The 211,773-nt window shown below is 34.2% G+C and overlaps 5 protein-coding genes and 1 long non-coding RNA gene across 10 annotated transcripts; 4 read left to right on the top strand and 2 right to left on the bottom strand.

The window, feature by feature from the left end:
* The first annotated feature begins 6,316 nt into the window (after positions 1-6,316).
* Positions 6,317-29,253, top strand: LOC149491464 (alpha-tubulin N-acetyltransferase 1-like). The gene is made up of 7 exons (XM_089694688.1): positions 6,317-6,538; positions 8,659-8,808; positions 23,725-23,896; positions 24,746-24,900; positions 25,579-25,663; positions 26,363-26,388; positions 27,597-29,253. The coding sequence occupies exons 1-7, from the start codon at positions 6,435-6,437 to the stop codon at positions 27,901-27,903; spliced, it is 999 nt and encodes a 332-aa protein (XP_089550814.1). The 5' UTR covers positions 6,317-6,434; the 3' UTR covers positions 27,904-29,253.
* A 1,345-nt stretch (positions 29,254-30,598) lies between these two features.
* Positions 30,599-94,923, bottom strand: Abl (tyrosine-protein kinase Abl). 3 transcript variants are annotated; one of them, XM_089697079.1, is made up of 15 exons: positions 94,513-94,923; positions 72,720-72,819; positions 71,157-71,269; positions 65,146-65,345; positions 56,048-56,146; positions 50,405-50,653; positions 49,808-50,091; positions 48,612-48,888; positions 42,738-42,888; positions 42,056-42,212; positions 41,438-41,526; positions 38,069-38,268; positions 36,518-37,882; positions 35,728-35,990; positions 30,599-34,566 (listed from the first exon to the last, which is right to left on the bottom strand). In XM_089697079.1, exons 1-15 carry the CDS (start codon positions 94,637-94,639, stop codon positions 34,563-34,565), a joined length of 3,678 nt encoding a protein of 1,225 aa, XP_089553205.1. In that variant the 5' UTR covers positions 94,640-94,923; the 3' UTR covers positions 30,599-34,562. The 3 variants fall into 3 exon arrangements, with proteins under 3 accessions (XP_089553205.1, XP_089553208.1, XP_089553213.1); XM_089697082.1 differs by having other exon boundaries at positions 38,069-38,256; XM_089697087.1 differs by lacking the exons at positions 71,157-71,269; positions 72,720-72,819.
* Positions 44,861-45,995, top strand: LOC149491463 (uncharacterized). The gene is made up of 4 exons (XM_089699715.1): positions 44,861-44,959; positions 45,079-45,209; positions 45,394-45,469; positions 45,657-45,995. The coding sequence occupies exons 1-4, from the start codon at positions 44,902-44,904 to the stop codon at positions 45,860-45,862; spliced, it is 471 nt and encodes a 156-aa protein (XP_089555841.1). The 5' UTR covers positions 44,861-44,901; the 3' UTR covers positions 45,863-45,995.
* Positions 94,924-99,967: 5,044 nt separating the features above from the next.
* Positions 99,968-110,095, top strand: LOC149491461 (cyclin-dependent kinase 1-like). 3 transcript variants are annotated; one of them, XR_016315973.1, is made up of 7 exons: positions 99,973-100,198; positions 100,726-100,860; positions 102,470-102,579; positions 106,767-106,880; positions 107,204-107,306; positions 108,336-109,022; positions 109,068-110,095. XR_016315973.1 is itself a non-coding variant. In XM_089698342.1 (6 exons), exons 1-6 carry the CDS (start codon positions 100,115-100,117, stop codon positions 108,471-108,473), a joined length of 684 nt encoding a protein of 227 aa, XP_089554468.1. In that variant the 5' UTR covers positions 99,968-100,114; the 3' UTR covers positions 108,474-110,095. The 3 variants fall into 3 exon arrangements, 2 of the variants coding, with proteins under 2 accessions (XP_089554468.1, XP_089554460.1); XM_089698342.1 differs by having other exon boundaries at positions 99,968-100,198; positions 100,726-100,864; positions 102,474-102,579; positions 108,336-110,095; XM_089698334.1 differs by having other exon boundaries at positions 108,336-110,095.
* Positions 110,096-114,300: 4,205 nt separating this feature from the next.
* Ae2 (anion exchange protein Ae2) lies at positions 114,301-201,857 on the bottom strand. Its single transcript, XM_089697151.1, has 18 exons — positions 201,771-201,857; positions 154,095-154,227; positions 140,727-140,791; positions 135,556-135,698; positions 127,485-127,689; positions 126,974-127,075; positions 126,543-126,775; positions 126,131-126,284; positions 122,581-123,298; positions 122,312-122,493; positions 121,460-121,689; positions 120,747-120,910; positions 120,006-120,163; positions 119,422-119,669; positions 118,787-119,001; positions 117,919-118,127; positions 115,372-115,542; positions 114,301-114,523 (listed from the first exon to the last, which is right to left on the bottom strand). The coding sequence occupies exons 1-18, from the start codon at positions 201,816-201,818 to the stop codon at positions 114,449-114,451; spliced, it is 3,453 nt and encodes a 1,150-aa protein (XP_089553277.1). The 5' UTR covers positions 201,819-201,857; the 3' UTR covers positions 114,301-114,448.
* A 7,440-nt stretch (positions 201,858-209,297) lies between these two features.
* Positions 209,298-211,047, top strand: LOC149491459 (uncharacterized). Its single transcript, XR_016316156.1, has 3 exons — positions 209,298-209,873; positions 210,000-210,061; positions 210,136-211,047. It is a non-coding gene; the product is annotated as an uncharacterized LOC149491459 (long non-coding RNA).
* Positions 211,048-211,773: the final 726 nt, after the last annotated feature.

Raw genomic sequence — 211,773 nt, 5'->3', positions numbered from 1 at the left:
TCGTTGTTCGTGGTTCGTTGTTCGTTGTTCGTTGTTCGTTGTTCGTTGTTCGTTGTTCGTTGTTCGTTGTTCGTTGTTCGTTGTTCGTTGTTCGTTGTTCGTTGTTCGTTGTTCGTTGTTCGTTGTTCGTTGTTCGTTGTTCGTTGTTCGTTTTCGTTGTTCGTTGTTCGTTGTTCGTTGTTCGTTGTTCATTGTTCGTTGTTCGTTGTTCGTTGTTCGTTGTTCGTTGTTCGATGTTCGTTGTTCGTGTTTGTGTTTTTGTTTGTGTTCGAATTAAAATTCGGGTTTGTGTTCGTGTTCGTGTTCGTGTTCGTGTTCGTGTTCGTGTTCGTGTTCGTTGTTCGTTGTTCGTTGTTCGTTGTTCGTTGTTCGTTGTTCGTTGTTCGTTGTTCGTTGTTGGTTGTTCGTTGTTCGTTGTTCGTTGTTCGTTGTTCGTTGTTCGTTGTTCGTTGTTCGTTTCGTTGTTCGATGTTCGCTGTTCGCTGTTCGTTGTTCGTTTTCATGTTCGTTTTTGTGTTTGTGTTTGTGTATGTTCACATTCACATTCACATTCACATTCACATTCACATTCACATTCACATTCACATTCACATTCACATTCACATTCACATTCACATTCACATTCACATTCACATTCACATTCACATTCACATTCACATTGTTCGTTGTTCGTTGTTCGTTGTTCGTTGTTCGTTGTTCGTTGTTCGTTGTTCGTTGTTCGTTGTTCGTTGTTCGTTGTTCGTTGTTCGTTGTTCGTTGTTCGTTGTTCGTTGTTCGTTGTTCGTTGTTCGTTGTTCGTTGTTCGTTGTTCGTTGTTCGTTGTTCGTTGTTCGTTGTTCGTTGTTCGTTGTTCGTTGTTCGTTGTTCGTTGTTCGTTGTTCGTTGTTCGTTGTTCGTTGTTCGTTGTTCGTTGTTCGTTGTTCGTTGTTCGTTGTTCGTTGTTCGTTGTTCGTTGTTCGTTGTTCGTTGTTCGTTGTTCGTTGTTCGTTGTTCGTTGTTCGTTGTTCGTTGTTCGTTGTTCGTTGTTCGTTGTTCGATGTTCGTTGTTCGATGTTTGTTGTTCGTGTTTGTGTTTGTGTTCGAATTAAAATTCTAGTTTGTGTTTGTGTTCGTTTTCGTGTTCGTGTTCGTGTTCGTGTTCGTGTTCGTGTTCGTGTTCGTGTTCGTGTTCGTGTTCGTGTTCGTGTTCGTGTTCGTGTTCGTGTTCGTGTTCGTGTTCGTGTTCGTGTTCGTGTTCGTGTTCGTGTTCGTGTTCGTGTTCGTGTTCGTGTTCGTGTTCGTGTTCGTGTTCGTGTTCGTGTTCGTGTTCGTGTTCGTGTTCGTGTTCGTGTTCGTGTTCGTGTTCGTGTTCGTGTTCGTGTTCGTGTTCGTGTTCGTGTTCGTGTTCGTGTTCGTGTTCGTGTTCGTGTTCGTGTTCGTGTTCGTGTTCGTGTTCGTGTTCGTGTTCGTGTTCGTGTTCGTGTTCGTGTTCGTGTTTGTTTGAGTTTGAGTTTGAGTTTGAGTTCGTGTTCGTGTTCGTGTTCGTTGTTCGTTGTTCGTTGTTCGTTGTTCGTTGTTCGTTGTTCGTTGTTCGTTGTTCGTTGTTCGTTGTTCGTTGTTCGTTGTTCGTTGTTCGTTGTTCGTTGTTCGTTGTTCGTTGTTCGTTGTTCGTTGTTCGTTGTTCGTTGTTCGTTGTTCGTTGTTCGTTGTTCGTTGTTCGTTGTTCGTTGTTCGTTGTTCGTTGTTCGTTGTTCGTTGTTCGTTGTTCGTTGTTCGTTGTTCGTTGTTCGTTGTTCGTTGTTCGTTGTTCGTTGTTCGTTGTTCGTTGTTCGTTGTTAGTTGTTCGATGTTCGTTGTTCGGTGTTTGTTTGTGTTTGTGTTTGTGTTTGTGTTTGGGTTTGTGTTCGTGTTCGTGTTCGTGTTCGTGTTCGTGTTCGTGTTCGTGTTCGTGTTCGTGTTCGTGTTCGTGTTCGTGTTCGTGTTCGTGTTCGTGTTCGTGTTCGCGTTCGTGTTCGTGTTCCTGTTCGTGTTCGTGTTCGTGTTCGTGTTCGTGTTTGTCGTGTTTGTCGTGTTACATACTTAATAAGTTTTGAAACTGAAATTAAATTTTGCCTTGATCTACAAAACCAAAGAACATTAATTATTATTTCTAAAGCGAAAGTAAATGAATTATATTTTAGATGCAATCCCTCGTGATTTTCACCCCTTCTCAAAAAGGCCTCATTTATATTTTCGAACACAGTTTTCGAAGTATAAACTTATATACCTAGGTTAAAACTCAAAAGATAAGATAGGTTTATTAATTATTGTAATATTGATCAATAGTTTTATTTTCAGATAGGTATTAATATATACAACAAAATGTACTCTCTTATTTTATGTTCACCTGTGCAGTGTGCAGCTGTAGTTGCCACAGAGCACTTGCGACTGAAAAGAGAGCCGAGCGAGAGAGGTAGCACAGGGGCCATGTATCCCTTTCTGATAGGGTGACTAAGATATTTCCTTTATATTTCCTACTAGCTTTCCGCCTGCGGCTTCGCCCGCGTTTTCAAAGAAAACCCGCATTGTTCCCGTTCCCGTAGGATTTCCGGGATTAAACCTATACTCTGTCCATTATATTATTTGCTTTTTGACAGCTCCACGCCTATGAAGGATTGTATTGTCTATGTTAAAATGTCATACAAATAATTATTGTACTTCATGGACCGGCCCCGCCCACTTAGTGATGTCTACACAGAATTATTCAATGATGGGTCGATAGATTATAATAATCGATAGAAATACTCTGTAAAATATATCCGATACAGAAAAACTCTTCTTATAAGTTATATCATTTAAACATAAAGACAACCAAATTGTAAGATAGAAACCAATAAATAATAAAATATTAGTTTAGTTTAGTTTTAACATAAAATGCATAGATATGTGGTCTTATTATCACATATCTTATTAGTACGTTTACGTTGTAATTATTATTTACGTACCTAATTCGATTTTTGATAATATTTTGAATTTAAAATTGAAATGGTATCACAATCGATAATCTTTTAGACATCACTTCTGGTATCACCCGTCGAGCTGTCAAAAAGCAATTCTTATAGTGGACAGACTATAGCCTATGTTACTCGTGGATAATGTAGCTTTCGAATGGTGAAAGAATTTTTAAAATCGGTCCAGTAGTTTATGAGCCTATTCATTACAATCAAACAAACAAACAAACAAAGTTTTCCTCTTTATAATATTAGTGTAGATGTATCATAATATTGATATTCCTACCACATAGATATTGCAGCCTTATATTATTAGCAATAATAATACACGATTTAATAAGGGATTGAATATGGATTACAAAATAGATTGATTTATTGAACTAGGTGTTTTTTTTTTATATTTTCCACATATTTGCTGACCCTCCCTCTCCCCCTGGTCAAGCCATAATCAATCTTAAAAAAATCATTTTCGTGGTTGAATGTTGACAACTTATTTGACAATAATATTATAAGTACTGTATCGACATGTTAATGGAAATCGGTACAGAAGTTTCTGAAATTAGTGCATTCAAACAAACAAATTCTTCAGCTGCGGAATGGTAAAAAAGCAATATTTATATAAATAAGAAATGATCTGTATTTCTATAACAAAGACATACTATATAGTTTCATTCACTCATTCATTTTTGTAGCCTGTTGTCGATGGTTATTAACAATTTGTACTCTATGGTTATAAATGACTCTTAAAGTTATAAACAGACGTTCGAATTTGGTACGGACCGCACCGTAACCTTGGTGCGCTCCGGACCATATTCGATCATGTGTACAGTGGTCCGCCGGACATAATTATTATTATTGACGGTACGGTTGGTTCGATGGTTTTTTCATCCGAACTTGGTGCGGACCGTACCAAATTCGCGCGTGTGGACGGGCGATCGCACCGGACAGCGCATTAGTCATAGACTATATACTTATTACAGCTTTAGTCATAGTTCTACCGCCAAACAAAACGGACGTCGGTCGATCGTTATCAATGGCGATGGCGTCGGATGACGTGGCTAATACTGAAAAAAGATTAATAATATAAATTTTAGAACTCTACAAAGATTTATGATATGACTGCATATGTCTGAATGAATCCCTGTCTTTTAAATATAATTTTGCCCATTCTTTTTTCTTCGTTTTCTTCTTTTCAATGGTTGTAACTTGTACTTGTAATTGTACCAAAAGAAGCCTTGAACTGAGGTCTACATGTGAAAAAAATACAACATTCTAACCACGAATTTATTACGAGAAATAGATTTTCAAGGAATTCGGTTTGACTTTTAATGAGATTACTATGATCAATGCTCGAAATATTCACAAAAAAAGGAGATTAATTTGTATTAATTTGATATTATTGAATTGTCTTATAAATCTAAGATATTTTTTTTGTTCAGTTAATTTATTACATATAAAGATTATGTACCTACATATAATAATATATTGAAATATCGACTATAACTAACGACTAAAACATAAACAAAAAACTTGGTAATAGATAGATGATATATATAATTTTGTTTACTAGGGACAACCCTGACATTCTTTGAAAATCTATATCTCGTAATAACTTCGTGGCTAGAATGTGGTATTTTTGTCACATGTAGAACTCAGTTCAAGGTTTCTTTTGGTACTAAACAGAGCTTCTACTAACGCCTGCATATAATATAAAAAAATAAAAACGAAAATCAGTAAAAATTACAATACTTTCGCCTCTATCGACAATATCGAAAATTTCAAAAAGGGATAATTTGCGCCTTTAATCACTTCATATATTAGCAACGTAATAAATTATCTAGTCACTAGTGTATCTATTTTTTTATACGAATTTATTTAGCTCAGTCGGCCGCGAAAATTCCAATATTTTAAATGTTTTTTTAAAAATCGTAAATTTAATCATAATTTTTAAACAAAGAATATTTTCTTTGTGCGGCAATGCCTGGACGGATAGCCGAAACCGATTGAATATTGAAACTATAAAGGCGAAGCTGCAAATTAATTAAATGTAATTTTAAATTATCGTGCAAAGATTTTTATACATTCGCTTTAGAAAATGAAGAGCTATTAAAAGCTGTTTCTTCCAACAGCAAATATAAATGCCAAAAATAAATTTTCTCTATTTAACATTGCTGTTTTAATTATCTCCCGTAAAAAATAACTAAAACTCGTATTTTTGATGCTGTTAACCCTTAAATCAAATACTGGCAACCCTAGGTGCGGTGCGGTCGTGTGGCGAGTCGATCGCACCGTAGGGATGTGACCTCGATTCAGAAAAATCGATTACTCAATAATCGATTTTTTTTGTTTAGAAATAAATCGATTTGTGAAAAATCGATTTTTCCTTTAAATAATCGATTTTTGTTTTCACCTCTACTTTTTATGCGAAAAAACCTATTCGATGTAAGGTAAAAGCCCCAATACCGGACCATGTACCAGTACCGGAACACTCCATGCATTTGTATATATATATTTGGGAATATAGATATACAAATACATGGAGTACAGTTGGCGCTGATTTTTTGATCGACTTGTTCAGTAAACTTACTTACCAATTTTTTCATTTAATACTGAAGTTAGCTGTCAGGTGTAAATTTTAAATTTTTTTATCACAAATTAATAACAGTAAAAAAATGCTTCTAAAAATTTTCATTTGTAATTTGTATTAATTTTCACGTGAAATTATTGAATTAATTTTTTGAAGTGAAACTTCTTTATCGGGGTTGGAAAAAAATTTAGTGTAACATTTTTTCGTTACGCGTGATATTTTTCTGTTACGCGCCATCTTTTACCTTATCCACCACGCGTGATTCGAAAGTTGTATTGTCGTGTATTTCTGGAAAGTTGCAAATAGTAAATTATTTTTTGAAAAATAAGGTCATAAAGAAGTTTCACTTCTTACGTGTGTACACTAGTACACGCACACATTTTTTTTATGTCTATCAACTTAAGTGTCATATTTTGTCATCCATCGCACAGATAGCACTATTTACAAAAATCGTTTTAAATTGTGTTATTCTTATAATCGATTTATTAAAAATCGATGTTTACCATTAATAAAATCGATTATAAAAAATCGACAATGGAAAAAAAATAATCGATTAAAATAATAATCGATTATTTATTCACTTCCCTATCGCACCGCACGAGTACGGTGGTCCGGTCGCACCAGTTCGAACGTCTGTTTATAATTTTATTAATTCCGTACTTCAATCTTCATTCACATTCAGTCATCACTAGACCTGTCATAGTAACGATTCAAGAATTTGCTTTCAACTTTCAAGTTCCATTAGTCATTGGCGTCGCTGTATGGAGGTACAAGAAAATTAAAATAAAATTTATCAAATTAAAAATACTTTTGGCGCGTTCGGTATAACATAAATACATCGTTTTCCTCAAATATTGGTAGAAAATAATTGCTAAAAAATGGAGTGGACAATGCCTGTGAATGATATGTTACAAGATGAAATCACGAAATTAAATTATTCGCTTATTCCACCTGGATTTAAAGGAGACGTGCGTACAGTCAGGTATTTATCTATTGCTTAATTTTATTTTATATTAAATATTTTATCTCCTTCTAGTATTGATCGACATACGCCCAATCCTTGTCAAGCCACCTTGAATTCTGTCTATCCCACACATTCCGAAAAGTAATATATATTAAAGTATGTTCTCAATAACACTATATTTTAGGTCTTTTTGATAAGATATCCTAAATATTTAAGCGACTCACTGTATGACGTTATTCAAGGATTTGTCCTTTTACAACTGGTCACGATCCCCAATGTCGTATACAAATTTAGTCTCTGAATCATATTGTATATGGTAGTAAAGGTATAAAACGCTAGATCCACTATTACGAGTAATTGCTTAAAAAGCTAGAGTTACTTTACCTTCAACTAATCCAAACCATCCAAATCTGTTCATATAAAATGCTGAGTAGAGTTTGATTCATCATATTTACGTTTTTTTCTATGATTCTACAGAGAAATTTCATCTAATTAGCCTACACTATCTTCTCTGTATTATCTTTTATATTTGCATTTCTTCTTAAATTTAATACATTGCATAAAGTGGTATTTGAAAGAATGTTTGGATTAGGAAATGAAAATTATTGGAAATTATTATTATTTAAATACTGTACATAGAATCTATGTATTACCTTTCTCAAATAAATTGTATGAATAGTACACAAACAATTAGGTACTTAACCCATTGACCACCGAGCGCCCCGATCGGGACGCGACACAATAGATTATCTATTGTGTCTGTGATTCCGGGGACTGATGGATTAAACAAATTGTACATGTACATTATATAAAAACTTGCTTCCCCTTGAAAGCAAATGCATTTTATTGATAGATAGTCTTAATTTTCAAGTCAGATCACAGCATCTTTCTGTGCTCTTGCCAAATCAAAATCATTTTTAGAAGTACATTATATTTATTATTCAAGAGTCAACGTTTTACCCACCATGTGAATTACACATTTTTATTAACACAATTGAAATTTGAAATGCAAACTCAATAAGGAACTTTTACTGTAACAAAATTTACTTAAATCTATACTAATATTATAAAGCTGAAGGGTTTGATTGTTTGTTTGAACGCGCTAATCTCAGGAACTACTGGTCTGATTTGAAAAATTCTTTCAGTGTTAGATAGCCCCTTTTATAAGGCTATATATCATCATGCTAAGACCAACAGGAGCAGCGTCACGTGGGTGAAACCACGAAGTGCAGCTAGCTATAAATATGCAAGGACATTGAATAATCGCATACACTTCTTGATAAAATATAAATTATCATTCAGCTGTTTTTGCATGATTGAGCAATAAATATCCAAATGAATAGACTTTCACATATCTATTTGTGCTATTAGTATTTGTATACTAATACTTCTGTTAAGTTTTTATTAGAATTTAAATTAAAGTCTTTGTATATAAAACAATCTCAATCAATATTTTTTCCATTACTAACAATATGAACTTGAAATATAATTTGTCTATTGAGAAGGTAGAACTCTTAAATAATAGAAATCACTACATTTTGATAATGTGGCCTTTATTTTGTATTTGAAACTGGCCATATTAAATATTATATAGTACAACACATTTATAGGCATAGATAAAGCGGAGAGAATAAAATAAATTCAATCCCAGTGCAGTTTTGTAAATCCCTATTAATATTATAAATGCGAAAGTAACTCTGTCTGTCTGTCTGTTACGCTGTCCCACTTAAACCTCTCAACCGATTTTGATGAAATTTGGCACAGACAATCTTTAGACCCTGAGAAAGAACATAGGCTACCTTTTATTGCGAAATATGTACCACGGTCGAAGCCGGGGCGGACCGCTAGTTATATACAATAGATACAAGTCATTGCTACTGTAAAACTAATAACAGTCCAGAATCCTGCTTCAATCTAATTGTTTCTTTTCTTTTACAATTCCAAGAACCAAATAACTATTACACACAGTATTTATTTATTTCACTTTATAACATGTACTAAATTGCAAAGAAAAGAAACAATATGCCAATATTGGCAGCCTAATATCACTATATATATAATATGATTCTGCCACGCAAATGTAATGTTATGTATAAGTTGTTCCAAATAATTTCTATAGACACATATGCATTGTGCAGGTTAATGCAAGAATGTTTGAAGAAGATCATCGACAACCTCGGTGAGAGGTCTGCAAAAGCGCAGGGGCTCAGTAAAGTGATCACCAGCACTGATAGGCTGAGGAACTCGGACCATAACCTCTACCTCATGAAGGAGGCCCTCGCTAAAGGGTAAATATTAAACTTATGTGTATATAATATTGCTTGTTGCGAATCTAATTGTATATAAAAGGTTTCAGGCTTTATTTGCAATTATAAATGAGCGGAATATTTGTAGTTTTGTTGGGTAGGGATTTCTGGAATCGTTTTATGAGTTGGGTAACTCTTATAGGATACTTCTCATGGTTAAAAACATTAACTTATTTTATTCATTTTTAAAAGAATTTCAAGGATTTAATATACATATTTTCTTACAATTTGTAGGTATGCACTGGCATGTTTCTTTCATAATTTCCTCAAACAAATATTAAACAAACCAACGAAATTGTCAAGATCAACTGTTTCAATCAATTTTTATTATTTTGAAATTGACTTCCAAATTCACTGATACATATAAATAAATAAATTTTCTATCAAACAATACATTTTCCATACACATTCTAATTATATTCTTAAGAATTTCACCACACATTTATTCATGCTCTTGAAAGGACATTTTGCTTGCTAAATTTAGCGACACCGCCCATGTGGTACTTTTAGATGCACCCTACGTACTTCATTCTCCTAGTTTATAAATAACTTAATATGTAAAATCAACTATTTTTATAGGCATTGTGTTTATTGTTGGCCTATGTAAATTTTCTTACAAATCCGTTCAATAGATTTCCAAGAAGGAAAACAAAAGAGAGACATACATACACTCACAAACTTTCGTATAATTATAATATTAGTAAGGTAGGATTTTATAAAGTTAGCTACTTGACTAACTGGTGCCTGCGGTTTTGTCTGTTCCAAATTATATAAAATGGGGTTGATTTTTATTCTTTTTTCGAACTAAATTTAGTCGACATTAACTATAGAAAGGAGCTGGGTAATTACTCGGTGACATCAGCTATCTGCAGTCCCGACAAAATTCACGGTCGAGCCGTTTTGTGGTTTAGCCGGAACAAATAGACATAATTTTTTGAATAGTTGTTGCTTATTCGTATACGTTTTCTTGTTATTTTACTATTATAATATAATACTTACACTTTTATTATAAATGTCAGAGAAATTTTTAATCTTGTATATCGTGATAGAGGAGAGGTATAAAAACAATTCTTTTGATACAAAAATATTGCCTCAAATATTTATTTGACTTTATTCAAATCAGAACTACATATATAAAGTTTTATTAAGCGCGTGTGTAGTGCTCATTGAAATATAAAAAAATGTTCTGTTGTATGTTTCAATTAATTTGTATTTACCGGGTTTCAACTCATAATTAAATAACTTTTATGTTCACTGGGCGTATAAATAATTAACCTATTTAAATAAAATCATTGGATTAAACATTCGCATTTTTTAATCTCCAAGCCAATGCAAAGTATTATAGATTTATAATGAAGTTGGGTAACTTGTATGTCATTAGCGGACATGCTATTTACCGCAGGTTTGCTCGCATATACAGATGTTTAACAAAGTATAGTTTATTTTATTGTAGTAATTTCTAATTCTACTTTACTATAAGAATAGATATGTATTTGGCTTTAACTTTACGTCACTACGTTGTTACTTTCTTTACCACAAAGTTTCAACTTCAATCAGCAATTACAGTTGCAAATATACTTGAATACAAAATCTCAAAAAAATGTAACAATTATAAGTTTTTTCTGAAATAACTAAAATTTTATTCAAATTAGAATCGCCCGCTTGATATTTGACCTTCAGTACTCTCACCCGTCACGGCTCGTATCGTGAAACACATTCGATAAATCTGCATCGTAATGCGAAAAAATTATCGAAATGCTTAGTGAAGTATAAAATACTAATGCGAAACTGATCCTTATCTAATTATATTGTAAAAAGAAAGTCATTTTCATTGAATTGGCTTACCGGACCTACCCTATTTGATTAATTCTTTCACCTAATATTATAAATGAAAAGATTGTTCGTTTGCTTTGAATAAGCTCCGATACTAATGGACCAATTTGAATAATTCTTTCACCAGAAGAAAGCATAATCATAATATAAAATTATCTTATCACGTTGTTTGTTTTGCCATCTTTTCAAACAGCTGTTTGACCACCACCAATCCAATGACCAATCTTTGTGAAATTTTATGCATACCTATTCGGTAGGAATGACTCGTAGTGATCTATTTTTAAGTGAGTTCCTATCAGAACGTTTGCGGGGTCTGCTAGTAAATAAATAGATTTCATGACGAAATAAAAATTCTTCATACTTCTATATTCCTTGAAGTTATTTTCAAGACCGCATTGCAGTGTTGGTACGCGTCTTTGTATTTCGGCAGCCAGTCTTTGCTAGATGCTGTTAGAGATTAGAAAATGATTTATACGGTCATTAGCTTTGCAATTTGCTAATGGTACCATCATCAGTGATTTGAAGGTTCTACTATCTTGAATATCATCTTACGACGTAGGAAGTTTTTGAGGCACTTTATTGGAAACGCTTCAAGGTTTTCTTGGAAAATTAGACGATATTGATTAATTTTATAAGCGTTCTGTCTCGTTCACGTTTGAGTCGTTTGGTTTGGGAGCGAAAGGAAAGAAAAAAAGAAAGGAGAAAGAGTGAGTAGTTTTTACTTTAGTTGCAAAATAGAGTATTTTTCCAGTTTATATTTTTATTGTAAATTATCTAACTTTAAGCATATGCAAAAAAAATAATGCACTGATTTTGGTAAATCTTGAGAGATTGTAAAATATAACGTGTAAGTACCTGTTGATTTGTTCGCTGTAACTATGTCAAATGTAATAAGTAGATATGTATATCAAAAAATGTAATGCAGGAATTTGATTGTATGCAGATAAAAACACAAAACTCAAAACTACAGCAGACGAAGTTACGGAAAATTAGGTATAAATTATAAATACATAATACATTAATCTTTATCAATAATTTGGTAAATATCAGATATTTTATAAACGCTAATGCAATTGTATGATCCGAGGTATTCAGATAAAACGTATCTTTTTGTTTAATAAGTTATTTATATTATGGCACTTGGCAATAATCCGAATAGCTTTGCTACGCGAAATTACTTAAAGTTTTGTTCTAAATCTAGCTTTATTATGCGAATTGTATAATATAATAGTAATGAATTAACGATGAACACATGTTTTTAAATATGTTAGTTTTTAAAGTATCAGATGTATAAATGAAGCTGGTAGATGTTTCGTCTGGTGAATGTTTGTGGAAATGTAAGCCACTTAAGCTTATGTCAGTATTTATTTAAGATAAATGTGTATCAAATTGCAAATTTTATCTTAATCACTTTTTCCGCTCATATTTTTGTATGAGTTTTGAACTGTTCATTGTCAATGAAAATTAATTACATACTAGGTATGTATGATATTATAGAATATTTTGTTTGTTTGTTTATATAGTTAAACTACGAATGAAATGCTGCTACTTATATAAAACTAGATTTCCGCCCGCGGCTTCTCCCGCGTTTTCAAAGGAAAACCCGCCTAGTTCCCGTTCCCGTGGATTTTCCGGGATATCCTATGTGTTAATCCAAGTTACCCTCTATATGTGTGCTAAATTTCATTGTAATCGGTTCAGTAGTATTTGCGTGAACGAGTAACAAACACACACACACACACATCCAAACAAATTTTCTCGTTTATAATATTAATTAGGATTTTAAAATGCCTTCTTCTGTAGAATGCTATATTACTACGGAATTACGTTTTTTTATCGCGATTTAACCCTCTCACTGATAATAATTTAATAATATTTTACTATAGAATTATGTTTGTATGAGTCATTAGTTTTGGGTTGTTCCTAAACGTGCGATATGAATGGGGTACTGCTAATGACAAGTGGAGTGACGTCATAATGGTAAATTAGTATGAAAGTGCGTACTGTACATATTAATTGTGTCGTGTCGCTTAATTACGCGATTACAGTTATAATGACAAAATCATTCGTATTTTCATACAACTTAAGTATAATTTTTCTCGTATATTTTGTACTGTACAATCTAATATATTGTATGTCTAAATTTTAATACGAGTTTTTGTAATAAAATATGTTTATAGACCTATTCGAAGTTAATAAATAAATAAGAAAGGTTCGCCGCGCCGTCGAGTATAAATTTTATTAAGACGTAGGTCTGGATAAAGTATACATTTTTAATTCAAATCTTTCTAGACTTTTCCCGTTCAATACTGAGCCCCTCTCAGCTCACCCCTGCCTGTAGGGGTGCCAACTGTAGCATAATAGTATTTTTTCATACCGTATGTAGTTGAGGGTTTTAACTTTTAAAGTACATTCACGTTTTTGCTTCGTGGATTTAAGTAATCATGTCTAGAGAACCTTGTCTGGGTATTTTTTTTCTACAAAATTTATGAAAAAGATTTTCTATAAAAGTGTTTCGAGGTATTAGCTAGATTTAATTTAAATATTTTCCATTTAGGGATTGAAGTACATACTTAAATTCACGGGAAAAGTTAAGCAACTTGCGATGCTCACTGTACCTTGTAAATCGAAATCACGCAATCATGCGCTCTCTGTATAAACTTTCCTATAAATAAGTTATATTTAATGTTATTTATACTAAAACTGTAGGTATCATGATTTCTTAAAAAAAACGGTTGCCTGTCACACCTGGTGCTCGACAACCAGTTTAGACCCTAACACTAAATAAGTATTATGTATAAAGAACTAACTGCACCCTAACAAAAACTTTATAGGTAGTATTTCGTGATAAAATTTGAGCTCAATCGAAAGCATTTTTTTATTTGAGTTATAAAATTGCTTTTTTTGGAATAGAAGCTACATACATATAAACATTTAGATTGATAATTCAGTCAGCCATATAAGAATTATATGGGTATTTTAACCCAGTATGTACATGTAGGTATTTCGTTGAATATAAGCAAGAATACTAGCAGTAACTCCAATCTAACATGCAAATGCTATGGAATTATCTCACCCTGCAATCACGTATTTGTTCGGAATAATGTTTACTTCGATTCCTTATTCAGTAAAGACTCGAATGCTCTAAATGTAGCCGCCTGGCCGGCCATAATTCCCTCAAGTGTGACGTTTGAACGTTTTTATCCTATAACCAACGAGCGTTACGTCGCTGAGACATTGTTGGAATCACCGTTCGGAACAAATTGTGAGGAATTAGTTTTTTCCGTGCTAAGGCCCGGTGGTGGAACTAAAAGTTGAGATTCTGAGGTAGAAAATTTGGTTTGAATCATATTTTAATCTATTTCTAATATTTAATATTCTCAATTTACTTTTTCGACTGTGATAGGCAGCATGATTCTAATTTCTAATGTAGATCAATATTTTTTTGTCGAAAGACATTTGTGGCCACAACAGGCGTGGCTGAAAAACAGCGGTGAAAGCATTGGCCTTTTGATCATTGTTTTCTTCATATGAGTCCATACGCCTTTTCGTGATGAACTTTTATTTTTCATTTCTTTTTACCACGAATAAATGAATTCTATTCTATTCAATAACTTCTCTAGTCTCTTTGGACTTGGTTGGTGTTTTAGTCGGCAGTAGTAAACGTTAAAAGTTGGGTTGCACTATATTTTTCTTCTGAATTTGGCTTTCATCAGAGTCGAAATTTTACAGCAGAGACATTTAACTCGTATAGGAAGATGTTATTTCTGGAATTTGCATAAATCAATACAATTTTATCCTCCCATTGGTCGAGAGTAAAAATAGAATTTTGTAAAACTCATTCTAATAATGTAGGAAATGATAGGCAAAAGATTTCTCGGGTAATTTGCGTACGATTGGTGTCACTGACACCGTTCCACGTCGGAAAGCGTTTTGCCTTCGATTGTCGGCTTTTGTACACAATCTACCGGTGATTCTTGTATTACATAATATACAGCTACTACTAATCTATACATACATACTAATATTATTAAGTTGAAGAATTTGTTTGTTTGTTTAAACGCGCTAATCTCAGGAAGTACTGGTGCGATTTGAAAAATTCTTTCTGTGTTAGATAGCCCATTTATTGAGGAGGGCTATAATAGGCTATATCATTACGCTAAGACCAACAGGAGCGGAGCCACGCGGGTGAAACCGCGAAGCGCAACTAGTAGTAATAAATAATTATATAGAGCTGAAGATTGCGTTTGAACTCGCTATTCTTAGGAATCTTAGGTACTACGGGTTCGATTTGAAAAATTATTTCTGTGTTATAGTCCATTTTTCGAGGAAGGCTATATACGCCAAGACTAATATGGGTTAAACCGCTGAGTACGGCTAGTTATAATACATATATAGCTGAAGAGTTTGAACGAGCTAATCTCAGGGACTAGTGGCCGATTTCAAGAATTCTGTCTCGTTGATTATGAACGTGATCCCTTAGTGATATAGGCTATATATTATGTACCAGGGATGAAGCCGTTCGACGACTAGTTTTATATAAAGTTTATTATTGATTGTTAACTTTGATTAAGCCTTGTATTATGTACTGTATATATTTCAAACATGAGAGATTATTCTGCCTATCTTTGAAGTTATTAAGGGGTTTCCCGATGCTCATTAAATTACTGACCGTGACGCAAGATTTAAATATGTCAGATTACTCTATTAAGATAAAATGATTATAATTATATGTGAAAAATGTATATAATAAAATGTAATTATATTCATAAACTTTACATTCTATTTTATTTATTAAACTACTACTTGAATTAACCAAGAGCGTTCAGGCATTGAAATTTGAAAGTGATTCTTGCATTGAAAAAGGAAATCATGTACAGAATTACATATTTCTTTACATTTTATAAATATGTTTGTGTGTGAAGTAGGAATGTTATACGATACCACTAGGAAATGGTTTCATACATATCAATTAGCATTACAAAAATAGACTATATTTCGTAACTATATCCGATATCAACCTGTCTGAGGCACATACCCATGTGACATTGCTGTGCAATATTCATTTGCATTAATTGCGAAATTATATTTGTTACTAGCTGTGCTCTGCGGTTTCACCCGCGTGGCTCCGCTCCTGTTGGTCTTAGCGTATAGTCTTCCTCGATGAATGGGCTATCTAACACCGAAAGAATTTTTCAAATCGGACAACAAACAAACTCTTCAGCTTTATAATATTAGTATAGATTCATATTATGTTTGTAAACATTGATTATCTTCACTGAAATCTTGATGATATTTCAATATTTGTTGTTGTTTCAGTTCGCGTAACTAATGCTTAATTTAACTTTGAAGTTTCGAAATGACTTAATATCATGGTTACCGTGATGTTTTATAGGAGTATTATTTCCAGTATGGGAAAGTGATAGCTCTAGATGAGGAATAAGTTCTTCTCTAAGACGTACCGGTAATCCCCAAGACATACAAATACTCAAACACCCTGGAAATAATAATGCTTTAAGACATCATGTCTCGGGGGTAGAAATGTTATTAGCATAGTTATGCTTTATCATATGCATATTTTACGGTGATATAACCTAGCCTCATTACCATTAGCAATGATTATATTGAAGTGTATGAACAAATTTTTAACAATGAATACTTCCTGAGAAATAACATAGTGACACTAATTTCTCAGCCACCTTTGTTCGTATATTGATCAAACAATGAATAGATTACCAGAAGATAAGGCTTAAGCAACATGCTATCTCCTCATACCGTATCTAACATTACAAATGCGAAAGGATGTGAGGATGGATGTATGTTTGTTACTCTTTCTCGACAATCTATAGTTTGGATGAAACTATATAATTATATGTATAAGTAGGTTATAACCAGAATAACATAATATGAGCTATAGAAAACTTGATTCAGGTTGAAACCGCGCGGCACAGCTAGTAGTACCTACCTACAATACAGAGTCTTTTAAAAAAGGTGCATTAATTAATAACAGAACACAATGGCTAACCCTTTTAAACGGAACCTTCGCTGCAATATAACGGTCTTCTAAACAGTACCAAAGAGAAAGCATTGTGGCATCGCATTAAGGTTTGTCGAGGCGTAATTCTATATTGCTTTCACCTATAATGTTTATGAAAACATCATCGGATAAAAGTCTAATGTCGCGTACACAAGAGGCGCTAATGGATGTCTAGATTAAAATAACTTACGCTGAAATGTGTCTAAGATAATAAAGGGAAAAGTGACAGGATTAGAAAAGCTTCCATTATGGGCTATAATGGGCTATGTATTTTTGTTGAGGCAGGACAAAAGATCTATGTTGTTTTGACAAAGGGTAAAAAAGTTGAGCTATAACATTTTAGCGCTTAGTAGGTATACAAAGATTTGCAAATACCTTTTATTGGCAATAAGTTTAGCCTATAAAAATATCTGCGGTACGTAAAGAGATTATTAGATTTTCTAAGGTTTCACATCATAAGTTATTTATAAAATAACAAATTAATCTGACTTTTTGAACTCAAGTTCATCAAATCATAGCTTTTATTATTATTTACCTTACTATTTTCTTGAATTTACGAAATTCGGAATTTCATCTACTGAAAATATGCCGTTTATCAGTTTATAATAACGGGAGTTATAATTTGTTATTCTAAGTAATGGAAATGAACGAAACCAAATATAAGGTCACAAACGCTTTTCCATAGGATTATTTAGCTTTATTACGAAGTCCTAACGCAGATGGCGTTAATGCTTTTCCATTCCTGAACCTTAAAAATTTGTTTACGTGAGACCAAAAAGGATGGCATTTGTACGGTTTACGTATTACATCGTTATACTTCTTTTTTATTCGGTACTAATCTGGATTTTGCTGCTATTATTATAGTTGAGATTGCGCTATTTTTTGCGACTCTGGCATATATGACGCATGCATAGGCTTTTATTGAGGCATCGCAGAACCCATGTAATTCAATTATGCTATTCTCATCACATTTATACCATCTGGGAATTTTAATACATTTTAACGTATTTAGCTCCTTTTTTATTTTTATCCATTCGCTTTTTATATCTTGGGAGACTGGATCACGCCATTCAAGATCTGCTTGTAACCATACTTTTTGAAATAAAATCTTAATTTTTGTTGTAAGCGGCGACAACCATCCTAATGGATCAAATAGCTTAGACATTTCCGATAATAATTTTCTTTTCGTTAGCTTTGCTGAGTTTTCATATAATACGCTATCATAGTCGAATACAAATACGTCACTAATAGGGTCCCATCGTAGGCCTAAGGTTTTCGGCGTGTTTTCCGTTTTAAACATAAATGTTGATTGCTCGTCTCGTTCTTTGCTAGTAATGTTTTCAATGAGGCTCTTATCATTTGCAATCCATTTTCTCAATAAGAAACCTGCTCCGCTAAGTACATGATTCACCTCCGCTATTTTTTGCTGACCTTCGCTAATTGTGTGTGCTCCCGAGATGTAGTCATCCATATAAAACTCTTCCTTAATACTTTTTGCTGCTTTTGGGAAATTATTTTGCTCATCTTGTGCTAGCTGATTCAACGTCATAATTGCTAAGAAAGGTGCTGCTTTGGTTCCGTAAGTGATAGTTGTTAATTGATACGCTTTTATAGGCTGGTCTGGGCTTGATCTCCACCATATTTGTTGAAGTTTTTGGTCTTCTTCTTTTACTAATATTTGTCGATACATTTTTTCAATATCAGATGTATAGGCGTAACGGTATAGTCTCCAATTGATAATGATACTTTGTAAATCCTTTTGCATATTGGGTCCCTTGTGCATAACGTCGTTTAAGCTGTAGCCTGTCGTGGTTTTTGCTGATCCGTTAAATACGACTCGTAGTTTAGTGGTGCTGGATGCTGCTCGCTGTACCCCATGATGTGGTAAAAAACATTGTACGCCTGAATTTAATGCTGCTAGTTTCATGTGTCCCAGTTGTATATATTCGCTCATAAATTGCTTGTATTGCTCCGATAATTCATGCTGCTTATTAAGTTTATTTTCTAAATTCTTAAATTGTGCTAACGCTAGTTTTTCAGACGATCCCAATTTTTCTAACGCTTGATCCTCCATAGGTATGCTTACTTCATAACGTCCGTTTTTTAATCGCTTTGTAGTTGCTAAGTAATAATCTAAACACTGCTTATCTTTCGCTGACATATCATTTTGCTCCTGTATATCCTCTATTTTCCAAAAATCTTGAATTGCTTGTAAATGATTCAAAATAACGTTGCAGTGGAAGGTATTTATGCTGCCTCCACATAATAACCATCCCAATTGCGTCTGCTGTGCTAGTGGTTGTGAGATTTCGCGGCCTCGAATGATCCCATCTAACATAATATATGAATAAATATCTGCTCCAAATAAAATATCTACTGCTCGGCTTTTGTTAAATTCTGGATCTGCTAAGTTTAAGTGCGCTATACATTTCGACCAGCCGGGTTTTTCAAACGATCTATTAGGTAGATTTTTTATAAGATTAGTCATAATGAATGTATCGACGTTGAAGGTAAAATTGTTATATATAGATTGGCAATTAATCTTGAGTTTTCCACGACAGTTGTTTTCTTGGCCCCCTACACCAAGGACGATCCCTTTGCTTTGTTGACGTTTTAAGCCCAGTTGCTGTGCTGCTCGTTCGGTTATGATGCTAATTTGAGACCCTTGGTCGATCAGTGCTCGCATTATGTGCTGTTTGCCATCTTCAGCTGTTACCTTTACCAATGCGGTAGCTAAAAGTACTTCAGAATCATCTTGCTGAGACATATTTGATTGATTTTTGGGACTGTAATAGACCTGTCTTTGGGAGTTGCTACTCATCAATTTTTTATTTCTAAAATTTTCGCTAGCTTGCTGCTTAAAACATTCGTGTAATAACGTGTGGTGTGCGCCAGCACACACATGACACCGCTTATTCGAAGTACATTGACTTCCATTGTGATCGAAAATGCAATTAATGCAAAACCGTAGTTGCTTAACCGTTTGTAGTTTATTCATAAATGATAATTTAATAAATTGTGGACAATTAGTGAGCGCGTGTTCGAAATTGCATAAGGGGCATTTTTTCGCTGAGGTGTGCATTGACGTCAGTGACCTCTTTACTTGGCTATTAATATTAATTCTATTTGAATTAATATGTATAGGTTGTCTGTTCGTTGCTAATAATTGATTTGATGTTCTATGATATCTTTGTTCTGCTGCTGAATTTTGGTTTCTTCGTGATGATTCAAGCGATGTAAATTTGTTTTCAAGAAAATCCAAAAATTCTTGTAGTATAGGGAGCTCTCGAGTGTTTTTTAATGATTCTACGTATTCAGAATAAGTTTCGCTGTCTAATTTTTGCGATAATAAATGTACCAATAGCGGATCCCAAGTAGTTATATCTACGCCTAGGTTTTTTATAGCGTGCAAGCTTTCTAATGTGACGTCATGTAATTTCTTGATTGCTAGGTATGATTGCTGCTGTATATTAGGTAAATTGAGAAATATGTTAACGTGCGATGTAAAAATTAGCTTCTTGTTATCAAATCGATGATTAAGGATGTTCCAACAAACTAAATAATTATCGGAGCTGATAGGCAAATGCTGTATAAGGCGCTCGGCTTCCCCGCTTACTTTAGCTTTTAAAAATTGCATTTTTTGCGCGTTCGATATTGATGTATTTTTATGTATAGCTTCATTAAAAAGGTCTTTGAATGATACCCACTGATGATAATTGCCAGAAAATGTCGGTATATCCATCTGCGGAGTTGATTTATCTCTATGACTTGTTGCACACATTTTTGAGTTTATAGCTCTCTTTGTATTAATATATATTTTTTCATGCTTAGTAAAATTAATTTCGTACGCTTCATCTTCCTCTCCAAGTTCACCCACTATCTCCCAATGTAGATTTTCCACCGCTGTCCATCGATTGTGGAGAATACGAAGGGAGTCTTCATATTCCCACTTCTCCTCCAAATTATTCACATCAATATTGCTTACTGCTCTGATAAATGCTTTAAAATTGACTTCTTGCTTTCGAGATAAATCGTCTAATTTGCTGTTGGTCCCCCGTGATTGAAATGTTGTAGACCTAGGCGTCGCTTGCGATTCTAAACCGGATCCTCCCGCTTTCGGCTCTAGATGGGCTTGCTTTTGTAATAAAAAATTATCATATGCTTCACTGATCGCTTCCTTTGCTCGAATATAAATGTCGTGAATGTTAATAAATTCTTCCCGCATAAAATATTGATGCTGTGTCGATTCATATTTTAAAAGCTTTTCATGATTTTTCTGGCATTCATCCCATAAAGATTCTAATATATCTAAACGCTGTCTGCAATATTCGATACTCTTACGCTCTGCACTATCTTTTTTAAAATTCGCTAATAACCTCTTTATTTTCTCTTTGATCTCTAGTTGGACCGTATATAAAGCTTCCATTGTAATATAAAATAATCAAACGGTAGAAATAAAAAATAAAATGGAAAATTCTTACTTGGCTGTCTCGGATACGGTCGACGTGGCTACGTCCCCGGATACCTTAGGTTGCTTGCTGTTGCTGGCTGACGTGGCGGTTGACGCGTGGTGGCACGTGCTGGTGACGTAGGCGGCTGGCTTACGTCTCGCTGGTTGCTGGTTGTTGATTCCTTGATGCTAATTGCTGATGGCTATTTGCTGCTTGCTGATATGCTAATTTTTGGTCACTGATCGTCTGATGCTAATTGATAGTTGCTGATTGCTAGATGCTGACTGCTGAATGCTCGATGCCAATTGCTGGTCGCTTAATGCTGATTGCTAGATGCTGATTGCTGGATGCTAGATGCCTGATGCTAAATGCTAGTTGCTGGTCGCTTATTGTTGATTGCTAGACGCTAGATGCTGGATGCTAAATGCTAGTTGCTGGTCGCTTATAGTTGATTGTTATATGCTAGATGCTGGATGCTAGATGCCAAGTGCTAGATGCTAATTGCTGGTTGCTAAATGCTAGTTGCTAGATGCTGGAGGCTAGATGCCAAGTGCTAGATGCTAATTGCTGGTTGCTAGATGCTAGTTGCTAGATGCTGGATGCTAGATGCTAATTGCTGGTTGCTAGATGCTAGTTGCTAGATGCTGGATGCTAGATGCTAATTGCTGGTTGCTAGATGCTAGTTGCTAGATGCCTTTTGCAGTTCACGGATTGCTGATTGCTACTTGCTATATATGCTGGTCGCTGATAAATAATTTCTGGTTGCTACTTGCTATATGCTGGTTGCTGATAGATAATTGCTGATTCTGCTGTTCTGTTAATTTCTATTCCGCTCGAATGCTGCTGCTAGATATTCTGATAGGGGGTTTTGCTGCTGGCTGGCTGTACTTTGCTCGGGGCGATGCGCGTGGCGACACGTGGAGCTGACGCAAGCTCTTTTGTGGCTTGAAAATGCTGGATTTTGTATCTCGTTAAAATGCTAATTTTGGCTGCTGTTGAATGATATGCTGCTTGCTTGTAGTTATAAGATAATACGCTGAATAAATATCACGGGGAAAGAAGGGACACGTGGATTTCCGGTTCCACGTCACACTTTACACTCGCGACGCGGCACACTTTTTTACGGTAATCCGGCTCGAATTTGTACGGTTTACGTATTACATCGAATGTGGACTGTATTTAGGTCGCGTTATAAGCTGCTAATAATGCTATGATATTATGGAACAACTGGGAACACTTTAATTATCGCTAATAATTATATATAATTTACGCGGATTCGAGCGGATAGATTAGCACTCGGGCGCTGCTATGGAAGAACTGCGCTTTCCGGCCGGCTCGGCCGTCGCACGATAATAATGCTGAGGCAGCTTGACCTCATTTACGTTATTGCTCAATAATTGTCATTAATGTAATGTAACTATGGATAATAAGTAATTTAAAATAAAATGTTTGTTCGCTGCTCGAACAGCATTAAACCTTCGCCTGAATAGTTACCCCGAGGGTGGTTGCGTAGGGCCGAGTTCATTCGTTTAGTTACATCAGGCAATCTAGATGGCGCCGAAGGTATCCTAGATCGCGCTATAAGTTTTTTTCGGCGACACATACATTAGCGACCGACTGGGGCTTTAATAGTGTGCCACTATATTTTGATTGCGATATTGAAATTTTTAGAGAACTCGTACATATTTTGTACGGTTCCATTATATTGATGTCATGAGGGACTTACTTCTAACACACTGACTTTTGATAATGTTAAGACGTTGCATTTTTGAAATATACAAATAACTCCTACATAGTTTAATTCTCACAAATCACAACACTATAGGTATATGTGGAAAATTTAAATGGGTCCGGGGGATAAAGCACTAAATACTGGAAATACCAAATTACGATAACAGGAAAGATTCCTTTGTTTTAAAAATAAGTATAACTGTACATAATATTTTAAGATTCGCAAGTTCACTTGCCACATTAGGGAATCGAACTGGCTCAGCCTAACCTTTCTTTCAGTTAGAGATAACGACGTAATCAATTGTTACTAACCTTACATAAGTATGCAGAACTTTACAAAATCGGAAGGCTTGTTAGGTGGATTAAAATTGACGTCTAAAATAATATAACTTTGCTAATTAGTTAGTTTTTCCTCGATTTCCATGAGATTCTATCATCAGAACCTGACTTGATGATAATGGGATCACCTACGGAGATATATCCTTTCGAACTAAACAAAAGATTTTAAAATAGTTCACAGTTGCCGAAAATATCGTTGAACATACCTAGAACAATACATAAAGACAAACGTTAACATTAATTAAAATAAATATTATAGGTAAAAATGCATATGCGAACGAACTATCAACACAGTATTTGCTCACTGATTTCGACTTCCACCCAGCCTTTTTTATGCAATGCATTTGCACTTGCGAATTATTTTAAAACGTAACCTTAAATCCCTTTTACTAACTTTACCTTACGTTACGTTTGGCATACTTAACTGAAAGTCAGGATTTGTCCAATATTTCCTTAATGTAAGTATAATATTATGGTGTCCTAATGTTTCTATGACTGTTCTTCCAGAGGGGATGGCGAAGTGATTGGCCTGCTGAAGGTCGGCTACAAACACCTATACCTCTTCGACGACAACTGCAAGTCATGGGAGGTGGAGCCGCTTTGCATCCTTGACTTCTACGTGCTGGAGGATCGGCAGCGTCACGGGTGCGGCAAGAGGCTGTTCGACCATATGCTGATGGTACTTGTTTTAATATAGATGTTATATTGAGTCGACTTTCCTTTTAGAGTATGTAAATTAGATTGTCATAGTCCTGGGGGGCGTGCGGGAAAACAATCGTCCGTAAAATTATTCGTAATCGATGGGAATTTGAAAAGATCACCTGTTGTGCGTAAAGGAAATCAATTCACTATATAATAAAGACGTCATGATATAGATGCGAATACTTTTATGATAGTTATCTTATGAATAGGATGCATAAAAGTACAAAGGGGTGAGGTGGGTCATTAAAGAATGGTAGTAAATCGGACACTGATATTATTTTAATGTCACAATAGTTGTCTTCTTTTATTTCTTGAGTTGTTTTTTCAGTATATGTATTCATTTAACATATACAATATAGATATTACATAGGTATGTTTGTTTGTTTTGCAATTGTAGTCAGGTGTTTTGTTTACAAATGCATTGATATTTGTTTTCTTTTGTGGTCCGTATGGAATCTCTTTATAATCTTAAAACTATTTTTTTAAATATGTAAATGTTTTGTAATACTTAATACAAAAAATTACAACAAATATCGAAGGATTATTCCACCAGTGACCAATATTCATTTGAGTACCTACTTACCAGTGTTCCATTTTTCATAATACTTTCACACTTTTTAGCATAAACTGCTGCATCATTTTATAGCGTTGAAAATTTATTTATTGACTGCTTCAAGGGACAGTAGACCTGAGTATTTGATATGAATTTCCTTAAAATTATTTTGACAGATAGACAGACAGTCAACAAAGTGATCCTATAAGCGCCGTTTTTTTCTTTATCTGGGTCGGATCCCTAAGAATCTTATAATTTTTATGTATCCTCCAGGATCAAGGCAAGCGTCCCGATGAGTTCGCGATAGACGGCCCTTCGTCCCGCCTCGAGAGCTTCCTGAAGAAACACTTTGGTACTGAGCGGCTCATTCGGCAGACCAACAACTTTGCGGTCACCGCCAAGTTCTTTGAGGGCGTTAAGGAGAATAAGTGAGTTTGCGTGGAAATTTGTAAGAATTTTTAGAGACTTTTGTCGAAAATATTTGGGAGAATAGTTGGGCTTTTTGTGACTTTTTGTTTTTTTTACTTTTACTTGAAATAAGAAGTCACAAAGACTTTTTTTGTGGGGTAAAATTGTGGAAACTTTTTTGGTAAAATTATAACGACAATTTAATAATTCCTAACAACAATAGTTGGAAAATAAATATAAAACTGAACCAAAAACAAAACAGCATTAATGGGATCTTTTTTTATTTTATTAATCACTTAATCAAAAGGATATAATTAAGTCTTCTTGCTCTTTAATATACTTAATGTTTAATTCAACAATTCTTAAAATAATAATTATCTGTTTTTAATCTCCGCACAATGAAAACAAAAGAGAATAAATTTCACACGACCATTATATATAAATTCTATAATGTAAGTAGCTGCTCCCCGCGGTGTCACCACCGTGGCTCCTCTCCTGTTGGTCGTAGCGTGATGATATATAGCCTATAACCTTCCTCGATAAATGAGCTTTCTTACACCGAAAGAATTTTTTAAATTGGACCAGTAGTTCCCGAGATTAGCGCGTTCAAACAAACAAACGAACAAACAAACAATCAAACAAACTCTTCAGCTTTATAATATTAGTATAGATTTTACAATGATTTTTAATATTCTCAGGTCTGGCCGTAGTACGCCAAGTGTGGCCGGTTCTCAGAACATCGGCCGCTATGCCGCTCCAAAACCTAACTCAGCTATTGCCTCGGTAAGCATAAAAAGTGGAGTTTCTTGCCGATTCTTCTCCGTAGATACTGCTTTCCGAATCGGTGGTAAATGTTAAAAATATGTACCTAATGACGTTTCAAAAGTGCTTCTAGAAGAAGTCTAATTGAATAAATAAATGTGTTTGAGTGAAGTCCCGTGTCCCCTAAAGGGGTAAGGGGCAGATGCTTTATGCAAACATCTGTTTCACTGATCGATTTTCTTGAGGGACAAGTAGGTGATCAGCCTTTTTTTATATTCGTCTCCACGGGGAATCGAACCCAGGACCCCTGGATTCTACGCTCACGCGTCAACCACTGTACCAAGGAGGCGGTCATTATTTTACGGTCATTTTTATTTTACCCTTTTATCATATTTCTCACTCCATTTCTGTATTCCCGTTGTCCAACCTTTCTTTTTAATAAGATCTTAAGTTGGCAAAACTTTCACATTCGTGAGGTTTGGTTGTAACTTAATCTCGAAAAGATACATATCTTCATCAATTAAAGGATATTCAGTATCTATTGAGTCAGATTTTTTATACATCTTCACATTTTTCTGTTATTTTTAGCATTGTAGTGAAATTGAAGCCAGCATCGAGTCTCTAGAGTCTGGACACTTTTTAATAAATTCATTATTGCTACTTACGACGAATGCAACATTATTATTTTTAAATTTATTCAAAAGTTTGATTCTTTTTTAGGTCATCCACGGCGGCCAAAAGATTGGGTATGTACACAACATGTATAGGAAAAAATCATTGTCTCAAATGTACTTTGTCAGTTAAAACTTTCATTTTGCTCGCTTGTTTTCATTTCATTTCTTATACACGCTTTTTAATGTTTCTTTTAAAGAATTTAATGTATAATTATGTTTTGCTAATTTTATGTTATTTCTTATGTTTCTAAGTTGCTAATTTATTTGTTTTACATCAATAGGGATTGGTGGTAAATGAGAAATCTTACCTTCGTTACGTTTCCAGTAGACAAATTTCAGGTATTATGTTTTTTTCTGTTTGCGATTATTATTATTATTATATTATAGTTTTTATTAATATTCCAAAATAAAAAAAATATATGATAAAAAAATTATCATGGTGGCGGTGTGCAATTTAAAAGGAAATCTAGTTATTTTTATACATCACGTTTTTTTGGTAACGATATATATTTTTATCAATTTATTTTTAGCTTTTTTTGCTATTAGGCAATTTTTACAATTTTTAAAGCGGCTAATTTTAAGTATATACGTTTCAATAACTTATTGAAAGTATGTTGTGTTTTTTAAATTAAAAATTTTGTGACAATTTATAATATGGTTCTATAAATTTAAGTATATTTACTTCCTTTCGTCAAACGTTGCATGATCCTACGTTTTGAATGATGTATTATGCACAAAATTCAGTAATATTCAGTTTTAAATCAGTTCTTAAATATGTAAAAACAATGCTAATATCATTATTCATTTTCAATAAATGTAATGAAAACTATTTTAATTTTTTCCTCTTCAGAATGTTACATTTCTAACTCCACTTTTGGAAACAAAATTAATGATAGTATTCAATGTAATATTTTTTAAAGAAAATATGAAAAAGATGTCATTATCACGGTGTAAGGTTGTAACAATTATGTTTTGTGCTAAAATTCCCTTTTCCAAATTTGTTAGTGCTAAGCGTCCATTTTATGCTAAAATATTATTATTTTGTCGTGCATTGTTCATTTACCAAATGATCTTGATTTTTTTTAACCAAACATTAAGTCTTGTGGAACATTTAAAAAAAATTAATAAGTACTTTTTCTTTCTTATGTAATAAATAATTAAATCAAATACCTATTAACAACCAAGTGTACACTATAAACCAAAAAATTATCAATACTTTGTATTATTTTTCCAATATTGCAAAAAACAACTCAATCTTACTTCAACACAAAACATTACAGGGATTCACCTGAAGGCGCTACATCTGACAAAACGCCGTCCTCCGAACGCGAGCACTTCCCTCAGATACCCGAACCGGTACCGGAACCGGAACCGATACCGGTACCGGGACCGGCACCGCTACCGAACGATATTGACGAGAACAACCATAAGAACCACGAAAGGCCATCCACTTTGGAAGTGAGGAGGGTCTCCCAGTCTGAAGCTGATGAAGTGTCTCCAGCCGGTTCTACGGCCTCTAGGCGTCTGTCTTCATTGACGGATCGCGGCTATTTCGACGTCAAATTCTATCATAATAAGTTGTGGTAAATGTACCAGGTGTGGTAAATGTACCACGAGTGGTAAATGTACCATGTGTGGTAAATGTACCACGGGTGGTAAATGTACCATTTGTGGTAAATTGTACCATAATTAATTATGGTAAATATCTTTCACGTGCGGGTGCGGTCAGTGTGCTTGTATTGTATTTGTATTACAATTATTTGTGTTACATTTTTACTTTATGGCATTTCGTAATATAGACGAATGTTATTGACTATATTACTGACAAACTGACTGTAATTTTAATTTAAAATTATTATATTATATTTTGTGTAAACCGACATGGTATTAGATGTGTATGTGTATGTACATGCGCACACACTGACCTTACGCGCACACTTTAGGCGTATTTGTGCTTAATCTCGTATTTCATGCTTTGAATCTCTTCATATTAAACCTGAACGATAGATGTAGTCGCTTACCCTAAGGCCCTAACCAAAGCTTTTGTCGTCTTTACTTGTATTCACGAGGCAGTTCATAGTTATTACTTAAAATTTAGCGGATGAAAGTGCACAAAGTGTATTATTAAATGTTATTTATTTATGTTATTTAATGTGGAAATTGTTTTAGTGGTTAATAATTTATGACGTTTTTTTTTCACATTGTGTTTTAGCTTTAAGAATAATCGGCGCTAAGTTCACGCAACGAGTGATCATGTTTCAAACATTCCGATTGATGGCATTTTTAATGTATTTTGTATTTGTGATTGACTTTGTACGTAGAAATTGACTAGCGACCACGCGTGGGTTTGCTTCCAAATCTGGTAGAAATATGTAGCGTTTGACATTGTATCTTCAATAATATTATTATAAATATGAGTGTTTGTTTTCCGTCTTCCATACGAATGAATGAATTGTTTTTGGAATGTATATGGCGAGATTTGTTTACAGAATTGTGATTTACATAACAAATTTTAATTGATCTTGATCATAGTGATTCTGATATTGACAATATTATAGATTATTTGACATTATTATTTGTAGTGTATGTGACATTGAAAAATTAATATTTTTGAATGTACAATCGGTTGCGACGTTACTTAAAATTGTACCACAGTATTGAATAAATGCCAATTTTTTTTAACTTGGATAATATGATTGTTTATTAAATCGTAATTTTGGCATGAATGGATTGACTCGATTTCTTTTCAATTTATAATACGTTTATACAAAATTCACATTTTTGTATAAACTAATAACGTTAAGATATCTCGCTATAATGATCGCTACATGGATTTTACCAAAAAGCCAATTTTATAATTATAATAGATATGAAGAAACTCGTTATTGTATCGTTGTTTTGTCTATTTTGTAATATTATGTTATTGTGTACGAGTGTAGAGATAAACTACGATAACATGGCGCGCCCCTCCAAATTACTGTTTCAATGTGTGTAGTGACATCCTTACGAAGGAGTTTGTATGTAGTTGTACGTATTCGTCTTTAGTACTTTACGTCCAGATTTGTTGGTCAACTAATCATAAGTTGCCGAGCGCCCAAGACAACGCACGTGTCGTTTTCATAGAATACGTCAGTGCAGCGCCATTACTAATAATAATGAGCGATTAGAGCGTGACTAGTCGAGCAACAAATCCGTGGATTTGTTTTTGTTTGACGGCCGTCTCATTACGCACACATGCGTTGGGAATCTTGGTGGTGCATTGTAAATACTTTCACAAATACTTTCAAACGTTTTGAATTTTGGAGGGGCGCGCCATGTTATCGTAGTTTATCTCTACAGATTTATATTCTTGGTATTTTGAAGATTTTTCTGCAGTGAAAAAATTATTAGCATAACAATTTTTTTATTTGCATAAAACAAATAAAATTCAATGTAAATCGGTGTTTTATTTATCTCTCTATTATTTATATACCTCTTATTTAATGACCTAGCTCTGTAGGAACAATAATTATTGGCAAATTAATAAAAATAAAATTATTGCCAAGTAAATTAATCAGCTTTTTAAGAGAGTCAAGGCTTTTTTTGCTTATTATAGTGACGCTGTTTATTTTACTGCCTGGATACTTCACAGCCATTCAATCCAATAGATGGGCAAATTATATGATTATACAATTTTTGACAACTTGAATTGGCCTGATTCAAATTCAGATCATTAACTTGCAATTGAAATCTATACTTTGAGCTAATTAACATTATGCTTATATATACAGTACCTATTTGGTATTTCTCCGTTTGCTTTTTTACTTTTTAGTATTTTAAACCTGTAAACACACATACTTATACGTAACCTATACGTAAACCTCTGTTTCAAATTCACAAGCATACAGAGATCCCACGAAAGAAGACGGACCCGAGGGCTATCGCACTACACTTTAAGTAACAGTGTATAAATTGTTTTAACGTCTGTACTATATTATCTACTATATAAGCTGCTTTAAATATGAAAATGTATGTATGTGCGTTTGCGAATACTTGACGCGCTGCAGTTACAAGGTAATCAAAAGACTCAGATCTGCGCCGGCCCCATAAACACTATTTAAAAAATCATAGAAAAAGAAAACTAGTCGCGTATATCTTTCTAATAATGTAAATAGCAGTGCCTGCGTCGAACAATTAAAATTTAAAGATTATTGCTTTGAAAATGATATAATGTTCAATATATTCGAACTTTGTTTATAGGATAGACAGGAATTAAAGGTAGGTATTGAAATAAAACAAAACATCATAAAGAAATCCTTTTATTTGCCATTACAATTTCAAATCATTGACATTTGCATGTAATCAATTACAATCTTTGGATTCTATAACTATAACCATAGAGGGAGAGAGATCAAAATGGAATCTTGTTGTGTTTGGTGGGAAACAACCATCGAAATACATTTTCCTATTAAATATTCACGTAAAAATAATTTAAATAATACGCTTACATATTCTGTGATGGTTCTTCATTTTGACTGTACTCCGAGTAATGTGAGTTACATCAACGGATAAGTCGCCAGAGTTAAAATGGTGTATCTCAGATTCTTGTCGTTTGAGACTTCGTTTGATCGATCGTTTTAAAATTTTAAAATATATAGTATTAAAATTATTATAGTATTAGAATTAAACGTAAAGACGAAGGCAATTGAATAAACACAACATATAGGTAACTAAGAACAATTTAGTTAGTATAGCGAAACATAAAACACAGCATTATAAAGTACAATTTCCCAACAAAGTGAAATGAACAATCGTTGGACATTTCCACAATCGACAAGAATCTAAAATCACCTAAAACATTGACGATTTACAAAGCTTAATAAAAACTGTATAATTTATCTGAACTTATTTGTAATACATGATATAATAGACGAAGAATACACATTTATAGCTGTATAATATTATCTCTGAACTCAGTCTAATCAACAATATTCTGTGATTCCATCTTTCCCGTGCGTGACTAGAGTAAAGCGTCTCGTGATTAAAAAAAACAATCCATATAGATAGTACGGTCTACTGTATTTTTTACGATTAATTGAACATTTCTGTATTTGAACTTCATGTTAGTGATATCCTTTAAATTTAACTATCAAAAAGTAACTTTCATACTAAAAAGGAAACTTTGTAACTAAATAATTTGTTTTTTTTAATGATCGTTTCTAGGCATGTCATCAGAATTATACATGGAGTCAATTAATTGAATTAGGTCATTGAAGAAATTATATTCTAAACACTGGTTATGTCTGTCAAATCGGTATCATTGGTATCATATATATATCATTACAGTCAAATATGATTTTGATCTTCGTCAGATTTTGTCACTGGTCATTACGCACTTAAACTTGATGAATCGACATTTTTTTTTAATCTTCCAATAAAACTAACTTTTCTTAAATATAAAATGCTATTGCAGTGTATTATGCATTAGTTGAATCGTCGATTCATCAATACAGTTTCATATGTCGAGACGCTTCACGGATTCCCGCACACCTCCCGTTAAATTCGTATCATCTTGAGCTTAGCCGGTCCGGCCGTCCTATTAAACTGATTCAGAGTGCTATCATACACGCAAACGATTAAATATTCGCTAATACCGCACCAACGGCATATACATGGTAAGCAATATCTACAAGTCTTGTTACATATCTGTGTAGTACACTCGGGGGCTAATACAAAACACTTACACGGTAATAGCTAAAGTAGGGTATGCAAATCTATTCCAGAATCCTTACGTATTTAACATTACCTATCCTTACATTGAAATACATTTATAATAATATAATAAAGACTAGCATATAGTGTTACTCTTAAATAACTTTCAATATAAATGGTTTGACACCTAATAGTAATATAATAGCATTTCAATAAAGTACCTTATATAATTTTGATTAATGTATAAGAATAATAATAATAAGAAAAAAAAATGAAAAAATTGTTGAGCATAATTATACCGATTATAAGCCGTATCACAGCACGCTAACTTAAACAATAATGTCACATCATTTCATTATCGAATAAAAGATACAATAAACCTCTCCCGAAAAGAAATATATAAATTGTGACACGTAAGTATAATAATAATAATTTATATAAAATTTCGACGCACATAGGCCGAGATGAAGATCGCCGACGTCAGTCTTAAAGCGCCAACTGACCGACTGACCGACTGACCAACGAATGCATCACTATTGGTCCAAAATACAAGACTTACAACGACGTGTCTACGGATAAATGCTAATTGGTGATTAAGATGCAATAGTTTAGGAAAAGCGATAGGAATGTTCGCGGGAGTCAAGCCGCTACGGAATACTTCGAGGGAAGACTATGCGAGTCGAGGAAGTGACGAGATATTAACTCGGGTATACGTTTACAATTCTACTATTTAAGGCTCTAAATGCACTAACATCATATGGCTTATGACGTAAACACTAACTAGAAAATGGATTGATTAATTATCTATATTATGTTACTTCGAATGAGTGACGTGGGGCGACCCTTCGACTCCCAGACCCATTTTTGGCACAGAAAAATAACATCCACTTAACTGTATGCACTATTTTATAACTAATCGCGGACACAAATGGACCTTACACAGAGTTGATTGGAATAACCTAGACCATTAAAGAGTATCTTGTATCCTACATCTTTGTCTTTTATTTGCTGAATGAAAGAGATGGTGTGTTAAACTATTTCATTATTTAATGTAATTAGACGAATACTTATCTCTAGTGTTGACGTATTGCCGTGAAAGCGCAAGCACGGCGACATACATATAGGCGAATCGCGTTGTGCGAGCAGGAAAGCGAATACGTCAAATAAAGGAATCGGTATTAACACCGTAGCGGGTATATGTTCACAGTATAGAAAAAACTTACTTTAGGCCTAAACTGGTTACTCCATAGCAATATCTTTTCAAAATTTTGCGATATAAGAGATGATACATTTAGAACTGATTTTTTAAAAATTGTTTAAAGTTTAAACGACAAATCCTGCCTTTTCAGACAATGTACAAAAAACTGATTTAAAAAATCAGTCCTAAAGTTACCAAAAAAGTATTGGACAGTATTAAATGCATTCAAAAGCGCCAAAAAACCCCGCTCTGAATAATACCAAAAAAAAGTCCGAACAGTAGCAAAAAGTACTACAAAAAGGAAAATCGAACGAGCGTCAAGAATTTGTTCAGTCTTTATACAAAAGGAATATCATCGGAAGCCTAAATAACATTTACTTATATTGTACATAACACATGTTGTACTGTCTGTGTCAATCCTTTTTGTACTAACCACGTAATAATATAAAAAAATACATCGACTTACGCTAAAAATTAACAAACTAAAAGAGTATTCGCTGGTAATCATAGGATAGAAAAACATTATCGAAATGGAACGGCCACTTTCTTTGGTTTTCATAAATATATTCTGTTAGTTAATAAATTATTTTTTTTTGGACAAGCATCGAACTTATTGCTGGTTAAGCAATGTACTGACTGCAACAAAAGTTGAAATTCATTTGAAAATACTGTTGAATTCATATTATTTTATAAGTGGAATAAAATAATTCATTTTTTGTGTGTATATAATGAAAATTCGACGCTTGCGTGAACTGTTAACGTCTATACAAACATTGAAGATACCATAATAATAAACATGACACCAAAAATTACATTAAATACATTTAGACACATATAATGTAAACATTGAAATTCATACACATTTATAATTTTAGAACCCCAGGGGATAATTTTGTAATTATTAATAGATAAATTTTAAAATCTTATTACAATATAATAAGACCAAGAAGCTTATATCTAATACACTGGAGATTTCAGTATGAACATTAACTTGTAACAAGAAAATATGACCTTGAATGACGCCTGTATGTTTTTTTATCCCTTTCACACCTAACTTGGCATGTGGGTGTGAAAGGGATAAAAAAACATACAGGCGTCATTCAAGGTCATATTTTCTTGTTACAAGTTAATGTTCATACTGAAATCTCCAGTGTATTAGAAATAAGCTTCTTGAATAAGACACATTATGTTCTTCGTAGATCGTGTCATAGTCATTTCAAATATACCAATTTAAGTGGTTATAGTACCTCCTTTTATAATAGATGTTCAATATTTATTCTTTTACAATATCTTTGTCGGGACGCGTGTTTCGTCGCGATGTGATGTATCCTTGTGTTGCCGTTTTCGGTGAAAATGTTTACCTGAAAATTATTGAAAATTGATTAACATATAAAAATTATACGATTAATATGCCACTTTTAACAATATAGGAGTGGCTGGAATACCCTCTCAATGTGTGATAAGGCCTTTTATTAGTCTATTTAATTTTATGTATTTTACAGCTTATAGTCAAAAACTATGGAAAATAAATTAATAACTGTTCATTCGTTCTAAAATTTACAAATAAAGAGTTCATGTACTTCAAAAAGATTAAAATAAAAACATATTTTCGCACGCCATAACAATGAATTTCAATTAATTAACATTATTTATATACTTTTTATCGTGGGAGACATGTGGTGTAGAAAACACGATCATAAAATAAAATATAATTAACCTTACCGTGAGAGTTATTCTTAATTATATCAAAGGAAAAATTTTAAAACATTTTACCATAATATAAGTGTATTATTGAACTGTTGATGTGAAATTTCCTAAGTTTGTTGTATTCGAAATGGATCAGGATATTATATTTATCAAAATAAAATAGCTTTTTTTTAGTTTGTTTGGGTTCACGACAACTCTGGTTAATTTTATTCGCTACTATTCTTAAATCACGCAATGCACTGCTGGACTCGGTGTGCCATACCTTGAGTCTTGGTTGCACTAATGCGCATATGATTTTAATAAATGCGTGGATGCATTTTCAATACAAACGAAGATCCTTGCAAGCAACTTTAAAACGCGCATACACGCGCTACACTGCGTGATGCGTGGCATAGTGTAGTAATCACTTATCTTTTGCCTTTAGGTTCTGTGTTTATTTCTATTTTCAAACTGTACTGTATATTGTAAGTTAGATTTTGCAGAGTAGTAGCGGTGCTAGTGCTAATTATACTAGCAAAATCTCGCACCTGTGCACCATACTGGTCAATTTCCGTTGCATGTTTTCTCTCTTTCTACTTTAGGTTCCGGGCGATCCTAGCGTCATTACCTCCCCTCACACCCATGTAACTACTACGATTCGACGTTTACGACATGTAACACCTGTACACTACACTACTCCCCACCTGTGCACAATACTGGCCAGGTCTCTCAGCGCCTGCTCGACCCCATCAGCTAGATGATGGTGGTGGGGGGCGGGCGATAACCTCACCTCGCCCTCCAGTCTGGTGGCCACTATACACTACACTACTCCCCACCTGTGCACAATGCTGGCCAGGTCTCTCAGCGCCTGCTCCACGCCATCAGCCAGGTGATGGTGGTGGGGGGCGGGCGACGCCAGCGCCCTTGCCTCGCCCTCCAGTCTGGTGGCGGCTGCACGCAGCTGCACACGCATCTGCGGCGCGCACCGGCCGGCTCCAGCTGCTGCGGTGCAAGCGGCGCTGAGGCGAGCGAGCCGCTCGGAGGTTTGTAGCCGCCAGAGTGAACCGCGACCGCCGCTGCCGCCACAACCGCGACGCACCTACACAGATGGTTAGTTATACGGAATTATACACACATACATAACACATCTTAATACATATATATAAATCTCGTGTCACAATGTTTGTCCTCAATGGACTCCTAAACCACTTAACCGATTATAATAAAATTCGCACACCATGTGCAGTTCGATCCAACTTGTGAGATAGGATAGTTTAAACATGTAGGTACCACGGGCGAAGCCGGGGTGGACCGCTAGTTGTGTTATAGTCACGACGTATCTGTACGCGTACATTATCTTAAGCGCAAATGAACGCGCGTTTCCCAGATACATATTATGATATAGATCGCAACGCATTATAAAAGTCTATGTTGCACATCTCTTATAACATAAAAAAAAATCTTATAATTAGTTAAACAATATATAAAATATAAATACACCATCATTCAAAATTAAATTCAAAGTATTTTTACTTGAAGGATTATTAAAACACATTTACGTTATGAAAATATGATTTTGACTATAACATTGGTACAATAAAGTAAAAAAAAATATCAATATCTCACCTCATTCGAGCAGCATTCCAAAGAAACTCGCAATGCAGCGAGCGCGTCATTTTCCTCGGTCTCAGCATTAGCGGAGGCCAGTGGAGTGGCATAGATACCACTTTTCCTCAAAGGGCGGCCGCGCATCGACGGCTTGCTAGCAACCAGCGGCTTCTCATCACGCGCCTGGATACTACCAGTGCGACCCAATACCGATCTGTCGTCGGGCGATCCATCCTCACTTTCATCGCCCTTTGGCTTCAACTTGGGACTCAAGCGCTCATCGCTCTCCTTGCTCTCCCAGAGCTTCTTCAAACTGCTGATGCTGCCGGTGCTGCGGCGTTTGTCATCTTCATCTCCGCCGCTCGTATCCAGCGAACCGCTCTCGGATCGCTTTTTGTCAGAATCGTCGCTCTTGCACGACACGTCCTTTCGGGAGTCTTCTGGGGAGCTGTGCTCGACCTTCTTCACTTGTCCGTTCGTGGCCGGTGTGCCACTGTCAACTTTTCGCAATCGGGATTTAAAGTCGATTATCGATCGACCGGTCTCGTCAGAATCTTTATTGTTCATTTTGTTAGTCTCAACTTTCTTCAGCTGCGACTTGAAGTCAGTGTTCGTTTTCATGTCGTGTCCAACTTTCTTATCAATGTTGTTGTTGAACGAAGTCTTCCTGAGACTCGCTTTGAGATCAATGGGCGAAACCGTCTCCTTGGTTTCGTTGGGTTTTGCCTCTGTGCGTTTATCAGCTTTTCGCAGGGCTTCCATGTTCAAGCTTTCCGACAGCTCGGAAACGAGACGCGTCACCGGATCGCCGAATGACGTGTGCATCTCGAGAATTTCATGTGGGGGCGACTCTTTCAGTTTCTTGTTCTTTTTGTCAGCTCTTTCCTTGATTTCGGCAACGAGTTTCAACTCGAGCATTTCCTTCATGATCTGTTTGGCCGGTTTCTCTATTTCCGGGGGATTGGCCATATCGGTGCCGGCGTCGCGGCAGCAGTCAGGGGGCGGGGGAGGTGGTGGGGGTTGGAGTTCTTCCGGGGGAGGTGGTAGATCGGGAGGGGGCGGGGGGAACTCGAGTTCGGCGAGGCGAGGCCGCGGTTTGGCGGGGCTGTTGAAGGAGCGGAGAGGTGGAGGCGCGCGGGTGGCGCGGGGGGAGGCCGGGGCGGTGACCCCGCCGGAGGAGTTGGAGCGTATCATGTGGGACTGCGTGCGGGGGGAGAGGGACCGGGCCTCCTCGTCGCGGGGCGCGGGGGGCGCGGGGCCGGCGCCGCTCTGCCGCAGGGACTCCAGGTAGGCGCCGATGCGGGCGCCCTTGGGCAGTGTGCCGTAGCGGTTGATCGCGCGCTTCACGTTCTGCACTTCTAGCGCCGCACACCCTTGCACACCCTGTTGAAAACATATATCATTAACTAATAATTCATTAAATAAACTTATGTTACAGATACAAAAATCACAAGCATAAAAGCACGACTTATATTACAACTATACTCATAACTTAAAAACACTAAAATTCTGTTTTGTATTACTCAACATTCGATATATTTTACATTTATAATAATACAACAAACACACCTTGGGCACATCATGCGGCTGTTGGTGCTGGTGCTGCGCGTGTTGGTGGTGCCGGCGCTTGGGGCGGTGCCGGTGCTCAGAGGCACCCAGACTCATGGCCACCGCGCCTGCTGACTCATCTGTATCTGGGGTTGCTTCAGCCAGTGACCCCTCAGACGACGCCTCGCGACCCCCCACTCGACCCCCACCTGCACGCATGACTATACCTTAATGTCTATGTTATAAAATGCGAAACCTTTGTAATCCCACGACTACTGTGTCTCCATAAAATAGGGATACTTTAATCTGTGTCTAATAATACGCAGACTAACTTCTACAACACAATGTTCTATAATTTTGGGTAAATGTTCTACAAATGTTGGATTTAATAGTTTGAAAATTCCATGTATAGGTACGTTTTTTGAGAAGTAATTTTGACGGAAATGTTGAGTTGATGGAATATTTTTGATGGCAATGCTGAATGATTGCGTCGAATGATTATAACAACGTCAAATACTCATAATTTTGTGACACTTAATTTACGGACTACTTAATTGGATACATTTGTAAGAAATACTTCAAATTCTACTTATTATAATCTCTTAAATACCTACATCTGAAGATAATTCAAGAAACAACGCTAATAATGTAAAAAAATTGCTTAAATCGTCTAAAACGTAAAAGAAAATAGTTGAAAACTATGTGAGATAACAGAACACATAAAAAGCGGCACCTACTATCTAATAGACTTCTTACGCACTATTTAGAATATAAATAAGCTCTTTAGAGACCACCCAAACAGATAAAAGAATTACGGAAAAGAATTACCACACAGCTCTAGAAGAAAAGAATAGATAATTATAGACATCACAAGCGACCTCTATGAGCGAAATTAAACCGAATCAAATCTGATGAATTACAGAGTGTCAGAATAAAACAACGGATGTTCACTTCATTTTCTAAAATTCCTTAATAGAGAATTAGCTAAAGATTATTTTTTTTTTTTTGTTATCAGTTATAAGAAAAATATTATCTGAAAACCATTTCAAGGTTTTGTATTTATTCTGACACTCTTTATAAAAATCTCGAAAAAAACATCCACGTAAAAATATGACTATGTCCGAAATTACATGATAAATTCAATGGAATCCAAGACAGAGCCATACCTTTATATTTGTAAGAGTAACTAAATTAAACATTTATAATTATTATTTTATCAAAATATAAAGGTTGGCGCAAATTTATACGTCCAATGAGAAAACGCCATATAAAAACTGGTAACACATTTGTTATTTAAACTTGATTTGTGATTTTACTTGAATAAAATAATATTTGTATTTCATATTGCCACTTCAATTGACTTATATTTTCCCTTTGTACGCGATCATGTGCCAACCTGTATACAACAAACGAAAGGGGTCTCATAAAATAAAATACATAATTAGATATAATCACAAGGCAGGATCTTTTCTACCCGTAACATTGCGTATACTTACAAAATCTCTGACCCTATCGCTATACACCTTTGCGAGCGGACAAAGACAAAAAATGCTAGTTTAAAAGATGCATATATTAAATATAACTTACATTTATCGTTGCTATAACACACGCAAATATTAGGCATACATAAAATAATAATTATAAATATTAATAAACATTTATCGCTTTTCTTGCGTTTCCACGAGTACGCATGGCAAGACCATCCACTAATAAGAACATAAAATATACAACAGCCAATAGCGAAGCGAAGAAAAGAACCAAAAAGATTTGAAAACAGAACATTTTCGTTCCAAATGTAGCCGTTATAGTACATTATATGTACATGAACCTATGTAAAAATAACGTTTCAGGCACAATGAATGTATGCAAGAACGGCATGTATTTACAAATGTGTGAGTGATCGTTTGTGTCAAGATAACTTTATTAACAGGCTTTACACAGCTTTATTTATAGATAAATAAAAAAAAACAATTACTCAAAGAAATATGTTTAAACTTAAAATGAATGAAATATTCTGTAATATAGTGTAAATATTTGGACATATGTAGTCACAAGACATATGCTATAATTTTATATCGTCTCATATAAATAATATTCGTCATGTTTTATAGATAAGCGTCTCTAACACATAAGCGTATTACGAACATCAAAAGCAACTGTCAATTTGCATTCAAACGATCGTATAAATGGTAAAAACGTAAACCATTTAGTAAGTTGTAAGAAGAGAAGTATTTATGTAAATATTTTAAAAATTAAATATATTAAGATTTTACATAAGCATTTTAAAACATACCCAAAGACATACAAAGTTAGAAGGTACAGATGTTTCTGTGTTTTGAAATAAAGAAATAGATTAATAGGTAGAAATAATGATTTAGAACCACTTATTTAGTCCCCTATGAGTAATCCCATCCACCTAATATCACAGAATCACATCACACGCCATTTTGTGATATAAGGGATAGTTTGAATTTTTGTAGCATTTATTGTATTTACCCAGTATTTTAATATTTTTAATTTTGTATTTGTAATATTTTTAATTTTGTAATAATTCTATTTTTATTATGTGGCTATAAATTGTGTGTTTGTAAATAAATAAAAAATTAAAATAATGTCTCTGGACAATATTCCAGAGGCGGCGCGAACACCCTGTGATGTCAGGTGCCTTTAAAAAAAATCCCATCTACCTATGGCTTTAAAAAATGGGAAGGAAATAACCAAGTTTTTGTACCTATAATAGTAAATTGTTCAAACTTATCAAATCTTATTACCGATGTCCTTTATTCATAAATTACCTACGATGTGTATGCAACCACTGACTATTTTTAAGGTTTTCATTCAAAAATATATGTGATACGCTACTGCATTTAGTGCTGTGTGTGATGCTATGTGTCACCGATCTACAAAACTAAGTTATTTATCTATGTGAACTGATTTTCTTATATGCCTTTCAATGCGTAAGGTGATATAATAGTGATAATCATACTTTAGAAATCCTCATATATTTTCTAATGTATAGCTTCTGATTGTACAAATTCATTTCTTATAATATTTGACTTACGCACTATATTTATATTTCAATGAAATTGCTGACAACAAGAGATGATTTTAAAAGTCTTATTTCATTAAGTAACTTTGACCAATCACAGTTTGTATTTTTTATTTTGTATTTCATAGTCTTTTAGACATATGAGAAGAGTACTTGGTATTACCATCTACATATTTTTAACACTAAAGAATCCAATCCAGTCCAATCTTTAAGAACACTATAGTGTCGTAAAAGTTCCTAAAACATCGCCGAAACTCAATTCCCATGTATCAAACAGGTATTCATACGTAAGAAAAAAAACATAAAAAGGGATCTAAAAGGGAAAAGGAAGGGAGATTTACCATTGAGCGAAGCGAGCCCGTCGTCGTGACCGGCCTGCTCCTCCGTGGCGTACTGCGACTCGCGGAATGAACTGCACGATGATAGTAAACTGGAATAGTAACACAATTTAGTACAATTTGTATCAAATATACTAAAAAAATTGATTTGTATTTATTTATTTATCAATTCTTTATTGCACTTAAGGAGAATAAAAAAGATTGTATGTTTGTAATGAATAAACTCAAGAGCTACTTAAAGGTTTTTGAAATGGAAATCTATATTACCAATTCACTTCTTTTTTTGTACTTATCCCGGGCTAGTACTTATTTAACCAGGGTTGTTCGGTTTCCAAGGTGTGGCGGGGCAATAGGCACATCACATCTATTAACTGATAATATTTTTTTACATCTGGCCGCTTTCTTGAGCGTGAATATGCCTATTGCAGCTGCTTCTCGACTTCTTGAAGTGTTTGTTTGTTTGTGTGTGTGTGTGTGTGTGTGTCCACTACACACCACTAGAAACGTCTGGAATGTTCTAGAACAGTACCTGGTGCGCTTGGGCGCCTGCTTGTCCCCTGAGCGCCACGTGTGTGTCCACTAGACACCACTAGAAACGTCTAGAATGTTCTAGAACAGTACCTTGTGCGCTTGGGCGGCGTGGGCGCCTGCTTGCCGCGCCGGTTGGTCGGGCGGCGCATCTGCACACCGCGCTCGGTGGCACCGCCAATGCTGGCCGCTTTCTTGAGCGACATCTGTGGTGTGCCCGTGCAGCCCTCTTGTAGCTGCTTCTCGACTTCTGGAAGGGCGCGCGAGTGGTGTAGATGCGTGTATTGAATATTGACATTGAAAATTATGAATAAAGACTTATAGGCATATTAATGCGTTAATTCATTAAAATACAAACACCAGTTGCCAAAAAGATCCAAAAATACGAGCCTAAAAAAGGCATCTAAAAGTAAACTATAGCTTAAGAAAAAATGATTCAAACGAATTAACCTCATCACTCACTACATTATGTAGAATCTAAAAACACTTGGTTATTCAGTTTCACCCAACTATATAATAAGGTCTCTTTAATGGCAATTATTTTAAAACGATACTTCTGCAAACCTCAATTCCAATTTTTTTTTTTTATGTATTAGCGGGCAAACGAGCAGGCGCGTCACCGGATTAATGTGATGATTGGCGCCGCCCATAATCACCCACAAGACCTGTACGGTTGCAGGTGTGTTGCCAGCCTTTTAAGGAAGAGTACGCTCTCTTTTTGAAGTACCCTAAGTCGTATCTGTCAATTCCATCAAGGTTCCCAATAAAAACTCACCTTCAGTGATAGAATTGTCCTGGAACATGTGCTCCAAAGCATGGTGTATCTCGCGGAATGTGGGGCGGTCTGACGCGTTCCATTGCCAGCAGCCGCGCATCAGCTCGTAGACGGCCGCCGGGCAGCCAGGCGGGCACTCCATGCGGTAACCCTAGATCAATTAATGTATTGTTAAAAGCGTCCCAGATAAAGTTAAGCATGAAGAAAATATTATGGGCTAACTGGAGTTTACTAAAAATTGTTCATTCTGAATGAAGACACGAAACGCTTTCAGATAATGTTCTGTAGTAATGAAATACGTTCAGGTTTTTTCAGGTAAACACAAACGCCACATAACTAGGTATTAATTCCTCTGAATGACAACAAAATCAGAAACCTATGTTCGATATATTCCTTGATAAAATAAATATAATAATCCATCCTCTTCATAATTTTCCCTATAGTAATTTATAAATGGGTCGAAGTTGTTCAAAGTCTAGATTCTGTTCGCAATTTTCTTATGATAATATTATTAGATATTAATATAAGAGCCCACGACGGCCAGACTTTCCTTTCTTTCGGAAAGTTGAAAGTTTCTCTGTATATGTCTCCTATACAGATAAGAACGACTAGCGATTATCAAGTCTGGGTTGTAGTTACTTTGGCAGGAAACAGGTAGTAAGGGTGTATAAAATTGTACCTAACTTTCATTATAGTTTAAAAGCTAAATTTTATATATGTTACTTGGGGACCTATAAAAAGATATTACCTTAAGAGCCAGACAGTTTTCATGGTTCTTACATCTAGCCAGACACATTTAAAAAATAACTAACATATCATCAAATTCACATAACTACCTAAAAGCGTAACAAATATGAAATAACCCACTAAAAACATTAGTTAACTATAATTATTAAAAAAATAAAAGTATAATATATAAGAAATAAAGTTATTACTTATCTTTTACTTAGACTTATGTTGATGGAATTACACGTATCCCGATGACTTTTTTATTGTGTCATCGAGATACGTGTAATTCCATCAACATAAGCCCCCGTAAAAGATAAGTAATAACTTTATTTCTTATATATTATACTTTTATTTTTTTAATAATTATAGTTAACTAATGTTTTTAGTGGGTTATTTCATATTTGTTACGCTTTTAGGTAGTTATGTGAATTTGATTTGTTATTTTTTAAATGTGTCTGGCTAGATGTAAGAACCATGAAAACTGTCTGGCTCTTAAGGTAATATTTTTTTATAGGTCCCCAAGTAACATATATAAAATTTAGCTTTTAAACTATAATGAAAGTTAGGTACTATTTTATACAACTTTACTACCTGTTTCCTGCCAAAGTAACCACAACCCAAACTTGATAGTCGCTGGTCGTTCTTATCTGTATAGGAGACATATACAGAGAAACTTTCAACTTTCCGAAAGAAAGGAAAGTCTGGCCGTCGTGGGCTCTTGATCTATATTGTTTCAATCAAGATATATTTCTAATTGACAAGCATCACTATAGACAGATTAGAGTAAACAAATTAATCATTGTTAATGTTGAGGCAAATCAGTAGTATACAAATCGATGCAAGCGCATACTTTCAATGCAAAAACAATAATATTTTGTATACAAATTACAAGATGACAAATATACAACTTGTGTGTATTTAAATACAACAATATACATGCAGTTCATTTTTAAAATCAAATAATGTTTCTACTTTAGAAATTTATGATTTCTAAGATTACAATTCAAATAATAGGATTATTATGTTTAGGGCATTTACTCTTCCATAGACTAAAAGTAGAAAGAACTCAATATCGAGACTGTTAAGTATAGTCCTAGAAAAATTCTATTAACTGTCTCATATTTTGCTAAAGTTATTAAAAATCACTCCATTGCATTGATAATGGATGAGCTCATAAAACACGAACTAGAAAATAGACATTCCAATCAATCTATCCGCATTGTTAGGGACAGTTATTATAAACTACTGCATTATGTAATCCGACTCTCACTTCTCACTTGCATTTAATGAAAAATGCATTAAAATACACCATGTACAAGAGCCTGTGAACTGGCGTCATCGTATGACAGAATATAAGCCGGCCGGTACGTGTTTCGTAAATCATTAGTCGAGCCGAGCTGAACGGATACACACCGGGCCAAATTAGAGCACTGAAATGTCGGTTTTGAGGAACTCGATCATTTATTTTCTATTATTCACAATAGCTGTGAATGGTGAGTATTTTTTTGTTATTTGTGTGGTTAATGCAGAATTTCTTCGTATCCTGAATTTTAGGATCAAATTGTCCTTGTCTCAATTTCATTTTACAGATATTGACACGATATTTTTGCAGGTAAACACAAAAAGGCGAAGCCGAAAAAGTTTGTGTCTCCGACTGCTAAAGGCATCCAGTGTTACAATTGCCTTTCCTTCGACCACCCCGGTTGTTGGGATCCCGACCATCCCGACTACGCAAATATTACTGTGAGTAAACGTTGCACTATTTCCGTAACTACAAAGCTATTATTAACTCTGCATTAATTTTAGGCATTCTACGTTAACACTTCTCAAAATATGCCAAAGTAATCAATCGGATCATTTAACAAGACGTACGACGTATTTACTTGTAAATTTACTCGTATAATGATTTTGGACTCTTTTCTTTCAGGTGCCAAACATAGATTGCTACATCCCAGGAATGGCTTTCCTGTGTATTGTCATCACGTCGGAATCAGCTAAATTAGGTAAGAAATACATTTTTATTAACTAGTAGAACAAAAACTTTTATAAGATTATAATGCCCAGAACTTCTACCCCAAATTATGACTAAGAAAATTATTGGTCAATGTTTACAAATATAAGATATTATAATATCCATAAACCACTGACAAAGTTGTTCGCAAAAGCATTCATAACGTGAATATTTTCCAGTCGAGACTGGTCAAGAAATCGGGCCGGTTCGAGCGCGTACTTGCGTCCCCGCCAAGGACTTCTCAAAGAAATCCGTCTCCTACTCCATGTGCAGTAAGCTAAGCAAGGAACTGTCCGCCTCAGAGATATTCTCACGCATTGCAGTCAGCAGACCTCAATGCTCCTTGTGCAAAAAACACCTCTGCACCGACTCATCGCACTGTTAATTCTACCTCATTTAATTCACGAAATTAACGCCCCACAGTAGATATGTAGCAAATTATCTTTTAACGCCGCAACCAATTGTATGCATCTATTGATTCATTAAAAATACTATCCAAAACATTGGCTATATTAATTTCCAACTGTTTGAATATACAAAACACAAATTTTAACAATAGTAAGGTGTTGATGTTTGTCATTACGAGATGGTAAAATGCATCTCAGAAGCATGGCAAAATGTTGTAAGTATAGGTATATAGTGGGCACAGGACGTGTTTGTATTTCAGCCCGCTTGTAAATTTTGTTATCGCGATAGTTTTGTAACACGTTATAGTTTGCGCTTGCATCATTGCCTTGTTTAATAAACTACGAAGTAAATTTTCACACGAAGTGCAAAAAGTCGAACTTGTTGTTTTGAAACCGGAGTCTTGTTGAGTGCGCTTTCTCGCGTGAACCGTTTTTGGTTTGTTTTTATATTTCGGTTTATTATTTCGTTAATAAACGTTGATGTCTAAGAGGTGTTTTATTCCATACTTTCTCACAGATATTAAATTATTTATATGAAACTTTGGATCAAATTAATTTCTCCGCGCCTTCGCGGAAATTTGTTTTGAGTTTTCACTATTACTTTAAAAATAATACATTTACGGCTAATGTTTTTTCGTGAAGGTACCAACAGGTTGATATTCTTGTCTTGTCATCGTCAACAGTCCTGAACAACGTTAGTTCTTTGGTGAATTAATAAAAAAATATGTATGTCTTTGAAAAGTATTTTAATTGTGTAATGTGCCTATAAATTATTTTTACTTCTTGGAAATTAAGTGACAGTGGATAAATTATAAAAGTGTAAAATTTTGTTAAAGGGATACGCTCGTGTTTAGATATTTTATTAATTACTTTAGAGGTAGAAATATAATGATAATTACAACATATTTATTGGATCCTAACTCCACATTTTAACGTAAAATTATTTAAAATAAAGGATTGCGATACGTTATTTCATATTTAGTTTTCACAATATTGCTTTTGTAAATCATAGTTAATAAATCTAGTTTTACGTTTGTAAATTTAATAATTAGATGATAGATGATAGATGATTAAATGAAATAAAATAAAAAACAATAAAAATAAAATTAAGAATTACTTTATTGTATTTTTTATAACTGTAAACCTAAGGCCTTTGCCACACTAGACGGAAACTCCGTCGCCGAACTTCCGCGGCGGAACGCCAATACATGTTATTGCATATAAAATACAAATAACGGGCACACTACGCGGAAGATCGGTCGTTCCGTCGCGGATGATCCCGCGTTCCGAGCGGACCGTCACTCGCTCGCGTCTGATCGGTCGTCCGCGCACCGATCTTCCGTCAGCGTAAGATCGGCAACGTCGCATTACAGGTATTTGTATGCATCGCGCCACATTCAGCGGATAACTCGCAGTGACGACGTATTTTGCTTGGTAATATAGTCCTTAGTTAAATTCAGCAATACATCAAATGATTGTATGGACATACGATAATATTCGAATGCTTTATCTGGATTAAGTCTTAGTTGCATATACAGGGTATGAAATTGCCCAATTTCTAGTCGAAGAGTATTTAAGGGATGAACCCAATATTTACGATTTATTCTTCTTTCTTCTTCTAATGCCTCATAAATAGCTATCACTTCTATCGGATCCATCACGAATTCACGAGCACACCGTATAAGCGCAGGCAGCCGACTGATGATCTGCCACTGAATATTCAGTGTGGCTGGTACCCTATAGAACGGATTGACCGCCGCGGAAGTTCGGCGACGGAGTTTCCGTCTAGTGTGTCAAAGGCCTAACACACAATATGAACCATGATTTTAATTAGCCAAAACGCAAAGCGCTAAACTATTATTATAGTTTCCAATTATGAAAATTAGGTTTGGCTTCACAGCTTACTGTATGAAAATTTACTTACTGCATGTCAAATAATGTATGAAAATGTAAGTCACAAAGTATCAAAGAGGCTCTTGTTTAATTTCTCAATATTCTAATAAATCTATATATGTATCCCATAAACTGTATAATTCAAGACATTGATAGAGTTGTTACATATTTAATGCTTTTTCACATATTTAAAAATCAAATTACAATGATAATAATACCCGAAGCTAAATTTTAGGGAGAAACACTCAAACCCACCTTCTCAAGCATGTGATAGACATCTGCCAGATGAACTCCTGGTTACGGCGACATGCCATACGTTGCAATTTCCCAGAGCAGTATGCCAAAGGCCCAAACGTCACTTTTGGTGCTGAAGGTATTGTTAGCAAGAGCCTCAGGGGCAGTCCACTTGGTCCCTTACAATCATTGACGCTACTCTTATTTTCTACCCATATTTTCAGCAAAACCCTCGAACTCAGAGCAGCTGGATTCTATGAGGAAACACAAATTTCCTAGCAAAACTTGGAGCCGAAGCTAAATTTTAGGGAAAAACACTCCAAACCTTCTCAAGCATGTGATAGACGTCCGCTAGATCAACGCCTGGGTACGGCGACATGCCATATGTTGCAATTTCCCAGAGCAGTATGCCAAAGGCCCAGACATCGCTCTTGGTGCTGAAGGTATTGTACGCAAGGCCCTCAGGGGCAGTCCACTTGGTGTTCCACAATTAGTGACAGCAGAATACCAAACGCGATGCGCTGCTCTTAATTTTCCCTTACCCTACCAAAAACTTTAGGGCAAAATAGCTGAATTCTTGGCAGAAACACTACAACCCACCTTCTCAAGCATGTGATAGACATCTGCCAGATCAACTCCTGGATACGGCGACATGCCATATGTAGCAATCTCCCAGAGCAGTATGCCAAAGGCCCAGACATCGCTCTTGGTACTGAAGGTATTGTAAGCGAGGCCCTCAGGGGCCGTCCACTTGATCGGGAACTTGGCGCCAGCGTGCGCGGTGTAAGTGTCATCTCGCATCAGACGCGCGAGGCCAAAGTCGGCTACTTTGACCAGGTGGTTCTCGCCAACGAGGCAGTTGCGAGCCGCTAGGTCCCTGGAATTTCGCAGTTTTATCAATTATAGCAGTTTTCTTTAAGATTATATGAACAGAGTTCCGATTGTTTTAAAGTGTTGATATAAATAGGTTTTATGATGAGTTCGCTGAGCTATGAAAACAGTCGCAATTGTCAATTAAGCAGTTTTCAATTTTATAGAAAAGAAGGTTTAAAAGGGTCGCTGGTTTAGAGAATATGGCGAATTGAAACCAAGAATTTTTTTTACACTCCAATACAATCTGAATGTACTATCTGAACACATATTCACAGGGAAAACATCTATTTTAAGAACATAGAAATAACATTTCAGTAATAACAATCGCCATTATATGATGAGCTTATTTAAATTCACATTAAAATTGTCAACATTACACGTTACATAATAACCATAATTTTTTATATGACATTCAGTACAATTGATTTAACTGCCTTGCATCAAATCGTGTATTACGACTTGTAATTATATCAATTAAACGCCATAAATCCGAGATACGGTTTATCAAAATGAAGCGTGAAATGTAAATTCACTTTCGCACAGTTCGCACGCGGCGTAATAAAATAAGTACACACAAATATTTATACAGCATGAAAATCGGACGAGATTTTATTTGGCCACATAGTTGATTTCATATTTTAATAACCGGAATATTTACGAACATTTTATAGCAGTGCAATTTTTTCACTACATTCCTGTTAAATCTAACATGTGTGTGAAGTCCCATGTCCCCTAGTGGAATAAGGGGCAGATGCATTATACACTGTTTCACTGTTCTTTTTTTAGGGACAAATAGGTGATCAGCCTTCTGTGTCTTTTGAATACCGAGACCGAGAATTTTTTTCTTCCTCTCCAGGACCCCTCGGTTCTACGCTTGCGTTTTCACTGTACCAAGAAGGGGGTCCTAACCAAATCTAACATACCTGTGTATAAAGGAGCGGCTTTCCAAGTAGCTCATGCCAGACGCGATCTGTGTGGCCATGTACATGAGAACCACGGCGTCAATATGGTCTCTGTTTCCAGTGCGGAGATAGTCTAGAAGGTTCCCGCGGCTCATGAACTCGGTGATGATGTAAAATGGCGGCTCCCTGGTGCAGACGCCGAGTAATTGCACGAGGTTCGGGTGCCGCATCTCCTTCATAATGGCCGCCTCCTCGAGGAAGTCTTTTAGGGCCATGGTGTCGTCCTTGAGCGTTTTTACGGCAACCTGAAATTAAATACGCAGTGAGAATGTTGCATTCGATTATTTTTTTACATTGAGTTATGGCCATCAACATTATGAATTAGTCACGCAGTTTTTTTGGCTAAAATCTTCAGACAGTTAAGAGATTTTTATAAAAAGTTAATCAATATGTAAGAAAAGACCAGCAAGATGAGGATTTGTATAAGACACTTTGTGTCCTTACAAGCAAAGAATTAATTCGTACGTTAGACACACTTTTTAGTTGCCTAAGTATCAAGTATCAAGGCTATATATACTTCTTGTTGTATCAAAGTAAAACAATTCTCCTAAAACTCACAGTCATATTGCACCTCATCCAGGCGGCCTCGTACACGTCGCCGTATTGTCCTCCTCCAAGCTTGTGTTTCATCACAATGTCAGTCCGGTCAATCTCCCACTCGTCGGGAGGAGCTAGTGGGAACACCGTGGGTTTGTTCCGCTTTGGTGCCGGGTAGAGGAGCTGCGTTATAAGCCCGTCTCCTAGTACTGAATGGTGGTGGACCAGTTCGGCTAGCGTGCCGAATTTGGATTCTGATGTTACGTACACCTGATGGACATAAAAGAATGGTAATTATTTGGTAGTTTTCGATGTATTTCAAACATTTATTTATTCAATTAGACTTCTTTTAGAAGCACTCTCGATTTCATTGCATATTTTTAACAATTACCACCGATTCGGAAAGCAAGCTATGGAGAAGAACTGGCAAGAAACTCCATAGTTGCTCTTTTAAAATTCTATCGATACACGTGTTAAAATATCTCATTTGTTTTATCTCTGTGGTCTGTGCCCAGGTAATCCTTTAGTTATTTGTATTAACGTTTTGTTGAATATATTTTAATTAACCACAAATCGAATCAACTGTAATAATTTCATCGGTAAAACGAAGCAAATAATATAATATTTATGCATTACGAAACCGCTATCGACGTACAATAATTAATAAACAGCTTTAATTTATAATAAAGTAATTTAATATGAAATAATGAACAACACGCGCCAACTTTCGGTACATAATATTAAGCAGGAATCGAACATTTACCGCACAATCAATCCGTCTGTCCTCCACAATTACATTAAATTCAGTCGCCATTATAGGAACATGCTTCCTAGTTAATTTCCAATCAAATGAGAGTCCCAGCAGAACGAAGCGTGCAACGGTTCATGTAAAATATTAACAATTTATTGCATATATTTTTGATAAATCGGCACGTTCCGAATTGAATTCGTTAAGTGATCCCGATTTTAATTAGTACGTAATCCGTAGCGGGTTTGCAAACAGATTACCAGGTAGCGTAAAGCTAGGTCAGGCCGTGTGGTTCAATTAGCTGATATGCGGTTACAATTCCATGTTGAAACTGATGATTTTGACGTGAACACTACACTAATTGTGATATTAGATTATAATTCAGTTAATAGGATATTGCAATTACGTTTGGGAATGGTTAATCGAATTCAATCAAAGCCCAAGAAACGTGAGCCGTGTCCGACGGTTTCGGGTTACAGTACAAGCCTTCGCTTCGATGTGGATTTAACGTAATTGAATGCAGAAATATAATAATTACATGATCTCTTTATAGATAATTGTAGCGAAGTATTGTTAGCTATAAATGGGAGCCAAGGAGCTTATAGAGAAAAAGGAAAATAAACATCCTCAAGACATTTGCAAGCTAAGTGCTTTCCAATTAGGAACATACAACGAATCCTCAGAGCAAACAGCGTTCAGCAGAATAACAGAGTAATTAGCGATACATTACACTCCGTCGCTGAGAGGGACAAATACAATTGTTACAAAGTTCCAACTAATTGCAATCATCGTATTACCTTGTTAGCAGACGAGACGACCCGTAGGCGAACCGAAAGCCGAGATTCAACTATATAAAGTAAACTGTAAATTAACTGAACGTCGCCAGTTATCCCGCTCTATTATTAATTAATCCCTTTTAAAAAGTTTATTCCTTACGTCGGAATTTCGCTTCCCGTTCATAGCGAGATTTAGAAAGTTCACCGTGTTACCGAGCAGTGGGCGATTATCCTCCATCTCATACACGGTTAAGTTTGTTTTGTAGCATATGAATGGAATACCGGGAATATTTAAACACGTTTGCTCTGTGTAAAAGTTTCGAATAGTAGAGAGGAATAAATCCAGCAAATGCAAACCAAATGAATGCATTCGCAAGGAAATGTAGCAGAAGTTATTTGCGTTTTAAATTGTAACATATCCCAGTCTCATTAATACATTAAATGTAAGGACCAAATCAGAATAGCGTTTAACAAAACAAAATAATTATTCTAACATTGAAAATTATTTCCATTTTCTATACATAATAACACAAGGTTCACAAAGGCGATACCTCATAAATTCAATCCATACGAGCCCCTACATATTCCCATGTACCTATTGCACTTTTAATCCCCCATCACTAGATACGTAACGTATCAGTTAAGCCTCCAGTCCGATGGTACGGTATGAACGGCTAACGAATGCTACACGAGGCCTAGCGTTCGAACAATAAAAACAAGGGTATTATTGTTGAAAAACTATAGGGCTCTATGAAATAGACGAAGTTAATCCAATAAAAGCCGAAAACATTGCAAAAATCTTTTTAGTATTTTTTATTGAATGCTTTATATTCTTTACTAGTGAAGATTCCCGGATACACGTAATCCTATAAAAGCCAAAAACATTGGATAAATCTTTTTTATGTTTTATTGAATTTTATTCTTCACTATATTGGTTTCCAGGATACAGACTAAAAATATAAAAACGAACGGATACTTCATATTACGATCGGTTATTATTTCTTCTTCTGTGATGATTACCAATAGAAAGAGAACATGACCAAATACAAGTTAAATCATATCACGTAATTAAAGTACCTAGTTTAAACGCGCTTCATAATATCTCATAAAGAGTTACAAATTGAAAATAAAGAATGTAATTAAATTAACACCGCCAATAACGCAATTAATATCGCCCCCGGCAACAGACGTGCGTCGGATTTATGTAATTCCCTGTACAAATATTCAGCCTATATTAAAACAAAGGTTTGATAGACAGGAATGCTAGGTATTCTGTTATTAAATCGATGTTTTATAAATTCAAAAATAAACAATAAAATTTTTCGGTCTGTGAACGAGGAGACAGACCCTGGTATTTAAAACTCAAAAATTTCGATTGGATTCGAACATTCATATGAACTCGTAAATATTTTCAACATAAATATTTCGAGTAAATTGTTTAATACTTACATACTTTTTGCCCCGCTTAGTGCAACTAAAAGCTATTTATGTCCTTAAAGGAAGCAATTAAAACATAATAAAAAAAACTTTAAAGTTTCTTTTAACGCATTTTATTATTCGGATGTTTCGTTCTGAAATGAGTTCAGTGACGTCGAATTAAAAAGTACAAAAATCACCGCGGGAAATATTCATTTACTTTTCAAGTGGTTTTACGGTTTTTCAAAATTGTCAGCATAATAACTCCAAAAGCTTATTTTTAGTCAAGTTGGTTTTATGCTCTCGTAAACTACATTTAATTCAATTTTATTACTTTCGTTCCATGGTGGTTCGTTGTTCCGTTTGTTTGATGACTTTTTCGTAAAAAATAAAATGTCAATATATAAAATGATAATATCTCCCGGTACAGTTGGCAACGAAGCTTGCACAATATCGAATTTAATTTTAACAGGAGAATATCCAGCGTACACCATTCAATTAGTAATCAAAAATCAATAGTGATAAAGTTTATGATGTAGCCTGTAGTCTGTCCCTATTGAACATGAACAATGCCGTCACTAACTGATGGGCGACGCTGAACGAGCTTAAATTTGAAATTTGCCACAAATATTCCTTGTGAAACTGAACACTAGTTAATACTGAATAGTACGGATTAATTATATTTTGCGAGATATTGGGTCCTTTTCAACGTCAAACAAACGCAGAGGTACTAATATTATGCAAAGCTCCCTGGAAATAGTATTATATTACAGTATACTAGTATTCTATTACACCTGCAGTAAAAATGGAGCTTTTCATTGTGGCGCCCGGAGAAAATATTTATCCGAGCGTATGAATGCGAAATAGAATTTTATTTCTGTGAATAGTATTGCGATTTGCTATTTTTCATAAGAATGTCAAAGTGACCAACAAAAACCCTTTACAGATATTTTCTGCATCTATTCCTTCGCAGTTTAATAGTTTCACTTTTCCATTGCATACTTACATTCATATTTGTATACACGTTATCCTTTCACTACAAAATTTTTCCTCGCATGGTTTTAATAATATGGTTTGGTTTTAATAATAAAACCCCATACATTTCTAACTAAAATTTCACCAAATGCAATTGCAACAAAACACTACGATACACAGCGCGTTTGCATATTTAGATTACACGTTACTTTGTACAGTCCCTTTACGATACGTGTAATAAAGCGAAATAACGATCCCAGGATTACATTTCAACACCACACGAGGTAGTAAAACCTAGTATCATACACCTAGGATTACATTCCCTGGCTGGAGATAAACTACGGAAACCCAGTCTCGCTGACGCATTGTCTCAGTCACGTTGCACCCCCGTACCGTCACTCAGCTGTCCAATACACTGCAGACGTGTTAAAGCCATTTAAGTACAAGTAGGTTGCATAATATCTCTATGGGAGGTAAAGCCCGATATAACCGGGGGCTGACGTATTTCACGTCGGCAACACGCCTTCATCGGTTACTCGATGCAATTAATAAATACGTCAAATAAAGCTGTTTGACATGACATCGTCTATACCATATTAATAGCCCTAAGTAATAAGGATAACAAAACGAAAGTACCCTCATTTATTAACAAAGAAAATTTCAATTGCCACCTACAAGTTAAAAACAATCTGTTTCTAATAACAGAGTAACCAACATAAAACGTTAAATACCTTACACGTACCTATGTTATTTCATAATGAAATTAAACTGCACAAAGCCATTGAGCAACGGAATAAAAGCATTGCAAGAATTCATTCAATTCCTGTACGATTCCGATGGTAAGGATGACATAAAGACCTAACTCACTTCATTAGGTGCGCCAATTGTTCTCGAAAGAACTCATAGTTTTCCACTATTTATATAAAAATTATTTCATCGTGTTAATTGTTCTGTTCTCTTTCATTAAACTTTTCCAAGTTTATTCAACGCTTAATTATCTGTGCGACTTTTACTCGGCGTCGACTCTATTTTGTACAACCCAAAAAATAGCTTGTACTAAAATTGATGGTTGAAACTCCACATTTTCAGTGTCAGTTCACAAAGGCCGTAAAAGAGTGACAGAGAAATGATGTTCATATCAAATTTCAAAGTACAGCAGAACTTTAATTTCTATAATATCTATATTCAAAAACAGGATTTTAGAATATCCAATATCCATTTGACAATTGCGTTTGACGCAACTCAAATATTTCCTCTAAGTTATTTAATGTTGCTACTTCCCGCTTTACATTTTAGCAAATGCATAATTATTTACCTCAACACAAACGAACACAAACGTTAATTGTTTAGACAGCTAGACATCCTTTGGAGCGCTTTTGATTCGTTCTAATACGCTAAATTATTTGAACACTGCTTCTGAAAGCAGAATAGCCGGCGCGGAACTTTGCGGTAACTCACTGAACTAATCGTTTAACTTCCAATTAGAACGCGCACTAGAAGTCAAAATAGAGGTGTATTTAGAAAATCCTAACTATCCCTTAGTAATATTATATATGAAAAATGATGGTATGTTTGTTTATTTGTCTATCACGTCACAACGGAGTGTTTTTTGTGCTCGACGATAGTTTGGAAGCTAGAGAGTGATCTACTTATTACCGCATTAAAACATGTCATTCCCATGGGAATTTCCTTAGACTACACGAGTGAAGCCGCGGGCAATAGCTAGTTATACATAAAGTCTATAATTACCTTTCCATCCGTGTCTTCATTGATCCTGTAGTGGTACACACGACCTTCGTATCTGAGGGAAATGCTCCGCTGGCCGGGACTGGACTCCGACTCTCTCACCTGAAGAAATACATGTTTTTAATAAATCTATACTAATATTATAAAGCTGAAGAGTTTGTTTGTTTGTTTGATTGTTTGTTTGTTTGTTTGAACGCGCTAATCTCGGGAACTACTGGTCCGATTTAAAAAATTCTTTCGGTGTTAGAAAGCGCATTTATCGAGGAAGGTTATAGGCTATAATATATCCTCATGCTACGACCAACAGGAGTGGAGCCACGGGGGTGAAACCGCGCGGAGCAGCTAGTCAATAATATCCTGTGACGTTACTAGACACAATATAATGAAGAAAATAATGGCATGTACAATGTATTATGTATCACATTCTTTCATTATTAAATACCAATACGTTTTACATGAAAATGTATAAGCATTCTTCTAGGAAAACATTCCAATAATCTCAGAGAATGTTCGGAGAATGAGGCATCATTATATTTTATTCTTATACTTTAATAACAAAGAAACATTTTACATGTTATTTTCTAATAAGGCGGATTTAAGCTCGCATCTTTCTCTAAAGCATATAACAATAGCGACTTTAAGCCGCTAGATCAACAAGCACACAACAATAATCGAATTAATTATAATCTGTTTATGAGGTTTTAAGATTATCCTCATGAACATATTCAATTATTAGTAAACTCATTAAAAACACTGTTAAGATATCCTTAAAAATAATAAAAACCACCATCTTCTAATAACATAAGCTCCCCCCAGTACACATTTCAATATTACCAGAATGTAAACATAATTAGTGCTGCACGTATATACTAAACTAAATCCTGAAGCCGCCGGTTTAGAGCTTGCATCAGGCTCACGTACAGCAATTATCCTTATTCAATTACTTCCAATCCTTTAATCCCTTAAGCATCTTTCACGGTACTTGTTATCTTACCTCTCCCTTTAAAAATATCGCCTAACTCAATTATACTGGTATTCGGATAGAGGATACGTTATTAACGATTGACCGGAGCGGTAAGTACGCAGAAATCATCGAATTGTAATACATTATTAACGCACATTAAACAAGTGGTTTTTCAGTGAAATCCAACGTCTCTCAGTTTACGCTTTGTTAGAGCCGGTCTTGACGGAGAATATTCATATTGATATTGTGCCTTTCTGTGAAAAATTTGTTCAGATTCATTTGTTTCATACTACAATAACAAGAACTTATTATCTACAGTTCAATTATTTATTTAATGATCGTTCAATATCAATGCAGTTGATATCATACATAGCAACGTTTCACTCACGCATCATTTCTATACACTTTTAAAACCTGCGGCTCCGTCATTATAATCTCTCGGATGTTATCAGCGACCAAATAGAAATGGTAATTACAACTGAGACTGAATCGTCGCCGTAACCGCCGAAACGTTCAACGAAGTACACAAATAAATCACCAGGATACGATTTCCAGCCGTCTTCAAAAACGTCCATTTTTTCAATGAACCTACATAAAGTGGAAAGGGATTTTGAACTTAATTTGTTGGAGGATAGGGTTTAGTTCGGAACAAAGGCTTGTGAAACCTTTCAGTAGAGCTCACGTAAGTAATTAAAACAGGATGATCCTGGATTCGCCCACTTGAACTTTGCATAGCCTCTCCACTGTGTCCTGGCTAGGGCGGAGGCACATCGACCCAAGTTTGATGATATTATAAAGAACGTCTGATTATAGCTGTACCAAATTTGTTACAGCACTCCATTGACGAAAGGAAAAATTTACATCTTCTCCATTAAAAAGATATAACTATTACCCTCGAAGTAAATAACAAGAGTAATATAACAAAACTTACAGACCTGAAGAAGGAAAGTTCGAATTGTAAACCGAGTAACAATAGCTAGTGATGCTCCGAACAATGTACGATGTTTCCACTTTTAAAGTAAGTTTGTAAAGTCGAGCATAGAGACAAACACTGGAGCCCTGCGTTGGAAATCATAACAATGCATCGGGCGAAGTTAGACACCGAGTTTTTAAAACATATAAGTTGGGCTCGGATCGATAGTGTGCACTCCGCTCCTACCCGCATTTCCTACTGTGAATCATTCGTTTTATTACTTACGATAATTAAAATACGTACGCGACCGCTATGTAAATGCTGCGCCTTTTGTGGATAAAAACTTTCATGAAATTAATATATTATTAAATGTAAAATAAAGAATATCGGGGCAAAAGGTTGTTTAATATTTTGGGCATCCAGCTGAAATAATTTAATACGTATCATTTTGTACGAGCACTCCACACTGTAAACAGACACAAGTAATTCTTTTGATTGTGATATAAAAGAACATATTATTTATTCTTATTCCTGTAAAGATTTGGAGTTATAAAGCATGAACATTACAAAAGTACGTAGTTTAGCTTTATTATTCGTAGGTTTTAGTGTACACAGCGCCAACCCTCTTTACATTGCGGAAACATTTCTTGTTAAATAATGCAACTTTTATTCTGCAGAATTTGTTTCACGTGTTGACTCACTTTAATTGCGCTTGTTGTATAAAAGAGCTTTAATATGAACGCTTTTTTTGCTTCTCATAAGTACTTCGACAATAAATATACTTGCTGTATAATAGTTTAATAAAACGTCGTTAACTATAACGCTATACTGAAATATTGAGTGCCGAACTAAAAAGTTAGGAGTAGGTTACTTTAAAATCTCGAAGGAAAAGTTAAAAAGCAAAAAGTTAGACATGTACGAATACTTCAACGTCTTAACAATGATTTAAAGCTTTCGTTTCTGCAATACCAAATATATTTCTATCAGTGTCACATTTTTTTGTTTTACAAAAAATAAATAGAGACATATTTAAAAACACACCAAATCTGCTTTTAATTGAGATAAAATCCGACAAATGAAAAATGTGAAATAACTTAGATTTCATAAAGATTCACCGTTTAATTCAAACAACACACTTTTCCTCACCGCTCGATCATCAAGCCATACACGTGCCAAGCCTATTCAGTATAAAAATAACACAAGAAAATGAAACAAACGTAACACAATATATTTCTCGTTAAAATGAAATCCATTGGTATTACAATATTACAGCAGTTGCGTAGCATTCGACGTTAATACGATGCAGTGCCACTCAACGGTGATCGATATAGTTGGAGATGCTCTTCAAAGTGTTCGCGAGTATCGTGTAATATTATTGGAAAATGTTATAGAACTGTGCCAAAGGGAATTTATAATTATGTACAAAAGTAATAGCATTCCTTTGATCTTGAATTTGTATCAGAGAGTCGGATTATTGCAAGCTTTCTTTCAAGAATCGCTAGCTCAGTACAACAATAATATTTTCTCATAGTTGTTCAAAAGAAAACTTTTATACGTAGGAAAATTCTAGTTTTTCTATTGCCTTTTCAAAAAGAATAACGTAGCAATATAAAATTACGTGCAATATAACCGAACAAAATGGTTCCATTGAGGTGTTACATGATTTCATTAACACGCGCGTAATTCGGTTAAAAATTTCGCCGCACGTTCGAATTTCACCCTTTCAAAGTGGCAGAGCCGCGCTAAAACCTGTCCAATACAGAGGTGTGAGCGAATTTCAAAAGTGTCCACCTTTGCGTTGCGTTCAAACAACGTGCACAAAGTATTACGTGAAAATGTTATTGACAGCTCCGACACCGGCCAGACTTTGAAACAATGCCTTTGAAACAATCCTTTTGGGAAGGACATGCGAAATGATTGTCGCTTTTAATTGCGCATTTGGGTTCAGTGGTCAATTTAATTTCAGTCACCGTATATCTGTCTTCTTGGTAAGGGATTAAATAATAATGATTCACAATTATATAGGCTTTTCAGCCCCTTTAGCCAAACGTCAAAACGCAAAGGAATAGAATCCGCTAGCGATACTAATTGTCATAAGCGTACGATATTTCGCTAAGGATTTATTCACCAACGGTAATTACACTTATTCAAGAACGGTTTCTACCAACGACGAAGACGACCACAAACAAAATTTTCATCCAGTCGCAATTTAACAAAATTGTGAAAAACACACTTAAAAATAAAATATTAAATTTCCTGTCGTCCTGGTGATTGGAATTTTATTTTTTTTGCGAATAATGAATGAAAACATAGATTTTTCTCAGGAACGGTGGCTCCTAGAAAAAAATGTATTGGAAGTTTTTTTATAGATAATTTTATTATCTACAATTTTGGTCCCAGGTAATTATATGATTAGCTTACCGTCTCGGCGAAAATGGCAAAAAACATATTTTTTTATTAATTGACCTCGAAATTTTTTTCTTTTCGAGTACCAGTATGTCGGGATATTTTAATATTTTATTTTGAACGAATTTTGTCTGGATGGGAATTTTGGTCGTTGTCGTCGTCGTCGTTGGTAGTATGACCGAACCATTTCTAAAATGTCATGAGCATATGTCAATAATTAGCGATAGCAGTTTATTCTATTCTCTGCCATTAGTCTCGGCCTGCTGGATGGACACATTACCGCAGGCTGTATGACTCATATTATGGGAATTGATCATAAGCGTCTTGCTGGAGAAATACTTGTTTTCACTATAATAAAAGACACTTCTCGAATCAAGAATCGAATCCAGGACGACCAATTTGCTAACCATCAAAAAAATATTATAATCGAATTTTATCAGTATTATTAAACAGATTAATTATGCCTACACTACAGAACGAATTCTCAATACTTCCATCAATCTATGATAGGTACCTTAATGAAAGGTTCCACTGCTACATCTAGCAAGACAAACGGAGCCCATACGTTTCCGTCACAGATATCGGTCGAGCGTATTCATCGCTATAGGAAATAAGATACGGAAGGCGTTTAAGGGTGGGACGGAGAAAGGATTAAACATGTATCCTGCTCTTCACACTAGGTATGGGAAAAGTGATTGTGGTAAGTATAGTGTGAATGGAAGAATTAACCCTTGGCCGAATTTCATTATCTAATATTAACATGAATAATACAAAGGATGTCAATGAAGGAATCAATGAAATGAAATGAACATGAATTAAGAATTCCAGTCAATCAATTGATTCAGGAATCCCTTGTTACGATCACTTTTAAGAAGAAAACCACTAGCATTGCGACATCATACTGTTTAAAGGGTTGCAAGAATTGCATGACATTTGGTTTACAAATAGATGATTGGCTTCAAATTGCATATAAGCCGACGTTACAAAGGATAGCTTCCCACCACCTTGCGAGCAAAGCCGGCGTCTAAAACTAGAGACATCAGCGAAAAGCGTGCAAGATTTGTCATCACGTGATCTCCCCAATACGACTGACCCAATTCAAAAATTGCCATTTAGTTACCTAGTATTTTTTAAATAAATTCTGCACGAAAAATTTACTATTATCCCGTTTCTATAAAAGCTCTCATGCAATTGAAGAACCATTGAACTAGCACTAGACGATAATGAATTGAACGTTAATAAAAGACTAGATTATATTTTTGTTTGATTCATTTCCAATGCATAGAAAAGCTAGAAATAGTGGCTTTGTTCAATTATTTTGATGATATTTCTATGCGTTTTCAAAGAGAAATTCGTAAGTATGGAATAAATGAATTTTATTGAAATACACTTTTCATTTAAACTCTGCAGGTCATAATACTAAGTCGTTAGCTTGCATTAACTAATTCGAATTACTCGATTCCATCCTAAGCCATCTTAGAAACCGTGTTGCTAGGGAATATTCCTGCACACCCTAGCATACTATATAATACGATTATTAACAGCACTTCGATTATACAATAACGCACGTAGCGCACATCGTGGTATATTCAGCGCTCCACAGCTAAGCCGTTGTATGGAAGCCGAGTGCTGCGAACGTCAATACAAGATGCATTGAATACCATGTTACAAGCCACTCCATTACTTAGCTGCATCAATTAATACAAGTACATTAGGAGTTTGAACTAAATTCCAAGTTTACAACTAAGTTTACGTTATAGCGTGACAAATGTACATATTTCGTCGTACTTACTTCAATAACATCGAGTTATATTTATTGACAAAATGATTATAACATTTCTTAGACCGCCTCCTCGCTATAGTTCTATAGTTGTAGACGCGTGAGCGTAGAATTGACAACATTTCATTTTTTATAAGGCCATGAAAGAAAAAAACCGTTTCTTTATTTTGCTCTTGCGATTACAGAAAAAAAAATATTTCATTTTTTAATCGCATATTTTCAGAGAAATTAAATAAAAACGATAAATGTGATGATGACGTCATACATACGGAGGAATAAAAATGCGCCTTAGCCTAATTTAAAAAAAGTTAAAAAAAAACTATCACTGAGATTTACAGGGTATGGCATGTGTCAAATTTCATATAAATGTCATTTTTGTGAATTATTCATGTAAACAAACTTTTAAATCCTGTTATTGTGTTTTGGTTTTCTAATTTAATCTCATTAGCGTGATGTTTGTTTGATTGGAGTTGGACCAATTCATTTATATTATACAAATAGTGCCTATAGTGTTCATAATTTTCTTGAAATAAAATACTATGTTTACTTACTAAAAGTTGTATTTATTTAACACTTTCCAACGTTTTTGGGATAGCATATTTGTTTCCCAGAAATTTTCAGCACCCCTTAACAAATCCTGCATAAAGTCATCATCATCAGTACTTGTGAATAAGTTTATTTTGTTTAAAATTTGGATCAGCAAATAACAAATAGGTAATAATATTTACAAAGCTTGACGAATCAAAATGACAAATGTGCCAAAATGCCAACTGTCAAGATTTTTTTTTTATTTAAACTAGGTATGTGGCAAAGGAAAAAATTTATTCCTCCGTATGTATGACGTCATTTGGCGCTTACGACATTTTAGAATGAGATGATTTTAAAACTCAAAAAGATGAATGAATACTTCCATATTTAGAAAAAGCAAAAAATACATGTATTATAATTTTTGATCTAGTTTTCATTAAATTAAAAAAATAAGTAGCTTAAAATTTTGAAATGTTGTCAATTGAGGGTCTGTAACCCTAGTTATATCGATATCTGGTGGAGTTGAAGAAAAAAAATCCTCGGTCCAGGAGAACACAGAAGGCTAATCACCTACTTGTCCTTTAAGAACATAGATCAGTAAAACAGATGAATAATGTATCTGTCCCTCACCCCACAAGAGGACACGGGACTTCAATTTATATCTAAAATTTCTTAGTCTAAAGACTCTGTTTTTGTGAAACATTTTATAAAAAATATATACGTCACTTTAGGCCTGAAATCCTAACAATGAGAGCAACTTTCCCATTACCAAATTTAGAGATTCGCCGAAACACCAACAGCGTTAGAGTTAAATCCTCTAACCTTACGAGCTCACGAGTGACGCGGTAAAGAGATTTGCTAATGCAACGCTGATTACAATATCGGCGATTTCTGGAAACTTGGCCATTGTATGCAAATTGGTTTTAATGTCCCGGCTGGGCGAAATAAAAATACATGAATGGTTCTGTTTTGATGTTATTGCTTTGAACCTGTTGCGGGGACGGTAAAATAATGCACTTTGGTATAGACGGAAGGCAAGTAAGTTACCTGCGGATATGTCGTTCGTGCTGGAGGAAATTGTTTATCTGTGCGGAATTGCAGGATGAGCTGGGGTTTGAGTTATATATTATTCACGCGTCGAACAAACGTTGTTATATCGGCCGTTATTAAATTGTACCGACGTTATTCACACGTCGAATAAAACATTTTTATATTGGCTGTAATACAAGTATATCGACAAAATAAATATTACCAAATATATTAAAATGAACCGCTTTTAAATTATTTAAAGACGTAGTAATTCGCAGGCACATGATAAAAATATATCCTTTAACCTAACCAACTTATTCATCAACAAATCGAAAAATAGGTAAAACCAATACTCCTACTACGTGTATAAAGTTCAATTGCTATTCCACAAAGCTAATCTCCTTTAGAAAGCTTAGTACTTCGCAGACTCGAGCCGGCCAATTTAATCTCACCGCAGAATACGCTATACCAGCTCGTATGAAATAATTCGAAATCCTTCAACTGTACTCCGCAAAGTATTTTCTTGAAGAATAACTATTTAAAGCTCTAGCGCGCTCGCAAACGTAACCGCAATAGCATAATCTATCGCTCCAGAAACTATTCACGGTGCAAGTTTAAACTTTTCTGATTCTTTTATATTAGAGCATTATGCATACCCCATGAACACCTGCAAAGATAAAGCTTCTGCAAATACGTTTTCCGCTTTTAGAAAGAATGAAACAAGAATAAGATTAACGGCGGAAATATAGGGATGGACTAGGAAGAAGACACGGAATTTATTTAATTCTCCAGAGACCGAGATGTCTTTTCTTACAAGAAACCATATTTTTCTATTCCTTAAAAACCACAAGCAACATGCATACCAAAAAATTTTGAAATATATTTGATTATTTTTCCGACCCAAATATCGACCAATAGAATTGCACCATTCGACGTCACGTGGTACAACCTACATGGTATTATACTGATAATTTTTCGAAAATTTTCTCTGGTCGTTGACGTCAAACTGACAGGTTCAATTCAATTGTGAAATTATTGGCCGACATTTGGGACGGAAAAATAATCTCCCGAATACCACACGAGCTTCAAAATTATCTGGCATTTCCCTCAAGGTTCGCTGCAATCAAATAAAGTCGTCAAGTTTTTCAGGAAAAATCACTCGCGCTTCGCGCTCGTGATTTTTTAGCCTTGACTCCTTCATTTGTTTGCAACGAACCTATCGGAAAATACCCGATAATTTTGAAGCTCTTGTGGTATTATAAGTGACAATCACCTCGTCAGCTCTAACTCTATGTAAATTCTAAAGAAGATGTCGGTTATATTATGGTGTCGGGTATGGACAAATATTAGTGGCCATTTCTTGACATTCTTTTACGATAAGTATATATTGTAACTCGAACATTTTTAAAGTGTTGTTACTCTCGTTGAAGGTCATGTCGGCTCCTAGACACTACACTGGGGAGCTACACTAGGGCACTCACCAGAAAGCTGCCGTTGATGCCGCTTGACAGCAGGTACTCGGCCGCGTTGCGCGATATGGGCCCGTGGTACCACGAATGCTTCTCCAGCGAGTTGACCGGTGTCACATAGTTGCTGGGCACCCAGCCCACGCCGCCGGCGAGCGTGTGGGCTTCACACCACTCGCCGCTCTTGTTGTAGCTCATTATGCGCACTTGCTCCCCTATACACGATAATAATAGATTATTTACTATTAAGATAACCTACAAAGTATACATATACTAGATAATAAGAGCCAATGATAATGTTCGCAATAGCGTTTAATTAAACTAATTTGATGTTATATAGCATTAAAATAGTGATTAATATGTATTTGAAAATTTTAAAGAATAGAAAGTCGAAAAATCCTGCGGCAGGATTCGATCCACGTCATTTCATCGTTACGGTACAGCGAAGTCCAAATCAGGCTCCAAATATTTCTATTTATTAAAATTTTCAAATATGAAGCTACACAAATTACCGTATCAAAGAGTTAATCCAAAATCTATTGTTAGCGATTAACGCTAATTAAAAATTAATCATCCATTCGCATTTGTCGATCATATCTGCATTACATTTAATTTGGAGAATGTAATTTCAACGCCATTATTCTCACTAAATAATTTTAAATGGTGAAACATTGTGAGCAATTTCAGCGAATTATGTGAACAATGTGTTGACGTTATTAATATTCAATATCAATTATCTATTTTGCGAGCGCAAGCGGAATATAATGAAATATTTGTATAATCCCTATGAGCTTATGCTAGCGACATTTTACATGAGTGAAATTTTAATTAACGCATGTGTTTATACTACGTAACTTATGCAAAGTAAATACTTTTAGATTTCATGACGCTTTTTATGTCTATTTACCACTACACGAATAAGAGCCGTTTAAATTTAGTAAAAATGTAACTAAACATTTTGATGAATTTTCCTGAAACATTCCCATTCTGCAATTACATCAATTGCTTGCAGCATCAGCATAGTATTTAAGTCGACAAGTCTAAATCGTGACAATTTTAAAAATGGCTATTGTATATACCTCATAAAAGAAATTTCCTACTAGATTCAGAAAACGGCCGCAATTAAAAATCTTGAAGTACACGCAACATTTAAACAGAACAGAAAGTACTACAATGCGCCCCGTAACCTGAAAACGTACTTTACAATTATCATTAACGATAAATGCACTCCAGACCTAATTCCGAGTGAAATACCTAAACGATGGAGACAAGTACCACCTGTATCTACGAGATTTCCCACGAGGCGGCGCACAGCAATTCCAGAAAATGCCAAGCCCGTTTTAAATGGACTTAAATACTCTGGTACTTATTAGCCTAGTTTTAAACATTTTTCCCTTAAATTGACCCATAAATTGAGCATAATTGTGATAAACGTTAAAAACCGCGGAGAAGCTAAAATTTTTATTCCAATATACATTTTAGAAGGTTTACGCAACTTAGTACATTCAAATAAAAAAGCGCTCAAATAATAATCCGAGTGGCGGAGCTTTCTGTCGCTGCAACATTGGCTGCGGATTTACTGAACGTATTAAATATTTCTGCAATAATAACCGACTGTATATTTATCGGGTTTTGTGAAAAAGAAACGGGAAATTCAGTTACCCTTTAGCGATTAAATGCATCGTCTTTTTGTACGCCCGCAAAGAGTTTTTCTCGTAACTAAACAATGTTTAATATTTAATGGAGATTAAAAATGTAGGGATTATATTCAAGCATTTACGTTTTAATATTTTACGTGCATGACGTCTTAATTAACATGTTAGCAAAATAAGCGAATGAACGTAATATCTACGTTGCGGGATATTTAGCTGTTGCCGATCAAAATTCGCTTTTCGCAAAACTTCACATCCGCGAAACAGGATTACTGCGCACAAAATATTAACCATTTACTGGAAAAATAGTGACGCACCACACACGTACAAAATTTGCAAGTTTAATATGAAAGCTGCCAAACTAACCTTCACATATGGATGAACATCGTATAATAGCGAAGATCGCACAAACAAGCCCGACTTAATGTAAGGACACATCACGTATGAAATGTAAATCGGGTTAGGTGCTCCCTGACACATTGAATAGACAAAGCCTTCACCGCACATAATAGACCTTGGTAAAATCCATTATCAATGTCCCCATTCATTAAGGCCGATGCAACCCGTCTGAGCGCTAATTGCATTGTTACCTCGCTTATATACGGGGTTAATTTAAAAATACGCCTCCTTCAATGTGCTACATCTGACCATCACGCTGAAAGACCTTTGTTCTACACCTCTTTGTAAAACGTGATGCATTTTCTAAAGCATTATTATCAATGTTTTCATGTCAACCCTGTTAGGTGATGTAAAAGCTGTGCTTAATGGCTTTTCCTACAATAGTGTTTTTAATTTTCATTGTAAGACGTTTAAGAGTTTAAAAGCTTTCTAGAACCTATTTGTACATGTGCCTTTAATATGTCACATGTATTGATAACAATAGAGGGCTCAATTAACTTTGAAACACGTCTTCCCTTGATGAAGTAACCTACAGTGTTGTTTAATTAACATCCCTTGGCATCCATCTCAATATACCAAGAAATATAAACGCTTTTAAGTATTTTCAAATTCGTTTAGTTTTTTCAGTAACCATTTTCTCCCCTGAAAACTAGCTACCAACTGAATTAGTGATATAAGCCTTTCTAAGAGCATTACATCGATTAAACCCCACGTAAATAAGTATCAGAAACTCAATATGCAGTATACTATCCAGTATTTATGATTTATTTTTGAAGTGAAAACTTCTTTAGCGGTGTTGGGTATAAAATGTTAAACTCGCGTCAGGACACGTGACCTGATCGAAAAAGCGTAAGACGGATGGATATCAAAGTGTGCGTCCACACTGAATGCGCGGTGGCGGCGGCCTAGGCGGGCGCGACGAGCGGGCGCTCGCGGTGGCCACACCGACGCGCGAGCTCAAGTAGCGGTTCGACGTTTTTCGGGTGTTGCAAACTTTGGACGATTTGCTATTTTTACTGGACAGTCCGATTTTGAGATGAGATCATTATAGAAGTTGTACACGAAATAAATAAAACAGAGGAATAACGGGTTAATCTTATATGAAGAATTGAGATTATACCCTACAAAATTACTGTGGTGTATATAAGTGTTTTAGATTGAATCGCACTTATAAATAAAGAAGTTTCACTTCAACAATTAAGTATTTACGCTATTTTACGAAAAACAATAAAGGATATAATATAAGAAGTCGAGCGACAAGACCGAACTGGTTTGATACCCCCGCCGTCCGCGCATTGGGTCGCTTGCTGACTAGGCCCGTAGTGTGGCCAGAACGCGCGGATAGGAGAGTTTGAAAACTACGCGCGCTGGCTCGCTCATTACCGTCGCACTAGGCTTCCGCCAAAGTCATTTCAATGTGGACGCAAAGGCGCGTTTCATACGTTTGATATTTCGCGCCCGCCGTCGCAACCGCGCTAGGCTCGCAGTGTGGACTTGCACAAACATGCTCAACGTTAATAATAAAGTTTTCACTTCTGCCGGCACTCCCGGAGTGCAACCCGTCTTTTTTTTATAGATAATTTTATGATCTAAAATTTTGGTCCCAGGTTATAGAGAATTATATGATAAACTTACCGTCTCGACGAAAATCGTACAAAACCTACATTTTTAATTATTCATTGATCTCGATTTTTTTTCCTTTCACGTACCAGAATGACGGGAAATTACAATGTTTTATTTTGAACAAATTTCGGCTGGATGGGAATTTTGGTCATGGTCGTCGTCGTCGTTGGTAGTGTGACTAAACTATTACCACCAAAACGACATGAGCAAATGTCACAAATTAGCAATAGCAGTCTCTATTCCAGCGTTATCCTATTAGTCTAAGATCCCACTGCAAGATTACTTCATTCATAGTTTTTTTTTTCGCAGATGAAACCAAAATTTTATGTATATTTATAATAAGGATATATATCGACTAGATTTCCAGTCAAAATTTGGCCGCAAGCATGTTTAATTAAATTTTTTACTTCGATTTTTTGGAAAAAAAATCCGTTAACTTGTTATTTATAGTCTACATAAAGTACTTTATTAGTCTGCCATTTGTCTCGGCCTACTGCAATTTAATTAGTCTCCCAACTATATTTCCTTTTAATTCGACAAAGTTACAGTCTTACAAGGTTGTTAGGTAGGTGGTGTGCAAGAGCGCTGCGGCGTGTTATGAGGATGTGGAAGCACGCATCCGGAGTCGCAGCTAATTACTAAGACTCGAGAGCACCATCAAAGAGGTTTAACATTTCATGTCCACAAGTTAATTAAAACTATGCACGACGCCATGTAATTAAGTCAAGTCGGCAATAATATAATAGAATTAACGATGAGGTCGCCACGCGGTGTGTGCGCGAGAAAATTGTATCATGTTATTGAATACAATTAAGATAAGGCTATGAAAATGGTATCGAGATTTACAGTTGATCTTATTTCGTAGCGGACTATAAGTTGCAGGATGATTAATGAAAGTTGATGTTAATGTAAATTATTAATTAAATCATATGTTTAAAATTGAAAAATTTAGTCTTATCAGGTCTACATAGCTTACGATACAATCTATTGTATCGTAAGCTTCAGGCAGATATGTATTATTATCGATGCACAATATCAATAACGAAGGTATCTGTTCGAAACTATGAGCATTTTGAAGCAAAACAGTGCTAGTGGTTTGTACGGTTCATTGAATATTAAATTTCATCATACGATATTCCTTCCGTACGCTAGAATTGCGAGGTACGAAACAGAACCTACAGTAAAACCTGAATACAATGAGGAATACAATGTAAATAATTAACGATCTAATCATCTTAAAAGCTTACTTTTACACGTGAAGCAATCGTGCTTCAAAATACTCGAGACCTTTGTCCGGAAATTCACGGAAGCGCTGCAGCCGCTGGAAATGTCTAAGTATTTTCGAGTCTTCATTACTGCAAGGATCCCTTCCCAACTTTGCACTAAATAATGCAACTATGTGCTACTTTAGAACGAAATAGCGGATTCATTTGGCTTTAAAACTCTCCTACATATTCAAACTTCTAGGGAGTGCAGTCAAAAACTTTTAGTTGGAAAGTTTATGTCGTATCTACCATTCGATATTGCAGATTGCGCATATCTATCTCACTAATGAAACTGCTATTTCACCTGAGCCGTATAAAAGTTTGCAGGAGACATAATGTCATGCGACATGAGCGCAAGCGAATCTTACCCCTTGCAGCATAGTTACCCATTTGCCCGATTTTCCAGCTACATGTCACCCGTTGTTTGTGCGACCTAATGCCGGCGCAAACACGCTACCCGCAAAGTCGCTAAAGTGTGTACAGGCCATTAGCAATTCAATTACCTTTGAACGGTTGCATCGACAATTTTACCAATATACATTTTTATGGGAAGAACGTTCAATTCGAAATTAGACTTTCTGTAGACGTTTTTAAGAATGGAGTGTTACCTCTCAGTGTTCGTGTGAAGTTAACAATTCGCTGAGTTTTCCTCACGTGTTTGAAATGCAGAAACATTGTTAACACGCTCGTCAGAAGCATGTCTAGCGGGACATTGTAATAGAGCCGGTAGCCGCCACCTACAGCTACGATATATGACGTCAATTCATGTGTACTTGTAATTTTTTAAATGCACTTTACACCGACCGCGCGACGGCAGTTTTACAATGTCGTGTATTTTAATGGTTATAGGTATGGCCGTTTAATGGTATTGAAGTTATGTTAACACTACATAAATACCGTCGTTTGTACAAAACATTATATTAGGTCGTAATTACGGTTGTTATAACGTATGAGTTTAAGTATTTTCATTAATCGCTTAATATTAATAAGACACAAATAATGATTCAACACACCTACGCATAAAAGTCGCATTTGATAAACAGTAATAAAAATATGTGATCTATATGTTTACAAAGCTCTACAATACCTTTTTTAAGGCTCAGTTGATTTTCCCCGCCCGCCTGAAAATCGTACAAAGCAACAAACAACTGAGGGTCGTCTTCTTCATGGTGCGCCAAAAGGTTCTCCTTGGAAGTCCATCTGTCGTGCAAAAAAAAGGTTGTGAGTTGCGTAATGAGAAAAGGCACTAAATGTCGGTTTTATACATTCAATCTATCTTTTTTAGCTCGACGAGATTCCCTGCAGAATATTTTTAATCAAAAAGTCGCTACCACTTTTTGTTGGCTGCGGAGCAAAAATTTGTAAAACCTTTAGATAGATCGAACATAGAAAACGAGGGACACAAAACAATCCATTATCTCTGTAAAATCTGCAGGTTCCTAGTTTTTGAGTTAACAGACTAAAACAAGGCTTTTATGAAACAAATCGTGTAAATAATTGTCCGATAATTTAAAATCGAAACACCTCAATTAACTGCAATTTTAAAAAGCCTTTACGCCCATTTACAATTCTGATTAACATTGATATTTGGACGCGCCTGCCCCTTGATATAGACACTAGCGCGTTGGAATATTACAGCTCTTTATGGAATCCCCCTTCGTTAAAAAGAATAGTGCTACAGCTAATTCGAACTGCTATAATTTCTCTACGTAGCTTTTAAGAGAAGCATGTAAGTACGCGCGACTATGTGTCGGTGACTCAAGAGGATTATTACGCCACTCGTGTTTCGGCACTTTCCACTTCAAAACTTCGTTCACCCGCATGTAAGTACCAACAAGAGAAGATCAGCGTCATCGCATGCACTAAACTTTAATACCACGTCTAATGGGTAAAAGGTTGCATTCATCTTTACATCTCTCTGAAATATTTGACGGTAAAACCAGACGGATGACAAACTGCAAAATCAATGTTGTTGAAAAGTGTCTGACAAAAAACGACACACTGAAAATTGCATCGCGATACCGTAATATGAGGCACTTCCAGCCATTATCCGTGACGCCGGCCACAAATCGATTTTCCCTCCCCTCAGTTAGCCATAGACATGGAAAGGAATAAAGTAGCCCGTGTCCGCTACCAAAAGCTATTTGGTATGTAGGTATATTTCGTAAAGATGTCAGTACCTACGTTGCGTGATTGAGTTGCAAATTGCAATCAGCCATGCGTCAATGTATATCATCACAAACTATAATCGCGTTTGCCGGGAACAATCCACCACCATGTGTCGGCCCAACCGAGTGAACACGGCTATTCAGTCGAGCTATGCATTCACGATACGGGCTTAACGCAATTTACGTCATCTTTGAATGCAGAATGATTTGCGAGGTCGAAAATTCGAATATCAAAATACTAAAGGTTGTTTACGATTTCTTCGGTGCTCATTAATTAAAACAAATCCTATGTTGTTTTTCTCAATTAGGGGAAGGTGCATTATATATTTGCATGAGAAAGGCCTCACGTCGTAATAAAGGACCTTGATTTTTCTCAACCCAATTCGATTAGGTAATCATTTGTTCTGTGACTCGAGTAAAATAATTAAGGATAATTTCTACATGATTAAAAAAGATTGTATGTTTTGGATGATGCAACCAACCTGTTGGCGGAATCGAGGGGTAGCGGCACAGCCGGCGCGGTAGCCTCTCCATCTGGTAGGTCCGGGATGTGCGGCAGGGGACGACTCTGCAGGAGTGCTTCTGCAAAAAACCCCATACAACATTGCATAATTTACCCGACACTTTTCTGATTAACTACCTACTTATTATAAATTTTATCGTTCGACATACTACGCATGTGACCGTCACAAATAATCCCATAAAACAATTTGACCCTTATGAAGTTGCAAAAATGCAGATTTCCAGAGCGACCTACGAGGATAGAATTTCAACGTGAAATTCAAAATGGACATCGATGTGATTATTGATGGGTATTGCGTTGACGCTTTTCTCGCACATGCAATAAATATAGTTTTACAAAATTTTGATTTTTTTTTCTCAATTTTTTTATTTATTTTATCAGATAGCAATGCCGTTTCATTTGTACACATGAATAATAAAAGCTGCCTGGATAATTCTTATTATAGCTTGCGCTTCCGAGATTTGCTTTGAAAACTTATATACATTGAGAATTGCCGTATCTTGAGACGTAGGTACCGATTGATATGAACTCGAAAAGGAATTTTATTTTCCAACATTGACATTCGCATTGCATAATCGGCTCGACGCGAGGTGCCTTCAATAGTCGCTGCATTTTAATTCGTTTCGTGGAATCGAGATGTGTTATGACGCGAGGGAAGAAATGTAATAAAACGTACTATGTACGGCAAAACGTAAAAGCTTCATATTGCGTTATACACATCGTCCCTGGGGGTTGAGATATTATATGTGTACTCTCATGTTCCATGTACCTACTAGTCGCTTTGACTATATTGTTTGAGATTCAATTCGCAAAATGTAAGCGTTCTCCAACAAAATTGAAAAGAGATTTAGTGAAATTACAGGAAAATTGCGAGTCAGGTTTCAAAAAGTTTAGAACAAAATGTAACTGTCCGACTAATGCAAGTGAGACCGTATTCTACGTTAGATATTATCTGTGCATAGACATGACGTTAATTGCATCTAGTAATTACCAGATTGCAGATGAATAGACAATTAGACGTTAAGGCAATTCAATAATCTGTTTCAGCTAGATGTTGGATGCATACCAATATCCTAGAAATTCAATTTGCAGTGCTGTCAAATATTTGATCATTGGTATATGTGCATTAATTGTAATCCGATACCATATATATGTTACGGCTAAAGGTAGGTGAGAACATAAACTTAAGATTAGCCGGCTAAACTTAGGTTTATTTTCGACGAGGTGTTAATGTTAGTTTGTTCTATCTTTAGCCGGCTAAACTTAAGTGTAACCGCAGGCCCGTGGCTAAAAATGTCGGGGTGGGTAGATTTGGTTACTATAATACATGTAAGGAACAGGGCGAGTGTTTTCTGGCACTTCGCCGGCTGCTGCCGCAGCACGCTCGCTGCGCTCGCTCGGCTCGTGCGGGTCTTAAGAGTTCTAACCTAACCTAACCTAGCCACCAGCTTTCTGCCCTGAGTCGGGGTGGGTAGATTTGGTTACTATAATACATGTAAGGAACAGGGCGAGTGTTTTCTGGCACTGTGCGGGCCCCTCAAGCCCTCCACCGGCCCGGCGCTAACCAAATCTACCCACCCCGACATTTTTAGCCACGGGCCTGCGGTTACACTTAAGTTTAGCCGGCTAAAGATAGAACAAACTAACATTAACACCTCGTCGAAAATAAACCTAAGTTTAGCCGGCTAATCTTAAGTTTATGTTCTCACCTACCTTTAGCCGTGACATATATAACATATTAAATTCTCACATATCCATATCCATAATCTCTCCTAATCTGTCTGTATGTGTTGCAAGCATTAAAAATTTATAGCCACTCATTATGCAGAAATTATTAAATATGTGAAAGCTTTCAAAGTTCCATTCGAAACATTTATTTTATTTTATAATGTGTCTTATTATAGCTCATTACAATTGTAACTGTTTCTATTCATTTGCAATACATATTTTGAAATATTACCCTTCCTCTTTTTCACATTCTTTCTTTCAACTACCTCAAAAGCATTATCTACCCTTTCAATTATCTTGTAACATAGTTTATCACCGTTTAAAACTTAACGCCGCTACTTTAAACTACCTACAAGAATTTGCAGGCGACCGCTCGAATCGCGTGTCTCTGAATGGCCGACGTCGACGATCATTAAAAGTAAATTAAAAGCCGTAGTTTAAAGGTCTCAGCAAGGAAACCCTCGAAGCATGAAGAAGTTTGCATTAAGTGATTACTTGAGAACGGTTTGCGCTCCGTTTACAGTCTAGATCTAGACAGGATGAAATCCTATTACACTAGGCTGTCACCAATAGCGTTGAGTCTCCGGGAATTATCTTATAATCGCTTGAAACGAGATCAATACACCTGTGATGTTATTGTGACCTTTGGTGATGTGACCTTTCCAAGTGCTTGAATAATTAATGATAATTTATTTTCAGGGATCAAATCAATACCGACAGTGAACAAACAAATTAAGAACACATCAATAGTTTGAGATTGTTTAAAAAGCGATGATTCAATTTCGTAAATTTCTATAGAATTATTTTAATATTATACGACCTAACAATCAAAAAACATCGTGAAAATACATTTTTAATTGGCGGAATAATCGTATTTGTTATACGATTATTACGCTATACAAAAACATACAGTCCAATTAATAACCTACTTCTCTTTCGAGTTTGGATAAAATTTAATTACATTTGCGCCAATTCAGAATTTAAAATTATTTTCCCAAACTTTCCAATAACTAAAGTTATCGATTTTTCCAAACTTTTATATCCTAGCACGTTCCTTTGTTGGTAACTATTCAAAATATACGGAATCCTATCAAGTGTTTAAATCTTCTAAGTTCAAATAAAATCAAAAACTTGTTGCATTTACAAGCCATCGGAATTCTTAGAAAAGGAAAATATCGGAGCTTGATATTATAAATCCCTACCGTATTGGAGTAATAAAGTCCCCTTGAAGATTCAAGTTCATGTGCAGTCACGATATTATATCGACATAACAGGAAATTTCTTCACGGAGATACTTCAATAGTGAATTCCTACGATGTTGACTTCATAACTAAAAATCTCATATTTCCAAGTCGTCAATAGCCTTTCGAAGTGACTGAATCGAGGCAAAGGGAAATTTTACAGCTTCCAGCTACTCGCGCACGTTCCTGTACACATAGTGAAAAGTGTCCGTGTTACATTACAAAATATGTAAAGGTATATTTGTTATTTTCATGTATATATTCCACTTCTATACTATCATATTCGACTTCTTTCCAAAAACAACCAGGAGTATGAAGAAAAGTAGAATAGGTACAATAATTTATCAAATTTCCTTCCTTCCTTTTATTCTTAATTGTTTACTTTTATTTAATTATTGTTTGTATGAATTTTTAATCTAATTAAATTTTTAATCTGTATTATGTTTATGTATTAAATTCCAATCTGAATTTTAAATATTTACCATAAAATAATCGCCGTTCTGTTCATAAAATTCAAATGTTAAATATTTCACGGTCCCGCAGGACAGGCATTGCCTAGTGCGGGAACCAATGATTTTATTTCCTGTATTTTAACGTTTTTTTCTTTAAGCAACTGTATTAAGCACTATGTAATGTATGTATGTATGATTGATGTACGTGACTTAAAGAAAATAAATTTTTGTTTTAAATTTTAAGTTACATACAGGATTTTATCTACCAAGTAAACGAAGCGCTTTATAATTAATTTCTGCAGAACAGCTTTAATACTGTTGATCGCTTTTCTTCAACATGCTTCTAACTTATCTCAATGCAGCAGTAAAGAAACCTATTGTTATTTATGTAAAGCTCGAGCAAGAACGATTTCTTACAAAACTTAATGCATTTTTTATATTAATGGTGACCTGAAATATACTTAGATACTCTAATTTATTCAAAAAATTACATTTTAAACATATTAAACCCAAAAATAATCAAGAGAATGATATACTTTACCTATAACCGTGTTTTGGCCACTAATTAGTGATAACTAAATTAACCACATTGCATTTAGAAGTTAAAACCACTAGTTTATAATCCACTGTCATAATTAATTAAATGAACCGCTTTCAATACCATAAACGTGAGTTAATTTGCCAAAGCGAAACTATCACGTAATTTATATTGATACATTAAAAACACGTTTATTAGTTGGAGCGGAGAAATTATATCATCCATATATTTAAGATTGCTGTCACACTGTTTTTAACAAAACATCTTCTGACTTATTTTTAAGAACTTTTAGGTCATATTCGAACACCTTTTTTAAATATTTTGTCTGTAATTGGTAGGTCAGATAGTACGCTTTACTCTTTTTACAGCTATAAATAATAAGGCCTGTCTGGGCAAAAAACTTAAACCCTATTGCTTAAACCTTGTTGCATGTTTTCATTCCTTTCGTGGAGTCGAAGAAACAATCATCATGAAATGATAAGATGAATCCTGCTAGAACATTTACCTGGTCAGCGGTATCTTTAAATTACTCGTTCCTATTAATATTTGTTGCCTCTACAAATACAGTTGTAAGAACTTTGCGGCCTTTGAGGTGCAATTGTACATACGGTACTCGGCGTAATCCAGTTGTGGCAATTTATAATAATAGTGTAACGGGCCTGCATACGTGTCGCTCAATGTGAGCTATCTGGGAGGACAAAAAGTCAAGATGTTGTTGCAAATTTTCATTCTAGCTGCATAGGTACATGCTCGTGAATATTCCGGTTTTAAATTTTATTGGAATTTCATATATCCACGATATTTTTTGTTTCATTGTGGCTTTATTAATATTTTTCGTATCGATCATTTAAAAATAATTGCAGTGTTCAATCTTATTACATTTGTCGATTTTCCAGAAAACCTATCCTAGTCTGAAAAACCTTAGACACAATTAAAAAAGCATATAGTTCTAACTATCTAACTTATTTTTTGGCAAGATCTTTCTAGAACAATTCAAAATCTTCTCAAAAACAAACTTTAAAACCACCTCATCCCTCGTGCTTCAGCGGACAGATCAGACCTCTAATGAAAATTCTAGTTCTATAGGTACCTATAAGGAAAAAAATTGCTGCTTCGCGGAATGCACAATCAAAACCAGTTAAAGATCAAACTTAAACTTTCGTCAAAACAAACGTCATAAATCGATCTCAGGCAGAGTCAATCCAATGATATCTAGTAGCAAAAAGGAGCACCCTTCACCCATCAAGTTATCCCATACAAAATTGGCAACAATCGAGCGCCAAACGCTGCATATATCAGGTTCCCGTCTCACATTTAGGATAAGTAAAGAGTGGTTTAATTAAAATCAAGTCACACACGTTGCCTCGCCGCATATGGCCAGTGGGCCGGTGAGTCACGTGACGCCGTACTTAACCGAATTGAGCCGACAATTATTAACGTCTAATAATATCCGAAACTGACTATAAAAACGCAGAGGACTCGGCCAGTTATTATTGGTATTCATTTATGTCAGCTGGCTGACTTGACGCGTAAAAACGCTATGCTAGTGTAAATGCATGGACGGTGTCGTATTTTTTAATTGGTTTTCTGGAATCTTTACTGCGCGGCGTTGATAATTATTTGAACCTACATTATATTATTATAAGAAATTTTCGGACAAACGTATTTTAATTTAATTATTATTTAGACCAACTAACACCAATAAGGATATGTAATAAATTTTGTCTCCCGTATATAATAAAGCTAAGTCTTTGAAAGTGGAATTTAAGCTTACGGTTTGTTTAGTTAGAATTTATAACGTGATTTATTACAGACTGTGTAGTCTGTAATAATAATATATTCAAGGTATACGAAATTTTGAGTCTGAAACTAAACGTTATCCCGAGGCATTTATATAGTCAGCTTTCACGCGTACATATCGCAGCTTTATTATATTTCGCTTTAAAAATACCTGTTTCGTTTAAACTAAAATTTATCGAAGAATTCAATACGTTCGCATTCGACTTCTATATTTTTACAGGTAAACGAAACAATAAAGTTTTCCCGATACAATACCATACAAAACACAGCCGTTGCCCGCTGCTACTCAACAGAATTGAATTTTCGAAAAAACAAAACCGCCGCGAGCGGGGTTTGAACGTCGGTCGTGAAGTGAAAATTTAATTTGATCCTCGTGCATTGTATCATGTATGATCAAAATCGGGGAATTACATAAATGGCTTGTACAAACTGCCAGGACGCGTAATTGCCTTAACGTTTACCAATAACGTCCGTACTCCGTAGGTACGTACGTACGCGGAATCGATATAATTTCGAGTTTATACGTGTAATAGTTATTGTGAAATGTACGATGTATTGCAGTTTAATATTACATTTTAATATTTGGAAATGGATGTTTATCTTTGTAGGTGTGATATTGATGAAATTAATTGGTATAAAAAATACATCAGTAAAATTTAAATAAATTTTGATAAACAAGTTTACAAATACATAATATAACAAAAAATTTTGTTTTATTTATTATTACATGTGTACATTTGGGCGTAACAAATACTGAATTGATTATAACATAACTTAAAAGGCTGTATTAAATTCTTCACATACCTACGTAAAGTTAAGTACTAAATTTCAAATCACAACTCACAACCTTCTTATCCAATTTCACTATCAAATCCCGTCCACTCCAAAATCCTACGTCACAGGGTCACAATTAACGACATTGTCTCCAGAAATAATAGGGTTAGTAAACACAATTGGAAATACGCAGTAGGCTTTAATAGTCACGTATACGGGCTGGCTGATCAAGAGCTTCCAGGAAGCGAGCACAAGCTTCCAACCCCACCGGTGGGTCATTAAAATCTCACAATCTGTGAATGATTATTTTATAACTAGCTGTGCTCCGCGGTTTCACCCGCATTGCTCCGCTCCTGTTGGGTTTAGCGTGATGATAGCCTTCCTCGATAGTTCCTGAGATTAGTGTGTTCAAACAAACAAACTCTTCAGCTTTATAATAACCCGGAAGCGAGCACAAGCTACCAACCCCACCGGTGAGTCATTAAAACCTCACTGTCTGTGATGAATTTTTTTCAATACATTCGCGCTTTGAATTGAGATGTGCTGACGATATTTTGCGGAGCTATGATTTTTATAGTTATATATTTCATAGTATATGTACGAGGGCTTTTATAAATAAGATCCTAGAAACAATAATAATTGTTTTTGAAACAACAAAAAAAATGAAACCTATAAATAAACGCTTATAATGAAAATTAAATATTTAAAATAAGAGCATGATCAACCCTACTACACTTTCCGGCATAAATAATATTAGAGCCAATCAAAAATTAACGTCTTCTAAAAGCGGCTACGAATTTTTAATCTCGACCATACTATGACACCATTAATAAATTATAAACGCGAACGTCGAGCCAAGTCCACCTAAAATGTAAACAAAGGAGCCATTAAATGTACCCAAAACCAGCAAGAGGTTCAGACCACATTAATTATTGCAAACCATTCATCATCTCTCCCAGGACGTACCAAAAATTACATCGAGCATATACAGCACACAGCACACGTACCAAACACATTTAGAAGATTTCACGGTGTGACCTATATTACCAAAACTAAATATGGACATCGTATCATCCCAGCGTACAAATGTTATTTCCGTCATTGAATTTTAGTGAGCATTTAATTATCTACGATGTTAATCTGACGGAGGAGAGAGCTAATTTAGTGTACAAATCGCATGATGCATGCCTTGCTACCGTCTGTGGATTCTCCTGAAATATATAGCACCTACTTAGGAATTAGTTACATCCATTAGGATAGTAAGCAGTGAATAGATAAGTTGAAGATTTGTGTGATTTTGAAGTAAACTTCTAAAATTGTTTTCGTATTAGAGATAACCACGTACCTACTATAAGACATATTATATTAGGACAACATTATATTGACCATATAGACAAAAACATTTACATTTCGCTCGTCTTTTGTTTAATTTAATATTCTATTCACATAAATGAATGCGTATATATTATTGTGTTATTTTGCGTATATATTTTGCAGTTATTTGTGTCTGCTACTTAAGCTCACCCGATAATGGATTGACTGGATAAAGCAAACAGATACTATTTTAAGATATAAAATGTACCTCGGGTGAAGTGAGTAGGAGTAGTAGAATGAAGAAATAATGAGAAATTTAATACTTTTAAAAGCAGAAAAAACATCGCGGTAAGTCCAGTCAACAAAGTTTAATTTCTTTACTAAGAAATTAATATTTCTTACAAAACAACGGAGTAGTCTCGAGTTCTAACTTCTATCCAATAAACTAATTTATTTTAAAGCGAATTACGTAGAAATATTAATAAACGATAACAAAGAATAAAGGACTACATTATTGATTTTTTAAGGTTCGCCTCGGTTTCCACTGCAGAATGAATGCCAGAGAATCACAAGATCGGCCTCACTTGGAATTTTAAATCGTATTTCTTTGTCATCGAATCACGGAGGACTAAACTCGCAGAACCGATATCAATGGGGAGTATTCGAGCGCGGCGTAATTAAAATATTCCTGTAAAGTTTAGTGATTTTTAGATGTTCTAAAATAATAAAATATTATATACTAGCTTTCCGCCCGCGGTTTCGCCCGCGTTTTCAGAGAAAACCCCGCATAGTACCCTTTCCCGTGGGATTTCCGGGATAAAACCTATCCTATCTCTTAAGTTGGATCGAACTGCACATGGTGTGCGAATATTAGATACTATAATCGGTTAAGTGGTTTAGGAGTCCATTGAGGACAAACATTGTGACACGAGATTTATATATATTTAGATTTATAAATTCGACTATTATAGATTAATATTTAATAGAAAACATGTTTTCAATGCAATACAATATCATCCGTTTTCATGAACGCTCGTTGCCATTAGCAACGCGATAAATCGATATATTAAAAGACCTCCATTAAAGCGTTATCATCGTCATTAAGTAGACCAAAATACATGGATCCACAACGGTGGAGCTTCATGAGAGCAGAGTGTAAACATCAGGACATTTAATTTTGACATACTGCAGCAAGCAACCCAACGCGGGTTTTTTAATAAAACGTTACTCGTGTTCGGTGACGGTATATCGATAAATCTCGTCACGAACGAATGAACTTCAATCATTACCTACAGTCATATCACAGCTTGGACTATTTAATTCATTGAATTTTAATTAAGGCTGCAGTCTAGCAAAATTGCGTTTTCAACAAGTTATTTGACAATTTTTTCCCGGCTAATGAAATGATAAACTAAATTTTTTTTTTCTTGTTTATCAATTAGTGTTATATACGCAATGCGCGTGAATTTTTTCACATTTATAAAGTTACTTTATGTTACCTTAATCAGGCCTTCAAGATAAGTCTCTTTCCCCCAAAGACATTTCGAGCTAAGTTTGTGCACTCACTACGTTGCAACCGATTACAATTTACACAATCTGATCAGCGCATTATTATCCTTATATAGTCGTTATTAAAAACTGCTGAATACAATTGCCGAAAAACTTATGATTTTCTTAATTAGAACGTTATAAATTCATTAAATTTCCCATTTTTTGCCTTACAAAATCTATTGATAAATACTGCTAAAAGTTATTTTTTCCATTAATTTATTCGAGTTGGTTGAAGACCAATGAGTATTAATCCTTTAAAATTTTTTTTTTTCTAATTTTGATAATTCTTTAAATATTAAAAAAATATTTAAAATAATTAGGAAAAATCCTAGCGAATTTCTTTAGTCGCGCTCCTTGGGCCGGAGCGTTCTGACGTGTGCTCTACGCTCGATTTTCCTTCATACCGAAGTGAAAGTTGCTCTACTTCATTAAATTTAATATTTTTGTTAATTGATTATTTTTATCTTAGTTTTGTGCAAATATTCGTATTTTTAAACATTTGATTTCGATATGGAAAATAAACGAAAAAAATACGCGTGTAACTACTAGAAAAAAAATTATCTTCGAACATAAAGTTAATGAAACCAAATAGATTGCAAAGGTGATTGGCAACGATTTCTTTATTTTACGGGGTGTCAGTAAAGGGATGTATATTTCTTTAAAACTAAAGTAAGCTCATAAATTTTCTTATAATATAATTTTTTTGAAGTTCCAAAAATGTTTATTTTTGGACGAAATATAATATAAACTTGTATTGAGAACTTGAACTTCCCAAGTTCATCCGGGGAAATCCCCATACGGGGAAAATGATTTGTTTACTCCAAAATTGATCCGAGGTGTTTTAATTTTTTCTTCTAGTCATTTTCAACGTAGTGGCATGTTGTTTGATTATTAATTTTGTAACTTCAATACAGGATGTTGGTTTTATATTCTGATCTTACAGACGCGCTGACAAATTTAGTCCGCCATTTCTAGTTTAGTCTACCAACTCTAAGTACCAATATTAAAACGAATGGATTATCATCACATCATCAAAACTCAGATGTAATGGAAGATCACAATAACATAGAAAATTCAGTGGGTGTTGAGAACTAAACAAACAGAAGTAACAGAGACGCGAAGAATAAAAAAAGAGGACGAAAACGATAATTCGTTGATGCTTTCCCTTTTCGACGTATTGTTAGGGTACATCACCAATCTGCAAAAAACAAAACTGATGATTCCCAATTGCTGATTAAAAATGAAAAACAAATAATCGACAACAGTGGTGAAAATTTGCTGATCACAATGAAACATCCTTCAGTGGTAGCAGATTTACTCATTTCAAATGTATCGGTGAACAGCGTAAAGGAGAGGAGGACAGGAAAACATTCTGAATGTGGATTGTGGATTGTATACAGGGTGTAATCGATAAGTATGTGCAGGCGATTATGACGTTATTATTGCAGGTATCAAAAAACTTAAAACTGATATCGAAATTACTTTTTACCTACTGAGCAAAATGACAATAATAACTTTTTAAAAGTATAACGAGAAATATCTAAAAAATTTACTTTATACACTCCCATATCAAAAAGGGAAAATGGGACTAGTAGAAGTTAAATGTCTAATTCCGGCAAAAGACATGAATGCGGAAGATGCGGTTAAAAAAAAAATTTAATATTTGAAATACAATGCAAAAAATAACACTTTTGTCATAGATAAGAAATTAAGAATCATGACTATTTTTTCTAAATTCAGGGACAACTAAACGTTGCAGAAGCAGAAGTCTGCTTATTTGCTGTTTGGACTGGAGTGAATAATTCGTTAAAAATAGAATATATAAAAAAGTATGTAACGTTTAGGCAAGATAAAATGATGGACCATTATAAAGATTTTACATAAATTGCCTACTGTCAGAATTGATTGATTCGAGACTTCAGCATTCGATGCCCATCAAGGACCCATCCTATATCATTCAAGCGATTGAAAAAAAGAGATAAATCCAGTGCAACCGATAAAGCATCAGAATGCTAGCAAAAGATTTATTAGGTTTATCAATATAAATCTATATATTACACATAATATAATAAATCTGTAGAAGACGCGAAGACTGACATCCGCGCGGACGGAGTCGCGGGCGGATGCTAGTCAGAAATAAATATCTTTTGTTTTCATTTAACACAAACATTACATTTTTTTTATTATATACAAAATTTGTTTATCCGTTTTATTAGTTAAACTGAACAACTTTCACTAAGAAACTTAGGTCGAAAAAAATGTATAGAGTTCTGCATTTTGTATGGAAAGCTTATTTTTTTTTATATTTCGTCCAAATTTCTTTGTAAAAGTTGATCAGTTATATAAACATGAAGTTGAAGATATCAATAGAAAGTATTCGCAAATTTTGTGTACTGATAAAAAAAAAATCACCCGGTGTAATTTTCACGAAAATTGTTTCAAATTGTCATTTTTGGTACTTATTACGAATATTAAATTATGCATACGAATGATTTAATTTTTAAAAATTAAGTGGAGCAACTTTCCCTTAGTACATTTGTATTATTTACATATAGGATGACAGGATGCATTTGTTTGCACTACTAGACCAAGCCCTTAAGGGCTTGCACTACTAGACCAAGCCCTTAAGGGCAAAGCCCTTAAGGGCTTGGTCTAGTAGTGCAAACAAATGCATCCTGTCATCCTATATGTAAATAATACAAATGTACTAAGGGAAAGTTGCTCCACTTAATTTTTAAAAATTAAATCATTCGTATAATTTAATATTCGTAATAAGTACCAAAAATGACAATTTGAAACAATTTTCGTGAAAATTACACCGGGTGATTTTTTTTTATCAGTACACAAAATTTGCGAATACTTTCTATTGATATCTTCAACTTCATGTTTATATAACTGATCAACTTTTACAAAGAAATTTGGACGAAATATAAAAAAAATAAGCTTTCCATACAAAATGCATAACTCTATACATTTTTTTCGACCTAAGTTTCTTAGTGAAAGTTGTTCAGTTTAACTAATAAAACGGATAAACAAATTTTGTATTTAATAAAAAAATGTAATGTTTGTGTTAAAAAATTATAAAATAGAAAAATACGCAAATGAAAACAAAAGATATTTATTTCTTACTAGCTTCCGCCCGCGACTCCGTCCGCGCGGATGTCAGTCTTCGCGTCTTCTACAGATTTATTATATTATGTATAATATATAGATTTATATTGATAAACCTAATAAATCTTTTGCTAGCATTCTGATGCTTTATCGGTTGCACTGGATTTATCTCTTTTTTTTCAATCGCTTGAATGATATATAGGATCTATTTTATATATTCTATTTTTAACGAATGATTCACTCCAGTCCAAACAGCAAATAAGCAGACTTCTGCTTCTGCAACGTTTAGTTGTCCCTGAATTTGGAAAAAATAGTCATGATTCTTATCTATGACAAAAGTGTTATTTTTTGCATTGTATATTTTCAAATATTAAATTTTTTTTAACCGCATCTTCCGCATTCATGTCTTTTGCCGGAATTAGACATTTAACTTCTACTAGTCCCATTTTCCCTTTTTGATATGGGAGTGTATAAAGTAAATTTTTTAGATATTTCTCGTTATACTTTTAAAAAGTTATTATTGTCATTTTGCTCATTAGGTAAAGTAATTTCGATATCAGTTTTAAGTTTTTTGATACCTGCAATAATAACGTCATAATCGCCTGCACATACTTATCGATTACACCCTGTATACAATCCACCATCCACATTCATAATGTTTTCCTGTCCTCCTCTCCTTTACGCTGTTCACCGATACATTTTAAATGAGTAAATCTGCTACCACTGAAGGATGTTTCATTGTGATCAGCAAATTTTCACCACTGTTGTCGATTATTTGTTTTTCATTTTTAATCAGCAATTGGGAATCATCAGTTTTGTTTTTTGCAGATTAGTGATGTACCCTAACAATACGTCGAAAAGGGAAAGCATCAACGAATTATCGTTTTCGTCCTCTTTTTTTATTCTTCGCGTCTCTGTTACTTCTGTTTGTTTAGTTCTCAACCCCACTGAATTTTGATGATGTGATGATAATCCATTCGTTTTAATATTGGTACTTAGAGTTTTTTAGTAGTTTTGTAGTTAGACTAAACTATAAATGGTGGACTAAATTTGTCAGCGCGTCTGTAAGATCAGAATATAAAACCAACATCCTGTATTTAAGTTACAAAATTAATAATCAAACAACATGCCGCTACGTTGAAAATAACTAGAAGAAAAAATTAAAACACCTCGGATCAATTTTGGAGTAAACAAATCATTTTCCCCGTATGGGGATTTCCCCGGATGAACTTGGGAAGTTCAAGTTCTCAATACAAGTTATATTTATATTTCGTATTTCTCAAACGAAAAATAAACATTTTTGGAACTTCAAAAAAATTATATTATAAGAAAATTTATGAGCTTACTTTAGTTTTAAAGAAATATATATACATCCCTTTACTGACATCCCGTAAAATAAAGAAATTGTTGCCAATCACCTTTGCAATCTATTTGGTTTCATTAACTTTATGTTCGAAGATAATTTTTTTTCTAGTAGTTACACGCGTATTTTTTTCGTTTATTTTCCATATCGAAATCAAATGTTTAAAAATACGAATATTTGCACAAAACTAATATAAAAATAATCAATTAACAAAAATATTAAATTTAATGAAGTAGAGCAACTTTCACTTCGGTATGAAGGAAAATCGAGCGTAGAGCACACGTCAGAACGCTCCGGCCCAAGGAGCGCGACTAAAGAAATTCGCTAGGATTTTTCCTTATTATTTTAAATATTTTTTTAATATTTAAAGAATTATCAAAATTCAAAAAAAATTTTTTTTAAAGGATTAATACTCATTGGTCTTCAACCAACTCGAATAAATTAATGGAAAAAATAACTTTTAGCAGTATTTATCAATCGATTTTGTAAGGCAAAAAATGGGAAATTTAATGAATTTATAACGCTCTAATTAAGAAAATCATAAGTTTTTCGGCAATTGTATTCAGCAGTTTTTATTAACGACTATATAAGGATAATAATGCGCTGATCAGATTATGTAAATTGTAATCGGTTGCAACGTAGTGAGTGCACAAACTTAGCTCGAAATGATTTTGGGGGAAAGAGACTTATCTTGAAGGCCTGATTAAGGTAACATAAAGTAACTTTATAAATGTGAAAAAATTCACGCGCATTGCGTATATAACACTAATTGATAAACAAGAAAAAAAAATTCAGTTTATCATTTCATTAGCCGGGAAAAAATTGTCAAATAACTTGTTGAAAACGAAATTTTGCTAGACTGCAGCCTTAAAGCGGCTGAAATATGCGCCAGTGATATTTATTGAGAGGAAATGTAACAGACATATGTGTTATGTAAAAATCTCACATATATTATACATCAGATATTATGTAAGTTGTGTTTTAGATAAAAATACAACTTCCCGGACGAAATGTATAATAGAGATCATTCGAATAGTAGTACAGACGACTATAGATTCCTAAGAAGGGATTTCTTTAAATATTATTTGTTACGTACATTTATTAAAATCAAGAATTATCTACCAATAATATATTTCTGTTTTACATTAATAGGTTTCTGTGTTCCATATCTGCCGCGCGAAAATGATTGCTCGTTGGCTTCAAGAGACATTATAGAGAAAATAAAACATAAATTGACAATATAACTCTTATTTCACATCTTTATTTTTATACTTGCACGAGAGTTGCATTCTTTATAAAATAAAATAACATTTATAAGTTACACAAATTAAATTACATCGTTAAAATTCCAACATAACAAGCACTAATAATTTAAACAACACACAAATAAAGCCAGCGCCTCTTTACTTAATACAATGACATTTTCCGACAATTACCTACCTACTGCATTCATTTATTTTCCGACGGACACTCCCCGCACGTTGTTAGTAAATACGTTATGCTGTTATCCGCACAAAGTGTAATTAAAAACAGAGCTACGTCGACTCATATCATAAAATAAATAAAAAAGGCCTTACGATACCTACGCAGGTATTAATCCTTGTTAATACTTTCCAACAATATCGCATGTTTCACAGAAAATTAAAATCGAGTTCACGAGATACGGCATTACAAAAAGTACACTACCTTGATCCAGATAAAATGACAAAAGTGATCGGACCGTTGCGTGTACGCGTTTCATCGATTCATAGTTACATTTTGGTATGAACATCGTCATTGTTTGTAAGTTTATATCTCGTGACAACTCGAAGCCGTGATGAGTACTTAATTATTAGTCTGCAGGAAAGAAAGTGGTCGTAACGTCCGCGTGGGAACACACAACCGGTTTAGTCGACCGCTCGTGCCTTCCTTCCACCAGCGCATTCAGAATTCCATGGTACCGTTCAAACTCATTCATTTCAACTTAGAGAACTGTTTCGGGGCTGAATACCGATATATGTATATAGGGAAAAAGAAAAGCGGGGACGTCGATCGTAAGATGTGTAGAATCGGGTCAGCCTGCTTTTATATAGATATCGCAAACCTGTTTATGCCCGTGGACTAATTTTAACGATGTCTATAATCCTTTCATTATATCGAGCTACTTCCTCCGCTCATATTCCAGTGCATAAAGGAAGATTTCTCTTTGAGTAAATAAGTCAATTACAGATGCGCAAGCAACAGAGGAGAGCAGTCTAACATTTAAAACGATTACAGCAATGTTGCGTTTATAAATAAAGAGGCAATTCCAATTTGTATTAATAAAAGTGAAAGTGCCGTATATAAATATGCATTTTATACATTTTAAACACTTATTTATTCACACCGACGTTATTGAATATTAAGCCAGGTAATTATAACGCAGTGAAACTTTAGACTAATAACAGGACGAAGCCCGTGTTAGCTATTAGCTTATTCAATTATCTCTTAATGCCTTAGAAATCTTCACTTAACGCCACCGCTTTGCAGATAAACCACGGCGTTCTGGGAGAGAATAAAAATGAAGAATTTAATCTCCTAGCGATTTCAATAGCGACTAAGCTAGGTTTCCGTACAAAAGTAAAGTGCGCCTTGATTAAATTATCGGACTCGGCTTCAGGGTTCTAGTAAATTAAAAATGAAAAAGAATTCCTTTCAATTCTATTTACTGTTCCCTGCTAATTAAAAGGTAGTCAATGCAAAAGGAAATGCTGAATGGAGGCGAGGTTTGTTTTAATGGCATAGAAATGTAAACGAGCGCGGATGTGTCACGTGTTGTTAGATTATTTATAAATATGACTGCTTATTAATTTAATATATACCTACAATTAAAACTGAAATTAATAAATTTAGTACTACATTCATTCATAGATAAACACTAATCATAAAACTGCAGCGAACTCCTACATATAAATAGTCATTATTAGCTATAATAAGCACCGTTATCATTGTGTGTCAAATCATAAAACAATAAGTTAATTCAGACACTGTTTAATATTCACTTATATTGAAAGAAAACAAATAGAAATTATGGCACACGATGACGCGAACAGACGGCAGTCGACTTCCATTGTTATGTTATAATAGGGTTACCGTATTTTCTAAATAAATATTAATCCATATCGGAATTAGCTCTGTGGTTTGTGCCGCGTTGTACGTTAAATTCATAAACTAAAAGCTACGCCAATATCTATATTTTTAAACATAATATTATAATGAAAAAGCAAACGTGTAAGCTAATTTAACTAACAGTTTCGTACTAAACAAGCCTTTTAATAGGAGATAATTCTATAAATTTTGAGAGGCACAAGAATTATCTTCTTGCTTTCGCTTCACCGCGGTATCGGCCAAACATGTCGTTACACATTATCGGAATAGTTAAGATAGGAAGGCCTATTGTTGCCGTATGCCAGTTCACATTACGAACGTAACAAAGTTCAAAGACCGACCACTACGGAACTACGTATTCATGAGGATTTAAGAGCGTTCACCAATTATTAAATCAAAACTAACGCTTCGCAAGTGAATTCCACAACTAAACTAGGTACTACGATAACTTTTACTCTCTATACAGAACAAAGTTTTGCGCTCGGAATAATTTAGTATGCGAGTTCTAGTGTGTATTTATAGTTTGTACTGTATGTAGAACGTACAGCCTACAACAATTGAATAGATATAACGAGTGGCAACCCTAGTTCCTGTGCCTATATGCGCGTTCAAGGCCGTAATGAGTTCTTGCTGATATGCATTAAGGTCGACGTGTATAAATCGCGACTAGCCAATACAATGCATTACTTGCGATATAAAGATACTTATAACATATATTTACTTCTTTAAAAGCGACGCGTCAATGTTTTTTTCTTAATTTTAGGGTCATGTACGTAACACGAATTTACATGCAATATATTTACCTTGAGAATATTAAACCGAATTTGTTGGGAATCTTTTAAGATACTGGCATTGTTATAATAGTTTGTAGGCAGATCAAAGAATGCAATTGTGTGCTAATGCAGTCGAGAGAACTTCCGCCCCTATCTGTTCTACGAGAAGTTAAAAGTATCTAGGTGTTCTAACAAAGAAAAACCATGATCTTGAATGTGTTTTGCATATTCACGCTAATACTAATGAATTAGAAAGTAAAGCCTGTCTATCTGTTTATGTGTTTTCATGATAATAGTCGAAAAGTACTTGAGTAGTCTAATGACAATGGGGGAGAATATATTTATCAAATCAAATTGTTAAAAAATCTCCAAATGAGGTTCAATAAAGGATAAACGTTTTATCCCAATTATCTTGTAAACCTTTATGTTCGCGTGACCAAAATCGCATGTAGCAATTACAAATAATTATGTAATTATTGAATTACGCCTAGGTCTAGCACAGTTATACCGCATAAATCTGAAAGTGGCGTGTGGGTGTTTATTGTATGTATTTTAAACAATGGATGAACACATCTGAGGCAAATGGCGATATAAGAAAGTAACTGTTACAGACGGACATATCAAAAGATAATACCTATAAACTATCATGAAATTTTGTAAGAATGTATTATGTTTGTTACTCTTTCACGTAAAAACAGCTGATCGGATATGTATAAAATTTATATAGTACTAGCTTTCCGCCCGCGGCTTCGCCCGCGTTTTCAAAGAAAAACCCGTTCCCGTAGGATTTCCGGGATAAAACCTATCCTATGTCCTTTCTCGGGTATCAAAATATCTCTATACCAAATTTCATGCAAATTGGTTCAGTAGTTAAGGCGTGATTGAGTAACAGACAGACAGACAGAGTTACTTTCGCATTTATAATATTAGTATGGATTCATTTATTACTTTTTGACACCGCTGGTTCCAGGAAGTATTTCTACATAGTTATTCTACATAGGATAACGTGGCAAGTAAATTCATTCAAAACTAAATAATTCATTCAACTGCAACTCGAGAATTATGTCGCCCTCATTCACATTGTCTTATCGGCGTTATCAGGGAAATGTTCCGATGTATCTGATACTGGTCTTAATATATTGACGGCTAATCGATTTTTGTGTATCCAGGAAAAAAAACCAATTGCGGGACTTGTAAAATTGCTATTATTTCGGAATTATAACAATTAAATGCGATAGTTACTTATGGCGTAGCTATTTGTCGTTAGTTTAATGTTTATTATTATCTCCTACCATGTTTATCAAACTTGGTTTTAGATTTTACATGCTCAACTTATACTTTTTCTAGGAATTATTAGCAGATAAACAATAATGTTTTAACGCGAATGCTTATGGGCGGCGGGCATCACTTTCCATCAGGTGACCCGCCTGCTCGTTTGCCCGCTTAACTATAAAAAAAAAAAAAAAAAATAATGTATTGGAAATTATCAAAATTGTAAGCAAATAGGTTGATTTTTCATAGTTCTCTAAGTAATTTTATGGACAAAATGGACTGTGAAAACGAATGAAAAACATCATAAAGCTGATTAACTGAGATTTAAAGACATTAAATGGTATCAGCATACAAAATAGGACAAAGTAGATAATGAATAAACAGATCATACATATTATTGCATAAAAAAATCTATTGAATTTTCGTCTTATGCATATATTATAAAATTTTTTCATAGAAGAATTTAATTTGATAAAATATGAAGTTATTTCTCGATTATTATGAGACATATTCACGCACGCAAATATACAGTCGCTTTGCAGTTATAACAGTAGCAGGGCAATTGAAACATACTTCATACAGTCTACTGATTAGAACTATCTCAAAAATCGCAAGCAAAGATAATGCATAAATTGTATAGAGCAGTTGAATTGATACTCGAAATTTTAGTCACACATCACTCCTTTGTAACTTTGTATACTTTAAGAACAATTTTGATTTAATAATTCTGTGATAGCATGTGACATGTATTTTCAATATGTATTTCAGTGAATGTGATAATACTGTGTATTTTAACTCTGCTGACATTTTTCTTAACTATCATTTTAACTGATGCAAACATTTAAAGAATGACTTCATTTAAGCTATTTACATTGTAACCAATGACCATAGAAACTTTGGAAATCAGAAATTAATACTTAATTGTAAAATCATTAATCAAATAAATAAATATGTGTAAATAGTGACCTTCAACGGTTCTTTCTCAAGTAGAAAATGTTGGAAATATTTTTTGAAATAATATTGTTAACCATAAATAATTTCTCATTACATTTGGAATAGTGTACTATAAGTGAACTTTAACATTTTTCAACAATAATATCCATTCAAATCTATACTCTTTTAAGATTATGGCTTCTTATACAAATCTTTGTGTTCCTTAAGAAAGAAATTATTTCTATTCAGTTTATTAGTGGGATTTTAAGCAAGGTTAAGAGAAAATACAAGGTTGTAAACAAGTAAATTACAATTTAGCTTATTACTTTAGCTCTGTGTAGGTAGTTACTGTCCAAATTTCAATTCAGTACCTACAAATTCTTTGTTTTATATTTCGTTTTTATTGTTATTAAATTTTATTGTTATGTTATTATTTCTTAAATAGCATAAACACAATAGATGAGTTAAATACGTGTTTTCCATGATAATTTATGAAATAACGAAAATGAAGAATACCCAAGGGTTATTGTTTCAAAAATCTCTCAAGTGGGAATAAACGGACAAATTCAACAAACAACAATGTGACTGAATTGTGATGTGAACAAACATACAGGTGACGGAGGATGTTTATGGTGTACACAATAACAAAGACATTTGGACACATCGCAAACTCTTCAATAGATAATGAGATTACTTCTCTATTTGCGTATTTGTGTAGGTGTATTTTTGTTCCCCTTTACCTGTTTTGTTTATATAAATACTGAAAATTTTCCTCACTTTGTTGAAAAACAATTTTCAACAAAGTGAGGAAAATTTTGGGAGAATTTTAATGAATAGAGCTTTTTCTTTACCCTTCTTGTAAAATAATTAATTAATGTTATTCTAAACAAACAATGTTTATTGTGTAGGATGTTGCTACGCAGTAATTAATTGAGGAAAATGAAGAATTATATATTAAAAGGAATATACATAGTACAATTTCACTCCCATACCTGAAATAATATTTCACATTATACAATTTCTTAGTCAGATACCTATTTGGATAGTCAGAATATTGTATATGGATTGATGGCTATAAAGCACATATATTTGTGCTTCATAGACATCAATCTCAATTAATTTTGTTGGAAATAATACCAAAAAATTGTCTCTGTAGTTTAGACTTGACTTTGTTTTTAAAATACCCAATTAGCTTGTGTGGTTATTTATTTTCTTGCTTTTTAGTTACTAATAAAGAAAATGAAAATTATTAATCATATATACTGAATATTAAGTTTCAGTATTAATCAATAATACTGAAACTTAAAATAAGTAGGTACAAAACTGTAACTTTTGCCCTATTGCAAAAAAAAAATATTATTCATTTTTATTTCTACACTGTGAATAGGGCTAATTTTAAACAAACTTTTGCTATGTCTTCTTATTAGACTAGGTTATTTGAGGAATAGATGACATTATAAAGTAATAGCAGTCATATACTATTCAGTTTATGTTATAAGTAACTAGTTTTAAAAGTTTGAAAACTTTATTCAAAAACGAGTTAAAAGTAGAAACTCTTCATTGGATATAAAATAACTGAAATAGCATTAAGTTTTAGCACTTTTATGCGTTGTATATAACTTTAGTCCCAAGTAAAAAAGTAATGTTTTCGTATATCCTAAGATATCATTATTTCGCCATTTAAAATTATTTAGCTAAGGGCAGTAAACTTATTTTAAATAAATCCTCTTTTCTGGAAAATGGACCGGTTCAGAATAAATCTATGGAGTGACTCACCACTGTGTTCTGTGAATATATTCGAACCAAGCATGCGGGGGTCTTTCGGCACCCGCGGCTTGTTTCGGGTCGAACGAATAGAAGCCCCGCTTGCTGTTCCACGCTCCTTCGCCTGCTGGGCCCCCATCCTGAAGTCGGAGAGCCGCCACCCTCACGGCCCCGATGCCGGTACGCGACCTATCGTCTTGTCACTCTAATTCAATAAGTCCATTAATAGCGCGATGTATTTTTTCCCCATTTTAAATAATAAGTCCTTTTAAAATTAAAAACTTAACACAATAGTTCAAATAAATTAATCATTAAACAAAATTAAATTATGACCACGCGTCCGACTCCGAACATATTCGAAAAAACATTACCGGAATTCGCTCAGACAAAAAACACAACCTCCGCCATTATGTGCAACTGACATGTTTGGTTTGACGCATAGAGATTAGAGGAACAATGTATAGGTTTGACGTCGATTTTTGTCTCAGCATAATATCACTAGAGGCAGCACTGTGCCTATTTTGTGGCCTATTTCTACTTTGTCTGTTAAGTTTAGCACAGATAAAAAGTTGACGACTGACGAGAAGTTCATTGACCCTAACTTATGTTTTTTACCCCTTTCACACCTAACTTGGTATTGCCACTGTTAATACGAAGTGTTCCTAAGGCTACTATGTATTATGTAATATTCTGTGCAAAAGATTAGATTTTGTACATGAGTTCGTTGATAAATTGCCAACAACATCATTCAGTAGCATTGTTGGATGAGACAATTATTATTTATGCTAAATCAATTAAGCATCTGAGCCTATCATTAAAAAGTCACACTCCCTGATAATGGGTAGTCACCATAATAAAATTATAGCAACTCTCGGTTTGTCAATATGGCATATGTGTCAAAAAAATTGCGTCGCTTCCACAGTCACTTCGAATATTTAAGTTAATGTTGTAGCCAAGGTTGTAGCCAAGACAAAATAGTCACGCGTCCCCAGATCGCTTCAGTGTTGCGCACAGAACAGTAAGAACCACTGGTAAGAACAAATAGAAGTGTTATAATGTCATAATTATTATAAAAAGCACTGTCGCCAAACCCACACATTTAAACCGATAGTTATACAGTACACTACAAGTAAACTATGCCTTTGATTGGACAGCTTAATTTGAGTAAAAACTGACTAAGGTTATAAATTCAGCATTTCAATATGTACCCTAATGCACGATGTTACGGTTTATTTTAGTATAAAATCCGTAGGTAGGTATATTAGCTGTTTTGTTTCCCTTGCTAATAGAAATTCCAAATTAATATGTATAGGTCTACCAGAATCTGATGGCATATTTATATTTAAAAAATAAAAGATTTTCATGTGGCAACTTTATTTGACAACTATCAAATTGGTTGTCAAATTATTTGTGTTGATGATAAATTTTTAGGATTTTGTCTTCAAAATCTTCGAAATGTTGATAAAACCGCTGCGATCACAAGCAAGAGGTGTTGTTTACAATGTGTATAGGAAAATATTCGATGAAGAAGGGTCAAACACATCACAATTTTCAATTTTAAGGCGCATGAAAGATTTTATTGATAAGTTGGACTTACCCGTTTTGATACTTTAAATTAAAAATGTTATAAAAATAGGTAACTATAATATTGTTTCTTGATTAAAATATAATTTTATAAAAACTTATTACAGGAGTTTCCAATTCGGCTATTTGTCAAGTCCAAGGTGTACAAGTCAATTTTATAATGTGTTAATACTTACGAAAATAAACATGATTTTATTTTATTATTGTTTTATTTTATAAAAAATTATAAACAATCGTTTAATATATGTAGTAAATAAGTTTTGATCTGCATAATCATTACATCCATATTTTCACATGCCATAATTATATATATTCAAATATAGGTATGTGTAAATACATAATACATATTATGTATTACCTTTAGAAAAGTAATATGTATATTATACATGTAATAAGTACCTACATAATAATACGTGGATATCTCATTATTAAATACAGTATTATCCACTTGTGTAATGTGACTAAAGATATTGAGGACAAAATAAAAAATACACAGTATCAAGATCGTTCAGTCCATTTTCCCTAGGGTTGCACACTCAAAATTTTGATTTCCCAAATTGCCATGAGATTCTGGTTTACCTATACTACGTGATACTAATTTATTATTGGTAATGTAGTTTTTTTGTAGCTATTTATTACGTATATATTTTCATTTTATTTAAACAGTCTAAGATGGATCTCAGAACTTTTGGCTATGCATTTTTCTAAAAAAAATATTACTCCAATATAAATCTAACTATATATCACATTGATCATGAATAAACATTAATTAATTATTGATAATATTTGAATGCTATCCATATTGATGAAAAAAAAGACGGGTTGCACTCCGGGAGTGCCGGCAGAAGTGATAACTTGATTATTAACGTTGAGCATGTTTGATATTTTGGAATGGTATCCGTCTTACGCTTTTTCGATCAGGTCACGTGTCCTGACGCGAGTTTAAGATTTTATACACATTACAGAAAAAGTACTCAACGCCGAAGAAGTTTTCACTTCAAAAAGACGGGTTGCACTCCGGGAGTGCACGCCGGGAGAAGTGAAAACTTGATTATTAACGTTGAGCATGTTTGATATTTTGGAATGGTATCCGACTTACGCTTTTTCTTTCAGGTCACGTTTCCTGACGCGAGTTTAAGATTTTATACCCATTACAAAAAAAGTGCTCAACGCCGCTAAAGAAGTTTTCACTTCAAAAAAAACTTGAGAGGTGTCAAGGGACACCCGGATGGAAAGAAGTTCCTTTCGATTAATTAGTGAAGGAATTGTAATAAAATTTTATTTTTATTAAGTTATAATAATATATATTTTTATATATATGTATATTGAAGCGGGATTGGCTCGTGCAGCGATCGGGGTAGGAACGTACAGGGCCGAGGGTGGCTCACGCTAGATTGCCTGGTCGCGCGCTAATTTCTTGTTTATTTCAAAACCATCGCATATTTCAAAATTCTAACTCGGTACACGTTATAGGTTGTATATTATAATATTATATAAATCTCGTGTCACATTGTTTGTCCTCAATGGACTCCTAAACTACTTAACCGATTATAATAAAATTCGCACACCATGTGCAGTTTGATCCAACTTGAGAGAAACATTGTGACACGAGATTTATATATGTATACTAGCGGTCCACCCCGGCTTCGCCGGTCGCCCGTGGTACATATGAAAAATAGATGTTGGCCGATTCTCAGACTTACCCGATATGCACAGAAAATTTCATGAGAATCAGTCCACCCGTTTCGGAGGAGTATGCAGACTAACATTGTGACACGAGAATTTTATTTATAAGAGATTAAGATTGGACTTACCCGTTTTGATACTTAAGATGGCGACCGAAGGGCTTGTATCCATGGTTATGAATAAATTATTAAAAAAAAAACTACAGTTGTCAACAAATATCAAATATGTCAGAATTTTGAAAAGTTTAAATTCGTTAGAAACAAACCGTAAACGCAACGCGTAACTTTTATTTCTAAAAATTTTACAAAACACTGGTAGGTAATTGATGTGTTTTCTCTAGTTTTTCTTAAATAACCTTGTAATTAATGTAAGTAAACGTAATAATAAGCCGAATCAATTGAATTCACAATCAAATAATTCATAATGAATTGACTAACACGCTGTCGTCTTTTGCAGAAATTGCCTTCACATTGTTATTTGAGATTGTAACAAAATTCAAACATTAAAATGGATGATTTCATGAAAATAGAAAAGATCGGTGAAGGTACTTACGGTATTGTGTACAAAGGTAAAAACAAAATAACAGGACAGTATGTGGCTTTGAAGAAAATACGATTTGAATCGGAAGACGAAGGTGTACCTTCTTCGGCTATAAGGTAAATTTTATAGGTTCTGTAGAATAGCAAAATTGTATAGAAATAATTATCTTTTGTAAGTTAAATAAATATAATAAATTAAATACTTAAATATAATAATCTTATATATAAAAATGAATCGCAAAATGTGTTGGTAAGCGCATAACTCGAGAACGGCTGAACCGATTTCGATAATTCTTTTTTTATTATATTCCTTGAAGAACGAGGAGGTAAAAATTTTGAATGTGGACCGTCAATGGGGGGGGCGGGGAGGGGGGGGGGGTCGGGGGGAACTCCTAGGTACCACCCCCCACCGGCGCAGACCAGTAGTTCCTGAGATATTCAAGGTCAAAGTTTGAGGTTATAATTGGGCCTAAAGTTACAAATAATGGATGTTAGGATAAACCTTTCCCTTCCCTCCACTCCCAAACTCCCTCCAGTTTCACTATATTGCTTCTGCTTCTGCTCCAGCGCTGCGGGAAGTGCAGCCCTATCACCCTTGCGTAGCTAAGTACAGGCACCTAACTCGCCTACGCACTACGCTTCGGCTCGTACGGTGCCTGCACTTAGCTACAGCGGGCGAGGGCTGCTCTCCCTCCGTGCTTCCGATTTTGTAAATACACTCTAGGGTAACAGCGGAAGGACCACGTGGAGTCGGGGTTGACAGATTTGGTTATGTGACTGTTCATCTTTTGTGTAATGGATTTATGTGTGTTACATTACCCATAATTGTATTATTATTATAAGAATTACTAACTTAAATTGAATTATAATTAAATGTAATTGAACTGAATTATTAATTGTTAGCCGAGCAGCTACATTGCTGATGTGGCTATATGTAAACTAGTGTTTTGTGTAATGTCTTTACCTTTACTAAAATACTTAATTTATCTTTGTGCGTTGTTACTATTATCCAATATGTTTATATTTTAGAGGAAATATAATAAAACACAATTATTTTAATGAATTTTAAATGTTAACAACCAATTTAACATATTTTAACTTCTTTTATATACAATAACTAGCGGTCCGCCCCGGCTTCGCCCGTGGTGCATAATATTTACGTTTACTCTACATAAGTACCATCCTCGTACTTCAAGGAATATAATAAATAAAGAATTATCGAAATCGGTTCAGCCGTTCTCGAGTTATGCGCTTACCAACACATTTTGCGATTCATTTTTATATATAAGACTAGCGGACCGCCCCGGCTTCGCCCGTGGTACATATTTACGTTTTCTCTACATAAAAACCATCCTCGTACTTCAAGGAATATAATAAAAAAAGAATTATCGAAATCGGTTCAGCCGTTCTCGAGTTATGCGCTTACCAACACATTTTGCGATTCATTTTTATATATATATATACAATAATACTAAAATAACTATCAATTTATGTATTTTATAAAGTATTATTGTGAGAAAAATATCACTAAAGCTGTATGAGTGAATCCTTTTCTAGTGACAAGCATCAGCTGTCAATGTCAAAATTACGAAAAGAAGTACAAAATTAAACAAATTTGTTTATTTTATTATAAAAAAAATACGCTGCTTCACAAGTTGAAACTTCGTAAAATTACTTCTCAGAGTCTTATCTTATCGCTATAAAATCGCCGATATCCAACTCGACGGTCCATATTCTAAATTTTATCCATTGCTTTGCTCAAAAAATTGAACCATCCAAATATTGTGAAATTGGAAAATGTTCTGATGGAGGGGAATATACTGTATCTAATTTTAGAGTATCTTTCCATGGATCTCGAAAAATACATGGATTCATTGGGATCAGGCAAGGTATGCTCCTTAGTGTTTTATTAATAACTAGCGACCCGCCCCGGCTTCGCACGGGTGCAATGGCGGCCGGCCGGTACCGCCGCAAACGCTACGTCCCGCAATTTCTAAAGCTGTAATATCTTCGAAAATATTCACTTAAATCATACAGTGTAAAGGGCCATATAGATATATATTATATTAAATTTGATAACAACTAGTTACAAAATAATTTAAAAAGTGGAATCTTCTATTACTTTGTGTAGTATGGGAAAGGTACATTACAAGTCTGTTTCATTAGTTGATTACGTACTAGGCCAGTGAAGAGCCTTTTTTTGTTTCATCTATCTAACTTTTGTAGTGATATTTAGAAGTAATCAAATAAATCATAGGTTTATCCGCATGTTTTAAAGCTACAAAATACTCTAAAATACTTAAAATAAAATAACCAATAGCTTTAGTCAAAATTTTAACAAAATGTTTCATAGCAACTAGCAAGTAAATGAAATGATTGCTGGATAATAACAGTGATATTTATAATTTTATTCCAGTTTATAGACCCAGTGACCGTGAAGAGCTACTTATATCAGATTAACAGTGCTATTCTGTACTGCCATCAACGGCGCATACTGCATCGCGATCTCAAGCCACAAAACTTGCTCATTGACAAGACTGGTATTATTAAGGTGAGTTTTAATTATTTTATATATATTTAATAATATTTTATATGTACACAATAACGCTTACTTACACACAAAAGTAGGAGATAGACATTGTTATGACACAAGAAACAGAAAATAATTTGGAAAATCCAAAAGTGCACGCCTCATAATTTTTTTTTAATAAATATTTATTAATTATTATTTTTGTTTATTTAATAACAATTAAACCACATCGAATCAGACCCTGAAAAATGAAAGGGTTCTATTCCTGAGCATACTCAAGCGTAAGAGAAAAAAAAAGACTTGATTAGTAAAGTATTTCGGTCGCTATCGTGTTAACAAGAAAAAGGATCCGCACATACAGACACACGGACGTCCAAGACAGAACTTTTTTAAACTGTTTTTTAACTAGTTTAAATAACAAAAATGACATCAAAAATATCATGATCGTTAAAAATAGTGTTTTTTCTTAATATGTGTGTGTATGTATTATCTTACAAGTGCAATGTATGATACATAAAGACATTTTAAGTTTGAAAAATCAGATGTTTTGCGCGAAGTGACAGTAGTACCCACCTCAACGCTTCGCTTATGAGGCGTGCAATATAAAATTGAAATGCCAATTTTCCGGCTAGCTAAAGCTGCTTTTATGGGCCAAGGTATACGCTTTTACAACAGAATTCCTCATAATATTAAAGAGTTTAGTAGTTCTAAATTTAAAACTTATATAAAAAATGTACTAGTCCAGAGAGCCTATTACAGTATTAAGGAATATATGGACGATAAAAACCCATGGAGGGTTGTCGCGTAAAAACCACAGGACAGTTCTTTGGCATATTAGGATAATATATTATGATATTACATATGTAATTTGTAAAATTGTAAATCTGACATGATTAAAAAGAGCAACTATGGAGTTTCTTGCCGATTCTTCTCCGTAGATACTGCTTTCCGAATCGGTGGTAAATGTTAAAAATATATACCTAATGATGTTTCAAATGTGCTTCTAGAAGAAGTCTAATTGAATAAATAAATGTTTGAGATTGAATTTGCATTGTTAAATGAAACCTAGAATTAATAAACAGGATGTTTAATACATGTACATATTTTTATATACAATACAATTTTTTATACATACAAAATTTTCTGTTGCTGTTGCATAAAAGTACTCCTACTACTACTACAGTTTCCAATTATGTTAGATATCATTGAACAGTTCTGCATACCTCTTCACTTTCTCCTTACATTATGTTTGCAGATTTAGAACACTTCACTATCTTTGAATATGAGTCTAAACGACACTGATGATTAATTACAGATATTTCAGATTATTTCATCCATACTAATATTATAAATGCGAAAGTAACTCTGTCTGTCTGTCTGTCAATCACGCCTTAACTAATGAACCAATTTGCATGAAATTTAGTATAGAGATATTTTGATACCCGAGAAAGGACATAGGATAGGTTTTATCACGAAAATCCCACGGGAACGGGAATTATGCGGGTTTTTCTTTGACTGCGCGGGCGATGCCGCGGGTGGAAAGCTAGTCTAGAATAAAAGGCATTCATGTATTTGTTATGAATGATTTATGAATTGATTATAATGTTATTTACATTTTTTACTATTTCAGATAGCGGACTTTGGTCTGGGGCGTACATTCAGCGTGCCGGTGCGAGTGTACACGCTCGAAGTGGTCACACTGTGGTACAGAGCTCCAGAGTTGATGCTTGGTGGACAAAGGTATGAATGAATGAATACTCTTTATTGTACATACACAGAAATACAGTTTGTTACATGGTTGAGATAACTTATAACTAAATTAACTTATTAATTATTATATTATATAAACAAACTTAAAATACATATATACAGGGTGTCCCAAAAAGTAGTGATGAACGCAAGTTGGGAGGTAGAGGACCTAGAGGGCTATCCGAATCACCCCCATGTATGTTATGCGATTTTTCGTATTTTCGGAGTTATGACGTTTTTTTCAATTTTTCACCTATCGTCGAGTACGATGATATTTTCACTCATGGTGACGTCAATTATTGCGCTAGATGCTTGATTTTTTTTGTGTGCTAAGCTGAAAGATAGGTCAATTCAGTATGGTAACTTTATTATCGTTAAATCTTCAAATGGAATAAAAAAAAAGAGTTAAATGTCAAGAAAGATAAAATTATCCAGTATGTTCAAAACTTCAAGGGCCCATAAAAAAATAAAATCACATGAAAAAAGTTTTCCATTTGGCTTTTAAAAACTTGCTCTATCTATTGGGTAGCTACCCTAAAAATTTCATTTTATTATTCAGAAGGTTTCAATCGAAAAATTGAAATCTAATGTGGTAAGTGCAAATATTTTATTAACATGATGATCATTAAAACTATTAAATAGGTGTTTAATTACCAGAAATTTTTAAAATAACCCAGCTGTAGCTCAATGCAAGTGCGACATCACCTTAAAAAGTTGTCTTTTAAATGTCTGAATGCCCTTTTATCATTTTTAATGGTTTCTTCTGCTACTATGATTTTCGGGGTTATTTCGTCCAAATTGTGGCATTCTTTCAAGTAGCCGAGGTCTTTTTAGTATCCCCATTGAAACAATTCGATGGGGTTTAGGTCGAGGGACCGTGGAGGCCAGGATTTAAGGCAGGCGTCACCGGCGCATGCGCAGGCTGCAACGACCAATCTATCTTTCAGGGTATCTTTGCCCTTTAGCCTGGCCTCCACGGTCCCCGGACATAAACCCTATTAATTTTTTTACGTGGGGATACTACAAAGACGAGATACTGCCATAATTTGGACGAAATAACCCCGAAATTCATAGTAGCAGAAGAAACCATTAAAAATGATAAAAGGGCATTCAGACATTTAAAAGACAACTTTTTACGGTGATGTCGCACTTGCACTGAGCAACAGCAGGGTTATTTTAAAAAATTCTGGTAATTAAACACCTTGTTATTGGTTTTAATTTGTTTTTATTAATCATCATGTAAATTCAATTTTTTCACTTGCCTCATTTAGATTTAAATTTTTCTATTGAAGCCTTCTGAATAATAAAATGAAATTTTCAGGGTAGCTACCTGATAGATAGAGCAAGTTTTTAAAAGCCAAATGGAAAACTTTTTTTATGTGATTTTATTTTTTTACGGGCCCTTGAAGTGGTGAACATACTCGGTAATTTTATCTTTCTTGGCATTTAATTCTTTTTTTATTCCATTCAAAATTCTAACTATAGTAAATGTTACCATACTGAATTGGCCTATCTTTCAGCTTAGCACAAAAAAAAAATCAAGCATATTCCGCAATAATTGACGTCACCATGAGTGAAAATATCATCGTACTCGGCGATAGCAGAAAAATTGAAAAAAACGTCATAACTCAGAAAATACGAAAAATCGCATAACATACATGGGGGTGATTCGGATAGCCCTCTAGGTCCTCTACCTCCCAACTTGCGTTCATCACTACTTTTTGGGACACCCTGTATATGTACAAAGGTAATTATTGATGTTATTAAATACTGTATTTTGTGTAGACCTTGTAAAATTATATTAGTTAACTGTGAATGATTTATCTATATAGGTTCCTATTATAAACTGAAAAGCGTGTTTGTGTGAAGAAGCTTAGTTATAAAAGTACATAAAGTGAAGTCCCGTGTCCCCTAGTGGGGTAAGGGGCAGATGCATTATGCAAACATCTGTTTAACTGATCCATTTCCTTTAGTCTTTTAGGGTGATCGGCCTTCAGTGTCCTGCCAGACCGAGACATTTTTTTTTCTTCGTCTCCACCGGGAATCGAACCCAGGACCCGTCGGTTCTACGCTCACGCGTCAACCACTGTACCAAGGAGGCGGTCATAAAAGTACATACTGGGTTAAATAGAAAAAATATTTTTTACATTGGATAGTTCATTTTTTGCATAAGACTATATTCTATGTATCCATACTAATATTATAAATGCGAAAGTAACTCTGTCTGTCTGTCTGTCTGTTACTCAATCACGCCTTAACTACTGAACCAATTTGCATGAAATTTGGTATAGAGATATTTTGATATCCGAGAAAGGACATAGGCTACTTTTTATCCCGGGAAATAGGATAGGTTTTATCCCGGAAATTCCACGGGAACGGAAACTATGCGGGTTTTTCTTTGACTGCGCGGGCGAAGCTGCGGGTGGAAAGCTAGTATTGTATAAGATTAAATTGGATAGTCTATTTGTTGAGTTACACTGTATTTTATGAATATGTTACAGTTAAAAGTTAAAACCCGTTTCTCATTAGAAAGTGTTTTCCCTAGTTATAACTAGTTGTAACAGAATGCCTCTGAGTTATTACAGTAATATATCTAATGAAAAGAAAAGAAGTGAAAAAAAACACCCCTGTTTTTAATATTAATTACTAGCTGTCCCGGCGAACTTTGTACCGCCCTGTCAATGAATGTTGTGTTACCTTTTAGCTGAACTAATAGGCTTTGATGAACGTAATACAATGATACAAAATAAATATTTATATGGATTGATATGTAATAGTATTTTATTTTATTACTTCAATAACACGTCTCAGAGAAAAATGATTGAATTTTAATAAGTTGTGCAGCATTGATTAACTCTTTTCATTCTTTAACTGTTATCGACCACGCCATCGTTTCGTTTCACCTTAGTGATAATAATTCTACTATTATCATTCGGCGATCGACGCTGATACAGTGGGTAACCATCGTTGCCTGTGATGGTCTCTGCCATCAATTTTCGTGGATACCTTTTTGGTACACTCGCTGTCAACCATGCATGGTGTTTGGTGGTTGATGGTGTCACACGGTCCATGAATCATATTCGTGATAACAACGTTATGTCGGTCTAGATCGGTTTCAGGATTAGCAATCCCCGCACACTCATATATTTTATCTGCCCGAATCCTTTCGACTAACCAAATTAAAATGTGTGCATGCTGCAAGCCAGATTGTTGTCATTCAATTGAATACATCCATCATTGAATAATCCCAAAGATGTGTTCCATTAATGTAACTCATCAGTGATCGGATTTTTTGCTTGAAAACACGTGTGGTGATGTCGTGCCGATCACTTGATATGTGTCCGGGAAGCAGCAGTTGAATAATTTCCATCCATTTCGGATTACATATAAATGAAATGAGTAAATCTGGCCTACCATAATGACGAACATAATATTATTATGTCATTGCATCTTGCGCATATTCACTTGGGCTACCTGTGTATGTCGCCGGTAAAATAATCAATAGACCAACATTTTCTGCATCTTCTTCTGTGCTAATTGCATCGCATAAATGGATGTAATCTTCAAAACGCAATTTAGCTTGTTTATGCTTGTTTATAGAAATATTGTTGACGCAGTCGACGAAATCGCAACAAATAATTGTCAGAATTTTTATATTTTTATAGAATTTTTTTAATAATGAATCGAACTAACCTTCTTGGTTAGTTTCCCCACCAAAAATACCTTATTAATTTCTGAAAACACGCGTAAACACAAACATTTGAGGAATTTTTATGTATCTGTTTTTATTGCACTTTTTAATAATTGATTTTAAAATAAATACAAATAATATTTATTCACCCTTTTTAATTTTTTATTATTTTACACATAATACATTTTTGAACGCATGAATGTCAAACATTATTTTCCGTATTTGACAGGATTGACAACTAATGATTGACATGTACGAAAATCAAAATTTTGGGAAAATATTTATTCGTCTAGTTTTTGTTGTTTTTATGGTTTATTCTTCTATTCTGGACGGAGACAAATCCAACGAATCTAAAACCATGAAAATTGGTTCAGTAGAACTCGAGTTATAAGTGTTGGAACATACAGACTTTCTTTTATATATATAGATTTAAATATTCATGTTTTACTACCAAATCACAATCTTATCAATATTTATTGAATTTCAGATATTCCTGTCCCATTGATATGTGGTCCATTGGGTGTATCTTCTCTGAGATGGCCTCCAAGAAACCACTGTTCCAGGGTGACTCGGAGATTGATCAACTCTTACGTATTTTCAGGTAAAATCTTGTTTTAATGCTTAAAAAAAGGATAAAAATGTTGTGTGGTTTTATGAAACCACGGTAAAAGTGAAACTTAGGCACAAAATTATCGTATTGGTACGATAATTATCGTACGGTCGGTCACGCGACATGCGCTACACAGACCAAAAAGTTTGAGACGATTTAATAAAAGTTTCACTTTAAAAATAGATTGTTATATAACTTCTATGACTATAAATTGACCAATGGAAGTCTATAATTCCATAGATAGTCCGAATTTTAGATTAACACGAAAAAATTTCAATGACTGGTTCTAAAGTGTTTATTATTTCTTATTACAGAATGCTAGGGACTCCGACAGAAGAAATTTGGCCAGGAGTTTCATCTTTACCTGATTACAAGTCAACTTTGTCCAACTGGACAACATTCAATCTTCATAATCATGTATGTTTCATTTATTTTATAAATATTGTAAAGATATCTTCACAATGTGGGTGCCCTACGGTTGCCTTCTTTGCCCCAAGTGCCTTCACTGACAAGGTGTGCCCCACGGTTTCTGGCACATTAATAAAAAAAAGTCCTAGTATATGTATGTAGCACATGTTACATATTGCCAAGAAGCTTATATCTAATCTTACACTGGAGATTGCACTATGACCATTAACTTGTAACAAGAAAATATGACGTTGAATGACGCCTGTATGTTTTATGTGTTACAAGTTAATGGTCATAGTGCAATCTCCAGTGTATTAGATATAAGCTTCTTGCATATTGCATGTGCATGGAGTCTCTGAAAATGGAATGTATTTTCCTGCAAACAACATAGATATGATTTGATGGTGAACAAAAAAGTAATTGAATTTGAAGGATTTCTTTAAATAACTTTTCAACTGAGAAATGAAATCTTTAACTTATTATCATAATAGCAAGAGGTAGTATGTATTTCTATAATTCAATTGTAAAATTTTGTTGAAATCCAGTTCATTAGCTTTTTGTGACAGAGTAATAAATATCCAACCCCTGCTGTGCCCCGCGGTTTCACCCGCAGTGCTCCGCTCCTGTTGGTCTTAGCGTGATGATAAAGCCTAAAGCCTTCCATGATAAATGGGCTATATAACACAGAAATAATTCTCAAATCGGACCAGTAGTTCCTGAGATTAGCGCGTTCAAACAAACAAACCTTCCAGTTTTATAATATTAGTATAGATTACTAATTCTTATTCTGACCGCCTCCTTGGTACAGTGGTTGACGCGTGAGCGTGGAACCGAGGGGTCCTGGGTTCGATTCCCGGTGGAGACGAAGAAAAAAAAATGTCTCGGTCTGGCAGGACACAGAAGGCTGATCACCTATTTGTCCCTAAAGAAAATCGATCAGTGAAACAGATGTATGAATAATGCATCTGCCCCTTACCCCACTACGGGGACACGGGACTGCACTTTTCTTTCACTAATTCTTATTCTGTTCAAATTCAGGTACAAAACCTCGACGAAGTGGGCATAGATCTACTCCAAAGGATGCTCGAATACGACCCTTGCAAGCGCATCACAGCACGAGATGTGAGTCGACACCGCTACTTCAGAGATGTGACTCTGCCCCCCGGCCTCAAGTGACGGCTTATGTAAAGCAAGCGGGCACTGAAGTAGTGGCCATCACAGCACGAGATGTGAGTCGACACCGCTACTTCAGAGATGTGACTCTGCCCCCCGGCCTCAAGTGACGGCTTATGTAAAGCAAGCGGGCACTGAAGTAGTGGCCATCACAGCACGAGATGTGAGTCGACACCGCTACTTCAGAGATGTGACTCTGCCCCCCGGCCTCAAGTGACGGCTTATGTAAAGCAAGCGGGCACTGAAGTAGTGGCCATCACAGCACGAGATGTGAGTCGACACCGCTACTTCAGAGATGTGACTCTGCCCCCCGGCCTCAAGTGACGGCTTATGTAAAGCAAGCGGGCACTGAAGTAGTGGCCATCACAGCACGAGATGTGAGTCGACACCGCTACTTCAGAGATGTGACTCTGCCCCCGGCCTCAAGTGACGGCTTATGTAAAGTGGCCGCTGAAGTGTAGTGCCTGTGCGAAGTGACCGCAGTATACTAAAGTACAGTTGAGGACTGTGAAGAATTTTGTATGTTAACCTGGTAAAATGTCTGTCGCTACTGTGTAAAAATCTTGTAAGCGGGTTAAAACTATCTTTGTCGCTTAGGCGAATGTAAATATGGTATATAATGTGTCATTTATATGCAGAATACACGGCAATGTTGTTGCTCCAGAAATTGCATTATTTTACACAGGAGCGACGGTAAAGGCTAGGTTAAGTTCAAATGATAAATTTTCTCCGCAAGGATAGGCTATTCTGGGTTAATGTAGAAAACTCTTTTTAGTTCTTGACCATACTTTAGTGGAACAGTGAAACAGTGAATGTGATAATGTATTGTGAGTGATTTTGAATGTATATGGTTAATTGAAATTGAAGACGGTATCTTAGATAGTTGAAGTAACCTACAACCTGTCTACACAATGGGCAGCGTTGGGCCAGTAGAGATAATCATGATAGTAGAGGCCCATGTCTATGATCGGACGTTATTGTAGACCAGGAGATATTGACACAAAATTTCGAGTCATTTGTAAAAGGATGGCGGTTCTACAGGGTTCTTAGTACGCAATGACAAAAAGAAAAATGATGGCGTGAACGCTGGTACTGGCGGCTTAGTCGCGTGGGCGTTAGTCGAACTCGTCGGAAAAATCGCTACTAAGCCGCCGGTACCAGCGTTCACACCATCATTTTTCTTTTTGTCATTGCGTACTAAGAACCCTGTAGAACCGCCATCCTGTTACAAATGACTCGAAATTTTGTGTAAATTTCCCCCGTCTAAGATGTTTATTCGTGATCGCTGTTAGCGTGGAAACATCGCCGATCAATTGTTGGGCCAACGCTGCCCATTGTGTAGAGAGCCCATTAATTTGATAGAACTATTGTTAATAACGTTGGCAAATTTAAATTATTTGTTTGGATATTGTCGTAATTATGTCTGTTTAAACTAGTGTCATAATTTGTGGAGCTTTATAGTTTTTTTTGATGGGATTTATAATCTCATAACAGATTTTTAATATAATTTTATACTAAATATACAACTAAAAAGCTCCATTTATTATGACACTATGAAACAATTTTGTCAGTGAATCATATATGATCAAGATATCACTGGATTGTTATTTATATTTTTTATGACACGAATAAATTATGGACAAGGATTTTTTACAGTTTGCTTCAAAATATAACTCATTTATAATAACCAATAAAATGTAATTATCTGATGATTTCCTTGTAATAATATTAATACAATGTTTTTTTATGTATCGATACTTAATAATATTATGTAGTTTAACAAAACATAATGGTGTCTTTGCATTTAATAAATTTCCATTTGATTATCTCACAAATTATGAAGATATTTTAAAATAAGATTTTAGATTTATAATGTGAATTGGATTATGTTGTTGGTTTTTAAAATGGGCTCTTAAAATACTGTTAGATTTGGTTTGTCTCATAGATATATTTTTCTGGTTTCTCTGTGACAACATAATATGTTATATAATATATTATAGCTCTCAACAAAATATATTGTTATTAAATACATTTGAATTGCTTGTCCTGTATTTTATAATAAAAAAGGTGTAAGATACAAAATAAAACTAATTAATTTATACATATAAACCTTGTATTACTTTCCAATTCATTCAACAGATTATTTTACTGAGACCTTATATAAAACATATTTTATGGTATAAATGCTGGACCACTATTTTTATTTGATTTGGTATGAAAATAATTGATAATTTTAATTTTACAATGATATTAGTGCCAATGTAGGTGTTGTTAAGATTAATGTAAGGGCACAAAAACAACAATTGTGTTTTAATTATTGACACTTAGTAATAGTAAATAAATTAAATTTTTAACACAACAAGAAAAATGATGGTCAGAACGATATTGCATTGTTATTAATAATTATTAAATTAAATCCATACTAATATTATAAATGCGAAAGTAACTCTGTCTGTCTGTCTGTTACTCAATCACGCCTTAACTACGGAACCAATTTGCATGCAATTTGGTAAAGAGATATTTTGATACGAGATAGGACATAGGCTACTTTTTACCCCGCGAAATGGGATAGGTTTTATCCCGGAAATCCCACGGGAACGGTAACTATGCGGTCTTTTTTTGACTGCGCGGGCGAAGCCGCGGGTGCAAAGCTAGTAGTATATATTTGTGGAAATTGTTAACAAGCGTTTATTTGCGTTGGATAGAAACTCAAACATACTGTGTGTCCTTACATATTATTATGTTATATGTGCGATGGAAGAGAAGGTAAATAAATAAAACGCGTTATTTGACACCAATTTATTAGCAGATTTGTGAGCATAGTAATTTAAAGATAGACATCTAATAATATTAATATTTTTGTATTAAATTAACTGAAAAGTGAGAATGTAAATGGCAAGTGGCAACTCTTATGACCTGTGCAAAATACTGTCAAGTGTCAAAGTCAAATGTGTTTTACTTTTTATACGTGATTTCGCGGTAAAGATTAAAGTTTTAAAAACTTTAGGCTCAGTCTTCACTCACGTCTTCAGTTTTAAACTTGATGCAGCTTTGTAAATTGAACAATCTATAATATTAAATGGGTTAATATCCTAAAAATGAGCACGTCCAAACTTCAAACCGCAATTATAGTATGTTTGCGGTTAAAAAGTATTATCTGAGCAGGTAAAAAGTAAATTGTTGTCTAAAAAGATTCGTGTGCAATTTAAAGTAGCCATTTACATTTACATCATAAATCGGAAAGAGTCACACTCACATTCACGAAATACACAGATTACCTACAATGTTAAAGAAAACAGATTCTACAACATATTACAACATAGTACATTTGTGTTTCTTATCTATTGCAATTAAATTTGTGTCATCATAGAAACAGATAAAAAGAATGTAATCACTAAAATTCCGTAAAATTAACAAATAGTGGTTTCTCTTTTTCGTAAAAAACAAACAACTTAAATTAATTGCAAGACAAAACAATGTGGGTATAATAAATATTCAACGAATTAGCTTTGTACTAAAGTTAAAATAATTTAAAATTCAACAAATAATACCTACAACAAATAAAATTATCAACTGTCCTTAAATGACATAAACAATCCCTTCTATTCATCACTTCTCTAACATAATATTATATGTGTTCTGTAGTGAGCATTTTATGCTTTGCTTATATTCAGTGAATACTGATGAATTTAAAAAAATATATAACTAAGTAACTGTTAACGATATATTATAGGCTTCAAAAGTTTATTTTTAATAACTCATCAAAGTAAATAATCAAGTAGGTACACTTAGTTACTTTTAAAAATGTATGAACTGTGTTTTAGATTGCTTACCTATATAAAATATCTGAATTTACAATTTTCAATTTAAGAACTACTTAAATAGTTAAAACTTGCTAATAATGTGATATAATATTGTCTACACTTTGCCAAATGGTTTCACAATTAACAAATTCTTTTACTTTTGTCACAAAAATAAATTGAGTCATTTAATTGACTCAGATATGTTAAAACATAAATATTAAACTTATCTCACGCATATATCACTATTAATCACAACTCACATTTGATATTATCATCGCTTCTTGGCCCCGCATCTTACAAAAATATAATTTAATAAGTAAACGAAACATTAAAAAACTAGAAGAAATATACTTATTTATTTGTAAGTAGCACTACATTATAGTATTTGTAATACCAATTAGTATATCAGTAATATTCTTCTACAAAGGATATTCAATACATTTTTATTCTTCCTACAATTTATATGATATTTATGATAATAATTTACTTATGTCTATTATATTACAATAGTTAGAGCCAATTTCACATACTTGCTGATAAAGATAGTTCTACAGATTTTCATACAGCGACAGTATATGACAAGAAATTGTGAAACTGGCTATTAGTATAGCATAAACAAGTAAGAAATGTGACCTACACTATTTATGAATAAGATGAAGAAACAAGTAACAAATTGGGAATGTATTCCATATCATAACAACATTTACACTCAAGGTATGAAGTCCTTAATTAATGACAATGTGAATTACTAATTTAATTAAGTACTCTCTACTTTATAACATTAAAAAGTTGCATTACTATTTTAAAAATGACATGTTTCTCAAACAGCATAAAGGAGGTTTTAAGTCTAGGGCCCTCCATCAAAAAGTATATTTATCATTTGGACATGGTAATTAAGCAGTGAAGTATTTGTTTGAATAAAATCTTTACGAAATCCTTGGCGTATACACCATCTTATCTTAAATATATATAAAGATTAAAATTATCAGTGAATTATTTTACATTAAAACAGTATTTAATTTGAATCTAATAAAATACTAGACACAATAAAAGATATGTGAACTTACACAAATAATACTATCACTTTAATACTGCTTTTTCATTTATAATGTCCATTTACCTGTTTTCCAAATTAATGTTGCAATTAATACCATTGAATAATTTATAATCTATAAAATAAAAAATATCTTTGGCACCTACACTTTGGCTCTTATTTTTAGAGCTAAAAATATATAAGTACATATTTAAATTAAATAATTTTGCAACATTACATAAATTGTGTTAAAGAAAAAACATTTTACTATTACACCGTCTAGTAATTAGTTATAAATATTAATAACTTAAAATTTTCCACTACATTTCCAAACATATATTTGAATATTTAGAGTTAATCCTACAATCATGAATATAGAATTAAGATTACAACATTCCGACACCAAAATCTCTTACATTAAACACTTAAATATTAAAAAGCTAAGTACATCAACAAGTACAAATAAACATTACCCTCCTTTGATCAGTCGGGTAAAAATATGATATATCGAGTTTGAGCAAAACTAGGCTTTCCAGAATAAGATATCATTTGGGTACTAATTATTATCAACTACATTAATAAATAGGTAATTAATAGAATATATCTTAATTAGCTTGAAGCTTTCACAAAAATGACAAATCCAGAAAATTGCGAATCGGCATTCATAGCACTACTTTACCTACATGAATATATTCTACTCCATTAAGATGGCACAAAAACTTCACAGTAAATGTTTATTGGGTTCCAGCAGTGAAACGTATTCCAGTGCTCTAGAAATTCCAGTGCTCTAGAAATTCCATTGCTCTAGAAATTCCATTGCCTAGAAATTCCATTGTTCCAGAAGTTCCAGCGCTCCAGAAATTCCAGTGCTCAAGAAATTCCAGTTCTCCAGAATTTCCGAATGCTCTAGAAATTCCAGCGTTCCAGAAGTTCCAGCGCTCCAGAAATTCCAGTGCTCAAGAAATTCCAGTTCTCCAGAATTTCCGAATGCCTTAGAAATTCCAGCGTTCCAGAAGTTCCAGCGCTCCAGAAATTACAGTACTCCAAAAATTCCAAGTGTTCCAGGCTTTTCCACCTGCTTAGATCGTCTCGGACTTGGTGATTGGGCTGGATGCACCGGAATCACTGCAGAGAGCCGCCCATTACCCTGGCAAAGGAGCCTCTTCGTAAAAATCGGGCTCGTCATCCTGCTCAATGTCCTTCTGTGCTCCGTCCAACTGGAATATGTCAGAAATTGCATACTTAAGTATTAAATTTTTTCATTTCACTAATTTAAATCTCGCAAAAATCAGTTTTGAATAGTCCAAGTACGAAGTTGCAGGATACGTAAATGACTTACTAGCGCTGTGGGGTAAAATTAGTTGGTTCTAATTCTTTTAAATTAAAACTGTAATTATGTGATCGTCATAATTTTTTGGGGTAAAGTACACATATTGTCTTCGAAATCACTCTAGAAGCTATGCTATTATTATAATAATACAAAGGACATATTATGTCCTTTGTGTTTTGTTACCAATTAATAACAACACTATCTTGTTTATCAAATCAAGCCATTACTAGATCCGTGCTCTATCACAAAAAGATAGAACACAAACATAGTATAAATTATCGTGTTCAAGATTGAAAAATATTCGGTCTTGATAAAATATAGGTACATAATTTTATTATATCACTGTGTTAGTAAAGCTTTACCATACTGTTCGGAAATGGAAAATTATGAACATTTTTGTCTATAATCGATAGGTCTGTGTATAAGTCATAATATGTCGCAAACAATTGTTTATACCGCTATTTTTGTATATCAATCTTCATAGAACAACGTTTGCCCATAATAATATTATAAGGGTGAAGAGTTTATTTGAATGCGCTAATCTCAGGAACTACTCGTCCAATTTGAAAAAATCTTTCAGTGTTAGATAGCCCATATATCGAGGAAGGCTATTAGCTATATATCATCACGCTAAGACCAACAGGAGCAGAGCACTGCGGGTGAAACCGCACAGCACAGCTAGTAAAAAATATAATCTTAACAATTAACTAACTCAAACAACAAAATAATATTTACCGCACGCAGTTGCAGCGGTGTAAACACATAAACCATGGACATCCTCAAGGGCACCATCATCACCAAGAAGAAGGGCAAGGCCAGCGAGAAACGAGACGACTTCACAGCGTACAGAATGCAAATGCCGGCGATTTGGATCACTGTGTACAGGTGCATCTTAAGGGTTGGTACCTGGAATGAGAAAATAATAAAAATATATGTAAAAGAAGGAAAAGATGCCTAGAAAAAATGGTGTAATTAGAAAAAGAATAGTAAAAGGTGAAAGTAAGTACATATGTCTAATAAGATATAGGTATATTAAGAAGAGCTGGAACGTCAACACATTTACACATTACACATGTTAGGCCGGGAGATACTGACACAAAATTTCGGGCCATTTGTAACAGGATGGCGGTCTAGAGGGGTCTTAGTACGCAATGACAAAAAGAAAAATGATGGTCAGAACGCTGGTACCGGTTGACGAGTCGCGTGGGCGTTAGTCACACTCCTCGGATAAATAGCGAAAGTCCAACGATTTGTAACACAAAAATTTTAGAATTTACCGATAGCCCTTAAAAAAATATGTAGGCGGTAGTGTCATGCCATACAGTTACGATGTGACTTACAGTCCGCCATACCGACGTGAATGCGTTGATTTAAAAAAAACAATTCAACCATTTGTACCGGGCTCACTTTTGCACAGGTAACCATCGTCGTGCAGCCATTTACTAAAATCGCCATGCCATACTTTTCGGACGATTCCAAATGGTCGCCATACCGCGGAAAAGTCAAACGATTTGTAAATCGTTTGACTTTCGCTATTTATCCGAAGAGTTCGACTAACGCCCACGCGACTAGTCCGCCGGTACCAGCGTTCTGAGTTCTGACCATCATTTTTCTTTTAGTCATTGCGTAATAAGACCTCTGTAGAACCGCCATTCTGTTACAAATGACCCGAAATTTTGTGTCAGTATCTCCCGGCCTATGTATGTGTCATATTTTGCAATTGTTTATAAATACAGGGTGATGTAATTGGTGTAGTACGAATATCTAAAAATCTATGAAGAATTTTGTGATACAGTAAATGGAAGAATATTATAGACTATTTTACAGTATTTAATAAAATCATTTAATTTTTTGTTCATTTTCATTAGAAATGTCAATTTTTCTCACCAAGCTGGAAATTTGGATGATAAGGATCTTGTTAGAAAAATATACATTTTGACTAAAATCGGAATTTTTTTTTTCAAAAATCAAATAACTAATTAATAATCAGAGTTATCACATTATTAAAAAAAATAAGCCAAACTATACACAATTTTTACCTACTTGATGCAATCCTCAAAGATCATGGACATAGTGTATTGCGCCTTCCACCATACCATCCAGAACTCAACCCAATAGAGTTACTATGGGGCATAATTAAAGGGAAAGTAGCATCACAAAATGTGAACTTTAACTTGAAAACTGTGGAAGCATTATTTAGAAAGGAAGCAAATGCTATTAGTCTGGATATGTTTAGTGACGTTTGGAGAAAGACGCGAGAACATGAGGAAAAATATATTCAATTAGAACCAAAAGTAGATAATTACACTGACTCATTTATAATAACATTAAGAAATTCCGACAACGAAACATCGAGTTCTTCGAGCGATGAAAGTTACAGTGAAATAGAAGATTACGATTATGATTAAATAGATTCTTCTTCTTCTCTATAGATACTGCTTTCTGAATTGGTGGTAAATGTTAAAACTGTTAAACTGTTATGACGATTCAAAAGTGCTTCTAGAAGAAGTCTAATTGTATAAATGTTTGAGTTTGAGTTTAAAACCAATAGTGTGAAAATTATACAATAAACATGTAACACATATTTGTTAGCGCGTATTGGTAGGTATTACGTACTTACTACAAATATAATATTTCTTAGATATCTTTACTCGACCAAAGTCAGGAATTTAATTATTATTTGATAATTGAATTTTTATTAATACTTTTATCCAATTGATTATTATTAGAATAAATAATTAACTTCATCAATTGATTTACTTTTAAATTATAATTTTACAGGTAAATTATGAGAGCTTTCATAAGTAATTATATTTGCATATACATATCTACAACGCACCCATTTTACAATTCAAGTCTAAAATGAAACTAGAGTCGCATTTATTTTTGAACATACTGTAAGTGAAATTGCATAAGTGTGAGTACTGTGAACATGCCAGCTTTCCCTAATTGACCGATATATCGCAATGGAATAGCTAAAGTTCTATATTCTAGGAGTATTATATTATTAATTTCGGAAATTTTTTCTTTAGAACCGACGACACCAACAAAATAATTCAAAGTTCTTTAACAATCTTAATTATCGTAGTTTCAAAATCATGTTATTTTTACAGTTCTAAAATTATGTTTACTGTCCTAAAATTTATAAAAGTCAAGATTAAGGACACTGTAATATCTACGACAGTGAATACAGAAGAATAAATTAATACATATCAAAGAAGACACACAGAGTACAGACATAATTTACGACATATTTCTAAAAATCTATTTAAAAATACTCACCCGTCGAACATACGGTATTTGCGGATGGTGTTTATTGGGCTTCAGCAGCAAGATGCATCTGTCCCAGAACTGTATTCCACCCAGAGCCGATATACCCATATACAGGAACACGCCAAAGAGAACCGCCATTGGGACCATACGGAGCCAGCTAGAGGCCAACACGGATACACCCACGAGGATGGCCACGAGGAGACCGGTTAGACGTTGTTCTGGAAGTAAAGAGAAATAATTTAAGTAGGTATGTATATAATATGAGGATGATGGGTAGGAATAGGATGGGTGGAAAGATCGAAGAATTTGAGTTGTTTTAAAATATTTTTTAAAATGATCGAGTCGATTTTCAACTAAATTGTAAGAGTAACATGTTTTCCCTATAATAATAATTGAAATTGAGATAAATTTAGATAGAGATAAATTGGATACTCGAATCCCAATCATCCAGAAATATCATTCAAACACGCACACGCGGTCGGTTTGCCTTCTCACTTATAATATCCCTGATAGCTTAATTGACACTTTCTGAATTTCCATACATCATTAATTATCCTACTAATACTATAAATGCATAAGTTTGTGAGGATGGAGGTATGTGTATGTTTGTTACACTTTCACGCAAATATTGAACATTAAATATTTCACGCAAATATATTAATTGAACCGATTACAATTAAATTTAGCACAAATATAGAGGATATCTTGGATTAACACATAGGATAGGTTATTACCGGAAATCCCAAGGGAACGGGAACTATGCGGGTTTTTCTTTGAAAACGCGGGCGAAGCCACTGGCAGAAAGCTAGTCAAATATACGCTACCCAGAAGAAAGCCAAAAATTATCCACCCAAAAAAAAAATGCAAAAATACTCACCCTTAACCTCCACAATATGGGGTTTATCTCCCGGCGCGTGGGTAGTGGACATCACTGTGAGCGCAGACACGTGGCTCACAGACCGCACAGTGGCCACACACTGCCAGGGAGCTCCGAACATTCCGCACACAGCGTTCACAAGAGACATCACCACTATGTCCATGTGGAAACCGCTGCCCTTCTTCAGACGACGTTCTGGCTTGTCGATGATCAGCCTGAAGAAAAATTCGTGTAAAAGACACTGGAATTGACTCTCTTTGCGTTTAAATCGAGTTGGATTTTCACGTTTAAATCGAGCTGTTGAAATTACACGCTAAAATCGAGTTTATGCTAGATTTTCAAGACCAAATTTTACGTTTGATTCCGTGTTGATACGATTAAGTTATAAAAGGTTAGGTTACAGCTGTGTAGTATAAAAATGCTACACAAATGTAACTCGCTTATATTTTATTTAAGAAAAGGTAAAACATTAAATTGTAGGACTATTAATTGTATGAATGTTTAAAAAAGTATCGGGGACAAAAACACAATTTTATGCAACATTGCTGGGCCATAAAAATTCGCTGTGCAAGATCGTTCGCTGAGCAGTCGAACCTAACAATGAGTACTCATGTCAATCGGTAAATGGTTCTTACTCAGCAATATGTGTCTCCATGAAGACAATGATGTAGACCATGAGCGCTGGTAGAGCCATGGCGAATGTTGCCCACACGGGGATGGTCTCCAACCCAGGATTGAGGGGAACCAGCCAAGAGCGATCTGCTGTAGGGCTCAGACCATCAGGGACCTTGAGCTTCTCAGTCCAAACTGGTACAAAGGCAGATACTCCCACCATGAATACGATGGCGATGGGCACACCGAAGTCGCCGAGGGCACGGCGAGCCTTGAGCGAGATTAGTGATGGTTAAACATTTAAGTTTATAGGATATTCTGACTTTTAAATGATAGATTTGTAAGTATGACAATGAGACATTAACATGATCAGTGCTTCAATAGCAGAAATAGGTAGTTTTATTTTGAATTTGACTATTTTATCTCTTTTCAATAATAAGCTCGTTCGTTTATTTTCTTTGGCAAAAACGATACAAATTACCAATATGCACATATTAAATTAATACATCAAGACTCAAGTATATTTAAAACTTTATTACTATCCATTAGATTCAATCACATATTGCTATTATAAATAACTTAGGTAAAAAGTTTAAAGACAACTCACGCTGCGTCCCAAGAACTTCCCGTTACGGAAGATACGGAGGTAGTACGCGATGATGAAGGTGCTTAACGTCAGCATGGTGCAGAATAACGCTGTATTTGGTTGTGGTGGCATAACGCCTGGTATTGGTGGTAGGACGGTAACGTTGCTCGTCATGTTACCTGTAATTTGAAAAGCATTATATAGTAGGATTTATTTCTTCTAAACTTTTTAGCAGGCATAACAATATCTGGTATTGAGACTGTTTTGGCTTTGTAAAGTTTAGACCAGAAGTGAAAAATTCTGGAAAGGAAAGGTTTTGGTACTTTAAAGTCGTTATGGAGCTTTACTTTCCTTTAGTTGATACGAAAAACTATTCTGAAAAGGTAACAGTTTTGAAAGTATGGTTTCTTTAGGGTCAGGTGTGCGATTATATTTGTACTAGCTTTCCGCCTGCGGTTTCAACCGCGTTTTCAAAGAAAAACCCGCATTGTTCCCGTTCCCGTGGAATATCCGGGATAAAACCTATGCAATGTGTTAATCCAAGTTACCCTCTATGTGTGCTAAATTTCATTGTAATCGGTTCAGTAGTATTTGCGTGAAAGAGTAACAAACATAAATACATCTATCCTCACAAACTTTCGCATTTATAATTTTAGAAGTAGGATAGGATTTGTAACATGGAAGTTACCTGTTCAGGAAACATCTACAAGCACAAAGTATAACAATAACATGATTTTAAAACAAAATAAAATATTATCTCACCTGTACCAGTTCCATTCAAAATCGGCAGTCCAGTGGTAATATTTTCGTGCTTATGGCAATAGTCATATCCGAGCGGATGCATCCGGTACAAGTTGATCAGATTCGTGATCGGCTCCGAGATGAAAATCAGCGAAATGAGGAACGCGAATATGTCCTCCGTGAACCTGTTGGTGAGTAATAGTACAAATTACTTAAAAAGATTCGTTATAGTTAAAAACTAGCTGCGCTTCGCGTTTTCGCCTCCGCGTGGCTCCACTCTTGTTATATAGCCTATGCCCTATAGCCTTCCTCGATAAATGGGCTACCTAACACCGAAATAATTTTTCAAATAGGACCAGTAGTTCCTGAGATTAGCGCGTTCAAACAAACAAACTCTTCAGCTTTATAATATTAAGTATAGATTGGAACTTAGAAGTACAAGTCATGTTGTCGTTCATTTTTACTAGATGGCGTTCTTACAAATGAGCCTGTTCTAAAAGTGGTCTAGTAGCGCTAGTTATCATCATTGGCTGACCAGCTACAAGGGCGAAGAATATCCCACCGATGCTCCTGGGTTCCTAATAAACTTTATAAAAAATCAACTCACCGTGCTAGCTAGTGTTTCGTATAGAATGTGTGGAGGTCCAGAAGCACGAGTCATCATCATTGGCTGACCAACCGCTAGAGCGAAGATACTGGTACACCAAAATAACTTTTATTAAAATGCAACTCACCGGCTAATCTTCTTAACCGCCACGCTGCCTTCCAACGACGCAACAAGCAGAGCGATCACGATCATCCACAGTCCACAATACATCCTTGCAGCCAGGAAGTCGAACCCGTAGGAATGACAGAAGCTTGCGAGAGATTCGTCCAGAAGCAGTAAGGGTCCAGTAGCGCCAGTTATCATCATAGGTTGACCAGCTACAAGGGCGAAGAATACGCCACCGACACTCGTGAATACCTAAGGTAGTGAGCATTTATATGAGAAATTGTTCAATGTAGTCAGAAATTATTGCATTTTTTTCAGAAATAACATATTTGGCAGAAATTACATTTGCATTCTCCAACGGTGTAATTTCTATCATTTTGTGTCAATTAATGAGAATTTGAATATTTAAGTTGAATGAGACGACATTTTTTTCAGAAAATGCTATGTGTCAATTTAACACCTAATGTAGATATTATTCAAATTGTTAGTTTCATTTTTTGAAAAAAATTGAAGTCTTTAAATCTGTGTAGATAACGGGTACTGAAGAGTACGATCTATGTCCTTTTATTTAAAAAGAAGTAGGTTATCGATCTTTCATTTAGATTGAATCTAAAGACGTTATCCATTTATCACAATTAAAAAACAGAATAACAGATTTTACTTACTATACATATGTAGCTATAATAATTACGAAAAGAAGGAAATTTGTTTGATAGCTGATCATAAAGTATTATTATCAATTGATATCTTCCAATTCGTATCAAGCTAAAACAGTATAACTCAGCATTTTCCATACACTATCTTATCTAGGGTAGGTATCGATAAAGTTAACATTATGTAATTGATATTATATTATTTTATACGTTTAACGTACCAATGTTTCGGAAATTCCAATTGTCCTGTAAGTCTTTTCAGCGAGTAATCCTCCAAAAGTGATGGCCGATGACAAAGCAGCGAAATACATGAAGATCGTAGCCGCAGCACATTGTCCGTTCAGAGCGTCCCGGAAATCCGATAGATAGTGAGGATATCGTCTCTTCATGTCTCTGATTACGCCTAAAGGATAATAATACATTTTAATAAACATTGAAAAAGGAAGACGTACCAGGCGGTGTTTTTCTAACAAATCATTTAAAAACTTACCTCCAAATAGACGGCCAGTTTTTGAAAGCGGATCGTCTGGTTCTTTATCCGGTGGGCCACCGCTTTCAGCGACCAACAGCGCTTTCTTCTCATCCATAACGGGTGTCGCATCTTTAGTCGCTGCACGTTTTCGCTCCAGGGCATCGCGTTTGCGGCGACGAATCATCTCGCTTTTGGCGCGCAATTCCTCAAAGGGCAGTAATGCTTGCCTTTCCCAATCTCCCGGAGGTAGCACTATTGAGTCGTCCAAGAATTCATTAATAGCTGATAGCAGTTCGCGACGATCGTCAGCCTTGTATGCGATCGAGTGGAACGACGGGTTCGACATGAGCGTGGAAATGGAACGACCCACTTCATGGTAATCGAGATCTGCTGTTGTGGGCCCGAGGAGGATGAACATGAAGCGCACTGGGATAGGGACCTCTGTGATCGAGGGCATTTGTATGCCTTGTGCGAGTCGGACGAAGGCTATGGTGGGCTGGTCCAGGAAACCCACAGCACCGACGAGGACAGTTGTGGCTTCAGCGCCATCTGGGATCCTTTTCATGATGGAGTCATTGTGTGTGCGTCGCACATCTTCCTGTGAGCCAACAGTGCCAGTGGCGAGGTACTCCACTTCGCGGGCATCGAGCCCGGCGGCTGAGGACTTCTTCCGCGCATCTGTTCTGTCGGATGGTATCTGAGCAGAGCTCTGACGCCGTTTCTGATCGGCAAGATTCTGGAAACGGTTTATTATATTAAGTTACTTATGAGTTTAGTGTGATGACATACAAAGCTACTGTAGAACAACGTTCAATGGTTGTACTTATTGTCGTTTTTCAAACTAACTCTAAAAACAAATCGTATAATAATACCAACTCTAAAACAATGAAACTATTTATAATGACGTCAAAAGCAAACACATCCAATACATTGGCGTTTGTACCGATCATTCCACATGATCTTCATATACTTTTCATCGTGAATCTTATTAGACACTAAAAATCGTATGCATTCAAAATAACATCTATGGAAATAATCTCGAAGCGATTACATGATTGATGTTAGGTCATTCATTTCACACGGGATCGTATTTTCGACTCGTCATAAAGACAAGTTTATTTTTGAAAGTAATGAACGGTGACAAACAAAATAAAAAACATCGATGAGCTGCGCTAATGGGTGACAAAAAACAACTAATGTTGGCACTCTACCGTTGGCGGGCGTTAACTAAAAAACGAAAAAAACACCACCACAATCGACGTGTTTACAAACATGGTGCAAATACCACTTGAAATTGAATATCATTAAAATTTTGAATGCCGAGTTATGTCGATTAATTAGTGATTTAATGAACGCACGCCAGCGTGGAACAACAAGAGCATGAGCACTACTAGGGTAGGGTACAAAGGGCGCACAGGGATGTTCCGTACGAGGAGGTGGGCGCTGTGCCGCCTGCAGGAGCCCGTGGTGGAGCAGAGCGAGCACCGAATGCGATGCCCGCCCGCCGGCGCCACCTCGTCTAGCCACAGCGACTGCACACCATTGATACGTGAGCATTTCTTTTCATTGGTACTTGTTACTTATCAGCTATGGTATCACAAAGCAAATATCCATGGTAAATGTGATATGGGCCCTCTACTCAATGGGAGTTAGAGCCTATACGCACTATGCGGGTAGCCGCATTGCGGGTAGCCGTCCGGCTGACCGCAAGCACAATTATGTACGGAATATTCATTTCTATGCGCACTGTGCGGTCTGCGGTAGCCGTATAGTGCGTATAGGCTCTTAAGGCGGCCGTACACGGGCGGCCTGAGGGCGCGTAAGGGCGGAAAACATCGATCGTTTATTGGGCCAACTCTGCCCAATGTGTAAGGGGCCCAATAGATGTTTGGTATTCTTCGACATGAGCTTTTCATGTTGTACCGACTGTGGTCTAATGTCAATGTTATATTATATGTGATTGAAGTTTCGTGTTTTGAAACATTTTGACATGGCCTGCTTTTCATTCGGTACCGTGGTTTATAATCAATGTTAGATAGGATGGATGTTTTGAATGGGTGTCGTACATGAATGTCATTTTAACATGAGCTTTTCGCATTATGTTGTAATGTGATCTATAATTGTCAATGTTATAGTTTGATTGAGAGATAGATTGATTGATGTTTCGCGATTGAACCATATTGACATGATCTTTTCGTGTTGTATCGTGTGCATAGAAATCTATATAACAAGACACATAGAAGTGCTATAATGTCATAATTCGTATGAAAACCGCTGTCGCCAAAATCAACACATTTAAACCGATAGCTAAACAGTACACACAAGTAAACTATGCCTTTTATTGGACAGCTTGATTTTAGTGAAAACTAACTTAAATATTAAATTAAGCTTTTGAATATGTATCCTAACGCACGAATTTACGGTTTATTTTAGAATAACATCCCTAAGTTTATCAGACGTTTTGTTTCTTTTTGCTCCAATACGAGAAAATTCGGCTATTTTACAACAGAGGTTGTCAATTTTCAATAGATATAACTATGAACATAAACTCATAGAAATAAGGTTGAAATTTGTGTTAAACGTGATAAAAAGGATGGTCGACTGTGTCATTCATTGTTATTTCGATTACTATGGTGACACTCGTAATACTTGTAAATATTCTATAATTTTAAGGAAAAACGGCATTATTTCTAAAAAAAAGTATTTACCGATTAAATATTATTCTTTTATTAGTATAATTACAACTTGTGGAAGAATTTCCGCAATGGGAAATGCTGAAACACACCATGTTTACACACATACGTTTCCAGAGCAACTGAACAGTGACGAACACACTGGTGGTGTGAAAATCACCTGAGTGGCGACAAGGTCACGCGCGCTTACGACTTCTAGTGTCTTGTTATTTAGATTTCTATGATCGTGTGTGTATCGTAGTGGTGACCATAAGTTGTGGATACATTCTATAAAGGAACTAATTTATGGCTGATATAATATGATAATTCATAAGCAATAGGAATAGTGAAGTCTATCCATAAATAAAAATAATCGTAAAACATAAAGAGAATAAATTAAGTTATTAGGGTTTCTAAAAGGAAACAATTGATACACAAGATTTTGATGATTAATCTGCTACATAACAAGGGCTTCCTATGATAACCTTGAAACATTGTTTCTACAAAAAATAGTCTACACGAAGCGTAGTTAATACCCTAATCTTTGATATCGTAAACTTGTCAAAAAGTCGATAACGTCGATAATTTATCATTATTTTTCACACACCTTGTATTTGACGTTTTAGACATAAAATTACAATGTTTTATTGCGTTTAATGTGCAAAAGTATTGTGATAACAATACTCCATGGTGATAAGACGTCACCACAGGGAGATACCACTAACTTTCCTAAACCAGAACTTAATAATATTACTATCTAGTAAAAAGGCGAAATCTATATCGATAACTATTTTTCAATGAAATATTTTATATCTGATTTAAAAATCATGTTTTCAGTGACCTATAGATATTATAATACTATCGTAGTAAAGAGGATATATAAATCTATATATTACCTGTAAGCTGGTGTAAGAGGAATGTTTGCGGCCACTAATTGAGAACCTGAACCTTTCGTCGTGTACGTGCTTGTGACGCAGCAGCAGAGAGCGCATAACCACTGGCTTATCATCTTCTTCTATCAACCCCTCTGTAACCATGCTCTCAACCACCCTGGGGAAATATTCAAATGAATGAATTATGTACTTATTTTTCAAAAGTTTCTGCTCTTTATTTTAACTTACAATAATGTAATTTTCAGATTTCTATGCGCTATAATATCAGTTGGAATTTTCTTGTAAAAAATATTTTAGGAAAATTACATTCATCAGTCACATTTTGAGACTTCACAAGTATACCTTTGTCTTTACCTATATCTCAAATCTATTCAAATTTTGATTTTTGGATGCATATACTCGTCACCCTCCTTACCTATAAGCGACTCCGGGCAGATCCTTCTCCTCCAGGTCCAGGAGTACCACTCCCGTCTCCAGGCATCGTCTCAAGTTGAGCAGCGAGTGGAAGGACAGCGAGGCCACGTGCGGCTTGCCCCAGCGCGCTGAGCCCTCCTCCACGTCCTCCTCGTACTTGATCCACCGAGCGGTCTCCTTCCACTCGGCGTCCCCATCCTCAGTCGCCAACAACTCGTCGAGTTGCACGAACACCTGCGTAACAGACATAACGAACGGTACTGCCAAATTACTTCCTCAAAAACCTTTTATAAAACGGCACATATCTCGTGATTTTAAATAGTTATCACCACCTATCGCTACCTGTTGATATGGCAAGAATGTTCAGCCTATCGAATTCACAATGTTAGATAATACGACGCAACTGCTGTGAATTATTTCCTAATTCCTTACCGCGTGCGGGCTGTGGTCGTACATTTTCTTGTACGCAGAGTCTGCCAGGAACGCGTGGACCTTGTCGCCGCCATCCCTCCTGCTGAGATGCACTGTTGTAGGCTGTTAGACAAATTATTTCGTTCAATGCCTCGTTGGAATAAATTCTACCTGAAGTAGAGTACCAAATATTTGCAGAGCATTATTATTACGCGTGTACGTGACAAGATTCATCCAGGGAGGCTTAAGCCCGCCGCTTCCCTGACCTCGTGTGAATAAATAGCTACAACGCAAAGAAAGAAAAGGTTTTTTTCCATAAATCTCTTCTGACCTTAACCTGTTTTACTTTCTTATAATATCAATTATGGTTTGACATTTCTTTTCAGGTGCTTAGTACCTTTGAAGTAGAGCAATATGAAATCAATTTCAATTAATTTATGGTTCAGAAATATATTCTAATGAATACCCTAATAACATTCGATCGTAAGCATCCCTACAAAGAGCTTAAATAATTGCCAATAGGCTTACTCACCCTTGGCATCACCTTATGACGTCGCATACCCCTCGGGTCGTCACTGCGATGGCTCCGCAATTCATCCTGGTCCGCTTCAGGTAATGTCTCCTCAGTGGGCACAGTTGAAACACGCCGCTCGCCCGTTGGGAAGCCCAGCAAGGGCACCCCTCTCCCCCCTTCTTGTAGCGAGAACTTACGCGATTTGTGCGGGTGTAAGTGACGGCTGTGTGAAAATAATGTGGGATGTAATAAAATCAGATTTTGTTAAACGGGTTTCAAGTAATGATATACCAAAAAAGGAGTATTAAAACGGTATATAAGTAAATGATGCTAGGATTAAACGTAACATTCATAAGTTATCGAAGCTATACTACTCCCTTCATGCAATACCAAGCAATTGTATAGATAATAAATGGTATTATAATATTTAAACAATTTAGAAATTAGCAACAAAAAGTCTATTTTTAAACAAAGTGTATAAATAAAGGTGATTCCAGTCCAAGGCGATAATATCCTCCAGCTGAGAGTAAATGGGGATCGCCCACGGGAGTTGATACGGAAATCGCAATTGTTTACTTCATTAACTAAATGAAATGTATAAACAGTATTCTAGAACATTCGAAAAAATTCAACGTGCAATATTTGCTTTGTGTTCGCTTTTGGAAAAGAGTTTGTGAATAATTTATTCACATTGAACGCAGTTACCACTATGTCGGCGTTATAATGAGACTGATGTACAAAATGAAATAAAATCGTAAAGAAATGACGGAAATGTAAATTGCTTCTTATAAATCGATAACATCATACTTGGAAATAGTTGTTAAAAAGATACATATCTACCATATCAATCAATACAAAAAATATATACAAAAAATTTGGAATGTGAAAAAAACACTAAGCTTTTAACAACTTACTTGGTGTTAGAAAAAAACGTACCCACGACTAGACAGGTTATTTTTTATAGGTAAGTACCAAACATACACTTGCATGAGCCATATTTTTTTAAACGGTTATTCAATAATAATTTCTTCTTAATGATAGTTTGTGCTATTTCAATCGTTGAGTATTATTGGTAATCCCTTTCTATATTTTAATACAATTTTGCGAAATCAACCACACAGCGGTTTATTTTAGATAAATATAATAACATTAAAATTGATATTCCATTAGTCACGCATCATTATAATTAAGTATTGACCAGTCGAACTAATGTTACGTTAATTATGCTAAATCCTAGTGTTTTAATATAAAATCAGTGTATTTCACAATAACATCAACGTTTTCATATAATCTTATATATAAAAATGAATTGCAAAATGTGTTGGTAAGCGCATAACTCGAGAACGGCTGAACCGATTTCGATAATTCTTTTTTTATTATATTCCTTGAAGTACGAGGAGGAGAGAAAACGTAAACATGTACCACGGGCGAAGCCGGGGCGGACCACTAGTAAATAATAATATTGGAAACAAAACAATGGTAGCCGACTCAACCGCATGACGAATGTGTGAACTAAACATTTTTGGCTCTTCTTTTTGGCGCTCAATCAAAATATGTTACGCTTTTTAGACAATACAAAAAATGTGATGGAGAAATATTAATAATTTATTTAGCGTTGTTTATATAATATATTTCACATAAGAGGATTAACAAAAAAGCTTTCGGCACTGTTATGGTATGGCATTGAAGATTTTTTCTTAGATGTGACCTTTAACTCTATTTTCTAATACATTACTCAGAAAGCTCTGACAGCACGCAAAAAATCTGGCCCTTGAAACGTTATGATGTACGTTGAGTTTTTTTATTACTGATATTAATACTTTTTTTTCATGTACCTAATTGCTTATTTTGTTCATTAACATCAAAGATTCAAATGAGACATTTAATTCCAATTAATTGAATATTTTTAAAATAAATATTTTCCTCCAATTCAAGGAATCTAAAGAATCGGAAAATCGTTATACTTGTCGTACGCCGTGAACTTGAACCTGACCGACATTTGAAGTGAAGTTCAGGGAATTTGGGGCGTTTCGTTCAGCCACAAGTGGCCGCGCTACAAGTGAACCACAACTTTATATCGCGTTTATTATATTACTAGCGGTCCGCCCCGGGTTCGCCCGTGGTACCTACATGTTTACGTTTTTTTTCATAAGAACCATCCTCGTACTTCGAGGAATAGATTCCGCAGCGCACGCGATGACAGAATTTTTATTAAGGAATTTTTTACACCTTGGGTTACATTATTGCATTTTTGGTAAGGATCTATAATTTTTCTGAAAATGCAATATAGCCTATGTTGCTCAGTGAAGATGCAGCTTGCTAATGGTGAAAGAATTTTTGAAATCGCTCCAGTAGTTTATGCGTGAAAACCATACATACCTACATACATACATAATTACAAACCTTTCCTCTTTATAATATTATCATCACTACATAGTATAAAACAAAGTCGCTTTCCCTGTCCCTATGTCCCTTTGTACGCTTAAATCTTTGAAACTACGCAACGGATTTCGATGCGGTTTTTTTAATAGATAGAGTGATTCAAGAGGAAGGTTTATATGTATAATAACATCCAGTAAATAGTGGAGAAGTACTGTTATTTTTGAGGTTTCTAATGTGATGTCGTAAAAAATTACATTTTTTCCGCTTACATTGCAAACGTAGGCTGAACCCTACGAGTTTTATCAAAATAATGTACTAAGTATTATACACATTGAAAAGGTCTTCAGAAAAATCCGTGATGGTATATGTCTATCTCTTATGGATAACCCACAATAACTTTTTTTTGTCATTTACTTTTTACGAAAAATAATGGCTAATTTTCGATGCGATTTTAACCAATACAGCATTAATCCTTAACCAATTAAATACCTTGAATACATTGTTAATTTAATATAGATCTATATGGCCCTATACACCGTATGATTTAAGTGAATATTTTCGAAGATATTACAGATTTAAAAATTGCGGGACGTAGCGTTTGCGGCGGTACCGGCCGGCCGCCTGGCTATCTATTTTATACCCGTGCGAAGCTGGCGCGGGCCGCTATGTTTTTAGGGTTCCGTAGCCAAAATGGCAAAAACGGAACCCTTATAGTTTCGTCATGTCCGTCTGTCCGTCTGTCCGTCTGTCCGTCTGTCACAGCCGATTTACTCGGAAACTATAAGTACTACAGTGATGAAATTTGATGGGAATATGTGTTGTATGAACCGCTACAAAAATATGACACTAAATAGTAAAAAAAAGAATTGGGGGTGGGGCCCCCCATACATGTAACTGAGGGATGAAATTTTTTTTTTCGATGTACATACCCGTGTGGGGTATCAATGGAAAGGTATTTTAAAATGATATAAAGTTTTCTAAAAAACATTTTTCTTAAAGTGAACGGTTTTTGAGATATCAGCTCTCAAAGTCGTAAAAAGTATGTCCCCCCCCCTCTATTTTTATAACTACGGGGTATAAAATTCTAAAAAAAATAGAGGTGATGCATGCTAATTAACTCTTTCAACGATTTTTGGTTTGATCAAAGTATCTCTTATAGTTTTTGAGATAGGTTGATTTAACTGTAATTTATTATATTTGCTGCTACGGAACCCTTTGTGCGCGAGCCCGACTCGCACTTGGCCGGTTTTGTTATATACAACGTTCACAGTTTTTCTGTAGTGTATTTAGTATCAGCATTGCACCCGTGCGAAGCCGGGGCGGGTCGCTAGTAAAGTATAAAGTATAAATATAGATACAACTAATTTAAAGCAATTTAGTTATGTACATAATATACTGTCGTGTAGTTTGTAGTGTCGGGGTCGTAATATTTTTTGGTTTTCTTAATTTTGTAGTTAATTTTATAATAAAAATTATGACTATTATCGATATATTATCCTAACCCCAGTGGAGACGAGTCCAACTAGCCAACAATTAAAAGCTGTTCAATGGATCTTGAATTATAAGTAGTGTAACTAACATCTTAATATTATATACGTACTATCGGTCCGCCCCGGCTTCGCCCGTGGTACATATGAAAAATAGATGTTGGCCGATTCTCAGACTTACTCGATATGCACAGAAAATTTCATGAGAATCGGTCCACCCGTTTCGGAGGAGTATGCAGACTAACATTGTGACACGAGAATTTTATATATAAGAAGATATAAATCTCGTGTCACAATGTTTGTCCTCAATGGACTCCTAAACCACTTAACCGATTATAATAAAATTCGCACACCATGTGCAGTTCGATCCAACTTGAGAGATAGGATAGTTTAAACATGTAGGTACCACGGGCGAAGCCGGGGCGGACCGCTAGTAACTTTATAAATATAAGTAATTAAGTAGGTAATATTATTAAACCTAATGTTGAAAGTGGTCACGGTCACACTAAAAACGGCATAAATTAGTTTGCCCTCTTATTTAATTTCCATAGTTACGTATATTTAGTGGAGTAAAAATAAACGGCGAGTTCTTAACACTCTTCGTGTTCCTTAATTAATTTATACTCAATGTTTATTTACATTAGACCTATAAACTTACCTAGGTGTAGAACAGGTTTTTACAACATGTATTTCTTTGAATGTAAATCTAATTATAAAGAGTTATCTTGTAAGTTTATCTAAATATTGAAGGTTATCCGATCTATATTTTACAATAATAGTTAATTTTTTCAATGTTTTGAAGTTAGTTTTTTAGTAATTGAATAAATATTTTTTTTCTGTATTCATATACAACCATGTACATAACTAGGTAGGTACTTACTACTTTTCGTTACGCAAATAAATGATTTTATTTGGTTTGCTTTCATCCCAGTTCCGACCATTAAAAATACAATGACATGTAAGAATATTAGAGGTATAAGAAAATGTTCATTTATTCTTTTCGCTCTTTATGATCTCTTCATAATATATAAATTTTTATACTCATGCAGTTTTCTTTAAATAGGATTTTCTTCAATTTTATATCTACGTACAAAGATAGGTTGATGTAAAAACATATTTATCGTCCTTTTTTGATTGGCTATCTATTGTTATATATCATACAATCTCACGTAGGGGAGAGCGGGGATGAAAGTCACATTTTTATCTTTTTTTATGTAACTTCCAAAATACGTTGTTTAGGAATGATATTTGTATACCAAAAGATAGTGTAATTATTCTGTTACAAAATAAATAAACGTATTTTTGTGTAATATTATCAGTTGTAGAAATATTTTGTATTTTCACTCTAAAGAAAAATGTGACTTATAACCCCGGGTCAGGCATGGTTGTCACAATGCCTAGGGTAGGTAGTCACGTACTAAATAACAGGCAATTTATAAATAGAAAGTCACACTTTGGTCTTATAATTTTACGGAATAATTTTTAATTAAGAACTCTTAACCAAATGAAACCGTGTCTACGGTCTTTATTTCAGTCTGAATATTAATCAATCACAATTTTAGCAAACAATAATAATCGTGAGTCAATATAGAGTCATCAAGGACAGATGGACTTCCAGCAGGTTTGTTAGGGTGATTTTCCGGTGTTGATTGAAAATTTACGGCTAAAACAAACAACCTCAAAACGCAATTAAAGTCATCTCGCATACAGGGGGCTGGTTGATAGGTGACAACCAGCCCCCGAAAATTTGTGACAACGAGCCCCATAACACGTTTCATGAAAATAAATTCCGATCAATGAATATCTAAAAAACTATACTACGATATTATAAAACACATTTCATCATCATCAAATGAACTGAAAGATTATTACTGTAAAACAAGAACGTATAATTACGAGGTTCGACACAGCAGCACAAAAATTTACTTTTGCTGTGCGAAAACAATAAACACGTGTGAGGCCCTCACGGCAGATCGGAGCGGTCTGACGCGAAGTTAGGACAGCGTTTTCACTGTATCGCTCTTGCCACGCTGTTCAACAGACTTATTCGATAGTTCAGTTTTGTGTTAAGACCGCTGTGACAAACAACCCGTGAGACAACCAAACCCGGTCTCCCCTATATCTTGTTTAAACGTCACTTAAAATGAATATTATTCTCCAAGTATATTGCAACCGTTTAGGTACAAACACGTGGTTGAAAATCTTCATCAATTTGGCGCACGCAAATGCCCTGATAATAATTTTATCGATATAACTCACAAAAAAGTTGATTCACGTTTAAAATTTATCAACTCACTGATAATCATAATATAAGAAATGATACGTATATTTATCAGAATAAAGGGCTTAATAATGCAAAATATACGTAAATATAACAGCATGTTGCTTTTAATGAAAAGATAAAGTATGTACTTAGTTTTAAAGATTTACTTTTCATTAGTCGCTCATATTGTAAATGAGCCTATAATCTACGAGTATACGAGTATAGACCCTATCCTTTAGTGAGTAATTCAATAAATTGCAAAGAACTGCTGAGTAACGAAGCATTGATAAGAATTAAGAACACAAGTTAACAGTTAATATCTAACATCTCGAAGGTTCGTATAAAATTATAAACGTCTTGACCCAGTATAACTGCAAGGGCAGATGCAGTAACCACGAAGTGTTATTATGGTAGGTGGCCGGAACGCTGCAGACATTCAGTCAAGCATAACACTCTATTTACTACGGTATAATTGATTCATATATTTCTAACTGTATCAAATCTACTGTTTTCTTGATTGGTATCTATAGGTAAGTAATTTATAACAAGAGGTTTGATTATTAGGGTGACTAAAATCTATGTTTTAAATGATTTTATAATATAAAATAGAACAAAACATTCGTCTAGTAAAAACTTCCTGATAATATCAGTCGGTGCGCATGGGCGGTGTGTGTCCCATGCGATACCATCTAGCCTCATACAGTCATACTATGAAATGAACTAACTCATGCATGACTATTTATAATATATAAACTGGTGTCTCTAATGTTCATTCATTCCAAGAGAGCGTGGCTACGTCGTGCGGCGCACTCACCGCTTGTGCGTTACCTCCGAAGCGCGGCTGTATGTCACTGGCATATCTCAAAAACCACTGAAATACCTCGTTCCGTGAATATTCAAGGGCACAGAACATCTCCCAAATGTACGACAAGCGAAAAAAACGTTTGACACTATTCGAACAGACTCGGGACAATGCCAATATCACGAGTTTCTGTTTCACTCTATTTTCGTCCCACCACTGATGTTCTCAGGTGACTTCCGTATCGACCATTTTAACGATAACTTTGCCAACTTTTACACGTAATTATTTTGTCATAAATTTGTATAGAATGTATAATACGCACAATGTATAATATGATGTTACGTAAAGTCCAATAGAGTAACATTTGACGTAGTCTAAGTTTGTAATATATATTTTTGGAAGTATAATCTTATCAGTCTAGAATTTTAACATGTTAGAAATAATTATATCTTTAAATTAACACTAACACTAAACATCAATTTTCATTTAACTTTTAATCCAGAAGGTATCCCTTGTAGCTAGGCGTACTATAAATTTATTTTTCTTTTGTTATCGGTAGGTGCACACATATCTAAGAAAGAAGAAAATGAAATAATTTAAGACAAAATAAAAATACATTTATAAAAGCACCTTGAAGAAATTTCCTTAATTAACGCACGCACAATCTTGAAGGAAACAAACACATATTGTTATTTAATGCAAGATAAAATTAAAATATCGGTTTCGCATTGACACATTGACACAATTTTTGGTGTGCTATCTGTATTATCAAACTGCCATTGCCTTTTTGTGTTGTCTCTCCGTGTTAGCCATAGAAGGGCTAAGGGCTTTACCACCAATAATGTGTAAGGATGTGTAACGAGGAATGCGTGCGAGGTATGTTTCATTAGTTCTATAATTTTGAGTAATAGAAGACATTTATTTCTACGCATTCTTGCGCCTTACATTTTCACAGCACAGCTAGACATCCTCGCACGACAAACGACGGTGGTAAATGTTACGAATAATATGTAATGACGATTTAAAACTATTTCTAGAAGAAGTCTAATTGAATAAATAAATGTTTGAGTTTGACACATGTCCTCGCACATTGTTGGAAAAGCAGCCTAGGACGCGGTGCGATTGCGTGTGTTTTTACTTATTATAGGTACTTACTGGTGTCTCTGTGCGCGTCGCTCCTCGCTCGCGTCGTCCAGAGGCTCCATGTCCTCGTCTTCCCCGTCGAACTGCACGTGGCGGTCGTCCTCCCTGTGACGCTCGTCGATCACCGAACCCGACCCTGACAGTCCTCCCGACATCTGCGTACAATACTTTAGCTTAGTACCTACCTCTACAGTCATATGTAATAACTCAATACATTAGAAATATTGTTTAAAACGAATTTTGTATTCATATTGAAATTAAGTGAGCGTGAATAATTATGCATGAAAAGTATTTTCATTATTTATTCAAATGTACTGTATTGTGATACTGAAAAACGCACAGAATATTTCGACCACATCCAATTATTCTCTCATGGATCACTAGTTTATTTTATGAATGGTTGATATAATTGTTCAAAAGTTTCTTTTTAAATTTATTTGGACCAATTAACAATTACAGTTCAATTATTAAACAAAGGACATTTAAAACGAATATAAAAGGAACTCGTTGGAACACCTAACCGTTCTTAACGGTTAATTCGGTATGGTTGGTACTGATCAGTAATTTCGCATGCCGCGCATTTTTTATACATCTGACAGACGCAACGTAACTTATATTTCCGTGGCTGGCGAGTCGTTCAATTCGGAGACAGGCACAGAACAACTAAAGCACGGCTGATATAAAAGCATATTGTCCTTGAGGTAGTGGTCGATCGATAGGAGTAGCATGCTTGTTAGTTTACACAATAACAGAGAAGTCCTTTAATTTCATGTTCATAACAATTTTGGTGAATTGCTATCGACCGGCCGTGAGTACCTGTTGCCAATTGTAAGAGTCTGTTTACCGGGGTACTCATGTTTTGGTTCAAATTTGGCGGTTAGATTTCATTTAGACTATTTTGCGGTTAGACTATTTTGCCTAATACATATATCTTTTGGGCTGATAATGTAAATTGGAAAATTTGGATGCATGTTAGTTACTGAATCATGCTGGAACGATTGCACGAATGTGGATGATATTGTAGAGATAGATTAATTTTCAGTTTGGAATAGCGCACAAGCCTTGCTAAGCAAAATAAATGTGCATAGCTAAGCAACATTTGGAGCTACTTCTATTTTAATTACATTCTCCTTGTAGTAAAAGATATAGAGCATAGTATCCGAAATATTGCCAATTATTTTATGTACTGTGTTTTTTTTTTCAATCAAGATATGGCAGATCAGAATCAGTAGACTTCACTAATTGATTATGCGTATTCAATTACCTACTTATTTACTTCAACTATGATATTATATTAAATTACATGTTGACAATAACACGCTATTAGGTTTCCTATAGTCTTATAACCACAGACTTAACCTTTAAGACGTTTTAAAATTTAAACTCTTAGAAGATCAGAGTTCAGAAAAATATATGCGTCGTAGTTTCTGCGTTATTGAATTACCTAGTTGCAGGAACTCAACTGTGCATAATTAGGAGTTCAACAATATGCACTTTAAAATTATTGTTTACCAAAAACAAAACCGCCTTCAAATGGTCAAAAATAGACAAAATTTAAAAAAAAAACTTACGATAGACGAAAGCTTCTAATTAAAAAAAAATCCTCAAAATCGATTCACCCAGATAAAATTATTGTGGTACCAAAGCCAAAACAATATAGTCCAATTGAGAACCTCCCCCTTTATAAAGTCGGTTGAAAATCTATCAAGGCAATGTTTTTAAAAAATATCGTACCTGCTCTAATGTATCGTTACACGTGTTTGTAAACAAACTGTTTCGTCCTGGCCGATCGATGGATTATTAAATTTTTCCGTCATCTCTTTTTATGCCCCTAAGTTATAAGGGCGTCCAGGCGCAACGATTGCAGGGTCAAATTATAGGTAGATTTAAAACATATCTAACGTATATCTCTGTGGTCGGTAATCCAGTTTAGGTGTGCGCATTTAAAAAAGTGTTTCGTTATTATTAAAGAAAAAAATAGGTGTAGAGCGTTGTGGGTAGTCTATAGAGAGGTGCGCGTAGATTTTAATGAACGCATTTTTCCCGGAAAATATAATATTGTACCTACAATATTATATTTTCCGGGAAAAATACCTATGTCACCTTATTGGATGCGATTCTTTATCAGTATAAGCATATTTATCCCATACAGAAGTACAGAACTTTGAACCAAGCTCTATGTACAGTTTACAATCTTCGTGTTGGTGATTTATCAATGTCGCTAAAGAAAAACATAATGCTAGAAGTGAAACGGTTAAGGTGAAAATCTTGCTACTGTTTACCTACTGTTACATTTTATATATCTAAAACTTCTGAAATAGTTGAACGTGTAACTATGGACATTAATTTTATTCGTTTTACAATAAAAACAATCGAATGTACCGTTTATACTCTTATCGTTATACTGACTAAAACTTTTACCGATAAATGCTATTCAGTCAGTCAGCGCATTATGTTAGATTGCGTTTTCGTTATAGCACACCCCGGACACTCCATACAAAATTATCGTTTTGACAGTCACACTGTAGAGACTGCAAATGTGTGTGTTAGAGCTATTACGCACTGTCGACCAGTCGCCGGCGACTCAGTCTCTCGGCGACCAAAACAGAGAAACTAGGGGCAGGAAACCAAGCCGAGCGACAGTATTCAAAGTACATTCGTGCAGAATCCGGTCCCTACAAAAGTCGCTACGACAGTTGCTTGCAGTGTGAACGCTCCCATTTGAAGCCGTGCTTCTATTGGTCGCCGGCGACCGCCAGTCGCCTGTGCGTCGCCACAACGCGGCGAGTCGCCGAGTCGCCGGGACGACTGACGACTAAGTGCGCAAGCCCCTATTTAAACTATAGTAAGTCACAGTCGCCGGCGACTGAGTCGCCAGCGACTGGTCGACAGTGCGTAATAGCTCTTAACGCTTTATGGTTGGCACATTTGTGACTAGCGAAAAAAAAAATCGGGTTTTTCTGATGCAATACATCCGTAAACAGCACAATATCTAACCATTTTCTACGAAAAACGATAATCACAAATCCAAAATAATAAAATGACTTTAAGTGAATTTGATTAATGTTGTCAATCTTCGTTGCGTATCGTCCTTGCAGAAAAATATGGCCCATTTTAATCACGATCGCGCGGGGTGAAGTAAGTTTAATTTTGGCGGGAGGCGGAGAGTGTCCGTTCTGTAGCGTTTAGCTACTATGTATTATGTATTCTGTGGTTATAGCCTAGAGTTCAACAGTAAACAAAATAAAATTAAACATCTACTAGCAACCACATAACATATCAAAAATTATAATAAACTTCTTTCTTCTCCCGCGCCGCGCATGTCGCGACATTTTTGCGTTTACCTTTCTGCGGGCGGGAAACAAAATATTACGTTCTATGGATTTAGGTACACCGCCGTCGCCGTGCAAAAACGCAATGAGTCTCGGTTAATTCCATTTAGCAGGGTCAGCCAGATCGCGTAGGGCGCCGATTTGATTGGCGATGTAGCTACGGTGCTGTTGCGTTTCATAACTTAATTTCTATTTCATGTTCATTTTAGGAGACTATATCTAACTGGAAGCTGTTATTTGGTAGTATATTTCGCTCTGTCATGTAATATAGGATATACAGGGTGTAATCGTTAAGTGTGCACAGGCGATTTTTCCGTAAGTATTACAGATAACAAAAAACTTTAAACTGATATCGAAAGTACTTAACCTAATGAGTAAAATGGCCGTAATAAATTTTTAAAAATAAATCGAGAAATATCAAAAAAATTATCTTTAAACCCTCCCATACAGTATGAAATATGAATATCCCGTATACATTTAATATGAAAGATTTTTAGCTTTCTTTTTCTTTTTTTGTTATCTGCTTTAATTACTTCGCAAATTTGAAGTGGCATTTTCCACGCTTTTTCCGGACATTTTCACGCATTTTCCGGATATTTTCCGGGGATTTTCCGAGCATTTCCCGGGCATTTTCCAGGCATTTTCCACGCTTTTTCCGGACATTTCCACGCATTTTCCGGATATTTTCCAGACATTTCCCTGTCATTTTCCGGATATTTTCCGGGGATTTTCCGAGCATTTTCCGGGCATTTTCCAGGCATTTTCCACGCTTTTTCCGGACATTTCCACGCATTTTCCGGATATTTTCCAGACATTTTCCGGTTATTTTCCGGGATTTTCCAGACATTTTCCGGGAATTTCCCAGGCATTTTCCGGGAAAATGCGTGGAAATTTCCGGAAAAACCGTGGAAAAACCCTGAAAATTCCAGAAAAATATCCGGAAAATGCGTGAAAATGTCCGGAAAATATCCGGTAAATGCGTGAAAATGTCCGGAAAATGCCTGAGAAATGTCCGGAAAATGCCTGGGAAATGCGTGGAAAATCCCCGGAAAATGCCAGGGAAATGTCTGGAAAATATCCGGAAAATGCCAGGAAAATGTCTGGCAAATATCCGGAAAATGCGTGGAAATGTCCGGAAAAAGCCTGGAAAATGTCGAGAAAATGCTCGGAAAATCCCCGGAAAATATCCGGAAAATGCGTGAAAATGTCCGGAAAAAGCGTGGAAAATGCCACTTCAAATTTGCGAAGTAATTAAAGCAGAAAACCAAAAAAGAAAAAGAAAGTTAAAATCTTTCATATTAAATGTATACGGGATATTCATATTTCATACTTAATGTATGGGAGGGTTTAAAGATAATTTTTTTGATATTTCTCGATTTATTTTTAAAAATTTATTACGGCCATTTTACTCATTAGGTTAAGTACTTTCGATATCAGTTTAAAGTTTTTTGTTATCTGTAATACTTACGGAAAAATCGCCTGTGCACACTTAACGATTACACCCTGTAGAGACTTTGGAACTCTAGTCTCTACCTCTGATTTGTTTAATGTTTGTATTAGTTGATCCGTTTTAACAAGCTGTTAACTAAGTATCAAATCACAGAGAAAATGGAGCTTTATAAAAATGAAGCATCTTTATATGTATTGTTGTATATTATATATATAATATTACAAGCTAGATTCCTTCACTTCAATAAGGTATACCCGTCCATTTGAATGAACCGGTCCACTTTTCTTTCAGTAGCTAATAGGTGTAAGTAATTTTATAGAGCAATATTTTCTTTTAAGAAGACCTTTTCCCAACACGCTCTAGGTAGAGTCTTTCCTATAGTGTAAATTTTGAATACTCACATGAGCGTCTGATCCGCTAAGATGGTTGGCACTCAATGGAGACAACTCTGAACTGCTGGTCACGTCTGGAACAAAAGAGATGCTTAGGTTTTGTACAAAAAGAAAATAATAAAATATATGACAAAATATTCCTCAATTTTAAACTCTCCTGGTTCAATCAATTAATATTATGTTATTTAAGGGCTTGGTCTAGTAGTGCAAACAAATGCATCCTGTCATCCTATATGTAAATAATACAAATGTACTAAGGGAAAGTTGCTCCACTTAATTTTTAAAAATTAAATCATTCGTATAATTTAATATTCGTAATAAGTACCAAAAATGACAATTTGAAACAATTTTCGTGAAAATTACACCGGGTGATTTTTTTATCAGTACACAAAATTTGCGAATACTTTCTACTGATATCTTCAACTTCATGTTTATATAACTGATCAACTTTTACAAAGAAATTTGGACGAAATATAAAAAAAAAATAAGCTTTCCATACAAAATGCATAACTCTATACATTTTTTTCGACCTAAGTTTCTTAGTGAAAGTTGTTCAGTTTAACTAATAAAACGGATAAACAAATTTTGTATATAATAAAAAAAATGTAATGTTTGTGTTAAAAAATTATAAAATAGGAAAATACGCAAATGAAAACAAAAGATATTTATTTCTGACTAGCTTCCGTCCGCGACTCCGTCCGCGCGGATGTCGGTCTTCGCGTCTTCTACAGATTTATTATATTATGTATAATATATATTGATTTATATTGATAAACCTAATAAATCTTTTGCTAGCATTCTGATGCTTTATCGGTTGCACTGGATTTATCTCTTTTTTTTTTCAATCGCTTGAATGATATAGGATGGGTCCTTGATGGGCATCGAATGCTGAAGTCTCGAATCAATCAATTCTGACAGTAGGCAATTTATATAAAATCTTGATAATGGTCCATCATTTTATTTTGCCTAAACGTTACATACTTTTTTATATATTCTATTTTTAACGAATGATTCACTCCAGTCCAAACAGCAAATAAGCAGACTTCTGCTTCTGCAACGTTTAGTTGTCCCTGAATTTGGAAAAAATAGTCATGATTCTTATCTATGACAAAAGTGTTATTTTTTGCATTGTATTTCAAATATTAAATTTTTTTAACCGCATCTTCCGCATTAACCCTTGGCATGCCTGGTAGGGTCTGTCAGACCCACAACAACGCGCGAACCGTTGTAGTTCGTTTAAATTTGAATTTCGCGCCTCACCGTTTTTAGTAGCTGGCCGTTACTAACCGCGGAATGCTCTCCGCCCACTTCCTCAGCCCGAGGCGAGCTACGAGCTTAAAAGGACGTGCTTAAAGTGCGTGCGGGTCCCACAGACCCCACCAGGCATACGGCGTGACTTTATTTTGTAAGTATTTATTTTTATTTTTTCTAATAAATATTGGAATTTGGCGTTAAATAATATTAGTTTGTACATTACATTATCCTATTTTATTGTTTTTTTCAGTTTAATCATGAATAAACAACTAACAGACGAGGATATAGCTAGTTTATTATTCTAAGAGTTGGATGAGGAAGACTTAGTTGCATTTGATTGAGGAGGAAGAAAATGATGCAGGCTCCACCACTTCGGATACTGAAATGGAGGTGCCTCTGTCCATCTATTAGTACATTTGTGAGACATGTAGTTGTCACATTTGTCTTGACCACTCGATTTTTCAATGCGCAAAGTGTTACCAAACCAAAGCTTTACAAAGTGTAAATACAAGTGATGAAGACTAATTATTTTGTAATTTAGATTAAGTATATGATAGTGCCTTACACTGGATTAAAGTCTGATTATGATCTCATTACTTTTGATACTAAATATATGTTAACAAAGTTATAGTCACGAAATGTTGCTTAAAAATGTTAGTTAAAGTTTAATTTCAAATATTTTAATGAAATTGATTAATTTCTAATGTGATTTTTTTACTATCTCTTTTTTGCCCTTTAAGCATGCGTCTTAAATCATTAAATCATCTTACATAATAAAATTTAAAGAAAAAAATACCATTTTGAAATCGGGGTCTGAGAGACCCACCAGGCATAGAGTGTAACTTATGCCCACCAGGCATGCCAAGGGTTAATGTCTTTTGCCGGAATTAGACATTTAACTTCTACTAGTCCCATTTTCCCTTTTTGATATGGGAGTGTATAAAGTAAATTTTTTAGATATTTCTCGTTATACTTTTAAAAAGTTATTATTGTCATTTTGCTCATTAGGTAAAGTAATTTCGATATCAGTTTTAAGTTTTTTGATACCTGCAATAATAACGTCATAATCGCCTGCACATACTTATCGATTACACCCTGTATACAATCCACCATCCACATTCATAAAGTTTTCCTGTCCTCCTCTCCTTTACGCTGTTCACCGATACATTTTAAATGAGTAAATCTGCTACCACTGAAGGATGTTTCATTGTGATCAGCATATTTTCACCACTGTTGTTGATTATTTGTTTTTCATTTTTAATCAGCAATTGGGAATCATCAGTTTTGTTTTTTGCAGATTGGTGATGTACCCTAACAATACGTCGAAAAGGGAAAGCATCAACGAATTATCGTTTTCGTCCTCTTTTTTTATTCTTCGCGTCTCTGTTACTTCTGTTTGTTTAGTTCTCAACACCCACTGAATTTTCTATGTTATTGTGATCTTCCATTACATCTGAGTTTTGATGATGTGATGATAATCCATTCGTTTTAATATTGGTACTTAGAGTTGGTAGACTAAACTAGAAATGGCGGACTAAATTTGTCAGCGCGTCTGTAAGATCAGAATATAAAACCAACATCCTGTATTTAAGTTACAAAATTAATAATCAAACAACATGCCGCTACGTTGAAAATGACTAGAAGAAAAAATTAAAACACCTCGGATCAATTTTGGAGTAAATAAATCATTTTCCCCGTATGGGGATTTCCCCGGATGAACTTGGGAAGTTCAAGTTCTCAATACAAGTTTATATTATATTTCGTATTTCTCAAACGAAAAATAAACATTTTTGGAACTTCAAAAAAATTATATTATAAGAAAATTGATGAGCTTACTTTAGTTTTAAAGAAATATACATCCCTTTACTGACACCCCGTAAAATAAAGAAATTGTTGCCAATCACCTTTGCAATCTATTTGGTTTCATTAACTTTATGTTCGAAGATAAATTTTTTTCTAGTAGTTACACGCGTATTTTTTTCGTTTATTTTCCATATCGAAATCAAATGTTTAAAAATACGAATATTTGCACAAAACTAAGATAAAAATAATCAATTAACAAAAATATTAAATTTAATGAAGTAGAGCAACTTTCACTTCGGTATGAAGGAAAATCGAGCGTAGAGCACACGTCAGAACGCTCCGGCCCAAGGAGCGCGACTAAAGAAATTCGCTAGGATTTTTCCTAATTATTTTAAATATTTTTTTAATATTTAAAGAATTATCAAAATTTAAAAAAAAAATTTTTAAAGGATTAATACTCATTGGTCTTCAACCAACTCGAATAAATTAATGGAAAAAATAACTTTTAGCAGTATTTATCAATAGATTTTGTAAGGCAAAAAATGGGAAATTTAATGAATTTATAACGTTCTAATTAAGAAAATCATAAGTTTTTCGGCAATTGTATTCAGCAGTTTTTAATAACGACTATATAAGGATAATAATGCGCTGATCAGATTGTGTAAATTGTAATCGGTTGCAACGTAGTGAGTGCACAAACTTAGCTCGAAATGTCTTTGGGGGAAAGAGACTTATCTTGAAGGCCTGATTAAGGTAACATTAAAGTAACTTTACAAATGTGAAAAAATTCACGCGCATTGCGTATATAACACTAATTGATAAACAAGAAAAAAAAATTCAGTTTATCATTTCATTAGCCGGGAAAAAATTGTCAAATAACTTGTTGAAAACGCAATTTTGCTAGACTGCAGCCTTAAGAACAAATATACATAGTTTATTTTTCGTTGGTCACGTTCAGCCCATTGCAATCACACACTTAAATAATAATAATTAATTGTACTTTAAATTATTTAAACTAAATAGAGGTAATGAATGCTATTTTATTTTGTTTCATTTTTTATAACTCATCTTCTTTTTATTTTTGTTCATATATTTATTTATGCTCTGCCCTACTCCTATCCTTTACCTAATTTCTCTCTGTACAACCGGTTGTCTGGAAGAAATCGCTATTTAGCGATAAGGCCGCCGTTTGTTACAATGTATCCTAGATTAAGTCTCAATTTGTAATTTTTAAGAGCAATAAAGTAATAAATAAAATAAATATGTAAATAAATAAATATTCAAAAAGAAAATATCATACTAATATTATAGGTATCTAAATATGCAAAAGTTTGTGAGCATGTTACTGTTTAGTGTTTGTTACTCTTTAACGCATATACCAATAGGTACAATGAAATTTAGCACATATATGGAGAACTTGGATTGACACATAGTATAGGTTTTATCCCGAAAATTCCACTGAAACGGGAACTATGCGAGCTTTTCTTTGAAAACGCGGTCGGAAAGCTAGTACCAAAATAAAATCATTTATCGAAATCCAAAGCTGCTGAAATACCAGTAATCTTTATGTATAAATATTTAGTTACACAACATTATAGTTACATAGTTATAATATATTGTAGAGGAAATATGAACATATAACCATGTTATTTTACAACGAGCCTTGCATCAATGCATGTCGATTTTATAAAATAGAATGTCATTCTACACTACAATTAGTGTATATCACTATCGAATAGTAATAAGACATTAGATAGGTCGTTCAATCAATATTGTACAAAGGTATAATCTGCATTGTTATGTAAGACATGGGAAATAGTAGGAAAATGCACACAGTATAACACATGCAAATGGGGAATAGGTACTAAAAAAATTATATTGCCGTAATGTTAAAATACGTTTTTTTTTTTAAATAAAACAAAACAACATCAACAACAACAACAAACAGCGACATCATGGCATCCCCCCAAAAACTATTTACTTTCTAACTTCGTTTATCCAATCTGTGGTTCGTTCATATAAAGAACATTAAAGATCGAAGGTTCCACGTTAATCCTTTGTCTATTTCTAGAGCATCATTTAACGGGGTTTTGTAGTGACACTTCTATTACTTAAGATGGCCGTTACTGTAATCTATGCAGCTACAAGATCAAGGGCTTATCGTAATTATTCACTGTCCTTTGATAATAAGAAATTCCCAATAGAAAGTCATCTAGAACTTGACAGCAGATGTCACGCAGTGAGCTCGATTCTATTGTCGCATCCGCATCGCAGTTTCAAACACCGCTGAAGCAAGGTTGAAGCGCTCAAGCAAATAAATCATAGAAATCCATACTAATATTATAAATGCGAAAGTAACTCTGTCTGCCTGTCTGTTACTCAATCACGCCTAAACTACTGAACCAATTTGCATGAAATTTGGTATGGAGATATTTTGATACCCGAGAAAGGACATAGGCTACCTTTTATTGCGAAATATGTATGTACCACGGGCGAAGCAGGGCGGACCTCTAGTTAGATATAAATACGTCTACTGAAATAGTCTTCTTATTTATCAATTTGCTTTCGATAAGTCTTCAAGAAGCCAATAATTTCTTTAATAGGTTTAAAAAGTATTTCTAATGCCTTTCATAAAATGGCAAAATAAATGGATCGCTCCTACTTAAAAGAAATATAAAGTTCACGTTTAAATCAGTAGCATTTTATACTTTTATAGAGCTACTAGCTTTCCGTCCGCGGCTTCTCCTGCGTTTTCAAAGAAAAAACCCGCATAGTTCCCGTTCTCGTGGGATTTCCGATATAAAACATACCCTATGTGTTAATCAAGTTACCCTGTATAAGTGCGCTAAATTCATTGTAAACGGTTCAGTAGTATTTGCGTGAAAGAGTAACAAACATACATACACATACATCCATCATTACAAACTTTCGCATTTATAATATTAGTAGAATGTAAAGCATGTTATCGCTCAAACTTCGAATACCTAGTTAGGCTCAAACTTCGAATACCTATTCGAAGTTTGACATTCGAAGTTTTGCCGTGTGGACTAGCAGTTGCTAGTGTCCACACGGCAGTATGTAAACCGTGTGTAAGTCCAGATGTAGGTAATCTAAATAATTATTCCCTATGCACACTAAAATACCATGGGTCACGGAGTGATTGCAAATCAATACTGCAACTGTAAATCTATTTCGCTTTGTCTAACAAATATGATGACGGAATTAACAACTTTTTTATTTTATTTTATATTTCACGCACATTTCATTCCGAAGAACATCTTTATCATGTTTTATTAACAACTCTCTCAGTGAATCAAAATGTTTCGTAAATAAATGAAATTTATAATCATGTCAGTATGAATATATTGATAGAAACACGAATTAAATAACATGTTATCTCCTCTAGGATTGCTTTTAAATATAACGAGAAACGTGTTTATTTAAAGCAAACATGAATTTCAATTACTGTTAACTTTAGTAAAATTATTAATTATTTTTTAACAACTTTTTGCCTATCGACTTTTTCTATGGTGATATATAATTATGTATTTTAAAGAAGATGAACGATGTAGGTACTGGAAAATTACGAATCAAATTTTCTAAATGACTTTTTTATTGTGTCATCGAGATACGTGAAATTCCATCATCATAAGTCCTCGTAAAAGATAAGTAATAACATTATTACTTATATATTATACTATTATTTTTTTAATAATTATAGTTAACTAATGCTTTAGTGGGTTATTTCATATTTGTTACGCTTTTAGGTAGTTATGTGAATTTGATGATATGTTAGTTATTTTTTAAATGTGTCTGGCTAGATGTAAGAACCATGAAAACTGTCTGGCTCTTAAGGTAACATCTTTTTATAGGTCCCCAAGTAACATATATAAAATTTAGCTTTTAAACTATAATGAAAGTTAGGTACAATTTTATACACCCTTACTACCTGTTTCCTGCCAAAGTAACCAGAACCCAGACTTGATAATCGCTGGTCGTTCTTATCTTTATCGGAGACATATACAGAGAAACTTTCAACTTTATTAAAGAAAGGAATGTCTGGCCGTCGTGGGCTCTTGATCTATTAAGTTTCATCAAAATGGTTAAATATATCATCATCATACAAAGCACAACATTATATAACCCCCACTACACGTGTACGAATACAAGCGACTATTTTGTATTTAAAAACAGTAGCGATATAAACAGATTCCCTTGAACATCAAAAATAAAACAACCCCGGGCAATATTTTATATTAAACTGCTAGTTACCTTTATTAAATCAATGTGCTCTTTGTACTTGCATTATTGCTTTTTGATCTCGCTTTATAGTTCTACTAGCTTTCCGCCCACGCTAAAGGAAAACCCGCATAGTTCCCGTTCCCGTGGGATTTCCGGGATAAAACCTATCCTATGTGTTAATCCAAGTTACCCTCTATATGTGTGCTAAATTTAATTGTAATTGGTTCAGTAGTATTTGCGTGAAAGAGTAACAAACACACACACATCCTCACAAACTTCTTAATACTATTATAAAGGCGAAAGTTTGTAAGTATGGATGTATGGATGTATGGATTAACACATAGGATAGGTTTTATCCCGGAAATCCCACGGGAACGGGAACTATGCGGGTTTTCCTTTGAATACGCGGGCGAAGCCGCGGGCGGAAATCTAGTACCTATATATTATTATAGTAGGATTAATTCCAGTCAAATGAACGGTATCAATACATCGTTCGTTAATATTTTTTGGAACTGATAAATACACTGAACAGTAAACCAAGTTTTTAATTTAGCTTCAGTCGTATTTGCTTGTTAATATCACTTTGATATATTTAAGCGGTTATTTCGAGAATTTTATTGCTTTTTCAAAGTTGTGAAGGCAGGATTATGTTTGAGTGAAACTGCCACTTTTTCGTGCTTTTTCTCCATGAAAAAATAGAAAAAAAGCCGAATTAGTCAAGCCGTTTTCGAGTTAAACATAGCCACACATTTTTATTATATAGAAGATAATTATTATCATGTTTAAATTTATTAGTACATAAACAATACTATTTGAAAATGGGCAATGAGCGAAATGTAACTATTGCTCGTAGAAGACAATTCATAGCATCTACGAGTTTTCGTAGCGCACCTACCAAAGTTTAATTGTAATATATTTTTTGTCATAAATTTAATTAACTGTAATGTTGTGCAACAAGTAATTTGTAGTAAAATGTACCTAAGTCAATATTATAACAGATCGAAGGAAGCCGAGATACTATGTTATATTGAATTGCTCCTTAAGAGTTTCTCCTATTGAGCGGCTTTCAAAGCATCTGTCTAAACTCTAAACTCACTATACAAAGTAATTTGATGACTCCGGTCCAGACGCCTCGGGTTGAGGCGTTCTAAGTAATATTCGCAATCATAGGGACCATTGTATATCAATTATATGCATATTATATAACTAATGAACTAGTGGTAGCTCAGTGGCCCAAATTCGACCATAAACACAAAATATAAGAGTTTCATTGATTTAAGGTACTTTTTATGCATTTTTTTTTACTTTACTATAATATCAAGTATAAGTTATATGCCAAATTTCATATTCCCCATAGGCGACTTTTTCGTAAAAACAGAACAAAGTTTTGGTTCAAAGATTCGGGAAACGATTGCTGTTTTCCTGCACATTCATTTTTGAATGCGCGTGATTGCTGTCTTTCGTTCTTGAATGAGAGGGCAGTTTTTATAAATGATAAATTTGAAATATATAAATTCGTTGGATTGAACACAATAAGCTGTGAATAACAAAATAACTATTTTAGGATACGAATTGGTAACACCTATTCTGAGTGTAGATGTGTTAACTGTTAAGTATTTCTAAACAGTTCAGTTTAGTGCAAAATGTACTGTTTAGCGCAAGCTAATATTCAAACTTATATACCTACCTTGTTTTAGTATATTTGGATCTTATATTATTTTAAAGATCTCTTGTGTGAATACACTGTCTTATGTGTTTTACTTTATTATAAACTCTAAGTGATTTACATTTGCAGTAGCACAAATCGGCTCAAATTGCATATTGTTGTGAATTTCAAGAACATAACAATACTTTATTAACAAGTTCACGGAAAATTATGGACACAACATAACAATACTAAAAATATTATTAAACATATTATTCTATACTAAACATATTACCTAACAAGTTCACGGAAATTCATAGGTAGTAGTAACTAGTACGAATAAACTAGTTGTTTTGAAACTTAAATCAATCATTATGAAAATACTATAAGCTCATTTCAACAATGTTCGTATCTAAGTACCTAATCATAAATGTGCGATAGTCATGCTAAAACTTTAGCCGTCGTTTTACAAAACACGGACTAACTACAAACCGGCTCTAAAACGTATTAATACCATGGTCTAAGACTCTAAGTAAAAGTCTTATTACAAAACATGTTTAAGCGTTAAACCTTAGTTAAAAGACAAGTTAAACCTCTCAATTTAAGTTAAACCATGACTTTATAGTTTGGGCTTAAACCATCTCTATTTAAGTTTTTGTAATAAGACGTATATGTATCATTTTAAAACATATTTTTATTAATAAAAGTTTACAGTGAAACCAATCAAAATGTATTTACACACAACATACAACACAGTTTCAATTTAACTCAATAAGTTTGCTTTTAAAAGTTTTTAAAAACTGTTTAATTTATAAAAGCTATCATTTTTAATAGTTTCCACGTGTAATTAATTACATACATAGAAAATATGAACTGAAAGAAAGAAAATAAAGAAAGAAGAAATAAAAAACATTTATTTCAAGGACATTAAAAATAAAAACATTCACTTAAAAAACAACAACAAAAAACTTAAAACATAAAAAGCAAACATACATTACAATTTAACTACAACTTAGAAAAGAGGAAAAAAAAATAATAAAAAATAAGGAACAGAAAAAATAATAAAAAACTGCACGTGTCGCTTTCATTTTTTATCGTTTTATTTTTGTCCTTCGATTTAATTTTACTTGGAAATTGAAAAATAGCTTCTGATAATATTATTTTGTCAGTGAACGGAGAATGAGTTTAGATTCAAATTCAAAAGTATAATGCCGTTGAGATCATACTCAACTCGTTGTATTGTACGAGAAAAATCACATTCGCCACTTATTTCAAGTAATAGAACTTATAAATAAAATTAATTACATTCGCATTAGAACAGGGAACACAAGTTTAAGTTTAATTGATTAAGGACATAGTTCCTCATGAATATACTTTCGCCAATTCTTTAGAATACTAAGGCACTTAATGAGACTTAATACAATTTACTAATAATCCGGTCAAGTTAAGCATTTGAAATAAGGATAATTCCGGGAAAGCCAAATTTTGGTGAGGAGCTGGAGTGTACCATAACAAATAAAAATTGAAAAGTCCCCACTTATCCCATGTGTGCTTCAAAAGTTATTCGGGGTCAAAGGTCAAAATTTGAGGTTTTTTGGATTTTTCTCGAAAACCGTAAATTGTATAAAAAAAGACTTCAGACCAAAGTTTTAGATCTTATAATTCTCCACAAAAAAGGTCTCTATGATTTCTTTCCCAAGAGTTACTATTTCTGAGATATCGCGATTTGAAGAGATACATTATACAGGGTGTAATCGTTAAGTGTGCACAGGCGATTATTCCGTAACTATTACAGATATCAAAAAACTTTAAACTGATATCGAAAGTACTTAACCTAATGAGTAAAATGGCCATAATAAATTTTTAAAAATAATACGAGAAATATCTAAAAAATTAACTTTAAACCCTCCCATACATTTAGTATGAGATATGAATATCCCATGTACATGGGTTGATCCAAAAGTAATGATAATCAATATTAAACAAGGTCATTACAGTTAAAATAATTATGTATTTCTCTAGATAGTCTTCTAACTAGATAATATACTTCGATATTTTTTTTCCTTAACTTAGAAAAAAAAAACTTTGACTTCATCTACAAAAATCCCTCAAAATCGGCCATCACTTCGCTGTCGTCTTAAAATTTCTTGTATCGACGGTGTTTCTTGTGCCGAGGTAAGAGATAGAATTAACTAGGAGCTAGATCTTACAAACAGGGTGGGTGTTCAAGCATTTTCAATGCCGATTTTTGATTGGCAGCCATCGCAACTGACGCTTTGTGATCTGGTGCGTTGTCTTGGTGAACCAACATTCAAGACCGAAGTTTGCCATGTCTCTTTTTCTTACTAACCTACCCGCAATCTTTTAATTTGGTCTGTGTAGTAAGAGCCCTGTGTAGTAGTGGCTACCTTCTTAAAATATTTCTTCAGCGTCCCAAAAAACTACGGCTTTAATCTATCCCACTAATTTTCACTTTGAAAATCTTCACCGTCACTTTGGAAGCTCGCATCCAGGCCATTGATTGTTTCTTGGTTTCAGCATAAACATGGTGAACCCAGGTAACGCCCATGGTCACAAATCGTGACAAAAAATTATCCTGAGCTCATTAAAAATTTAGAAATTCACCCTCTAAATGTCGAATCATTGTTTCTTCTTTTCGTCGGGAAACATTCTGGCTCGCACTGTTCACATTAAAATTAATGTTAATACTTGGAAACGTGGCCTGTAGATATAATTTTTTTGTGATAACTTAGTGATTACATGAGCAAGCATAAAACATTTATTTTATATTTTTATGTGCACAGGAAATACCCAATTATCATTATTTTTGGATCAACCTATACATTTAATATGAAAGATTTTAGCTTTTTTTTTGTTTTTTTGGTTTTCTGCTTTAATTACTTCGCAAATTTGGAGGGAAGTTCATTTAGAAACTGTAAATAGACCTCCTCATTGTATTGCACAATAAGGACGTCACTTCGAAAATCTACTATGAATACAAAATGTATGGGAAATAAATTGTATGGGAGCGTTTAATGTAACATTTTTGGTTATTTCTCGTTTTATTTTTAAAAATTTATTATGGCCATTTTACTCATTAGGTTAAGTACTTTCGATATCAGTTTAAAGTTTTTTGATATCTGCAATAGTTACGGAATAATCGCTTGTGCACACTTAACGATTACACCCTGTATATGTCGCAGGTTTTTCATAAAATTAGGTTTTTGATCAAAAACCTAGGTTTTTCATCAAAAACTGGAAGATGACACATTTTAAACTCAATTTCATCAAAAACCTGTAACAATCCAGATTTTTGATCAAAAACCTGAACTAGTTTGGGTTTATGATCAATCTGATTGGATTGAAGGAGGAGAATATTGATTGGATCATGTATGTAAAATTTTGATAAATAAATGATTGTTTTCTTTCTACTAAGTATACATTTTGGTGACAGCCAATTTCAGGGAACGTTCCCATACTATGTGACCTAGTTTTTAAGATTTTTCGACCCCTACCTCCCCTCGGTAACCACTTGTTGTATATGCAAAGACCCCCCTCCCCCCTTCAAGTTTTTTATGTAGTATGATTTTCAATCATTTCACAGGCATTTTCATTCATTTCTTTGTCTAAAACCTAATAAATTATATACTAAAACCTTCCTCTTGAATCACTCTATCTATTAAAGAAACCGCATCAAAATCCGTTGCGTAGTTTTAAAGATTTAAGCATACAAAGTTACATAGGGACAGAGAAAGCGACTGTTTTATACTATGTAGTGATGTGTCTCTTCAAATCGCATTATCTCAGGAATGGTAACTCTTGGGAAAAAAATCATAGAGACCATTTTTGTAGAGAATTATAAGATCTAGAAATTTGATTTGAGGCTTTTTTTTTAATTTACAGTTTTCGAGAAAAACTGAAAAAATCTGAAATTTTGACCTTTGACCCCAAATAACTTTAGAAGCACACATGGGATAAGTGGGGACTTTTCAATTTTTATTTGTTATGGTACACTCCAGCTCCTCACCAAAATTTGGATTTCAATACTATTTTCAAGCTTAATTTGACCGGATTATAAATATAACAAACGCAAGCAATAATCATCGTAGCTTGTAAAAGTTATAATAAATACTAATAAATCTATTTTAGGCGCTTTTTATGACCACTTATATTAAGAAATTGACATTAATGGCAACAAACTTAAAAATAAAACCGACGGCTGATGAAAATCCAACTAGATATGTATTTCTTTATTTAAATCACAATAAGTAGTAAGTAGTAGTGGTAGCAAAAACTATGTTCATCGGAAATACGTCTATTTAACCAGAAGTACGCACTATAAAATACACAAACATACAATTTAACAAATATGACACATATATACTGCTCAAGAAGTTTTCCTTCAAGAAAACGATCTAAGAAATCTCACTAACCTTGCGTGTACGGCGGAGGAGCGGCCACGTCGCGCACCGCCTCTCCCGTCGCCTGGAACCGCGGCGGCTGACCCTCGCTCCACACTACGCGGTCCATCTCATCGTCCAGCCGCAGCTCGTCCTCCGAAGGGCTCTGCACAAGACGACAAAGCGTCCATGACATTAACATATTGGCAAGTGTTTCGTCACTTTCACGGGAAAGAAAACGGCAAACTGCACAGTTTTAAGTTTATGTCGCTTCCATGCTACGGAAGCGTCAATCACACGATCGAAATTGTCCGTTCGATTAGACTTCGACTTCACAGCAAAGGAGTCAGAACGCGACTTGACCACCCAAGAGACCCGGATGCGGTCAGTTCGTCGGTTAAACAGGCTGCGCTTCAAGTTCAACTGCGAAGTTTCAGTACGCGCTGACGCATGCGCGGTACCTCACTTGTGAGCTGTGGGACGCGGGAAATTCTAGGTACACGCGCTGTCCTGTGATATACCCACGCAATTAAATTTGGCTTCTTTGTAACATGGTTTAATTACAACCTGTTTATGCAATGACCATATTTATTTTAATTGACTACACGTGTAGTTGTTTCACGGTCATGTCATGTCACCGATAAACTTTTTTTGATTTATCATTATTGAAATTCTTATTAAATTAGTAAATTAAATTAGTTTTGACTAGCGGGTGCCCGACAGAATTTATTTATATAAGTGTTTATAATAAAAAGCGTTCGTTCATGATGTTGTTATCCGGTAGAAGTAAAGGCACTGAATCAATCAATAAACTGGTTCCTTGTATAGGATTTTCATTTTTTTACCGTATCCCACGCTTAACTATAAGATGATGGATGCAAATTGGAAGCGCACGACGCACGTGCACTGAGCAAAAAAAGCTTGATCTAGGTTAGTCTAGTTAGTTATTTTTAGGATGTTTGGATGCAATTATACATCCTTACATAATTTGACTTTAGTTTTTTGATACCATGAATAATTTACTTTATAATCAGATTAAAGGCATAATATCTCCGAACTGATATATATTCTATAAAACTATTTATACTAAATAATGAAGCCCATATAAAGTTTACTTTAACGTGCTTTTACTAAACCTAAACTCATAGCTTTAAAAAAATGAATCACGTCTCAAAATTATGCAACAACAAAACATTAATTATATTTTTATCCGATGTTTTCTATTCAATAAACCGTTTCCATCAACAAAAAGGAATAGTTAAATGCACTTTGTATTTGCTTTTCGAATTACATTGTCACGAACGCAGGCTTACGGGGGATTAAAATCGTAATCTTCAGCTTATCTCGTTTATTTTCCTGAAAACTGAAAGGGGTTTTTAGATATTAAACGTTTCTTGGAACACACGAGGCGATGCCACGTGTATATTAAATGACGAAAATAAACATCTGCTACAAATTATTAAGATTTACCATAACCGCGTTTTTAGATTATAAAACTTTGACCTTACGAATGTTAAATAACATTTGACATGTTTCTATCCCCAGAGAGCATGAACCAATTATTATATCATTCTGCAATTAAAACCATCATTGCTTAAACATCCATCCCTTACCCCTTTAATAAAACCAATAGTACAAACACAATATTATATGATTCATTATTCAAATAGTACCTACTCAATGCTCATGTACCCATATTTCTCTAAATACCGTACAGTGGATCCAAATTATTAATTAAATGGATTTATCTGATGCAGTCCGAACATGAAATGTAAGGGAAAATGTACGTCCTAATAGCAAATAATTTTGAGGCATACGCATTCTCTGTAATAATTAGTCAGTTTTAGATTCCTAGAATTCAAAATTGTATGTTGCTGCTATAAACGCAAACGAAAGCAAAATTTTAGAATAAATTTATTTTAAAGTTTACTTAACTTGGTAGGTGATTTAGGAAATAACCACCTTTTTGCTGAAGTTTTAGAGTACGGTAATGAGCGACAAAATTTACAGCACTAAGATAAAATTGTCAAATCTCAAAGGCCTTCTTGTAAAATATAATAAGAACACACAGGGTTTTAGTTGGTCAAAATACTTTCTATAGTAATGAATGAATACAATGAGAAAACTTCTATTGCTTACTCTATACTATGTATTTGTTATATTGCAATAGTTTTTCATTCCATCAAACGCGAATATTTTCGGATAAAAAAATACCCTGCCCGCTCACTGAAAAGTGACTTTACAAAGTGTTCTACCTAACAAATCCCTAACAAACTAAATTCTGATAAGCAAATTGAGATTGTACATTTTCTGCAATTAAATTTGTGAAATATTTCTATCAATTCCGCCTCTCGTACCTACGTTAACGAACCGTTACAGCTTATTACGTGGAGATGGCCTGAATGCTGTTTCTACGAAGAGTTCTCAATAGCAAACGAGAGATTACATTTGGTAGCGGTATTTAGTATTCAATGGGATTTGGGTACCGATCTCGTTGCAAGGTATACCTACTGGCAGGTAGACTTTGGATTATAATTTTCAATCAACTGAACAGTATTTAAGTTCTAAGAATTATCCATTTGCCATCATAGTGCACATCTCTATTTGATTAAATTTAATATCTACTTCTTAGTATCCAACAGTTATCGAACATCCAATATGTTGAAGCTGACCTTGTACATTTATTAACTTTATTACTATATGTGCGTGTATTTGATTGTATTTCCAGGTAAGCCAGATTATGGTTTTGCAATAAGTCTAAGGCATAATAAAAAGATGTATTTACCTGCCTAATAAGTATCATAATAATCTAGGTATATGCAAATATTAATATCTATGTCCGAAAACTAGGTTACCTCTATTAAAAGCGAAAACAGTTGCGTCTCTCATTAGGAAATACATTTAGGAGGTAAAACAGGAGACTCAGAATCACGCGTATAGAGTCGAACCATTAACTGATATAGATGCTTCATAATTGGAGTTACCAAATGATTCCCACATTTACGGCCGATACTACAATAGCAAGGGTTTCTTTACAATTCCAGCAATTTGTTCCAGGGACGTACCTAATCTCTGCAGGTCCGTTTGTAAAATACCTTACTATTTATTACCTACTAAAATGGTCATACTTATAGAAATATACAACAACAAATAATGCACGTAAATTACATTGGATATCTTTGAGAAGAGTCAAGTCCCATCCAAAAGGCAATACACGCTGTATTGCAATAACACGGATACAATTTTTAGTTTCTGGAGTATTCCACGAAACAAAACAATTTCACAATGCACAATTCGAAAACCCAACTTGTACTTGTACTGGCAAATACAGTTCCCTAACATCAAATACAATAACATATAAAAATAACTACGTTAAAAACAACCGACTTCAAAAACGGAAAACTTCAAAAACGGTGCCAAGCACTAAGCACTTAGTATTAAGCCCGTGCACCGACATCAAACTTATTTAGTAAATAGAACATCTAAATAATATGTAGTAATTAATAATATCAAATCTTTTTTATTTTTTATTTTTCCGTTTTTGAAGTCGGTTGTTTTTAACGTAGTTATTTTTATTTAATACTTTTTAGTGTATTTTTCAACACGAATCAAACGAGCCCAAACTCGATAAAGTTGAGTCAATATATTACTGAGTTCCTATGGCCACCTTCCGATTCCATCATCAAATCAGCTTTATATCATGATAATGTTTCATCGCTATCCAATTTACATAAGTAGGTATACAAAATTTCAGCTCAATCGGTTACCGGGAAGTGAATCAAAGTTACTTGCTACATTTCAATTAAGGCATCGAGATCAGACAAAAATACTCATAAAATAAAAACTACTGGGCCTATCCGAATAAAATTTTTATGGATCCAATTCCGACACCATTCCGCATCAAACAAAAAAAGAATCACGTAAATCGGTTCAGAAACCTCGGAGTAATCGGTGTACATACATAAAAAAAAAACATACCGGCCGAATTGATAACCTCCTCCTCTTTCGGTTAAAAATCAATCAGTACAGATTCGGAAATTAATTGAGTAAAGGGAAATGGTTTCAAATGGATTTGTCAAACGGCGCCATGTTTATTTTTTTGTGGGAGGGGTCTATCCCAACACGCCTAAAGGGCGTATTACGTCTTTGTCTCGTAAAGTTCCGAATTCCTTGGAGGGTTATGGAGCAAAGTTTTAAACCCGTCCGTTTTAGTGAAACATTAACAGTAAGGCGTGGTGATCTTACACATTGACATTATTTTCATAGTTATAATTTCAGTACCTAAAGTGAAAAAACAAAGTTAAATTAATTCGCAATAAAAAAAGTTAGATATAAATTATAAATGGTACCTACTAAAAAGTGAACCGCACCTATATACCTATAGGTGTAGTGTAGTACATACTTAATTATACAACAATTAGTAAAGATTTTAAAAAACAAGCCCTAAGAATATCTGAATAACTTTTACAACCATCTAAAAATAGCTTTCTAAAGCACATAAAATTATTTTTAACTCCTTATAAAAAGAAACCACTACCGAATATAAATAGTACTCCATGTACCTATTTACAGGTAACAACTAATAAGAATGATTGTAAAGAAATCTTATCGGTTTGCGATCCCCAAAGACCAACTCAGGTAAAGTAAACAAATTGTACAGGGGAATTACAAGACTTGTCGACGATCGCGTCGTTTCCTTTGAGTGGAATCTATACGGTTTGTGGAGACGTCAAAGCTTTACGTTGTAAAAAAAAAAAAAACTTTTATTGCGTGTTGCGGAATGTTGTTTATTTAGTGGTGATGATTTTATAATGATATAATAAATTATTAACTTAAAGTTTATACATAACCATTACCGCGTTTTCTTAATAACTATAAAAAATAGCTATTGAGACATGTCGTTAAAAGTATTATTACCTACTAGTCCGGGATACATCGCCCATTTTTGCAAGTGATTACTATCAAGCTAATTTTTCGTGAATAGCTTTATTTTGATGAGATGCCCAATAATTTCATGTACGAAACTCTCGATTGTGGTAGCTTACAGAGGTAACAAGGATGAAAATTTTTGATTTGACTGTTCTCAAATATTTACTACGCAATTTGTAGGACAATATGTCTGTTGAATTATATAAGTATTAAATAAGTGAAAATAAAAAAATCAGCTGGTTAGTAATCATTTATGATGACTTCGTTATCGATACACATTGGAAAGGGGGACTCTTTGATCAAACCATAGATTTTGTAGGACAAATATTTTTTCTAATAATTTAGATAATTATCTTGAGATTGAACAAAAAAAAAACATTCAGTTAGTAATTAATATTTGAGAACCATCAAATCAAAATATTTTATCCTTGTTTCCTCTGGTAGCTACCACAATCGAGAGTTTTGAACATGAAATTATTGGGCATCTCATCAAAATAAAGCTACTCACGAAAAATTAGCTTGATAGTAATCACTTGCAAAAATGGGCGATGTATCCCGGACTATACATAAAGTTTCGTTTGGTAGGTATCAGTATAAAGCGACCGCTACGAAAACAGGGTCTACGAAAAAAGTTTGAGTGTGTGAAGACATCTATGAAATCGCACTCAAATTGAATCTTTAAAAAGTGCAATCATCCAGTCTTTACCTTATTTAACAAAATTAAAAGGATCTTATAAGTGTAAAAGAATACGGTGGAGACAGGAGAGCTTACCCACCGCAAAATTCCGTCCATTTATCCACCTCAAAACTAAGTAATATAAAGCTAAAACCTCGTATCAACATCAGCTTGAGTTAAGCATTTCCCTAATACAAAACAGACAATACAATAGCACAAACTTATACACTTATCTATCACTATATAGTGGAAAGTTTATTCAAAGTAACGCGCATAGTCCCCGACCGTGACCTTTCGTCTAGCAGCCGACGATAGCGGTTGCATTTCAGCGGATTGCAAGGCTATTGTCCTTGAATGCTGTTTGAGATTAGATACGTATGTCTGTATGTGACAAATCGAGAAACTTTCAAATTATGTAGTGTGTTGGGTAGGTGGGGAAACAAACATGCAATAATTGGTAATCAGAGATAGGTATGTATCTATTAAAATGATTTGAAAATGTGTAGCTGAAGGGTTTGTTTCATTGCGCTAACATCAGGAACTTACCTACACTGGGATTGATAATAAAAAACGTGGGCTGATCGAAAAAGCGTAAGACGGATGTTTTTTTAGCCTTTATATTCCATGCGTAAGACGGATACCATTCCAAAATATCAAACATGCTGAACGTTAATAATCAAGTTTTCATTTCTGCCGGCACTCCCGGAGTGTAACCCTTCTTTTTTTCAATAAATTTTGTTTTCCCTAAAGCATAGATGTACTTAATAGAATATATTTAAACGATGTAAAATATGCGAATAGCATTAAAGATATTTACACACACTGGAACACACTTCAAACAAATCCATAGTACCTATATACCTATCAATGTTTTTTATTTTCTACATGCTACCTTATTATACTTAAGCTAAGAGAGATAAAATATAAATCACTTCATAGCGTTAATCACTAAATGAATATGGTGTGAAAATATTATAAAAACGGCACTTGTAGTCTCTGACAGCGATCATTAAATAGTGCAAAGGGTAAGCCTAGAAAATTTACAAGCTTAGAAATTCGGCGAATTTCCAGCTATTCCATACATCTCGACAATTTCAATACGAGTCATATTGGGAGAGTGCAAAACCATTTTTCGTTTCAGGCGCAATATTAATCTTGTAAAATGCGTCGTCGACATATTATGAAAAAGTTAAGCCGGTACCAGGTATGTAAATGGAAATAAAAAAAAATACTAAAAACTTTCGAATAAACATGCAATAACTAAAATTAATATACTTGGACTATGGTGGACAGCTATGCAGTAAACTTTACGCTACGTGTAGACTAACATACACTTTGCTAGTTTTTATTAAATATCAAAAAGCAAGCGTTAACAAGCTAGTATTACACAAGTATGCCACGAAACGTTTCTACTTTTATGAGAAATGAATAGGTAATAGTGTTGAGTTCCTTTTTACTCGATCTCGATAACCAAACACGTAATTATAAATAGAATTATTCAAGTCAGTAAATCCTTAGATAATGGGTACATTTAGGTGTTTATCGTTAGCACGATTGCGTACGAGTAGACATCGTAAGATAATGTAGAGATCATGTAGAGATGAACCGATAGATATACAGTAAACAATATACACAGATATATTAGAATATTGCTTAGAACTTAGCTATGAAAACGGATATTATCTGTGAAGTGGACTGCTTCTGTGGTTATAATTCGATGGAAATTGATTACAATGTATACTTGGTGGTTGTGGTTTGATCCGAAGCGAGATGACGGTATATTTATTAATTTAAAATCCTTTAAAAGTATCAATAATTACCTACTGGGATTAGAAAGTTATTCTTTCTATCGAGTTTTTTTAACTGGTTCATAGAAAAAAATGCGTACATTTTGGTCCTCTTGAATCATTCTATCTATTAAAAAAAAACCGCATCAAAATCCGTTGCGTTGTTTTACAGATTAAAGCATACAAAGGGACATAGGGAAATAGGGACAGAGAAAGCGACTTTGTTTTATACTATGTAGTGATGATGATGATGATGTACCTACAAAGCCCGTAAATTATATTTTGTAAATGAAGAAATACATAAAATGAGTAGGTAGGATGCAAATTAAACATTAACGATTTTGTACGTTAAAGCTTTTAACGGAATAACGGACGCATTTTTGTTTTATTTTAATGCTGTGAAAGTAAACATTTATTAATATGATTTATGCTAAAATCAAGATAAGGTCTGTTTATTTTCGCAGTTATACCTACAGTCGATCTCTGACCTAGTTTTCATGAGACGACCAGTTATTTGAATATTTTTATACCATTAAAGATTTATTCCTGATTCTGCATTAAAATAACTTGGAACTTCCTGCTTCTTTTCTTTATATTTATGAGAGAAACTTGAAATCCTACGATGCTAGTGGACTTATATGTTATAGGTAACTTTACTAGATGTGCCGTGTGGTTGCACCCGCATACGAACCTGCAGGGGAAGCAACTATTTCTTTAGCTCATGTGTTATTATGATACATAAGCTTCAACACTGACAAGTATCATCAAAATCCATTCCAAAAGATCATTCTTATTCGCCTTGAAGAGTATCAAGCCTACATGCATCTTCACAATCTTTCCCGTTTATAATTACTCAACAATAGATTACACTCAATACATACATTGGTGGTAACATCAAATTTGTGACGTTCCGCCGACATCGACACATCAATACACATATGTAACACGTAGTTTCTCAGGGCTATGTCCATTCAATGGACCATATATTGAACTATACTGGACAATAGAACCGAACGTGCCGTAGGATGGGTGAAAATCACTCATATACGTCTAAGGGCGGTCGTACACGGACCGCTTCAAGCAGTTGAGACCGACGGCTTGAAGGTGCGACCGCGCGCTGAACTATAGACCGCCGTACACATGACTGCTCGAGCCGTCGCGACCGCTTCAAGGCGTCAACTGCATGACGAAATTCCACCGTGCCGTCGACGGCTCGCGAGCGGTCGTGAGGCATACACCGACTGCTCGAGCAGTTGACTGCGCTAGAGCCGTCGACGGCTCCCTCCCCCCCTGAAAAACAATGACTCGACTAGTCAAAAAAATCAACCGCTCGAGCGGTTGGTAGCGACGGATCGAGCAGTGAACAACCGACGGCTCGAGCAGTTGACGCCGACCGCTCGAGCCGTCCGTGTACGTCGCTCAGCCGTTAACTGCTCGAGCTGCCCGTGTACGGCCGCCATTAGAAGTCGTAAGCGCGCGTGACATTGTCACCGCTCAGGTGGTTACCATACCACCAGTGCGTTCGTCGCTCTTCAGTTGTTCCTGAAACGTGCGTGAGTAAACATGGTGTGTTACAGCATTTCCCAGTGCGGAAATTCTTCCATAAATTGTAAATATACTAATAAAGGAATAAAATTTCACCGGTAATTATTTTTGTTTATAAATATTGCCGTTTTTCCTATATATCCCATAGAATATTTACAAGTATTACGAGTGTCACCATAGTAATCGAAATAACAATGAATGACACAGTCGACCATTAGATTATTATCACATTTAACACAAATTTCAACCTTATTTCTATGAGTTGATGTTCAAAGTTATATCTATTGAAAATTGACAACCTCTGTTGTAGAAAAGACGAATTTTTTTCGTATTGGAGCAAAAATAAACAAATCGTCTCATATACTTAGGGATGTTATTCTAAAATAAACCGTAAATTCGTGCGTTAGGATACATATTAAAAAGCTTAATTTGATATTTAAGTTAGTTTTCACTAAAATCAAGCTGTCCAATAAAAGGCATAGTTTACTTGTGTGTACTGTTTAGCTATCGGTTTAAATGTGTTGATTTTGGCGACAGCGGTTTCCATACGAATTATGACATTATAGCACTTCTATGTGTCTTGTTATTTAGATTTCTATGACGGCCGCCCTATAGTTCACCGTGCGGTAGCGGCTTCAAGCGGTCGGTCTCAACTGCTTGAAGCGGTCCGTGTACGGCCGCCCTAAAGGTGAACGTCTGGGCGGCAACTCAAACTCAAACATATACATATAATATAGGCATACTAGCTTTCCGCCCGCGGCTTCGCCCGCTTGTTCTAGAAACCTTCCTTGAGAACTACTCTATCTATTAAAAAAAACGCATCAAGATCCGTTCCGTGGTTTTGAAGATTTAAGCATACCTAGGGATACAGGGACAGAGAAAGCGACTTTGTTTTATACTATGTAGTGATTTTACTATAAAAGCTGTCTGTAGTTGCTTTTAAGTAGTTAATGAGCTTTGAAAAGTCCCCAAAATAGAAAAACTTTACATTCATGTACCTATGTTTTATGTACCATGCATAAAATATCTGGATACATAATTTTTTGAATCGTTAAAGCTCTAGAAATAACATAGTAAAGGTTAATTTTCATTAATTGCATTGTATTTAGTTTTATTAAATACAATTAGCTTTTGTCACGTACATTTTACAACGTAAACTATATCAGATTTACAACGAATCTAGTGGACGTGTAAAACTAACATTAATTACTATCAATTAAAAATTTATTACCTATCGTGTCATATTCTATTGCTTTAACAAGAATGGTGCTTATTCAGCAAGCACTAAAGCAGGTAAAATAAAATTATGATGAAATCTTCCCGGAACAATTATTTTACAATGCAAGATAAATGTCAATTTATTCGCATTTCAATTCAACAATAATCTCCTACAAAATGAACCACGATAAAACCCGCAAAGTATTGAGAAAACATTCGATATTCCAGTTAGTAGTATGTTGTCCAATATGTTATAGGTATAAATATTGGACAAAATAATATTAATATTAATAGAATTTGTGTTGATTAAATATTGTGTTCAGAGGCTTTCCACATGATATGTAAACATCCATTATCATAATCATTGATTGAACGTGATTGTGGCAAAATAAATTGCAGATTTAAAAATATATTTGAATAGTCCGCCTTTATGATGTAGAAGAGTTTAAATCTGGCTTCAACAGGTGTCTAGTTTAATTCCAGCCCGTTTTTATACGTAACATTTTTGGTTTATAAAATATTTGTTTCATTAAATAATTTAATGAAATAGATCAAAGAATAACATACATTTTTAGTTTGGATAGTTTTGTTAGATATATTTTGGTGAATTGTTTTTTCTTCAGCGATTGCATTTTCCGATATTTACAAGGTTTATTATTTGCTACAAACAATCTATTGTATTTCAATTAAACGCAGGTTAAACCGGTACGGGTCCTGTATCTATATAGTCGCTAATTGGCGTGTGTAATACTACTACGATTGAACGGAAATAATTACAAACAATTCATTAGGACGCTCTTGTTTATTCTACACATTTATATAAAAATATAATATTTTTATCCTTGAAAGAAAAACAAACGCGATTACGGCTTCTTTTTTAATTAAACCTTTTCGATTAATTAATTTAGTGATTCAATTGTTTACCCCGGAAAAGCCTCGAAAATTTGCACAAAGCCGACGGACTAAATAAATCTTGCCTTAGAGTGAGAGACGCTTAAAACTAACAATTAAATGTTTCTTATGCAAATGCATTAATACAATACAATATACATAGAATATTGAAGAAACAGTCGCTGAAAAAACCTCTGCAATATTTTTAAAATTTTCGGGATTGAACCTAGTCAAGGTTCTATGATTCGACCTGACGCAACAAGTCGAATCATAGAAGGTAAATACCGAACCAGGGTAGGTAGGCTCCTTTGTTTTTATTTTTATCAATTTAATTGTAATCTCTAGTAACGGCAGTAACCCAGTAACCCAAATAGCCCAACAACCCAGAGTTATTTATTTTATTTAATAGCAAATATTGAGCTCGACACGAAATGCTGTTCAGTTCACTTTAATATACGTCCAATGTACATACATATATGTGACGTCATTATATGTATATCAATCGCACAATTTGTACAAAGTAGGCAGGCAAATATTAAACGATACACAACTATATCCATATGGCATATGCTAAGCTGGGCATATGCATTGATGTTTGCAGAGAGTTGTAACTAAATTTTACACATTACCCTGCAGTCACTCCGATACGAAGTTAACTCCGGAATTGCATTGCAATATGAATTGAATGTGATGCCATACGTGTAAACGGTGAAAATTTATATGTATTCCCTGAAATTGCAATCATGTTTACGTGGAGATGTTGTTTTTATGTTTACATAAACGTATCGAGCAACGAAAAACGTTATTGCGTTTTTCACCGCTTTAAACCGATAGATTCCCAAAATAAGACGGTAAATTAGATGCTATATATCTATATACTTTATATAAGAAAGCAGCATCTGAGAGCGTCTATCGGACCTAGCATCCTAATGGACTTTATACCTATGTATGGAGATAAGTCGCAATTATGATTACGTTACATCTACTATATTTGAGATCTGCGATTGACTGGTGTCGAAATTCGCCCAACCATTATAAGCCCGTCTGCACTCGGCATGTTATGTATGTTTGTTTGTGTGGTAGGGTGTGAAGGTGTTTTGTTTCGTGAGTGAACTATATCGTACATTTGTTGGGATTGCCTTGTTGCATACGTAAATGGATTGATGGATTTTAACGTGAAATGCCTTTATGCGAGTATTACTTAGAAACCAAACAAAGGTGCTATGAACATTGAATATTAAAAATGTAATAGAGGCTTTTTGGCGCTATAACATATTTTCACTATAAATTCCTCTATCAAAATGAAATTTTACGATTTCGAAAGTTGGTTACATGTAAAAGGGGTTTCTGTATTTTAATAATTACTCGTTAATACACTGTTCCATATATTGCCACCCCGTCACAGTAATAATAACAGTTTAAAAGAGTGTAACAGTAACATTTTCGATTCCGAGGTTTCGCGATTCATTGAACTCAGATTTTTTCATTTATTTCTTTGATACGTTAAGACGGAAGTCGTGTGGGTAGATAATATTTGATTCTTTTCGTTTGATTATATTATTAAATTATAATTAATTGCTTAGAGCAGATTAAATTAAAAAATAGTCTAATAATAAGTGAGCTTGATTTGATATTTTGTTTCTATTTTAACCGATGTTTTATAGTATTTTTTTTAATATTGATTATTATAAAGATTCTATTACTGGTGGTTAGTATCTGATTTTATCAATTTTGAGGTTATTTGACTTATGATAGAAACACACTAGAGTTAAGAGTTAATTATCCAGCGATTAAGTAATTTACTTATATGTTGGAGTGATATTTAATATCTCAAATAGATCGTAGTTTCCAATTGGAAAATCAATTAATCTAATTTGTTATTAATCATATTAATTTTTTTATTTGTGTATTTATATTGGTATTATACGATGTTCTAGCGCTATTATTATCGTTCTTTTTATAGTCTCGGGTAAAAGTACGATACGATTTGTTTCGCGCAACATGTTCTATTGTTTGTCGTGTCGTGATGTGTCGTGTCGTATCGTAGAGTGTCGTGTCGTGTCGTGTCGTGTCGTGTAACATTTAAATGTTTTTACTATAATAAACTAAGTATTATATTATGAAATATGATTAATTTTAGCATATAAGTTTTGACTGCTATTTTTAACTGATAATATTATTTACTTTGAAAAATTGTAAGGGCCAAATTAACTATCTTTTATATTGAAACCGTTTGAATTATTCTTGTATTTGAAAACTGGTATATGATATATTCATTTGAAATCTATCAATAGACACTATCTGCATCAAGTTTATAAAAAAAAGTTGACTACGAGCTTTATAAAATGGAAGTTCTATTCTATTGTTTCAGAGTATGTGCGAACAACTTTGTACTGAGCACACAAAATCAGCCAAGTGTGAGTCTGATGTTTGCTAAGACGGTTCCGTATCTTACGTAAGTATATTTAAACTGTTCTTGACTATAATTAAATTAATTTTTATTAGTTTCTCTAACTATATTTGTGTTGTATGGATATTATAGTTACATTTTAAAGCATAAATTGATATAGAAGACAAAGGAAGTATTTTCAAACATAGAAAATAGCCTCATTGAAATCTAGAGCAATATAGGAAACAACAAAGCAATACCTGCTATTAGATGAGAAATAAATTTCAATTTTCTTTTAAAGAGTGACTTCGTGTTCTTTTTTTTTCTATCATAAAATACCTCGAATATTTGTGTATTATTTCCGGATGTTAATAAATTAATAGTGTTAAAAAGTTTAACAATTAATTTAAATATTATTTAATTATATTATGTTAAACTTTATTCAAATTGTTTAATATTAAACCAAATATTTTTGTCGAATATTAAAATTTAATATTTGTATGCTTAGTTTGTAGGTATTAAATTATATTAAATATAAATTTATTTAAAAATATAATATAAAATTAAATAATTTCTTACGATTTTTTTTAATCCTTTGCTTTGTCTCGCAGAAATAATCAATAAATTCAAAATTTCACCATAATTTTTTTTTAATAAAAAGAAATCTCTCGTCACTTCACACCCCACACTTAGAGCATATATATAGAGGTACATTGAAAGTGTAGGTTTTGAGAGCCTACCTGTTGTATTGTATCGTGGTCCCCGAGGCACCGCACCGCGCTGTCACAGACACACTGCCGTATCGTTGCCCTGAGCTATCCCATGCGGGGACTTTAACTACGGTGTACCAATTTTGTGACCTCGGAGCACCATGGTGTAGGATGTAGGGTGTAGGCATCATAAATGTGTGGAAATTTTTGTATTAATGGTTTGTATTGTGCGTTTTATTTTAGTATTAAATAAGTTTAGTTTTGCATTTGTTTTAATATGGAGCTCTTTTATTTAAATTGTTAAAGTTTATCGATTAAATTTATTCCTAAAAATATTAAACTTGGATTAGAATCTACTAGTGTAATGTAAAGGTACTTTACCTTATTTTATCTATTATCTATTATCATTCTGCGTTAATTTACTTGATATGATTTTATGCGTGTTATGTTTTTATTATAGGTACTTTATAAATGACCACCAAAACGAATTTGATAAAATTAAACAATGTGTCCAATCTATCGCCAAATCTACCATCAAACGCACGCACGAGCGCATTAATTCTTACCCAACTCCGAAAACTTCGAGTCAAAATTAAATAGTTACAAAATCAGTTGTATGAAACATATCTCAAGAGGGATATTAATAAACCTCGCGGCGTTCGTTGCAAGTCCCCGCTCCTCCGGCGGCTCCGGTCGACACAACGTTCAACGAATGCACTTTAGTCCCATCGCCTCGACAGCAGGAATTTAACTTTCTTACCCAAAAGCCTTAACAAAACAATCTCATTATGAACTACATGGAAATATTTAATATTTGTTTTACAGTTGTTTCGTTTAATTAAAGTATTAATTTAAACAAAGTTATTATTACTTATATCTTTGTTATTTCTTTATTGCATTGTTTGTTTTCTCTACCTTGACGATGCTACGGATCAACGAGTATTATTATGCTCAGGTATTACATAAATATTAAGTTCAAAAGAGAATCAAGAAATATAGGTTACTTTTTATGCGTAGGTATTATTACGCGATTGCCACGGGCTACAACTTCTTACTTATAAAATATAAAACTAAGATAGAATAACGGGATGTTTAAATCCAGACATTTTAATGAGAATAAGAATCTATAATCTTGTTGAAGCCAATAGGTGTCTTTGTTTATTTTCATTTAATTTTATTTATAATACTCTAGATGGTCAGGTTTAATTTCGAGTACGACTGTATTAACCGAGAGGAAACTTTGATGCCGTACAAAACTTTCCGATAACATGTGAACAAGGCAACCTGCGGACCATTGAACTAGTGAACTACATCGAGGAGGTCAGCGACAGTTCCTCTTGTAGCTGGCTCTTAATTTTGTTATGCAGCTTCCTCTACACAAACATATGTAGGCTACCTACAACGATCTAATAAGTCGTTGCGAATATGTGGTCAACATCAAACGGGATGGATATAAATGAAGGTATACGCTATTATACCATCATTCATACTCAGGTTTTTAAATTGAGAAAATTTCATTTCATACCCTGCTCATGCTAGCTCATGTCTAGCTGTGACTTATTTTTTATTTGCGTAAAACCTTAATAATCCATACTTACCAGCAATTATGATCAAATCCTTTTTGTTTTGGATTTTCCTAAAACCTTTTTTAGGCTGAACCTTTTGTGAGGGGCTGTGGCTGTGATGACTTCTCGAGTCCCCTTCCTCTCTTAAATCGTCTTTGGTGCCTAGCATAATTGCGATGTATTTAAACCATGTACCACTCTCGGTAGTATAGAAGTTATAGAACCAAGTTTGTTATATTTCAATTTATATAGAAAAATTGCACTAAATCTAATAATTTTCAAATCTTAATCTAATCATGATCTTTTTTATACCTACACAAAATGTATAAACCTATACAATATACTCTGCATAAAGTATCAACTAACCCTAAATATGTATCTCATCTAAGTGTCCGTTTAAACTACGTTTCAACTTCCAACCGCTGCAAAATAATTGCTTTACAGAATCCAATATCCATGCAACGCACTCGATATTCTTCCAAACCTACCTAACTATTGTATTTTCAAAGCCATGCTAGGAACATTCAACAAGGCGGCTTAACAAAAAACCTTACGCTATCCGCTGGTCGCATAATCCTATTATGAATACGATGGTGTCATCACAAAAAGCATTTCATGCTCCCAATGTTTCATATTGCACTCTATTTAAATCATTTCGCTTAAATAGACTTCCCTTTGAAGATTATGCTTAAATATGTATTGATTGCGACTGCAAAAGCGACTGTATTCTACAAACTTAACAAGGTACGCGCAATATGCAATAAAATTCATGCGAAACTTTTTCGACCAAAAATTTTACAGAATTTTTGTTGCTGAGATAGGCTTTGTCGTTATTACCGGTATGATTCTGTATTATAAAGGGTGAAAGAATTTTATTCGAAATATCTCTTTTTATTAACGAGACTCAATAAAAGGTTATTTTGTTTGATGGTTTATTTTGATATATTTCGATACAACTTATATTAAACTAGCTTCCGCCCACGACTTTGTACGTGCGTCCCCGTTCTTCCCCGTTCCCGCAAGAATTTCGGGAAATCCTTTCTTAGCGGATGCCTACGTCCTAACATCTACCTGCATGCCAAATTTCAGTCCGATACGTCCAGTGGTTTGGGCTGTGCGTTGATAGAACACTATATCAGTCACCTTTGAGTTTTATATAATATATAGATTATCATCAAAACTTATCCAGGTGTTGATTGCAAAAAAGTCCACGTACAAATATTTCACTTTTAATCCAGTACCCATTAAATATAAACATAAACATGTGTGAAATAACACAGGTTCTGTCGCTCAATCGAATAGCAAATAACAAAATAGTAGAGTACATCTCATCTAGTCGTTTCCGATTACGTGAACTACATTTTTAACTTTATAACATATTTAAGATGAATATTAAATACGTTTTATGTAGTTTAAGGAAGATTTGTCCAAAGAGAAAAATTATAGGATGAAAATGCATTACGACTAAGCTGCATTTCTAAAATTAGTTCAAACAAGAAGTTAGAACAATTTGGTTTAAACAACGACTTACAAGGATTTATTATTGCCGTATAAAATGCATATGTACATATTAGATATATACATATTAAACGACTCAAACTAATTACCATAGTCCTTTCGTAACTCGCTGATAAAAGATGCAACCGACAAATGCAACCACACGCTCACCCATTGTTTCGTTTGAAATATAACCTGTTTACTTATATAAATAGCTCCTCTGTTAAACACATAATTAGATCATTTAATAGAGAACTCAAGACAGACAGCGTGGCGTCACGTGAATCATTTAATGCGTTTAAGTGCGCGTGTGTGGGTTCACACACACGAATGCAAAATTGACGAAGCGAGGCCGTGTTTTAAACGGTTTTTATAATAGCATTTTCTCCATACTTTAATTTGATTTGGATATTTTGCGATAGTGTTTACGTTCGTGATATAAAATGGAAGCAGACGGATCGGTTTAAATTTGTCCAGCCAACAGAGTGCTGTGAAAACAATGAATGCTGCGATAAACAGATTTTCTCTCATGCATTTTGTTACAACGAGGTATGAATTTTTATACATAAGGATGGAACAGTGCGTTGAAAAGCGCATCAATTCTCAACACAGGTACTAATCGAACGAAATAAACCGAAAGCTTTTAAGAAAGCATTTCTTACAGTTGCGTAGGGCACACCATAGATGCTCTTTTATATATTTGTGACATTTGGCAAGCCTCAAAATTAATAGTTTACTCTGCTAAGTAGATAGTATTTATAGACCTTTTACACAATAAAAACAACTAACAAGCTCGTCAGATATATATTACGCTTATATAAAAAGGTGCATACATTATTATTATCCTAGAAATATAATACCGTATTTATCACCTTTAAAACGTAAATATAGTCTGGCACGTGCAAGGATTTACACAGAAATATAGGTTGTACAAGATATGCAAATGAAATGCTTCCTTTGCCACGTGTTTGCGTGTAAATAGATTCGTTTCCCAGGACCCTTTTGTGAGTGAACTTGAACCTTTTTATTAGGTTCTAAAATTAAATTTGCTTTATTATGATACAGACACCAGACATACACAGACATTCACGTTTGATCTAGAACGCAAATATGAACATATTGTATTTTGCTTTTCATAAAGGAAAAGTTTGTTTCATGTTTTCCACAGTTTTATTAGTTTTCGTACTCTACTATTTTCTACGAGATGAAATTTTGTTTTTTTCAAAATTCTACTTCAACTAATGTATGAAGTATGAAGTGTGTGAACTTTTATTTATTTATTATTTATTTTTATTTAATATAAACTATATTTTACACATATTTGTGAAAAATAATGTACAGTAAGTACTAATTATTTATATCAACTATATTTTCAAACACACAACTGAAATAATCCTACCTGCTATGCTCAGCGTCATTACATCATAAAAAGCTCGTATATAAATCCTAGACATGAGCCTTCAGGCGCACATGCAGCACGTCGCACGAGCGAAGAAAATGTACCCTTGGTAAACGCAGGTGCGATTCTATAACAATTTACTTAACAACCTTTAAGTGGAACAAGTATAGTTCATATTATTACATACGTTTGAAGGTGTGACATGCTACACACACATACACACTGGACCACCTTAATCTACTTTCTGACTGACATTTACTCTGTTCGAAGTACGTTCGCGCGACCACTAGCTTTTTTTTGTATTTTCCTTATTAACTTTAATGACAATTATTTAATTCGACCAATTAAACTGCTTGCGAGATATTACACTAATTGGTTATCAGAGCTATTAAATTGGGTGTTAAGAAAGCTCTTTGTATGGTGTATTATTCAATTATGCTCACGCTCATATTTGGGCACTGCCAATTTCTTAAAAATACCATATTCAAGTAGTGTTTACATACTTAAAGCAGGCTTCATATATATTCACAAACGAGGTGACTCGGCCGCATGACATATTTTTTCTTCTTTTTTTTGTGTGTTTAATGTTTTAATTATTATAAAAGCAGACATATCGGCGAACATAAAATACGGTCCAACCTTTCTTAAGCTATAAATGGTGTAATTAACCCGATTTTGTTTCATATGTATATTAACAAGTTTCACACGGTGTTGATAAAGTAATGTGCGTGTATAAATTTGTATAATATACATATAACAATAAGGTCAAAGAGTAATCAATTAGAAACCTTGAAAGAGTTAACTATAGTAAACTGTTAAACTCCTACATGGCAAATGTTTTATAGTCGATTTGTCAGAAAAATACCGATGGCATGGCAATCAAAAAGCAATCGGGAGGGGTGGTTAAATTAGGTGGAAGTCGGCGGAAGGTTTCACGGCCACGGTCTGGCGGTCGATGAACCGTGTAAGTGAGCGCATTTTCCAGCGTAATCTATGTGCAACTAGCAGCTTATCCCAGCTTCACGCGGGTATTTTTTTTTGTTTTTAATTTTTTTTAAGATTCTATTAACTAGTAAGGTTCATTACTTTTACAAAAAAAATATAGTTTAATGTTTTAACGTGTTCGTTTTTCGCGGAGATATTTAAGAAATAAAGACGACATTTAGAATTAATTAAAGATATATATCCAATTAAAAACGTGTTTTACATTCACTTAATTAGTTTTCTATATATTTTGTCCCTACGTCAAGATCAAAATTTTCCCTGAACACGGTCACTATAGTGTTATACAAAGACCTATTAAATCCGTTACATAGACATTTATTAATTATTAAATGAGGTGTTAGCTTTTATTCCTAATCCTAATAATATTATAATTTATACATAAGTTCGAGTGTAACATGAATATATTTGTTTTTAATCAAAATAAGCGCGGGCAAAGTCGTAAAAAGTTCAAATAAAAGTTGAATTCGTATACAAATTATCGACAGCAACGTTAATAATAGCTGTTTTGAGATCAATTTGTTTAGTGTTTTGAATCGAAAAAATTTGATTTCTTCTTATCATCAATCGAAAACATATGGGAAATAAATCGCTTTCTAACATTATAGATATTAAAAAAAAACACATATATTATTTCGGCCGATTATACTTAATTTGAACATCACTATGTTCTCTTAAATAATGTTCGCAATCTATCGATAAATAATATTCATTCCCATCACTGTATTTCGATTTTGAAACGATTAATTAATAAACCTGTATTCCTCTCAACTATATCCGTTTCCTATTCCAATTACATCAATTAAGCGGGGTATACCGGGTACCACAGAGCGCGCAGCCTCGCGATCCAACTGCCGCGCAGATAACTGCAGTGAGGTTAGGTTATTTGAATTTGAATTTGAGGATGACTCCACCTCGGCCGTGCCACGTACACACTGACCGACATACTTCGCGTACATTTTGATTCACGAGGCTGCTCGCTCTGTGCAGACCTGCCTAATGACCAAGCTGCTTCGCGAGGTTTCTCGCTCTGTGTAGACCCACCTAATGACTAAGCTGCTTTGCACAGCAAACGAGCAGCAATTGCATCGCGAGGCTGCTCGCTCTATGGACAGCCGCTTAATACACTTTAGCGTAACAATCAAACGGACGAACGGTGTTGGTTATATTGGCAATCGGTATAATCTTGGAGGATTGAGTAAATTCGCCTTGCTGTTCGATAATAATTAATTTGACTCTCAAAACTGATTTTAACTGTAAATACATTCTTGAACGCAATAAACGCAATAATAATAACTTCATGTAAATTATGAAGTACTTGATAAAAAACTGTAAGTCAATTAAAGCAAATTATTTGATTTGTTATTTAATGTAAAGTGAAATATATGAAGCTTTAACCTAATTAGTAGATATTATGAAGCACTTAGATCAATAAGTACAAAATACAAATAGATTAGAGCAGGATTTTAAATCCTTTTTTAAATTTATCAACTTGTAAAATTCAATTAATATTTTTTATGTTTCTGGGCAGTTACCCTATTTGCGTTGCAAGGAGAATACGTAATACTTTCCTTGCGACAACTATGTTATCAGATTTTATTTCTTAATCCTTACAATGCTTAAGTATTAATCACTGTAATTACCACGGAAGCAGTCAGAACACACCATAAAAATAAAAAAAATAATGTCTCTGTAGAATAAAATAATAATAAAAAAGAGTTTATTTCTCACATTGGTTACATTAAATAAGTACACATTTCCATTACATATAAATAAGTGTGAGACTGGTGCCTAAACTAGGTAATAAAAATTACCTGTGTTTTAGGTCACCAGGCCCCCACTCCTCACTTCGTTGGATCACATTTTATTTATACTTGTTGAGAGAAAAGAAAACACTAGAAATAAGAAAAACTACAAAGAATATATAAACCACTATTATACCAAAGCTCAGTTGTAACCACCAGTCCAGAAAGCAACGGTTTTGTATATTTTAAAATGATATAGTTAATTATCATTGTATTTATTTAGGCAAAATAATTATTTTCCCATTACACTTGCACTTAGCCCTACGACCAACGACGGGTCTTGGGATCGAATGACTGGATATATAAAGCCAGTCATTCACTAAGTCTATAAAAATAAATAAAAAAAAAAATACTTAATTTTAATGTATTTTACTTTCATTACTTAAGTATTACGTCCTAACAGTTAGCAATACCTCTGTATCCTCGTAATTCAGAGTAAGAAGCCATTCTTTCAAAACTAATTTTAGTTTATTTTTTGTGAGTGGATAAATGGATATTATTTGGGAAATTTTGTTGTACAGCCTTGGACCCATTACATAAGAGTGCCTACCCGCGATACAGGTTCTGCACGATTCTTGTTTAACTATTTTATTATTCCTACGTATAGTTGATAAGAGATGTTTATCATATTTTAAGTGTGCATGTGTACGAAGTATCATATTTAAGATATAAAGTTTCCGCACCGACAGGACTTTACAGTCAGCGTATAGTTTTGTAGTTGGGTATCTAAAATGTTTTTTAGTCATAATCTTCAGAATCATTCTCTGGGCTCTTTCAAGCTGTAAAATAGTTGTTTTAGGAGCTCCACCCCACACTGCAATACCGTAAGATAAGATCGATTGAGCTAAAGCATTATAAACAATAGTTAGGATTCGATTATCAGCAGAATTTTTTAATAACTTAAAGACATAAATTAACTTACGGACACGGGCAGTCATATATTGAATGTGGACATGCCAAGAGAGGTTTTCATCAATATGAATTCCTAAATATTTTATAGTTCTCGCCCTTTCGAGATGAGGACAATTACAAGTACTACTATCACAGTGTAATCCGTTACAAGTATGAATTTTAATCGTGAATGAGGGATCAATGTGTCGAAAGCCAGCTGAAGAGGGCGAGAAGAGCATGAAATGAGTCTTGCTAATATTTAGTGTAAGAAGATTATTAGAAAGCCAGGCCATAACAACAGACAGAGCTTTTTCTGCATTCTCTCTCGTTTCATCCCAAGTATGTCCTTCAATTATTAAAGCAGTGTCATCTGCGTAAGTAAAAATTTTGCAATGAGGTATGTTAAGCATACACAATTGATTTATGTAAACCAAGAACAAGGTGGGTCCAAGCACACTGCCCTGAGGAACTCCGTAAGACAAATTGATTTCGTCACTTATATAATCGCCAACCTTCACTCGCTGACTTCTTTCAATTAAGTAATTGCTGAATAAATCAAGCCCTACTCCTCTAATGCCCATTTCTTCGAGCTTGTTCACAAGCTTGGGTACAGAGACAGTATCAAAAGCTTTTTTAGATCTAAAAATATACCAATACACTTATCTTTTCTATCCAGTATTCTTGAAACTTCTTCAGTTAATCTCATAACAGCATCTTCTGATGATATGCCTTTACGAAAGCCATATTGGTTGTCCGATATTAATTTATAGTTCTCTAAGTAAGTCATTAGACGCTTGTTCAGCGTTTTTTCAAGAACCTTAGACAGACTAGTAAGTACAGAAATAGGTCTATAGTTATTGATACTGCCTCTGTCACCACCTTTGTGTACTGGAGTTATAATAGCTTGTTTGAAAACTCTAGGAAAAATACCAGTGGAGTAGCAAAGATTGTAAAGTTTAGATATTATCGGTGCAAGTGTTGGTAATGCCAATTTCAGTATTCTACAAGAGATTCCATCGACACCTACGGCACAATCATTTCGCAGATCATTTATAGTATTAATAATTTCAGTATCATCAACATCTACAAGACCAAATGAATTTAACATCGATGTTTTCGGTAGCACACTTAAGGGGAAACATATATTTGCGTTAGTAGAAAGAATGTTATTCGCCAGGGAATTTCCAATATTTGAAAAGAAATCGTTTATATGATTAACGGAAACTGAAGGTATTTCACAAAGATGTAGCAAATCCGTACTTGATGAAGGTTTAGTAGGGGCATGTGTGATGTTTTTTATTACTTCCCATGTCGCTTTAGGATTACCATTAACTTTTTCGAATTGATTGCGTTCGTATTGATGTTTTAATTTTTTCAGTAATTTTGTACAAAAATTTCGGTAGCGTTTATATGTCAGTAAAAGTATTTCGTTATTTGGATCCTTTTTACATTTTTTATGCAGCTTATCTCGATTTCGTATGCACTTTAAGAGGCCAGGGGTTAGCCACGGTTTAAGGTTACGCTTTTTTTTTGGAATAATTTTAGTCGAGGTGTGATTATTTATTATATTTGAAATACGAGACACAATATTTTCAGCAACAAAATTCGGGTCATTAGAAACAAAAATATCAGAAAAATTTGTTTCAGTTATGTCTTTAACTATACTATCAAAATCCACGCGACGAATCAACGATGTATTATTCGATTTTTGCAAAGAAGCATTTAAAATTAACAATGTAGAATAATGATCAGTTAAAGTACTCTGAATGATTAGTGTTTTAAATAAATATCGTGTCTTCAGAATGACATGATCGTAGCATGTACGACCATGCGTGGGTAAATAATGTGTAGATAGCAGCCCATGGCCTGCAAGCATATTCAGATAATCATTGCTGAAGCTAGTGTCACTTTGCGGTATAATATTAATATTTATATCTCCTACTAAAGCAACCGTACTAAATTGCGACAGTTCTGACAGAACATTATTTAATCCTAATATAAAATTATCCACATTTTTAAAAGAAGGTGGTCGATACACACCTATTATGGCAAAATTATTCCCGAGTTTGCAGATTAACCCACTACTTTCAATAAAAACCGGATAGCATATGGTATGTGTAATATTACTTTGAATGTAAATAACAACGCCATCGTTTTGGTTATGATTATCTTTTGAACAATAACTTAAAAAGCCATCAATTTTAGGAATATTAGATGTTTTACTCAACCAGCATTCAGTCAATACTATGATATCAATGTTTACTCTAATAAGAGATAGCAATGCCAATAATCCGTCAAAATTTTTATTCACACTTCTTATATTGATGTGAAATATTTTTATTGATTTACCATTTCGAGGTACATGTGACAAACATTCGTTTGGAAGACAAGTATAGGATCTATCTTCACCTAAGTTGTCCAACTCTGTTTCGATATTCCTTAAACTGTCCATTTTATTTTAATATTCAACAATTTAAAGCAAAAACAATTTGAACTAACGAATATATCACACATAAAAAACGCCGCGGCCGCACAAATGTACTTAACTTTTATACATAAAATGTAACAAGTTATTTTAACACAACAATATAGTTTGTAATAATTTTTATAATTAATAAATGTTTGTGAGGGTATTGGGAAAATATTATTCAACTTATTGATAGTTAGGCTTGTGGTACAATGAGTTACTGAGTAATTTATGCTATAAAAATTAAATGACTTACATAATACAATTAGTATAATAAATGAAAAAGATGTATAATTACTATCTAGTCAATCTTTTTGGAGTGTAAGAAGATCAGTCTCACGTTTTATCTCCATACGTTGAGAGCCCTCAGATTTTCTGACATAGATTTTCCCATTTAATGTCCATACAAATTTATACCCACCAGCTTTAGCTTTTTCGCGTGCTAGGGCAAATAATTTTCTATTCTTACTGGTCAAGCTCTCAGATATATAAATTGGTGCTGTTGGGCCCGGTAAACCAAGTGTTGCCGTTGATAATTTATTGGCTGAGTTAGTTTTGTTATAATTCTTCATGTTGTTTATGATCCTATTTTTTGTGATTGTCGACGATAACTCCAAGAAAATAGTAGAACTCCCTGTCTTTGATTTATAGCGATAAATATCTTTGATCTCAGTGGGTTGTAAATTTACATTAAGAATATTGCAAGTTTTTTGAACGAATTCACAAAGATCCTGTTGTGTCACCTCCTTTACTTGCTGCGATGTACTTTGTAATGGAATGTTACGAAACTCGATAACTGTGGACTTAAGCTTTTTTTCCAAGTCTTCAATTTTGTTTTCCAATGAAATAATGTAATTATTATTGTCTTTGCACCGACTTTCAAGACCCGTTATTTTATTTAAAATGTCCTCATATTGAGTAGAAATAAATTGCATTGACTTTTCAAGCTCAGAAGTGGTTTCTTGTATTTTTGTATTTTGTAGTTTTAGTATTGCCATATCTGAGCTCAATGTTTTGAGGGTCTGATCTTGTTCCTTCTTCCAACTATGTAGCAACGTAAGAAGTTCTTCCTTCAGTATCCCGCAGTCAGAAGTAAACTTTTCTCCACTACGAGGTCGTTTAGTTCTTCGGCCCACGTAACTAACAGGATTATCAGGATCCAAGTTGACAATGTCGTTTTCTGAGGATACTTGTTGGACACCCGGAGGAGTTCTTAATAAATTTGACATTTTTTTTTTTTTTTTTGTAATGTTCACAGTTTTCGTGGTAGTAAAAATACGATGTTACCGAGAAATGCGGTAAGACACGCTAGGATGTGACAGAAATATATCTGTTCCAATCACTCCGTCTTTATCGCGCTCACTACTGCACTGCCTATGATTTATGCGCGCCTGGTACTGCGTAGTCTTTATCGCAGCGAGTTATTGAATTTTAAATACGAATTAAAATTAACACGAGACACGTCCGATCACTGCGAAGGTCCGGAGCGAATAACAACAACAATATCTACGCTTATATTATAAAGAGGAAAGATTTGATTGTTTATTTGATTGTTTATTTGTTTGCATTGAATAGGCTCCGAGAGTACGGAACTCAGTGTGAAAGGCTGCACATTATTTTGCTATCGACTTCACTTTAGGCGGAGTTGGGACGAGAGGCTAGTATGTGGAAAAAGTGATATAATTGCTGATAAAGCTTTAAAACTACCTACGACATATAATAGTGATGTTACGAGTTATAATCGATACGAGCCTGTTACACTTTAATTGTATTGAGGTAGGTTCTGTTGTATATTATTGTTTCATTGTGTAGCTGGCCTGAACGATGTTTTGCTTTATCAGTTCGAAGCATAATGATAGCTTACGACCGATTCTACGACCTACCGATTTTTGTTTACTTAGCTATATTCCAACAACAAAAAAATCATAAACTCGGTCATGCCGTATTAAAAATGGGGTTAAATTGCTGTGACAAGAGAAATGAATATACAGTGTGAATTCATAAATCATACGTGGATTGCCAATACGAAGTAAAGGGATATCGACAAATATCCGTAAACCATAAGTAGGTAGGTATCAGAACTGATCAGGAAGAACCAAATCATTGAATTATACCAAACGATATCTTTCACTAGATTATTTATTTGCGTTCAATAAAAGTAGGAAATCGCGAAGATAATATTTTGTACAACGGCCTTCCAAGATTGCATTTGGTGTAAATATGTAGATTAGATTGAACAATCATGTTTGTTGTGGAAAATTTATAGTAAATTTTATTATCGATGAAAAATACACAGATTACAGGGGCTATTTCAATTTTTCGCTAGTTGCGCAAATTTGGAGTAAGATTATAATATCAAAACAAAGTCTACACATACAATACTTATTACCTAAGTTGTAACAAAAGCTCTGTATTCATGAAAAATAGGATTTTTAATTTGTATGTAGTAATAAAGTAGTATATAATTAAGAATCAGAGTATCTAGCAGGGATTAAAAAAACTCCTAAAAACAATCAAGACACGCGTTCAGAGAGTGAATTAAATATCACGCGCAGTCAACAGTTACACTATTTTAATCAATGACACTATCGCTTAACATTTTATTCCGCCGAATACCGATTCGCCATTATTATAAAACCGAACCGCGTACATTACCAGCCTCGTTTACATTTCACATACATTAGCGCGATCAATTTGGCGTCTAATCAACGGACGAAGGAATTCACCGGATTTTTATAAGTACAATGAACTATACATTTAGTTTCGGTAGCCGTTCTCCTTCGGCTCAAAAGTCGGCGCGTAAAAAACCTGCCGGACCGCTTGTAGCTTCCGATTGACCTAATTCATTTGTTACTTGTTACATACCACTGCAATACGCGCGTTATGTATCGCTGCATGAATGCTAAACCATGTGACTTGAATAGGCTCCCCTAAGAGAGCAAACATGGTTAAACTATTCAACTTAATCTAGAGTAAATCTTCTCTAATACCTCCAAAACATTGTAATAATTGAGGTACTTTTAAGTACATACTACATATTGTTATAAGTAGGTACTCTTCAATATAGATGGTAGAATACTTAACACCACAATTTTCGTCTAAAAACCAATCATAAAATCAACAAACATTATCATGCCAGAAATGCAGTTTGCGGCACAATGCTTGTAATTTGTGAATCCCCACCAGAACTTTTTCAAAGTGTGACTGAATCAAATCTGAATGTTAGCAGTCGTCACATGGTTTTTGTTATTTACAATGTGGTGTAGATTTGCTAAAAGGTGGAACTATCGCGTAGTGACTCGTCCGTGACGAATTAGCGCAAATTCATTGTATTTCGGACACATAGTGCATGCTTGGAAGATAAATGCATTGATATGCAAAGATTTTAACTAAGAGAACAATAACACAGACGAAACTAACAAAAGCACAAAGCCATTATTGGACATAATAATATTTTATGGTAACAATGTTATTTGGATACAATGTGAAAGATGAGTCGGTCAAATGTACTACAGAACTTATGTAGTAACAAAAAGATTGCTTATAGATACATCTTACTAGGTACCTACTTCAGATACGTAATAATACCTACTAGACTCTTACTAGAGCTATAGAGAATGGATATTAATACATACCTAATTAAATTGCAATTTTACATGGTTGTATTATTTTACAAAATTTATATTGTGTAGTAAACAAACACTTGAACCAATACTATTACACACGTTCGTTATTACACTGCTTTCGTTAATAAATAGTGCAATAAAAGTACATCAAAATTCTTGGTAATGAATGAATGGGTTGTAACTTGTAAAGGAACAATGGGTTTGTAAATGTCAACAAGTCAAGACAGTAAACTTCCATTGAGAGCTCAAAATACATACGTTTTGTACATGGAGTCGAGAACTTGGACAAAAATTCGGTTATATACTCACTATCTTACACGAATAGATTATAATATAGGTACATACATAATAGATAGTAGTCAGTGTCAATAATAATTAATCTATGATATAAAAATGAATCGCAAAATGTGTTGGTAAGCGCCTATCTCGAGAACGGCTTAATTATTTTTTTATAATATTTCTTGCAATACGAGGATGGTACTTATGGAGAGAAAATGTAAACATGTACCATGGGCGAAGCCGGAGCGGACCGCTAGTATATAATACAAAGATTTAGACAACCACGGCCAAAAGTTTGTCATGAACAAGGCAGTATTTGTTCAATTATAAGAAATAGTCATTTATATAAATAAAGTTAATTAAGTCTCAATCTCAATACTTTCCAATTATGTAGGTACATACATACAAACCTATCATTACATTATCATTACATATCCTAGTAAATGACTTTTAAAATATAATTTAGTTATTTATAGTTAAAATTTACCTCAAATCACGGGGACGCGGACGGTATTACACAGTTTCCTGAATTCTTTGAGAAATGGAAAATAACAAGTTCATCGTCTAATACTGCAATATTATGCTTCCTCACGTTTCGTTAATCCTATAAAGTTTTGTATTAAATATATATCTTGCTTAGAAACTTATTTTATTATAGTGTAAAAAAAATCTTAGTTACAATTTGACCTACGATCACTTCACATAGTTTTTCAAATTTCCTCGTGTATCATGTATACACGAGGAAATGATTATATGCAAATTTTACACAAAAATTATTATTAATCCAACATTTATTATTATAAAAATACTTTAACATTCATCTTCACATGAAGCAAATATTATTCAAATCGAACAACGCGCCTTTTTTCTCTAGCTGAAAGACATTCCATATTTAAAATTACACGCGGACGGCGTGTAACTTTTTTTTTAATGTTGCCAGTCTCAACAATTTTCACGGTTACATCGTGACGTTACTCGAAGGCAGATAAACAATACAATATCGCTGTTTGCAATAAACTACAGATTCGCTACGGGCATACAATTATAAATGTTCTCATTGTTTCACACGGCTACCTTTACAGCGAGACAATTCATCACACCAACTAATTATAACGTCGTCATTAAGTCTAACGATTGCCATAGATGCGAATCATTTTGTAATAAGTATTATTTATTATGTTGTATTGAATTTGCTGTTGCAAAAAAGAAAAAAAAAATGTTTCATAATATTCCTCACTGGTTTGACTGGGAATCAAGAGCTTGAAGCAATATGTGTATTTTAAATACATAGACTTAAAAAAGAACGCAAAGCGCAAAACACATCAACTCTTTTGCCCAGGGGACGTGGAGATTAATCAAAAACCGAGTATATTTGAATCAAAAACTAGACTTTAATAACTTGAAACTCAATGTTCTTTTTAAGGGAAACATATCTTTTTATAGATGACACACATCACCGACTCAATTAAACCAATGTGTGTTGGGGCAGACATTTTAAAATTACATAGAGCATATACTCATGTAGCAATTTTACTTATCGCTATTTGCTCGCTCGGGACGCAACTTTCAATTAATAATTATAGTTAAGTATAGAGTTAACCGCAAGTAGGAAAATTTTAATAAATAATCAATACAGTTTAATTCGTATACGATATAATGTCACCTATGAACGAATCCTGAACGCATTTTCACTACCTACATTGTATTAAAATAAAGTCGCTTCTCACGTCTGTCGGTATGTATGTATGCTTAGATCTTTTAAACTACGCAACGGGTTTTGATGCATTTTTTAAACACATAGATTGATTCTCGAGGAAGATTTTAGAATATAATTTATTAGGTTTTAGACGAAGCGGGTGAAACCGCGGACGGAAAGCTAATTACTACTGTATACAGAGGTTGATGGCGTGCGTAGTATTCTTTACTCTTCATTCGTAGGGCTGCCGCAGAGGACTCATAGCACTACTCGATTACTGACTGCGCAGATTTCGATTTCCGTCGATAAGTAATAACATTCTGCCTTGCCGTGAACAATTTTTCGAATACTTTTGATGCAGCACCCTTTCGACGATGTTTTTTTTTTTCAAATGGAATCGCCAACAGCGGACCCTATACTCATCGTGATTAAATGATTCGGCAGTTTTATTGGTTTAATTGCAACTTCTATGTTGTTTTGAGGGACTTGTGTCTAAGTTTGGTTTCAGGGACTATCACGTTTAATTTTTTTTAACTGGAAATTTTCCATGAATAGATATAAAGTCGATAAAAATAAAAGCACAACGAAGAATATATTAGCCATAGATACTAAGTAATTGTTATCTGATTATTATAATCAGATATATATTAAGGGCCCATAGTAGGTGAAAACGGCAAAATGGACTGTTATCTATGAGCTGTAATTGAAAATATTGAAGTTTTTTCGCACTGAAATTTCTAATATGTATTACAGAACGTAAGTGTGATGGGATGACTGTTTCCAAAACACGATTGGAAAAATTTTGCTCGATAAAAAAAAATCCTGAAGTTACCTAGATAAAATATCATATAAATGCTCATTACAACCGTATTTTACGATAATAATTCGTATAAAATCACAAATACATACACAACCTTCTCGATTTCGTAACTGTTTTAGGTTTAGAAAATACTAAATATTTTCATTCACTTTTTGATAAAAATGTGAATGGCGCTTACGATTTTTAGTTTCGAGCACGTTGATTCCATACTAAACGCGGACCCCCTCACCCCTCACCTAAGGCGCGAATAGCTGCATTTTCGCTGATAGACGGTCACCCCTCTTAAAGGTCATCATTTTTGACAAATTATTTCAAATTATCTATCTTTACTGAAAATAAAAAACAAACTATAATTAGCCACCAAGGATGATGCAATGTACCTTCGAAAGCTGAAAGCAAGATCCCAATAATTTTCTTTGAAATTTCGATGTTCCATCGATCAAATTTTGATCAAAGCATATCCTACTAATATTATAAATGCAAAAGTTTGTGAGGATGTGTGTGTGTTTGTTACTCTTTCACGCAAATACTACTGAACCGATTACAATGAAATTTAGCACACATATAGAGGGTAACTTGGATTAACACATAGGATAGGTTTTATCCCGGAAATCCCACGGGAACGGGAACTGTGCGGGTTTCTCTTTGAAAACGCGGGCGAAGCCGCGAGCGGAAAGCTAGTCTCATATAATTATCAACAATACAATTTTAATAAACTCCATAATACGTGATGTAATTTACAATAAACGTGCCACAGTACAATAATATTACAAACAAACAGCAAGACAGACCTTGTGTGTATTACAAGCATGAAATTGAAAGTTGTTTTGTCGGACCCTGATTTAGTTATAAATCTTTAATTGTATAGACGAAAACTGTAATTAACAGTAACTCCCGTTACAATTTGGTGAACATGAAAATGTAATGAACTACATAATTTGTTTAAACAAATTGAATAGTTGTTTTAATTCAATTTTATGTAATAAACCATGAACCGCCTGCCTAGACCTATCCGGATGCTAGGAATAACATTTCAAGTCGAATAAGGGCTGATTTTTCAATCCATGGTTAATACTTATCAAATAACGTATTAAACTACCATTTCAAAAATGTATTCTTTTCCTGTATTTGACAGTTTACGGGTGACATATTATGTTATCGTGTAATAGTTTATTGGGCGAATAAGTTTTAACCACGGATTGAAAAATCGGCCAAAAATAATCGTAATACAATATTAAGAAACACTTATATAAAAAAATCCTTCAGTATAAATCATGCAAGAACCAGCTCTCGAGCCTTCTGTGGATCTTTTTTGTCCTTGTATTTATAGGTTAATTTTAAATTCGAACTTCTGAACTAAAAATAATGGCTTATAAATATTTTGGCTACTGCGAAATTAAAACTTAAGGCCATTGAGATAATATTAATATGGAGACGACACCGCCTACATCACTTATGTTCCACTCAACATACGTCATGTGACGTATGTTGAGCGGTATTTTTTAATGGTTTTAAAGTGAAACGCATCAAACATGCCTTCGTGTGTGTTACGATATTGCACAAATAATACAAATAATACGGAAAAGTGCAAAGGAATAACTTTCATCGTTAAGTACCTAACTAGATAATAATTTTTAAAACTTAGTTAGAGCAAAAAAATGGCGCACAGATTTTGTTCGTGGTGTCTCCTCCATACGTAGTAATATTATCTCAATGCTTAAGGCGCGGGTCAAACACAAGCGGCGCGGGCGCGGGCGTGCCATAAGCGCACCTCTTGAATCTGTTTTGCACCACGTCCTTCTTATACATTTTGTATGAAAGAATTTTGGACAGGCGTCGAGACGGCACGCCACGGTTGTGCCAAGGTTGCGCCGCCTTTCCAAAATTATTTCATACAAAATGCCAATAGCGCACCCGATGCACGCCGGCAGAGCGCCCGCGGCGCGCTCCCGGCGCGCCCGCAGCGCGCCGCGCCGCTTGTATATGTCCCGCGCTTACATAGCAAAATAGTAGGGTAATTATTACTAACAGTACTTCTTCTCTATGGCCTGACCTTTGCTCGAAGCTTTTACGTTTGGATATATAGAAAGCAAAATGGGGTTAAATTAAATCTCTTTCCTTTCATTCTCAATTTATCTTTCTATTACAAGACAAAACAATCAATACATTATTATTGTTTTGAATTTATTTCCACTCTTAAAAGCTTTTCATACAAATAAGTATTGTAAATACTTATAACAATAGGTACCTACTCTTAACATGTTCCGAGTAAACACCATCAAGTGGGTCTAATTGGAAGTTATTAAACTATCACTTTATAGAATAAGAAAAATAAACTACGGGTCAGGTCAGGTCAGAAGAATCAATATTAGCTCATCTTTTTCAATCCTACGGCTAATTTAATCACGATATACCTACGTTATACATCGTTATACGTTACACATCGTATGTGTATGCGTTTGTGTGAGTAAAGTCCCATGTCCCTTTGTGGGATATGGGGCATATTTTATTATACCTACATCTGTTTCACTTATCTATTCTATTTTGAGACTAGAAAGTGATCAGCCACTGTGTCCTGCCAGACCGTGACATTCCCCACGGGGATTCGTTCCCAGGACCCCTCGGTTCTAAGTGCACGCGCTAACCACTGTACCAAGGAGGCGGTCATCATAATATACCACTCTCTAAATAGGCCAGATAGTTGGTGTGGTCAAATTAATCTATCCAATGGCAATATAATGTTTGTTTTCTTGGCGCACGAACAAGGAGGATATAATAGAATTTAAATGCTGTCAATTTTAATCGTATGCCTCTATAAACTCAAATGTGCTTTTATTAGACATTGTGAGAGATGCGATCGTAGTGAAAAAACGGCACAAGACCTTCACAAGACCCTATTTTAACGGAGTTAGACTGTGTCTGTAATCTGTATATAATAATATGTTAGATTATAGTGCCAATCTTATAATATCAAATAACTTTTTACTTGTAATTTCTTAATCTTTAGTTTCTGAAAATTTTTAATGAGTTTAATTTTTAAGTGGAAAACTAAACTATGTTCGATCGCTATTACAGGTTTGATCTTTACCATGTACCTATACCTTTCTTACTACTTCTAGCACAGTCACATACTATGTTTTAAAACGTTGTATTATAAAGTTTTAAATTGAGTACCGTGAATATGTTTAAAAAAATACTCCATTTCAAATTGGTATGGTTTTATCTTATAAGTAACTTTAATGAAGTTAGCTATACTGAGCTTTTCATTTATTTAAATTATCGTATTTTCAGTTATTACTATTATTTTGAGGTTTAACAATTTAGTCCATATCGATCTGTCCCTAATTCATACAATTTATTAGAACCAAAAAATCTCAAGGCTGACATTGAACACAAATTATGTAGGTATATGAAAATTACGGATATCACGCCTGACATCTCAGTTTCAATTGTTTCAGTTATAAATTATGTGATGTCACAAAATATACGTGAACGATCGAGTCACGACAAATAAACGTTGGATTTCGCCCAATTTTCGGAATTAAATTTAATCATTAGTTAAAACAAAACTAGAGTCTCCGTCTTATATTAGCACCTGCTAGAGTAGGTATTGTCCTATTATTCAATGAATTTAAAAGCTTTAGTTATCCATTATGTATACTGTGGTAAATTTATGTTTGCAGAATATGTTTGAAGCTTGTGTAAAATATTTATCCTTTATTTAGTAGCCACTATAGTGCTATTATTGTATTGAGTGTCCGAATGCGGTGGAAATTTGTATTTATTTAATACAAATATTTAAAGGAGACATAATATGATTAATAAATCAAACTTATTTCTTACTAGTTTTCCACTCGCAGCTTCGCCCGCGCAGTCAAAGAAGAACCCGCATAGGTCCCGTTCCCGTGGGAGTTCCGGGATAAAACCTATCCTTTTTCCCGGGGTAAAAAGTAGCCTATCTCCTTTCTCGGGTATCAAAATATCTCTATACCAAATTATGCAAATTGGTTCAGTAGTTAAGGCGTGATTGAGTAACAGACAGACAGACAGAGTTACTTTCGCATTTATAATATTATTAGTATGGATTTATAACATTTCACACACGGACTCTGTTACAAGGATATCTCGGTTTCCTCCATCTAGATAGCATTTAATCTTATCTCTTATATATAAAAATGAATCGCAAAATGTGTTGGTAAGCGCATAACTCGAGAACGGCTGAACCGATTTCGTTAATTCTTTTTTTATTATATTCCTTGAAGTACGAGGATGGTTCTTACGTAGAGAAAACGTAAATATGTACCACGGGCGAAGCCGGGGCGGACTGCTAGTATATTATATATATCAACGTATGTAGTAAACTATTATAAGAGGGTGATATTATTATTAAACATAAGGGTGATATTATTATTAAAGAAAAGAGTATTTTTTTATATTGATTTAATTTTTACTCTAAATATGACCATGTCGTGTTTCCCTTGGACTGATCTTCGTATATGACATGTTTTTGGAACATTGTTAACCCTTTACTTGATTTAATTTATACATATAATAATTATAATTGGACAACAAAGATGTGCATGTAGAATTGATAAAGATGCGACACTTTTTTCATATTTTTTTTATTTGATTTAATTGATTTTGTCGGTAACATTTTGACTGTAGGTATAAATTATAATTTGGTAGTTAGTATTTTGGTTGAATTCAATAAACTCTGGAATTACTCGTTCGAAAAGTGCTCGCTAACCCATTCATCGAGAAAAGCAATCGTCTTTCTAACATAATATGTAAGTCCTTCCACGAAGGACCTTCCAGTTTGGAAGACAGTCAAATGAAAAAATGTTGTAAATTGCACGAGCGCGAGGTAATCTTATTGATTCCCACAAGAACATAGCCGCGGGCGAAGCTAGTCCTATATTATACCAAAAGATTACACGGTATTAAAATTTTTACTTTTGAACATTTAGTAGCCTTGAACAAAAAAGTCACGTTTCATTAACATTGTAGTGGATCCCAAAATACAACACCGTGTTTGATACGCGTTGCCAGATAATGCGGAAGATTTTTTTTTCTCCAATTTAAATAAATTTAACCGAATTTGAAATTTTCGAAGTTTTGAAACGAAATATTTTTTATCTTTAGTTCATTTTGTTTTTTTTTGCATTTTTTTTTTTCATTTAGTAAATACTAAGCTTCCTAATGCAAACCTATAACAAATAGACACTCGAAAACCATAACCCTTCTACCAGTGTAGTCGGATAAAATAACGGTGCACACAATTTAAAAACCTAAGTAAAACAAAATCCCTCGTAAGTATTCGTATATAATATATTTAAGTAAATCGTCTACTTAACGATAATAAATATTTTATAGCCACAAATCGTGCTACCATGAGTTGACGCGCGATGTAATTTGCGAAATATTATTTATATTTTTATTATAAAAAATCTCCATTTTCTATTTCGTATTTTTAGCGAAATTCTTAATTGTCCGTACTGTGTCAACGTCCTCGAATGTTGTTTATTTTTACATATCCACTAGGCACTAATCTATATTAGTTAACGGTAAGAGGACGGCGGATTATTTAATACTTATTTTTCTTCGTAGTTTCGTAGTTTTTTTCGTATTAACGATTAACCAATTACCATCTAACTGAAGGGGTTTTTTACCTAAATTTTTCTATCTTCAGATAATGGCATAATTATTTTATCAAATTAACATACGTTTTAGATGCTTATTTAGGACAAAAATATCAACCTTGGTAGTTGGTAAACGTCTGTTTATCAATTTCCTTTCTCCAAAAAATATATATATTTTATACATTATACAAACTATTCATCAAACGCTGATTTAAATAAATCAAAAAATGTACTATGATGAGGCGAGTGATTTCTATAAGTATAAACATTTAGTCAAAAACTATTGCACACAAAGACGCAGGTAACACCTAGTTACTCATACACGAACAACTAAATAATAAAATGCTATCAAAACACTGGATTACTTAGAATAACTAGAGTCCGTCATCTATACAAACACTACATAAGACATGGATGTTTTTTTGTTCGTTAGCCGTTACTCATCACTTGTTTAACCGCTGACTAAACCCTCTCAAACTCTCAACTTCGCAGAACATTTTATTGTTTTATTATTGTATGTTTTATTTAACCTTCAAGTGATAAGGGATTTAGCACAGAATATTTCCGAGGGGCTGTGAAAAAGGCCAGAGGATTTTTTTTTTACGTAGAACCTATATGTTCAATGTTGATATTGATAGAAAACTTCTTGTTATAAGCAATTGTCTGTCATTTTGTTAATTGTGTAGGACAATGATGTAAATTCATGTAGGTATATTCTTAAACCTTCTTCAAATTTTATTAATGCTTGGTTAAAACTTATTCGTCGAATAACGTATTAAACTACCATTTCAAAAATGTATTCTACTTGCCCGTAAATTCGATCAGTTTACATGTGACATTTTAATATGTTCGTGTAACACTTAATTGGACGGATTTTTAACCAAGGATTGAAAAATCGGCCCTTAGAAAGAAACGTTTAGTTAATACGAGCACAGAATACTTAATAGAAGCTAATTTAATACAACATAATTAGTATCTGATTAATTTTTTTATGACAATAACTTTGTAGCCACCACACCAGATTTTCATAGCAAAATAATTTATAGTTCTTTTTAATATTTACTCTTTTGAATAAAAATTAATTGTAATGAATATAAATAATTTGCTGATATTCAGTACGGTTAGTTATGATTTGTATTGATTTTTATGAGACGTTAAAAGGCGATAAATTTTCCTCTATTACAATGGAAACATAAAATACAATATACTGTTATATACAGACTATACTATACTACATTGATGAAATTTTTAATATAACCCAAAAATAATATATTATGCCTAAAGATTTTCTTTTTGCAAAATTAAAGTGAGTGTTTAAAATTACAAATACAAAAAGATTGTATTTTCTAATTGATCAATAAATGTTTTTGAAAATGGAACTGATAAGGAGTAACGGATATGTTTAAATTGAATGTAAAATCCATACTAATATTATAAATGCGAAAGTAACTGTCTGTCTGTCTGTTACTCAATCACGCCTAAACTACTGAACCAATTTTCATGAAATTTGGTATGAAGATATTTTGATACCCGAGAAAGGACATAAGCTACTTTTTATCCCGGGAAAATGATGTAATCCCGGAAATCCCACGGGAACGGGAACTATGCGGGTTTTTCTTTTACCTACTGCGCGGGCGAAGCCGTGGACGGAAACCTAGTTTAAAATATTTTGCGCGGTTTCCATTGTTAGTATTATAGGTAACTAGCGGTCCGCCCCGGCTTCGCCCGTGGTACATGTTTACGTTTTCTCTACATAATAACCATCCTCGTACTTCAAGGAATGTAATAAAAAAAGAATTATCGAAATCGGTTCAGCCATTCTCGAATTATGCGCTTACCAACACATTTTGCGATTCATTTTTATATATAAGAAGATTTATAATATGCAGTTACTATTATTAAGACTATTAAAGAACTCGTGTCTTTGTAGAATGTAGATATTAATCAATAACAAATATCACAATACCTACCACATTTATTTTTAATTTAATTTGAATTTGAAATACCTTAAGGTCTAAGCCTTATAAATTAACTAGCTGCGCTCCGCGGTTTCACCCGCGTGGCTCCGCTTCTGTTGGTCTTAGCGTGATGATATTATAGCCTATAGCCTTCCTCGATAAATGGGCTATCCAACACCGAAAGAATTTTTCAAATCGTACCAGTATAGTATATTTAGTTCTTGAGATTAGCGCGTTCAAACGAACAAACAAACAAACTCTTCCGCTTTATAATATTAGTATAGATTAGGTGCGGAACCGTTCAAAGACCCTTTAAATAGAATATAACCCATCCGTATTATGGATTGTAACAGTCAGAAAAGCATAAAAAATAAAAAAATTCAAAACCAATTTATATGGTCCAATATGTACTTTAGATCGTCTGGTCAAATATCGTATTAAAAATGTTTGCGCTGTGTGCGCACTGTATAATATTTATTTTATAATCACACTTTCGTCAAGATAAAGGCCAAAAGATAAAACTATATCTATTGTCGACAAGTCTGTTTGCTATTTAAATATATTAAGTTAAACTTGATTGCCATTCATAAAGAGGCATGAAAATTCTGTGCAAATTCTAAACGAAATAATGTTAGGAGAATAATTAGGAGCAAAAGTTAAGATTAATAACTAAATCATCTTTTTGTTCTTGGAATGTCTTCGCCTGAATACAGTTCACTCAATAATAATCCCTCGTTAAACATCTTATAATGCTTTTGCATTCCCTATTAAAACTATAATAATATGTAGTTAAAAAAAACTAAAAAACACGCTTTTCATAGAAAACCGAACTAAAAAATAGAAAATTTTATCAAATTATTGTATTGTCATCGGTCCTCAATAAATCTACAAAGTTTGAACGAAATCTGGCCGTTTAAAGTGGGTCAAAATCGCGCCCAAAGAAGTCGGTTACAAACATACAGTCGGTTACAAACATACAGGTGAAGCTAATATAAAGCGTGTAAAAAGCTTTATTCAATAAAATAAAACGAATATAAAGTAGGTAGAAAGTCCGCTTATCCCGGAAACGTGAAGCGAGAAAACTGGAGCGATAGAAAATAATTTTCTGCGTAAGTAATGAATAAATTAAAACTCGGGCTCAATAAATAAATAAAAAACTGTTCAATATGTATTTATGAAACATCCATACTAATATTATAAATGCGAAAGTAACTCTGTCTGTCTGTCTGTTACTCAATCACGCCTTAACTACTGAAACAATTTGCATGAAATTTGGTATAGAGATATTTTGATACCCGAGAAAGGACATAGGCTACTTTTTACCCCGGGACATAGGATAGGTTTTATCACGGAAATCCCACGGGAACGGGAACTATGCGGGATTTTCTTTGACTGCGCGGGCGATGCCGCGGCTGAAAAGCTAGTATATAAAACTTGCAAATAATAGTATCTAGATATATTTTCTAACCAACAATATATATAACAATAAACTAAAGATGCATATTTTGAGTTTTCTTTGATTTGTTGTTGATAACTAATTACTTCTAATAGGAACCAACCGTGCTCACAAAAATTTTCAGTAGTAAACTCGCTTAAGCCTCCATAATAAGTACATTTCAAGTTGTCTCATTGAAATAGGACAATCATGTATCTGCGTCTAATTGTCCCACCTTTTTATTATCGACTATGATTAGCTTTTAAAGAATAGCGAGATCTTAAAACTATGTGGCTTTTTAGAAACATTTTCTTTGGAAATAGTGAACAATGAAAATATAATAGATATCACATATTAATCTAGGTCTAATAGGTCGTTATCGATTAATGCGCTATAAAAATATGACCGCTTCGCTTCATATCTTCTCCTTCTGGTCTTTCCTCCTTTACTTCCTCTTGAAATTTTAGTCATCTGAATATTATAACAACAAATATGAAGGCATCCATTAATAGGTAATCTTTCACTTGTGTTTTATTTACATTTTAGGTCTGTTTTAATTCTGCTATTAGAATTTAACCTTGCAACCATCTTAAATTGTGTAGAGTTACCTTATTTATGTATACGAGTGTCTGAGTATGTCTGTTCGTTACTAGAGAATCCAATCCCGCATCAAAATCGCGATCCCGCAAGCCTGCGGGATTAAGATCATCAATCCCGCGGATCCCGCGGGATTTGCGGGATTGATTTTAATTATTATTATTTTTGTTTCATGTAATTTAAAGAAAGAAAATACACACAAATATTTTTTTTATGATTATTCTTATCAACATGAAGCAAAGTTATCACTTATATTATAAATTAAATATACTGATGATGTTTAAGACAATACAATATTCACAATATTTCACGTTTCATATTTAGAATTTTATTTGAAATAGAACATATTCATTGGTTTTAGAGGCATTTTAAATCAGCTTATTTTTTTTTTGAAAATACTTTCGAAGAAATGATAAAGTATCTAACGTTTCATCTTTTAGATTTGATCTTATGTTGTTGCATAAATAACCAGCGGTGGAAAAAGCACGCTCGGCTTCCACACTTGTAGACGGAATTGACTTTACATAAGTATAAACAGCTTCCAAATACTTCCCCCTATTCCCTCCACATTCAAAAAGTGTCAATATCAAATCAGTTGAATTATGTCGAGTGGGTACACGCACAGCAGCTCTAGACTCTGCCACCCATTCAGTACGCGCAAAGTTAAATCCCCGTGCGCCGTAGGGGAATCCCCAGTCATAGAGTACCTACTGGAACTGACATTGATTACGTTCCGTTCCGTCCGATAATAGTTCAGATCATCGTCTGAGCCTATTTTTCTTACTTTTTTTCAATCCCGCGAACGTGCGGGATCCCGCATGAGTAATCCCGCATTTTTGATCCCGCAAAAAAGGTGCGGGATCCCGCATTAGCGGGATCCCGCGTTTGCGGGATTGGATTCCCTATTCGTTACTATATTAAACTGTATATTTCCTTGATAAACTTTTCTTTTCATTAATATATAAGAATACTAGCTTTTCCCCTGCGGCTTCGCCTGCTTTATCTAAAACCTAATAAATTAAATACTAAAACCTTCCTCTTGAATCACTCTATCTATTAAAAAACCGCATCAAAATCCATTGCGAAGTTTTAAAGATTTAAGCATACAAAGGGACAAAGAAAGCGATTTTGTTTTATACTATGTAGTGATTAATCGCCGCAATTGTCGTTGTGTGTACGCGGCCTTAAATTCGCTAACTCCGTGGCCTTACAGAAGATATTAAGTATGGTAAACATAAGTCACGACAAAAGATAATATCATTATTATGTAAATATGCTTCAGTACTTGACACTTTTCTATTAAGCCTACAGATGATTTTTCTAAAGAATAATTAGAACTACTAATTACATCTTTAGTATAATATATAACTGCGATAATTTTACCATGACAATAGAATATTTAGCGAATTTACATAATATACGCGAATACAAATGTTTCACAATTATTTATTTAAATAGACTATATGATATTTCTTTGACCACTAAAAATATTACGCATATGAAGCATATTTTTACTAGCAATTGAGACGATTAATGATTATCGACTATTGACTATGAATCAATAAAAACGTAAGCAGATAATTAAGTGTTTAAAAATAGTTCTACTGTATGAACATATATATTCAAATAATGGTGTCGTCACCATATCAACATCTTAAAACTGAGTAACGTTTAAGAATGATTTAAGTGATCACTAAGAATTCGATTTAAAAATTAAAATATTTGTTTTAAACCTCCATTTCCCAAAATTCTAATTACGTTTTGAAGTCAATTCCTATATTAATGTAACGTCAAAGTCTCTTAGCCAAAGATACACATAAGATATCTTCTAGGAATCGAAACTAAAGCAAATTATAGGTAATCCGCGGTATAAAAAACGGAGGATAGAAAATTAGTTGACACGACGATTGTCGTTATATTATGTACGTCAATATTTATATATGTCTTTATCTATAATCTAAAATGACAAAACTGTACAATGTACATATTTATTATAAGAGAAGGATACTGAAAGTTCCGTAAAAATAATACCTTTATATATAAAATACACCTTTTCTTTATTAAAAAAAATTGAGTTGAGTTTCGCTATATGTCAGAATTCAGAAGAAATTCCAGTATGAGAGTGAAGTCGATAGTTGGAATACGGCCTTATGATGACATTTTTCAATTCTTTAAATTTCTTCAAATGTTATGAAGCTATAATACATTTTCGTTGTAAATTGAAAAGTAATAATTCAAGGTATAATAAGTAATAACTCTACCAAAAAAACAAATCTTATTTCAATTTAGTGCTTTAAACTTTTATCATTAGCAAAAAGTTGTACCAACATTCTTCTAAACATTTTCTCATACAAAATCGGAGCATACGAATATAATTTTTTTATTTACATCCCGAGCTAAAGATAGATATAATTAATGACGCCTCATTGAAACTTATTGGTTGAAATGAAAAGACTGCTCTTTTATTGATTGACTTATAGCTTTACATTGGGTTTGGTATTTAGATAAAAATGCATTTACATAATATACTAAGCAAGAGTATTAGCTAAACCTTGACGTTGTGTCTTCGTGAGAACTCAAGCACGTGAAATTAAATATCCGTAAGTTAAATTTAATTTTTATTTTTAATCTATTTCATAAGATCCTTCTCTTGAAAAGAACAGATAGAATGATCGAAATCGGTCTCGCAGTTCACGAGTGATGCCGTGACTGAGGTAAATAGGGATTCATTTTTATATATAGAGATTATTACTGTTGTGTGTGTGTGTACCTACGCACTTTGTTTAAGCGGATTTAGTATGAAATATTACTCGTCTCTGCAACACATGGATCTACTGCATTATTAAAAATTCCACTATGAAATGGTATTAATAATGTATTGGTTGATATTAATGCATCAATGGTTAATGTGTTTTTGATGTACCTACTTTTTGAGATACTACGCAATGATGTGCTCATACCGAACCCCAGTCTTTTCGACCCTTCTTCAAATTAAACATATTATACACTTACTTACCTTTAAAAACTAACTATTTAATATTAACTGAATAATAAATATACTAAACTGTCTAATTGAATCCAGAACTTTCTCCGCTATCACATACATGCTACCATAACGTTATTTAACCCACCAAGGACTTCCAAGTTCCAACACATTATAATATAAGGAACTTCTTTCGATGACAAATAACATACAAATTGACACAAGGCTCCGTAATATGGGTTAATTAATATCGAAGGTGTACACGTTGACCTCTCACTTATAAGGATAAGCCATCCTCGGTATTTATCCTAGTTTCTATACATTTCAATCGAGAAAAAAATTATCGCGCACTTGAACTAGACTATGAATAAAATCCATGACATTATTTTGATTACAGCTGATTGATAAATATAGAAATGTAATCTCAACCGTTTTGTTTACTTTTAATATTAGGTATACCTAGATATATAGATATGTATTGTTCGCGATTGAATTGTTTTCAAATCAAATCTCTGGAATGTTGCAATAAAAATAAGGTTTCAAAATATGCTACTATTCACAATGCAAATCTATTTTCCATACTGTTAATTATTCAAAACATTATTTAAATATAGGCTTGATTACACGTGGGAGCAAAATCGAAACTGACCTAGACAACTTTATCCATAAACCAAGTCGCATAACGGCATAAATATAATATTATGTTTTAACACCTTTAACCGGATCACACAATATACTCCTAAAATATTTTTACCCTAAAAGCTGTATAATAGGTAAATATTAACGTTATTTTTTTTTCACTTTTTAGGTCTTTTCTGTCCGTTTGTTACAGATTCCTTTCTACAAACATACACTTCACACTCACACTCTATTGTTTTCATAACAATTTTCTTGCACAATTTAAAATATTATAGCAAACATTTCATTTACCAAAGTAACCAATATTATAAAATCACTCACACTGCAGTACGAATTAAAATGAGTGTGAGTGTTTCGCACATTTAAAACAATTGGTATTCAGAATATCGGGTAAGCGCCAGGGCCGCGTCAAAGGTGATAGCTATATCCTTACATATTATGTGGTGTTGTATGCACATCAGACCTCACGCGGCGCCCATGAGTAATTGCCAAAAAATGATCGAAGGTGATCGATGCACGTAACATATATGACAACAAATGTGTGTGCCGCGAGCACACGTGTCAAAAGTGAAACTTCTTTGGCAAGATTCAAAGGTACCAAAGTCGCCTTACTGTATGACGTGACGGTATTGCCATGACGCTACCTTGAAATTTTACTCTCAACGCGCTTAGAGAAGTTTCACTTCAAAAACTCTACGAATACCTTCCATCGGTAGAAACCTATTAGGAAGACTTAACATTGTCGACAACGGCGGTTGTAACGGGATGTAGGTACAATTTAAAATGTTTAAAGTATGTAAAGGTAACTGGGGACAAAAAGCAACTTCATTAAACAACATGAGATTAATTCGTAGAACGTTTAAATTTCCTGAAAGATTGCCGGGAAATTTATCAAAGAGTGCAAAATAACATGTTCCAAAGCAATTATCTCAGTTTAAAATTAAATTATACGAAATAAAATTAAATTTTAATTTAGCGTTCTAACAGACGAACGGCAAGTTGCGAACGGCAGAGGCTACTTCAGCCGTCGCCACCTGTCGACGGCAGTCGGCGGCACGTCGGCGGCAGCAGTTAATATGTCGACGGCTGCCGTCGACAGGCAAAAACGGATGCCATCAAACGTCAAACGCTTGTAGTTTGCCGTCAACACAAAACTGCAAGCGCCGCCACTAGTAGCAGTTAATATGTCGACGGCTGCCGTCGACATATTAACTGCTACCGCCGACGTGCCGCCGACAAGTGGCAACGGCTGAAGTAGCCTCTGCCGTTCGCAACTTGCCGTTCGTCTGTTAGAACTCTTAGGTACTACTCTATCTTTGTACACTGGTATAAAATATTACATTATATAGAAATGTTGTGTCATAACTCGTTATAATAAAATTTTATTAGACCGATTCTCAAGTTAATTTAAAGAGCAGTGATAGACAGTTGCACGTTTTATACATTTTTATTATTAGATAATTATTAAATTTCCCCACATAATTTAATATTTTTTTTAATGTTTCTTAATTATTATGAGACAAACATAAGTTCGAGTGTAAGATTAATATGTGATGATAAAACAATACTTGTATTATAATATGGAAAATTAATATGTTAGCTTCTCCCTTTTTCTCGAGGAAAATTATTGCTGCTTGAATAGAATGAATAATTTGGCAAAATACATAATATATCATCTACTTAAAGATAACTATTATAGAAATTTTTCCTAATCCAAAACAGCTTCTGCTATTTTTATTAAAATCTTGTGTATTATGTGAGTAATCGTAATATCTGAGAATGTCATAATGTATAAAATGTTATAAACAAAATATAACCGTATTAGCTTATGCCTTTTTGTCCGTGCAATATCAAAGAAAAACTTTGATTAATTATTTGTTGATGTTTTTGATTTATATTTCATAAATCTTTGCAGCAGTTCTTGATAAAATGTTACAACACTATTTAATGAAATAAATCGTATGTAATAGAAACCGCGGATCGCTCTAGCTTCGTATAACCGGTCAAGTGCAATTACTATTACTCGTACCTATATTAATAAATCTCATATGAGACGAGATCTAAGTTTTAACTTTATATACTACTACGTAGGTTGTTAGAAGCAAAAGTAAGCCACTATCTGTCTAACCACAAAAAACTTTAGACAGGGTTTAACTTTAAGCGCAGGTTCTCTTTTTGTCGTATTTATAATACTCGTATGAATGAGTCCCAGATAAAAATAATATCAGACTGAATCCGGTACATAAAAAAAAAAACATCTACAAACTATTTGTATGTTAAATATTACTTACTCAAATCCTTGCAGCAATTTCTGCGCAAGAGTCAACTAGATTCATACTGGTAATAGTAAATTACTAGTTTTGTCATATGCATAAATTATGATATCATAATATGGTAATAAAATATGATCAATCTGATAAGGTCTAATAAGTTTTGATACGGACGAAATCACTATAAAAATATCTATTATATATTATACGCGTACTCTATATCAATTGCCAATGATAGTGAAGGACGAATAAAATTATATTTTCTACATTATAGAAAAGAGTTGTATTGGACATTTTTTGTTTATCTAAATAGGACATCAATTTTAAGCTTGCTAAAATTAGATTACTTTTAGGGTGTCGGTCAAAAAAGATAACAATCGCACTGCGTTAATTTATGTAAAGTAAATATTATATCATTTATTTTTAGATTCACTTCGATTCAAATTACTATTTAAGATTTTTATTTCGAAGAGAAATAACACCATACCTGTTCAATTGAAATATTCTGACATCTATTGCAAAAAATATAATGAACCAACTTACATCATTAATCTCTCAAAAGTTCAACGACTTTAATTTGTTTATCCGTTTTTTCACCACCATTTGAAGATCGTATTTAAATATAATGATTATTGAATTTAGCTTCATACACAACACATAGAACGATAATCACACAGGAAATAATAATAAGAAATATTACTCAATAAAAAATCAACACTGATTCACTCTTTAAATAGACTCTACATTCAATAATGCTCAGTTCAAAGGTAAATTACGGTTCATCAATAAACAAAACCGGTATTTTCTTAACAACTTTACAATATTGTTTTAAACACCAACAAATCGAATACAAAATAATCCCAATAAGTATCTTTAAAACTAAAACATAATAACAAAACTACACTATAAAAAAGGAGTTACAAATTCGCAACACACCCACGCCAAAAAAATTTACATAAATTTAAAACCACACTGCACTTAATAAAAAAAGCTTACCTGAGGCGCGAAGCCCAGAAAGGAGAGTTTTCGTCTTCCACTGCTCATAATTGATAAATACTCGCACACGACTACATCGGACGCCGGTTGCGGACCGACTGAGGCTCGCCGCGTCAACCAGACTTGGCAAATTAACACTCAGCTGCGCGGACGCAGCTCGCCTCGACCCTGCACTTACCTGTCAAGAATAAAAACAATATGTACAGGTATTATTCAACTTAGTTATGCGTGCTTCGATAATATTAGCGATATTATCAATATAGAGCGTTTCAAAAGAAAGGAAAGTAAAGTATTAGAGATGTAGAGCAATTTGGAAAATAGGATTTTTATAAAATGTGTTGGATGGAAAATAATTTGAATACAAACTGTCCAAACCAAGATCTAGAGCCTGGTAAAACCTTTTAAGTTTAAACCTTTATCAAATTATTAACATAATTTTAAAATAATTTAAGATCGACATTTATTGAACAGCATTTCGTATGATAGAGTTAGACAAATAAATAAAATTTATGGTTTCATTATGTTTATTATAAAAACTAGGTGGACAGATTGTATAGATAAAATCCATTGATGGAACGATTACTAATTCTTTTCACCCACGTGAAATTTTAAGTTATTTTATATGAAACTTTTCCATTTCATGGTCACATACAATTTTACGGACGATTTCTTTATAACCTCAAACAGCATTGTATCATTCTAAGCTCTATATACTAATAATATTTAAAATATCTGGAATGACTACACACTTAACAAAAATAAATACGTGTGGCACTCGGGGACTGCCGCGGTAAAGCTATTGCATGCTATGCTTGCTGCTTGCATGCTTCAAGCCATACCTCCGCGCCCGTCGGAGTGGGGAGCGTGAGGTTTTTTCGTTACGGAATATCTAGATTCGGTCCCCGCGCTCAAGGCCCGCGATAGAAGCTATGCAATAGCTTAATAAAAAAAAATTATTGATAATCTTTACGGTACAGCCACGAGCTTTGTTACCCTATGGATATGGTAATGCCGCCAAAATCACAGATTAAGTTCCTACCAAAGTACAGCTCAATACGAACTGCACGAGGCAACAAAAAAATAAAGCTCAGTTAATATCATATTATTCTCTAATAAATTCCACGCGTACCAAATGTATGTACAGCAACACAACGTGTGTCTACCAAGCCCCATTCATTGCGTCTAGCGACGGTATGAATGAGCGGTGCACGCGCATCGCTGAATCATTCGTGTGATAGCGAGTGCAGTGGGCTTATTTTTGTGGATCTTTACATAAAAATAGTATCGGATTATGTATGTTCTGAATAGATAGAAATAATGTAACGGTGCATTTAGATCTAACGAGCGAATGCTCATTCTGACTACTCACTATGTAAAATTCTTTTAGTGTAAACATTCGTAGAGCATTATTTCGTACTGCGCTGCGTTCGAAAGATTGTATGCAATATTCTAATACAGAATACGTTTTCGTTTACACTAAAAGATCACGAAAGAATGCTCTTGCTCTTGTTCTAGCTCTATGTTCGTTTGATGTAAATTCAGCGTAACAAAAAATAAATTGCTAAGTTAACTAAAACTGTATTTTGTGAATTTCATTTAAATAAATAAGGAAATAATATGTGTACTACAATCATAAAAATTATTTAATACTACATTAACATAGTCCACACTCTACAATCAGGAATATATCACATGTAGACTGCAAATTATTAATAAACGATTTGAAAAACTTGTTCACAATATAATAGCACAATAAGGTTTTTATGAAGCCATAATCTTTTCTCTCAACCGGTTTGTTCACAGGGGGTTGATGTTTACAGCTCAATCTTGTAAACAGATGTTAAATCATGCTTATGCCCTCAATAATACACAGCCCTATTTAACAACAGGAAGCATACAGACTTGTACGAGCGATAATTAACGGGTGTGAGAAATAAGGTAGACGCATAGGTCGTCTATAGACTCTAAAGGTATTATGACAAATAATTCCCCGCACGTTTATGAGCTAAACCATATTATGACGAAAATACCTTTAGGTTGATATATATTTTATTGAATGCTTTCAATAAAGTTTCTGCCTACGACGAGTACTTATACTGTACTAGCTTTCCGCCCGCGGCTTCGCCCGCGTTTTCAAAGAAAAACCCGTTCCCGTAGGATTTCTGGGATAAAACCTATCCTATGTCCTTTCTCGGGTATCAAAATATCTCTATACCAAATTTCATGCAAATTGGTTCAGTAGTTAAGGCGTGATTTATGTCAGAGCAAGCAAAGGGGCAGGTGGGCCACCTGATGGTAAGTGATCACCACCGCCCATAAACACTTGCAACACTAAGTGTTGCAGGTGCTTTGCCGGCCTTTTAAGGACAAATAAGCTCTTTTCTTGAAGGCCCCAATGTCGTAGTTGTTCGGAAACACCGCAGGTGGCAAATTGTTCCACAGTTTCACCGTACGCGGAAGGAAGTTGCGGGTGAAGCGGACAGTGGTGGAGCGCCAACCATCCAGATGGTGCGGATGGAACAGATTTTTACGGCGTGTGGTCCGGTGGTGGAACTGTGCGGCTGGTAGTAGATGGAACAATTCCTCAGAGCACTCCCCATAGTAGATTCTGTACAGTATACAGAGAGACGCAACGTCTCTTCGCACTGACAGAGGATCGAGCCTATCGGAAAGCCTACGGTCATCGACAATTCGAGCTGCTCGACGTTGGATGCGGTCAAGAGGAAGGAGTTGGTACTGTGGAGCTCCGGCCCAGAGATGAGAACAGTACTCCATATGCGGTCGCACCTGAGCCTTGTACAGCTGAAGTCGGTGGGCCGGCTTGAAGTACTGTCTCGATCTACTGAGCACACCAAGCTTTTTCGAGGCTAATTTAGCCTTCGCTTCCAAATGACTGCGGAATTGAACGTCACTCGAGATTTCAACTCCGAGGATTCCGATTTTCGGCGATATACTAAGGGGAGTACTCTTAAACCGAGGTTCTACGACAAATGGGGTCTTTTTAGCGGTGAACGCGCAAACCTGTGTCTTCTGTGATTGAGTAACAGACAGACAGACAGAGTTACTTTCGCATTTATAATACATATTAAGTATGGATTAATCTCGGAAGCTTTTTTTAATTTCTCCTAATTAATCTCAATATTACTTATTTTAAATCCGCCCTAAAAACAGTACAGTACAGTAACAGTATATTATTGATTATAAATTGCTTATCCATAACAAATGTGCGTCTTAAACGCTCATATATTCATGATCTATGAACTATATTCAACTATATTCATTCATTATTACCTAAACACAATAGCCACTGCACTTAATCAATTACGGATATATGATCGAACGGACATGTAAGGAGAGTATTACGGTTGAGCAATTAAATTATAAGCTGATCTAAATTATACCTAGTATATATATAATATTATTATTTAGATAAAACAATAATAAAATTAAATTAAAAAAAAATCAAAAAGCGACATTTTTGTTAAAACTCATAAAGCATACAGAAGCTCACGGGCTGCTTGCAGCCCAAGAGCTTCTGTGTGATCTAAACTAAAACGAGATGAATTTACGTATGTATGTATGTTTGCTAAAGTATCACAAAGGAGCGCTAGCACCGTCCTTGAACATTTGTAAAGGCGTATGATTGTTTGACCTTACGCCTCTATAAATGGATGGCCGATTTTAAAGGGAAAGATATAAAGAAAGCATTGAGAAGGGTAAGTATGTATCAATATGTATCATTCAATTAAGAATGTAGGTATGTTAAAATTGTATATTCCCGTTATTCCTATAAATTAAATAGTTAAAAAAAATAGTTAAAAAAAATATTGAATTCAAGCATACCTTCGATATATCCTCTAGCGAATTTTCCATTCTTGGAGAAAACTCAGGAAGTCTAGGAATAGATGAATTCGAGCCCATCTCGCAAGAAGCATCGAGAGAACAAGATGCAAGGAACTGGCAGATGTAAGTGAAAATTTACTTCAAAATTGCACCTATTTATCGCCATTTGTAAATCAGATAAATCTATTTTTCGCTAGAACTCTTCTAGAGGTCAAGATGCGTTTGAAAATTTAGAAAATCGCACAAAACAGATTGCATTTGCATTATAACGTATGTAACAGATATTTATCACTCGATCATTGTTAGGGGCGTTTTAAATTACAAATAGGATACTTACAAGTTGGATTATGTATCTGATCTATATTTACATAACTAAGAATTATTGTTGTACTTATTCGCGAACTGTGATGTATATCGCTTACCGCGTGTATTTGTTGTGATAATCACATCCTGAATTAGCTAGATGCAGTGGCAGATTTACGGCGGTTAATGCTGAATAGCAGTGCTGCAGTTTACGGCAAATTTTAGAGGTAATATCTGTTTTTTTAAACCTATAATAATATGAGCATTTAATTAGCTGATCCGACAAACGTTCCAAACAGTTAAGTACTTTACGATTATGATACACAAAAATCTTTATAAACTTAGTTAAGCAGTATCGGAGGAGTTTAGTTGCAAACACTGTGATACGGGAATGCTATAAAGATAAATCTCAACTTCTTATACATATGATGAAATCAATATCCTCCTTTTTGAGGTTGGTTAACACATATTATTAAGCGATTACGTTATTTACGAAGTATTACAAGTTGTAGAGCCACTTTGAAAAGTAAATATAGTATACTCCAATCAATTGGCCACTTATGATTCAACTATGCATTAACCAAATACGATTATTCCCATTTACAACAAGTCCTTAAAATCTTCCTAAAGTGAGATAAGACAAATTTTACATAATATACGAAAATAAGATTTATTTCTCAAGTTATTAGTGATTTTTTCATACCTTTCATATTTCACCTTAAAATGCTGTAAGTATGTCACGGTTGTATTAATTAATTTATTTATGTTAAATAGAAAATAAAAGACTGGAACGGAAAATATTTGTAGGGAAAATAGGAGCGCTCTATGTCCAACAGTCAAATGAAAAAGACTGAAGTGGGAGCCATCTTTATTATACTAGAAATCCTGAAATTTATCATTCTATCATTTCATCTTATTTATTTTATTTTATATTAATTTCGTCGTAAGATTATAATGATTGCAAATATCGTAATTTCAGGCTTTTTAAAATAAGTGGAAAAATTTAAAGAAAATATTCCTTTACAAGATTCAATTACACTGTATTTTATCACAAGAGGAACATATATTATATATACACATATAGAGATAAACTACGATAACATGGCGCGCCCCTCCAAATTACTGTTTCAATGTGTGTAGTGAAATACAAATATTTAAATATTATATTATTATTATTTATAATAATATAATAATTAAATTATTAATTTTTATTATTATACATATTATATTAATTATTATGAATTTCACAAATACTTACTTTCAAACGTTTTGAATTTTGGAGGGGCGCGCCATGTTATCGTAGTTTATCTCTACACATATTCCTTTTTTTTCTATACCTTTATATGCCTATCTATGTAAGTATATGAAATTTAAGTTACATACTACATAAATCTGGAAACCCGGATCAAGGAAAACTGTGATTTTTGCGTGTTAGAGATAGGTAGAGTGTCAAGTATTTTTTTAAACTATAGTGATAAAAACTTCAATAAATGGATTACCGCACGGCAGTCTGCTGATTACGTTATCAGGCCCTTAAAGTAAGCCTGTTTGAGGAAGTCACATAAACTTCGCAAATATAATTCTTGAAATTGTCATGTGTAACATTTTATGTTAATTAAACAACTGAAAATCTTAATGAGATCCGATAAAGAGTGAAGTGGGCGGAATAAGTGGTTTGTAATTAAATATATTTGAAAAAATATTGTACATCTCCGTTTGCTTATATCAACTCTGGTCTACGTTTTATCTACACTAGCTCCACCGCGGCTTCACACGCCTTGTCTGATACTTGACATATTTTAAACCTTCCTCAAGAACCACTATTATTAAAAACCGCAACAAAATCCGCTGCGTAGTTTTATAGATTTAAGTATACATAGGGACGAACAAACGTCGACAGCGACATGTTTTATCTTCTACTATATAAAAATAAGTCGGGTTTTCCTTCCTGACGCTATAACTCCAGAATGCACGAACCGATTTCCACGGTTTTGCAAAGGTCTCTGGCTCCGTGAGGTTTATAGCAAAGAAAAGGTGTCTCTGGTGGCGAAACGGATTTCGCCCGGTTGGCTAGTATTATATAGTGGAACTCTCATGTAAATTGGAATCAAATTTGTCCGAAACTGCGTCCTAATTTTTTTAAGAATAATCTTTTGTATTGTTAGTATTAAGGTATCCTGGCAGAATAAGGTCTACTGACTTAGCTAGCACATAGAGACTAGCACTTAGCAGTACATAAAATAAGTGCTATTAATTTCATATTTACTTTACGCTATATTACTGATGCAACCACTGCACTATTTGTAATATTAGATCCCTTACACCCGCCGTGCTTTCTCACGATCAAATTAATCATTAATCATTTTATTGGATCGCTAGTTAATCGAAATGTGACCTAATTCAAAGCACACATACACAACTAAATCAATTCTATGCGCTTTGTTTGTGTGCGTTGTACATAACAACAAAAATAAAAAAAAGAAAGATGAAAAAGTTGAGAGAGTCAGTTAAAAAAGTCACCGAACAAAAGTGTCCGTAATTAACTGCCAAGAAGACAATCTCAGAACTTTCTTTCCACTACAAAGCTATGAAAAATAAATACTTAAGCAAACAATTATAGTATGAAAGTAACCTAAGAATTAAGAAACCTATATGGGTCCATTCTCGTGCTTATATCTTTCGTTATATACGAAGTATTCCAACTTTAGAGCAAATTTATAACAAAATTAGAGCACTTTGCATAGTGAATAGTATACCAATCAATTGGCCCCTTATGATTTAACTATGCATTTAGGAAATAAGATCGCACTCTACAGGATCTTACTAGAACAAAAGTAGAAAATAATTTTACAAATATTTACCTTGAACGAATGCTATTTGTTATGAAGTTAACTTTTACCAAAATTATTTTTAGAACATGCTAGTATTAATTAAACGGTGAACGAAAAATATTTTTTTAACAAAAGAATTAGTTGTTCAAATAAAATGTTAACATATGAATATCAAATTATTATATTCCATTAATTAATTAGCGTGTGGAAATAAATATTTCGTCGCTATTCGTTTTTCAACCAGTAAAATGAAGAAAAATAGTTAATCATGCGAATAAACGGTACAAATATTAATATCCAATTCATCATCCACTTCAATTCATATCATTATGCAAAATTAACATTATTTAGAGCAATATTATGATACGTTTTCATTATATGTAATGTGAGTTCCACATATAATGAAAATCAGAAACTGTTTCAATATTCGCTATGAATTAATCCGAATGACTGCTTGTTTATTTACAAATATTTGACTAAACGACCGATATAGAGAAACTACATAATCAAAACTACGAGAATGATTAAATTCATAGATTATTACAGTATTAAGGTGATGAATTAATTTTTCTAACATTTACGGCCCTTTTTAAACCTTCGTAATTTTTATATTATTAAAGTTGTCGTGATGAAAATTCTTGACAAGAAAGTTCAATAGTAACACAATACGTCTACCGTTTTAGAAACATGATTCCATGATATTTTCTCGATAGAAAAAAAATACAAAGTTCTCATTGTTATTTTTTTTTAATCTCTGGCATCTTCAAAATAACAAACCTAAAGTTACGACTTTTTGGATATTAACTATAAAATATACAACCTATACGTCTACCGTGTTAGAATTTTGAAATATGCGATGGTTTTGAAATAAACAAGAAATACTTGAAATTAGCGCCTGACCAGCCAATATAGCGAGAGCCGCCCTGTACCTTCCCACCCCGATCGCTGCACGAGTCATTCCCGCTACGGCCGTCACACGGGGAACTTGTGTCGCTTGCGCAATCGTAAAAAAGGGTGACAACACGATAAGACAAAATGAGACAAATGGGGACAATAAAGAAAATAAGAAGAAGAAACATAAAGGTTGGAGGAAAAAGAATGCTTACAATTGGAACAAATTAATGAAGTAAGTTGGTTTTATTTTAAATTTGATGATAATTGTATTATAGACGATGTTTGATATGTACCCCTGTTTTAAGTACATAACGAATGTGTAAGATTTTTTCATTTATAGCATAAATAATCTTTTCAGAAATCCGGAATCCAGAAGGAAAATAAACCCACTGATTGTTCACAATGTGAACCCACTCCTTCGTAAGTACCTTTATTCAGTCAAAAATGTATGTTATCAACGCTCTACTGGTTTTATCGCATGATTCCATTTTTAGCAAAAAGCAACAAAGTGCAAAGAAATAAAAAATCATGGTGAACTTAGTGGAAGTATGGTGGACGTAATATGGAATTATGGAACAGGAGCTCATTGGAGTAGTATTATATTTTAAAAAAATACGAAAAAATTTCAAGAATTACATTTCTTAGTAGGTGGTAGATAAGTATGTTGTATAAAGAATTTGATGTTGATATTTATTTCATTTATACTTACTACACCTGTGCGGGAAATTGCTTAGTACTAAAACAGGTTTATATTCATATTTACATAGTAATGTGAGTTTTCATTTCGAAAAATTTTGTGTAAGTATATTAAATTGAGTTCCTGGGTGATCTGGAAACACAATTGGGCCCGGAGGATGGCGCTGCAGTCACTCCTCCTAATCATCTGAACCGATTTGGATGAATATTTGTGTGCACATTTCATTGTTGTGGGATGATTGGTTGATTCGTTTTCACATTAGCTAATATTATGTATTTTTGTTGTTAGAAAGTAAACTTAATTTAATGTTTATAATACATTATTATTGGTATAAATAAGCCAGTGTTCGTCTCACATTGCTGTACCTGCCTACCTATCCTACCACGGCCTAACTTTGTTCTGGCTATTTTATTTTGATTATTTGTAATGAATAATTACAATTATAATAGAGTGCAAAAAATAAATATATGCGTCAATATATTTTGTGTTTTTTTTTAAACAATTTTTTTATTTAAAAAAATATCATTCCGACCGCGGCTTTGCCCGCGTGGAATAAGGTTATATCGTGAATCCTGTTTTATCCCACAGAAGTGTTCAGTTCGGATAAAAAGTATCCTATGTGTAAATCCAGGCAATTAGCTATATTTTATCAAAATTGGTAATGTAGTCTTGACGTGATTAAGTAACAACTAACAAAAAAATATACAAATTAACATCGAAAGTTTCGCATCAGTTTTACTGTATTAGCGATATCTTCCACTCTTGACTTTGACTGAGAAGAATTAGGGTTTATAACTTCTTTCAGAAATAGTACCTTTCATTTCTGGGCATGATGTAATATCTACGTCAGCATCAAATTCTATCTAAATCAATTCAGTAGTCCGCGTAATTAGGTACCATTTCATTTTTTCAGAGTAACAATATTTTTTGTTATTTTAAAGATTATTTATAACCTGTATTATTTTGTAATAAAGTAAACATTACGAAATAATAATAATTAATAATTATTAATAATGTCTAAGTAGTTGTTAAAAAGAAGATAATTTTGTGTTTATAAGCAAGAAAATAAAACCAATAAATCAACAATTAATTATATGTATAACAATATTATAACTGTATGACGACTCCATACATGTTTGTCCCGAGTCGGCCAGCGGCAGCGCGGCGAGTATGCAAGAATGACTTCGCGCACACCCGCGTTCGCGATAGCGAGCTATTAGACTCCGCCCGCCAAGCAGTGGATTTTTTTTTGTGTATCGTCTTAATGATCATTTTGACGAATTAAATCGGCATTGATGCATACATTTAGATATTTGTTTCAAAAGGTAGTTTAATGAAAGGATTAATTCGTACTAAATGTAATGTAAAATGTAAATGTTCGTAAATGTGTGTTCCATTTAAAAAGTTTACATTTAGCACACATTTCAATAATTAA

This window comes from Colias philodice, chromosome 1, assembly GCF_061535455.1.
Source record: "Colias philodice isolate Cphi_HAF_F1 chromosome 1, ilColPhil1 Martin Lab GWU primary, whole genome shotgun sequence".
Taxonomy (NCBI): Eukaryota; Metazoa; Arthropoda; class Insecta; order Lepidoptera; family Pieridae; genus Colias; species Colias philodice.
Note: the sequence above shows the minus strand (reverse complement) of the source record. Positions and strands in the feature narration are given on the sequence as shown.

Bases quoted from the DNA above. Each gene is read 5' to 3' on its own strand.
- LOC149491464 (XM_089694688.1), top strand. From the start codon at position 6,435: ATGGAGTGGACAATGCCTGTGAATGATATGTTACAAGATGAAATCACG. The intron at 25,664-26,362 runs GTAAGCATAAAA...ATTCTTTTTTAG, and splicing joins CTAACTCAGCTATTGCCTCG to GTCATCCACGGCGGCCAAAA. The intron at 26,389-27,596 runs GTATGTACACAA...AAAACATTACAG, and splicing joins CACGGCGGCCAAAAGATTGG to GGATTCACCTGAAGGCGCTA.
- Abl (XM_089697079.1), bottom strand. From the start codon at position 94,639: ATGGGGGCCCAGCAGGCGAAGGAGCGTGGAACAGCAAGCGGGGCTTCT. The intron at 42,889-48,611 runs GTGGGTTGTAGT...TAATTGATCTAG, and splicing joins TCTATCACATGCTTGAGAAG to GGTTACCGCATGGAGTGCCC. The intron at 38,269-41,437 runs GTAAATCTCCCT...ATTAAGGTATAG, and splicing joins CGGGCTCGCTTCGCTCAATG to TCATGCGTGCAGGTGGGGGT.
- Ae2 (XM_089697151.1), bottom strand. From the start codon at position 201,818: ATGAGCAGTGGAAGACGAAAACTCTCCTTTCTGGGCTTCGCGCCTCAG. The intron at 140,792-154,094 runs GTTAGTGAGATT...CTTTTGTTCCAG, and splicing joins TCCTCCGCCGTACACGCAAG to ACGTGACCAGCAGTTCAGAG. The intron at 127,690-135,555 runs GTAAGTACCTAT...ATTTTCACACAG, and splicing joins CGACGCGCACAGAGACACCA to CCGTCACTTACACCCGCACA.
- LOC149491463 (XM_089699715.1), top strand. From the start codon at position 44,902: ATGTCGGTTTTGAGGAACTCGATCATTTATTTTCTATTATTCACAATA. The intron at 44,960-45,078 runs GTGAGTATTTTT...ATATTTTTGCAG, and splicing joins ATTCACAATAGCTGTGAATG to GTAAACACAAAAAGGCGAAG. The intron at 45,470-45,656 runs GTAAGAAATACA...AATATTTTCCAG, and splicing joins GTCGGAATCAGCTAAATTAG to TCGAGACTGGTCAAGAAATC.
- LOC149491461 (XM_089698342.1), top strand. From the start codon at position 100,115: ATGGAGGGGAATATACTGTATCTAATTTTAGAGTATCTTTCCATGGAT. The intron at 100,199-100,725 runs GTATGCTCCTTA...ATTTTATTCCAG, and splicing joins ATTCATTGGGATCAGGCAAG to TTTATAGACCCAGTGACCGT. The intron at 102,580-106,766 runs GTATGAATGAAT...ATTGAATTTCAG, and splicing joins TTGATGCTTGGTGGACAAAG to ATATTCCTGTCCCATTGATA.